The sequence below is a fragment of the Cydia splendana genome, chromosome Z (assembly GCF_910591565.1).
Source record: "Cydia splendana chromosome Z, ilCydSple1.2, whole genome shotgun sequence".
NCBI lineage: Eukaryota > Metazoa > Arthropoda > Insecta > Lepidoptera > Tortricidae > Cydia > Cydia splendana.
Genome location: NC_085987.1, coordinates 34,063,164 through 34,351,521, shown reverse-complemented (window position 1 = coordinate 34,351,521; position 288,358 = coordinate 34,063,164). Strand labels below are relative to the sequence as shown.

Here is a 288,358-nt window from a genome sequence, read left to right as displayed (position 1 = left end):
CTGTTCGACACATTTTACACCTTGAATTTGGCATCTTTTCTTTGAATATGAGAAAAATACTACCTTTTTATGGAAATATGCTTCCCACCGTAATACAGTAACTGATCAAACTGTTTGAGTTTACATTCGTCTCAGAAGTTGTGAGTGCACCAAGTACTAACAGCGGAACTCCTAGTTGACCAGCGGTGAATTAGCATACTTGTGAATCTTGTGATAATGTATACAGACTACAACTATTGTGTAAAAAAAACAATATTCAGATCCGAATTATAGTTGCCTAGTTGAGTTTGAGACTAAAAAAAAAGTAATTGGACCGAATGGAAACAATATGTCTACCTCTATAAAATAATAATATTTATGTGACAGTAATCCTTGTCAAATGAGTACTCTATACCAATCATAATCATGAAAAAAGATCAGCTTCCAAATAGTAAGCAGGTATTAAAGTTGTTTCCAACACCAGCATAAAAGTTAACATGCATGCATCGCATAAGTAATATTAAGTTGCTATATTAAGAGGCTGTTAATACCGAAAGCTCGCACACTGTCTAGTGTATCGGACTAATTGAGATAGCACTGTCATGGTTACTGGGCCATAAAAAGGGAAAAATATCCTAATAAACAATACATATCCCGTTGCTGTGGGAAGAATTATGAGTTGTCGAATACGTTTGACATTGGCAATCTACAGTTAGGTGACAACCAAACCAAACCGAACCACCGAGTTCAGAGATGAGTTTTGGTTGTACCAAATGGTATTATCCACAGTTGATGGAATCAAGGCTTGATTTGATGTAGATGCAAAGTCTGACAGTTGTACATCTCGAATAAGGCCCCTGAACATTACATCCGATATACCATATTTGAATATGTCAATATTGTATTCAGCAAGTATTCTAATTAAAAATGATAATCAAATAGTATATCCAATGCAAGTTATTTATAATAATAACGGTCAATTAGGTAGGAACATCATTATAAGTACATACCTAAAAACCTGAATAGTAAAAATATAATTATTTATATACAACAGTGTTTGCTAAAATAACTTACCTATCTATACACAAGTAAAATTAAGTAACTAAACAACTTGTTGTGGTATCTACTGTAACAAATAGTATAAAATTCCTACCTAACTTAACATTGGACTATGTATGAGTATTATAAATTGCATCATATCTATATATACGGTATTATCAAACAAGTCAAGTAAAACCAAGGCATTCAGGTTGTTGCCAATAAGTAATGTACTACATGTAAGTACAAGGCGTAATTGCGACGAAACAACCTGTTAGGTTACAAATTTTATTGTAAATTCACAAAATAGGTTTAATTTTGTGAAACTTGTATGTACATAGCTTGTACCAATGCTAATGACAATACCTAGAAATGTGTAAGCATCAAAAGAAAGTATGTACCAATTAGAAATAGAAATAGAAATAATTTTATTCGTGAGCACAAATACAAAATAAAAACTTATACTGGCGGCCTAGCCAAGGCGGCAATTAAGGTTAAAAAGATAAACTCCGAGTTATTAACAATTAGAATATAACAAATAACAATCGCCATACAGCGGGGTAACGCTGCAAGTGTGATGGGGACCTTTGGATCCGGCATGGCTCAGAACGGGTTTTAGTTCTTAAGTTTTGTAGGTTACATATCAGAATACCGAAAATCGATTTACCTAATGTTGAATCACCTATGCTCGTTTCACCTATTTTTTTAAATACCTAATGACCAATTAACCTAAGCTCATAACACCTATTGAACGAATTACCTATTGCACGTTTCACCTACAATTGGTTTACTTAAGCTCAGAATACCTATGCTCGATTTACCTAAAGTTGAAACACCTAATACTCAAAATACCTAAAGCTAATATACCTAATACATGAAACACCTAATGTTGATATACCTAATGCACGAAATACCTAAACTCGGTATTCCTAATGATCGAATTGCCTAAAGTTAACATACCTACTGCTCGAATTACCTAAAGTCGGTATACCTAATGATCAATATAACCTAAAGTTAACATACCTAATGAACGAAATACCTAAATTCGATACACCTAATGCACGAAATACCTGAACTCGATGCACTTAGTGAACAAAATATGTACCAAAAATCAAAAATATAATTATTGTTTAGTAAAATATTATTAGGACATACTTACAACATTTGGTATCATTTTTTTAGCCAAATCATTCAATTGACTTACTATTTTTTATTATAATATAAGGTCTAGTCATTTGCCAGAGTCGAGATAGGTGCGACGACGAGCAAAGCGAGGAGGAGCGTGTTAAGTTAACTGCGACCAAACAGTGCCAAAACCGACTGTTATTTCATCGTCATGATGCTAACTTACAAAAATTAAGTTTTTGATAAGATAAGATAACTAATTTTGTATTAGACTTCAGAAATCATTCTACTACCTAAAAAGAAGCGTTTCAAAAAGTGTATTTTTAAGTTGTTATCCAAACAAACAGTTTCTACTGTAAAGTTGGGAAATCATACGATTTATTGGGTGGAGTTGCGACTTGATCATTCGGCAAAATGATATGAATTTTGTACTAGGTATATAGACTTTAGGTATTCCGTGCATTAGGCATATCGACATTAGGTAATGCGTGCAGGAAGTATATCAACTTTAGATATTTCGTGCGATAGGTTTAACAGTTTTAGATATTTCGTCCATTAGATAAATCAAATTTAGGTACATCGTTCATTAGGTATATCAGCTTTAGGTGTATCGTCCATTAGGTATATCAGCTATAGGTGATTCGTGCATTAGGTACAATAGCTTTAGGTGAAACGTGCAGTAGGTAAAACGTGCATTAGGTATATCGTGCATTAGGTATTTCGTCCATTAGGTTATTTAAGCTTAGGTATTATAAACTTAGGTCAGTCAATGTTTAGGTAAAATGATTGATAGGTAATTTAAAAATAGGTGAATCAAGCATAGGTGATTCAACATTAGGTAAATCAGTTTTCGGTATTCTGATATGTAACCGTTTTGTATGTACCTACGTATTTATATTATTGAAATAAATAAATATTAGAATAAAAGGAAACTGATTTAAAACCGCGAAAAGGGACCTAACATTTTGTAAAAAAAAAAGAAGTAGTAAAACACTAACGATGTGCGGAATGAAGAGGCTCAAAGTTGAACAAAGAGTGATGGAATGCACCAACCCGATATGGGCCCGATTCGGATTTTGAAATAGACATCTATTAGATATCTTTTAGACATCACCAAGATACGATAACGATATGTTTAGGATCTAACCTGTCAAATATGACATTTGCGTGATTCTGGAGATACTCTTGAACAATTTCCTCAGGATATGACTTAGAGATCCAATTCACATCTAATAGATCTTACGCTATCTAACGTAAGAGTGAGATTGGTTCCCCGAATTGCGCTGCAAAAGAGAACTAGTTGATATCTAAACTATAACCTATCTAGAATGGATCTAGTACGTGTCGTCTCTTGTAAAATGTAAAATAAATAAATCATTATAAAAAGGAAGAGATGTAATGTATACATAAATAAATGTGCACGGCGAAGCGCCCGCTGTCGCGTCTGTCTGTGGGTAGATCGCGCAGGGGGTGGACGTGTCGCGCGTGGACGGAACTAAACCTTGTGTTTTACTGAGCAAGCCCCCTCACGATAACAGTGGACGTTACACACTGCATGCCGTCGTATTTACGCATCTCCAGTTGGAACCATCTTTGCGATCACCTCTAAAATAATATTTATATCCATTTTTTAAAAGAACCTACCCACCTACCAGCGCCTCATGATTGCGGCCGGGTTAAAAGTATGAATTTATTGATTAAGATGAAACGCTATATTATTGTGTAAAAATAACAACTGAGTGCAATTACGAATGTAGTAAACTGCAGTCACGTTGAACCCATATTGGGTAGAATCATGAATAGGAAGAATCCCGATTGCGTTAAAATAACGGCTGTATGGATTCACGAATGTAGTAAACTGCGGTTGCGTCGAAAAAATATTGTGTAGAATCACGAATAGGAAGAATCTCGATTGCATAGTTAAATAAAACAACTGTGTGGAATCACGAATGTAGTAAACTGCAGTTGTGTGGAATCGATATTGTACGGGAATCGCGAATAGGAAGAATTGCGTTTGTGTTATCGATCACATAATAATCCAAAATATACCCTGTAGCTTTATCATACCGATCGAAAGGCTTCATCATAAGGATTATATTTTGCTAAATAACATAGTGTCAGAAATAAAAGGAAGACCATGAAATTTAACATTTGATGTGAAATTTTGTTCAGAAAAATTAAAAGCTGACATTTGCCGTAAGGGGCTGTCCATAAATTACGTCATCGATTTTTGTCGATTTTTGACCCCCCCTCCCCCCTAAAATCATCCAAAAATCATGCTTCGAATGATCCCGTTTCCTCCTACGCCATGCTACCATCATCCGATGTCCAGACCCCCCCCCCCCCTAATTTGAAATGACGTAATTTATGAATAGCCCCTAAGGACATACAACTGACATTATCATTTTAAAGTTTAAAGTACCTATTACTAATGAATCAGTACCCACTTGAGAAGTACGCATCATTTCCCTTTTATGATTTAAGTGCATGATACAAGGATAAAGAGATAAATAATTAGTAAGGTACCTGGTTGTATGCAACAAATCGAGTTTCTGTCCAATCAAGTTTCCGCCGTATCCTGAATCTGCCGAAAAACGCGTAAATGTTAAAATTCATGGTCTTCCTTTTATTTCTGACTCTATTTTATTCAGCAAAAAATAATCCTTAGGATTAAGCCTTTCGATCGGTATGATTAAGCTACAGGGTAATTTTTTTCTGGTGTAGGGGGTTCGATTCCCGGTTCAACCATGTAATTATTTAAAAATCTACGAATGCAGTTTAAATTGATTTTTAAATTAAAATAATGTCTTCTTTCAGTAAAATGTTCTACAATATTCAAGGTACTTTCCCTCCATTCCATGTGGCATAGCCGTGGGACGCCCTGTATGTGTATATTGAATGCTACAGAATAAGTTGTGAAATTAAAGTAGGTAACAACTAAATCTAAATAAACTTAGATCCTCCGAAAAGTAACATAGGTATTCTAAAATTTAGATTTATTTTAAGACAGGAGAGATAAAATTTTTAATTATTTACTTACCTAATTACAGATTAAAATACGAAGATATTTCCCTAATCTTGTGCAGATCCACATCCTCCTAAATGTTGTGGACATTCGTTGTAAAGCGAATACTGGTCCAGTAGTAGGGAGGTAGGTAGGTACTTTATCGCGCGTTCTAATCGATTCCTTTAGATTATGGATTTTTCCATTTCCATCGCTTTCTTTAATAGCTACACCAGATGGTTTGACCTTCAGACGGCATGTGTCCCTGAATATATAGGTGCTGTAACTGTGCTTTTGCTATCACTGACTAAACTCTGAGGGGTGAATAAGTAGGCCATACTGAAAAACTTTTACTATGAGGCCAACCCAAAAACCGCGAAATAAAACCTACTATCTCATACATTTCGGTGAATCAGAGTCAATGTTTTTATATAGATAAGCTGATTTTTTTTTCGCGATTTCTTGAGCTTCATAGTCGTCTCCTAACCTCCCCTTATAGCGACCCCATTCCTCACACAAAACTGACTATAAGTTCATATTAGCCATCAACAATTCCCTCGGATCAATGTTCACTCTGAATATTGATATACGTTGGTCACAATTTACAGGAGACACATCATTATTCTAATTACACCATAAGAAAGTCGTTGAAGTGATCCAAAAGCAAAAATCTCTATCGTTCGGGCGTCTACCCTCTTGTCTTCCCCTAAAAAATCACATGTCATTCTATGGAACTTGCTAACTATGTAAACAACCGCCATATCGAAATTGTCTCTGAATGATGAATTTACTAAAGTCTATTTCAATAGAACTTGCTAACTATGTAAACAAACTGCCATATTGAAATTGTCTCTGCGTGATGAATTTACTAGTGATGGGCAAGACTCCTACTTAATACTTTACTTATGTCAAACCATATCGAATAATAAAATACCAAAAGTAAAAAACAAGTAGTAACTTATTTTTAATTTGTTTAATCACGATCAGAAGACAAATTAGTACTTAAGAATGATGTATTGATGTATTTTATAACCGCGATAGTAGGTACAGAGCGTGGGTTGGGTAGTGTGTAGCGGGTTTATATCACAAACTTTAGTCACAACACTACCCATCATAGACAATTGTAGAATTTAAAAGAAACAAAACCGTTCGTTTGTTGTCGTGTCGCTATCTATTTCGCCCACCGTGTATATTGAACATAGCCAGTTTTTAGGGCTTTCACCCCTTGTAGGCTTTTCCAATGACGACGTGTGAAGGCATATCACGCACGACAATAATGTTCGGTGGGTAAATAATCATTAATCATTGAAGCCTGTTACAAAAATGAAAAATGAGGGAAAAGTTGTCAATTTTTTTCTGTTTGACTGCATCTAAGAACCGGTTTAAAATTATCCAAAGTGTTTCCGTACTTACCGACTAGAACAGGCTTTGGTATATGTTCGCACTTGTATTAGGCAGCCGTCTGGAGCCGATCCAGGTCGCGGGGCAGCACGCTTAAGCGAGCGCCGTTAAGTGTATCTAACGTAATATAATGATTTTTTCGCTTGATAGTACCTTACCTACCTTCGTACGTTTTAAAATAAACTGAATAAAAAAATGCGATTCAAATCAAAGTACATAATTTGACCAACACAGCAGCAAAGTTCGGCAACGACGGCAACGGTTTGAGTAAATTCATCAGTTGGCTGATTTCCTAAACTAGTATAGTAATTATTTTTAAATGCTACGCAGAATCTGAATTTTACAGAGCCGATATTTTTTGCGGCTTCCAAGCATCGCTGATTGTTTTTTGACATTGACCCAGAGAGGGTACTGATTTTAGCAGAGAATTATGGCAGAGAATATAATTATGTACCTACCTACTTATTACTGTTTGTGTTCGAACGAACATTTTTGTAACATTTTAGTGAACTTGAAAATAATAGAAAACTAGAAAAGGGATTCAGCGTTATTAGAAATGTATTGCCTTCCCCTAAATTGGTGAAATAAAAAATAAGTTCAAAAACTTAAACCCGACTACTGCAAATCGCGCTCTAAAAAGTATGAAACAAGATAGAATACTTAGGTATCTGAAATTATCTGAAATTATTAATAATGTTATATTTTTTTTATAATAATATACAACGTAATATAATTTACTACATTTTTTATCTATTTACAGAGATATTCAAAGGATCGCCGTGGTCGTATGCCACGATTATAAACTTTAAGGTAAAGTGGCATACGACCACGGCTATCCTCTGAATCTCTGTAAATATATTAAAAAAATAGTAAATTATATTACGTTGTATATAATTTATAAAAAAAATATAACATTATTAATATTTCCTGTTTGATAATTTCAGATAAGTATTCTATCTTGTTTCATACTTTTTAGAGCGCGATTTGCAGTAAAGACTGTATCGTTAATTTTATTCTAGGGACAACTTTACTTAGCCGTTTTTTTTTGTATTATATTTTTATTTCAAAATTACACATGTGTTTAATTAGTGCTTTAATAAGGAACACATTTCATCCTGGGACCTCGTAAAGCATATGGTTTGGACAAAATTTACCCAATCCTCTCGAGTAACAATTACGACTGCTGACAAATACTACAAGAAAATTTGCGGGTTGCGAACATGACAATGTCACACAAAAAAAAAATCGTACTATGTAAACAGCAATTACACATGATTGTACACAAAACGTGGGGTGAAAAATCGTTTTTATGTAATAATAAAAATTAACCACATTTATTCCGCAGCTGCTCAATTCTGCCGTGCAATACTTAAACAACAGTAAGTGCAAAAAGTGAGTTTCGAGAAAAACGCAAAAAAAAAAACCCTTTCAAACCGTTTTTTTTTTTGGTGAACTCGATGATTATTTACAAATGCTTGAATGTCAAAATATGGCATGGAATACATGAAATACGAATACGTGAAAACTGTTTTATTTTAACAATGATTAAATAAATTATTGCTATTTTTCAAAATTTCATAGTTTTACTTTACCCTCGGAATGAAGGAAAAACACAACAAATGCAGAATAAAGTGCAGTAAAAAAGCTGATTACTGTAAACAACCCTAGTACACTATAACTATTTGAATTAATTGCAAGCTAAAGTACAGTATTCCTAAGTTTTTATTGTACTTTAATTAGTATATATATTGATTGAGTTCTTCGAGATACCAACACGTCGTGGTACAAATTAGGTATGTTTATAAATAATACACCAATGTATATGAAAAAATGTAATTCACATCAAGCATTAAAGTGCAATTGTATTACACATAAGAAATTAAAATAAGTATCTGTTACTAAGTAGCAGTAACCCGTAGAGTATCACAAAAATCTGACTTTTCTCCATGGCACTTAATCTTTATAACCAATTCCTAAAGACTAATATAATCTAACTTGTGACTATGTCACATACAAATTCAATGAATGAGATCTTTGTCTTAGAAAAGTAAGTTTCAGACTTTTATCTCGTCTATATGCTGAATCAAAATACTGGTAATAAAAAGCTTTCACAGCGTACTTATGTAAAAATCAAACAAACACATAATTACAAACATCAGACTTTTTAAAAACATCCATGGCCAAAAATCTAATATGCTTTAATAACAAAACTTCCATTAGACCCTGACATATCCGATGATTGATTGACATAATTGTTCTCCCAGAAGGAGGTTCGTGGGGTGTTTGACTTTAGTACGGTCGTATAGAGGCCGAAGGCCGAAGGCCGAGCTCCGCGTAGGGCCGAAGGCCCGGAGCGTCCCTTACGAGTTCCCAAGCACGCGAGGCCAAAGGTCGAGATGCGGGAATGAAGTGCTCGCATGCGGACCTTATCTTTCTAGCAAAAGTACATCTTCATTTCTTTTTCTCTTTGGAAAACAAAACTACAGCACAAACAACAATACCAACAACAGCACCAACAACATTACCATAAACAACAGCACAAACAACTGTACCAACAACAAACAACACGCGCACCGCGGAGCCCTCGGGCCCCGCGCACAGGGCAAAATCTAGTTAAGTGTATTAAACCCGTATATATAGTCGATGAAACAAATATTATAATGATAATAATTATGAGTTTAACATGTTGAACAGTCATCGACTATACATGAGTAATCAGGTTTAATATAATCTAATTTGTGACTACGTCACATACAAATTCAATAAAAATGAGATCTTTATCTTCTCATCTACATGCTGTAACCTTACCACAAGGTTGACACTGACGTGACACTGACATATTCGCTAGCGTGTGCTTGTCTTTCTATACAATACATCTCGTTCGTAAGTGCGATGATGTATAGAAAGTAACTTAGGCAGACGGTAGCGAATGTGTCAGTGTCAAAGTCGTGGTAAGGTAACTGAATAAAAACACTGTAATAAAAAGCTTTCACATCCATCTTATATAAAGTTAACCATTATTACAATAAAAACATTTTTAAAATCTTCATGGCTGGTAACCTTATTTACTTGCTACAAATGAATCTAATCTGTAACTATTTCAATAAAAATTACATATTTGTCATAGAAAAGTATTAAGTTCCAGCTTTTTTTCTCATAAAAATACTAGTAATAAAAATATTCACAGCCATCTATATGTAACTTATACATCTTCACTGTCTTCAAACACATAATCTTCCTGTTCACCTGAGCCTGCAGTAACAGGTATTTTTTTCCAAAACAGAAGTCTATTTTTGGGCATCAGTTGCCCCAGTTTTTGATGAGATTCTGTTTCCTGATTAAATTCACACCTTTAGGCACAGTTTTCATTGGTGCATCAGGGATTTTTTTTAGATTTAAGACATGTTAATTTGTCGTATTCCTGTGACTCGAAATCTTTTTTGTAAAACAGACAATATTGCCCCCTCTGTACCATGACTTCGACAATGTCTTTTAAATAGACTCGATTTCCACGGTTATCATTCAACTTCACTAGAGAAATGTGAGAGTTGAAATCATAGAAATCGGATATATCCATAGATTTTACCTGCACTTTTCCTGAGGTTGCAAGCTCTACGGCTCGTGTAAAATCTCCAAAGTCGTACACTTTTCGCATTTTTTGAAGTGATTGCTCATCATTGTGGTGGAAGGAGTCTGCCGACATGAAAGTGTGGCCTGGCTCAAAGTATTTCAGAACGATTTTATCTGCGGCTATATTAATACTATTGATGACTTGGATTAAATACTAGCAAAAAGCAGAGCTTTGTAAGGGCTCGCGGTGTTTTTCTACCTAAACGTACCGGACCGCGACTTTGATCCAGTCCGAGGCTTGTTCCATGTTCAATCGAGTGGGTACGAAATAAATCCGTTAAGGACGCAGCTATGATATTATTACACATAATATTATCACTACTGGTAACGCAGAGTCCCTTGTGAATAAAAAAGATATTAAATAATAAATTAGTACTAATTTATTATGTAAAATTAAAACATCAACAAAGAACAAAAAACAGCCTTTGCTAGCCTTTTCTCAGGTTCAACGATGTTCTGATGGGGTGTCGACTTTCTTCAGACATATTAAGTATCTCCTCCGGATGCTTATTTGTTTCCGAACGCTGATGATGTATTTCATTTTCGAAGAATATCACATCTCTTGCCTTATGCAGTTCGCCTGTAGTGGGGTTCACTAATCTATAAGCTTTGGAGTTGTCACAGAAGCCTATATAGATCAGTTCTTTACTTTTGGGATCCCACTTTCTCCTTTTTTGTTTAGGGATATGCATAAATGCTTTACATCCGAAGATTTTCACATTGCTGAGGTCACATTTCCACCGTGACCACTTTTCTTCATGTGTCATATTCTTCACCGCTAGCGTTGGTGACCTGTTTTTTAAGAAAACGGCATGACGGACTGCATCTGCTCAAAGACGTTTAGCCAAACCGGAGTCATGCAGCATGCTTCTTGCTTTTTCGCATATCGTCCTGTTTGCGCGCTCGGCGACGCCATTTTGTTCTGGCGTGTAGTCAACTGTCAGTTGATGCTGTATCCTGAACTTTTTCAAGTAGTTGTCCATCTGTTTATTGACAAACTCTGTGCCGTTATCTGTGCGAAGGATCTTCAGTTTCTTCCCACTTTGATTCTCAGCAAACTCTTTAAACTCCATAAATTTTTCAAACACTTCACTTTTTTGTTTTAGAAAATATACAAAAGTTTTTCGAGTGAAATCATCAATAAACGTTAAAAAATATCGGGCCTTACTGACTGAAGGAACCTCCATAGACGTCTGAATGTACCAGACCTAGCACCTCAGTGCTTCGCGTCGCTTTATTTTTTTTTATAAAGGGTTGTTTTGTCTGTTTTCCCATGATGCAGGGTATACACTCAAGTTTAGATAAAGTGTTAGGAAAACTAACCCCTGTTGCCATCTTATCTCTGAGTAATTTGAGGTTTTTTATACCAAGATGCCCCATCCTCCGATGCCACTGCATTAGCTGGTCACTTGCAGTTGCAGATGAAAGCGCAGAACCCTGTGAACAGCACTTTATTTTATAAATGCCTCGTTCTTCCACACCTTTCACTACAGCCTTACCTCTAATCTCGCATTCATCACTCTTAAAGATGTCACACCCTTTTTCAGTAAATACCACCACGTGTCCCTTTTTCGCGATAGCATTCACACTCAATAAATTAGAGGCTAATTCAGGGACATAAGTTACATTGCTTATAGTCAAATCTATAGATTCACAAACTACCGTACCTTCACTTTCGCCAAGTACCTCATTACCATTTGCACATGTCACTCTCAAGGGTTTCTTAGATTTCCGATGAGTCATATTTGAAGACGCTCCCGAGTCTATGATCCAGTCATCTGCGTGTGGATTCATCGCTGTACCAAACGCATAGGCTTGCAGTGCCTCCTTCCTCGTTTTCGGATTCTCTGGACATTCCTGTGCCTTATGAGGTCCTTCACAAATGAAGCATTTGACCTTTCCTTTGGTCTTCCATTTAGGTGAACTCTTGCCCTTATGCTCCTTTGTTAGCAGCGCAGATGTTGGTTGCTTCTCGCTGGAGCCTGCTGCGAAGGTATCTTCCATTTGAAACAGCTTGGTTTTCACATAATCGGTAGTTAAACTAATGTTGCTGTTCTCTATGGCCAACCTCATCGGTTGAAACTCTGGCGTAAGGCCTTGAAGAAGTAAAGCTGCTAGTAGCTCATCATCAATCTCCTTCCCTAAATCTAACAGCTCTTGTGACGTCGCCATGACAGATGTCACATAATCTCGAACCGACGAGAATTGTTCCAGCCTCAAGCTCACTAGCTTTGAGAATAGGCGGCAGCGATTGTCCAGACCTTTGTCTTCAAATGCATTCTTTAATGCTTCCCAAGCTTCCTTAGCAGATTTTGCTTTACGGACATGCACTAGACAATGGGGTCGGACTATAAGACAAATCTTTGCACGCGCTCTTTGGTCCCGTTTCGTATCTGAAACGTCAGTGGCTGCAGGAGTAGCACTCGTGTAGTCCCACAAATCCTCGTGGACCAAATACAGTTCCATCATAAACTTCCATGTTGCGTAATTGGAATTACCATCCAGTTTTTCTATAGATGGCAAACCACTGATGCTACTACTCGCAGTTGCATTTCCACTGTTGCTACTACTCGAAGTTGCATTACCAACACTATCTTCTAAATTATTCACACTATGGGCATAACGCAGTTATGGTTGCGCGACGGCCCTTAACCTGATATTATTACACATAATATTATCACTACTTGTAACGCAGAGTCCCTTGTGAATAAAAAAGATATTAAATAATAAATTAGTACTAATTTATTATGTAAAATTAAAACATCAACAAAGAACAAAAAACACAGACAGTTACGCAGCATGACACTTGATAGAATAGTATTTTCAAATACGATTTAATATGAAATTACAGAATACAAAATGCGGCCAGTACTCTGGCGCCAAACCTCTTTCGACCATTCTAACAAGCTATAAGTGAGAGCAAGATAAAAATATACTGACCGGACCCCGGTCGCTGTCCGGTACGCCTGTCTATTACAGCTTTTACTTTGTCCATTAAAAACGTGTCCAGACGACCAAATCAAATTGCCAATATCATCCACACGTAACATACAATTTCATAAGCGCTTATTACATCCTACACGGTCGCCCAGTAGTTTTTGTAAGGAAGCCAACTGGCTTTCCTACATAATGTTGGGTCAGCGAACCAATATTATGTCCTTGAATTTATTTATGCGTCCATACCACACAATGGAGCGTAAAACTATCCCGTCTGGATACCTACTCGCGGTAATCATGCTGCTCCGCACATAAACTTACGTATAATTTGCTCTCTTAAGTACTCATCAAGGGTGTACTTTCGTTTGGGCCAAATACCTTTCTCCAAATTTCACTTCCCAACAAACTTATCGCAATAGTTTCATTTCCCAAAGGAACCTTTAGCAAAGTTACACTTCGCATATAATTTATTTGGTCAAATTATCACTTGGCATGCATTTACTTTGTCAAATGTTGTTAGGACAAAAAAATATTTAGCAAACGTTTTTTATTGGCTAATATTATATTCCAAAAAAGCCGTAAAGTGGGTTAGGTTAAGTTTGAACTGCGATCCTCACAGAACCGAACAAAAGTGGGTTAGGTTAGGTTAGAACTGCGAGCCTTACAGAAACGAACTGCTATCAGAGAAGTTGGGTTAGGTTAGGCTAGAACTACGACCCTTACAGAAACGAAATACTACTAGAAAAGTGGGGTGGTTTTACCTCCTTTTCTACATATTGCACCATCTACAATAATCTTTCACCGGCCCCCATAGAAATCGGTTTTTTTTCTTAAAAATTATAATGTTTATGGTTCAACTAATCACATCCGTATGCGTAAAACATGACCAAAATGATAAAAAAAACAGGGTCGGGATTAAGTATTTCGAAAAAGCAAAAATAAAAATATCTATTGGAATGTAAATTGTATGCCATGCAATATGTTATGCTTAATGATACATTTGACTAAATAATACTTGGTAAAATGAAACTTGTCCAAATAATTATTTGCTATACAATAACTTGCCAAAAAAGTCTATTGCTGACTGAAAAATTGCAATAAGTTGTTTTGCCAAACATTTTTTTGGGAAATGATAATTTGGGAAACATAGTTTGGGATGTGATACTTTGGGAAACGTTTTTGGCCCATTCGTTAGTAAACCGCTCATCAAGACGAGTGACATGACCAAAATAGCGTATGCCTACGTTGCAACAAACCTGAGTTCCACTAAATACTGAAAGGGTTCAGCTACAGCTCTATCTTGGGTATCTCCCAAGTGCTCAAAAAACGAGTCGGATGTCCAAAACAGCGTGTGTCTATGTTGCACAAAACTCGAGCTCCACTAGGTACTGCCAGGGTTCAGCATCAGCTCTTTCTTGGGTACTGCTCTCCCAAGTGCTCATCAAGACGTGTCAAATTACTAAAACAGCGTGTGCCTATGTTGCACCAAACCTGAGTTCCACTAGGTACAGCCAGGGTTCAGCATCAGCTCTATCTTGGGTACTGCTCTCCCAAGTACTCACTAAGACGTGTCCAATTAATAAAACAGCGTGTGCCTATGTTGCACCAAACCTGAGTTCCGCTAGGTACAGCCAGGGTTCAGCATCAGCTCTATCTTGGGTACTACTCTCCCAAGTGCTCATCAAGACGTGTCGAATTACTAAAACAGCGTGTGTGCCTATGTTGCACCAAACCTGATTTCCACTGGGTACTGCCAGGGTTCTGGGTCATTTTGTTGAACTGCACGCAGACTTTGCAATTGGCGTGCAGTCGGCGTGCAGTTTCCATACAAGTCGCAGTCGGGTTGTAGTCCGTCTGTATCGGCTCTAAAGGGGCCCACTGATTAACAGTCCACCGGACGGTATCGGCCTGTCAGTTGTTCGGAACTCTCAAAATTTTGTTGTAACTGACAGGCCGATACCGTCCGGCGGACTGTTAATCAGTGGGCCCCTTAAGTCACTGAAGTTTGTATTACCTAATATGCTTATCTTTATTTATAATTGTGGCAGTTCCAAGGAATAGTATATAACACTAAGACTGTTTCTCGAACTGAAAGTACCCTTAAGTTTGCTAACACAACATGACTGATCGGTTCATCGGCTCACAGAACGGAACATACGAGTAAATTGACCTCCGCAGTGAATATACAGCAACATTCAATGTTTCAGTATTCACAGAAACTTAGTTGCTAAATTGGGAACCAACCGTGCGAAGCGCGATGGGTCAGAATCCAAAGTTTTAACCCACTTTTGTATTCATCATTGTTAGCACATAGTACATTAGCACGAATTTTAATTCATAGTTTTTCTAACTGATGGCGCTAGTAGTAATACAAAGTGTTATTCCTTTATTTTATTTTTTTAGGTATATAAAATTATATTTTCATCACACTTGCTCGGAAAAGATGTATTTACACGTAGGGCTTGCGGGCGGGAAATTGAATTTTTCGCCCTAGGGCGGAAAAAATCTTTTCCGAGCAAGTGTGATGAAAAACACTTATTTACACGTAGGGCTTGCGGGCGGAAAAGATTTTTTCCGCCCTAGGGCGGAAAAGTGTTTTATACAGAAGTTTGTTTTTATTAATTCTCCTTTTTTTCCTTACAAGTGTGATGAAAAACATTGTGTGTGCCACGGGCGGTAAAGAAATTCCGAACTCGTGAACATTTTAAGCCCTCGCTTCGCGTCGGGCTTAAAATTGACACTCGTTCGTAATTTCTTATTTCCCGCCCTTAATACACAATGTACTATTTTATGTTTGATAACACATCTAGGCATGAATTTAAATTACTATGTTAAATTTCAAACCTAACAGTGCGATAGTTTTTTCGTAAAGTGTACCACAAGAATGCATAGTTTGTCGAATAGTGATAGGGCTCGCTTCGTTCGCCCTAATGAGAGTAGGCACCAGTTTTTATTCTGAGCTGAGCAGTTATCCAGCCAAATGGTAATAGTTTCAGCATCTCGCTTACTCAATAAAAATGCCCTGAATGTGCTTATGATGTCTTCTTGTTTTCGGCCTGATACAGCCTCGTGCCATATCAAAGCATTATACCGTGTTAGTAGACGTATATTTACCCAAAGGCACAAAAGTTTCATTATATGCTACTATTCGAGGACAAAACAAAGCAATTTTGAATGCATCAATCCGAGGAAGCATGACAACCTTTTGAAGATCTACCGATACGTAAACGTGTTTTTGGCTTGGACATATTTTGGCGTCTGTATCGTACATTTGTCTTGCTTTTGTATATTTTTCGCGGTGTTTTATATAATCAGTGCAATCTTTGTAGTCAGGATCTTGCCCTTCTTTCACATGTTCATCATTGTGCAGTTGAAAACTTTCACAAACTTCGCATTCTTCGTGCCCCAACTGAGCAAATGAAATATTCATGGTATTTGAGACATGGTTTCGTAAGTTTCAAAACAACATGTGTTATCGGGATGCAGCTCTGAAAATTTTTCATACATAGCTTTAATTGTAAGGTCGCTCGGTAAGTATTTTCTCTTAGGTGCATGTGCCCTTCGGTAATGATGCACACATGGGTTAAATGAGTTAACATGCTCAGTTATCAAGTCTTTATCGAACACAGGAATTTTTAAATTTCTTCTGTCGCGTTTATCTTTTTGGTCATATAAGTTTTGGTCAGATAGGTCTTTTTTTTAAATTGCCAAAATACGACTATCGTTTTTTTTGTCATAGCCAAGAGTACACAGAAAGAATGTTTTGCTAACTTCCATCTTTTCACCATCATTCGTAAAATAATATTTGTATGAAATCTTTCGCTTTTTTTTAGGGGTTTTCTTAGTAGTCGGTCGTATTTCACACTTCTTTACACCTACCAATCCTTTCACAAATATAGCTCTGGCTTCCCAGTCCATAGACCAATAATCCGAATGTATTGTTTGCCTTTTATCTTCTGTAAAATATATTGTACACAGTTTCTTGCATAAATTATTGCAGCCTAGTTTTATGCCATATTTTTCCATATTTTCTTTTTTTCTTTTGCACATTTTTGTTTGCCAGTTTCACGTTTTCTTTTATTAGATTTAGGCAAAGGAACACTGGGGCCTGGTTGAGGTTCATCCGTTGGAGTAACAACATTTTCTATCGAATTCACTGAACTGGGGCCTGGTTGAGGTTCATCCGTTGCAGTAACAACATTTTCTATCGAATTCACTAAACTGGGGCCTGGTTGAGGTTCATCCGTTGCAGTAACAACATTTTCTATCGAATTCACTGAACTGGGGCCTGGTTGAGGTTCATCCGTTGCAGTAACAACATTTTCTATCGAATTCACTGAACTATTTGGCAAAGGTGATGGCACATAATCTTGATCTTTTACAGAATCGTCTGAGCCGGAAAATGGTAATTCTGAGTGGTGTTGTGGTGGAGTTTGTGATGCCAGTGGTGGATTACATAATCTTCCTGTGACAGTGGAATGATACTATTATCTAGGTCTGGTGAAAGACCTGACGCCTGTGGTGGAATACATTCTTCCGGAGACGGCGGAAATAGATTATTCAGGTCTGGCGAAAGACGTGACACTTGTGATGGGATGCATTCTTCCGGTGACGATGAAAATAAATCATCGCTAAGCAACAAAGATGTGGCTTCAATTACGTTTGCCTGTACCACTGTTAGTTCAGTAAGTTTTCTGTGTTCTGTGTCTAGATGTTGTGTTAGTTCAAGCTCATGTTGCAAGTCTACTGGACTAATAACGGGCTGGCATATATACATATGTGCGTCTTGACATGGCGATTCAAGATCAAGAAAAAACAAAAAATCGCAAAAGTAGCACTTACTGTTGTTTAAGTACTGCACGGCAGAATTGAACAGTCATGAAGAGGACACTTAGATAACATGTTTTGACAGCCTATTAACCTGTTGTTGAAAAGAATCGGGCGTAGCCCGACATACGAGGCACGCTGTACGCGTTTCAAAGCCGGGCGCCTTCGGCGCCCTCATACTAAAAGAGTCGGACGTAGCGAGGTTTGCTGTACGCGTTCCAAAGCCGGGCGCCGAAGGCGCCTCCATGCCAAAAAATTTAGTAACGAAATCATGACCCCAAAATTAATTAAATAAAAAATAAGTTCAAAAACTTAAACCCGACTAAAGACCGTATTGTTAAGTATAGGGACAGATTAAACCTGGTCTAACTGTTGGCATGGCATTTTTTTTATTTTAGGGACTTTATGATGCTTTTAATACCGTATAGCAAATACAGTCCGGACAAGCCTAACGAGCTGAATTTGAGACTATTTCACCGACTCTTTGGTACGATTTAAAGTAACAACAGGTTAATAGGCTGTCAAAACATGTTATCTAAGTGTCCTCTTCATGACTGTTCAATTGAGCAGCTGCGGAATAAATGTGGTGAATTTTTATTTTTACATAAAAACGATTTTCCACCCCACGTTTTGTGTACAATCATGTGTATTTGCTGTTTACATAGTACGATTTTTTTTGTGTGATATTGTCTTGTTCGCAAACCGCAAATTTTCTTGTAGTATTTGTCAGCAGTCGTAATTGTTACTCGAGAGGATTGGGTAAATTTTGTCCAAACCATATGCGTTACGAGGTCCCAGGATGAAATGTGTTCGTTATTAAAGCACTAATTAAACACATGTGGAATTTTAAAAATATAATACCAAAAAAAACGGCTAAGTAAAGTTGTCCCTAGAATTAACGATACAGTCTTTACTGCAAATCGCGCTCTAAAAAGTATGAAACAAGATAGAATACTTATCTGAAATTATCAAACAGGAAATATTAATAATGTTATAATTTTTTTATAAATTATATACAACGTAATATAATTTACTATTTTTTTATATATTTACAGAGATTCAGAGGATAGCCGTGGTCGTATGCCACTTTACCTTAAAGTTTATAATCGTGGCATACGACCACGGCGATCCTTTGAATATCTCTGTAAATAGATAAAAAATGTAGTAAATTATATTACGTTGTATATTATTATAAAAAAATTATAACATTATTAATAATTTCAGATAATTTCAGATACCTAAGTATTCTATCTTGTTTCATCGGGTTTAAGTTTTTGAACTTATTTTTTATTTCACCAATTTAGGGGAAGGCAATACATTTCTAATAACGCTGAAATCGCTTTTCTAGTTTTCTATTATTTTCAAGTTCACTAAAATGTTACAAAAATGTTCGTTCGAACACAAACGGTAATAAGTAGGTAGGTACATAATTATATTCTCTGCCATAATACTCTGCTAAAATCAGTACCCTCTCTGGGTCAATGTCAAAAAACAATCAGCGATGCTTGGAAGCCGCAAAAAATATCGGCTCTGTAAAATTCAGATTCTGCGTAGCATTTAAAAATAATTACTATACTAGTTTAGGAAATCAGCCAACTGATGAATTTACTCAAACCGTTGCCGTCGTTGCCGAACTTTGCTGCTGTGTTGGTCAAATTATGTACTTTGATTTGAATCGCATTTTTTAATTCAGTTTATTTTAAAACGTACGAAGGTAGGTAAGGTACTATCAAGCGAAAAAATCATTATATTACGTTAGATACACTTAACGGCGCTCGCTTAAGCGTGCTGCCCCGCGACCTGGATCGGCTCCAGACGGCTGCCTAATACAAGTGCGAACATATACCAAAGCCTGTTCTAGTCGGTAAGTACGGAAACACTTTGGATAATTTTAAACCGGTTCTTAGATGCAGTCAAACAGAAAAAAATTGACAACTTTCCCTCATTTTTCAGTTTTGTAACAGGCTTCAATGCTTAATGATTATGTACCCACCGAACATTCTTGTCGTGCGTGATATGCCTTCACACGTCGTCATTGGAAAAGCCTACAAGGGGTGAAAGCCCTAAAAACTGGCTATGTTCAATATACACGATGGGCGAAATAGATAGCGACACGACAACAAACCACGTGGAAAAAATATAAAATTACCTATAGCTACTTCAGCATAAAGCTTGTCTCAGCATTGTTGCCACAGCTTGCTAAGGGTAACCTAATCCCAAGAACTGGCGTAGACTCTCGTTTTTACGAAAGCGACTGCCATATAACCTCACAACAAGAGGGCAAACTAGCGATTGCTGGAATTAAGTCCGGTTTCCTCACGATATTTACCTACCTAAAGCATTTCACCCCTATGCCACATGTACCATGCGATTGGCAGCTAAAACATTCGAACACTATTGAGTAGGCAGTAATTAGCCAAGTCTCTAATATTGAACGATCATAGCACTAGCATCCAATTTTAGAATGACCGACAAGCTTATTGGGTACTATAGCTATGAAATATTAATTAGCAAATCTGACCGAAACTTTGTGTGTGTGTGAAGCTTACCTAATAAAATAACCGCCACGGATTAATAATTTTGCGGTGCTATTTTCACCGGATGTATTGACCTATTTTGAAAGCGCCCTGAATGTACTACGTTCTTTGTACTTAATTATTAGGTATCGTTTGGTATTGTACAAGTTATTGGATGTAGTGAATGCGGATGCTATTGTTACGTTGCTTTAATATACAGATGTGAATTTTATTCATAGGGCACACAATGGTGTGCTAAATCAAATACATAAATACTTGTTTGTTTTACATCTAGCTTACACCATCACGATAAATAATTAAGAGAACACGACCAATAATTGTAAAGGTGACTTTCGAGTTCAGGCGCTGCAGTATTGCAGCGCGCCATTATATGTCGCAACATCGATTTAGACATTAGCGGCAGTCGCCTGCAGCAGTCAAATTCAATGTAAATTTCTTGATAAATTGACATTTTGACGGTTCCTGCAGTAATGCAGTCGACTGCAGTATATAGTATTGCAGCGCAACGTTACTGCCGACTACATTACTGCCTCAAATGTTAAAATCGATGTTACTGCCCAGAATATTGACATTTGCGGCAGCAACGCAGTCGGAAGTAATGTCGTGCTGCAATACTGGTGCAGTCTGAATCCGAACGTCACCTTTATCGCCATAAAGGCAGGAAGAGTGGCGACTCTTCGTTATTATCAGAAAGCTTTTCGACTTGCTTGTGCTTGTTTTAGGTACTTGTAAGACTAGGCTCTATTCTTCAGCTCTCCTAGATATGTATGTCTTGGCTTTCAAATGTTTAAAATAGACTGCTGCTTCAGGCTGATGATCCTGTATTCATTTGTGAAATTTTGGTCTTGTTATGATACGAACTTGACACGACTCGCAGTGGATCTCACGCGGACCAATCAACATGAAGTACATGAACGACCGTCGAGGTCGTATCATAACATGATCAAAACTTTAAGAAATTGACAAGTCGGAATCGTCTGCCAGATGCCCCCAGTCATATAGATTATAGATTATAAAACATAGGATAGGTACAGTGACCACAAACTTTACGAGACATTGGAATTTCTATTAGTGATCTATAGATCGTAGTTGATGACATTTTTATAGCTTTCAAATCATGGATCACGTTGTATAGGTAAGCAATGTAAGCATGTGAACAAAAGATATTATACACTATTAACTATTAATGTTATGTACCAATGTTTTATGTAACATTGTTCAAAGTGAACTGCACACCCTTTTATTGCTTATGGGTCTGATACAGTTGTGCGTCGACGGTATGTCTTCATAGGACACGGTAATAGTGCTCTTGAGCTCTAACGGTGTAAGCTGGTGACTTTGCTCTTGATATATAGCCCAATCAAACGAGGCCGTAGGCGTAGGTCTTTGCTTATTTACCGAAAACACGGCTAGCCCATGTTATGTATTTACATTGGTTTCAGGAAATGCTAGGCTAGGCGGTAAGTAGATTACTTTTTTAAGTTGACCTCTGATCTAGTTCCTATTTGAGTGAATTGCAAAAAAGTGTAGTTTCCACATTCTACACGCGGTGAAACATATTGACTTCGATTTTGACTTCATTTGTGTGACGTAACACAAAGGTTTTCACATACATGTTCTTAATTTTTGTGTCACATTTTTGTGAATATTCCATTGTGTTACCTACATTTTATTTGCAATTCACTGATTTAATCACATTTCTTGCTCAGACACTTAGTTACCTACGCATTATGTCCACTGATTATATACTGAAGTATTCTCCGTACCATATCATTTTGCCATATAAACTGTATAAATATTTGTGTCGAAGTAAGGACTCACTCGGAATTCTACTCATGCATCGGTAACCAAATACATTTGCAAAACAAGATGGAAATTGTGGAATGTGGACTTCTGTATTATTCTACGGCAAGAGTAACGCGAGTCGGCAGTTTATTGCGTGTTTTTACGCCTCCCACATGTCCGGTACACCATCTTTCCTTCCGTGATGGGTAAAGACATACAAATGTAAGTTTTAATTTTATTTATCTCTTAAGCGTTACTTTTTATCCCTAGATGGAAAGGCAGTGTTTTGAAGTTGCATTGTATCTTTTGCAATTTTTAGGTGTTTCTTCACGTTTTATCGTTTTTTTTACTTTAAGGTGCTCAGAGAACGTAGTTTTTGAAAAGTCCTAACACTTTAGATTACAATACGGTTGACAAAAAAATATTATGTCAAGGTTTTTTTTTTAAATAATAGCTGTAGGTATGTATACATGTCTCTTATTTTACCGTTAACTAAATCGATATTTAAATTAATGTACTTACTTAGATAATAATTTAAAAGTACCTACCATGCAGTTTCAGTCCAACACCTCGTAAGAATTTCTTCTTCTAAATAAGTTGAAAATTAGAAATATAAACGAGGAAATTCAAAAATGATATTGTACGGGCGCACATTTACTAAGCTATTGAGTTAACACGTTCATTTCGTAAGGGGGTCGAAAGACCCCATGCAAAGTATGGGTAATTATAATTACGAAGTTACGCTAATTGCCGCAGCGAAGGTGTTAAAATTGCGCGAGCCATCGAATCGTTCAGCAAATTTAGGAGGGGAGCGTCGTGTTTATTTTTTCACCGTTATCTTCCTAGCGTTGTTCCTACATTTTGGCACGGCTCATTTGGAGAGCTCGGAGCTCGGCAACCTATATCTAAGAATTGGCATTTTACAAAAGCGATTGCCATCTGACCCTAGCGTTTCCTCGCTTATTACCTTCACCGAAAAGCGATTGGTAAATATTACTAATGATATTATATAATTATAATAGGTTCTGTGTAATGTTGTTGTCTTAATAGTTTCAAAACACGATTTAAGCGACACTTTCTTCACATTCAAAGTGAACTACCTGTTGGCGGTAGAGCAATACCTTTTACCTGCCTTGTGCCTTGTGATAATATATAGCCCAGCCAAACAATACATTAAACTATATTCTTAACAAATACGTATGCACCTCAATATTATATCCTAATCTTTTACTTAATGTTTTTTTTTAATTAACTGGGTCCGACTGAAAACCAGCGTTGCAGTAATTTTACTGCAACATCATGCTGAGTCGAGCCCCTTTTTAACATCACGCTGTTTGTATGTCAACATAACTTACTCAGTATTTTAATTGTTTTAGTAGTTTTTAAGATTTTATGCTCGAATGTACCAATTGATGCGATGTTTGTCATGTTAAATAATTTTTTCTATGTCTTTGTCTATGTATACTATATTCATGAGATAACTGCTAAGCATTTGTCTTCTGGATTTTATAGGCGTGTAGACTTCAGCGCTACCGCGCTTCATATAGGTTGAATTAGATATCACTGTCAGACATTTAATTGACAGATTAAAGTGCTGTAGTAGAAAATAGTTAAAATTTTGTGTTTCACTCGGGGGCAAATTTTGTTTAACCCTCGTGCTTTGAAACCCTCGCAACGCTCAAGATTTAATTTTTCGAACCACTCGCTACGCTCGTGGTTCAATTTTGGAATCTTTCGCTTGCTCGGGTATCAATATTAGCACGAGCGGTTAAACAACAACTTTGCCCCCTTGTAAAACACAAAATTTTTCACCACACCAACACGAAGCAAAAATTAAATGTAAAATATCAAACAAAATCAAACCAAATCAAAATCAAATGAATGTTATTAAATATTTATCATCCAAAATCATCATTTAAAAGTCAATTCTACTAGCAAACATAAGAAAACAACTCAAAATTTGCATTTGATTACGTTGCCTCACATGTGAATTACTGATAGCAAAGTGCAACTTTGCTATCCGTTTTTGAAGTGCAAAGTAAGCCTTTCCGAGCTGGTGTGATGAAAAGATAATTAAGTAATTGCCTGTATTTTAGGATTGCATAGGTTTTTTTAATCATCCCCTATCAATAACCGGAAATCATTGACGTTTGCCGGAACATGTGACACGTGAAGGATCAAGGAGAGTGGTCGACCCGCGAGCCGAGAGGAGAGCACAGGGTAGGGACTGTGGGCGGGGGGCGCGGGGCGGCGGGGCGGGCAGTGGGGCAGGAGTCGGAGGGCGGCTTCTCGCGGCGCTGCCGACTGAAATCACGTTTAGTCTTACGGACGATGTGAAACGCGCGACGAACGCGCCGCCGCCGCCCTCCGCGTCCGACCGCGAACGCATGTAAACACCGACCGGACCTTGCCTACTCGTGTCTGCAGCTAAAACGACCCCTCATCACAGTAAACTTGCTGAATTAACTAATTGGCTAACAATAACTTTTAATTCACTATCTACGAAACATAACTTAGTTTAAATTGTAATAAATCCGATTTCAAAATTAAGAGCGATAAAGGATTAGCTGAAATGGAATTAGGGGACGATATATTTGTCATATATGGACGCAGTGGGTTCGTATTTCTTATATGACACTGTAAATAAAATCATGAGCTAGTCACTGGTCGCACTCTCACATCCATCCGCTATTAATTTTTCTACATCAATTGTAAATTAAATACTTAAGCTTTGTAGAACAGTTTAGTTCTTCGTGACGCAGCGTCACCGCTATTTCCGACCACCGACCGACTTACTGACTGAAGTGTAGATCCCGCGAGATCACTGCAAACTTTATCGTAGACAGAAGAGCATGTTGACAGTATTTCCTGCAATGACAAATCAGAGCGCATGTACATTACCTGCTAAATACGGACTTTTGAGGTCAACTGACACGAGACAAACTCGGGGGGGGGGCAAAAATAGACTATTGTGTTGCGCCACGAAGGCAGCACTCAAGACGATGGCTCTTCTTCCGTCCTGCTCGCAGCGGGAGCGGGCCGTCGACCTTCCCTTCACCTTAATTATATTTTTAACTATGTAACTGTTCAAGTGTCCTCCGCTTTCGGGTTCGCACTATCATGTTAGGTACCTACTACCTACCTCGCATGCAACTTTACGACCAGTCATACCTAGATTACATTTGAATATAAAAAAAAACTCTATTTAGATACGTATTTCCCTCCAAATGACATTACCTGACCTTAAAATCTACACTTAAATTTATTTTAAGTTTAATATATAGATTAGTTTTAATGATAAGGTAAGTAAACAGTAAAACTAATTTATTAAATGTTTACTGAGTGTCATATTTTGTTACTCAAATAAATACAGTACTTAAGTACGTACAACTAAGTAATTTACACTTAGCAGATGTGTAAGTATCTATAATATTATATTAGGTATCTCTTGGTTAGTTAGGAAATTAAAAGAGTTGTGACAATGAAGCTATATTTAAAGTGGAGCGAGCTGTCACTTTTTTGTCATACTAAATTGAACCTTATCAGTTATCACCGAGCCAGAAAGGTGGTTGTACCAGAGGTGACTTGAGATAGAAAAACCAGTGTCTCACTCGCACATGTTGCGAATGTTAAAAATATACCATTGTGGTAGTATTTATAATATACTATTGAAATTAATTACCTTCTTAAACTATTTTAGTGGTACATTCTTCAGATTACGGTTCTGATATCTTTTAAGTAATTTGTAAATAATTATGATTAACTGATTAAACCAAGCGTGCGCACAGCAATAAAACATAATTTTAGTATGGTAGACATCGTAGTTACTTTTTTTTTGTAACTAATTCCAAGTAGGGTTTAGGACGGCGGACGGCCGCTTCTCCATACTAAAGTAGTCTCCATTTTCCTCCCTATTGGTATTATGGAAAATACTTTTATTCAATTTATTATATTGTGTATTTACCATAGCTATGCCTCTTCGTTTCACTATTTTCTAATTTGTTATCGTTATAAGTGTTAGGATCGGAAAACAAATTCCATACAATTTTTAATAATAAAAAAAATCTAGAAAATGCAACGCTGCTGTGCTTAACATACATAAAATTGGGTAATAATATGTTCTACCATAGCTATGCACCTACGTTTGACATTCCGTTTTTAAAAAATTAGGTGCAAAATCAGATTTCATACAAATTTTTAAATGCTCCTAATTCTTATAATAATAATAAAATTGGGTAAATTGAGGAAAATGGGAACTACGTTTGTATGGAGAAGCGGTCACGCGACTTCTTCCCCTTTCGTCTTAATATCTATAACATGCTGGTGCAAGTTTAGGAACTTAATTATCCCAGTAACATCGATTATGGCCACTAAAGCCACATGTTAATTAAACGCTCTATCCCATGCATCTGTAGCAATGCGGAACCAGTGGATGTAGAATTGTAGTGATGTTATCGACGATCCTACTGCTTGTCCCATATTCCTATTATTGTGTCCGACACAAACACCTGACTACATATTACACAGCATATATGTATATAGATTCATGCACACCTAGTTTGCGATTAACTCGTTGGACTTGAGCGCCAGTTAGGGCTGCCATCCGTCCGGGTTTCCCCGGATTTGTCCTAGTGTGGTGGCCATCCGGGGGGGGGGGGGGGGTTCCCAGGAAAACCCGGACACTTTTTATGTGAGGAAACACCTTATTCAATTTAATTATTTACCGGCATTATTGTGTACCTAGGTAAAAAACCATATGTCCTGGTTTTTTAAGTCTTTGTCCGGATTCGGCGAATTTAGAGATGGCAGCCCTAGCGCCAGGGCTACTTACGTCAGTAATATGTATTCGTATACCCCATACATACTTATACTGGCGACCGTTACCTAGGTATATATAACGTACTTTGTCAAAAGTTACTTTTTTCCTTTTTATTTGCCTATGTTGTAAGTACGACCTTTACGATAGTCACCTTTCCTACGATTCTGTTCAGGAAGGCAAGGCACGTTTCACGCTTTCAGTAGGTACCTCCTTATATGCTCGTACTGATTGTACGACTCTCCGTTCAAAAAACTCAAATAACTAACGGTGAGAGACTTTTTCTATGGTTGTCAAAGCCTGACTCGACAGTAATATAGAAATGTAACGTCTCTCGCATATATTATTTTTTAATTTTTATATGTGGGTGTTTGCAAGACAACACATTCTTATACATTTTTACTTAAATCTTTAACATTATTAATGTTTTATTATGAATTTAAGTTAGAGTTTATACGACTAATTTGTAATACCTATATTTAAATTGTATTCCTACGATAACTCGAATGGAATTTCTTAGATTCGAGTGGCACAAGCTCATACTTTTTAAACGTATACTTATGGACTTATGGAGTAGGTGGAATAGAAACGCACTCGTCAGGAGATATTTTCTTCCCATATTTTATGAATTCATTGTTCACACTCACTTTTTTATACACGGCCCGTCTAATGCTGCCTCTGGCTGTAGGTATATGGGAGCCCCAAAAGGAGAGTGATGATGATGATGCGGAGACGAGCACTGATATAGGAGTGACAGTTTAAAAAAATCGACCATAGAAATAAATGGTATAGGGCAACGAACGATGGTTACAGCGGGGCAGCTACTACCAAAACACGTAACTGTTGGGCAACTTTTGTTAGGGACAACTCCAACAAAGAAGGGTTGTTATACCTACTTGTTATATTATAGGACATTATTACACAAATTAACTAATGTAAGACCCACTTGCACCATTCCACTAACCCGGGGTTAACCGGTTAAACCTGAAGTTACCATGGTTACCAGTACAATTTGACACTGGGTTGACGGTTAAACCACTTAACCCCGGGTTAGTGGGATGGTGCAAGTGGGCCTAAGTCACGCAGTAACAACAGACTTGTGTTGTGGGTACTTACTTAGACAATGATATTATATGTATACAACTACTTAATTAAATACTTAGAAAACACCCATGACACAAGAACAAATATCCGTGCTCACTACCCACTAGGCCAGACAGGTCGTCAAATAATTATAATTTCTGATCAGCTTCGTGTACTGCAGTAAATGAGTGCCGTAAATATCTGTTTACTAAGACCGGCAGATAGAACACATCCCACTATTCCACTGACCAAAACTGCTTTATATCAGCATTTTATAAGAGCCATAAGTATATCAAGGAGTGCATGTCTGGGGTCAATTAGCACTGGCTCAAAATCTACCCTGTCCGTCTACTTGGGGTTGGAAGAAGGTCAACAACAACTCGGAGCTTACATGGACGGACTTGCCTGTTGCTACAGAAGCATAGCTAGAAATTGTCAGGACAGATGCAAATGCAAAAAACAGTGCCGAGGGTGGTGCAATTGCAAAAAAAGGCAGCTTAAATGTTCAGACCTCTGTCTGTGCAGTGGATCTTAGTAATAGTTATGTAAAATAAAAGTACTTTGCGTTATTTCATTTAATATACTAAGAGATCTAAAACAATCAAATATAATGCACCTTTGTTTAAAACAGTAGGAACCTATTAAACCCTACTTAACGGACGATCGTGCATTGAGCCTGACCCACGCTTAATATTATTGTTCATCTCCCATGTAAGTATCAACAGTACCTATGTAAGTGTCAACAATATAAATTTATATTTATGAAAATTAAATAAGTGTAGACGACGTACGGCTATATTTTTTATTTATTATTATTTATTTTATTTAATAAAAATACAGTTATTCTTAAAAATAGGCATAGCCCCGCAAAACTCAACAATGAGTTTGAGTTGAGTTTTGTTTTGAGATATCTGTTATACTTTTAAAAATTTGGTAATTACAAAAAAAGACATCTGTATTGTGTATTTTATTATTTTTTTTTTGGTTAAAAAATGCATTATTTTTGTTTGAAAAATAGATTCGTCATCCTTAATTTATCCGAAAATGATATATCACAAGGCCTAATATGATAGTAGTTTTAAGAGAAATGTTGTTTCAATCAAGCCCAAGGGGCCCATCTTATGGGGAAATATAATTACATACCGTTTTATTAGACAGGCGTCCGGTTTTATATCCCATAGCCCAGTTTGATCGCTTCCATCGCTTTCTCCGAATAGCCTAATTCATTTTATATTCCATGAACTCCTTACACCCTGGCGGGTGCTGCCTCTGCGTGCGTCTCATGACACGGACAAGGGCAGCATTCGCTCGGCTCTACGTGTTGGCTTTGGCTCCGCGCACGCCTCTCAAATGTCCGGAACACCATTGTTCCCTGATGGAAAAGACATACAAATCAACTACTTACTACAATATACTTAATAAAGATGTTTCTTATATGGTTATCTATCCAAGGTTAATAGCAGATACGTTAAGTTTGGAGATGCACAAGAACTTCAAAGAAAATACTAACATTGAGAGTTGAGACACAGGTTGAGAGGTGTAAAGGCTCACCAAGCGTCATAATGCTGTTCATATCTATTAGTCAGTCAGTTTTGGCGCGATGTTCTGTACGCTACCTACTGTTGATGTTGACTGTACCCTGTTTAAATCACTAAATAATACTCTCGTAGGTAGGTAAATATCTAGTCATAGCGGTGTTCAACTTAAATTGTTCGTGCCTCCCTATTTATATTTGCAAACCTGCGAAACCTGAAAATAGGCTAGGATTCCATACATTATGCATAGGCCGTCGCTGCTGAAGTCCAATGAAATGTAGGTCAGTTTCAGGGATATTAAAATACACGGTTCAACTTTCCCGGTGATGTTTAATGCATTATTTCATGGAAACTTTTTTCAAAAGACTTAAAAATCTATTCTTTAAGTACCTAATATTTTTACTTGGACAACACGTATCCCTCTTCTATTAAAATCGTATCATTCGAAACGCAAAAGATATAAACAGTGTAAGTGAGAAAGCTGCTAAGACATCTGTGAAGTTATTCATTTTATTCGTTTCGTACAGAAAGACACGAGTGTCCTTGCCAACCGTTCCGCTAAACGGATATAATGTCGATGTTCTTCTTTCGTTTCCACAATCTGCGCCGTGCTGAAGAGAAGAGAAAGAGAAACAATAGAAACCCAAGGAACAGCCGAAGTATGGCTATGGACACGCTGACGGCCCCGTCGCGCCTGCTCGAGCGGCCGACCAACTCGCCGGTCGACTCGCTCGACGAAATCGCCCTGCAGATTCCCAGGTTTACCCTTGTTCCATCATTACGCTTAGCTTTGTGCCCTGTCTCCTACTCTGTGCTTTGTGCTGCCGTAATTAATATTGATCCTGTTTGCAAAGCATAGTCCTTGAGCACGGAGGCACCCTTTATTAGTAAACTAATTGATTACTTATAGATACATATTATAATTAAACTATACCAAAAGTAGGTAAGTGTAATTATCTACCTATATCTAATCATTTAACTTTTGTCTAGTTTCAATTATACTTATATACCCTATCTGTATCTATACTCACGTTCTCTAAAAACAATCCTTTTATATGTAAGTAATTATTTTGTGTTGGTCTACTTACACAGAACAAAGGAGATCGTCGATTTTCTTAGACGTTTGGGCCCCCTCGTGAATTGAACGTATACATGTAATATATATATAGGAAATTAATCGTTATTATTGCGAGATTACGATGATAATAACAGAATTACGAAATATAACGGGAATTTTGAGAAATACTGCAATAAAAACTTGAACATGCCAAGACAAACTTTTATATACGAAAGCGTATACTACTCACACTATTCTGTAAAAGTGTTTTGGCTTTTTAAAAGAAAATAGACAAAGTCTGGCATGTAAATGAAACTGAAAACCCGCGTTCAATAAAAAGTTATGTTTTGATCTTGTTCGGAAGTTCATTGTTAGAGTCTGTGCGGAAAGAGAAGAGTCGTGGCAGAAACGGGAACTAACATTTTAAATTTTATATGGCAATCAAACCTTTGACACCTGTCTTGTAAAAAGTAAACAAACTTCTGTCATTGTATATTTTTATTAACAAAAACCGCAAGTTATATGTAGAAAATATTTTCAAAACACGATGAAACCGTACATAAAACCACAAGAAAAATTATATTTAACATTGTTCGGTTTTGTCAGCGGGAAGAAAACGGCTAAAAGCCGACTATCGACTTACAAAAAGTCGCGGAACGTGTTTCCGCTATTCACGGGTATTGATGTTGTATTTAATATTAAATAATTACCTATTTAATAAGCCCCCTAAGTAACTTGTCTCCGGTACATAATCGGTAAGTATATTCATTCATAAATATGCAGGTCGTTCATGATAATAAAATAACTGACAAATAGTCTTGATACTTGTCATTTTATGCATATTTATATGTAATTTTTTTTTTCAGGATTGTGTAAAAGTACCTACGGTATCTCGAATAAAAGACCGCTAAGTAGGTGATATGCAAGAATCTATGTGCCGGATTCAAGCACATCCAGTTCCTCACATCAGTCCCTGGTTGTTCTGAAGCTAGCTCAAACAAAGTGACATAGAATATTTTAATTCCGACTTCGATTACAAAGAATAAAACTTTTTCATAAAAATATTTCTTTATTTGTAAGTTCGTTTACTAGGTTCTGTTAGTTACGAAATTATATTTCATATTTAGCAGTGACTTTTCGGCGAAGTAAAATATCGTGATATGAGAGAACCGGACATATCCCAATAAGGCCTACCTACTTATGCACTATTTTTATTCATATTCATATTCATATTTATTATTAATAATGTACACATACATTACAAGTCAAGTTTACAATAATTAAATAAATCCCAGATAAAATATATCCCAGATAGTAAAATTACAGTTCTATTGCCCAATTTCTCTACCCGGTTTTGTATTAAAATAACTGTTGAACTGCACAGATTAGGCAGTACATAAATGAGACTCTATCTTGTTTGGTACTAAAATTACAGTTGTATTGGGCAGATTCTTAACTAGTTTTAGCAGTTTTGTCAATCGCACTGTCACTTTTTAGTATCTGAGACATAAAAACAAGAGTGTGTTTTAAAAAGGAAACTAGTGCCTGCGCTAAATCAGAGGATTGATTTGACGAGCCGACACCACCACCAGGCTCCGTTTAGTAAGCCGTGGTAAAAAACCGGAACAAAAGGGATACAAGTATCATGACCTTTATTGTCGTACTATAATCACGTGACCAGTGTTGTCAGCATAGCAAAAACCATAAAATAGCACTGGCGCGCCCTCAAATCCCACGACTCTTCTCTTTCCGCACAAACTCTACTTCTACGGAGAGTGAACAGATCCATTTTAAATCTTCTTTCAATGAAGTAAGGTTTATTTAAGGTTGGCGTTACTTGAGAATATTTGACAGATGGATAAAAATGGTTGCGTTACGTTAAATAAAAGTAGCATAATATCGACGTATTCTGAACTCGTTTAAATATCCAAACTATGTAACTACATAAAAAGTCAAATTACTATATTTCTTAACTACTTATTTTAGGCGTTTTTACAGTCAATTTAGAACTTTTAAAGTAGGTATATATTAAATAAAGGCTACAAATATAATGACCACCAAAAAATACTTTGGTACCCTAAATAAAAAAAATCATGCTTACCAAAAAAAAATACTGAACACCAAAAAAATAAGGCCTAAAAATACAAAAGTACCACCGTTTTAATTACGACTGCACTTCAAATTGTATTCAAATACCAAATATATTGAATGATCACCAAAAATCATTAATGATCACCAAATCTTGAAGACCAAATTAATGCGATATTTTCACCTATTATTACCAATAAACCACTATGATTACCAAAAAATGTATACATATTACCAAATAAAGTAAACTGATGCCAAAATTACTAGCCCCTCCCGCTCAACCCCCGTACCCCGCACCGCATACCTACCTAACCTAACCTACTTTTCTAGTTTTGCTACTAGAAAAGTAGGTTAGGTTAGGTTTGAACTGCGATTTTTACAGAAACGAAATGCTACTATAAAAGTGGGTTAGGTTAGGTTAGAACTGCAATCCTCACATAACTGAAATGCTACTAGAAAAGTAGGTTAGGTTAGAACTGCGACCCTTACATAAACGAAATGCTGCTAAAAGAGTGGGTCAGGTTAGGTTTGAACTGCGACCCTTTCAGAAACGAAATGTTACTAGAAAAGTGGGTTAGGTTAGGTTGCAACTGCGTCCCTCACAGAAACGAAATGCTACTAGAAAAGTAGGGTAGGTTAAGTTTGAACTGCGACCCTTACAGAACCAAACTGCTATTAGAAAAGTGGGTTAGGTTAGGTTTGAACTGCGACCCTTACAGAAACGAAATGCTACTACACTGAGAGAAAAATCATCACCAGGAATTAATAAACAGTTCTGTACTGGGGGAAAAAATGAAGTTTTTCTGTAAAATTTATTTATTTCTACAAACAGCTCAGTAATACTTAATCTAATTTCAGCAAACAGACTTTAGTAAATGGAGCATTAAACAAAGTTCAGTATTTGTTACAATCCATTTTTATTACTACTAAAATTCTCCGATTTTTACTAGTAAAGTTTGTGATTTTTGTAAAAAAGCATCTGTGATTTCAAGTTATGATTTTAGTAAATGTCTCACTTACATAGTTTTGTAATATCTAAAAAACGAGTTCGCGGGAATAACATTACCCCATTTAAAATAACAATTCAGTTGTTACTATAGCGACATTACAAAGTTTACTGGTATTTAGTAGATAGACTTGTTGTGTTTATGTTCATTGTTGTACCAGTCACTAAACGAGTTTTGTAATACCAACACAGCGAAACAAATGTTAGTGATTTTAGTAAAATTTACTACTTGCTACGTTCATTTGGTTAGAGTTAGTATTGTGTCAGATGTCGGGCGGGCGTGTCTCGTGTCTTCTTTGTTTAAAACATACTTAAGTTAAATAATAAATTTAGGATATATTGTGGGCCATGGACATATTAACCCGCGACCTACTGTATAGTTGGGGTCTACAGGAATATATTGTTCTGCAACTTCGAGCTAGCTGTTGTTATTCTAGTGATAATGACATCATAGGTAAATCTAAACTGTTTGCAATTCCAACCTCCCTAGCACAGGTGCGCCGCGAGAGCATGTTGCGCGCGTAATAACTACTAGTCTCTTTCTGACTGTATGAATAAGAAAGGAATGGGTAGAATATCTCGACAGGCTTTTATAGTGCCTCTTTAGTACAGAGATATACTACCAAATGCTTTTTTATTCATACAGACAGAAATAGAGACGGGTAGCTACCACGCGCGCGACATGCTCTCGCGGCGCCCGTTTGCTAGGGGCGGAGGAATTGCAAACAGTTTAGTTTTTGCCTGTGACGTCATTATCTCTAGAATAACAACAGCTAGCTTGGAATCGCAGTACAGTTTAGTAAAACCTATGACGTCATCGTCTCCGATATTGCTAAAGCACGCTTACAATTTCAAAACAGTTAGTTTTCACCCATGACGTCATCACCTCCGATATTGCTAAAGCACCTCTCGGAATAACAAAACCAAATTTCTGAAATTACTCTAGCATACTTCAAATTACAAATATAGAAGTTGTATTTCCTACTAAATGGAAATTGCAAAAGTCAATTTGTTCCTATTAGTTGACTCTCCTTGTCCCCGGATTAAGTTTTATTTTTGTAATTCTAAGTGTGTTTTTGTTAGTTTTTTGTCTCAGTGTAGAAAAGTGGGTTAGGTTAGGTTTGAACTGCGACCCTTACGGAAAAGAAATGCTACTAGAAAAGTGGGTTAGGTTAGGTTTGAACTGCGACCCTTACAGAAACGAAATGCTACTAGAAAAGTGGGTTAGGTTAGGTTTGAACTGCGACCCTTACAGGAAAGAAATGCTACTAGAAAAGTGGGTTAGGTTAGGTTTGAACTGCGACCCTTACAGAAAAGAAATGCTACTAGAAAAGTGGGTTAGGTTAGATTTGAACTGCGACCCTTATATAAAAGAAATGCCACTAGAAAAGTGGGTTAGGTTAGGTTTGAACTGCGACACATACAGAATAGAAATGCTACTAGAAAAGTGGGTTAGGTTAGGTTTGAACTGCGACCCTTACAGAAAAGAAATGCTACTAGAAAAGTGGGTTAGGTTAGGTTTGAACTGCGACCCTTGCAGAATAGAAATGCTACTGACTGCGACTGTTACAGAAATAACATGCTACTAGAAAAATGTGACAAAGTGGATTAATTAATTTAATAGGATAAAGATATATTAAATATTTGCACTTTTTTAAATAAATGTGGTTACAATTTTGGCGGTCATTTACTATTTTTGGGTTTACAATGATTATTTTGGAGTAATTCACTTTAATAGAATAGCAAGATTTAAAAATTTGGTTATAATTTTACATTAAAATGGAGTTCTAATGAGTTCTAAGTTTGGTGGTCATTTACTATTTCTGGGTTTACAATGATTATTTTGGTGTCATTTTCTTTAACAGGATAGCAAGATGTAAAAATTTGGTTATCATTTCACATTAAAATGGGGTTGGAAATTTGGTAATCATTGACTATTTTTGGGTTAATAATGATTAGTTTGGTGTCATTTCCTTTAATAGGATAGTAAATTGTAATTAAATTAATAATCATTTCACATTAAAATGGTGTTATAATTTTGGTGATCAATGATCATTTATTATTTTAGGGTGGTAAAATAGATATTTTTTGTATTAAATTTTACTAAATCTGGTGATCAGTTAAATAGCAGCCTTAAATAAATTATGAATGACACTAATGATATTTTGAATAGTATCGAAACGCACTTATGTCAACTATGACTTATGGCTACCTCGGAGTAATTAACAATGGAGCCGCCATTAACAGGCGTTCCCCTCTGTCGAAAATAGGCGGCCAATGGTCAACCACATGCCAACCATATATATGGACTGACGTTTATCTGACATGACGTACCTATACATTTGATGTGCCCCTCCCCCGCAAAAAACGGCAGACTATTTTGTACCGAAAATTTTAGACATGGCGTCTCCGTTGGTTATATCCTCTAAGATGGCTACCCACCTTATTACACCTTATAGTTTAATGCAATGAGATTTTAAAACTCCTTAGTGAAAAAACCTCACGGTTTGTGTGAAGTTTATGTCAATGCTAATAAAGATGTTGACGACGGCAAGGCTTTTGTTAATATATAATACATTGATTTACGGAAATAAATAATATAATGTCTTTTAATTATGTATTTCTAATTCCCGTTTCATTTTTACCCAATATTATATCTTTTTCAGTAATAAAATGCGTATATAATTACTGTAATAGTCTGTACCATATACGTGATGGTTTACTCCGAGCCCAAAATCGACGATCTCCTTTCCTATCTTAAATAAAAAGCATGAACAGTTGACTGATTGATTAACAAGAAACTAAATTTTAAGCGAATTAAAATTCTTAAAAGTTGACATTTCTAACATTAGTCCACCATATTGTAATTTTTTGACAGGCTAGGCATCCGGCATTCAGCCATTGATTCAGCCACGATTGGAAATTGTGTAAAAGTTAAAGATTTCAAAAGTAAAGATAGGCCCACGCGCTCATATAATTTCGACCGAACATTCTCGTTTGATGTGCCTCGGTGGAATGCTACAACGCGATTGGTCGATGAGTTCGCATCACGCGCGCGATTGGCCGCAACTTTACAGTGCGTTACACCGCATGTAATAATGATAAGGCAGCGCCCGAGGCCGAGTTGTAACGGTCACCGGTAACATAAAAGCGACGCACATTCTACATACCTAATTAATTTAATTTTGATTCGTATGTGTGCGACAAAAGCGTACAACAAACGCAGACTTTTTCTTAGGTATATTCTATACGAGTCAACCGTTGGGTCAAACAGAAACTTGTAGTTACTACAAAAAGGAACTTGAATTAAATGTTATTTTTACGTCAATATCTGATAGAAGTTTGACGTGTAAAATAACACTTTCACTGCGTGGGCTATCAAAATCGCTGCAGACTTTTCTTGGTGTAACTCTATCGATAAAACAGTGTTGATGACAGCGGAAGTAAATTCAAAGTTAGATCTACCGAAAATCAGAACAAATTGGGTAAAATTAGTTTACAAGCGATAGCAAATTCACTTTGCTTCGGTCGAAATCGTAAATAACTTTATTAGCCGTGTGGAAAAGGGTCAACCGATTACTCAGCACTTGGTTTGGTAAGTGTTTGTATCAAAACCAACTTTTAAACATATGTTCAATTAAATGTACTAATATTGAATCAAAATTTAAATAAACTTATATTTAAATGCGAGTTGGACTCGCGAACTAAGTCTCGTACCATCTCAGATTTATTTCGAAATGATCGGGTACTCTGCAGCGGCGCCACCATAATGAATACCAATGAATTATATGGTGAAATGATGTACCTAAAAGGTACATCATGTACGTATAATGTTTATGGCTGTACCTGTGATAGGAAACGAAATAATCGGCATTGAAAGTGGCGCCGCTGGGGAGTATGCTCCCCAGCGGCGCCACACAGTACTCATAGATGGAAATGATATTAGCTATTTTTTTCTTAAGTAAATTGATGTACTAATGCTGCTTATTACGTACCTATTGAAAAAAAAGAATTATTTTGCATTGATTAGTGATTTTATTTACATTTCAATTCCGCGTTCCACCTAAACGGTATGAGTTGTAAGAGAGGCGCGCGGGTGAGCGAGATGGTGATAGAAATTCTTCCCGCGGAACCGCGCTCCCGCGGCCCGTTCCGATTTTCAATAATAAATATTTTTGTTATTGCTTTCGTTATGTTTCTGTATCAAAAGAAAAATTATATTAAGTACGTTGTATTTTTTTTTATTTAAAAGTATATAATTAAATAACATTTTCTGTATGATAGTTTCAGATAAGAATTACATCTTGTTTCATTGCGATTTTCAGTAGTCGGGTTTTAGTTTTTGAACTTATTTTCATAAATAATATTTTTGTTTTGGCTTTCGTTATGTTTATGTGTCTGTAAAAAGAAAAATAGTTATTCGTTTTACGAGGGGGCAAAGTTGTTGTCCAAGATTCCAAAATTATATAAAAAAGCGAATTATTGGTTCGAATAATGGAATCTTGAGCGTTGCGAGAGTTACAACATTGTTCACCACACCAACCCGACGAAAATAATAATGTAAAATATCAAACAAATTAATAAATAAATATCATAGGATTTTTTTACACAAATTGACTAAGCCCCACGGTAAGCTCAAGAAGGCTTGTATTGTGGGTTGTGGGTACTCAGACCGCGATATATATAACACTTGCACTGCTTGGGCTATCAAAATCGCTGCAGACTTCCTTTGGTCTAACTTTATACGCGATATAATCCGTTTTAATAGTTTTATTTCATGAGTAACATATGCAATCGCGGTAACCGAAGACAATACATATTATAATACGTAACGTATAAGTTAACAACTCAAAATTTGCATTAGGTAATTTAATTTTCACCACACCAGCTCGGAAAGACTTACTTCGCACTTCAAAACCGGATAGCAAAGTTGCACTTTGCTATCAGTAATTCACATGTGAGGCAAAGTAATCAAATGCAAATTTTGAGTTGTTTTCTTATGTTTACTGGTAGAATTGACTTTTAAATGATGATTTTGGATGATAAATATTGAATAACATTAATTTGAAATTGATTTGATTTTGTTTGATACCGTCATTATAGCCAACTTTGCCCGCTTTTTTTGAAAAAAAACACGAATTTCTCAACACATCATATGACTTTTTTTGCTCAGCACGTCCATAGTGATCAAACGCATCAGTTTAATTGAAGAAAATTTTTAAATCATGTTTTTACCCACTTTTTTTGGCGTTTTAGAGGGCGGGCAAAGATATCCGGGATTTGCGCCAACATTGCCCACGTCAATTTGGTGTTCAAATACAGCTCGTATGTATGATGATGATGTCTAAAGGGGCCCACTTATTAACAGTCCGCCGGACGGTATCGGCCTGTCAGTCGTTCGGAACTGTCAAAATTTTGTTCTAACTGACAGGCCGATACCGTCCGGTGGACTGTTAATCAGTGGGCCCCTTAAGGATTATTTAATGGTTTTGGGCAATCGTACCGTTCCCTGTTAATAACTTAGCGATAAGTGTAATAACTTTTGAATTGGTGGGCAATGTTGCCTACCCGTTTTTGGCCATTTCCATACAAGACTCACCTTAGCATTTTACAAAGGCTAAGGTTGTCACTTTAGAGAAAACCTGTAGTTTAATGGACTAAAATATGAGTTTTGCTGTAGTTTTCATGCGTTAAAGGGATAAAACATCTAAATAAAGGATAATAAGACCAATCAAATACAGTATATAATTATAAACTTACTTTAGTGTACAAAACATAACCATAACATTCGCTTACTTGCGAAGTTGGGTAAATTTGTCAAAAGTGACAACCCTAAGCCGTTTTAAGTGGTGGGCAATGTTGGCATCCATAGGTCTGTAAATTACCGGATTACATTGCCCACCGCCAAAACTTTTGTCTTTAGGCCTTTTTATATTAAACCTCAATGGACATAATCTATGCTTCATGTTTTATAACTGAAACCCGGAAATATTTGTCAGTGTTCTCATTTTTTTTTCTACTTGCATTCATTTTTCAACAAGTTTTGCCCTCCGAAATATACCCTATATTTGACAACTCGCTGAAAATTCCCAAGTCAAGTTGAGCATATGTTTGGTATATAGTTTTGTCACAAATTTAACCTATTTCCTTTAAATATTTAATAATTTAACCTATTATTTAATGTTTAAAATTGTCGTTTTGGGCAAAGTTTCCCCTGGTGGCAAAGTTGGCTATAATGACGGTATTTAACATTTAATATTTGCTTCGGGTTGGTGAGGTGAAAAATTTTGTGTTTTACTCGGAGACAAATTTTGTTTAACCCTCGTGCTTTAAAACCCTCGCAACGCTCAAGATTCCATTTTTCGAACCACTCGCTACGCTCGTGGTTCAATTTTGGAATCTTTTGCTTGCTCGGGTATCAATATTAGCACGAGCGGTTAAACAACAACTTTGCCCCCTTGTAAAACAAATAACTATTATTATTGAAAATCGGAACGGGCCGCGGGAGCGCGGTCCCGCGGTAAGAATTTCTATCTCCATCTCGCTCACCCGCGCGCCTCTCTTACAATTCATACCGTTTAGGTGGAACGCGGAATTAAAATGTAAATAAAATCACTAATCAATGCAAAATAATTCTTTTTTTCAATAGGTACGTAATCAGCAGCATTAGTACATCAATTTACATGAGAAAAAAATAGCTAATATCATTTCCATCTATGAGTACTGTGTGGCGCCGCTGGGGAGTATGCTCCCCAGCGGCGCCACTTTCAATGCCGATTATTTCGTTTCCTATCACAGGTACAGCCATAAACATTATACGTACATGATGTACCTTTTAGGTACATCATTTCACCATATAATTCATTGGTATTCATTATGGTGGCGCCGCTGCAGAGTAGCACACAAATGATCGACTCACTTTAGACCGGTTTTAATTATTTTTTACTATGCACTATAATTCTATAATTTCCTTTCATATCACAACAGAACAAAATCGTTTTATTTATATTTTAGCAATTAATATAGAGTCTGTGCAGAAAGAGAAGAATCGTAGAATGTATTGGTTCACATATTTTCCACGACTCTTCCCTGGCTTTCCGCACAGACTCTACATATATTCTGGCTCACTGGTGGACATGGACAGATCTTAAATAATTGGTACAAGCTCTTATCGCTGACTGACTTTTCTTTCCACGGGAAACTAATTCTCATCGAGACAGTTCTAACAACCCCAAACACAATTAGTTTGCGTTGTTTTATCACAGTGTTGCCATGGCCACCTCCTATCTCCATCATCAGATCAGCTCCATGTCATCATAATATTGCATTGTCATCCGATTTACATATGTCTGCAAAATTTCAGCTCAATTGTAAATCGGGGAGTGGATACATACATACTAGTTAACATGACAAGTTAAATGAAAGCTTGTAAAACACCGAATATTCACGATTTTATATGTACCTATACCTATATATCTTATAATCATGTTATAATCCTAAATTGATTGAGAATATCATACATTTAAAATGTAGGGCATAACCGAATTGTATGTACAGTCACCTGCAATAATATGTTACATAACGAAGGCCGCAATAAAGTCTGACACGATCTTATTTGTAGAGCCATAAGAGCGTGTCTCATATTTTGCGGCCTTCGAAGAGTAACATATTATTGCAGGTGACTATGCGAGGTATGAAAGAACCCAAGAACCCTAATACTCAGATTATTAAATTTACACCTTATAAATCCGTATTGAAAAAAAAAAAGGTTTTTTAAAAGGAATAACATCGTCACACGCCGCATTTCTAACGTAGGTTCGTGTATTATGAATGGTCTCTACTCCCGCTACGGTGGGATGACGATATTATAATAATATGCTTGCATGTAAAAGGAATTGTGATTCTGTGAAGATCCGCGAAGACCCTATTAACTGCTCGCATTCCACTGTTGTAAATATAAATTCATGTTATAGTACATTGTAGGAGAGGACGGAAAACCGCTAAAAGATGGACGAGAGTGAGTTTGAGGGTCGACACGTTAGTGGAGGCCCTCAAATAATACGAGTCCATCTTTAGCGTTTCCGGCCGAGGCATAGTGCTTTTTACGACTACTGCGAGGAAATAAGAAAACATTTGCATAACTATAAGTACTAGCCCGCTATTTTTCTGGTAGCAAATTAATAGCCACTGTTGTGCTGTCTCTTGAATTTCGGTAGGCGTCAGCGTAAGAATATCATTTTCTTCACTAGAAGAACTCATAATAGCGAGCGTAGATACGTGTTTCTTGTATTTTTTAGTCAAACACAATTTTCACTATCCAATTTAGTAAGTATTTTCCGATCCCTCCTTTTTTACTTTTTTGTCACTTTTTTTTTCTTTTTTTCTGTTGTTTGCTTCAAACCGACTCTAAACTTAGAAGCGTTTTTGCTAAAAAAACACAAACAGCTACAAAAGTAAAAAACGCCTTAAGCGTGAACTGAATGGTTTTGACATTTATTTATATTTTAAACAAGAAATTGGTCCTATAAATAACTTAATTTTATTTTTGAAGGAAAAAGTTGCGCCAAAAAAGACCTTTTATTGATTTTTATGTTTTAAATGATACTCGTTGCTGTAGCGAACCATCACCAATGACAGGATGATAACAATGAAACATTGTAGTAGTGGTGGTTCAGGGGGCCGATTTTTGAATTTCGAGCGTTCGATTTCGTCACTCGAAAATCAGTGGAAAACAGCGAAATGCTAATATTTGAAATACGAGCGATAGAAATTGGGAATCGAGTGGTATTGACCACTCGTTTTCAATTCTATTAGTAGAAGTTAAATTACGGGTACTGGAGATATTATTGGACGAAATACACGAAATCGAGCGGTCGAAATTCAAAAATCGGCCCCCAGGTGCTACAGCTATTGCCTACTTTCCAGCTTGGTTTTAGACCATCTATTACCACATTTCCGAACAGTGGCGTGAAAAAGGTTTTAACTACGTTCAATTTATTCAAAGCTACTATTGAACAGATGTACTGTTATTATGTCTATAGCTGTATTTATTTATACCTGCTATATTTCGTTTATATTATAAGGTATTCTTGTATTTGTTAATAAAATAACTTTACTGAACTAAGGCAAAAAGTAGTTTTAGTTAGTTAGAAGGAATAATGCAACCCTTATACGATCACTCGTGTGTGTTTCTGTCTGTCTGTGTCCGTCAGTCGCAGCCACTTTTCTTTAAGTAAGTATAATTAGTATTTTTTAAATATTTACACAAAAAAAAAACAATTTCACTTCATATAAACACAAAAACCGTAACCTACATAAAACTGACACCTAACCTACATGAATACCGTATACACATTGTTAATTTATATTTGAAATACACATTGTTAATTTATATTTGTATTTGAAAAAAAAAAATCATTGCACCACTAGTCTAGCTCGACTCTACTTCCATTGAGCCGACCCAATCCGGAAATGCTGATTACCGAGAGCAAACACACGCGTCACTTCCGATCCGCGATTAGTATGTTCATCCCAGGTAATTACCTAGCCCGGATTTTGGGGGCAAAAACGTACCAGTGAATAATTAAATATCGATTCAAGTGTTATCGATATCGTTAGCAAGCCTTTTCTAAATCATAGGTAATAAAAGAGGAGACTCATCCTTGAATTAAACATTATTACTTATTAATTAAGAGCGTTAGTTATTTCATTATCTAATTGCAACTGATTTTTATATTTACTCCGACTTAGGATATTTAAACATCTGAATGAGAATTGCATCGAATAATAATTCAGTGCAATTAATCTTTATTAATAACGTACAAAATGAAAAAATAGAAATTAAACAATAACAGACCTTGACGTAAACTTATAAATAAAAAAGGACCCCCATAATTCAGTTCATTTTGTTATAAAAACGAGTATAATATTGTAATTCATAATTTTATCGACATCGGCTTATTGTAAGTTTCATTTGTGCTCGCAGTCAAGCCAACTTGTACCCGTCAAACGGCGGTAAGTTAGGAACTCACAGATTTAATTTATTTCTTGAAGTTGACTAGGTGTTTGGTGTTTGTCGCATTTGCACAAACTAAGATTAGTAATGTAACTACTTAAGTAGGTACTTAAAAGGGTATTTAAAATTGCCTACTTCTCAAGCAAACGGTATCATACTTACTTGTTTGTCGGTTGGAAATATAATATAAAATAAAGCAAGAAGAAATAAGAATGACAAACGCAGCGTATTCTGCCACTTCGTCTGTTAAAATTATGTCATGTCGATCTCGTAGAAGAAATATTGTATGGCACTGTAGGACATAATTAGGCCTGTAAACCACTCTTGTGTTCTTATTATGAAACTCGCGTCGCTCGTTTTATAAAACCACACTCGTGTTTAGGCCTCTCATTATGTATCAGCCGCAAAGCTACATACTTTTAAATACTTTCATGGAAATTTATTATCGCATGGCATGCCATACTCGCATTTTAAATCAGATTTTCAGTTTACGCAAATATATGTACCTATACGGAACGGAATCGGCCTGTTAACTAACGGGATAATTTAAATATAGTACGGGAAGTAGTGTCATAAGGTGCAAATTTTGGTATCGGATGAATTCACTTAGCACAGATGTAATATACGTAAAGCTAAGCTAATTGAGCCCGGTAGACATCCGCCACCCCCTGGCAGGTAGGCAAGGGGGGCAGTCAATGTTATTTGTAATGGATTCAAGCTTTCAACTCCTTTTTAACCCCGTTAGAGGATGAATTTTTAAAAACGCTGAAATTACTTTTCTTGTATTCTAATAATATGCGCATATAAAAAGTTTCAAGCCCCACACTCGAAAAAAAATTTGGTCTCCATACAAATTTTCAACCCCTATTTCGCCACCTTATGGGATGAATTTTCAAAAACGCTGAAATTAGTTTTCTTGACAGTCAGCAGCAGAAGTTGCTATACACTCCAGGTGCTCAAAGAGAGGTAAACGTTTAAACTGTCAAAAAGTTGTTGACTGTCATGGTAGTATTTAGTTGTGAGCGCTCAACGTGTCACAAATATCTTAACAGTCGCTATTCATTAATTTCTACACTTACAACAAGTCATTGATACCTTAGCTGTCAAAAAACCACTGGTATCTAAGCGGTCAACGTGTCAAATATATCTGAACAATATGGAAAAATAGACGTTTTAAGCATACAAGTATGGCCGAATATTGAATGAAAAATAGCCATGCTAATTTGAGGTAAAGCGTTTTGACAATCATCGAAAGCAGTACAGTCTTGTCATTACATACATCTATCTCACGTTTTGCCCTTCAACCATTTGACAGGGGCCTCGCGGTCAACTTACTGCAAACTATTTCTTGTATATTAGCAGATTCGTCAAAACGAATGACACAGCGAAAGCTGACTGAAGCCGAATTTAGAGCCAATTGTCAAGGCACGTTGTGGTCTCAGTAACAGGCGTTTGCTTTTCAAAGCAGAGACCGCGGGTTCAAATCTCAGTCGCACGCACCTAGAGATTACAGCTTTTTTTTGGGTTTCATTTCTATTATTAATTTGTGTCTTCAGGTTTTATGTTAGGTAATTTTGCATTAATTTATATAATTTTTGAAGATATGTCACATGTAGCGTATGTACGACTTTCTAACAGTACGTTTTAAACAAAATCTATGTAAAATGTATTGAAAAAAAAGGTGGTCTTTTCGAAAACTTACTAAAATAAATTAAAGGATATGAAAACAATGCGTTTTATTCATTTCAGACATCATGTTTCATAGTAACATTTACTGCTTAAGACCTACACAATCGATATCTAAATAGAATAGTCTTAGTTTTATTTTTCAAAACGTTCGGGGTTCGATTCCCGAGCTGAGTACACATTTTTTTTTAATGTATGAATGCAGTTTTTCTTGTTTAATCGATGACGTGGTTCCTAAGAAGAGATCGGTGTATGTCTTATAGTTTTAGATTTTCCCATACTGACCGATCTAAATGGGCCACCCTGTATAGTACAATAAGCGGGCCAAATAAATATATTAACATATATATATATATGCTCTACGGTTTGAAAGAACGGCCGCCTATGACAGTTAAAATAAAAAACCGATCATTCTCGTAGAACCTACTAATTTATTGTCTAAGTTTGACACTTGACGATAAAATACTTCTTTAAGAAAGGAGGTGTCAATTCGTAGCTGCTACAGTATTTTTTTTAAAGTTAAACAGATAAAATGTTGATGCTTAGTTACCATTGAAATAACAACTACTTAGCATTTGGTGGCACCCTGGCTGCTGACGTACGTGATTGGCAGTGCGTTTAGGTATTAATGACAGCAGCTTGAATTTGAGTGCTTAGTTACCAGTGACTTTCTAACTGTTATTGTCATTGTGATTAAATAAGGGTGTATGTGTTAAAGAAAAACTCAGAAGTTAAGTTATATGCGACGAACTGAAAGCCTACGTGAAAATGACAACTTAGATGTCCTTATGTTTGTGACGATTGAAGTGCGCACCTTGCCCGCTCTGGTATATCTGCTGCTGATTGTATTTCAATAATATATCTTTTAACGAAGTTTGAAATTCTTAGCTTAAAATAAAACATGAACCCCATACAAACTTTCATCCCCTTTTTAACCCCCTTAAGGGTTGAATTTTTCAAAATCGCTTCTTATATCTTGTACACATTATAAATGTAACCTGGTGTGCAAATTTCAACTTTCTAGCATTTGTTGTTTTGGCTGATAATAGTAATAGTTGAATAAAAAAAATAGCAAACCGATTTTGATTTGAGCGTCAATATTTTTATTTTTTTCTATTAAACTGTACATTAAATGTCTCAAATATGAATTCCTCATGCCCGAGTTATCTGGAAATGATACCAAATTCGAGGTGGTAGGTAAATAGAAGCCGATAGAAGGCGTGTAACTTTGGATGCCCCCCTGCCTACCCACCAGGGGGTGGCGGATGGCTACCGGGCTGAATTGGCTTAGCTTTACGTATACTTCATCTGTGCCAAGTGAATTCATCCGATACCAAAATTTGCACGTCCCATACATTGGGTGACACTACTTCCGTCACTAATACGGATCTAACGATTGGTGATTGGTAACGAACGATACGTACCTATTTTTATGTTGAGTTCTAAAATAACGTTACTTTAATGTGGTGGCCAGTTAACAATTTTTACCAAAAACAATGTTAACTGCTAAAAAAGGAATATTTAAATAATAATAACAACAACATACAACAAACATTATATTTCGAGGTATGCTTTGTTAGGGCTCATTTAGACGATGCGAGAACTCGCAAGCGAGTTTCATTACATTGCGGGTTTTGATCGGTCGGTTGAATTGGACGTAACCAACAGTCCGCAATGTAACTAAAATCGCATGCGAGTTCACGCGCCCTCTAAATCAGCCCTTAACGAGTTATTTTCATGTCTTATAAATATCAATAAATAACATAATTTAGAAATATATCATAAACAATAGGTATCTGTTCCATTATTGAGTTGACTTTACTCTTGTTAGCTTTATGTGACATGAGTCCCCACCCATACATAACTAGATAGTCATATCACCACTTTTGAACAGGTCTGCGATATGGAACTAGGTTTCTGCGCTTTATTGGGCTGGGCTGAGATTTAAATAGGCACGAGTATCTCTACGAATAAGGCATAAGCTATGTCACAACTCGTTTATACACTGTCGTCTCTTTCGCGGTAAGGTTCGAAGGTGGAAATGGGCGGCACTTGTCTCGCATAAAGCGTTTGATTGTAGTACAAATAAAACTGGAATTGGCGTTAGCCCCACATAAAGCTAACATAAAGTTTGAAAGGCAAACGTGAGCGCCGGCGCTCGGTCGCATAGCTACTGCTACTCCGCTTTAGAACGGCAAACGTGTAAATTATACGTACACGCTCAGCTCAACAATTACTTCAATAAAATAGTAGAGTTCATTTTGCAATTGGACATAAATACATCGCAGTCTACAATGCCTGCTACACTGTAAACATTAATGAATAAAATAGTTCTCTGCTGCGTGTACCTACCTATTTTTCTAATAAGTGATCTGGGGGGCGATTTTTAAAATTCGATCGCTCGATTTCGTCACTTTCGATCGGTGGAAAACGGCGAAATGCTAACTTTTGAAATACGAGCGATAGAAATTTGGAATCGAGTGGTATTGACCACTCGTTTTCAATTCTATTAGTAGAATTTAAATGCCTAGTAGTGGAGATATTATTGAACGAAATACACGAAATCGAGCGGTCGAATTTAAAAAATCGGTCCCCAGGGACAGCGGATGCTCAAAACACATTCGACGAAACACGTCGATGTTATTATAATGGCAAAAACGCACTTTTTTGCGTATAAATAAATAAAATAATTCAGCCTATATACCTACGTCCCACTGCTGGGCACAGGCCTCCTCTCATGCACGAGAGGGCTTGGGCTATAGTCCCTACGGTAGCCCAATGCGGATTGGGAACTTCACATACACCTTTAATTTTTTTTTGCAAATAAAGAGCAGTGTATATTGCTTCGGATTACTTAAAGCTCTCATTGTGCAATAACACTACGTGCTTTGTCGCATTGTCACGTTAACCACTAAAATTAGGATTAGGACCATATCTAAGCAACGCGTTGGCGCATTGTCAATTGTCGACAAAAATATTATGGGGCACTTTCCAGATGCACTGAACATTCTACATTCGGAAATGTTACCTACGACGCCCATTTTGTTCGCATTATTACATTACATATATTAGAAATAGGGAGTGAAGGGCTGTTCAATCCTCCCAGAATAGACTCGCGGCCTTTAGGGTGCACTGCAGTACAGTCACGTCGCTCGCTACTTACTTCCTTGTTTTAGTTCCGTTTTTGGATGCCCTGCCGACAAGGTATCGAATTTCGGCCTTGTTTCTTGACAAACAGAAAACTTGAATGATAAATTTTTATTAACGTTCATCTTTCGTTACGCTCAAATTTCAAATGGTTCAAATTTGGAATCTTTTCGTTGCTCGGGTACTTACCTATCAATATTAGCACGCGAGGTTAAGGGTAACATTCCATTTCTGACCGCTGCTGCACTTCTAGTACGAACGCGTCGGTGTTATTGTCAATTTCCATAGTAAAATTAATGGTAGTGCTGCTGTCGTTGGAAATGGACTGTAACCTTAAACAACAACTTTGCCCCCTTGTAAAACAAAAAAATATTTTGGTGTGTAAGGTAAACGTAATGGTGCTCGACGCGGTCCTAGTACATGTCATCTTGAAACTTAAGTCATAGCCAATAGAGGTGACAGCAAGGTGTCATCTATTGGGCATTAGCATGTCGACCACTAGTACGTTTACCTTAATTGGGCAGCAATTTATTGAATGTACTTTTAATCAAATTTTGGTACCATCACTTGAAGACTCGATGGGCAACATCCTACTTAGATTTAATAATATAGACTGGAGCGTCAACAATCAAAAGCGAAACAAAAATCGTAATGTCCTAACATACTCGTATACGAGGGCTGCTACTTATGTATCCGGAAACACAAAAAATAACAAATAGAGTCTGGCTAGCCAAATTTTGTTGACTAATATTTCCTTGTGGTATCACCAATTGTCTATGATTTAAAAAAAAGATAAAAGTCTGTTGTCAATTTATGTCATCCATTCAAATGGTTCGCGGCATAAAAGCGGTTTATTTGAAAACATATTAATAATGACTATACCGAGTGAGGTCCGGAAACTATTATTTAAACTCGTAAACAATTACGATAATGTACGCAGTCGACATGAAGCGTTATATAACGAAAAACTGCAATGTTTACAAGTAATACAGTAAAATTATACATTTTGCGTTTGCGTCAAATCCGGTAGTTCTGATTTTTTGCAGACTTGTTTATGATGTTGGCCCAATGAATAATCCAAGTTTGTGACCTCGAGCGCCAAACGCAACTTTGTCAAAAATCGACTAAACGGCAATTTTTTTTAGATTGGGGCGATTATAACCCTAAAGTACTAGTTTTTGATAGTAACTTCCTATGGCGTTTTTAGACTAAATTTGCTACAATAAGACATTAGAATTGTCTCTGTACATCTAATATTTTCCGAGATAAAGCCTTTCAAAATGTATAATGTTTTCGAACTTGTATTCGTAGGCTAAGTAAGTGCAGTGAGTATACACTTTTGTCTCAGGCGATGCCGGTTGGCACAATTGTTTCTAAAGGGGCCCACTGATTAACAGTCCGCCGGACGGTATCGGCCTGTCAGTTGTTCGGAACTGTCAAAATTTTGTTCTAACTGACAGGCCGATACCGTCCGGCGGACTGTTAATCAGTGGGCCCCTTAAGGTCAATCAAAGCTGATTTGGCCCAGTAGCCACAACATCGTACCGGGGTTATACTGAGCATTTTTTACTACGGGACCAACCCCGACATTGCGAAAAAAAAATTTGACTATTTCATAATACTCGTATACATTTTGGCTGGTCCATTTTCTATGAGAGGGCAAATTGCTCAGTATTAATCCTAAAACCTCCCTGGCAACGGGACTGCAGTTATTTTTTAGCCACCATGTACGTGTATATGAGCGGCCAACGTGTCGATGGAATCTCTAGATATACCTTCTTAACTTAACCATAGACCTAACCTAAAGTAACGTAACTTAATGGTCACATAGACAGACGTATGAAACTCACAAAATGGAAATTACCACCATTGATTGGAATTTTGCGAGTCTACCATTATTATTAAATTATATTGTATTGATTAAAGTTTTTTTTGTACAGTTTTTTGTGTTTCAACTTTGAAAAATATACTAAATGAAGGCAAACAAAACAATGGTGACTTTAGTACTCCGGGGAAAACGCGGCCTCATCAAGCTATCAAATCAAACTTGGATAGCTTCGATGTTCAGGCCATCAAAAATAAAATTAATGAATATTATGTGGTCAGAAAACAAGTACCTACTCTCAGAACCCTTTTGGCTGATTTAAAAGAATCGATAAATTTTACTGGGTGCAAAGAAACTTTACGTCAAATATTGTTGGCTAACGGTTTTGAATTTAAACAGAACAACAATGAACATTCAGAGCGGCACGATATTGCAGCTTGGCGGCATCATTTCTTGGGCACCATTGTTTTGAAACGTGCTGAAGGCAAACCAATAATATATCTGGACGAAACTTATGTTCATCAACATTACAAACCAAAAAAGTCTTGGCAGGGCCCGTCCACAACAGGTTTGACCGAAAAAAAATCTCAAGGAAAAAGATATATCATTGTGCATGCTTGGTCCGAAAGTGGCTTTGTGCCCAATGCATTGCTAGTATTCATCACTAAATCGATCGCAGCAGACTATCATCATGATATGAATGCGGCAAACTTCAACAAATGGTTACGGGAAAAATTGGTGCCGAATTTGCACGAACCGAGTGTAGTCGTTTTAGACAATGCAAGTTACCACACTGTGCAAATTAATAAGCTGCCAAATTGACAATCCCGAAAAGCAGATTTGCAAAACTGGCTTATTGAGAAATCGATACCGTTTGGTGAACGTTGTACCAAAGAACAACTCTTGTGTTTGATTGGACAGCATAAAGAAGAGCCTATCTACGAAGCAGATGAGATACTCAGTTCTAAGACTGCCACCATACCACTGTTTCTTGAACCCCATAGAGCTGATTTGGAGTATCGCTAAGCGAAAAGTGGCCAGCAAAAACGTAGCCCAATCTGCGCAAGAGTTCGAAAGAACTATTAAAGATTGCTTCGAAAGCGTGACCCCTAACGATTGGAAAAAAATGACTGATCATGTTGTCCACATAGAAAATCAGTACATGCAAAAGGATAACATAACTGCTCACATGAAAAGACTTGTCATAAGCGTCGATGATGACGAGACTTCTAGCAGTTCAGATCAATATACAGGAGGGGACTCGGAGCCGGAGTATTTGTTGTCCGACTTTGATAACTACTTAGAAGCAGAATATTTAGAGTCCGATTTTAACTATAGCGAATAAGGCCCATTTGCACCAACCACATTTAACAGACTGATTAACGTCAAACAGCAGTGAAGTATGAAATTTCCCATACAAATACATTTAGCGAACACTTTAACGGTGACAGACGGTTTGGTGCAACCGAGTCATGGTTAGTTAAATGTGTAAATATTCATCTTAGTCAAAATTATTAATTGTAACTTAGTAGTTTTAAATACCTATTCGCCGTCTGTCTTTTCTGTAAGCAAACCAAGCAAGCAAGAAAAAAGCAAATGTAAAGACTAGTAAGTTGAACTTGACCTTGAGTTGAAATTTGGCATAGTACTCGTACTTATCTAAATTTTTCTTGTTGTCTTATTTACACTACATTTCATTTTTCGCCTTGTTACAATGGTATATGGTGAGAAAGTGTAAGCATATGTGTTTGTCGTTGACTGTACTTTACATAGTTGTAGAAATGATGTGAGCTGAGTTTGAGTGCACGTCAACGTATATTCAACTTACTTATATCCTTAGGTACCTTACGTGTGCACAGAAAATAAAAAAAAAATTCTAGTATCAAAACTATAATTCCTACTACACAAAGTGTGACCAGCCCAAGATTTTTTGAATTTCCCGCCAAACATTTGGGTAAAACTTCACTAGCCAGACTTCTATCTATAGTTATAAATGGTTTTATTGCCTTTGTATTTGTCCACCAAGATGAATGATGCACTTTTGCATAAATGTTGAAACGACTTTTCATAGCACTTTTTCCATTCTGATCTTGGTATACAAGACGTGCATTTTGTACGCAAGAACGGCTTTTTCGCGAGATTTTTTTTTTAAAGCAAATGTTCATGTAATATCTTACAAATTCTCGTCATACTATTGCCATGAGATGCCTCTATCTTGCGATATATACTATGACCATCTTGCATTATGAGTTCGTTCACAGCATCTATATTTTGTGGAATAACAGCCGATTTTGAGCGTTTTTTGAAGTGAAAACTTCTTTAGCGGCGCTGAGCACTTTTTGAGGTGGAGAAAAAATGATAAACTCGAGACAGCGTAACGCGTAACGCGTAACGCGCTGACGTCATGTGTGACGGACAATGTTATTCACCAAAGAACTTTAGTCATAACGTATCATAATCAGGTCAATTATTTAAAACTGGACTTTTATATTAAGCAATAAAGCTCAATGTTCTAATCTTGTACGGGCTGAAATACGAGGATCTCACAGTTACATTCTAACTTTATATCACTCCAATATAATTCAATAAAGTCTCATCTTGATGAAATCGCTAATAAAAGTGAACTCTGGTACTGGTGAATAAAAGTCAATATATCATGACCATATTTAGACGCGAGGTCTGCAAGGTAACTTTTCAATTTTTATTCGAATTTTAAACAATTAACGTTATAAATTTAAGCTCACTGGCCAGCAATTTCGGAACTAAAGTTTTTCAATAGAAAGGAGGATGGGTCAATTATACATACATATAGTGCTGCAGACATTTTGGACTAGTCATTGAGTTTTCACTTCAGTCGGCACTCCCGGAGTGCAACCCGTTGTTTTTTAGGGTTCCGTACCTCAAAAGGAAAAAACGGAACCCTTATAGGATCACTCGTGCGTCTGTCTGTCTGTCTGTCTGTCTGTCTGTCTGTCTGTCTGTCTGTCTGTCTGTCCGTCTGTCACAGCCGATTTTCTCCGGAACTACTGGACCAATCAAGTTGAAATTTGGTACACATATGTAAGTTTGTGACCCGAATACGGACATGTAACGTAAACAAATGAATTTTAAACATGGGGGCCACTTTTGGGGGGTAAAAGAAAAAATGAAAAAAAATTTTTTTCAAACTATATCATGTTACATATCAAATGAAAGAGCTTATTGTAAGGATTTCAAATAATTTTTTTTTATAATTTTCGAATCAACAGTTTAGAAGTTATTCAAGAAAATAGGCAAAAAATGACCATTCCCCCCCCCCTTATCTCCGAAACTACTAATTCTAAAATTTTGAAAAAAATACATAAAATAGGTCTATACCTATAGATGACAGGAAAACCTATCAGAAATGTACAGTCAAGCGTGAGTCGGACTTAATTGCAGTTTTTAATCCGACCCCTACGGATTTTTTAAAGAGATTTCACTCACGTTTCACATAAAAAATACATTGTTAACAGTGCCGGATTACTTAGAGTAGTAGTTTTCTTAGAGTAATTGGTGATAATTTTCTGATAAGATAATCATTTTAAATATTTAACGGTCTTACCTACTTACGAGTAATTGTAAGGTCAAATTAAAAATAATGTTTAAAAAAAATGTTAAATTGAGAGCTAGCTTAAAGTTTTTTGTACTCGTCGACTTTAATGGTTGAATTAATAAAGACTTTGTAACCAATAAGCAAAACAAGCACGTGCTTACGGCACCACGTTCAGGGAGGGCACCAAAATGCCAGGTTGAAAAAGGTGAACAAATTTTAAAATTAGGGACAGACACATCGTTTTTACCACACGATTTTTTTAGCTGTCCAAAAGCTAATTTGCAAAAATAATGGCGCGTAATTCTTTGGGAAACAATCGGTAGCAGTAGAAGAGTCGTGATTACATGTATAGATTCGATTTCAACCCACTCTTTTGCGGTTCGGCGTTAGGTCTTATGCGAGGCCTTCTGCCTTACGGCAAAGTTGATCTTCTGCCTTAATTACACTTGGGCGTGGATCCAAATCCAAGTTTTCCTCTTTCGCAGCTGGGCCTACTGCCTTTCTCACACTTCGCCAATTCAATTCCAAGCTCTCTGCTTTCTTGCATATTTTATGCATGAAAACAACCTCGCTGAGACCCTTAAATATCGAGCCCTATGCGAAGCTAGGCTGATAGAAAACTGTCCCATCCCTTCTCTGTATGAAATCCTGGATTCGCGCCTGGTTGGGACTAAAACTAAAATTGCGTTTTTATATCGAAAAATTTTCGCGCTCGCTTCGCTCGCATTTTCAATTACTTATAAGGTATGATAAAGGTGACATTCGGGTGGCGACTGCAGCAACATTACTCTGTTGCAACGTTACTGCTGCAGTACTGTCAACTTCCGTGATAAAATGATGTGACTGATTTCCATACTAAAAGTAAAAATGTACAACTGTCTATCATATTGCGTTTTTATATCGAAAAATTTCCGCGCTCGCTTCGCTCGCGTTTCTATTACTTTCTACGCTATGATAAAGGTGACATTCGGGTGGCGACTGCAATAGCATTAGGTACTCTGTTGCAACATTACTGCTGCGGCACTGTCAATTTTCGTGATAAAATGATGTGACTGATTTCCATTCTCAGCTGTAATGCGGCAATGAACTTCTCTCAATTTACCAAAAAATCAATGTAATCTTGATGACCCTAGGGAGAGGGGGCACCTAGAAATGCTTAGGGCATCAAAATATCTTAATCCGGCACTGATTGTTAAAAATTGTGTAATATACGGAACCCTTGGAACGCGAGTCCGACTCGCACTTGGCCGGTTTTTATATGGTGGCTGCCCTACATTAAAGTGGGGATGACATTTTTTTTCGCTTCCACCCTATAGTGTGGGGTGTCGTTGGGTAGGTCTTTTAAAACGAATCTTCAAGAACCATTTCTTCATCAACTTAATATTTTCGGAAATAATAATCTGAAAGTAAAAAAGTTGTGTTTTTCCCTTTAGTTCCCCTAACTTTTGAACCATAGGTCCTAAAAATTTGAAAAAAATCGTGAAAACGTAGCTTAGTAAAGACTTTCAAGGAAAAATATAGCGAACCTAATCGATACAGCTGTTTTTGAGTTTTGGCAAATAGTCTATTTTGACAGACGGGTAACTACGGAACCCTACACTGAGCATGGCCCGACATGCTCATGGCCTGTTTTAATTTTATCAGCAGGTCGCTTAGCTTGCATTCTCTAAACTAATTTTTAGGGTTCTGTACCCAAAGGGTAAAACGGGACCCTATTACTAAGACTTCGCTGTCCGTCCGTCCGTCCGTCCGTCTGTCACCAGGCTGTATCTCACGAACCGTGATAGCTAGACAGTTGAAATTTTCACAGATGATGTATTTCTGTTGCCGCTATAACAACAAATACTAAAAACAGAATAAAATAAAGATTTAAATGGGGCTCCCATACAACAAACGTGATTTTTGACCAAAGTTAAGCAACGTCGGGAGTGGTCAGTACTTGGATGGGTGACCGTTTTTTTTTTGCTTTTTTTTTTTGTTTTTTTTTTGTATGGTACGGAACCCTTTGTGCGCGAGTCCGACTCGCACTTGCCCGATTTTTTTTATTCGTCCTACCGTAAATACCGTAATATACTACGACCACAATTTAACTCACTAAAACATTGACCTTCGCTGGAACTTACTCCCCAAAAGTCGAAAAAAGTCGATTCATGCACTATTTTTGAGTTTATCCACTCCGAACATCGTACAAAAAAACATCTGCACGAAAATTTTCACACGTAAATCCGTTGAAGATGAAACAAAGATTTTTTTTAAATAATGCTAAAATATAAAACCAATTGATAGACATGTGAAACAAACTGTATTTTGCTTCCAAAGAGTTCCATTTTTATATGTTATATATATATATTTAATATAGTTCCAGTAAGTGGCCCATTCCGGATACATAAGTAGCAGCCCTCGTACCTAAAACGTCGGTACGCTGAAGAATCTATCTTCACTATCTACTTAGTCTTAATAAAAGATCAATTCTGTTTACTTAACTTTGCCGTTCGAGTTCAAGGTTTGCTGGTAGGGCCGAACTAATTAATTCATTTAGTTAGAACCTGTTCGTAACAGATATTGATTCTGTAAGTGGGGTAGCGGGTATAGGTAAATATGCGTATAATCGATGTAGAGTATATACAGGTTTTCGATCCGTAGGGACCGACAGGACCAATCCCTTCAGCCTTCCACACACCTACACAACACATACCGTGGCAACGTAAGTAAATCCGGAGATTTGTGGGAACATCCGACATTTTATAGGCTCTTGTCTAACACGTCTCTTTTAGGCTTTAATACAAAAATGGCTTTCAGTAATTTATAACGAGCCTTATTAAATTTATGGTAGCTAGTATAAGTTAATCTGTGTGCTAATCTTAACTGTCTTTTTTTCGTATATATTTTAGGCTCCTGAATTATTTTATAATAGAGTACATATTAAATAAAATGGTAACATTGTATTTGATGCTCATTGTACTAAATATCAATTCAGGGGCATTAAACTTAATACGTTGGGCAAGCCGGAGCAAACGTGGCGATTTCTGAAATTATTAGTTAAATATAATGTATGTAACCCAGTAGAAATTTATTTATATGAATATAGACGCCAATATTAGTCCTTAGTCCCTTTCATTCTATAGAGCGACGATGAAGTGATAGGTACTTAATTGAATAAATGTTATCATTGTTGCCACAGCTAAACAAGCCATACTACAATGCATACATAGGTATTTATAATGCCTAAATCACTTTTTCAGACTTGGCGTTATTTTTTAATCTGCTGCCGGGCCGGGATATGATATGATTAAAAAAGGCGTCCTTGGCATGTTCCATTGAAACGTAGTAAATCATATGGATTTTAATTTAGCTTTGGAAGTGGCTCGATATTGGCAGCATGTCAAAAACCACGCCTTCACCTTTGAGCCTTTTAGACAATGACGGCAAAAATGGATTAAATATTGACTTAGGTTCTACGTATCATTAAAGGAAAGGTCATCCAAATATGTCCGTGACGCGTTTGCCACGGTTGGTCCGGAGGACGAATGTGGCTCATCAAAACGCATAAAAACATTGTGCCATTGACAAATATGCAGATAAAGTGATGAGCCGGTTAAAGGATGACTCACGCTAGACCGGGCCGAGGCGTCCGACATGTCATTTTCTATGACGGCTGACCGGTGATCACGTGGTGCTTTCCATAGAAAACGAAGCTCCGGCACGGCCACGGTCCGGTCTAACGTGAGTTATCCTTAATTATGTACGCGTTAAAATGTGCGTGCTGAGAGTGAGAAGACATTCCGTTATTTACTTACATATATCTAGTTAACTAGGGTACAATAGTCATACTAAGTAACTCTGAAATTGCTTACTTACATAATGTAGGTATTCGTGGAAACTTCTAGAGTATAACAAAATTATTAGCGGGAGTGACTTTCGTGTAGGTGGACCATTGTTATGTAGGTATATGTACGTACGGTATACACGCATAAATAGTACTTACCTACATTCTAATTACAGTGCCCATTTAAGAAGGCGTGAAATCGGTATTTCATCATATTATACTCCCCCCTCCTTGCTCTCGATTATAGTATAGTGTGTAGTCCCCAATCCGCATTGGGCTAGCGTGGGGACTATTAGCTCAAGCCCTCTCGCGCATGAAAGGAGGCCTGTGCCCAGCAGTGGGACGTATAAGTATGTATAGGCTGATAATAATTATTTGTATCTCCGTTACAAACTCTCGGATTTTTAAGCCCGGTCATTTATAAGGCGTGCGTGGGGATATAGATCCAACACGTAGAGGCCGTTTGGAGAGCTTTGATGTCATGTAGAACGCCTGCTGGAACCCATTCACGGGTACTATAATAATTATTATTATTATAGTATTAGCATCTGCCCGCGACATGGCCTGCTTGGGATGATGATGATGATGATGATTGATAAAAACTATCCTATGTCCTTCCTCGGGACTCAAACTATCTTCATACCCATCTAAATCGGTTCAACGGTTTAGGCGTGAAGCGGTAACCGACAGCCAGACCGACAGAATCACTTTCGCATTTCTAATATTAGGAGGGATAGTAATTAATTGCAACTTGCAACAAACATCTGTAAGTCCATCTCTATAGGACAAACAAACAAGTCTTATAATAGGTACCTATACGATTATGGTTTTTAATTATTATGTATTTTTCATTATATTACCAGGGGTACGAAACTCTTCCCTTCGCGCAAACTCGGCTCCGTTCCGCTCAGCATTGCTCCGAGCAATTATTAGGGATAACACAAGTTGACGTCCCTTTGCGTGCACGACCACAGATAACATAATGGTTTGAATTTTGACAACCCTAAATAGCCGAAAGGGATAGTGCCATATATTAGAAAGGGACAGCATGATTCAATCCTGAACCGCTGTCAGACTTCGGTTTTGTAGGAAGTTGCCTTTCTGTACGGTAGTAGTATTATTTATTATGTGATATTACTGGAGGTTTTTAAAAGGTTTTGTTTTGTTGGGTTTTGGTGGTTGTGTAAAAAATCAATACAAAAACATTTACTGCCATTACCGCAAGGGGAATCAAGGGAAATTGGGTATAAGCATTAAGTTCCAAATACTCCCACGAGATGGTACCTACTTATTATGTAGTTAGAATATTAAGAGGCCACCAATGCAGCGCGGCGCGAGGCGCGAGTGAGATCGCTCTAATTACATTACGCACGTAATAGCTTAGATGGAAATAGTTCGCGGAGGGCTCAAACAGAATGGTAAAATGGAGTCATTTGCGCTTAAGAAATTATTTTGATTACCTATGAAACCAAAGTTGTTTAAGGCCCAAGCACAACCAATCTTACTAGGAATCAAGTAACGGAGCTGTTATATACTGACTACTTATATCTGTGCAAAACATTACAAAACATACATATGCTAATTGAAAAAACCGGCCAAGTGCGAGTCGGACTCGCGCACGAAGGGTTGGGTTCCGTACCATTATCTATAAAAACGGTCACCCATCCAAGTACTGACACCGCCCGACGTTGCTTAACTTCGGTCAATAATCACGTTTGTTGTATGGGAGCCCCACTTAAATCTTTATTTTATTCTGTTTTTAGTATTTGTTGTTATAGCAGCAACAGAAATACATCATCTGAAAATTTCAGCTTATCACAGATCACGAGATACAGCCTGGTGACAGACGGACGGACGGACGGACGGACGGACGGACGGACAGCGGAGTCTTAGTAATAGGGTCCCGTTTTACCCTTTGGGTACGGAACCCTAAAAAGAACAAAGGAAATAATACACTTTGCCTGCTTACTTATACGTGAAACAACGAGTGGCTTTTACTTTCACGTGTACGTTTCCCAGATTAGGTCAAACCCCTTGAAACGCCCACGCTGGAAGCGCACACTTGGAGCGCGTACCTACTTGGGTATATACAGTAAAGTTAACTATAACCCTTCCGTTATTGCAACTCCAACGCTTGAATTGATCCAAGCTGATTTTGAAATGCTTGATTTACTTGATACAAATAGGTGAAATACGTAGGTTTAGTTTTTGGAATTCATATTTGAGTTATATGTATTCTCGTAACTTACACAAAAGTTGGAAAGAGTTTAGACAAAGTGATTTGTTTTTTTTTGTTAGATGGTCGAATATTTTTATTTAAATATATATTTATTTTAACGTTTTTATGTGAGTTTGTATGGATTTTTTTTTGGTCTGATTAGTGGATTTAATAAACGAATAGGTATTCTAATTGGGACACCTTCAAAAAATTAAAACAAACTATTGTGCTTTATTTTCTTATTTATTTCCAAAGCGATTATCAAAAACATTTAGTTTTAATTCTCCTATCAAATAAAGTGTCACACGAACATGATAACTGATTTTTTTTAATTTTAGTAAAGAACATGTAAAAAGCCCCGACTTTCACTAAATACGATGGGTCACTAAATATGTACACCTATTTACTCGTAGGCACCAAATTTAATTACCACATACTTTACGGCTTTGACATACGGACAGACAGACGGACGGATATCCGTTTTTGCCATTTTAGCAACTGAACCTTAAAAATGGTCTTTAGATATAACTATTTGGATAATATTTGTTTATTAGCTTTCCTCTATTTTTAACAGCGTTGTAAATTAGATAAGGTAACTACTTAGTAGGTACTTACCGGCCAAAATACTTAACGATCCTTGTTGCATTATTTCATATTATTTTTAGGTAGGTATAATACTAGCTGTGAATGCGGATTCCACGGGGATTCTGCCTTATAACATTTCCCGTTTGTCTCCCGAGGTGGATTTACAAAAACAAACAAGCCTACGTGTGTCACAAGTTAAGAGGCAAGGGGACGACCGATTCTCCATACAAACGTAGTCCTCATTTGCCTCCCTGGATATTGACATTATGGAAAATATTTTTACACAATTTGATGTATTTTAAATAATTTTAATCATAACTATACCCGACCGTTTTTTTTTCGATATTTACTTAAGAGTTAGGATCAAAGAATGTTAGGAAAACCTGTTTTCGCTCCTAACTCTTATACTTACTAATTAAAAAATCGAAAAAAATCAATCGGTCAGGCATGGCTATGATTAAATTAGTATAGCATATAAACTAAGTAGTTCGCCCCGAACTGAGAACTCGCGGTTTGCCAAAAATTATATAGAGCGATTGACTTTGTTGCACCTACTTACTCGTATAGTTTGACATAAAATAGTAGAAAATAATTTTCAAGAAAAAAAAACTGACTTCTATGGAGGCCGGTGAAAGATTATTGTACATAGATGGTGCACTATGTAGAAAAGGAGGTAAAAGCACCCACTTTTCTAGTAGATAGCATTTCGTTTCTGTAAGGGTCGCAGTTTTAGCCTCACGAACTCACTTTTTTTTCGGTTCTGTGAGGATCGCAGTTCAAATTGACCTAACCCACTTAACGGCGCGTGCGGTGCGGTGTACGGGGGTTTGAGCGGGAGGTGCTAGTAACTTTGGCATCATTATACTTTATACCTACAAATTTTTATGGTAGGTAATCATAGTGGTTTATTTAGCTTGGGTATCAGTGGTTTTCCGGGTCAAAGTCCGAGCCCGGGTCTGGGTCCTGTAATGTTTAGTAATAAAAACCACTTGCTGCTGACACTGAGTTTTATTAAATTAATTTTATATCTTTACAGTCTTCAAACAACATCCATCTATCAGTAAGTCCTGTATGGCTCCCCATAAAGTTACCCAGTTCATTCTCCTTCAACAGCGTCTGTACTAAACAAATGCCGCTCGCTGTCACTGTTACTTCCATATGCATTGGGTCATTATAAACAGTCTGTAGTTGCGTTTCGTTACAAGCATACATTACTACATCATCCCCCTTTTACAAACAAAAAAAAAAACTCTTTTTTTTTTATAACTTAAGAAGACTAACAATCTAACAAACTTAAAATAACCTTAAGTTACAACAATAAAAATACAGTGCTCCCGCACTACACATTCTTAAACCATAAAGTAACACCGAATTATTGAGGTCGAACATGAAATGAAGTTCTAGTATATCTACAACCATTACTATCTTCAATATTATAAGACCTAAATTTATTATTGCTAACAATCTTACCCAACAACCATTTCTTAGAACTTGGGTCTATTTTAAACCATACATTTTGGCCTACTTGAAAATGAGGCTTCTCTTTAGTATTTTCATTATAATTATTTATGTTTCTATTCCTAACCTTATCAAATTCCATATTAGTATTATGATTCAACTTAGGTTTCAAATATTTATAAGTGCAAGGTAGTTTTGTTTTTAGATTCCTATTCATCATTAATTGAGAAGGTGTAAAATGTGTGCCAGATACAGGAGATGACCTATATTTTAACAAAGCAATTCTATAATCTGTTTTATCATCATTACATTTTGTTAACATTTTTTTAGCAATTTGCACACCACGTTCTGCCATACCGTTGGACTGTGGATATCTTGGGCTTGAGTAAATGAATTTAAAACCCCATTCACTTGCAAACTGTTTGCATTGAAATGAATCAAATGGAACATGATCTTTCAATAAAATTGCCGACTTTCTAGCCTCACTCACATTTGTTAATCCAGCGGCCGTAATAAAAATCTGAAGCTGTTGCTTGAAATTCGTCCACTTTAATAACATATCACCAACTGAATCTAATTGCAGCGGTGCAGGCATTTTAAATTCTATACCCGACATTATTGCTTCTAAGGCCTTTCTTGTCCTCCGTATTTTATTATTCAGAATAAATCTTCGTATGTTCGATTGACGACTGCGCCATGTGGTGTTTAGTAATAAAAACCACTTGCTGCTGACACTGAGTTTTATTAAATTAATTTTATAATATCTTTACAGTCTTCAAACAACATCCATCTATCAGTAAGTCCTGTATGGCTCCCCATAAAGTTACCCAGTTCATTCTCCTTCAACAGCGTCTGTACTAAACAAATGCCGCTCGCTGTCACTGTTACTTCCATATGCATTGGGTCATTATAAACAGTCTGTAGTTGCGTTTCGTTACAAGCATACATTGAATTTCTAATTTTATTTTGACATGTAAATAAAAGTACTTAAATCCAATTCCGGAATTTTCGATATTCACTGGTCTCAATTCCGGAATTGTAATATCGGAAAATTTGTCCGAGATTCCGGAATTTCGAAATTCCGGAATTCCGGAATGCAAGCCCTAAAGATGACTCGCCGATCCACTGTCCACGTACCAAAGATCACTTTCCACGTTCACCGACAGCGCCGTGAGTAGAGCCTTTGCCGACGACGTTTCCTTGCTACTTTTCTTTTTGTTCAACATCGGACAATCTTTCTTGAAATGTCCGGTCCTCTTACATACATAACACCTAGGCAGCTTTCTCGCGGCTGTCAGAGCCGTAACTCCGTCTCCGTCGCGCTTGCTGTCCTCACGTCGCATCCTTTCCTGTAGCAGCTTCGCCGATACAACTTCGCTAGATAATTTGGCAGTTGACGAGTTCTCAATAGCCATGATTAGCGGGTCGTAGTCCTCAGGAAGTCCGCTCAGCATGATGACCGCAACAAAGTCATCCTCCAACCCAGCACCAATATCCTGCAGTTGTTGTGCGACATCCGTGATCTTGTTTATGTATTTCTCCATACTCTGACAATCCGTCAACTTTGTGCTAAACAAAGTTCGCAACAGGCCTAGTCTCCGACATAATCCCTTATCTTCATATGCTTTCTGAAGACTCGTCCATGCTTTGTGTGCCGAGGTCACGTTCCTTATGTGTACAAAGGCCGTCGATTGCACGGACAATGCAATGCGTGCGAGCGCTTTCTGGCCCTTTTTCACATCTTCCGGTTTTTTATCGTCAACCTCTTTTTCCACAAAATCCCAAAGATCTTCATGAACTAACACCATCTTCATCATAAATTTCCACGATGAATAGTTTTCCATTCCTTTTAGTTTTTCCATCACGAGTGGAGATGAGGAACTTGTACTGGACGCCATTACTGCCGGCAACCGTATTAACTATTTTCGCTTTTTACGCTCGAAATACGTTATGATTTTTATTGAAAACGCGCAGGCCCATGACCTGTTAAATCGGGCGTAAAGGAAACTATGATGAGTCCATATGAAGAGTATATTGTCGAGGAATTAGGCACTGATACAAATTTAGTCTGGTTAGCAGCAAGGTCGAAACGAATGTGACGGCATCACGCACGCGAACAAAAGCTGTATATTTATTCAAACATTTAAACTTGTTCCATGTTAAATTATGAATAAAAATGCAATATTATTATATGATACACGGGTAAATAAATTAAATATCCATGTGTCATTTGAACGTTTTTTGAACGCCCGTTGAAAATGCGTTTGTGCGAATGACCCCTTATAATTAAGTTATGAATAATTGTGAATTGTACTCCCTGCGGCGTGCGCGGATAGCAAATTATGAATTTAAATCTGAAATTATTGGCATAATCAACGACACCTATTTAAAAGGACAGTTTGTGTCGCTTTATGAAGATATGAGGCTTTATCCTAATAAGTTTTTTTAACTATTTTCGATTAGATATTTTCAAATTATTATAAACGTACTAGTGCTCGACATGCTAATGCCCAATAGATGACACCTTGCTGTCACCTCTATCGACAATGACTTGAGTTTCAAGATGACATACTGTACCTACTGGGACCGCGTAAGCACGCTCTTGTCAGAACAGAATCACCGAGTTCCGTATGCTCCATCCGATTAACGGCCGACGCTCAACGTAGAAAATCCGACAGCGCTCGATAAAATATAAGCGGCGCTTAAAACCGCCTTCGTGAGAATAAATACATGAGTATCAATTTGTGTCATTTAAACATTTTTAACGCAGGTTGAAAACAGCTCGTCTGATTGAGGGTTCGTTAACATCTTTGGTTGAATTAATTACTAAGCCTACTTTTTATAAGGGCGTTTCAACTTTTTTTAAAGTTTAGTTTAGACCGCGCCAAATAATAGATATTTGTATGCGACATTGCTGAGAGAAACTGAGACCGCAATGTTTTCACTTTTTCATTATGGTTGCCCATAAACTATTATTATTTATTATACATATACACTTCGCCTCCTAATTTTTACCGGCTTAATCAACCATACCGTAAATTTTTCGGAAAAAAAGCTTTTTAATCGGTATTGCCGTCTACGAGATTTCGGGGTAGGTACGTATCTATACATACATAAAAAAGCTAAACAAAAACATATAACCTGAAGTGGTAGTCAATTATTGACTACCACTTCCTTTTTAAAGTCTGTTAATAACTGATTCCATTTTTTTACCTATTTTACCGGGTCCGATTCCCGGCTGGATATAAATGATTGTTTGGAAATCCTTAATTGCAGTTTATTTTATTATTTTTATTCTCTAGTTTGGCATGTCCTTCCTAAGGACAAGCGTGACTACTGATTTACTTACCAGTTTTTTTTTCTCACTACTGTGGTAGATATACCTACTTACTTTTTGATCCTTACTTTCTTACCATAAGTAAGTACATATTTAAAGGTCTACTCTTATGGTGAAACATTATCATCTGATTCATCTGTTTATCAACATATGAGTGCAATAAAAATACTGGAATACCTGAATCTCGGTCGGTTGGTATAGAAGTCGCGTTTTGGGACTAAAACTAGTACCTAAGTATATTATGTAAATAAATAAATAAATAAATAAATAAATAAATATTATAGGACATTTTTACGCAAATTGACTAAGCCCCACGGTAAGCTCAAGAAAGCTTGTGTTGTGGGTACTCAGACAACGATATATATAATATATAAATACTTAAATACATAGAAAACAACCATGACTCAGGAACAAATATCTGCATCATCATACAAATAAATGCCCTTACCAGGATTCGAACCCGGGACCATCGGCTTCATAGGCAGGGTCACTACCCACTAGGCCAGACTGGTCGTCTGCTACTACTACTGGTTGTATACTCATATGTTACACTTTTACTTGCTTAACCTACCTAACCTAACCATACCTAACACAAATCAACTACATGCAGCCAAGCCGTCGACCAAGTGCTAAGTCCGTAACTGATCATTATAATATTTATAACTTCTTACCAACCGCCTCAGTTAAACGGGCGACCTATAATTATTCGTTGGCGACGCCACAGCGAGTCATCCTGTCACTTGAGTCACCCTGGCGAACTCCATTAATTAATCAGCGGAGAATTTAAGAAGAATTTCATAACTTCCATTTGCTGTTTGTCCTTGCTACCGTCGTTAGTAGCTACTACGCTATTCCTGATAACTTTTATTATCTTCAAACTATAATTTACTCATCTTTAATAGGTAGTGACATTATTTTAACCTCTTGTCTGTGTATGATAAATAATGATAATGATAAGGGTCCTGCCCAAATTTTTAGTAATCTTTTTGTAATTTTTTTTCGATAACTATTTTATCTTCTTTAAACAGGACAACCGAGGTTTAAAACCTGCGTTTATGCTTAATAATTATTAGCTAAATATTAATATAAATGCGAAAGGATCTTTGCCTGTAACCTTTTAATGGCTAGAGTAGGTACTAAATACTAGAGATGACCCGAATAGTGCTTTTGGCCGAATACCGAATATTCGGCCCCTCTCTCGGAAGAAGCGTCGAATATTCGGCAACCGAATATTCGGCATGACATGCGAATATTTTGAGTCACAATTATTATGACAACTGTTCGCCAACAAAGCACAATGTTTGCTAAGACATATTATTTGTTGAAAATAATTAATGAATGTAGTTAGTCAATCAAATAAGACCCATGATTAAAATAAAATATTTGATAATCATCAAGTGCTCAAAAAAGGCCCAAAGTAGGCAACATTCCGCCGAATACCGAATATTCGGCAAAGTAGCCGAATAGGCCGAATACCGAATAGTTGCCGAATATTCGTGGCATCTCTACTAAATAACTACTATGCCTGACCCAATAGGGGATATTACTGCAATGTTCTGCCGCCAGAGTGCAGCACTACCGACTCAGTAAATTCATAGACTAACTTATACATACTGTGCCTTAAACTGTATTTTGACAAGTTTTGACAGACAATAAAATATGACATTGATGCATCAAGGCGGTTTGTTAACAAGGGCCTACCGGTAAACGCGAAAATCGAAATTTAGTTATCTGCCTCTTTATCGCTCGAATATGCAAGAGTGATAGAGAGATTAGATAACGAAATTTCGATTTTCTTGTTTCGCGGTAGGCCATGTGATTGACGTGAGGTGTGATGTGTCAATGTGGTTTGTTTACTGTATACAGTGTGTTACCGGCCATCGGGCTTTTATTAAAACTGGTAATAATATGATCCATTAGCAGTTGTTTGCGTGTATTAGCAAATCATAATTATGTAAATTAACTGCTCAATTAAATTTCCAAAATTCGTACACGCAATGTAGCGGGTGTACTGCGTAATTGTCGTTACTCATATCGCTAACGCACGTGGTACAAGGCATGTCGTGGTACGAGGGTAAAAAACTGAGACAACTATCGTAAAAATATTGTCGTCCTTATCATTGGGCTCATGTATGGCTCAGGTTTTAATACATTAATTAAAGAGTTTTTGTCAACTTTGACATGACAATTTCAAAAGTCGTCAACACGTCGGGTTGTCAAAACAAACCAATAAATATTAGAAAAACTGGTATTAGCTTTTCTTTAAAATGGGTTACAATGCTCGAGAGTTGTTGATACACGTGGAACTGCAGCTCAAGGCTTAAGGCTTTATAGGAAACACTTCCCAAATTGACGACATCCACACAATGCTCGATTGATATCAGCGAGTTCGTGAGAATAAGCCAATCGCCCCTGGTCAGCCTGAAAGGGCCATGCACGGGATCATGCCAGTGCAAGTTGAGGAAAGGATTCTCGAGCACTTCAGACAGGTACCAAACCAACGTCAAGTACTCGTATTATGTGGGGTTAATGTATTATTTTATTTATTTTATTAAAATGTGGGGTTTGTATTTAAGTTTAATTTAGTTGGTAGTAAAGTCTTTATCAATGAGACCAGAGTGGCTTTAATTTGGTGTAGTTATCTTAAGTGCATCTTGAAATAAACTTCGTAATAAACAAAGTATGAAGAGCTGTCATTAGCACTTAATTGTCAATTTACTGTGCTGTACATTGCGGGCAATTAAAATTTTGTTAGAAAGTTAACGAAGTCTGAAATTTAGTTTATTAATTAAATTAATATCATGGTTACATTAGATATACGATATTTTAACCTCCCTTAAAAAAAGCCCGGGTCCTGGTAACACACTGTATATGCCACAAAGGTGCCACCTACGCAGAGCTTTGCCTAATATTCCCTATTGACAGTTCATGTTATTTTTTAATTCACCCTACCCCTACAAAATTTTGGGATTACGTAGCGTGTTCGTAGGCAAAATGGCACACCAAACCTTTATTTTCGTCATGTCCGCCGTCCGCCCATCTCTCTGTCTGCAATAATTTACGGGGTGAATACTATTATAGGTCATACTCAGCAACTTTTACTATGGGCCCAACCCCGAAAACGCGAAAAAAAATTGGCTGTTTCATACATTTTGGCTGGTCTGATGATGATAATGATATTTTGTATGGAAGACAAAAATTATCTTTCGCGATTTCGGGGTCAATATACCTATACCCAAGGGGGTATAGGTATATTGACCCCGTAAATTATTGCAGGTTACTGAAAAACTACTTGTATTTTGTAAACTGCTTAAGTTCTAAGTAAATAATTTGACAGGCACAAAACATGTAAGTAGGTACAATTGCAAACTTTTGACTCGTACCACGTAGTATGTCGTTCCCTACATAGTACAAGTACACTACAGGGTACGTGTAGTAGTAGTTTGGGGGTTAATTCCGATTGCAAATATATTGATACCCAAACCTGACCATAATAATATTTTAAATACAACCTCTGCTATTATGTTAACTTGGTAAGTACTACTAGCGTGGTATGGCGCCGCGGTCAGGGTGCGGTTTAGTGTGGTAGCAAGTGTTCTCAAGCCCAATTCACACTTATGCGAAAAATTATACGATGTACCATAAGTAAGATGGCGCTCTAAGCAATCAGAGTGGTGTCTCACTCGCACACGGCAAACTTTGTTTGTTTCTGTGTGAGTGTAAACGCTGGCGCTATCGGCGGCCTCCACACGCGTGCCGCCCGCTCAGTCGAGACCTGTCGCTCCCCGCGGTGCCTGCCTCGCGCGCGCTCGCGTCCTGCACCGACACCACTCACCTAGACACTAACTTGCCACTGACACTATAAACTACTCGAGACTTCGTTACCTATCACATTACTTAATACTCATTTTCAAAATGAACTTTTAGCAGAATTAAGTAATTATTTACTACATTTTAAACTAATAACAAAATAGCTAACTATAATGAAAAACATAAACACTAATTACCTGATCCACACATCGATTGAAAGAACAAGCTAAACTACACGGTGACGTAAAGCGAATTAACAATAATTAAGTTCATTGTATTCGTTTGATACTAAGCATTAAACACGTGTTTGTAGCGATTAACTGCTTTGCACAATGAAGTAGAGTTGGGTGGTGCGTGAAATGAGTTACTCCGAGCGAATGAGGTACAAGCAAAGCGATCAAAAGCCGTCTAGTTGTCTGAATAGTGAAGACGATAATTGCCGCCAAGTACTTAGAGCTATTCCCAGTACTTAGATCCCGCTGAGCATTCGAGCTGCAGCGGCGCGAAGTTGTCTCGCGCGGCTCCGCGGCCGGCGCCGCGGCCGCGATTTCAGCTAGTCTGCGGTCACTCTACTTGTCAAACGATGAACGGTGTACTGACCGCATGAAGTAACATGGCTGCTGTTAGTAGATACAGTTCATACAACTGTTTAAATGGCTGGGACAGCTATGACAAAATACCAAGGTAGGTCGCAAGTCTATAAACAAATGTATGGGAGATGATAATGTCGAATTTTAATATTTTGAAACTGCTACATTTACATAGAATAACCGCCAAATACGAAGCCAACACTTATAAATGTTCTTTGTGTTTTGTTATTCTGTTATTTGTGTCAGCGTACAAGTAAATCGGCATACTAATTGGGAACGGTTTTTACCGAGGTCGTTTTGATTGTGAGCGCGAATAGTTTAGGTACTAATACCGCACTGTAGTACTACACATATTACGACTATGCTATACTGTAAGGCTACAAATAGGTTTAGTGTAGTATTATTTCTTAGATTGAGAAATTCTGATAAAGAGACGTACCGTTGTATATACCTACCCATCGTACGTTCATTAATCCGACGCCTTGTCGTTTGCAAATAATGTTGAGATCGCCTCGATTTTACTACAGGTGAAATGTATATTAACTTCTTAACACATTCAACACCAAGAACCCGACTGTCGGGTACACTGTTCGTAGCGACTACGCGCTACATACGACGAAACCGTGGCTACGCGCTACGAGCGTAACCCGTAGCACTTAGTGGTATTGAATGTGTTAACATACTAACTGAAAATAAATGCAACTTAACACATTTAGTGCCACTAAGTGCTACGGGTTACGCTCGTAGCGCGTAGCCACGTCTTTGCAGTATGTAGCGCGTAGTCGCTACGAACAGTGTACCCGACAGTCGGGCTCCGAATGTCTTGGCTCTGAATGTGTTAATGTTAATGTAAAGTACCTACTGTAGTCGTTTGAACATAATTGTTTGGTAGTCAAATGGATAATTTGTATGGGAAGCTTTGCTACGACTAATTAGACGCTACGACGTAGTCTGTAGCAAATAAAGGTAACGCTCGTCTAGTAGCTACGGGATCGAAAAAGAAAATGTTTCCCCCCCTAACTTTTGAACAATGGGTACAAAAAATATGAACAAAAACGTGAAAGTAAAGCTTAGTAAAGAATTTCAAGAAAAAATGTAGTCAATATGATCGGTCCAGCCGTTTTTGTGTTTTTGCAAATAGTTTATTCTGACGGACGGGTAACTACGGAACCCTACACCGAGCCTGGCCCGACATTCTCTTGGCCAGTTTTTTTTATATTTCATCAGCAGCTAAGCTTGCTTATTCTAAACTATAATTTTGATTTATGATGAACATTTTCTTTTTTCTTTTCTTTAATTTCTTTAATAATCTATTTTTATCTCTTTGTTAGCTCCTATAAGTATTGATCGTAGAGTAAAAATAAACATAATCTGTGGAAATATTTATGTTAATACTTTTGTCTGAAGTGAAGTAATGCTATTCGTACAGATATTCGAGATATGAACAAAAATATGAAAAAAGGTCTACAATTATCTTGGTTTTTTTTATCAAATAGATTTGACAATGACCCAGTGGGCTTTCGAGGTCAGGAGCTTGTATTTAACATTTGTCACTATCAACATACAAATAAACATAAAGGGTGATTTCTTGAATGAAAACTACCCTTTGTCCTTCCCCGGGACTCAAACTATCTCTATACCAAATTTCAACTAAATCGTGCACTAGCGCCGGTCCCGTGCGGGACAGTTCCTATTGACAAAGTTTGTTGTGCAGTCGCTGTTAAGTCCACATACAAAATTCCACCCCTTTAAGGGATGATTTCTGGGATAAAAACTATCCTATGTCCTTCCCCGGGACTCAAAATCTATACCAAATTTGATCTAAATCGGTTCAGCGGTTAAACCGTGAAGAGGTAACAGACAGACCTTTCTTTTATAATATTACTAGCTTTTGCCCGCGACTTCGTCAGCGTGGAATTAGTAATTTAGGTAGCGATTATTTTATTCAATCGTTTTTTGATTCCCCATACAAACTGTGAACCTCCCTTTCACCCCTTACCCTTTGTCCTTCCCCGGGACTCAAACTATCTCTATACCAAATTTCATCTAAATCGTGCACCAGCGCCGAAGCTACACCGCGCGGGCGGGACAGTTCCTAGCGACAAAGTTTGTTGTGCAGTTGTTGTTAAGTTCCGATACAAAATTCCACCCCTTTAAGAGATGATTTCTGGGATAAAAACTATCCTATGTCCTTCCTTGGGACTCAAACAATCTCTATAGCAAATTTCATCTAAATCGGTTCAGCGGTCGTGAAGAGGTAACAGACAGAAAGACTTCCTTTTATAATATTATTTATAATATTAGTATGGATAAAAATGTCAGCCAACCCTTATTTAATGAAAGGCGTCATCCCTTAAACGGAAACGTTTATTTGGAATGTTTTCAATTGGTTAAAATAACTTATTGGGAAACAAATGTGTTTAAACAAGATTTTATTACCGACTTCTGACTGCGCTTGGCTTTACATACGTATTAGGCCAATTGATATATTTATATATACCTATACCGGGTGTGGCCTGTAACATGAGCAAAAAATTAAACTGTAGTCTGTACTCCTCATACTGACCAACATTTGTTCAGCGACTTTTAAATATAACTTATGGTTTGATTTTTATTACACTTTAAAGTTTATTCTAAGACGCAATGTATTGCGAATTTTGTTATGTTTAAGGCGTGACAAGCAACGTCAATCACAATAATATGGCGTGGCGATGGCGTCCATTGAAGATAATATTTATTTTGTATGAAAAATAGGGAGTCTAAATACTTCATAATTTTTAAAAGTTGTTGAACAAAAGTGTCACCGTTAGAGGAGTACAATCTATGTTTTAATTCTTTGCTCGTGTTACAGGCCACACCGTGTATATATAGTTTTTATACGCTGCACAAATTTCTTCAATGATGTATAGTAAGGTATTAACTCGCTATTAATTCTTAACATCTCTTTATTTTACTGAACAACTGTCTTTATTTCAATTCATATATGCATACCTCGGTACCGGCCATAGATTAGTACCGGCCCTGCCTAACCACGCAACATACCTTTGATCTCAATATTCACGCTCACTTGGTTTATGTGCCTAAAGATTAGGTACTTACTTACGGCTGCTATTTAACTGATCACCAGATTTAGTAAAATTTAATACCAAAAAAATCTATTTTACCACCCTAAAATCATGAATGATCACCAAATTTATAACACCATTTTAATGTGAAATGATTACCAATTTTATTACATTTTACTATCCTTTTAACGGAAATGACACCAAACTAATCATTATTAACCCAAAAATAGTCAATGATTACCAAATTTCAAACCCTATTTTAATGTGAAATGATAACCAAATTTTTACATCTTGCTATTCTATTAAAGAAATTGACACCAAAATAATCATTGTAAACCCAAAAATAGTAAATGACCACCAAAATTAGAACTCCATTTTAATGTAAAATGATAACCAAATTTTTAAATCTTGCTATCCTACTAAAGCAAATTACTCCAAAATAATCATTGTAAACGCAAAAATAGTAAATGATCACAAAAATTGTAACCACATTTTAATTTAAAATGTGCAAATATTTAATATATCGTTATCCTATTAAATTAATTAATCCACTTCGTCACCTTTTTCTAGTAGCATTTTATTTCTGTAACAGTCGCAGTTCTAACCTAACCTAACCCACTTTTCTAGTAGCATTTTGTTTCTGTAAGGGTCACAGTTCAAACCTAACCTAACCCACTTTTCTAGTAGCATTTCTTTTCTGCAAGGGTCGCAGTTCAAACCTAACCTAACCCACTTTTCTAGTAGCATTTCGTTTCTGTATGGGTCGCAGTTCAAACCTAACCTAACCCACTTTTCTAGTAGCATTTCTTTTCTGTAAGGGTCGCAGTTCAAACCTAACCCAACCCACTTCTCTAGTAGCGTTTCGTATCTGTATGGGTAGCAGTTGAAATTTAACCTAACCTACTTTTTTAGTACCATTTCGTTTCTGTAAGGGTCGCAGTGCTAACCTAACCTAACCCACTTAAGTGATAGCAGTTTAACTTACTTGTCTAGTAGCATAACGAAATGCTACTAGAAAAGTAGATTAGGTTAGGTAGGTATGCGGTGCGGGCTACGGGGGGTTGAGCGGGAGGGGCTAGTAATTTTGGCATCAGTTTACTTTATTTGGTAATATATATACATTTTTTGGTAATCATAGTGGTTTATTTAGGTGAAAATATCGCATTAATTTGGTCTTCAAGATTTGGTGATCATTAATGATTTTTGGTGATCATTCAATATATTTGGTATTTGAATACAATTTGAAGTGCAGTCGTAATTAAAATGGTGGTACTTTTGTATTTTTAGGCCTTATTTTTTTGGTGTTCAGTAATATTTTTTGGTAAGCATGATTTTTTTATTTAGGGTACCAAAGTATTTTTTGGTGGTCATTATATTTGTAGCCCTTACTTACGTATGTATACCTACTTATAGCCGCCTAACCTAACCTAACCTATATTACTTTTTGAGTACTGTAGATAATTAGATATCTACGATAACAAGTGCGATAAACAGGAAATTCGCAACGAGTGGCGAATTAAGTACCTTTTCGCACGTGTGTCGTATGTTTTATAGTACATATGGCCCTTTGAATTTTAGAAGTAGTTACGTAATGTACCACCAGATGTAGTGTAAATAAATTACAGCAGACATGAAATCAGGGGCCAAATTCGGCATGTACAACTGTCAGATTTCGCGTCTACATCAAATCTACACTTGATTTTGATTATGTCAAGTGTTGATTCGATCAACTGTGGATAATATCATTTGGTACTACCCAAACTCATTACTTAATTCAAAAAATAATTAAACCAAAATCAACTTTGTTTTATTACTACTATATACGGTTTATAATGGCTCTGAACTCAGGGGTGGTTCGCGGTTTGGTTTGGTTGTCACCGAACTGTGGATTGATCATGTCAAAAGACATTGTACGTATTCGAAAACGCTCAATTTTTCCCACATCAATGGGAGATCAACACGATACCTCAAACGTCGCTTGTCGAATACCCCTTCAGTTTAGCGAAAATACTTAGAAGAGTCGGAAGGTACCAACACGTTCCGCGATAGTGCGCCATTTAGGGTCCTAGCTAAATTGGTTGTTCAATACTTACGCTATAAAATTTCCAGTTTAGCAAGAACCCTAAATGGCATAACAATCCCGTATAAGGATAATTTTATAACTATGTTGTGGCTTCATCACAACACACATACTGTGACCTCATACTACTGGTTTCTGTTACGAACTCCATGGTGACGAATAATTTCGACGATTCATACAGAGAAGCTAATTTGACTGGTTACTAAAATAGCTCATGCCCGTAGGCGTATCAGAAAACATGAGAATGAATTGTTTACCTAGTATAATTAAGGACAAAGTCAATTCGCAACGATTGTTAGGTACCTATGTATATATACTATGTAGATACGAGTACGCAAAAGTGGCCTCATTTATATAGATTACTACTTTGTTTATATTTATTGTTGTGGTTTACTGAGTACAACAACAGTCTGCGAAACTATATTCTAACCATAATCATCCCAGCACATTTGAATTCTCATTTATGGATCCACTAAATTAGTTCGGGAGAGACTAACTAAGTTTGTAACTAGCAGATATATAGTTAAGTGGTTTGTTTATCTATAATGGGTAAGCCACTTTTATATCGTTTAAGCTTAACATTAATGCAATTACTTTACTTACTAATTAATTTAATGTCATGCTGCTATCATTTGTTGAGCTTTGTGTACCTCTGTTGGAATAACTTAGGTTATTATTTATTTCATTTTATTACTCACACGTATTTTGTACTGTATCATCTCCATATAAAGCCAATTGTTATAATTACATTAAAACAGAGCAGCACCCTTCAAAACTGCAATAGTTATTTGTTTTACAAGGGGAAAAGTTGTTGATACCCGATTAAGCGAAAGATTCCAAAATTGAACAACGAGCGTAGCGAGTGGTTCGAAAAATGGAATATTGAGCGTTGCAATGGTTTGAAAGCACAAGGATTAAACAAAATGTGCCCCCGAGTGAAACACAATATTTTTCACCACACCAACCCGATGAAAATATTAACTGTAACATATCAAACAAAACAAACCAAATCAAATCCAAATGAATGTTATTAAATATTTATTATTCAAAATAATCATTTAAAAGTCAATTCAACCAGCAAATATAAGAAAACAACTCAAAATTTGCATTTGATTACTTTGCCTCACATGTGAATAAAATGCAACTTTGCTATCGGTTTTTGAACAATCAAGAGAGCCTTTACCAGGTGGTGTGGTAAAAAACTTTGACTGCATGTAACAGTACAACTAGCTAAATTATATAGGAACTTACATTCGAAATAGGTAACTAAATAAGGATTGACTCAAAATAATTCAGTGCCAACTGACATATAACAAGTCTTCTGGTAACATATATTGTCTCATTACACGATACCCTAATTGGGTGTGGCAATATCAGGTACTTATTTATTACTCAGCTTTATTGATAATTTCGGTGTCGGTATTTGTATTCTAATTAATTATAATATATGTCAAAATATAAGGGGCATCATGTCTAGTACAGCGCATCAGCATTGCCATACAACGTGGCAATGCTGCCAGCATTCTGGGCACGCTATCAATAGACGGCGATTTAGGGCAAATTTTCTATTTATAGTTTAATTTTAATTTTAGTTTGTAATTTATACTTTAATGTTTTAATTATTGTTGTTTATATTACTTGTTATAATATAGTACCTAGTTTACAAGTATCGGTATTTAATTACAAAACTAATTCTTTGGTATTTGTTTAATTTCACATTTTAAAATTATACAGAATTGACTTACTTGTTTTCTCCGCAAACAAACATAAAAACATAAAACGGTAGTGTGAATATATGTAGGTAGTAATGATAAAACCTCTTGTCCCTCGGGTACCTACACCCTCGGTATCCGTCCTCACGCAAGCGCCGTTAACTCGCTTTTAATGTCTACACTTACTGTAAAACAAAATGTTTAACCTTTTATTGCTGTCTCGTTTTTCCTAATACATAAAATGAAGATATAGCTCAGTTAGTACTTATCTAATCTATTTACTTCACGTATGTCAGAAATTAGTTACACGCAATAATGTTGTGTTATTCGTTTATGCCACTGAGTGAAACACGAACTTTTTCACCACGCCAATAACTACAAGGAAAATACTAACTATAAAATATCAAATAAAAACAATGAAATATAATTCAAAATTAATGTTATTACTTAAATATTTATCATTCACTCTCCATTTAAAAGTCAATTCTACCAGCCAACATAAGGAAACAACTCAAAATTTGCGTTTGATTACTTTGCCCCACATGTGGATAAAATGCAACTCGCTCATCAGTTTTAGAACAAAGAGAGTCTTAACCAGCTGGTGTGGTGAAAATTATATTTCAGTACCCTCCACCCAACTTTGTCCACGCGGAAGTCTTCAAACTGCCAAAGCGCTGATTTTATTTTTATTTTACGTGGCCAAAGTCGGAGTTCGGTCCCATTTACCGTCCTGCAGTTTTGTGAATATTATCGTTGCAGGTCCGTTAGATTAGAGCGACCCAACATGATGCTTTCCAGTCACAATTGATTTCTGCGCATCTTTAAATAAATGCTTTCTTTTCGCAGTGTTTTTTTTAATAAGTACCTACACCAATTATCATTGTTCTGTTTTGTTCCAGAGTGCGTGTGGAGTACTACGTAAACGAAAATACTTTTAAGGAAAGACTGCAACTATATTTCATAAAAAATCAACGATCGAGTAAGTACATTCGAAATATCCTACCATTATAAAAATACCGTATCATTAAGGGGATCCCATGCCCTAATGACCGATATATTTCCGTCAAGGGCGTACATTGAATCCTGAATGAAGCGATGGATTCTACAATAGAATCCCGAACGTAGTGAGGGATTCTAAAGTAGAATCTTGAGCGTAATGAGGGATTAGGGTTTCTGGTTTCTCGACCTTTTTAATTTCTCGAGGCACGGGAATTCTCGAGTATCTCGAGAAATTTTGAAAGTCACCATGTTATTATATTTTTTTTGCTTTATTACAAATTAGACTCACATATTGTAAATTTCTAGTCACCATAAATTGCACTTAATAATCAAAAATTCGACAACAAAAATAAAAAATAAACCTATAGGTGCAGGTGTGCGCACCGGCGATGTAATATGCTATAGGTAGCGTATTTCTTTAGGTATTTAAACAATGTAAACAAACCAATAAATGGTATTTTATTAGGCAGAAATATACTCAACGTAACAATGAAGCTGCTAAAATTGCGATATTTTGGTAATAGGAATATATCGGGATGATTTGATTTATCAATAGTAATTTAGTTTTGTAATATTTGTTATTTCATGGTCCTATAATTCGTTTTTTTAGCATTAGAAAGAAGATAAGCGATCTTGACGTGTGTTTTTATTGATAAATAAGTAATTATACATCATATATACGATCGATATTATATTGCTTTCATAAGTAATAGTTACAATTTTTTTAAAGTGTTTTTCAATAAATGACACGTCATGAATGTCATGAATATGATAGGTAGTTCAAAAGTTTCAAAACATGAAAATCGGTTGAAGCCAGGTTGAAGCTAGAACGATGGGGGACGGATCAAGGTACCTAGTTTTTTTATTTGGTTGGCCTACTACCTAATAAATGTTTTAAGTACCAGAAAATGTAAAAAAAAACATTGTTCACATTTATTTAACTACCTAAAGAAATACATTATATACACATCATGTGTTATACGCGTGTTTTCTTTTTACTTATCACAAGAGATTTATTTTTCGAGTTCTCGAGGCATTGAGTTTTTTTTCCCGTCTCGACTTAGGACAAATTTCTCGAGATTTCTCGCCTCGAGAATTCTCGAGCAGAAACTCTATGAGGGATTCAAGTGTTAACGCCCAAGACGGAATAATTTTGATACCGTTTGACACATACCTACTGCTTTTTACATCAACTATGAGGTAAATAAAAAAATCTTAGTGTTGACACAACCTGATGCTTATTATTTAAGCTAAAAAATAATATGTGCAAAAAAATTTAAAAATAGTTAGTGTGCTAGAACAGAAAAGTGTTACTTTGATCCCTCCTAGCAGGGAGGAAAAGTGCCACTTTGATCCCTCCTAGCAGGGAAGAAAAAGCTCTTTTCCGAATGGTGGTGTGAAAATGTTTTTTGTAGCTTATTATATTAACAACAACGGCTTTAAGCAATATAGTATCCCATATTTACTTCAAAGTTCATTGTCTTCGAGATATTTGGCAACAAACTGGTTTTCTGAACATAACTTTTGTGTTAATTAGTTTAAAATGAAAACCCTAGACGCTTTTTTAGAGACGTCCAAGACGAACGCAAATATGTAGATTTCTTATATGTAAGACAGCAATCGACATACGAAAAAAGTGTTTTTTTTTAGACAATGTTTACAAAAAATCATAAAAAAATAAGAATTCATTACTTTCAAAATCCGGTAGACAAAAGATTGAAGAACCGATAGCCGTTTGTCTTTTAATTATATCTGTAGTGCAAAAGTAGGAGATTTGATTCAAAACTTGCCAAAAATCGATGAAAACCTCGGGCAGCCCAGCCCCTTAAGGCCCACTTGCACCATCCCACTAACCCGGGGTTAAGCGGTTTAACCGTCAACCCAGTGTCAAATTGTACTGGTAACCATGGTAACTCCAGGTTTAACCGGTTAACCTCGGGTTAGTGGAATGGTGCAAGTAGGCCTAAGAGTAACAAGGACCTAGCCGCGCCCATACAATCCAAATTACGCTCTCATTTCAAAACATGCTAATATTAATACTACATGAAACTTGGCATGAACATTCAAGTAACACATATGTTATTTCGAAAATACTTAAACTGAATCAATTTATAAGTAGACATATTTAAAGTAAAAACAAGATACTACCTATATCCTGGCGTTTATAGTAAAAATGTATGTATGTAAGTATTTTTGTTGTAGGTAGGTGCTTAGTATGTAATAAATAAAATAATAAGCGGAATTACCACTAATAAGCGTTCACTTCCAGATAACCTTTATAGCAGTTATAAACAGGAACCTAGTGTAAAAAATTGTATTAAAGGTAATTAACAGATCAGGTAAGTCAGGTTACTTCATTATTTATTGGTTACTCCAAAAAGTCAGAAAATGGAATCACGCAACACAAACAATTCATTATTTAGTTTCGCGATGTGTCAATGTTTTCAAAGTCAATGGCCTAATTCAGAATGTTCTTCCTTGAATTGCGATAAAGGATCTATTCGCCCGTCTGCTGAGCTAAACCGACAGACAAGCATCGACACCCTACTCAAGTGTCGGCTGCACTGACACCTACCCTCTGCAATACTCACACACCATTGAATGTTGTCATATATATTCGGGGCTAGTGCATGAGCCCACTCGAATCAAATCCAACTTCTAAAGCAATTTGTCTACATACATTCATAATATATTAACAAATAACTGTATTAATAAAATTAATGAAACTTTTGTTAATAAAGACAACAGAGGAAAACAGCGTATTAAAAATAACAAAAGAGCTTATTAATTTACGCCTGCACGCGGGCTAAATAGGTGTGCCGTTAACGTGTATGTGCTATGTACTTAGTCTTTATTCGTATTTCGTCGGCAAAATAAACGCATAAATTCTCGTACATTAAATAAAACTATCGCTGAAGCGCCACGACGTCGCCAATTGATTATTATTGAGGCGAAATAACGTTCAATCCGGTATGAATTGTTAATTTTTATGGTCAGTATAAAGGGTTAGAATTTTAATAATTAATATTATAAATGTGGAAGTTTGTGTTTCGACGGAATTGGCAAATCTATTTAAATTGTACCAAAATTTTTTTAGTTAGAATTGGGAATTTTTATATTTTTTCTACTCAGAATCACGAGCTCTTTCCATTTTTACTGAGAATAAAAGTGTCCCTAAAATTACGGTTTGCAATACAACCTTTTGCAATACAAAATTTTGGGGACACTTTTTTTTCGTATTACGATCGAAAGATCTCGTGATTCCGAGTGGAAAAAATATAAAAACTCCTATTCTATCTTAAATGCAAGTTGGGGGTAGGTACAGGTACAAGTTTAAATAGAAATGCCCAATTGGGACATTTACTCGTTTAGTTTGTAAACTAGAAAAGAACATAGGACATTTTTGAGTTCAAAATTCATCCATAGGATTGATGCCACATGGATACAACGGGGTAGCAATTTAAATTTTAAATTTTAAAACAAAACCAAGGGGAAGGGAAATTAGGGGCAATATCTACGTGTGACACTTAAGTGACTGACTTCGTAAGGAACTGATTTGGAAAAATAATGTCCTAACATAACCAAGACATTAATAAGTGTTTAGCATGTATACTTTTGGTACCTATACATAATTTCAATTAACAAACGTTCGAAACGGATAACAATGTTTTAATACTTATAATGAACAGGAACATATTATCTTATTTCAAACAAAGCACAAATAATACAACATACATTTTACATATCGTAATTTCGACTAACAGACATATTGACTACATTTATTTCATATAACCTTAGGGATGACCCTATCGTAAACAAAATTTGGATGATTGTCTAAAAGACTTCGTGACTACTTTGAAACTTCGAGCAACACCGGCTTCCGACACATCGGAAGGGAGGGGCCCAAGCGATATCTCACCGTACAAATCTTTCTGCCATTTTTCGCGGGGGGAAAGGTGCACACAGTCGCACTTCTCACACACTTACATACAAAATCCAATCTGTAATGACGACACAAATCCATAGAAAATGACACACGTCAAAGACAAATCTTGCAAACCTCGATCTCCTTTTGTGTACGGACGAGTGACAAGTGTCACAACACGCACACTAACATATTTTCGTTGAAGTATGTTATTGTATTCTGAGAGATGAGAAGTCGGATTTGTCGCTCGACCGATCCGCAATTTGTACTGAGCGAGCAAAATCGATAAATCCAACAATTACATGAGACTAAAATATAATAATTGTGTTTCAATGTAATTAAACGTATGATATGTAAAAAAAATATTACATGTGAAATGTAACACTTTCTTTTTGTAAATTTGATGTCCCCAACCTCTTTTTATAACAAAAAACCGAGCAAACAGGCATTTTTGTGCAGCAGTGTTCACGCGCGCGTCTGGACTCGGTCTAGTGAAAAATCCAAGTGCAACTAGTTTTATTACCCGCGCTAGATTAGATTGACGCGCTAATCTTGTACCTCGGCAGAGGGGAAATAGTGCGAATGCCGCCTCCCTTCCGTGTTGCTCGAAGCTTTGAAATGAACTCGTATCTTATTCTGTCAATAAAAAGAAAAATGTGGTAACTACATATGGGATGCATACAGAGTTACTGCGTTTTAACTCTTGAGTAGTGCGAGATACGAGATTTTTTCAAAGTAGTGATGATATCTACTAAGTTTTTAAAATTATATGAACTTTCAGTATGACCCTTAGGTATAAGCTAAATAATTTGGATTTGCTAATTGCTTTAAATCTTGAGATATAGGTCTGTACATAGTATAAGTTACCGCGAAAAGGTTAAAAGGTAACTACATTTAAATGAGAAAAAGGAGTTACTATACTAGGGTACGGATTTACGGAACCGCCAAGGTACACCAGTAGGAAATGTAGGTTAACGTCGCATGGTGAAAACCCTATTTCACGAAGTAGCATGCTAAGTGCGAGTGAGTGGTTTCCGGCGTGATATACAATAAATCTTTCTGTTTGTTTCAGGTTTACGTATTAGAATAGCAAACTTGTTTTTCAAACTTCTGGCGTGCGTCTTGTATATTTGCCGCGTCGTCGCCGACGGAGATCCTATTACTGCTTCCTGGTAAGTTAGCACTACTTATACTTAATACATGGTCAGATTGTACATAGTTCATACTTAAATCCCACACCCAATTAAAGCGGAATAGCCGTAATACACCCTGTCATGGTATCAGTACTACTGGAAGAAGAAATGCTAACTCAAAGGTAAAGTAAACAGAAAACATATGTACAAACATGTTCATGGATAAAAAAATACTATTGGTCTAGAACTCTAGATAATTGAAAACATGAAACTTAATTGGGATGGCGTGAGGGTGTTTGTGAGGTTGTTAAAATTGCATGTATTGAAAGTTAATTAACGAAAAGTAAATTTTATATAAACCTTAACACTAAAAGTGGCGATGTTTGTTGTCTCGCTGTAAAAATGCGAGTTTTGAATTTGTGGGAGCGACCGAGCCACTACTCGTTATACAACGCTGAGCCGTGAAGAGCCATCACTTGCTTGTAGAGGGAGAATACAATGAGACGAGTCTTGTGACCGCTGCCATCTCAACAACCTACTGTGAGAGTACAATACAATACAAATATTTTCATTGCACGTTTTAGAAACGAACACACTAAGAGTAGACCTATTGGTGCTAAGGGTAGAGGTAGGTGATACCAGTAAATTGTAAATACTATTACTATTAGGCCCACTTGCGCCATCCAGGGTTAGCCAGTAACACGGGGTTAACCGGTTATGGTATATGTTATGTTATGTTTAATTTAATCTAGATTTATAGTAATTTTGATGCAATTTATTGTTATATAAGAGTGTGTTGTTTGTTATAATTTTATGTAAATTACGATCCTAGTTGGAATGGAAAACAATTATGTAGTGCATAATTGTTTTCCATCGCATATTCTCGGGCTTTCAAATGACTTAATTGCCAATATAGACTACGTTCCATTACCTTTTAAGATTTACGATTGACATCCCGACCGTTCACTGTATCGCTTTACAGCTTATGCCCAGCATGATATTTCAAACTATATTTGGTTGTAATCGGTCTATTGTCGTATCTATACTCTATAGTAGTATTTCAACGATCTGTTGCCATCCTGAGCGTAAACTTACGTAACTCGCCCGGGCATTTATTAACGCTATAAAACAAATGGCGAGTAAAGTAGCGAGTGAACTATAAAATAATGGCTATTGAAGGAAGTATAATGCACAAGTTTCAAACATTGATTATATGTATCTTGGTGTCAAATTTGTTCTTCTGGTTGGTAGCAGATTGTTTGGATAAACCGTAAACCCGGATTGGAGCAATACGCTCATCAATCACTCTATGTGTACACAATGAGACCATTACCGTTGTGTACAAAGGAAGACATTTCATCTTTGTATACAAATAACAAATAGGATGTCGTTTCTAATTTCCATTAACACTAGAGGCGAAGTTCAACTAGAGTTGTTTATTGCTTCCAGTTATGGATGTAAGGTCGGAAATAAGACTGAATTTGAATATTCCGCGAACTTAACGGAGGAGGAGTTTCAAGAACACCCGATTATCAACTGGGATGGCATAATATGGGTCAACAGACCTCTCTACTTATGGGGAGTGCAAGTCATACTAGCAATGATCTCGTTCACGGAAGCTATCCTTATAGCTTATTTAGGATATAAGGTATGAGCCTCATTGTTGTGTAGTAAATCCTGAGTTACGCATGTCCAGCCAAAGCCCAAATATGTGTAAATAAAAAAACCTTAAGATATTTTTTTACATAGAATAATTTGACGGTTTAGACTCACTTGTTTTAAGTCACACATGTTTCGGAGAGCCTAGGTCTCCTTTTTCAAGCACTACTGCACTAACAGTGCGAGCAGCGTTCACGACGGCCGTGTATCGCGTACACGCGTCTTACGCGCGAGTGACTTAAAACAAGTGAGTCTAAACCGTAAAATCATTCAATGTTAGTATGTCTCACAACAGTTTAAATTCGAATATTTTTTTACCTTTGCTAAAATTGATGTCATAGATTTGTTCGGTTGAGCCTTCCTCGTTTATCATGAAAGTACTCTTAAAAATTACGTCCATTACCTCAAGTAACGCGTTAAAGTAGTTTTCATTTCACCAGCTCGGAATGATTTTACAAGTCAATTTATAGTTGCAACGTACATCTCGAGTATTTTTACCCCTGCTGCTGATTGATAAATATGTTAATTAAAGCATTATTGTAGATTAGATCTGTATTGTTTTAATCTAGTATTTTCCTCGTGTTTCCTCGTGTTGCACAGACTCTAATGATTACCTATACCTACTTCTGGAGAGTCTTTTCAAAAGGGCTTATTTCTCTATGAACACCATACAAAAATAAGCCCTTTTGATAAGACACTCCTCACTTAGGTACCTCAACTTGCTCGAAATTACGTACTTCTACTCGAAAAATGATTCATAGAAATGGAGAAAATATTAAAAATGACAATTCTACTAAAATGTATATATGAAAACATCACACGAGTAACTTACAATCGTCATTTAAAGGATAAAAGCTAGTTAGAATTTTTGGTATTGTGTGCTTCAAAGCGCATTATTGATCTAAAATTCTAAATGATCTACTATGCGGTGATGAAGTGAAAAGTTGTATTTCGCTCGGCAGCAAAGTTGTTTATACGTCACGAGTCTTAACAGATTCGCAACGCTTTAGATTCTACTAATTTTGGCTTTTAGTATATAAGTTCTTACAGTAAACTACGAATATGCACCCTTGGATAAAAGATGACTATATTCTTATTCTTGTAAATGTGTCTGCAGGGAAACATCTGGCAACAAGTACTATCATTCCATTTCATTTTAGAAATGGTAAACACCATACCCTTTGCTTTAACTGTAAGTATTCAATAATAGATTAGACTAAATATACTTTACCTACCTAGTACCTAGTTTCTGACTCTACAAATTTAAATACATCTGTGCATTCTTCTCTAACGGAACAATTCGCCCAACATCTTACAACAAGCACTTTGGTACTTTTATAATAAGTACAATGTAACTAAATATAAACTTTATCTAAAGCCCAAATTTTGCTCGCAAAAGTGAGATATGGTGCGTAGCGTAGTGACATACGACTATAGTATCGCTACTTCTGCAATAGTAAGTTCATAAGGACATGTGACACGTTGAATTGCAAACTTTAAACAGCCACCGCGCCTTGTTACTTTCTCGAATCAAATAGGGCTTCTGCGCAATATGAAATATATAATACATTGTATGTAAGCCAAATCATGTTCCGTTAGAGGAGTAAAATCGATCCTTGCGTTTAAATCACCAAGGTCAGAAGTCACCTGTAAATAATTAATACGACCAAGGCTTTCAATTTTGCATCAATATGCAGCTTACGTAACATAATAAGTAAAACATTTTTTTTTTCAAATGCCAGTTGCCGTTTCCACCGCTCCGGAACTTATTTATACCCGTGTTTCTAAATTGCTGGCTAGCGAAGCGGTCTCTCGAAAATATGTTTGTAAGTACTTGAATTGACATGAATTAACTAGTTAGGTATTTATCAAACTCAAAACAATATTGCACATATATACCTATTATATATACTTATTATACGAATATGAACCCTGCAAGGACACAGCCATATAAGGATTGAGTATAATGTTATTATAATTTGTATTCGGGTAAATTACGAAATCTTCAGATTGCCGGGTTATTCCGAAAATACTCAACATTCTGAAGTATTCGAAACATCTGAATAGGTACCTACACCTCACTTAATGCGTATCACCTCATAAACGGTGTTACAATACGCTGTTTTTTTATTTGCCGCCATTTTCAAGTCTCTATATTCTTAAGACTGAGTCTATGAGCTAAATTGTAATTTTGAGAGTTACTTAAGTACATGAATAATTTTGATCTCATACAATTTTATCTGTAGAAATAGGTAAGGAAATAAGATAAAATGAGAATATAACTGTATTTTGTACGTTCCAGAATGACCTTCATCGAGCGATGCAAAAATCTCAATCAGCCCTTTCACAACAACTGATGATCCTTTGTGTAACACTGCTGTGCCTCGTCTTTACCAGGTAAGTTAAGCTTTTAGTATCAAATTATGTTAGACCGGTTAAGTGTTAAGAGTTAAGACGAACAGTTAATAAGTCATCCGAGCCAGATACACACATAAAACAAAGTCCCTCGGCTCGTCTGTATGTTTGTACTGAACGGATTTTCATGCGGTTTTCACCTATCAATAGAGTGATTCTTGTGGAAGGTTTAGGTGTATAATTTGTTAACCCGTGCGAAGCCGGGGTGGGTCTCTAGTACAAAATATAGAACAGGGGCCTGCGCCTAATATTCAGTAAAATTATTTAACACAGTAATTTTAAATATTATATTTTTGGCCCTTCAGAAACTTCTTTTTCAATTAAGTAGATTACTATAGACTTCCCATCTACACCTTGTAGAGTTTATTTATTAATATAAATTACTAAAATACATAAACAGGAATATAAAACTAAAACTAACTGTCATAAACAATATGGGTGTATGTAAAAATCTAGTAGCGGGAACTAGGTCGGTATATTCGGTTGGATCCTTCGAGCAACACCGGCTTCCGACACATCGGAAGGGAGGGGCCCAAGCAATATCTCACCGTACAAATCTTTCTGCCATTTTTCGCGGGGGGAAAGGTGCACACAGTCGCACTTCTCACACACTTACATACAAAATCCAATCTGTAATGACGACACAAATACATAGAAAATGACACACGTCAAAGACAAATCTTGCAAACCTCGATCTCTTTTTGTGTACGGACGAGTGACAAGTGTCACAACACGCACACTAACACATTTTCGTTGAAGTATGTTATTGTATTCTGAGAGATGAGAAGTCGGATTTGTCGCTCGACGGATCCGCAATTTGTACTGAGCGAGCAAAATCGATAAATCCAACAATTACATGAGACTAAAATATAATAATTGTGTTTGTATGTAATTAAACGTATGATATGTAAAAAAAATATTACATGTGAAATGTAACACTTTCTTTTTGTAAATTTGATGTCCCCGACCTCTTTTTATAACAAAAAACCGAGCAAACAGGCATTTTTGTGCAGCAGTGTTCACGCGCGCGTCTGGACTCGGTCTAGTGAAAAATCCAAGTGCAACTAGTTTTATTACCCGCGCTAGATTAGATTGACGCGCTAATCTTGTACCTCGGCAGAGGGGAAATAGTGCGAATGCCGCCTCCCTTCCGTGTTGCTCGAAGGTTGGATCTCTTAAATGCTTCGAGCAACACGGAAGGGAGGCGGCATTCGCACTATTTCCCCTCTGCCGAGGTACAAGATTAGCGCGTCAATTTAATCTAGCGCGGGTAATAAAACTAGTTGCACTTGGATTTTTCACTAGACCGAGTCCAGACGCGCGCGTGAACACAGCTGCACAAAAATGCGTGTTTGCTCGGTTTTTTGTTATAAAAAGAGGTCGGGGACATCAAATTTACAAAAAGAAAGTGTTACATTTCACATGTAATATTTTTTTTACATATCATACGTTTAATTACATTCAAACACAATTATTATATTTTAGTCTCATGTAATTGTTGGATTTATCGATTTTGCTCGCTCAGTACAAATTGCCGATCGGTCGAGCGACAAATCCGACTTCTCATCTCTCAGAATACAATAACATACTTCGACGAAAATGTGTTAGTGTGCGTGTTGTGACACTTGTGACTCGTCCGTACACAAAAAGAGATCGAGGTTTGCAAGATTTGTCTTTGACGTGTGTCATTTTCTATGTATTTGTGTCGTCATTACAGATTGGATTTTGTATGTAGTGTGTGAGAAGTGCGACTGTGTGCACCTTTCCCCCCGCGAAAAATGGCAGAACGATTTGTACGGTGAGATATCGCTTGGGCCCCTCCCTTCCGATGTGTCGGAAGCCGGTGTTGCTCGAAGCTTAAATGTGTCAATCCAGGGAGTCCGGGAGACTTGGCCAGGTGTGAGACTTTTCTTACATAAATCGGTCTAGTACCTAGTTTCGGAGCAAATCGGTTGTGGCAGACGGACGGAAAGAGAGACACACATTTATCCTACAGGGGTTCCGTTTTTTAAGGTAGGTACGGTAACCTAAACAAATACACGAATAGTTTTTTGTACCTATAGGAAAATGTATAAGAAAGTCAGGCGTGAGACCTATCTCCTATGAAAATAAAACAATTTGCACTTGTCCGATTTTTCCTAATGGCAACAAATTTACGATGTTAATGAATTCAGCCGACAAGTTTACGATTCAAGTACCTGTTTATACGAGTATTTGGTTAAAAATGGATCATGTACACTAAACAGGTTACGAATAAATTCTTTAACAGATGCCACACGTCACAACAAATGTTATTAATTTCTTCGAAATGGTAATTTTTATTAATTTGTTTATTATTCCAACTCGCGACAGGTCGCCTAGCCAACATTCAGAGGTTATGATTCTCTTCCCTTTGTAACCTGATTCAAATAAAACTTGTGCAAAACCCTACGTAGGAATTATTTATCATTTACTTAGATTATTCTCCTTTTAATGCAGGATGGATTTAATTATAACTGTGACGAACCCAGTATAAAACATGTAGGTAATCACTCTAAGTTGCTTAGGTATATTACTACGAAGAAAATGTCGGGCTGGGTGCCTTAGCCAAGGTGACAATCGCTTGCGCTAAGATAACAAAACGCTTTGTCTCTCTTTCACTCTTCCATATTACTGCGACAGTGACCGTTGCGTTTCGTTCGCTACGGATCCATAAAAGATTGGTATGTTGGCTACGCACCCTGGTATTGGTGGGTACGTTGTTGTTTCGATCATAGCGTAATAAATTCATTTATGCAACCTTTTAAGGGTTCACCAATTCACGTTTATGGCTCTTATGTAGAGCGAAGATTGCTTGAAAAGCTTTTGCAGCCGTACCTAAATATAATTTTCCTCAATATAATTAAGTGACACGAGTTCGGTTCTACATCAGGGTGCCGATTTTTTGATTTCGACCGCTCGATTTCGTGTATTTCATCCAATAATATCTCCAGTACCCGGCATTTAAATTCTACTAATCGAATTGAAAACGAGTGGTCAATACCACTCGATTCCCAATATCTATCGCTCGTATTTCAAAAATTTGCATTTCGCTGTTTTCCACTGATTTTCGAGTGACGAAATCGAACGCTCCAAATTCAAAATCGGCCCCCAGATATACTTTGTGTATGTAAAGATAAGAACTTCTAATTGGAACGCGATGCGGACTTAAATGGGGATATTAAAATGATATACGTTAAACCTTTCAGCGTATGTGGCATCCAGCACTTTCAGAGGGCGGGGCACCGGCACCTGAACCTTTTCCAAGCTACCTACTTCGTGGTGGTAACGTTCTCCACGGTGGGGTACGGGGACTTCGTGCCGGACATCTGGCCGTCGCAGCTATACATGGTGATAATGATTGGCGTCGCGCTCGTCGTGTTGCCCACGCAGGTATGTCGTGCCATCGCACTTAAGCAATTAACTTGCGCCTATAATTATCACGTGTGTACCTATACGTTTAGACATCGACGACGCCCCCAAGGGCATCAGGCAAAAGTTATACGATATTAATGCCTAACCTCGCAGATAATTGCCGTAAAAAGGAGCGTGGTTTTTGAAGACTGATACTTTTAGTTCGGCTTGTATTTCAGGTGAGGGCAAAAATATCATTGATGTTGATCAAATCTACGCCCGTCTGATAGCAATACTGTATTATTTGTTCATAATTTTTTGCATTGTAGAAGCAAACTTAAATCGATGCATTATCCATAAATGTTATGTATGCCTTGTTATAGTTAATTAATTACATTATGTATGTGCGAAATAACGACAATAAATATGAATATTAAATTATCCTACGCAATCTCAATATCTACGTCCGTCATAAGCTACACCTATTTTCACGAAATAAAAAATACTGCCCGTGACTATTTTGATTCACTCTAAAATCTGAATTTGTTGTGTTTCAGTTCGAGCAACTCGCGTTCACTTGGATGGAGAGACAGAAACTAGGTGGTTCTTACTCCTCCCACCGTGCCCAGTCCGAGAAACACGTTGTAGTGTGTTCCACGACACTCCACGCGGACACTATCATGGATTTCCTTAATGAATTCTATGCTCATCCCTTGCTTCAAGATTACTACGTGGTGCTATTATCGCCGATGGAACTGGATACAACAATGAGAATGATTTTACAGGTAATGCGCGTCCTAATAAACTTAAAACGATTAAATAGAATCAGAATACACGTCCCGCCACAAGCCACGAATACATTCAGCCTAATTTTCGGTGACCCAACGTTTAGCGATGAGTAGCTTCAACGAGTTTAACCTACATACATTGGCCGAATTTTAATTTATAAAAGTCAATAGAATATTAGGAGTTGAGGCCACGTTAACTATGAAATAATATAGTATAGTATCGTTTATTGCAAACCATGGTATAATACAATAGATGTCACAATGGAAAAGGGTCGCATGGCACCCTGGTAGGGTATGGCAATTATCCTTAAAACTAAATACATTAACTAAATTTAATATTTAGTACAGAAAAATAGACTTACTTAACGTTAACTTATATTATTACTACATATTTATTATTATCTAAGTATAGGAACTTTGTTTTCAATCATAGATCATCCTGCATAAATTCTTCGATGGTATAGTATGATTTTTTTAATAGAATGGACTTGAGTTTATTTGTAAATAAATGATTTTTTTCTGTATTTTTTATTTCAGTAGGTAACTTATTATATATTTTTTCTACTCCCGTACTTTTATTTGTCATTTAAAGGGTCGTGCACACACCTTTAAAACCCTACCTTATAGGTAGTTGTCAAGGCAAGTCTTTAGTCTATTCCACAAAAAAGAAATTCGTGCGTACACGCAGTATCTTTTTGGCGATTTTACGATACTTCGTGTAATGACCACTTAAAAAATATTGAATAAAATACAGTGTTGCCAACCGTATTTTAAATGTCATCTCTGACAAATAAGTGAACCATAGACATTTGTTTTTTTAATTTCATTTTTTCATTCATTCTTTTCCCGCCCGTACCCTCCATTTTTGCTACTTCTTGAATTAAAAATATTTGTTAAATTCACAATTTTATTTCAAAGTATGTGCTTGGTCGTAAAAAAAGTATTGTATGCAACGTTGTTTAACTGAGTCAAAAAATACTCGTGGCGTCTTTATTAACAATTTTCGGCTTCGCCTCAAATTGTTACTCGCTCCACTCGCTCCACTCGCCTTTTTTGACCTCTCTTAAACAACGGTTGCATTATATATTATTTATTGCTCGGTAGTAAGGTCCTTTTTTATAAATATCTAAGATTGGTTCTGGAAGAATGAGATTATATTAACATGTTAAATTACTGTAAGTTTTTTTTATCATAAGTTCTCTCCACATGAATTATCTCGATATTTTTATAACTAGGTTTAAGGGTACTTAAGTTTCATTAATATTTATTTATGCTTATTTTAATTTATTCTCAAATGGTGAATCAAAAATCTACCTATTCTCGAAAAGCCAAATTGCCTAATTGGGCTTTATTAATAGACTTAGTAAAGGACCAATCGGTTGTATATATTGTTCAATATCGACTCAACCGAGTCGACTTATTACCAGGGTCGCCTAATTCGCTGGAGTCCACGTGAAATGGCAATGGTTGAAGCACTTGTGGCTTTTATATGTAGGTACCAATTTCGTATTGTGGCTACATAGGTTTCCTTTCCGTACCCTGGGGTTTATATCGATTAATCTTTTACGTATGCATATTTAAGTTAATAGTCTAGTCTACAAGGTTCGAAATGGTGAAAAATAGAGATAAAGTTGTGGACTAGACTAAGTATGACCTAAATATTGCTGTTATTTAGGTTATGACTGATATACGGATAACATTATATTGGGATGATATAGGGCGCTTCGACTTTTCGATACTAATACCAATAAATAAATTATTTATCACTTAAGGTTAACAATCAGCGGAGTTCTTTACACCTATAATAGTGCTGGAAACTCATTGATGACGTCCTAAGCCGCAACGCTAACAATAGGTATAGATGTGCCGGAGATCTGTCCCCAGGCACATAATTATAACCTATACTATATTCCTAGCTACTAAGCCTAATGTCAACGTACCTAAGTAATCTTACCTATCCAAAATAAAAACACAGGTACTTCGAAATGAAGGTACTTTATTAATACTATAAACTGTGTTCTAATATATTTATCTCGCGTAAGTGATTCAATATGATCTTAGACATACCTAGGTACCTTCGTATGTATGTACATATAAGAACCTGCATATTTACAGGTGCCAATTTGGGCTCAACGTGTGATTTACATCCAAGGTTCGTGCTTAAAAGACACGGATCTAATACGAGCACGCATGAACGAAGCCGAGGCATGTTTCGTGCTAGCGGCCAGGAATTACGCCGACAAAACGGCCGCCGACGAACACACTATATTAAGGTATATCAAAATAATAAGTACATTACTTGGTACAGAACGGAAAAAGCTTCATATCCAACTCATATGAAGCTGAAGCTTTTAGTAAACTGGAGACGCCTTTGCTGTCATTTTCTGTACAAAACAGTCTGCCGATTTTTAGGGGGGAGGCACGTCAAATGTATGGCTATTGGTAGATGATTTGTACGTAACGCAAAAGTTTGCACAGATGTGCAGATCGGCAGAGGGGTAAGCTGTTAAATGCGACTCCGGTTATTAAATGCTCTAAGAGCTGAACAATGTATATTATTTTTCTCAAACATGCAATGAAATAAAACCACAACAAACAGTAAAATCGAATTATACAATGAATTTTTTTGACCCAAATGATTATTTTCGCGGACGTATTTTGTCTGTGCTGTTGATATCACGCTTTTACGGCTATCACACACTAGCTCAAATTAAGAAGGAATCTGGATTTCTATGGTTACTCAATGAATTCAGAGGATTATGAATATTGTCTATGGTCTCTAGTTATATATATATAAGTACACTGTGTTTTTTTTTTCAAAGTCCATTAATTTCAAAGGTGCATTCCCGAGCTTAAATTAAGTAACTTTCTCAAAGAATAAAGTATTCTAATTAACTCCATATTGGAGATAATTAATGATTAAATTTTATGTGATAAGGCCATTACGAGCGTGTAATCATCATTTCAGTAATTTCTATGCACAATGTACCCATTTTGAATTCCCAATAAATCAACTGGGTAAGTATTCTTTATTCCAACAGGTCATGGGCGGTTAAAGATTTTGCACCGGACGTTCCTCAGTACGTGCAAATATTTAGACCGGAGAACAAATTACACGTTAAGTTCGCCGAATTTGTAGTGTGCGAAGACGAATTTAAGTATGCGCTGCTGGCTAACAACTGCACATGCCCGGGAGCGTCCACACTGGTCACACTACTGCTGCACACCAGCAGAGGACAGTGAGTAGGCAACCGCGACGTTTCCTACTACAAACATAACAATAGTTATTAGTTGTACAAGCGGCCAAAGTAGTTGTTTAATTTCTCGTGCTGATATTGATATCCGAGCAAGCGAAAGATTACTACATTGAACCACTAGGGGAACAAGTACTTGTAAAAGTGAAACAAACTGAAAATCACAATTTTTTACCACAACAATGCGATTAAAATACTAACTATAAAACATATATTACAAATTTAAATTAACATTTTTTAGATATTTTTCATTCAAAATTATTACTTACTTAAAAGTAAAATGTATCAGGCAACATGAGGAAATAACTTAAAATTTGCATCAGATAATTTTTTGATAACACGCAACTTTCTCGTTAGTTTCTGAAGATTAAAGAAAGCCTTTACGAGCTGGTGTGGTGAAAACTTAATTAATACGAATACTTTTCCAATAGGGAAGGACAGCAGTCCCCAGAGGAATGGCATCGACTGTATGGGAAATGTTCCGGAAATGAAATATATCACATCGTCCTGGGAGACAGTCGATTTTTCGGAGAATACGAAGGAAAAAGTTTTACATACGCAAGTTTTCATTCTCACCGAAAGTATGCATTTATATATTAATCCAGGCGAACACATTCACGATATAGACGCGATATTTCAGAAAAAAATTAACGAAATTTAAAGAGTGTACTTTTATGCTTTCAAGGTACGGTGTGGCTTTAGTTGGGGTACGTCCAGCGGAATTACCCGAATTTTATGAGGAAACGATACTTTTGAACCCCGGCCCGCGACATATCATGAAAAGTAGCGACACTTGTTATTATATGAGTATCACGAAAGAAGAAAATTCCGCATTTGTTATATCAGAAAAACAGATCGAAAACAAACCTACTATACCTAAAGACCAAACCGCATGTAGTCTGCTTTCGAACGACAAGAAGCCCGGCGATCCGGAGGAGGGCTGTGGCCAGCAGAAAAGCACAGACGGTAGTAACGTCGCTCAATACGAACTCCCACAAGTGATTCTCCAAGCTCCCGCGAGTTCCACACCAAACGCATCGCCATCACGCATCAACCAAGCTAATACTGTATCATCCGCTAAGTTTACTGTTGCTGGCTGTGAGTGTCACAGTTGGATTACACCCGAAGTAGATCGAATACAGCTTCGCCAGTCATCCATCAACACGTGTATTCGATCCACTTTATAATGCATTTGCTTAAGTCGCTCTATGGTATCGGTATAAATAATGTTCCGAACAAGATTTTACCGCTTACTTCCTACCATCATATTTTTGGGAGTGCCCTTGTGTGGCCTAAGCACTCAACGACTTTGAGTTACGTAATGTGAACCTTCTGGAATGCGGTTATTCTTAGATTAACACATTCACCGCCAATAACACGCTAGGCATGTTGTATTGGAAAATGGAATTAGGCACTGAAAGTGTTAACGAAACTCCTTTGTTTTTCTGAGTGATTATCAAAATTCTCCGTTTATAAGCGAGAAACGGAAAACAATATCAGTAATTCGACGTTAAAGACGTTGTTCACTTTTCCTTCCTTCAATATACCTAATTCTCGCGCCTAAAAAAGCCCTCTCGCGCACGAGTGGCCCAGCAGTGGGCTGAAATTATTAAAAATTATTTATCCCTAATACAACAAGATACCTACAAAAGAACATTAAATAACTATCTACATATCATAAACCTTCTGTAATGCGCAAAACCGCAAATTAAATGGCGTCATACAATGCTTGCTAGTGATGTAAAATAACTACTATTTTGGAAGCAATTGCGATCATACGATCTTATCCTCCATCCGCTCTTACCCGGGTATTCCTTACTGTAAAACGTTGTACAATACATGTGCGAATAGGTAATTCGCAAGTCGTGTCGATTTAAAACACTCCCTTCGGTCGCGTTTTAATTTATCGCCACTCGTATATTGCGTTTTTTTTAGGGTTCCGTACCCGAAGGGTGAAAACGGGACCCTATTACTAAGACTTCGCTGTCCGTCCGTCCGTCTGTCACCAGGCTGTATCTCATGAACCGTGAGGCCGCTAGACAGCTGAAATTTTCACAGATAATGTATTTTTGTTGCCGCTATAACAACAAATACAAAAAAACAATAAAATTAATATTTAAGGGGGCTCCCATACAACAAACGTGATTTTTTTGCCGTTTTTTTATAGATAATGGTACGGAACCCTTCGTGCGCGAGTCCGACTCGCACTTGGCCGGTTTTATTTGATGGCTGTGAGGCCTGTGAGGCTAAGATGCGCCGATTGCGCCGTATTAATACCCCGGCAGCAAATGTCTAATTACGACTGTAAATTCCAGAATGTTCCACATTAATTCGTTTAATTAACTCTTGCTTGTATCTGTCACTGTAAAATTGTAAACACTCGTCAGTTTATAATCTCGCTAGTTAAATTATAAACCGACGGTAGGAACATCACAAACTAACCTAATCTACGTTACATTGTAAACTAACGGGTGCACAATCTTACGGTGTCATATCAAATTCCAATTCAAAGTGTTATTTAATAGAGTTCCAATGTTCAGTCGGACAGGCCTGTGTCAGTAGAACGATCTCGCCCTATTATCGCCTGAACCAACTAACTGCATGAAGCATGGTTTTCCGAAAAAAAAAGGTTTGCATTGGTTGTAGAAATATGTATGATACCTATCATATTTTAAGAAAATACTTAAATAATTAACAAGTAAAAACAATTATTAAAAGCGACTGATGACATCAATTTTATTGTTTTCGCCGAGTCGCTTCCACGATCGAGACACTCCTATCCATTAGATCAGTGTCAAAGAATTCATATAGGAACATACTTAACAACTTTATATTTTGTTATTTACGTAGGTTCGCTTTTTAAGTGATACTACCTTTATAAAATTACAATGTATACATTACGCAGTGCAATCATGTATGTGGTTAATTGCTTGGAAATTGGAGAGAGTTAGGTTTTAATTGCTAAAAATTACAAAACGTTTGTGAAGAATACTAGACTAAGATCTTCTACGAACGAACAGACGAACACACAAGTCTCTCCTTACCTGTGAACAATTAAATAGTTGACAGCTTGTGGGCATGTAAGTAATGATTTTATCATACTTATCCAAATAAAAGGAGTACCTTTTCACTTGGATAAGGGTTAAATAAGAAAATTAACCTTTATAGCCCTTAACTTTTGCCCTGATACGACAAGTCTGTTCAGATAAGCGTCGCTATTTTACCCTTTTTAAGAATCCTATTCCCATTTATTTACTTAGGTAGTCGTTGTATTAATAGTAAAAATAACTGTCACGCTAAATAAAATGGTCTGTTAGCTACGTTCTACTGCCATGAATGGCTGGTCCGACTTTTGTCCACGTGTATGGAATACCTCGCGCTTGAAGTCCGTATGAGTGTCAGTTGATTATAGATTTGCATAGTTAACGAAAATGTTTGACGGGGTAAAGTCATACTCGTATCGAGCGGCGAAGAGTGGGATGTCAACGACCACTTGTACAGTCAGCATCTATAGTAGCGGATGAAAAAAAGCATCATAAGTATCGGCCACCCAAGGATGGCTGCCGTCTTTTCCAAACAGAACTCGATAGTACGCGTTCAAAAAACAGATATTTTTTAGACATTTTTTTCTAAGTTTTAACATTTAGGTATATTAAAACATAAACATACCTATTCTCTTTTCATTACACAATGATTAGATACTTTTGGCGTATAGTCTGATCTGCTACTTTTGATGCTTGCTGTAGTATGCAAACAAGCAACCGTGTTCTGGGAAGTAGCTATAAATCACATTTCGTGTGTTGCGAGCCGAAGGCCAAGCTTTTCAAAAGATTCCTAGTCAATGTTACCTTTTTCTATTACCCTTGGATGTTTGATAAATATGGGAATGTTTGGGAAATCTTCATGTTCAACTGAATATTATTCAATGTTATTCATCATAACATATTGAATTAAGAGCCACACGAACCCGCCGCCTACATCTACATTTACGAACACATGCCAATCGTTTGTGTTCCGTTGCGAACGAAACGCAACTGTCACTGTCACACTATATAGAAGAGTGATAGAGAGACACAAAGCGTTTCGTTGTCATAGCGCAAGCGATTGTCCCCTTGGCTAGGCATCGTGTTATTAACATTAACCTAACATATATCTAAGACTGGTTAGTATGTATGTACAAACAGCAACACTTCTAACTGTACATCGATGGAAATTATTACAAAAAGGCATAGGGTCCACCGATATACAGTTAACAATGTGGATGTGGGTGATAGTACTAGTTTTCGTTGCAAATTTTTTTATAAACAGAAAATAGAGCGAGTAGAAGTTTTGAATGCAAAACGAATTAATTTCTTTTTATTACAATTCCTAGCAATGAAAATTTATGAAGTAGTATGAAGACATAGTTTTTATACTTTTTATGTTAAACCTACTTGAATGTTCATGTCAAATTTCATGTAATTTCAGAATTTTGTTTTAAAATGAGAGCGTTTCTTTAATTGTATGGCGGCGACTAGGTTCGTGGGCCTCTTAATAAATAATATCATGCTTACACCAAAATGAAATATCTGTTAAATGAGCTTATTGCTTCGCTGTAACAACAGCGCAGACATAAAACGTAGGTTCATTGAATAATTTTCAATTTAACCTTTTAACCGCCATAAGCTGACATGATATGCCTACTAGTTTGAAAAATATTACATCAAAACATACATTTATTAGGCGTTTAAAAGGTTTTGTAAATCTATGTTTTGCACGGACACACGTTTAAATAGACCGTCTTAATGTAACCTCTACTTCGCGCTCCAAGTACAGGTCTAATCTTTTCCGACAATGAATGAACTGTTTGTCGTCTCCATATTTATTTTATCATCCGAATCACATAATTTTATTCGAATGTTAATCGCCTGTTGTCTTCTGCCGAATATTAAAGTTCTCTTATGAGAAGTTTGTCAGTCAAAATTGACTATGACTTCTTATAATTTAATGTGATACAAATAGTGAAATAGCGGTTTAAGTATTTTTACGTCTATATAAATGTGTGCCTGTGATGTTTTGCATGATTATTGAGTGTTTCTGTTCGAAATTAGATTGAGCGCGGAGGGTTACCTTGAGTCAGTAATTTTCTTGGTATGCCAACCGTCCCAATAGAATACGGAACGTGTGTGTATCTAATTGATGAAATATGATTTGCACCGATCTCCCGAACATCTAAGTAGTATGCCTAATTACATTTAGTCAACCATAACACAGACTACACTTTGCACGTATCTGTGTGTGCAGGGCACTTTTTTATTTATTCTTTGTCAATTTGCACAATAAATATTACCAACAAGAATTAACAACGTAAACCGGAGATTTCGTGACGTTTTTAAACTATACTTGGTAACCCAAAGCGCAGAGTGAAAATAACAAGATGATCAGTACCAACCTATTACGAAATATCGACCACTCGGCGCATAGTTCTCATAAATAATTAAAGATAAATATAGTGGAAGCCAGGCCGCTAGGTCAGGCTCGAGCATGCAATATAGGTAACTATGCGCCTCGTGCACTCGACACATACCTCGTCGTTGTTGTTATATATATTGCGACTTATCATTGGCATAAGTACATTGTGCAGGTTTTGGTATTTTTATAAATGTTATGCAACGTAGATCTGGATTTATAATGCCTGCTAACCCACTCAAAACATTTAAAATGACGCATTTATTTGTAAATTCGAGACTCATTTGACACAACATTGACCTACATACTCGTATCATGACACTCGCTACGTATGAAATATCGATAAAATAATTACGGATCATATAATTTTGAAGCGTTTATACATGTTGATGATTTGTCCTGTCATACACAGCTAAATATGGGGAAGGCACATCTGCATCCGACTCCAGGACGTGCCTGAAAGACTCGCCTGGTACTGATAGTGCCACTGACAGCCATCTACTATTGCCCAAACCAGATAACACAAATTTCCTCAGCCCGGATGCCCTGAATTACCGAAGAGGTACTGTCGGTTGTTGTTGTTGTTCCTAGAGTCCGTCTACTTAAGCTAACTCTGCACTGACTTTAAAGTGCCTAACTGTGGAACTGCTAGAGTTAGACCAAGAAAAGTCTGCAGAGATTTTGATAACCCACGCAGTGCAAATGTTATTTTAAACGTCAAACTTCTATGAAATTAAGACGTATAAATATAACACTTGCACTGCGTGGGCTTCCGAGTTTTACCTTGAAGGTTTGAAGATGTTAAAGAATGGATTTGGATATGCATTAATTTAGGATCTGTGTAAAGACATAATATAGAATGAGTTGGTGTGGAGCAGGGAGTCGTCGGCCATCGATACTGCCGGTGCCCGACATGGTGACGAGCAGCCTGAACATCCCCAGCGACGCGGCGGACGACGACGCCGCCGACGAGAGCGAGGACGAGCTGGAGGACGACGTGCCATGGCGCTCGCCCTCCGAGAAGATCGCGTAAGCTCCCACCTGCACTCGCTTCCCTGCATCTACATGCACGCTATAAACGCCGTAAACACATTCTCTCTCGATTACATTTTATTATCCTTTCACTAAAAGATAAACCTATTACACCTAAATAGTTGAATTTATTACTTCTCAGCACATAAAGCTATGATACTCCATTGCTTACAATTTTATTTCCTATATCTGTGTTTCAATTAAGAAGCCATTGACACAGTGAAGTATTGTTGTTATTATTATACTTGTTTTAGCCTGTACAGTCACTCTAGATAGCCGAACAGGATCACGCAAGCTGCATGACTCCCGCACAATACGTTGTGTTCCTCATTGTTCTTACATGTAAGTGTATTTTGCTTAGCTTTCATTGTTTTCTTTTGGCATCGCTTATTACATTTAGTTATATGATATTCCATGGAATGTTTAGTAAAATGTGTAACATTTCCATGTTATTACAACTTACTTGATTGCCCACATCTTACTTCATGTAGTCGTCAAGAGTAGTTTTTTTCAACTACTTACTTACTTTTAAATATGTTTCTTGAGTCATGAGAAAATGTATAGCGAGCATTTAAAAATTGAGGCCAAACAAGTACCTAAGGCTAAGATAAAACCAAAGCAAAGAAAGCTATGAAACAGGTATTTTTTTTAACTTAGTTCTACGTCTACGAGATATTTACTAACAAACATGTAATGTTCATTATGTATAGTGACATTAACTATTTGACAAAGTAATTGATATATTTGTAAAACAAAAACAAGTGTTTCGGGGGATTATTAAGCTTTGGTTTGATCTTAGCTGTCTTAGTTTCTCTGAGTAATAATTATGAATATCTGGCAAAGCACTGTGTTTTTTTTTTTATCCAGATAACTTTGCCGGAAGGCACGACAGCACGGCATAATGTATTATTGAACGTAATATACTAAGAATTAACGAATGACACATACATGTTGTCATGGTGTAATACATATATTACTGTGTGTTACTGACTGAATCCAGGGCTCGATTCTACTCGCTAAACTGAGCTACTTTTACTATGGCACCAACCCCGAAATCCCGAAAAAAATTTTTACTTTTTCATACATTTTGGCTGATCAGATGTCGTCGTTTTCTATGGAAAAGCCAAAAAATTTTCCCCGATTTTATGGTTGGTCCCATAGTAAAAGTAGCTCTGGGGGCCGATTTTTGAATTTCGATCGTTCGATTTCGTCACTCGAAAATCGGTGGAAAACGGTGTAATGCTAATTTTTGAAATACGAGCGATAGAAATTGGGAATCTAGTGGTATTGACAACTCGTTTTCAATTCTATTAGTAGAATTTAAATGCCTAGTAGTGGAGATATTATTAAACGAAATACACGAAATCGAGCGGTCGAGTTTCAAAAATCGGCCCTCAGTTTAGCGAGTAAAATCAAGCCCTGGATTTAAAGCCCCATGGTCAGACACACCATGTATATCATGTTAATGTTAAGCGCAAGTATGTAATACCAGTCATGTTTGAGACAATACTTAATGCTATTAGTTTAGGTTAGGAATCCTAAGTTAGGATAGAACTGCGCTAGTAATAGCGCGGCAGCAAGCAGCAAAGCCGCTCATCGGTACCAATTGTACCAAACGAAACACAAATATTTTTCGTAGTATCACGCTTAACTAAAACAAAACGTAGTAGGTATCTTCAAAATATACTCCTTCAACTTTGATTAACAAACGCAAATGTTTGTTAAATGAAAATGACGCCACGTGCAGTAAAAAAAAATCAATGTATTTTCAGTCCCAACGTATTTTTTTTATGCTGCGTACTACACAGCCACTAGGTAGGTACTTAATTAATGACTGAAGTTAATAAAAAAACCGTTAACATGTTAAGTCATTATGTATGTTTAATTACAATTACATAAATGTAAAATAATAACAACGATAATATACCGGGTGTGGCCTGTAACATGAGCAAAAAATTAAACTGTAGGCTGTACTCTTCATACTGACCAACATTTGTTCAGCGACTTTTAAAAATAACTTGTGGTTTGTTTTTATTACACTTTAAAGTTTATTCTAAGACGCAATGTATTGCGAATTTTGTTATGTTTAAGGCGTGACAAGCAACGTCAATCACAATAATATGGCGTGGCGATGGCGTCCATTGAAGATAATATTTATTTTGTATGAAAAATAGGGAGTCTAAATACTTCATAATTTTTAAAAGTTGTTGAACAAAAGTGTCACCGTTTGAGGAGTACAATCTATGTTTTAATTCTTTGCTCATGTTACAAGCCACACCGTGTATATTACGGCTTACAAGTGTCACATTACAGTTACATCAAATAAACAACTGAATGCATTCAGAAATCAACATTCATTAAGGAAATGTTCCTAGTTATTAAAAAAAACACGGTGCACATTAATTATCAGAGAGACAGGAATAAAGTAGGTACTCTTTTAGTTTGTACACAAACAGTTTAGTAGTATTTCGCGCACTTGCAAGATAACACAATCTCTATATCTTCGCAATATTTTACCTATATTGTAAAAATGACCAAATTAGTATTACACAGTTAGGAATTTTGAGTTTTTCTTATGCAATTGTGTGCATTGTGTGTATGTGTATAAACCCCTGAGCATATATCCCACTCCGGCCCGTCCCGCTCTGCCTCCAGCGATGACGTCACCACTAGCAGCTTCTCATCACTGGCGGGCAGCGAGGCGCCGCACAGCGCCTGGCGTAACGACTTCACCAGGTGAGCCACCACCGAACCCCCCGGCCTCTGACCACCATACTTTGATCCCATCGTACTACATGATCAACGACGACATCACACTTACTTCGAAATTTCATTGATTAATGTAACAACCAATGTGAATGCAAAGAGTGATGTCATTAATATACATGTATGTTCTCAAGATCTGTCTGTTAATTTAGGTATGTACATTCAGTAAATTGAACAAAACCGACCATAGTCAATTTATTTTAATAATTTCCTATTTATAAATTTATGGAAATTGGTATAAAATATTTTTAATCATAATGTAGTACAGAGGTAATGTAAATAACTTAACCCTTTTAAAGTCCCGAAATATGCATTGTAGTTTTTTTTTCTTAAATCCAACTGCACTTACCTTATATCGTTTGATAAGCATGAAAACTTCCTAAAATCTATGTTAGATGTTAGCATTTAGACACGGAACGACACAAAATTATAAAATAAGTACCTACATCTATCACGGCGTTAAAGACTACCTTTCTGAATTTCAAATTTTTCAATGTTTCTTCGTTATTTTTTTCAATTCGGTTTTACTCAGGTAGGTACGAGTAGATACCGTAGGTATTGGTATGTGAAATTTTACTTAATTTTTATTAACGTAAAATATTTTGTATTTTTATACCTTTTTGTGCTTAGCTTTCGGCCTAAACAGTCACTTTACAGAAATTAACAGTGAGAAAATGTTGGGTTAACTGCACCATGAAAAGTTTTTTTCAGGATCGTAAAAGGGTTTCCCCCCGTGTCGCCATTTATCGGCGTAAGCCCAACACTGTGCTACCTGCTCAAGGAAAAGAAGCCATTGTGCTGTCTCCAGCTGGCGCAGGTGTGCGAGCACTGCGCCTACAGAAACGCCAAGGAATACCAGTGGCAAAACAAAACAATCATCCTCGCCGCGGACTACGCATCCAACGGGATCTACAACTTTATCATACCATTGAGAGCACATTTTAGATCGAAAACATCGTTAAATCCAATTATACTATTGCTGGAGAGAAGACCAGATATTGCATTTTTAGATGCTTTATCATATTTTCCATTGGTTTACTGGATGCTTGGATCCATCGACTGGTCAGTGTTTTTGTATTCTGGCATTTTTAGGGTTCTGTAGTTGGTAACTAGAATGTGCAAGCCTATCCGTTCTCCGAACTGTGTTATAATCCGAATAAAATCAAAAAGTACTTAATAAAGACGCATGACAAAATGTGATTAGGATTACTAATTTATTAGAATTATAAATTACTCTTTTTTATATTTTCACAGCTTAGACGATTTGCTCAGAGCAGGAATAACGTTGGCGGAAAACGTAGTGGTAGTAAACAAGGAACTGTCCAACTCCGCAGAAGAAGACAGCCTGGCAGATTGTAATACTATAGTGGCGGTGCAGACAATGTTCAAGTAAACCAAACGTTCTACTTATTTATCTTACATATTTCTTACCAATTTCTATAAGCACAGCGAAAAAAAAATCATTTGCAATAGCGAACGGTTCATTGTGGTTTGTTTGTATTTATAACGGCTAGACTTCGATCAGTGTATTATATTTTCCTTTTCAGGTTTTTCCCTTCAATCAAATCGATAACGGAATTATCACAGTCGTCCAATATGCGTTTCATGCAATTCAGGGCACATGACAAGTACGCCTTGCATCTGTCGAAAATGGAAAAGGTACTGTTACATAGCTATTGGTTTGTATGTACATAGATCTACAACGAATAAGTATCATAGAAACATGTGTGTGTGCAGCTGGAGAAGGAACGCGGGTCGCACATCTCGTACATGTTCCGGCTGCCGTTCGCCGCGGGCTCGGTGTTCTCCGCCTCCATGCTGGACACTTTGCTCTACCAGGCGTTTGTCAAAGACTACGTCATTACTTTCGTCCGCCTTTTACTGGGCGTGGACCAAGCTCCCGGATCTGGATTTTTAACTTCTGTAAGTTGTATTAAGATGCTAAGGGACGCCACGCTAATATAATACCTATATTTATTTTAGGCACTTTTGCGAAATTATTGACATGTGCGATTTTCACCTCACCTCATCATTTTTATGTAAGCGAATGTTTTATTATGAAAGCGAATGTCATTTAACTTAATCATTAAGATACATTAATTGAAATCAATAATCTTGGACTTCTAACAGATGAAAATAACGAAAGAAGACATGTGGATTCGTACGTATGGTCGGCTATACCAAAAATTGTGTTCGACTTCGTGTGAAATCCCAATCGGGATCTATCGCACGCAGGACACGAGCCTAGCCGATCCCTCTCACCACGTGAGTATGACGCCACGGACTTCGTCAAACTGGTTTTGGTCACGCCTGGCGAGAATGCGACCATCGCGTCCATCGGTGAGTCGGTTACCTCTACACTCAGACTTACTTTCCTTAAATACAGTCCTTCTTTTCCAAAAACTATGTGAACGCTATTGGACCAAAACATTTGCTTCATATATTCAGTTATATACCCTTACTAAATGAATGCATTACAGTAGTCCGAGTCCTTGGACTGTATTTTCGGGTGTTTTTACTCCTTTTGATCTTGATTCTCGGGGCAGCGTCACACTTTTGTCCATGATTGTAACTTTTTGACACACATCTCCAGCCTAACACTTGTGACGTGTCTGTAATTAGTTAGTATTTACATAATAACTTTATATTCCTCACGCGAGACTTGATTTTCTTATAAACTACACGTGCTTAATTTTTTATTTATCGCAAACTGCTATACCTTAATGACAAATCTTATTGCTTTGTGCGGACGCGGAATAAGTTAACAAAATCATCTAGAACCAATACAATTGTGTTAAACATTAGGAACCCATTGCGTTAATATGTTTTGACTGAGGAACCATCTAAACTTAATTGGTATTTAACTCGATGATCGCAATCCCGCCTCAGTATCCTAATTGTTGTAGACGTTTGCATGTTTGTATTAGTGGAAATAGAAGGAATAGTTTTGAAGATATAGTGATCCCCAGGCATCAAATTATCTAAGTTCAACTGTACGGTAAATGAATAGGTGCTGAAATAACAGTAATGGGATTCAAGTACCTAACATAGCGAGACTGTTTAGAGTGTAGGCTTAAGCCATACTGCATGGAATCGGATAGAGATACGTTCAAACCCTAGTTATACCTTGTTCTGAGCTAACACCTCCGTGCCTGGCCATTTACTCGTATCAAGGACACTTGTTAGCAATGCTTCAATATTTCTTGCTTCTGCTTACCGCATGCGAATCCATTACTGTACCCAAAATATGGGGTAGAGAAATCACTTAAATTCACGAAGACTGTGGTTGCATACAATTAGTTACATAGTTTTGTGTTCTCAAGTTTTGTAAATTATCGTGCGAGTATAGTCTATTATCATTACTTCTGGTGCTAGTTGTATTGGTAGAACAAGCGAGACTTCTCCCAGTTTCCCATTTAATTATTTGCACTGCAATATTCTTCAGTATTATTAAGGTATGGATTTACAAGACATTTAACTTGATTTAGAGCTAAATAATCTTTTTTTATTAGTCAAACAAACATCGAAAGTTAAGACTCTTCTTATCTTATTTATCTCAATAACACCCAAACCACAAGAACAATAATAGCAATATTTCCAGTTATCCCATAGCCCAGTTTACTTGGTCCATCGCTTTTACCCAATAGGGACCGTGCGCGTTGGAAGGTCTGCCGCATGTACATTGCCAAAGCAAGCGCTACCATCTACCGTTCTCGTCGGTACGTTTCCTTGTGCATAGTAGGTTCTGCCATCTTGTGGGCTACATCGGAAGCTTAAACGACACATTTACGCATCGCCAGGGGCGTATTTTGAAATTTGGCGCCCCGGGCATTGGCACGTTTCGCCGCCCCAGAACTCAAGGAAGAAAAACAAAATGCAATCCGCCAGGGGCGGCATATGCCCATCGTGCCAAAAACCTGACGGCTCCTATGCTGCCCCCTATATACTCACCGCCAGATAAAGTGTCAATAGCAAACAAAGAATGGGTCTAGCTGCAAACCTATAGTGAAACTGCCCCTGGCTGAAATGTATACCTTTCTTAGGTGCGTTTATTTGTCTTATTATAAGATACCGTTTTACCAAAGTTCAAGCCTAGAATCAGGGGATTCTGATTTTTTTTAGCTAAACCAAGGGTGGTTTAGCTAAAAAAAAAGAATTTTAAAATATCGTTTTATATTTTTGTAGCTAAACTAGTGGTTCGATTTCTTTGAAATTAGGATGTTACATGCACCTAATAGTAATTCATTTTCAAAAAGGTTCTAACTTTAAACAAATCTTTAAAAAAATATTTTTTTTACTAAATAATATAAATATTTATTTAAGATTTTTTCAGGTGAAATTCAAAAAATCAAACTTGAATAATTATGAAAAATATAAGTAATATTTTTTTTTACTTCATAACTTATAAATCACATTTACAAATAAAGTGAAAACAACTACTTATATAAAAAAAAATATATTATTTATTTATCATCGGATTTCATACAATGTTGAAAATTTTCAAAGTGGTTGAGCATCCCCTTGTAGTTGAGATAAAGTTACAAAACTTGCTGTACTTTATCAGCATAATAAGTGTAACCAAATAAGGGGGTGCCGTTTCTTCTAGCTAGAGTTTAATTTTTTCTCATACAAACGTGAACCACCCTAAAGTACGTAAGAAGGACGGCCTGTATGAATTAGTAAGACATTTTTGCCTTGTTGCCCCAAATGGATTTTTTTCCAAAAAATATATGTCGAATACCGAGGGTCTAAAAGGGCGGTGGGCGCGTGGGGTAGTACGATAATGTATTACTTCACAGCTAAACCAGTATGCTACCATGCTACCAGTGCATGAAATAAACATTAGGACTCGTTAACCATACTAGTGCCTACTATACTTCAGTACTAAATGTTGAAAAGAACTAATTGCTATTTTTAACTCAAGGGAGCGATATGAAAGTAAAAGAAACCGTTTAAATCTTTATTCAAGTCAAACTAGGCCGGCTCCAGCCCTACGCCTCTAACATGAGAAGACCCTATATGGGACCGGCAACAAACTCAGAGGGACAAATCTTTTCAAAACAAGTTAAAACAACACATAACACAACATTTCTTTATTTCACAAAAGTAAGCTTCTAATGAACCATAAGAAATCAAAATAACACTTGAAATAAAACACTTAGCTAAATGGTTAAAGAACGCGGGATTTTATAAGCTATCAGAATAATCCTTTAGGTATAAGCCTTCAGGAACGTAGCGAGTTAGGCACGAGGTTGGCTAACGAGTATGTCCGATCTCTAGCGCGGTCCGATCAAGAAGAACTACCAGCGGCGGAGCCTCTCTGCTCCCGCCTCCGTCAAGTTGGCAAACCTGCTCGACCAGTCTACCAACATACCGACAAAAACGCCAACTCGTGCCTACGCTCACTCGAGAGAAACCTCTCGACGTTCCAAAGCCTTCTACCTGTCGTTTTAGTTCAACAACACGCCAATAGACGGCGTTACTCTCTACGCCACTTTATTTATTTCGTTACAACCAAATAATACGTAGCTCAACATTGCTAATCGATTTTATACAGGCGTCTAAAATAATGAACAATAACGCTGCAATACGTCTTTCTGGTGTCAGGGTCCGACATATATTTTATGCAATAATATATTCTGCATTAAATAGCTAAAAATTGAGGTTGTCGCTATCTCTCAAGTACCTATTAAAAAAAAGTTTAAAAAATTAAAAAAAAATATTTTTAAGCTTTTATAAACAAGTAAGAACCTTGATAAATTTTTTAAATGGATTACTATTAGGTGCACATAGCATCCAAATTTCAAAACAATCGAACCATTAGTTTAGCTACAAAAAAATAAAATCGACTTAAAAAAACATTTTTTTTGGCCACACCAAGGGGATTCTAGGCTTGGAATTTGGTAAAACGATATCTTATAATAAGACAAATAAACGCACCTAAGAAAGGTATACACTTCAGCCAGGGGCAGTTTCACTATAGGATTGCGGCCAGACCCTTTAGTTTACGTGGTGGACGGTTATTGTTCGCTATTGACACGTTATCTGGCGGCGAGTATAGTTCATCTATAGGTAAAAGCAGCCTAGTTCATTTTAGATTCCATCAACTTCCAATATTCTTAACACTATGTCTTCCAATATTCTTTGTCCCATGACACGGGCAAGGACACCATCCGCTCGGCGTACCCCTTACATTTCATTAAAGTGTCAAAAGGGCCTCTACGTTTTGGCTTCGGCTCCGCGCACGCCTCCCTAAGGTCCGGAACACCATTGTTCCGTGATGGGAAGACATAGGTACAATATTTTATAAAAGGAAAAATAATATAATTATTTAATTCCATCCTTCAACTGCGATGTTTGTTTCTCCATTCTGGTTGTTGCAGTTAATGTTAATACATAACATTAACTAGTATGTGGGTACTCTTGTCTTAATAAAACTGAAACAGTAATCCAATCAATTATTCCATTAGAACTACTGAAAAATAAAGTACCTAGCTAAAACCGAGCCTTTTTTACGTTTGACTAAAATTAGTGTACCTGAAAGAATTGCTTAACGGGATAAAATACCTACTTCTACCACTGGAACCAGCAGTGGCCACTGGCCATATACCACCAGAAGTTAAACAAAACTTGCGACGAATGCTAGTTTCCTTATGATTCAGTACCGCAATGTATTTTAGAAAACAAAAGTAGTTAAGTACTTAGTTCTATGACAGGCCTTAATAAGTTCAATAACACTGATTCTGGTCATGGCACTTAACCAAACCTAAATTCAATTAAATAGTTAGTCCGCTTTTTTTAGGACTCGCACGCTCGTTCGTACGTCGTATCAAAATTTGCCACTTGGGTATCTCTCGTCTTGGTAACATTTTACATGAAATTTTTTTGATAGGATAGGTACATAAAACGTAATAATAATATTTACAAAAAACGCTTCAATAGACATTCAGGCCGTACTTATCCTCAATATCTGCACACTAAATTTCAATTTCATACTAGTGTTCCAATTTGAATAGTTGTTACAGCTGTTATGCATGATGGGGAAAAAACTAGAGATGCACCGGATATCCGGTTACTATCCGGTATCCGGCCTATCCGGCCCTATTTTTATTATCCGGCCGGATACCGGATAGTGAACTACTATCCGGCCGGATACCGGATAGTTATTTTTGCTTGATTTTGGATTCAACAAATTGGATTTAAGAAACAGTGACGGTCATAATCGTACTCGTTTATTTTAAAACATTTTAAAAATTCCGCTATTGCACGCGCACTCATTTTCGAACCTAGAAATGATTCCACGCGAACTTTCACTACGAAACAGATCAAAGCCTACACAATGCGCACCTGAAAAACCGAAATGTAGGTATAATTTCGCCGGCCGAATTATCGGCGGCCGGATACCGGATATCCGGCCGATGATCAGGCCGAATATCCGGTATCCGGTATCCGGCCAAACAACTATCCGTTGCATCTCTAGAAAAAACCATACCTTTGCCACTAAAACTATAAGAAACAACGTGCAACCGAATATCTTCCTATAAAAAATATATTCTTCTTCTTCCTCGCGTTGTCTCAGCATTTTGCCACAGCTCATGGGAGCCTGGGGTCCCCGCTTGACAACTAATCTTAGGCATAGGTACTAGTTTTTACGAAAGCGACTGCCATCTGACCTTCCAACCCAGAGGGTAAACTAGGCCTTATTGGGATTAGTCCGGTTTCCTCACGATGTTTTCCTTCACCGAAAAGCGACTGGTAAATACGCAAATGACATTTCGTTTGAAAAACTCATTGGTACGAGCCGGGGTTTGAACCCTCGACCTCCAGATTGCAAGTCACACGCTCTTACCGCTAGACCACCAGCGCTTTTAAACTATTATGCAAAAATATATTGCATAATATTTTAAAAATCGGCACAAGAGAGGGTATAGGTACGTACTTTAGATAGGCACCTATCACCTATATACATACACATGCTGGTGTCCGTCGCAACATTTACGAAACAATGCTCACCTCACCTTTTGTAATTTAATATGATAACTATATTTATTGTTTACTGAGAATTTAAATCTATGGCACCACTTTAGTCAGTCAATAAGAATATAGGCCTTAGATATTATTTTCACTAGCGTCAGTTGACATCAGCATATTTCATGTATCATAGAGTAGTCAGATACCAGACAGCACTGTAACACAAGTTCTTTCAGTGTTAACGCAATCATCATCAAAATAAATTATAGCCCGGATTTAATTAAAAATATTTTGGGTGCCGTAAACGTAGAAACCATTTTATATTCGGCCATTGCCAAAAACACGCCCATCCCTTAAGTAAGTGTAACACAGTAGTTAGTATTGTATGTGCAAAATTGGCGAGGTAAATGGTAGGAAAACAAGTGTGACACGATAGTTGCAGCAGGAGGAGGGAGATGGAGGTTTCCCGGCGTGCGGGCGGCGGGAGGCCACCGGCTGTCTCGGCGGCTGCTACGGGGAACGTACGCCGGCGGTAAGCCATTGTCGGAGCCCTTTCGCACGGACCTCCACTTATCTGTATTATATACCTAGTAATTCAATCAAGTCCGAATGGTTTTGTGTGTAGGACGACAATAAAGCAGTAATTGTTTAATAGAATATTCGGACTTAATAGGTTGGGTGCGACTATTGACAGATTGTAGGGAGAGAGCAATGCTTTTTAGCGATATTATTTATGAGTCTGTTACTGTATCAATGTGGTTAATTTATTAAATAAAATACCAGGGTCGAGTCATCTTTTATCAAGTTATGTACAATATGAAGGGTTTCGTAATCATACCTATTTCAATAAATCAATTTTCTCAAACATGCAATGAAATGTCGTCGCTACGGGCGTTATAACACCGCTCTCCTAAGCTAAAAAGCGGTATTTGCATTAAATTTTCATTGAAAATACGTCCTTTTAGCTTAGGAGGGCAGAACAGGCTTCAAAGTATCACGTTTCAGGCGGAGCAACTCGAGAGAACTGTAAAGGAATTTCATACAAAATTGAAGGCCTAGGCCGGGAAGAATTTTTTTTTTTCAATATTAATGTAAACATGGCGTCTGTGTCCATGAACAGGCTAAACAGCTGAATTATATATTTTTAGTGACGAATGGTTATCGGACCAAAAATATCCGCGTTAACGCGTTATACACGAACGCGTTATACATTAAGAATACGAATCTGTATGATTCAATGTGTTGATGAATAAATTTAAAATTTTGTCTATACGTAAGTCACCAAAGACCATAGACAATATTTAAAATTCTCTGCATTTATTTTATTTATAGAAATTGAGATTCTTATTACATATCAGGTCGTGTATAATGGCCCTAATAGGGTCTATTCGAACACTACACACGCGAAATACGGACGACTTCCGTAAAAAAAAGACATTATGGCGGGATTGGAAGGAAAATTAAAAAACTTTTGTCGTGTAGCTATTTGCGGTTGATATTTATAAATATTTTTTTAAATGATTTCCGATGATAACAGCGACGAAGAAATTAATTGTACTCCGCCGGGATCGAAGGCGGAGGCAGAATTAGCAATTAATAACTTGCTGTTGCCGCCAAAGTCGAAGGAGAAATACATGAATACATATCAAAATTTTATAAGCTGGAAGACTGACAAAAATGCCCACGGTCTCTCAGAGAATGTATTTCTGGCCTATTTTACGGAACTAGCAAGAACCAAAACAACCTCGACATTGTAGGCAATGTACTCAATGCTTAAAGCGACTATACAGCATAAGCAGAATATTCACATAAAAGATTGTGTTAAGTTGGTTGACAGACTATACCTACATGAATATTGATTTTTTTTTACTGTGTTTTTTGTCTTCGGTTACCGCGATATTAAACTTGTTTATCTATGTTCTAGCAAATCAACAATTACAGATTTTTATAATTTTGAATTGCGTAGGACGTCGCCGAAGTCTTTCACAACTTACTCGTCCGTACGAACTATGCGACACTGAAATCCCGTCAGTTGTAGCTGAGTTTTGTAATAAATATGTTTTTTTGACTGGTGTATTTTTTTATTTCATAGCATATGTTTGAGAAAAGCACTATACATGCCTAGCCGTGAAAAGGGCTTGCCGGCTTCGTATCTCTATCCGGCTCCCTCCTGCTGTCGGCCGTCTATACCTACTCACCCGGCAAGCCCTTCTTTCCCGGCGACTGCAGTAATGTACTATTAAACGGATTAACTTTTCGATATTCGATTTATTTTCATCATTGACCGTTGAAAAGAGTACGTATCGGATAGTTTGTTATACAACGTTTGAGGTTTTATTTGATAAAGAGACTAATAAAAGAAACGATCGCATTGTCGATAACATCGATAAATAAGTAAGTAGTCTTGTACTCTCCCTACAATCAGCACCCAAAATTCCAGGCCTATTAATAGTTTATAGGGAACATTGACGAGTATTACCTACGTTGTTTAAGGAATGGTCAATGGAAACATGCGCCGCCGTGTATCGCATTCGATGAAGTTTAATTAAACTGTAACTGTAATTATTGGCTAGTAAAATAACTTGGGCTTTCGGCAGCCAGGTCATTATAATCTTTTTTAATTTATAACTGTATTACCTACATATACATATAAATATAAATCGTCAGTTGTGAAAGGACTCATAAAATCTTTATTTCTACTTTAACGTTTTCACACTACCTTTTGTTCAATGAGATTTACATCGTTATTGAAGTCAGCTTTTTTCGTTTATCTCTCAATAAAGAAACCTCCAGTCTATTTATATACCAAATTCGATAAAGGGCAATGCAACTATGTACTATACATAGATTTCTATTGACTGCAACGGGTTATTCCCACTAGTTACCACCAAGTTCTTACCAGTGGTAACTACTGGGATTTTTTTTCCCACCTTTTTCCACTGGAAAAAAAAATTCCACTAGTTACCACCAACCCGGCTTGGTGAATTTTTATTCCCAGTAGTTACCACTGGTAAAAGGTGGGATTTTTTTTTCCCAGTAGTTACCACCAAAATATTGTTAGAATTCAATACTAATAAAAACAGTATAAATGTAGCTTGCTGTAATAAATAATTATGTGTCAGTTAGTGATTCAGTAAACTGCTTTAAAAGTGATCAAAATATATTAAAACAATTTTACCGGTATAAGTGTAAAGTCAGCCCATCCGAAGCGCGCCCTAAGCGGTTTTAATAACAACCATTCCCTTTACTTATTTAGCATGACTACAAATTATCAATACCTACATTCCAGCTCTGCGTCGTGTTATAATAGAACGAAATGAAGTAGCTGTAAATAATAAAACGAAATCAGTTCTGTCGGTTTTTGACTGATTTGATTGTTCGTTTGTATAAATATGTAATTCAATTTACAGTTAATAAGATAATTTAATCTGGATAATAAGTAAATTTCTACTTAACTAGAATGAGACTCGTCTATTTTAGTTTGCACACTTATACTGGTAAAACTGTTTTAATATTTTTGATCACTTTTAAAGCAGTTTACTGAATCACTAACTGACACATAATTATTTATTACAGCACGCTACATTTATACTGTTTTTATTAGTATTGAGTTCTAACAATATTTTGGTGGTAACTACTGGGAAAAAAAATTCCCACCTTTTACCAGTGGTAACTACTGGGAATAAAAATTCCCAGTAGTTACCACGGGTAAGAACTTGGTGGTAACTAGTGGGAATATTACCCACTGCAACTCATCGTATTTCACGCTCGAGTGACGATTAGTCGCAAGGATAGGTTCTATTAATATATAAATATTTATATATACATTAATATATATATATTATTAGTCTATTCGAGAAACTGCAAAAACGGTGAAAAATGGAGATACTACTCCTAAAAATACCTGTAATACCTCATTAGATTCATCATGATGCCTAGAAAAATGTATTCGAAGCGTGTATTAGCACACAAAAAATATCAAAAGTTATAAGCAAAAAAGGGGGGGAAAAGTAGATATTTTTTATTTCCCCAATATCTCAAAAAGTATTCATATTTAAGAAAAGAAAATTAATATGATTAAAGAGGAGGATATTTCCAATAAAACATTCCATACTTGCCGAACTGTATCTCCATTATTTATACTTTTTATTCAACGCTGAACATAGCCCTCCGCGTCTCATTTTCGGGAAACGCGCGCGGCGTGAAAAAGCGATTACGTAACATTAAATATAATTTTAAAGGTATAAAATATTCATTGATTTTTTTTAATTGGTGTAATTAAACCATGTCAACAAATGTACTACTTGTAGAAATTTATCTTAAAATTATTTTTTCAACTAGTTAGGCAATTGTTAATAAACAAAATTTTCTCAAACTTCCTTCTTTATTGAAAACGAAACAAATGTATAAAAAACTATCATAAAATTTTGTCGCTTTCTAGAGCCCTTCTCATATAAATGCTTAATGCATTATAAAAGTTTGAATAAAGTTAATACTTTGCTTAAAATAAGTTTTAGAATAACATAGAAAATTGTCAAAAATCGAAAAATCAAGGTAAAATTGTAAACCTTAGAAACACATTATAACTACACATCGGTAAACCGTGGCATTTAGGTAGCACTTAAAAGATTAGTTTAATTAATTTCCTTTTTTTTGTGGTTTCTTTTTCTCGACTCGTATAGGAAGAACATTGTCACATCACTAGTCTGTGCCTGCTACTTAAATGCCACGAGTTACCGATGTGTGCTCATCACTAATATTTTAAGTGCTACCTAAATGCCACTAGTTACCGATGTGTAATTATAACCAAACTATAATTTTTTTTAGAACTTAATCTACATTCATACGACGTAATCTTATTAAGCATGTATATGACTAGAAGGCGACAAAATTTTAGGATAGTTATTTATAAAAAAAAAATCGTTTTCAATAAAGAAGAAAGTTCGAGAAAATTTTGTTAATTGGCAATTGCCTAACTTGTTGAAAAAATAACTTTAAGATAAATTTCTACAAGTACTACATTTGTTAACATGTTTTAAATACACCATACTTTTATTAAATATTTCAATGAATATTGAATACCTTTAAAATTTTATTTAATGTTACGTAATCGCTTTTTCACGCCGCGCGCGTTTCCCGAAAATGAGGCGCGGAGGGCTGTGTTCAGCGTTGAATAAAAAGTATAAATAATGGAAATACAATTCTGACAGTATGGAATGTTTTATTGGAAATATCCTCCTCTTTAATAATATTAATTTTCGTTTCTTAAATATGAATACTTTTTGAGATATTGGGGAAATAAAAAATATCTACTTTTTCCCCCTTTTTTTGCTTATAACTTTTGATATTTTTTGTGTGGTAATACACGCTTCGAATACATTTTTCTAGGCATCATGACGAATCTAATGAGGTATCACACGTATTTTTATGAGTAGTATCTCTATTTTTCACCGTTTTCAGTTTCTCGAACAGACTATTATATCGTCGTCTAGTACCCAGAGTACCCACAACACAAGCCTTATTGAGCTTATAGTCCTGTGGCCGGCTGCACGAAACCCACCTAATAAAATAATAGAAAATAGGTACCTACTTTGTAGCTGACTTTTAGTAGCTTCAACTGCTCTTGGTCGCCCGCGGCTTAATTTGGAAAAAAATTGTGAAAATGGCATAAATGTATTACAAAAATTCACGCGATAACACGAGGAGGAATAAGAAAGGCAGTTATCCTACCATACAAGTTTCATTCTATTTTTCGATGAGGATTTATTTGATGAAATTTTGTACCACTTTTTAGCCATTTGCACCAGCCAAGTTAAGCCACGAGCGACCAAGAGCAGTTGAAGCTACTAAAAGTCAGCTACCCCCACAGAGTAGGTATTTTCTATTTTTTAACAGGTGGGTTTCATACAGCCGGCCACCGGATTATTAGGTACTGTGGAATTAGGTCGATCTATGTACAATTGTCCAATAACATTTATTTATTTATTAGGTATCTTACAGTAGTTACTGTCATGTTAGTTCTTGTGGATAGGAATTATGTTATTTAGAGATTAAACACAAACACATAGCACTAAGTAACTTAAATTCTAGATTTAGTTGTAGTTTGTAGAACTGCTTTAGATAACCTTGTGCGCGTCTACGCACAGAAGCCATTCGAGATACGTTGTATTAATCCATTATGTTAACTGACTTGTATGTATATTTTACATTTTATGATATAGCGTTCATTCATGTGCTACGCATATCAAATTGTTAGCAATTATTGCATGTCACCAGTTTTTAAAGTCAGCAACATTGCTATAGGTATAGATAAATCATATGTACATAAATAATGTAAATAACATTGTGCTGATTACAACGACGTAAGTTTTAAAAGTTTTTCTTGATCATACAAATACTAGATGCCGTAGGTACAGTCAGTGCCCTAGCATAAGTATCCATTTTCCTAAACTACTAGTATGGCGACGTGGGTACTTTGTTTGGGACACTTACTGTACAAACTGGGTTACTGGTTTTGTGAAGTACTAATAAAATCCACAGTATTCTACAAGTCTCGCCGACGAAGCAAGAGACAACCATGCGCAGCAAATAGAAAGAGCAGAAATCGCAAACCTAGTGCGCTCGCGTATGGAATCGTTGAACCTTACTGGAATCGACTACGACGACGTGAGCGAGAAGAGGAACAGTTTGTCCTACGTTATTATCAACCCAAGTTGCGATCTTAATATACAAGAAGGAGATATCATGTAAGTATATAATTGAGAACAATATGTATTGGCACGGTATCGGTAGTTTACTCGTCTTATCACAAATACATAACAATAGGAATTTAACGTGCAATTTTGTTAAACGAACGCCGACGGTAAATCTTTGTCGGAGCCACGTACCCTCTCTTTTCTTCTCTTCTTGAACTGCCCTCAAATTACACATTGTTCGTATGACGTGTGTTATAACACTTTAAACTCTCGCGTTTTGTACACATATTTAATTACACAAACGGGTCTACCGCGATATAATTTCATTGTTTTTACCTTTAATATTCCGACGTTTCAGCTGAGTTGCACCAGCTGTGGTGTGGTGTGGTGTGTGGTGACGTGTGTTGTTGTCTGCATAGACCAGAATGTATTTAGCCGTACCTATACTTAAATTTTAACTCTCGAACTAATTCGTGCAGTAGGTATCTGCAGAACAGTATCGACTGCATCATTATTAGACTCGGTCTTACTTCGCTTCTTATCTTCACCTTAGCCTCTTCTCTTGTTCTCTTACCGTAATTACACAACTTAATTGATTTCTTTACTGATATCAATTATAAGAACCTCTAGATCGCTTAACATCAGTAACGCTTTGGATAAAAATACATTGAGATAAGCGGTCGGCCTAAGAACTGGATCCAGAATATGCCTACCCCATAACTGCGCAAGCAGCAAAAATGTAAATTGTCAAAGGACTGTCTCATTTCAATCATAGACAGAGAATCATACTATCTTTGTCTTACACTAGTAGTACTAGCACCCAAAAGAAAAGGATGAGTATAGTTTTCCTGGTTGTTACGGACTGTCAAAAAGGTTTGACCAACTAAATCAAAAGAGCCGGCCGATTGGCACCACGGTACTATTATTGTCTTGGTCCGCCGCTCGCTAGCTGCCGTCTCTGTGCCTGCAATTTTAGAACCCATAGGCTTGGCGAGAGACGATGGAGCCACTCTGGTGCCGTAGAGACTAGGTAGGCGTCTGGTTTGGGACGCCACATGCGTCGATACCTTTGCACAGCCCCACATCCAGGCTACCACGGCACAAATACTAATCTCGCACTACGCAACTAATGCATGACTACGAGTTTGCGGCGCTTGCAGTGGAGACAATGGGTCAATACCTCTTCCAGCGTATATCGCTGGGAACACAAAGAGGTAACGAGGCCAAGGTTATGGGGGTCAGTACCACAGACGGTCCTCCTGGACGGGGTGCTCTTTTCTTACAATAAAAAGTAATTAGAAAAAATCCAAACAGTAAGATTCTATCATTTTCTACCCAGATATATAAGATGTCTCTGAAATCAAACACGAAGAAGATTCATTAGCATTTCTCTTAGTTTTCACTGATGTAGCTTCATTAGTCTTTCTAAGTTTTTAAGTCATTTTTGTACTATCATATCTAGTTAAAGTTTGATTAGAGCAGAGGGCCCACCGCGAACCACGTTCGACGTGTTGCCTCCCTTTCACTTACGTACGAATTTACAAGTGCGACAGAGTGGCAACACGTCGAACGTGGTTCGCGGTAGGCCCCCGTTCCTTGGTACGTGGTTCTATTTTTGTTAATTCTTGTCAAGTTTACCTCTTCCATAGCCTTTTTCTTACTAAAGTAGCTTCTACTATTTCAATAAATTTTAAGACCACATCACATACTAATGACCTAAAACTGTTTTATTCAAGCTACTGTGTAATAGTCACAACACCTACGTAATTCGTGTGACGTAATCATGGCTCATCCAATAAAAATTTTGCCTCTACAAAAAGCTGAACTTAAATACGAGATCGTTCTCAGAGGTGGATCAGCTGGATTAGTACAGTTTTCAAGTTTGTAAAATGACGACGCCGTTTGTAAAATTGCCGAAGGCGAATTGTAAAACGTCGGCATTTTGTATTATACAATTTGCCGCCGCATATTTATTGGTCCAATTAGTTCTTTAATTTACCACGCGTGGCGCTGCCCTTCAAAACTATGAAAAATGCTGGGGTGCCCATCAAATCTGGAGTTCGTCGGACTTATTACGGGCGCGAGGGACGGGGGAGGCTTTTGGATCTGGGTGGCTCCGGCGCTGCGGAAGAGCAGCCCTTCTGCTGCTGAGCTGTAGTAACTAACGTTGTGTAAAAATTAACTTAAATAGACGTAATAACACCAAAGTGGCAATTACCCCGGTTGGCGGTATTGTTTATCTTATTTTAACTACCTACCTATGAGTTTTGCTGTTACTGATACTCTGTTTGTTCCAGATATTTGGTGCGTCCGTCCCCTTTTTCAGCACAAAAAACGTTTGAGAGACATAATAGTCGACGAAAATCGAATATTAGTTTCTGTTCTCAAGCTTTAATTCAAGCGCAGAGCGTTGCCAGCAGAAGAGGATCTGGTATCGGTGCCACGTTCACCCAGCCGAGGGCTCCACCACTCTGCACAACAAAAGCCAATTCGTTGTCTTTACCGGATAGTCCAACTATCATAACGGATTTTAGAGGACGGTCCAATTCACTTCGAGTAGTAGATGACATACTTCTGCGAAGATCTAATTCATTAAGACAAAGTCTCAGTGGCGTCGGCTCTCGTCGAAGAAAGAGTAGTCTCGAAGAAATAGGCATATCACATTTTAATTCCTTATTGCAACATCAGCAACAACAGCAACAGCAAAATGCTAATGCAATCAAAATTGCTTTGAACGGTAGCATAGGGTTAGAGGTTACGCCGCCGGAGGAGACTCCCGCCGAAAGATTCCCGGGGACGAGCATGGCACTCGGCGGATACCAGGAGGCCGCTGCTGCTCTCCCCTCCACGTCGATGTGCCCGAGCATCCCGTCGCCGTCGCCAGACACTCAACACTTGCAAGGAACTATTGTATGATACCACCTAATGTGGGGCCGACGACTAAGCTCCGTTATAAGAAACAAATGGACGTAGAGTGACTACTTTCAATATTCAGTCATACTTAAGTACTTAACTCGAGGTGTCACTGAATCCATTAGGTACTATTCGGAGCCTTTTTACAGTAGCGTCTCTACTTATGTATATTTAACTTAGTTTTGAGAAAATGAGTAAGTGAAGAATTAATAATTAATTTATAACTAGGAGTGGTGTAGCTAACTGCTAAAGAAGCTGTGTAATTTAAGCGGGATCAATTAGATACTACTGTAAGCGGGATAAATCATAGTATTGTAATGTACATAGCAGAGCTTTTTCGGTCGTAATAAACCATGAGTATGTAAATAGAGACTATAAAACGCAAATAAATAATTATTATTGTTATGTGTAAATATGGACAGATAAATATACACCTACTTAAGAAGTACCTTTTATTTACTAGATTTTACTGACCAAAGGAAAATGACTAATTTTATCATTATAATTACATAGTATATTGAATCTGTACTCTACTTTTAAAACTTTATTGTTGATAGATTGGGTCAACTAATTAATTCACCGACTATTCATAAAATACTATTTACGTAGTATCAATGTACACAAGAGTTTCTTTATCTTTAGTTCTAGAGCTTATTATACCTGACAATATCATACAATTGTAATCTGTGTTTTTATATACAATATAAAATACTTAGTCCGTTTCACTCTGTAAGAGTATCGATAGCTGCCTTTTGTGTATATTATGAAGATAAATATACCTAGAAAAAAAAAGTATTTTCTTTGTTCCACCTGAATTTCATTTGATTGTATTACCTATACATAATCGGTTAAGACGTGATTAAATCAACCAGCCAGTGCCTGTCAGTGACTGCGTACCTATATATCAGTTTGGTCTAGCCCACAAAAATCTTGTTATTTTCATGTTAAGCGATTTTAAAGAAACTACTACTCTCTGACAATGTGTTTATTAAATTATTATATTACGATACAAGACCGAAAAATAGAAAATTCGCAACGAATGTCGATAAATTAAAACACGACCGAAAGAAGAAGGGAAAGGGGGAGAAGGAAGGGGACACGAGTTGAGAATTATCTATTCGTACGTGTATGGTACAATGTTTTCCAGTACATATAGGCGGTAAAACCTTTAGAGAAAAAAAAATATTTCTTTTACCGGATAATATGCCTTAATGTATGATGTACTTTCATATCTTTTTTTTTAGTTTGTTTAATATATTTTATAATTTGTTTATAATTTATTTGATTAATTTTATAACCTAATAGCCGTTTAAAATATTTTTACAAGATTTTCAATCGTTGGCTCGAAGGGTCAACTTGTAAAAAAATTACGAATGTTAAAAATTTCACCAAATTTAAGAGTTATTAGTGTTATTATATTACCCTAAAAATTTAATTTAACTACGTATGTACCACACCGTTTGCAATTGTTTTTCGTAAAGATTTTACAATAGTTTTGTTTTTATTTTCATCTGACGACCCGCCGCAAGAATCTGGGTGATTTTGCGTGTAGTTTGTTTTAAATTATAAGTCTGATGATCAAATATGATTAATATCGCTAATATAAGTATTAATCTATGAAATTGCTAATCTATGGGATTCTTTGCTTGAAAGTCGTTGATATACCTATGTAAGATAATCGAAATAAAATCTGTGACGTCTTGATCAACCAGTAAATGGTGACCTGCCACGCACTGTTGACAGTTCGTTTCGATAACGACATGATCAATGATCATGATTGCATGGGATAAAATAAGTTACACCCCCCTCCAATGCTGCTATAACGACGAGAAATATAAAAGGCTGTGTTCAATCACAACAAGATATCACCAAGTTCCCGGCTTATCCTTGCCACACTCAAGCAGTTGAACGTTTTGTTACAATAAATGGTGACTGAAGCATACATGGCTCGCAGTAGCTGGAGAAAAGGAGAGTTGGATTTATTATTTCCAAAATTAAATCGCGAACATTAAATGCCCTATTTGGACACAAAAAAAAATTATAAACTTTAAATAATTTTATTTTACATAATGTATGCTTCAAAACCAGCCCATAACATATTTTGTAACAAACATATATTATGTATAGGTATATTTTGTAACAATCACATATTGCTTTTCTAAATAAACATTTTTTTACGTCGTACGTTCTAAATAAACATTATTTGACGTAGATTAAAAGAAACGGCGAATATTTTTTTAACTTCTGTCAATAAAAAAAAAAACAAAATTACACAATTTCTGAGTAAATAATAAAACTAACTAGAGCTTGAGCTCTAAAGTCCTCTAGGTAGTTGAGTAGAGGGCTAAAACATATAACAAAAAAAATCAAAATAATATTCATGAATATCTTATGAACAGACAACATCTTTAATAAGTTGCAGTCTGTGCTGTCGAAATATTTACAACATACTCATTTTGAATTAAACTGTGGCCTATGTTGAAAAGAGCGATTGTAAGCATCAATTGCGTTTTTGACACTTGCTACGTGGTATTCCCAAATTGCAGAAAGCCATGATTTTATCTAAACACAATTTTTACCTGCCACTGCCACCAAAATTCACGGGTGTACCGCGGACATATGGATGCCGAAAACTGTCATTAATGCCAGTAACTCGTTTCAACGAAAGTCACTCGGCAGATATATATCAAATATATAAAACTGTTTTTTCAAATAGCACAAATTACTGTTTCGTCTGCCTTAGAGTAAAGGGTATTACATATATACTATTCTCAAAGAATGTGTAATTTATTGCACAGTCCTAACCTAACGAAGATTTACCTTATTCCGAAAAGTGTAAGGTTAGATCTAGCGGGACCACTAACTATCGATCAGACCATCAGGAACAATTTAAGTTGTGTGAACGGATTAAGAGGATTTTTTAAGGTCTCGTGGTTCAATCGATCGAACCAACAGGAACAAAAAAAATTGTTGTCCCGATACTCCCGATCGATCGAACAAGCCGATCGGGCCACGTGGCCTAAGGGAAAACCCTTCTACAACTTTTGCATTCAAAATGACGCGAGTGGCGTTCAAAGGGTTAAAGGCTTTGTTTATTTTACAAAAACTGATGAGAAAGTAGCATTTTATCCACAAGAGTAGTAAAATCATTTTGCATGTTTTGAGAAACTTCCCTCATATTGGCTGACGGAATTTACTTAGTGGTAATTTTGAGTGATAAATATTTAATAGCGTTCGTTTGCATTTGTTTGATTTATAATGTTTTACTATGGTTTTACTATTAGTAATTTTCTCCCGTTGGTGTAAGTACCTACCTAGTGAAAAATTTCGTGTTACGTCAGTGGGGAGACACTCCTGACTTCGGTCGAACTCGGCTCCGTTCGGTTCAGCATTGCTCCGATCAATTATTAGGGTTGGCACCACTTGACTTCCTTTTGCGTGCACGACCACAGATAAGATAATCACTTGAATTTTGACAACCCTACATAGCCGAAAGGGATAGTGCCATATATTAAAAAGGGATAGCATGATTCGACCCTGAACCGCTGACAAACTTCGGGTTTGTAGGAAGTGTCCTTTCTGTACGGTAGTACTATTATTTCTTCGGTATCGGCTTGGGTCGTCCCATTCATTTTTCGTCAAGTTCTTAAATTGGTCCTATTCTGCTTTCGTCACTCATTCTACATTGAAAGCCACCGACGTCACAATCGTCACATGACGAATGTAGAATGAGTGAAGAAAGCAGAATAGGACTAATTTAAGAACTTGACGAAAAACGAATGGGACGACCCAAGACGATATCGAATTCTTATTGTTAGAATAAGATTTATTTACGTAAACAAGGGCTTGAAAATACTGTTAACTTTAATAGTGTAGTGTTAATTATGTCAGAGACAATATATAAAGTTTATTCTAGTACTGTTGTTGTGTGGAGTTATTTTATAAAGGCGGAAGATTACAGACTGCGAAATGCAAGCTATGTAAAGCCAGCATTATGAATACCAGGCGTTCGACTAAAGGTTTGCATGTACATTTGAATTCTAAACATGGAATTAATACCAAACAAGAGAATTCGAGTCATTCGTCAAGGTCAAACGATACCGCCGCTTCGCAACGTTTATCGACGTCCGATTTGCCGGCTCCGGCGACGTCTGAGTCTGCTCCTGCTTGCTCGACATTGGAGAAGAAGCGTAAAATCACAGATCATTTTCCAACTCAAGACAACAATAGCGTAGAGAAGGGGGTTTCTCGAATGGTGGCAAAAGAGTGGCAACCTTGAGTTTTCTGCACTTCATCGGACTTGCGAGATCTTTTTAGAGTTGGAGGTTATAACTTGCCAAAGTCAGGCCTATGGAACTCTCCACGCGAGCTCGGATTTATACCTACGAATCTGTTACCGTTCACGGTAGAAAAACAAGCCAGTTGGTTGCCACACGCGCTCACGCACGCACGTTAGTTAGATATCTATTTGAAATAGGTAGCAAATTTTTAATTTATTTTGGTAAATGTTTATTTTAACGACAGTAAGTTAACTTTACACCGAGTAGGTATACTCGTTTATGCTCTGGTTAACTTATAATTAATTACCTGTATTCATGGGTTCTCTATTATTTTTCTTTATTGTATAACATTAATCTCTATCTGGTTTTAAATTACAAGCAGTTTTAAAACTAATTCTTGGATATTAGCGCGGTTTATAAAACGGCGTAAACACTGCGGCTACTGCAGGGACATATGACCTTTTAAATGAGTATTTCGCAAACACAAACGCACAAACGGAATATTAGGTATAATTTAAGATTTAGATTACCTTTTATTTCACTCCGCTGTTTATGTAGGTATTTATTTATCATTTCTAAGCGTCAGCAACCCTAGCGTTGTGACGGTGCGCGCGGTGCGGAGAGCGGCGCGCTGAAGGCACTCCATTGTATTTTGTTGTGTAGGTATCAAACGGTAGGTATTTGCGTTTTGTTTGAGAGATAAGTATCTGTTCGTAAGAACTATTATATAATCTGTGCCAAAGTCTTTTATGTAAATAAATGTTATAGTCTCGGTAAAGAATATTAATGACGTGTGAAATTTATTAATGCTCAGTACCTATAAAGGAAAATACATACATCGGTTTTTTATCGTTTTAGACTGCAGGTGAAAAAAGTAAATCCGTAAGTCTTTTCGCACTGCTGTAATTATTCCTATATACATATGTACTTACTCTAAAATATATTCTTTCTAACTAGTGACATGACATAGTAATAGCCCTGACATAGTAATAGAAATAAAAGGCTGAGTTTCACTCGGTAGCAAAGTTTGTTTTATCTTAAACAACAACTTTCCCTTGTAATACAAAAATTATTAATCGATGAACATCGCCAAATCATTTTCAATTTTTTTTTTTACATTAGGACAAAACAACGGGATATAATGATGTGTCACATAAAGCGCCAAAGCGGCGGATTTACGCAAACTCAGCAGCAGCAACATTAGAAGATGTAATAATACATATCCTATCTATTACACATCAGCGATGCATTCAATATTCAATTAAAGGCAAATACAACATGAAATCGAATAGAATCGTTAATGAGTAATTCTAACCGGAGCCGTGACAAATCATGCAAACGATGCCTTGAGATATTTCTAGTAAAGCTGATATAATGCAGTGACGTGGAATCAACACTAGCAGAAATCACTGACATGAAACAGGATTGTAAAATGGCCGCATTAGTTACCTGGAGTTTTTTATTTATATTCTTTGGAATACTTACATCAGCATTGCGACGCAACGAGGTAATGCCGCCAGCATCCTTGGTACAATGCCTTAAGGTCCTATTTTAGATGTAAATTAGTTATTAATTTAGTTTAGTAGTACCACTAGGTATTTGTACCTTTTATGTAAATAAATGTTATAGTCTCGGTAAAGAATATTAATGACGTGTGAAGTTTATTAATGCTCAGTACCTATAAACATAAAGGAAAATATATCGGTTTTATATCGTTTCAGACTGCAGGTGAAAGTAGTAAATCCGTAAGTCTTTTCTCACTGCTATAATTATTCCTATAAAAGGAAAATATATCGGTATTATATCGTTTCAGACTGCAGGTGAAAGTAGTAAATCCGTAAGTCTTTTCTCACTGCTATAATTATTCCAATATATGTACTTACTCTAAAAAATATTCTTTCTAACTAGTGACATGACATACTAATTAATAGCCCTGACATAGTAATAGAAATAAAAGGCTCTGGGAGGAAAAGTGGGTTAGGATGATGGTTATTTGTTTTACAAGGGGGCAAAAAGTTGTTTTTAAACCGCCCGAGCTAATATTAACACCTGAGCAAGTGAAAAATCCCATAATTAAAACACGACAGTAGCGAGTGGTTCGAAAAGTGGAATCTTGGGCGTTGCGAGGGTTGGTTGAGGCTTAAACAAATTTGGCCACCAAGTGAAACAAAAATTTGCACCACACCAACGCGAGGCTAATACTAAGTACTACCTAACTGTAAAATGTCATACAATATCAAACCAAATCTAAATAAACGTTATTATACATTTTTCATTCAAAATCATCGTTTAAAAGTCGAATTCTACCAGCCAACATAAGGAAACAACTCAAAATTTGCATCAGAACACTGTGTGTTACGTGTGGGGGTGTGGATAAAATGCAACTTTTTTATTAGTTTTTGAACAATCAAGAGATTCAAGAGAGCCTATACCAGCTGGTTTGGTGAAACAATACATTACGGAACAAGTACAAAACATAGGAAAATCGAAACGAGTGGTGATAAATTAAAACACGACCGAAGGGAGTGATTTAACACATTCACTGCCCCCGACGCACATATGTGTCCACCGTCATACAAGTTTGTTCCTAGGCCACGCCCCCTGGCAGTGAATGCGTTAAATCGACACGAGTTGCAAATTACCTATTCGCACATTTATCGTAAATTTGATAGTACATAAATGGCCCATTAAATTTTCTATATAGTTACGTAATGTGCTAATTATCGCACTAATGCGGTAAATTAGCACCATATGTACTGTAATAGTATATTAAATGGCATAACGGCAAGTGTACGATAGTTTTATTACATGTAATTAAATTAAACATTACGCACCGATGTATTAGGTATTATTCCCTAACTTCTTCGTGTTTGTTCTTGTCATAATTATTTCACATTTTTTTAGAAAACTTGTTCAGGAATGGTAAGTATCTAATTTCATTACGAGAGCTGTAGAGCAATTGTACAAAATGTCTCGAATTGATTTTTTCTATGGCAACGATATCAAAAATTTGGAACCAAAAAATAATCACTCTTACATGTCGAAAATTAAGCCGAATACCTGTTCAATAAATGGAAAAATGCATTGATTTTTTTTATATACATAAAAGGGTACTTACACCAATTACAAAACTAGAAATCTGTTTATTTGAAAAATTACAACAACTACATACTTCTAGCTAGAATCTATGTATGAATTTAATACAGACATGATTAACAGAAGAAGTGTCGCTATCAAGAAACATTTTCAAATGATAACAATTGTCTTATAAGCCACGAGGAGCAAGCAAACAGCTTGTATATAACAAAAATCAGTTGGCTGTTGTCAAGTTGCGTGACAATAACGTTGTGTCTTTATGCAGTTCATTTCCACAAACGCAGGGTGCGAGGGTGGACCCGCACCCTGTTGTAAATGTAGACTGTCCCCAAAAGGTGAAGCAATACAACATCAACATTCGGAAGATTCACATTTTCAATTCAACACAACATCAACATTTTCGGAAATAATCGCTTCGAAAGAAAAATGTGTTCCCGGCCCTCTAACTTAAACCATGGCTCCAAAAAGTATATAATAAAAATAGTGAAAGTAGAGCTTTACAAAGACATTTAATGAAATTTATGTAGCGAACATGATTAGAAGATGAGCCATTTTTGAATTATGGCAATAAGCTTTCCCGTCTTTGTAACAAGAGTAACATACAAAGCGCTGCGAAGGTATTACTCGCTTTGGCTTGTGTACATGATAGCTTTATAAACCTTAACTCATTTTGTGACCATTATAATTCTTCATGTTTTATAGTGTCTAGGAAATGACTGTAAGACATATGTAAGTATAAAACAGTGTTATTTAACTCTGCTCAATTAGCGGTTACTTGTCTTGTCTGAGCAAACAACATGGCATTTATCCTATGCTACTACTTCTTCGTGGCGCACAATAACAATAAACAAGACAACAAAGAATCATAATCGAAACAAATGTGTAGCTGTATTAATTCTTATCTCTCCTTATCTGCACAATGAAAATAAACATTATTAAAAAATCCGCACGCCACCGCCGGCATGCAAGCTTATCCTGCCATTCAGTTGCAAATACACCCACCGACTTTCTTTTGTTACTTTCATTTGCATACAAAGGTGCAAAAGATAGGACGCTTTGCCAGCTCGTCTGAATAAAAGAGTTATAGAATATTTATTTATTTAAAGTTAAAACTTTATTGCACAAAATACAAATAAAATGTACAAATGGTAGACTTACGGCTTTCTCTACCAGTCAACCTTAGGGCTAAACAGAGATGTAAAAAAAAACCGGCCAAGTGCGAGTCGGACTCGCACACGAAGGGTTCCGGTACCATTATCTATAAAAACGGTCACCCATCCAAGTACTGACCCCGCCCGACGTTGCTTAACTTCGGTAAAATATCACGTTTGTTGTATGGGAGCCCCACTTAAATCTTTATTTTATTCTGTTTTTAGTATTAGTTGTTATAGCGGCAACAGAAATACATCATCTGTGAAAATTTCAACTGTCTAGCTATCACGGTTCGTGAGATACAGCCTGGTGGCAGACGGATGGACGGACGGACGGACGGACAGCGGAGTCTTAGTAATAGGGTCCCGTTTTACCCTTTGGGTACGGAACCCTAATAAAAATGGTGCAAGAAGAAAGGTAAGAGAATTTAATTAGGAACAATTGCAAACAATTGAAAACAACCGGGCAAGTGCGAGTCGGACTCGCGCACGAAGGGTTCCGTACCATAATGCAAAAAACGGCAAAAAAAAACGGTCACCCATCCAAGTACTGACCCCGCCCGACGTTGCTTAACTTCGGTCAAAAATCTCGTTTGTTGTATGGGATCCCCACTTAAATCTTTATTTTATTCTGTTTTTAGTATTTGTTGTTATAGCGGTTACAGAAATACATCATCTGTGAAAATTTCAACTGTCTAGCTATCACGGTTCGTGAGATACAGCCTGGTGCCAGACGGACGGACGGACGGACAGCGGAGTCTTAGTAATAGGGTCCCGTTTTACCCTTTGGGTACGGAACCCTAAAAACATAATAAACTACATAAACAATATACTTACACAGATAAAAATATATACTACAACAGAACATGTACAAGATATGTACATACTAGGTACCTACCTCCTCATTCATCATATAACATATTAGCCTTTTATCGCCACCTGCTGACCATAGGCCTCTCTTCGTCTACGCCACTTGTAGGTACAGTGAGCTGCGAAATTGCATGGAGAAATTATTATGAATGAATTCATTGATAAAGTCGCCATGCAGGCATGCACTACTTATTACGGCTGAGTCCATGTAGTATTTTAGTCACGCTAAAGTCTTATTTTTTCAAGTGTAACGGTTCAATGGCTGTCGCTTCGGTAAGTAATTATACCTACAATTAGTGTTCAATTTCCGGGTATATTGGAAATACATTTTAAAATGGAAAAATAAAACAGTACTTATTTGACAAAAATAGATCATCGTGTACCTCTAAGTTCTAGGGTCAGAGACACATACATTGCAATTCAAATGTTACACAAGAAATCAAGTGGTCAGAACATGGTTATTCGCACCTAGCATATATGTTACCACCAATTTTATACCATTGGGACCAAGCACCACTTGCACTTGTACTTTGCTGGAAACTACTAGGATTCTTGTTAACCAGTGCGACTGCGAGCGAGCATACAACATTAATTCAATAACTATGAAGTATTTATGTATATTATTCATAATATTTCACGTTTTCAGGCTCAGGGCTTTAACGCAGCCGCAACGGTATGTTAATTAAAAAGGGTTACGTTATTAATTCAATATCCTCAATCAATAACAATAATTACCTATACCTACATACATACAATTTTAGGTGGACGGCGAATTGAGTACTGTTGAGGTAGTATGCTTTCTAATTTAATATTCAATGAAATTTAGGTTAGGTTAGGTATTTAATGCTCCAAGTAATATAACAATTATCATTGTATGAATAGGATGCAGGACACAACAATGTCTACACTTAATGATCATTTATATACGTCCCAGTTTGCAGGAGAGCGAAAAGAAGCAAAAAGTTTTTTATTTAGGAAATATTGAACTTATTTATCATTTAGGCGCATATGTTTACTATTTATAGTACCATACAAATATTGTAAATATAGTGGTAATCATAAAATAAAAGCTTTTTTAGTATTGCCATATCCGTTTTTGATGAGTAAATGTTAAACGTACAATGTATGGTATGACACAAACGTGTTGGATATGTCACATTTTTGTGATAATTTTCTATTAAAAGAGTGTAATTATCCTATAGCAAAATGCGGTTATGGCACATTTTTCAAAAATAGTTTTTTTTTTAAACCGATTACTGTCAATTATAGCATATTTTTTGTTATTTTAGGAATTAATATTTAAAAACGATTTTGCCAAAAATGGATATGGCACAAACGTATTCTCAACCGGCGATTAACAAAGACAGTGTAACCGTCCTTTCGTGGGCAACTGGGCCCACAGAATTCATCCCGCTGGCTCATTGACCCCTTTCGTTTTTTTTTGTGGGCGAGTCGTCCCACCTCTCTGGCCAACTCAGCCCACGGGTTCAGTCAACCACTCTCTACCGCTTAAGGGTCTAGTCAGCCCACGGGTTCAGATGAGCATTACTTACTGCTTAAGGGTCTACTCAGCCCATGGGCTCAGTCAACCACTCTACCGCTTAAAGGGTCTACTCAGCTCACGGGCTCCAACGATCATTATTTACTGCTTAAGGGTTTACTTAGCCCACGGGCTGAGTACTAGAGTGGTCGACTACTTTATTGCTTAAGAGCCTACCCAGGCCGTAGGCACACTTAAATGTGTATTGTGAGAAAAGTCCCCTGGCGGGTCTCCGAAAGGAGGAATCCCGTCCGCTCAGTTAGGTGGGCGCGGCTGCCCTCAGTATGCAGGGATGGGCAACAATCGCCTCGTAGGCCAGTAGGGTGCCGGTCTTCGTGAACACGCCCTTGGCACAATGAAAACGGACTCAGATGCAATATGGAACAAGGATTTTGTCGAATGGAAGGTGAAGGACTGCGACCTGATGTCGCACTCCAACACCAATGACCTTTGCTTGAACAAGGGAGAGTGCTCAGATGATAATTTGGGCAGACAGGGGTGGCGGTTCGCCGTGCCATTTATTAGAAAGGGACAGCATGGTTCGGCCCTGAACCGCTGTCAAACTTCGGGTTTGTAGGAAGTTTCCTTTCTGTACGGCAATACTATTATTTATTCTGTGCTATATCTATATCAGTGAAGCTACTAGGCCGTGTTTGGTATCGTTTTCGTATACTTAAATCGGGGTGCTGAATCCATTTATGGTATCACATTGACACCATTCTAAAGTAAAAATCGTGTTATTTATCGCCTTAGCACTACTATAGAAAATATACGAATGGTGACGAGTTAGCACTGTGGACTACTGTGGCGACATAGGAATAATCCCTATGTCGCCCCAGTGGTCCACATAAGCTAATGACAAAATTGAAGAAGTAATAAAAAACTTTGAAAAGCAAACGATAAGTTTAGAATTGTGCATCGAACATTTAGGAATGTAGCTGTATCGAGTTACCTAAATATATATGTATTATTGCAAGAGAAAGGGACAAAAAGAACTGGGCTATTGGGTTGAGATTCTAATCGACTGGTAACTGGGACTGTGGAAGAGCCTACCTACGAGGCTTGCACTGAAAGATTCGGGAATCGCTTATTTAATTATACAAATATGATTCAAATTAGGTATATTTCTCTCTCTGCACCAATTGTAGATGTCTGTTTGGCCCTATGGTTGACTGGTAGAGAATGCCATTTGGCATTAAGTCCGCCATTTGTACATTTTTGTATATACTTTGTGCAATAAAGTTTAAATAAATAAATAAATAAATAAATTCAACCTTTTCACAATCGAGTCGGTTAACATAAAAACTCAGATAAATCCACTCTAACCACTTGGGAGATTATTAAAAAAAAGTGATAATTCGGTGATTTGAAAGGCAGATTATTTTTATTATGGCTAAAGCATTAAAGAAAGCGATCCAGTTCGACAAATTCAGCTTTAACACCCATCTAACTAGTGTAATCTTTTCAAAAAAATAAATTTTGATTGGATTTACCTTCATTTGATATATATAATCTAATCTAATATATATAATAAAGATATATATAGAATGCAATTTATCTATCTTTGAGAAAACTATGTGTGGATTTGTATAATTTTGATTTAACAGACCTGGATTTACCTAGATTTGAAAAAAATACAATTAGAACTAGGGATGTGGTAGTAGCGAAATCATATCGCTAAAATAGATTGAAATTAATGCTTTTTGGAAATAAGAATTAAAAGTAAATTAGTAATATTAATAGTTAAAAGTTATGCTTTTTACACGTTTTGAAAGGCCTTTTACACAAATTTCACTAATCGTCGATAACTGTTTTGCATTAGTTATTTCCTTAATTTGTATGTAAGACGAAGTGGGGTAGGACAGGGCATGGGGTAAGACCCCTTTAACTCCATGGATAACCAGACCATGGAATTAAAGAATAATTGGACTTATCCGATCTTTCCACACATACGGTCGTACCCCATTTCGCCTTAGGTACTTTATATTTTAACACATAACCCAATCATCGGCAGTTCTTACAAGAAAACGAATGAAGAATTAATATCATTTTAAGCTCTTATAAACATACGATGTTATATAGAAACCTAATAATTGAATAATTCATTAAGAAAAAAAAAAAAGCAATCTGTTATTTTTGTACGTTGTGGCTTTTTTTTCACTATTACAATCATATAGGTTTTGTGTTAACAAAATAGGTATTCGTTTTCAGTATTACAAGTGCAAGCGTTTAGTATTTATTTATTTAAACTTTATTGCACAAAAGAAAAACTAAAGAAAGACTTAATGCCAAAAGCATTCTCTACCAGTCAACCTTAAGGCAAAGCAGAGAGATTGTGGGCGGTGCAACTGCTACTACAGGGTGACCACTATTTACTATAAGCTAAATTCCCTGACTTTTCCCGGTTTTCCAGGCGTTTTTTCAAGTTTTTCCCTGACCATCATCTTAAGGCGCTCTTATACTCGAGTTTTACGTTTTCAAGGGGGTGAAGCAGACGCGTGGTATAACGGGCAGGCGGGCGCCCCGCGCGGCGCACCGCACCATTCCAGCGCAGCACGTCTACGTCCTTATTCTGACGACATCGGTATTCTGAATTGTCAGTTCCGGGATTTTTAGTTCGGCAATTAATATTGAATAAGATTTATTAGTAAATTCGAATTATGATGAGTACTTCATGAAATTAAAAACCGGACAAGTGCGAGTCGGACTCGCCCACCGAGCCCACCAAGGGTTCCGTACTTTTTAGTATTTGTTGTTATAGCGGCAACAGAAATACATCATCTGTGAAAATTTCAACTGTCTAGCTATCACGGTTCGTGAGATACAGCCTGGTGACAGACGGACGGACGAACTGACGGACAGCGGAGTCTTACTAATAGGGTTCCGTTTTACCCTTTGGGTGGGGAACCCTAAAAATGGTAGGTAAGACGGTGAGTGTACCTAAATAATTATTAATTATATACAATATGAGTGTATACTTGACAGATCATGTTTTTGTAAAAATCGATTTCGACTGGCAAAACATATTATTTTTTTGCAACCGGGTTTTTTAACCTAATTAGACCCCGCTGAATCCGAAATTGCCGGTTGCTTGATCGAATTCTTGACTGGAAGTGAGATAGTTGATATTAAAGGTCCCTTTTTTTAGGTTTTCGTAAATAACTCTTAAACGGTGGCGCATAGCAAACAATTTTCTTAAACATAAGTAATCTGCATAAAATTGCCTACAAGAAAGATTTCGCACAATTTTTCGCTAGGATCAATATTCAAAGAGATATTAAGGCGGGAAAGTTAATTATAATCACTTTTTGAAGGTCTCTTATTTTAGTTTTTTGTAAATAACTCGTAAACGGTGGCCAATATAAAAAAAAAATTGTTAAACGTTAATAATCGACACAACATTTTCAATAAAAAAAGATTTAGTACATTTTTAGCAGAGATCAATATTTAAAAAGATAATAAAGAGGGAAAGTTAATTATAATACATTCTAAGGTTCCTTGTTTTTATTTTTTCGTTAATAATTTGAAAAGTATGACTCATAGCAAAAACAAATTTTACACAAATAATAAACATAACATTTCCTACAAGAAACATATAGAACACTTTTCGCTAGGATCAATATTTAAAAAGACAAAGCATCCGGTAAGTCAATTATAATCAATTTTAAAGTCCCTTTTTAATTTTTTGTAAATAACTCGTAAACGGTGTCCCATAGCAAAATAGGTTTTTATGAATAAATAATCTCCATAAAATTTTCTGCAAAAAACATCTGAACACTTTTCTCTAGGATCAATATTTAAAACGATATTAAAGGAAGAAAGTTAATCACAATCAGTTCACAGGTCGCTTTTTTTTCGTAAATAACTCGTAAACGGTGCCCCCCTTGCAAAACAATATTATACATAAATATTGAGCATAAAATTGTTCACAAAAAAGGTTTTGTACACTTTTTCGCTACGATCAATATTTAATGAGGTATTAAAGGGGGTAAGTTAATTATAATCAATTTCCAGGTCCCTATTTTAAGTTTTTCGTAAATGACTCGTAAACGGTGGCCCATAGCAAAATAGGTTCTTAATGTTAATTAACCCCCCTTGGCTACAAAGTGGCCTTCATGTTTAAAATTCATTTGTTTACGTAAGATGTCCGTCTTTGGGTCACGAATTTACATGTGTGTACCAAATTTCAACTTAATTGGTCCAGTACTTTTGAAGAAAAGGGCTCTGACAGACGGACAGACAGACAGACAGTCGCACGAGTGATCCTATAAGGGTTCCGTTTTTTCCTTTTGAGGTACGGGACCCTAAAAACTAAAAAAAGTGACATGTGAATTGATTCCCAAGTAACATTTTAGTCCTATAATTTTAGTTTTTATCGCTAAAAGCTTGTATAGACGTCGTATTAAGGTTTCAGAGGTGACCACCTGTCGTATAAAAGCGCTTGGCAACACCTTTTTGCTCTATAGGCTTATACAGCTAATATATTCTATAAGCAATTGATGTAAAGGTTTATTTAATAATTTTATAGAGCCGTTATAGGCGTGTACTATAACAGGTTCAAATATAACCACTATAGAGCAATATTACTGTATAATAGTATTTGGAATCACTTTTATGCAACTAATTTGCGCTATTAAGGTTCCCTGCCAAGCCGCTATAGTTTTGTGTTTTAACAGTGACAAAAACCCAAATATACAACGATTATAGGATATAGTGACTTTAGAGATCACTGCTATAGTACATAATACTTTAGTAGTTTGCCCTATTAAGGTTCCCTGCTAGCCGCTATAGTTTTGTGTTCTAACAGTGACAAAAACCCAGCTATACAACGATTTCAGGATATAGTGGCTTTAGAGATCACTGCTATAGTACATAATACTTTAGTAGTCATATGAACACTATTATAGAACTGTTTTGCTCTATAGTAGCGTTTTTGGGACATATTTATAGCGTTAAAAAGCGCTTTAGTAGTTTTTAAATCCCTATTATATCTCATCGCTGTAAACGTCACAATGACTCTTTTATATCACAAAACTGTTGTATAGTGGTTTTGTTTTTTCTTTTAAAAGACAACAGCGTTATAGTTGAGTTTTTATGTCTTTTGTAAACCGAGTTAGATACATAAAGGTAGAAAACGACTACTTGTAAATGATCAATTTGATCTGTAATGGCTACTTATATCTTGCTTATATAAGTTCAGGCCTAAGCCACATAATGTGGTTCCGTACAAAATATTTTTATATTTTAATGAATTGATAAAAAAGACCCCAGTGATATTAGTGACTGTAGGTGAGATTTATCATCAATGATTTAATACAAGCATAAAATCGTGACGGTTTAGATATTTATCGACATCCATTATTAGCACATTTTTTTTACCAATCACACTGAAAAAGGAAACAACAGTAATGACTACATCTAAATTTAAAAAAAATCCTATATCTTTCTAAAGAGTTTGTAGGTGTAACTGGGTCACAGCAAAATTCTTTTGGAACCCTAATTTTAATCATGATGGCGGTGAATATTTCGTCGTAAGTTCTATAGTTAGCCTATAAAAACGTCGGATATACTTCTTGGCTGTATAGTAGTAACTATGGTGAATATCATAATATTTTATTAAATTATTTTATTAAAAACATATATAAATCGAGGGGGCATTTAAAATTCCTCATTAAACTAATACTATTCTAACGGTAAAACTTCCGTCCCATATACTTTTTGCACTAAGGACCGAATTATTCGACATCTAAATGGCGCATATTAATATAAAGACTTTACTTATCACCATTTTACTTAGTACCGTTTTTGTGAAGTAAACACACAACAAAACCACTCACAACAGTTGATGGAAAACTTGATAGCAAATTTCGTAGTAAAGGAACTATGAATTCTACAATAGTATAAAAAAGCACTATAATACAATTTCAAATACTACTATAGTATAAAACAAGCACTATAATGGAATCTCAAATGCCACTATAGTATAAATTAACACTATAATGGCGTTACTGACAACAAATTAGCACAAAAGTGATCATCACATCACTTTTATAGACCTAAAACGTCACGACTGACACTGCTACTGGTCTACTATATCACTGAATGGCACATAAGATGCGCCATTTCGGCTTTATACAATCTTCTTTGGTCTTTTATAGGACCTTAGGTGGTATTTGGGAAACGTTCTATCGACTACTATAGAACCACAAATTGTTACTTGGGTTGTAATGAACTTTCTTCCTTTAATATCGTTTTAAATATTGATCCTAGAGAAAAGTGTTCAGATGTTTTTTGCAGGAAATTTTATGTAGATTATTTATTCATAAAAACCTTGCTATGGGACACCGTTTACGAGTTATTTACAAAATACTAAAAAGGGACTTTAAAATTGATTGTAATTAACTTACCGGCTGCTTTGTCTTTTTAAATATTGATCCTAGCGAAAAGTGTTCTACATGTTTCTTGTAGGAAATTTTATGTTTATTATTTATGTGTAAAATTTGTTTTTGCTATGAGTCATACTTTTCAAAGTATTAACGAAAAAATAAAAACAAGGAACCTTAGAATTTATTATAATTAACTTTCCCTCTTTATTATCTTTTTAAATATTGATCCCTGCTAAAAATGTACTCAATATTTTTTATTGAAAATTTTGTGTAGGTCAGTTGTTCTACATTGAAACAATCGGACACAGTGTAACTTTGCGATATCTCGGAAACTAGGTGTTACCAGCTAGTGCCGTCTGTCAAGCAAGGGCAGGCTCAGGGACCCCCAGCACCTCCCTAAAACACGAGCGCGCCTCGGAGAAGGAGCACGCTGCTACGAGCATTATTCTGAATTCGTGCAACAAAAGTAAATTTTTTTCATTTAAGTTTCGCAATTTTTTACCAAGATATAGACTTGAGTTTGGCGTTTTTTTAAGTTTTTGTTATGTTCTATGTGTATTAAAGTTTATTTGGAGCTAAATATTTTTAAATTTATTTCACTCTTTGGTGCAGTTTTTATTAATTGATTAAAAAAACACCCCCTAGTCTCACAATGAAACATTTTTATGTAGTATACAATGAAACATGATGTTCACTGAACACCAGTACCAGCACACAATGAAACAAACTCATTATTTTTTTAAATAATTAAAACCTATGTGCTAAATTTGTGAAACTAAAATACCATGAAAATTGGTAATAATTTGTCTATCATATGACAAAATATAAGATACTTAACTTTAGGAATGGCTGAGATAGGATGGCTTATATGTTGAATGTTTCATTGATGGCAAGGTTAAGGACATATGTCTTACATTGAAACAGTCGTGTATAAACACTATGTTGCAAGAAAGTGTATGAAATCAAGCATGGAGATGTTCAAAACCCTCCCGCGTCTACCTAGTTGGCAATCATGCTCCGTGGACATAAAAGGCGCCTTTTTCGCAGCATGCCGTACCTGCCGACCAGATTTTCGATTCACAATGAAACTCAGGTGTGTGTACAATGAAACAAGTCTTTCGCTTTTAGATATTTCAGCAATCTTATAATGATTCCATATGTCGGAAACCTTTTAAATAACTAATTTCAGCCTACGACTATTTTCTTCTTTCCTTTCTCATTAATTGAGTGAAAGCATATATGTATTAATGTCACTTATTTATTACACCGTTTCAATGTTTATTAACGATGTTTCATGGTAGACTATAATTATTACATTCGTTTCACTGTAAAAATCAGAGTGTTTCATTGAAAACATGCACAAGTACACAATGAAACAAAACTCATTTTTCAAAAAAAGGCTTATAACACAGGAACTGTTACAGATAAGTAGAATACCATATGATAGCCAACGAAATTGTTTATCTTCATACGAAATGTCACACTCATAACTTTAAAAACACCAGAGATAGAAAGGCTTGAACTTTTAGTGTTTCATTGATCAACAAGTTACCCTAGATTATTAATGCTTACAACATTTTTTTTTATTGGCCACCGTTTACGAGTTATTTACGAAAAACTAAAAAAAGGGACCTTAAATATCAAATATCTCACTTCCAGTCAAGAATTCGATCAAGCAACCGGCAAATTCGGATTCAGCGGGTTCTAATTAGGTTAAAAAACTCGGTTGCCAAAAAGTAATATGTTTTGCTAGTAGAAATCGATTTTTACAAAAATGTGACCAGTCTAAATTATTCAATTTGATTAATTTTATAGCCTTTTAAAATATGTTTACATTTATCAATTTATCAATCGTGACTGAATTCCGGATTGGTTAGATGGGTGTGTGCCTTTGCTGCCCAACTTGTTATAAAATGACAATATGACGGACGAATATCTGAAATGTCACCGTATTTAAGAATTATTTTGCTTTTCTTCGTAAGTATGTTGAAAAACATTGTGTGTATAACATATTTGCATATTTATACTGTGATTACCCATTTTATGAAACGTCCGCTAAACTAGCACAGGTCCGACGCTGACAGTGGTCACGGGCGTACTGGCGTGAGGAATAGGCGCAAGGTATTGCCGCGTAGGGTGTAATTTAGTAGGCAAAATGTTGAATTCATCAAATGATGAATGAAAAAATTAACGTATCGATAAAAGGACAAGCAATAATGAAGATTTACTTAAAAGCTATCGACTGAAGTAAGTTTCATATACATTTTCGTCCTAGTACTTCTAACATAAGAAAATAAAGACAGTGTTAGGCATGTTTTCAACTTAAGATTCTGTCGAGAAAATAATGAGCCGTCGTGTTTCTGACAAGCAATAACGTAGTTCAAGGACTGAAGTTATACATACTAGAAAATAATGCATGATATCCTTGTAAAAGTCTGTAAATATGGTGTCAAAAAAGTGCATTTTACTACACACCGCGCCTTAAATGTCATAAATATAAAATATATAATTGGAAGACATTTTTGAGTTTTTGCAGAATTATCTGATAGCAAATTACAATTTATCAATACAATTAAAAATAATACAAAAACGGAAATAATAAGAAGTAGTATCTGAATAGCTCAGTTGGTAAGAGCGAAAGCATAGTTAGACGGAAGTCGTGGGTCCACATCCTACGTCAGGTGACGTTTTTGTACTGTCTCATTGTATTTATATATTGTAATTTGTTATCAGACAGTTCATACAATTACCCAATAATTCATTTAATTTTTGACCATTTTTGTTAAAAGCTGTACAGGAAAAACCAATTGAAACAGTACCTCTGACTACTGAATTTATTGGATATTAAATGTACCATATAATATAATCCAGCGAGAAATACTAAAGGGAACACTTTATACGGGCTTTAATCGTATTAGTTAGTAAGTTAGTAGTGACTTCAACGTTTTGCGTATTATGGTACAAAAGCAACGAATTGAGAAACCAAATTTTTTGAAGTCGGTTAAAAATCTTGGGTATAACTGAAACAAAACTACTAGTGTCCGACCGAAACATGTTTATTAGTCGAAACCGTGTAGACTTGTTAAAATCGTGGGAAAAAATGTCATAAAACCGCTTTTAGACACAAATTAGGGGACTGTCAACACCCAATGTCTTTTAAATTGATGTTACTTAATACTTAAGCAGTTTATTAAGAAAAAACTACTTATTTGTTTTAATAAAGCAAAATAAAAATAAAAAAACATTATATTTTAAAGACCGTGGTCGTACTCGATACATGATTAAACGAAATAGCCCGATAAAAAAATAATAGGGAGTACTTATTCCTGCAATGTTCTGCCGCCAGAGTGCAGCACTAGAGCACATACTAAACCATAAAGTAACTCATACATACAAGGCCTTAAACAATTTTTTGACATAAAATAATAACAAAATCTATTGCAACTTGGTAATCTGTTTTTCCAATAACGCAGCTTCTTTGGCAGCTTCTTCGAGAATTTTTCACCTGTTTGCTTCTAGTTCTCTGACCATTTCTGCAGTTTTTCTTTTTTCTGCTCTGATTTTCGCCTCTCGACTTAAATTTTCCTTCTTTTTGTGTAGCTCCTCCATTTACAAGGAGTGAGCATTACGAGCCGCGTGGATCATTTTTTTTCAATATTTATTTTGTCTATACCGCCGTGGTAGGATATAGCGTTACCTACCTGTTATTAACCTATTTAGCGGCAGCCGTACGACCCCAATTTCATAGAAAAACCGCAAATCGACGTACAGGTTAGCCGTTTGGCACACGCATACTAGAGGTCAAAACAAAATTTTTGACCCGCAGTTCCTAAAAAAAATCCCTTAGGAGGGGAGTGCTGAGTCATTGTTTTTTTTTGTATGGGAAAAATTTTTTTTTTTCTTTAGAAACATATCGTGTGTTGTATTACATGAAGGAGCTTTTTGAGGCGATTCTAAAAATATATCACATCATTTCATTTCAGCCATTTTTTTTAAATTAAAACAAAAATAATTTTCAAAACATACCAAGTTTGGGCTTCTCCAGATATGATATGGCTAATTTTTTCTTGTACAATATACCACAAATGATACGTGATATCCTCATATCTAACCCTAATAAAGCAATTTTGAAAATAATTTCATTTAGTTTTTTTTTTAATGGCTGAAATGTAATGATGTGGTATATTTTTAGAATCGCCTCAAAAAGCTCTTTCACACACGATAGGTTTATAAAAAAAATTTTTTTTCCCATACAAAAGAAAACAATGACTCAGCACTCCCCTCCTAAGGGAAATATTTTTAGGAACTGCGGGTCAAAAATGTTGTTTTGACCTCTAGTATGCGTGTGCCAAACGGCTAACCTGTACATCGTTAGCCGTTTTTTAAAGTGAACAGGTTAGCACATTCACTGCCCCCGATGCACATGTGCGTCCACCGCCATACAAGTTTGTTCCTAGGCCACGCCCCCTGGCAGTGAATGCGTTAGACTAATTATAGTAGATGTATAATATTTGCAGATGGTAAAATTAATAATTTGTTTTTTTTTATTATGTACATATGTACTTATATTATGTACAGAGACAATTTTTATTCCCTGACCTCCATTAAATTTCCCTGACAATTCCCTGACTTTTCCATGACTAGCGAAATTCCCTGACTTTTCCCGGTTTTCCCGGTTTTCCAGAAAGTGGCCACCCTGTACTACTACTAATAAAATTTAATATAAACCGCAAAGCTAATTTATAAAATTTAACACATATGCAAGTACATCAAAATATACACGATACATATAATATAAATACATATACCTAACATTTAAATATATAAATTATATAACTAAAACTAGGAATCCTTCATTCTACCAGCAAAGAAAGCACGTACCGATTTCTTAAAAGCGAACTTGTTTGGGGCATTTTTAATACTAAGGGGGAGTCGGTTCCAAAGGCGCGCTACCTGCACGCAGAACGAATCCGACATGAAGCCAGTGCGATGAGGAGGGATGGATAAGGACATATTGCCAGAAGAGCGAAGCTGACGGTCGCGAGAAACGCTGTAGTATTGAAAGAGGGACTTGAGGTATACAGGAGAGAGTGGATCGTTGAGGACAGAGTATAGAGAGCAAAGCATGCGAACACTGCGTCGTTGACGGATGGGGAGCCAGCCAAGCTGGGAGCGGTATGCAGAGACATGATCGTATTTACGCAGGCAAAAAATGAAACGAATGCAGTTATTGAGAAGGCGATCCAACTTATTGAGAAGTTCTTCAGATAGGTCCTGATAACACACATCACCATAATCAATTATAGGTAGAATTAGAGTGTTTATAAGGTTATTAGTCTTAATAGGCAAAAAGTGCTTTAGCTTGTTTAGTGAATGAAGAGAACCCGTAACTTTTCGGCTGACCTCAGAAACCTGCGCTCTCCAATCCAACGAACTGTCGAGCATAATGCCTAGGTCCTTAACACTGCGACTAAATTTTATTGGTGAACCGTTAAAGTTTACTGGTGCAATAGTGTCAAAATCCAGTCTGGCGATCTGTCGAGAACTACCAATAACGATGGCTTGGCACTTAGACGGGTTCACAAAAAGGCCATACTGCTCAGACCACTGTTGGATGTGCAATAGGTCCAGGTTGAGCCTATCAATCGAACTCGAAATATTAGTCACTTCACACTGGTCGTAAAACTGCAGATCGTCGGCATACAGGTGGTGGGAACAACGAAGGCCAGGAGTGATAAAATTTATGAAAGTGGAAAAAAGGAGCGGAGACAAGATTCCGCCTTGAGGCACGCCAGTCGCAAGATCGCACTAATCAGATAGAGACTTGTCAAGCCTAACCGCTTGTTGGCGACCACCCAGATAAATCGCGAACCAGTTAAGGGCTGTCGGAGACACATTCAGATGTTTGAGCAGGGCAAGGAGGATATCATGGTCTACGGTATTAAATGCGTTGGAGAAATCTATTAAAACAAGGATCGTGACCATTTGGTTCTCCATGCCCTGTCTGATGTCTTCCGTCACCTTAAGAAGCGCAGTACAAGTGCTGTGACTAGGACGGAAACCTGACTGTAAGGGGCTCAACAATTTAAGGGAGTGAATAAAACGGGACAGTTGCTTGTGAGCCACCGCTTCAGCTATCTTAGAGAGAAAAGGGAGGATAGAGATTGGCCGGAAATTGCTAAGAATTGAGGGATTGCTAACTTTAGGCAGTGGAATAACAAAAGCCTTACGCCAAAGGGAAGGGAATTCGCCATTGGCCAGTGAGCAGTTGATGATGTCAGCTAATACAGGAAGCACACAGTCGAGAACAGATAGAATCATAAAACGGCTGACATCATCCCAACCCACGGCTTTAGACTTGATGGCTGTGATTATGGTCTTTATATTAGAGACAGAAACGGGAGAAAATGAGAAAGAATCTGAGATAGGGGAGGAAAGAGACGAAATGTTAGAGAGAGTGGTAGCCTTAATCCGATTGTCAAGAGTAACAGCAGAAGAGAAGTGTCTGTTGAGATCATTAAGTGAGAAAGTATCATTACTGAAACCATTAGCAGGTTTTCCCAGACCAAGTGACTTGATAAACTTCCATACATCGGCCATAGAGGAGGAGGACACATTGTCATGAATAAACCGTCACTTCGCTGTACACACCACCTGGTTGCAGCGATTACGGGCAATCTTAAAAAGTTTCCAGTTCTCGCCAGTACGAGCACGCTTAAAGAGACTAAAAGCTCGGTTCCTCTTCCTCATAGCCAGTCGGACACTCTCGGTGATCCAAGGGGCCGGTGGCCGCTTGACTCGTACGGTGTGAACGGGTGCATGTTTATCAAAAAGTTTCAGAGTGGCAGCGTTAAAAACAGAAACCTTGGCGGAGAGCACAGGTGACCAGTCAATGGACGCGGCGTCCTTTAATAGAACAGTATGTAACAACTGACCAAATGTAATAACCCTCTTAATCTAAATTAATTTGTCCTATTTAAATTCTGTTTGGTATTAGGTATTAATTTGGAACTGGCTGAATTAGATTCCAATATAAAAAAAAGAGTGTCTCTTATCATGACTTAACAAAATAGACAGCAATCTATGGAGTGTAGAAGTAAAGTAAATACTAAACACTAGGTACTTACCAACTAATTATCGCGATTTTTTAGTTCGCTCAAATACCTTATGGCGTTTTCGGAAGGAAAATACACTTCTAGTTTTTTTTAATTTAAAAAGGCGGCAATTAGTAAAACTTTCCTGTACTTATTTTGTTTTGTTTGCACCATTATTAAAATCAGAAATTAGTAATCTTATGCACGTCAAGATGATGAAATCTGACGATGAAACATTATTTAATCTATCTTTTTGGAAAATTTGCATAATTATAAGGAAGAAGGTGGATTACTTAATGGACGAGTACAGCGAAAAACCACTTCTGGAAAGAGTACCTATTTTTTCTAATTTATTTAGTATTTCTTTTTATTATTTCATTATAAACGTCACGTAGTTATATTTATTTGCTACATGTTGTTCAATTTATTACAAGTGGATAGTGTAAAGCAATCAATTTTTAAATTGTTACTTCCTGAATACATATTGTGCCAACTGTTTCACGATGTTCTCCCAATTTGGGTTTTAGATCTTGCAGAAGAAAATTTAACATTAATAGGAGACTTGTGTAAATGTGGGTATGATAACGATTACGCAGATTACAACGAAATCGAACGATATCTGCCAGATTTGTACTGCATACGATGTCCCAGGCCGCTGTTTGATTTCCAATAAAGTCGTAAACCATTGCAAATGGTCGTTTTATTAATTGTAAGACTGTATAATACAATGGAGTCGCTAGTATTATATTGAAGCATCACACTCCGTGCGACATGCATGTCCATTAATTAACCTATCTTCCTTAGTACAGTCACATCTAATAACATCGATACACTTGAGGCCTCAAAAACATGTAACCACGACGTTATCCCCTTGCAATAAAGTTGTCAAGCAGACGTTTAAACTGTCAAAGTGTATACATATTTATAGACTCGACCGTACCTAATTGAGATTTCACTATGAAACTTTTAGTGTATTATAAATATACTTTTACAGTACATGTGGTCCTATTTTCCCGCACTAGTGCGTAAAATAGCACTTTTCGGCCGTATGTCAAATGTTTAAAGGGCCATATTTACTGTAAAACGTTGTACGATACACGTGGTTTTTGCAATTGGCTGTAAACCCGGTTTTTCCGGTTTTTTCGATTTCGGGAAACCGGGTTTGTGACGCCTAATTGCACCTACTTGAGTAACGAATTTCATATCGACCGTTCATATAATTGCAGAATATCCAATTAAGAGAGAAAATTTCCTTGGCTAAGGCGCAGTGTGCAAAAAAATCGGATACCGTAGTACAAGCATCTATTTCAAAACTACCTGAAGAATTTCAAAATGCCGTGAGATCATGTTTTGAAGCCGCGAGAAAAAAAAATACAAAAGGTCGTCGATACACGTTAGAATGGATTTATGAGTGCATGTTGATACGTATAAAAAGCAGGAATACGTATGAATTTATACGTAAAAGAAATATTTTACCCCTTCCTTCTGTACAAACATTAAATAAATACCTCAGCAAAATCAGCTGTTCTGCATATGGATTCCAATCCTCTACTTTCTTTAGTTTAAAAGAAAGATGTGAGGCGATGAAGAAGGAGGAGAAACGAGGAGTTATTTTAGTGGATGAAAATTGCTTACATGTTAACACCAGCGCATTTGAAACCGAAAGGTTTTCAAGTAATGAATGTTCCTCTTGCAACTGAAGTATGTACCTATAAATATAATCATTAATTTTCATTGATTGTCCGATTTATTTCGTAGGACTTTCGGCTCATCAAAACTAATATTATTAATCTTATAAAAACAGGTGTTTGGTCACGAAATTTCGGTTGCCATGGCTCACTATCAACCCTATTGCGAGGAATTGAAGGATTCAACTGCAACACAAAAATTTATTGATCTTGTATTCAATTTGATACAAGCTATGTCTTCGCGTATACCAAGAGATGCTCTGTACGTGAATGAAAATTGCAGACGAAGAAAGGTAAGAAATAGTTGTCGATCAAAATTAAGGTCAATGCGGAGAAGACCGTCTATCAGGTAAGTCCGTCTACTCACTATAACATTTAAGGGAAGACCGTCATATGGAATCACGTCATAAAGAAAGACCGGCCGGCTGGTGCCTTAAACCAGAAGTAGCCAACCTTTTAATGTATTTTTGTTAGTAGATACCTCTTATAGTGAAGAATATTTTATGCCGATTATAATTAGAATTAATATAACTATGCGTTGCTGGTAGTGAGTATTATGTGTTAATGTTAATATGCCGGAACCGCCGCCGACTCGCAACCTGAATATATCCCTTGGCACCTATACAATACCTAATAGTGTAATTTTTAGTTTAATATAAAAATTAGAAACATTTAAAAATTTGTATGGAATATATTTTTTGCTCCTTACTAATATCTGTCAATGTCTACTACTGACTATACTTTTGTGTGGAGAAGCGGCCGTCCCCTTTCCTCTTAATATTTCATTGTATAGCTTTGAAGCTTGTTTACTTAATGAAGAAATACTTTTTTCAGGCAATCCAGGAATTTTTAGAATTCCTTGCAGACTGGGAAAAGCTCGAAAAAAAATACCTGTGTCAAGGAGCACGTTAACAGGATTAAAAGTAACTTTGCGGGCAACACTTGAAATTTTGGATATGCTTAATGTCGCATGTGATTACAAGTATTTGATGACAGCAACCCTATCTCAAGATCCATTGGAGGTAATTAATAATTACTAATTATGTAATCCAATGAATATGAATCTGCCGTATGGAATCCGCATCATGTATGCTGCCTTACTTTTGGAGAAAGTCCAGAAAGCCTTTTTTTAGGATACAGTTCGTACCTAGTCCATATACTTAATGTACCCATCAATATATTTCTGCCTGGTGTTTTTGAGTTTAATTCTTTTGAAATGAGGCGTAACTTTGGGCTGTGGACGTGTGAAAGCAAAATAATTGAAAAGATGGTATAGGATTTATAATTCTAACATATTTGCTGTGACTTATTTTTCAAAGGTGTATTTTAATAAAAATACATGTCAAGATCGCTTACCTTCTTTCTAATGCTAAAAAAACGAACATAGCCATACAAATATTAATACTATTATAAATGCAAAAGTGTGTCTGTTACCTCTTCACGCTTAAACCGCTGAACCAATTTAGATAAAATTATGGAGATAGTTTGAGACCCGAGGTCCTATATACATGTAGGGTACTATTTTTATTGAATACTAATTTTGACTTGTTTTCAGAGATTTTTCTCCATCATGAGATATTCGTGTGGAGGAAACGATCACCCTGATCCCAAAATGTTTGCACAAGTTTACCGATTGGCGTCTTGTTTTTCCCTAATACGCCCTCCGAAAGGTTGTAATGTTTCCGGCAAGGATTTGCTGAAGAACTTACTAGGAGCAAAGGATCTGGTAACTGGTTCAAACGAGGCTAAGCAAGCATGGCTGGAAAGCCTCGACCATATTCTAGATAATGGTGAACCATTGATTGATGGTTATGAAGACCATGACTACAACGAGGCTGTCACCAGTGACGCGGTGCAGTCTTACATTGCTGGGTACATCGTCCGCACTATGCGAAAAATAGTAAAATGCAATAATTGTTTAAAACTCATACAAATGAGTCCCAATGAGGGAAAAATGTTAATGAGAAACGACGTAATCGATAAAATGGATTTATACGGCGGGTTAATTTATGCTAGTGACGATCTATTCAATCTGACCAAAATGATAGAGAAATGTGTGTTAAGAGCAATAAGCAAAGTTTTAACCAATATGGAGACGATCAGTGAAATTACGCAAGAATTACAAAAAGAAGCATTGATAAAAGTTGGATGTGTCGACCATTCCAAACATTTATCAAAAAAAAATATCGATATGTACGTAGTTATGCGAGCCCACTTTCTGGCAAAATATGAAAATAAACGTTACGACGCAGCCAAAACCAAAACTAAAATGAACAGGAAAAATGCCAAGTTACTGTCTTAATTACTAGTAGTTCGCCCCGAACTAGGAACTCGAATTCGCTGAAAACTACCGCGCACACTCAGGTTTTGATTTCCAACTCAATCTCACTAGTGATACCTACTAATACTTTCTATACGAGATTACCGCCATGTGGGATGTTGACTCGACGATCATTGTTGCGATAGTCGTCTCAGCGGACGGTCTCATAGCGAAGAGTCTCGACCAACACCTAGAGAGACTCTCAGTGGCTGGATCAAGGGTCAGATGCAGGCAAATTGTGACAAAACATTCGCTGATGATAACAAGAAATAACTCGAAATGTAGTCAATATGATGGGTGCTGAGAAAGGGGCGGCTACAGGGCCTGGGGCCTAGGGCGGCAAAGACTGCAAATCCGCCACTGGATATAATATAATAAGATAAAAATGTGTTCGGGTGTTTTTTTTTTTGTTTTGTAAGTGTTTTTATATTTTACTTTTATATTAATATTAAAAGAAAAGAAACTTAAATTTACATTAGGTTTAGTATTACAATAATATTTAATATTCCTCAAATCAATGTTCTAATATGCTTGGTTATGTAATAAGTAGTAAGTATTTTTTTTTCTTATAATTTATTCTGCAAGAACACTTCCTGTGAGGGCGAATGCCTCCTCCAGTGATGCTGGTCATCACAATTTCTGTTCTCTATCTTTTGCAACTTACGTATGTATATCAATATTAATTTATATATTGATATATAAATACTTATAATTACAAAAAATAAAAAGCTAATAAATGCTCTTATCGGGATTCGAACCCGGGACCTCCTGCTTCATAAGCGGGGTCACTACCGACAAGGCTAAGAGACCATCAAAAATTGGTTCGCGATGCACAGTGGCGCCGCATTTTAATGTTTTTGAGGGACACTTTTTAATACATGAAGATTGTTTTCCTCACCTCTACCTTCCATACAGCAATCATTGAAGAAAATGGCTCTACGCAATAATCTTTATCATATGATGCTACGTATAAATTTATTCTAAATATGATTGTCATGAATTTGAAGTTGTCATTGAATATTTTCCTATCGTTTTGTTTTAGCGTAATGAAGCCTAAGATTCAGGTTTAATATTTATTCTCAGTAATCTCATACTATGTCAATTTATTACGCTAAATTTCCGTTAAAACTCGTGTAAGACAGAACAGTAAAAATGGAAAAGTATCTTAGACCCGAAAGATTCGAAGCAGATCCGTTGGATAGCCAAAATGCTTCAAAATGGCTCCATTGGAAAAAGACTTGAAAATTTTCTTCAAGAATGCAAAGCCGAAACGGATGCGGTAAAATATAAACTGCTTATTAATCGCATAGCGCCAAATATTTACGAATATATCGCTCAAACAAGTGACTATAACAGCGCTATGTCTACGCTGGAATGTTTGTTCGTCAAACCGAAGAGTGAGATATTCGCACGCCATAATCTGGCCTCCCGACGTCAACAGAATGGTGAGACTGTCGACCAGTACCTTCAAGCTCTTAAACTACTCTCTAAAGATTGCTGTTTTAAAGCAGTTACCGCCGACCAATACGAAAAAGATTTCATCAGAGATTCATTTATCGCGGGTCTATCGTCTTCCGCAATTCGTCAACGATTACTTGAAAATATGACTCTTACGCTAGATGAAGCTCACAATCACAATCGTGCCTTAGAATCTGCCCAAATAAAATCGCAAAGTTTCATTCCACAACAAACCGCTGCAGTCAGTCAATCCTCGCCAATTCCTGCACAATCCACGCCCACTGCCGCAGCTACAGCTTCAACTCGGAAACCTAATACATACTTGACAAATTCTCAAAATGAAAAATGGTACTTCTGTGCAAACCCACGCCATCCTCGTCGACTGTGCCCTGCTTTTCAGGCCACCTGCCTTAAATGTGGCAAACAAGGCTACTTTGCGAAAGTGTGTAGAGGGAACGCCTTGCAAAACGCAGCCATAGTAGCAAACGATGACGAACAAAGTGGAAACGAGTCTTTATTTTTGACACTAGCAGCAAGTGGGACAGAAAAATGCATCACAACTATCGAGGTAAATGGAATAAGTCTCCGAGCCTTGATCGACACAGGAAGTTCAACGAGTTTCATAGACGAAGAAGTCATTAAACAATACGGTCTAACCACGAAGCCCTGGGGCCAAAGCGTATCAATGGCGACATCAGAGCACCAATCAAACGTTACTCAAGTCCATTCAGCAACCATAACCCTAGAAAAGCGGACTCATTCTGGCATAATCCTTCGAGTATTGAAAAATCTGTGCTGCAATGTTATATTGGGTAGTGACGTACTGAGGCAATATTCTTCAGTAGAATTTGATTTTGGCGGTCACTTACCTCCATTAAAACTGTTCGCCTTAGAAGAAGCTTATATCGACCCCGTCGATTTATTTGCCAATATGTCACATGAATGTCACCCGGTTGCAGTGAAATCTCGCCGATTTGCGCCTCAAGATCAAAAGTTTATCGAAGATGAAATTAAGAAACTTCTAACTGACGGAATCATTGAAGAAAGTAATTCGCCATGGCGCGCTCAGGTCCTCCTGACAGGCGGCGCGCAACACAAAAAACGTATGTGTATAGACTACTCGAAAACAGTAAACAAGTATACTTACCTAGATGCATATCCTCTTCCTAACATCGAAGACGTTATTGCGAAGGTTTGAAACTTCAAAGTATTCAGCAAAATCGACCTAAAGTCAGCCTATCACCAAATTCCTATTATTCCTGAAAATAAGCCCTTAACAGCCTTTGAAGCAGCGGGCAATTTATATCGATTCCGCCGTATCCCGTTTGGGGTGACGAACGGTGTTGCATGTTTCCAAAGAGCTATAGATTCAATAATCCGAAAAACAAATATTGATGGAATATATTTGGACGACATAACTGTATGCGGGAAAGATAAGAAAGACCACGACGAAAAACTAAATACATTTTTAAAAATCGCAGAGAAGTATCACCTGACCATCAACAAAGAAAAGAGTCAATACGCTTTGACAGATATCAGTATTCTTGGATATAATATAAATAATGGAATTGTAAAACCCGATCCAGACCGAATACGTCCGCTCCTCGATTTAGCATTGCCTCAAGATTCAGCATCCCTAAAACGAGCCATAGGACTGTTTTCACACTACTCTAAATGGGTGCCCGACTTTTCAAATAAGTTACACCCGCTAACACTAGTAGAGAAATACCCTTTGGACTCCAGACAAGCAGCTGCATTTGAAGAAATTAAACGCTTTATATCTAAGTCTACGCTGTCCGCTATCGATCCTGATGAAACTTTTACTGTTGAAACAGATGCATCAGATTATTCCATCGCAGCCTCGCTAACACAAAATGGCCGACCTGTGGCATTCTTTTCGAAATCTCTAAGCGACAGTGAGAAGAACTACCCTATCATCGAGAAGGAAGCTTACGCTATAATAGAAAGCCTTAAAAAATGGAGACTTTATTTACTCGGACGATCATTTTATCTCGTAACTGATCAAAAATCAGTAGCTTATATGCTACAAGGGCATGCCAGTAAAATAAAGAATGATAAAATTCTAAGATGGAGAATAGAACTTTCAAATTATACTTTTGACATCAAATATCGTCCAGGAAGTCAAAACACTGTAGCAGACGCTCTGTCAGGCAAGTTTGCTGTGCAACGTCAACCGATGACCGTCTAAAGGAATTACATCAATCACTTTGTCATCCTGGTGTGGCTCGGCTAACACACTGGATTAGGTCTAAAAATTTACCATTTAGCTGTGATGATGTAAAGAGAGTCGTATCATCATGCCCTACATGTGCGGAAATCAAACCCAGATTCAACAAATCAACCGGGACTTTAATAAAAGCTACCGCTCCTTTCGAGAGATTATCTATGGACTTCAAAGGGTCAATACCATCAGCAACGCGAAACAAGTATATTTTCACAATCATAGACGAATACTCCAGATTTCCCTTTGCGTATGCTTGCTCAGATATGAGCACGGAAACCGTCACAAAACACCTGAGCGAACTATTTCCTGTATTTGGATACCCGGCAACTATTCATACGGACCAAGGGACTTCTTTTATGTCCACTGAAATGAAAGACTTTTTACACTCTAAGGGCATGTCCACAAGCAGATCCTCACCTTACAATCCTCAAGGAAATGGACAGGTCGAACGCCTGAATGGCACTCTATGGCAAACAATTCGCCTTGCTTTACATCCAATTGAATCCAATTGAAAACCAAAAACTTGCCTATCACCATGTGGGAGACTGTGATGACACAAGCGTTACATAGCATCCGATCTTTACTTTGCACCTCGACTAATAAGACACCGCACGAGAGAATGTTTAACCACTGTCGACGATCTTCGTGGGGGCAATCTATGCCAGCATGGCTACAGCCTGGCAAAGTCCTCCTCAAAAAATTCATTCGTGCAAGCAAGTACGACCCTCTGGTAGACGAAGTTGATTTAATAGAAGCAAATCCCAGCTATAGTTCAGTGAGATTATCAAACGGAAAAGAGATGCTGGTTTCGAATCGCCACCTCGCTCCCAGGGGTGCAGTGCCACTAACGGAGACTAACACAAATGATCTTACTCCTATACACGGTGTAGAGAATGAAGAAAATCATGATTTTGAATTTCATGGAAATGAAGTACTTGCAGATCCCATTGCTGGGCCCTCTGACCCCGCGACTGAAACAACCCAAAATGTCGGAGCTCCAGACGTGACCACAGAGCCAACTCCTAGCCCTTTTATTCCGAATGAGCCACGTCGTTCGGCTCGAGCTCGACGACCCCCTTCCCATCTGTCGGACTACGTTCAGGGCTAAGGAGGGAAGAATGTCATGAATTTGAAGTTGTCATTGAATATTTTCCTATCGTTTTGTTTTAGCGTAATAAAGCCTAAGACACAGGTTTATTATTTATTCTCATTAATCTCATACCATGTCAATGATGAGGAAACATATCTTAGACTGTTTACTACTAATAATGGGTTATCTGATTCTCAACGGGTAAGTATCTATATTATTATGTTACTTCTTAATGAAAACCCATCTTTGATCGTATTTATTTTATATATTTTATATTCTTCATTCTTTATTTTTCAGATAAGGGAGATGCATTTTGGGTTTTCATCATTAAAATTACCGAATATAATTTTAAAACAATTATACACAGACGCAATGTTGGGTTGGCAAATACCTATTCAGATAGGAGTAACACCCTCGTCTTTGTGTGCCAACTGTCAGCAGGAGCAGTCAAATAATATTAACATGAGTGTCGAGGATTTTATTAATTTATTTTGCGAGTTTTGCCTCTCCTGCTTAGTTTAAAAGCTATTTAGAAAATTGATACGGTGATTGATTGTTAAATACTTATAATATACAGGGTGTAACATTTAAATCAGTTGGTATGGAAGAGTCTGAAATTAGATATACCTACATTACTAGATAAACATACTGACCGATTTACATGTACAACCTGTACATATGTGTAGTTGTCGACCTCATTTATATTATTATAGTAAGATACATTATTTGCACGATGAATGAGGATAAGGTGGGAGTGATAAGGGTGTCAAAGAGCTAGTTGATAAGTTGAGAAGTACAGTCGGCGTCAAATATCGGTATAGTAACAGTCAAAGTGGCCAAATAGTTCTAAATCGAACTATGTGGTCACTTTGGCTGTAACTGTATATTTAACGCTGACTGCACCAGTCCCCGACGCTGTCCAAATGTTCGACACTTCAATTGCAATGTGCACAAATAAGAAGGCTACAATTAAATGAAATAAATAAATTAGAGAAATAAAAGGCTTTTTATTTTTTACTACCGAATTATAACCCTTAAATATATGTCAAACAAAATAAAATATCTCTTCTGAATCGTCTTCTTCGATTAGTTCTTCGTGCATTGGTCGCCCTATTACGTTCTCACTGTTAAGCACTTTTTTGTAATACTTTAATGGCCCTAACGATGCCCAGTCTTGGCCAAGGCCAAAGTGCGTTTCCAGCAATTTGCGTACATCAATTAGTTTAGCTTCTTTAACTGGAACTCCGACTTGCGGTCTCTCTGGACTATATTTTTTAAACGTTTGGCCGCGTTTGTTAATTGTTTTAGCGACACTTTTATCACATTTCACCGCGTGTTTGGACTTGACCTCCGTGTATAGTTACGAATTATGATAAATCTTTTACATTTTGTTAGTTGAAAATGAAAGCTTTGGGTCGACTTCAATACATTTCTGCTTTCTGTTTTAAAATCAAATATTGGAATGTCCGTTCCTAAATGCAAAACTATTGCGTGCTCCTTTAGAAAATCAATGTAGTCTTCGGGTGTTAAAATCGTATCCATTTTCCTGATTTTTTTTTCTGTTAATGCAAAGACACGGTCTGATGGCAGAAAATAATGTCCAGTGACCGGAAAAATTATTTCCATACTTTTGACGTTTTGAGAGTTCAAGTAAAGCCAGTTCATCAGAGCACTCAACATGATGGAATTCTTATTTTGGCCTCCGCAACCATCGGCCATGAGACGTATCTTCTCAATTCCAGTTCTATTCAGTTTGTTCAAACAATCAATGACGGCTGAACAAATTTCGTTTGACCCTTTATATGCAGTTTCTTCTGTCCATACGTACGAATATACGTTGTCTTTGGACAGATTGTTATGAGATGATCCTCTAACGATGGTAAAATTGTACAAGTACAACTGTCGTGAGTAGTAAACGGATTGATCCGGTATTTTGGGCAGTGGCAAATTTTTTTGACAATCAAAAGATAACAGTATCTCATTATTATCTTCTTACTTCAGTAGTTTAAAAAATGCTTTTGCACGAAGCTTATGAATTCGCCATTCAGTTATAAGTCTTACCTTTTCGCTATCATTTTTTTCGATATTTATTTTTTCCATCAGTTCGAGGCACGTTGAACACACGTCCTGCCTAGGACTGCCAAATCCAATATTAAAACTCTTGACGAAAATTTTCCGAAAGAAACTGAGGCTAACTGAAAAGCCAGGCAGTGCTCCATCGGAATACATGTTCCATAGCTTTTTTATATTAAGCTCTGCATGCAAATATTGCCGTTGCCGAATTTTGTCCCGACTGTAGTGAATTTCTAGAGGTTGCAAAGTCTGAATATACTTTTCAACAGCTTCTTTGCGTGAACGGTATGCGTGCGATTTTTTGTCTCCATCGCTACATTAATCCAGTAAAAAAATGACGCTTAGCTACACCTTCTACTCTGCTCTTTTTTAAATTCAGAATGCCTAAAAAGGCTTTTTTGCAAACAGGGATCAACTGTTTGCCTTTTTTCTTGTGAATGAAGTATTTAAGAGCCATTTGCTTTCCTGGTTTGCTTCCAGTCTTAGGGCGACGTCTACGTACGACTGTGGATACGACATGCTTGAGAATAAAATTGTCCTGTTTAATTTTGTCGTTCGTTTTATAAAACACTTGATTAAAAAATAGGACATCGTTCGAACTTAACTTGCTGCATTTATATAAGCCATGGTGTCATGACCGCATATAGGTTTTTTTGGTGGTTGTTTTTGGTTGAATATCTGAAAACAAAATATCAAAGCGTTAGTTTGTCACGTAAGGAAGCTAAACAACCAATGCACACTTGGAAAAAAACACGCAAAATCAAGCCAGGCAAACCATTAGAATAGAATAAACTTATTTATAAGAGAAATCTCTTATGGTGCTTATTTATAGGACAAATCTCTGATGCAAGTGACACTATATTAAAAAACAAACTCAGCGTAATATTTGCTCCAGGTTAAACATTCGAAATAATAAACAGCTGTTAGTACTATATTTTACACAATTATATTTTTTATCATGTATTTTGCAGCAAAATTGCATAACATATTCAGACTTACACAGACTTACATTTTGTTCCTCCTGTATAACTACACAAACCTGATCGGAAAGTAAAGTTTGTGAAATACATAATAGTATGATATTCTTCCATCGATAATGGCTAGCCTAACACTAGTGTCAACTCATCATTTATCAAACTACGCATAATAAGCATTTAAAACTTACCGAATTCTTGCAGTTTCCAGTTTTTTCTGGCGTACTTTTATATTAGGCCGGGCGGCACAATTTTAATGGAATTTTCCATTGGAACTATTTATTTTTAATTTGTCGAGCATTTTCAAATGCACGACAAAAGTGTAAACTGCAGATTTATTGACGCAGAGTTTACGTCAACTGACAGCCATATTGAACAAACTTCTTTCGCTGATTGGCTTTGATGGACTTGCCTTCATTTGAAATGAACTGTCATATGTATTTACCTGATTTTGATAAAATATTGTGATTTTAACGTTATTTTTCTCAAAAACTACACGAAATTATACTTAACCCATAAAATAGAAACAAAACCAGTTTCTTAACCTTTTATTATATACAAAAATCTTAAAAAATGTCAGAAATGGATTTACCCGAGTTTGAAGTTAAGCGACTCAATCATAGAGGTCTGACAACTCAACACAACTGACAGTTTGAAAAGAAAACTACACACTTTTTTTTTTATTTGTTGTCTAAGCGAAGTGGCCGTTGTCAAAATGGAACTAACGCGGGAAAAAAGAGCGATGGTTTTTTACGATTTCAAAAGCGGTTTATCACAAAAACAAAGCTTAGAGCGGATGACTTCTGCATTTGGGGAGGAAGTTACATCGAAGACGACCATTTATCGCTGGTTTTCCGAATTTCAGTGAATCTGTCGTGTGAATCTTAGTGATGATGTGCGTGAAGGTCGGCCAAAATCTGCGGTCATTCAAGAAAACGTCGACGCAGTGCGGAAGAACCTGATTGAGAAAGATCGACATGTCACATATCGTGAAATTCAGTCATGTTTAGGGATTGGAATGAGTCAAATTCAAACAATCTTGCAAACAGAACTAGGCGTAAGAAAACTGTTTTCCCGTTGGATCCCGCATCTACTTTCCGAAGAACAAAATACGGGTCATTTGGCGCCGTAAAAATCGAGAAAGGTTCAACAATGGAACTTCAAACGCAGTTTTTAATATCGTATCGGGTGATGAAACGTGGATACATGCATACAAACCCGAAAATAAAAACCAGTCACGAGTTTGGATTTATGAAAACGAGCTTGCCTGAAATCGTTGGCATATTTAGAAAAGATAACTGTAACCGACGCATCATCCTCCATCATGACAAAGCCAGCCCGCACACCGCTCGTCAAACAAAGGAGTATTTACAGCATAATAACATCGAAATAAAGGACCATCCGCTATATAGCCCCGACCTAAGTCCTATGAACAATTTTTATACATTCCCAAAAATTAAACAAAAGTTACGCTGTCAACGATTCCAGTCTCCGGAAGAAGCAGTCGATGCCTTCAAAATGCCATTTCGGAGACTATTAGTACTTTAGAATAGAATAACTGTTTCAATAATTGGTTTGAACGTATGGAAAAATGCGAGAATATGTTAGGAGAATACTTTGAAAAACAGTAAAAGTATTTTTAACTCGATACATTTGTCTATTTTTTCTATTCCCGATATATTTAGTGCAACCCTCGTACTAATGTTTGCGGGCAGGTGGTGACTCGCCAATATACAATATGGGTCCCCGAAAACGACCGCTCGCACGGAGCGACAAGGGGACAACATCGCGTGAGCGGCTCAGGGCGTGGAGAGGTGTGCAGCGGTGCGCTGTAAACAGCCACTGTACCAACTCGCGTCTTAGGCATATTTCACTTCCACCCTGCGAGCGTATAGCTATTATTAATATTATTATAAATTATTTATAATAGAGATAGCAACAGGCGGGTCAATGTATGAAAATCTATGTCGATAGCGTTTCACTTTGATTTTTTCTAATTTTCGGCTAGGTTGATCTGTTAAAATGTCCCATAATATTATTATTTTTTTATTTATTAGTCGATTCTTTCGAGTTGTAAAGGAGCCAAAAGTAGATCGAAATGGCAAAGAGAATTTAGTAAATTACAATTTCTGGATACGCTGATTTGATTAACTAAAGCCCGTCAGCCGAGTAGTGAGTGAGTAGTGTTCGACTCACCCACGGAAAAAACCGACAGGGGTCAATGAGCCCGCGGGATGAATTTTCTGTGGGCCCAGCTGCCCACGAAGGGGTAACCGTGACCTTGTAAAATAAATACTTTATTAAATAATCGTATCTTACGGTAATAAGTTTCGTAATACTTATTTTATTTACCAAAGCTCCTGTGTGCAAATCGGTGACATTTTTACGTCATCCGTAGAAAAGGTCCTTTTTTCGTCTGTTCTTTGTATAATACGTCTTATGTAATAACCACATGTTGAGACTTAAATAAATGTATTCTATTCTAAGTTTTGGCTAATGATTTGACTGTTCACTATAAACAACTATTCGTTTTCAGTGTACTGGAGCGTTTTGTCATTCTAGTGTAAGTTTACTAGACATGAACTATCAGAGATTTGTTTGTTTTACCAAATTTTAGGACAGGCTAAGAATGCAGTCATTTTTAAGGTTCCGTACCCAAAGGGTAAAAACGGGACCCTATTACTAAGACTCCGCTGTCCGTCTGTCTGTCTGTCACCATCACCAGGCTGTATCTCATTAACCGTGAAAGCTATAGGCAGTTAAAATTTTCACAGCAATTTCTGTTGCCGCTATAACAACAAATACTAAAAACAGATTAAAATAAATATTTAAATGGGGCTCCCATACAACGTCATTTTTTTGCCGTTTTTGTGTAATGGTACGGAACCCTTGGTGCGCGAGTCCGACTTGCACTTGGCTGGTTTTTTTAACAAATTACCACTTACATCAGTTTCTGCGTGTCATAATTCTCGGCGAACCTTTTATCATATGCAAAGTCGGAGAGGTAACGTTTTACTTCGAAGAATGGAGAAGGAAGAAAATGTCCACTATCCAGTTTTAATATGGAGCCGCCAGCACCAGCTTCTATATTGAAACTAATAATATGTGGTTCATACCGTTCATATATATGCCATACGTGCCTCACAAAAAATCAGGCTAGAGTAATTCCTTCTACGTGTGTGCTCAATCATTTATTTGTCAATGTAATTCCACCGGAGATAAGCAATTAAACGATTACGAAAGGCTCTAATTCAAAGCCCTTCCAAGTTGTTGTATCGATGAATACCCTTCCCCCACAAATCCCTTACGAACCGAGAAACGGGAAAAAAAATGCCGAAACCAGAAGATTCGTTGAATATTAATCAAGAAACTTACATAATGGTACGAAGACGACTAACAAAATCCAGGGTTATTTGAGAAGATATAGTCGAGCCCCACTTAAATCTTTATTTTATTCTGTTTTTACAATTTGTTGTTATAGCGGCAACAGAAATACATCATCTGTGAAAATTTCAGCTGTCTAGCTATTACAGATCACGAGATACAGCCTGGTGACGGACGGACGGACAGCGGAGTCTTAGTAATAGGGTCCCGTTTTACCCTTTGGGTACGGAACCCTAAAACTGGTTGTTGTCTTTTATTGTTTTTTTTTCTCTAATACCAGTTTTAGGCCTAAGTTTGACTTTGGCCAATGCGTAAAAAAAAACAATATCATCCAGAGACTTCCCTTTTCATTAGTTATTAAAACATATCTTAAATGCCAAGGCACATTTTAAGTACACTTCCAAAAAATAAGTATCTAAGCTCAGACAGGCATTTATGTAAATATGTATGGTTGGAGGCCGTTCCCAAATGCATTTTTGTTAGGAGACAGTGCATATGAACCAAGCCAAGAAATGACGTGAACTGCATGCTTTGCTGGACTGCTACTTTGTTGGACGTACTTACTATGACCCGTCGATATGGTCGGTAGACTCGTCTATTTATGTGAGTTAATATGTACATACTTACTATGAATCCGTCGGAGATTGTGGGATGATTTAAAATATTACATAATGGAAGTTAATTCGACTGAAATGGCTAATAAAAGAACTAGTGAAGTATTGGCTCTTAATCCGACATCTGTTCGCGTTTCATTGACGTGCATGCATGTTGGAGAAATAGAGCATTACTTCTGGAGACGTGAATAATTGATATTCACGTCTCGGGGCTCCCGACATTTTCTTTTAATGCTATTGGAAATAGGTGCCCCTGTCCTTCATGATTCGCCAATATATGATGTATTTAGCAGCCTTTATATGATCTAAATATATTACATGCTCAGACCCTAAAAAAAACATTCAACATAAAAAATCGTTAAAAAATATATGATTGATGATATGACAGAGGTCACAGAGGAATATAATTGTTGATCTCTGAAATTTTTCGTTTCTTTTATTTTAAAAATACAAAAATGAACTTTTCAAACTTATTTAGCTTAAAGGTACTAGAGCATTTTATTCAAATTTTGTGTTGTCATCAAATGGTCATCACCATTTTTATTATTTTCAGTGTAATGGTCACTCGAACACATGCATGGCAAAGGTAAATAAACGGTTTAATTTTAATGAGTTCACTGTCAAATTGAGTTACGTGCTACGAGCGTAGCCGATAATACGACACAATACGTACTTAATGTATTGAAAAGCGCCTACGAACAGAGAACCCGCATAGCGCCGACGCTGTCAGTGTATTAAGATAAAAGATAAGTACTTATATATGTACTTACTACGTAAATAAGTTGCAGTTGAGACCCATTCCATTTCTACCGCGGAAGACTTACAATTTTGAAACATAAATATGTATACTAGAAGATGTGGTTAATGTAATGCGGCTATGGGGTTATTGAGCCTATTAGTCATATTAACAACGTAAGGTATGTTAGCTCTCATCGTCCAGTGTTAAGTCTGAGCTACATGGGGGACAACATATAGGTATTATAGGTGAAATTAAGGAAGCTTCGACGAATTCTAATGCATACTTATATTCAAATTATATCGAAATTTAAGTTAGTACATCAAACTACTTAAAAGAGAGCCCACTGCTAAGCAATGCCACCCACTTACCCTCTTTCCGCCATTGGGTTCTATCCAATTCACACTCCCGCCACTCTTACTAGATCTACGTCTAAGGCATGTAACTTTCAAACAAGATGGCTACCATTTTCTTGCTGCCGTGCCGTATGAACTGTCGTTCTCACATTCTCTATTTCTATTTAAAGAATTTCAGATACCTATTAGGATTTGTTCAGTTGCCACGATGAACAGAAGACAACGCCGCGAGATAGGTAGTCGTTTCCAAATGGCGTGGAAATCCGCAACATCCTAAGTTCAATGGCGAAGGATTTAAAATTACCCCATAGTTCTGTTGATTTCATATTGAAAAACTGTCTCAGTAAGGTCAGTTAGGACGAAGTTGTATCGCGAGTACAAAAAGTCCAGTAATAAAACTTAAACTAAATATAATGCCTGTTGAAAGATGCTTTTTATTTTACTAAAACTATAATATAGTTTCTTAATTATTATATCAGATTTTTGTCTTTGAAATTGACAGTTTTATTTAGTTACACCCTTTAAATTGTTCTACTAAATTATGTTTATCTACTTACAGTGTTTTGGACGTGCCTGCAACGCTAAGGTAATGTAAAGTTATACTAAATAATTCTAAGCGACATCATAAGATTCATAAGTTAGGCTTTGAAATTTCTGTAGCATGCGGTGTTCTAAAGTTTATCGAGTCACTAAGCATTTTCATAATTTTCAAAGACGCAGTCCCTAATAAATCTACGTAAGTATTTACATTCAACTCGTGCCTGCCTAACACAACACGCCTACCAAAACTTAAATTGATCTAACTGCCAGAAAATATTAAATGCTACCTATTTTATTTATTAAGTAAATAAATATATAATACATAGTAAATTGTAATTTTCAGTGCAACTCATCTTCATGCTTGGCAAATGTAAGATTGTTTTAATAAGTGCGTAAATATGATTTGATAATCAAAATAATCAAATTAATTACAGAAGGCGGGATATGTCTAAGTTTTACCATTATAATACCTTTATATACAGTAAATCTATATTCTGCACAGTTATAACTTGAAAAGGAATCTTTGGTTATAAATAGTTTAAGCCCTGGATATACAGTAGTAGCGCTCAAACATAATTGCCCATTTGAGAGAGTGACAAATAAACATTGATATTCTTACACTGATATTTTTTGTAAGTAGGTAATTAGATAAGAAACATTTTATTGCCTATGAGCATAATTAAGATTTGCATTTTTCAACAGGCTGATGGGACAGCTGGATCCAGCGCCATTGTAAGTTACCTACCCTCGATATGATACGCAATTCTATTCGCGTCGTTACGGGATGAATTCATCCGTTTCTGAATCCTTTTTATTGTCTAAAGTCAGTCCATGAAAAGTCTGCAGCGGATTTGATAGCCCACGCAGAGTACGTGTGATTTTAAACGTCAAACTTCTATGAAATTGTGACGTATAAATGACACTTGTACTGCGTGGGCTATCAAATCCGCTGCAGACTTTTCTTGGTCCGACTCTATGCTAGTTTAAGTTCTTTTTCTATTATATTTTTAAATCAATTGAAGTCTATTTGTTTATTTACAATAGTATGTCAGTTCGCACATAAACCTGGTGCTGCAAGTAGAGATGGGTAACTACCGGGTAAATACCCGAGAGCGGGTATTTACCCGGTAAATACCGGATACTTACCTACCCGCGGGTATTTTAATTTTTCTACGCCCGACGTTTTGAGTATGGGGGGCCGGCTTTGGTAAGCGTACAGCGTGTCACGTACGTCGGAGTCGGACTACGCGCGACCCTTTCAGTATGAGGGCGCCCCCGGCTTTGTTAAGCGTACAGCGTGGCTTTTGTCGGGCTACTCTTTAGCCAGGCGCCTTTGAGTTTGTCATACTAAAAGGGTCACGTACGGGACACGCTGTACGCTTACCAAAGCCGGGCACCTTCGGCGCCCTCATACTATAAGGGCTAATTGATAAGAAAAGATTTTTATTTTTTTCTCAATTCTGCGATGGCTTGCAAGAATGCGACTCATATCACTGAGTAGGAGATACATTTACCTACATACCTAGCCCTATTTCGTTTGTGTACGCTGTGGGTCATATGTCCGAACAAAACGCCCAATGACCTTATTATCTCATGCATTGGAACGACAAAGTGCATTGGACACTCAAAACGATGTGGCAATGCACATTCTTAAATATCTTAGAAAGGATGACACGACATGGTACCACAAACCATAAAAGCTGCACCTAATACTTCTTGTTGCGAAGTCAACTTTTTAGCGGGTAGTCAGTTATGCACAAATATAACCACATTTTATGACTGTAAGAGCGCAGTTGTTTTATGTGCTAAACGCAGCGTTAAACTCATTGGCGTATAATATCTAAGGACGGGCTAATGGGGCACTAAAAATGTTACTAGTTCAGCGGTGTTACTCACGAATTCCAGCCAATCGTGCAACTACTAGGTAGTTGCGACCAATAGCGCGCGTAATGCGAACTCGTGAACCAATCGCGCGCGTGATGCGAACTCATCAACCAATCGCGTTGTAGTGGTTTCACACCGCTGTACTGGCCCCTGTCATGCCTCATTATTATTGCCCGTAAACCCAGTCCCTAGATATCTATGTCAATGGTTAAACTTGATGCGTTTGCCTCACACCCATTTTACATCAGATAATCTAAGAATGTTACTACGCTGTAAATGCAGCAGTAAGCGCATTGTCCTTTTTCCGTTGACGCTTAGTCTATTTTTTTATTCGGTAGACCAAAATAACTTCAAAATGATATGGAAGGACAGGAGCATCACCCTGAAAACCAAGACTAACCTTGTGCGCACTTTGGTGTTCTCCATATTCTTATATGGCGCAGAGACGTGGACCTTAAAGAAAACCGACCGTGACCGCATTGATGCTTTTGAGATTTGGTGCTGGCGCAGGATGCTGGGGATTCCCTGGACAGCACATCGCACCAACGTATCGATTCTCCAGGAGCTCAAGATCCAGACGAGGCTTTCTACCGCCTGCCTACGAAGGATTCTGGAGTACTTCGGACACATAGCCAGGAAAAGCAGCGATAATCTCGAAAAATTAGTGGTCACTGGCAAAGTGGAAGGAAACAGACCTAGGGGCAGAAGCCCGATACGTTGGACTGACCAGGTCCGCACCACCCTCGACACCACCATACACGACGCTCTCCACGAGGCAGCAGATAGAAGTGTATGGCGCCGAGTGGTCTGCACAAAACTATTTCGACGAGATGGTCACGACCCTCAGCATTGAGGAAACCGACGCGAGGAGGAGGAGACTAAAATAACATTTCCTAGTATGAACATAAAATAACATTTCATAGTATGAAATGTCATTTTAGTCTACCGAATAAAAAATAGACTAGAATATTTTTCTCCAAATTGCTAAAATTATTTTTCTTGTATTGCAATAATGACTCAAGGATAAATAAATCATTATTCCTAGTAGGTATACTTACTAATAACTTGATAGCAAGTCGACAAGAGAAAGGCTAAGAAAGCTCCCGGCGTATGTTGAGATCCTGCTTTGCCGTTTCCAGAATAACTTACCATCTAAGCGCAATACAGTGGCTTCACCCCACAAACATCAACTCCTTCGACTTAGCGTTGAAGGTATCTGCAGTGTCTCCTAAATGTGCCTCTCAACTCAGATCACTGGGATTAGGCCTCTTTGCCCATACGCAACGGCGGACTATGGTGTCGTACGCGTAAAGTGAACCCTTTTTTAATTGGCATAGAAAGTTACTATACAAGATTTTGCGAGAACGAAGATGGCGTTCCTCAATCACATAGGGTAAAACCCAAGGAAATGTTTTTATACTTTCGTAACGTACAACAACCGATGTATAGGGTTGGGCAGATTAAGTGTCCTAGTTTTGTACTGCCATTTTACTTAAATATAGTGGAACTTTTTTTAAATATATTAATTTTTATTAATCGAGAATTTATGCGTACTTATTTATGATTTCTAGACGTCAGTTTGATATCTATTGTTTTTAAATTGTTTTCGCGTCCATACGCGAAACGCCATTATTAAATTTATACAAGCAAAAATTCCTACCGTGCGAGATATTTAAGGTAACACATTTAGATATTAATGTAAGATTCATATCTCGGACCATTAAGCTATTTAAAAAAACAGGATCTTCAAGAATCAGGCCCAAACATGGTCGAACACCATCTGTTCGTGTCAAAAATATAATTAAAAATGTTCGTGAGCGTATTCGGCAAAATCCAGAAGTGCTAGTAAACTCGCTAAAGATATGAAAATATCCCGACGATCAATGAGTCGTATATTACGACATGATTTTGGACTGAAGGCCTACAAAAAACAAAAAATTCATGGATGAACAGAAGCCCAGAAAAAAGCTACAGTGAAAAAATGCAGGGAGTTGCTAGCTTGGCATGAGGACAACGGTTTGTTTTTTCCGCGCCGCATCTCGCCGCGCCGCGCCGCCCGACGTTCGCGTGCAAATCGCGCCCCGTTCGCAACGAGTTCGCTTACGTAGTATAGGACACTTATATGGGCATCAAAGGATTGATTTAGCCGCGTCGCGCCGCTTCGCCTCGCGTTCGCGCGATGTTCGCCTACGTAAGACGCTGCGTTATACAAGTTAAAGGAGAGCGATTTGAGCTAATGAATTAATTTTGTAAATATAGAGTATATATGCTTAAAATAAAGATAAGTTTAATATTCAGATTCGTAGTTTTGTTTTAATTTTATGGCTATTTTAAACTAGGACACTTAATCTGCCCAACCCTGTAAATATGTAATCTTTGTTTCAGTTAGGTATTCAAATAACATACAAGTAATGTCCTTAGAACTACCGAAGGATGTTTTGTATAAAACTTTTTTTGCCTCATTTCCTGACCTTTGACGAGGATTTGTGTACATAGTGCACTTTTGGTTGAAAAGTGCACAAACTTACTACAATTAGTAGGTATTTAAATAAAATGACAATAATTATATCTCGTCACATAAAAATCGAATAAGTACCTGAAAGTTTCGAATTTTTGCAATCTCTAGTGTTGATTGCATTGCATTTGACTGCAGGGATCTGAGATAAATTGTTAGAGGTTCCAAACTTTCGCCAGGACTTCAACCACGCATACGCACAAGATACAATACAAACTCTTCTAAGATTCTATTGATCGCAAGATTGTTGGTTGACAAATATATCAACTGACCAACTAGTTTCTCGGTTATGAAAAACTAACCATGCAACTTAGTGGTTTGTCGGTCGGTAATACATCAGTACAGTCTCGGCTGCCACATTCGTAACCCTTTTAATGAGACCATCGTGTCAGTGCTATTCGATATTAATTTGGCCTAAAATTGTGTGGGATTGTTAAAACTATGTACCGATTGTAGGGCATTTTTTTAGAAAATAATAAATAACGCGCACATAATTGTAGTAGGTTTGATATTTATATTCTGTTAAAATAATAGCCGCAACATCAGTATTCGCTATTTCTCTAAGATTACCACGATACAGGCTGAGCCTAGTGTGGGGATAAACGTACTGCTTTTATTGAAATATCTGTATTTCTAGAAATAAATATATTTTGAATTTTAAAGTATTTATTAATAACGTGTTAGTTTCAAGCTTTATTCCATTTGTGCAGTGGAAAGTCAATGAATCTTCTAAATTATGTTTCAGTGTTTGGGTCAAAGCTGTAATGCTATAGTAAGTACCTATTTCTAATTCTAGATCGAGCAGCTTTAACAATAACCATACATTAGAACACCTTAAAAATTCCATGTTTGATACGTGGTGGAATGAGCTAGTGATAAAATATTAAAATTCAAGTCTTTTTTTACTGCGTTTAGGTACCTACATTTTTAATGAAATGAAATGCGGTTAAATTTTTTGTACACTTTATATTTCACCTGAATCTGACCGATCTGAGTATGGAATCAAACCGAAACTCAAAAAATAAACGCTGAAAATATCAAGTATCATAACCTTCTACTTTTAAGCAACCATATTGCAATCTTTGTCATTAAATAAATTCCAGTGTTCGGGGGACAGATGTACAGCGGTTGTATGTATACAAAATAAATTATTTTCCGTACCTACCTTGTATAATTAGAATTCCGTATTTATGTCTGCTGATACCACTGGGGCAAATAATTTAACACTGCAAACCACACAATTGTGGACTAAACGAATTATACCTACTTGTTAAAATACCCAAGGTCAACCGCGATAATTGCGTCTATTTTAGTTCTTTTTGAAACAATTAGAGTTACAAGAGCTTCCGTCGTCTAGTGATAAAAGCCCGAGCTATTTAGATTTTGACCCATTGTAAGGACTGTTCAGTTTACTAAGCGGACACTCTTTAAGGGGCCCACTGATTAACCGTCCGCCGGACGGTATCGGCCTGTGAGTTAGAACAAAATTTTGACAGTTCGATACCGTCCGGCGGACTGTTAATCAGTGGGCCCCTTAACACCTCTTTTAATCGGCTAATTTAAAAACAATAAGTTATAAGTTGCAGCCACCAACTGTCATGAGGAATTACGTAAAAATGGTTAACAAACACATATTTTGTATAAAACAATTACATTAATTATTTCTGAAAGTATACTTCTGAGAGAGTTGTGCCCATACAAAAAAATAATCAGGAGAGCCAAATTACCATCATACTAAAATTTCGTGAGATTTAACTGAAACCACTTTTTCCCTATGTTTGCTGCGGGGTCCTTTCACCTAAAGCGGTTCAGTTGTTTAGCCATTAAAAGGCGACAAAGCGGCAGAAAGAATTCTTTACACATTTATAATAGTTATAAGTACAGTTCTAATGGGATTTGTAGCCATAAAGCTGATTATTTGACTTTGATTTGACTGGTATTGTTACTACTTGGCTTGGCACCGACTTCAAACATATCAGTTGGTAACGCATAGACATAAAAAAGGATAATATTTTATTTCATCCTTTTTGAAGTCGGTTTCATTTTTTTTGTAAAAACTTTTTATTTAACCATTTTTAGTTTTAACGCATTTTTAAGAGCGCGACGCATGAATGAAAAACAAGATCATGTTTAACACTAAATTTGTGTACCTTTACTTTAGTAAATATGTAATCAGGAATTTTCTCGAGTCCGTCTGGGAAATTATAATTCCTGTCAACTAAATCCATCGGCCCGCCCCGCCACTGACTCAATCCCTCAGCCCCCCGATCACTCAACCTCACAGCACAACAACCCCTGATCCAGGAATCCCTCGATCCTGAACCAGCAACCCTTCAACCGCCATTCCCCGACCCCTTAACCTTTAACCCTAACCCCCGATCAGTAGCCTTACCAACTTACCACGAGTTTGACATTGATATATTCGCTAGCATGTGTGTAACTTACTTCCTATGCATCTCGCTCGTACTAACCTTATACAAATATTAAGTTAAATAAAGGTTTTAATTATTTCTTATCATTCTATTGGTATTTGATTTTTTCATTTTAGATACTTCATGCCACCCGTAGTTCCCCCGGCAAACTGACATGACGGTCTTGTCACTTACTGCCCTTGGCTGATAGCGGCAAACATATTGCCGTCTTATAATTCGGATACCCCGAAATAATATATATATTTCTCTTTCTCGAAATACATAAAAAAAAATTCATGCCGTGCGTATCGTTAAAGTTCTCGATTCATTGCTATAAAAAATAATGGTCAAAGGGTTAAGGTTGTTTTATGTGATTTTAATTACTTACACGTTCTTCCAATAAACATATTTTCCAAAAGAATAAAAGTTAAATATAAAAAAAGAAGTGTACGAATAGTACCTGATGCCCCTCTGGTAGAGTGTTATTACCATCCCGCTAGCGTGGGTGTTTAAGCAATCGAGCCAACCAGCGTAACATGACCGAGCGATGTACTACCCGAGCGTAATTGGAATGCGAGCCTATGCTGGTTAGTCCGAGCAGCCAGCCCATCCGAAGCGCGCCCTAAGCGGTTTTAATAACAACCATGCCCTTTAATTATTTAGTCTGACTACAAATGATGAATACCTACATATTCCAGTTCTGCGTCGTGTTATAATAGAACGAAATGAAGTACATAGCTGTAAATAATAAAACGAAATCAGTTCTGTCGGTTTTTGACTGATTTGTTTGTTCGTTTGTATAAATATGTAATTCAATTTACAGTTAATAAGATAAATTTAATCCGGATAATACGTTAATTTCTACTTAACTAGAATGAGACTTCTATTTTAGTTTTTACACTTATACCGGTAAAACTGTTTTAATATTTTTGATCACTTTTAAAGCAGTTTACTGAATCACTAACTGACACATAATTATTTATTACAGCACTACATTTATATTATACTATTTATACGGTTTTTATTAGTATTCAATTCTAACTATATCTTGGTGGTAACTACTGGGAAAAAAAATCCCACCTTTTACCAGTGGTAACTACTGGGAATAAAAATTCCCAGTAGTTACCACTGGTAAGAACTTGGTGGTAACTAGTGGGAATAACCCAGCGAGATGCATAAAAAGTTACACTTAGATGCATAAGACGTTAGCGAATATGTCAATGTCAAACTCGTGGTAAGGCTACAGTTGCAGTACATCAAATTGGTGATTTACGGAAGCAAATGCTCGAGTTACTTTAGAAAACTCCGAAATCACTTAACACGTGCCTTTAAAAATTGAGGAGTTCCCTCAATTTCTCATGGATTCCATCATCAGACCAGAACCAAAAATAATACGGAAACACCTCGGAGGTAACTTCTTCCAAACAAAAAAAGAATTACTCAAATCGGATCACAGGTGCCGGAGTAATCGCTGAACATACTTACCTACATATAAAGAAATCATCATCATTAACATCAAAATAATCATCATCATCAGGTCCACTTCATCAAATTGGTGGTTTTCGGGAGAAAATGCTCGAGTTGCTTAAGAAAACGCCCAAAACACCATGCATGTGCCTTTAAAATTTGAGGAGTTCCCTCAATTCCTCATGAATCCCATCATCAGAACAGAACCAAATTAAAATGGGACCAACTCGGAGGTAGCTCCTTTCAAAAAAAAAGAATTACTCAAATCGGACTACGGATGTCGGAGTAATCGGTGAACGTACATAAAAAAAAAAATATAGCCACAACCGAATACCTCCTTCTATGAAATTGAAGTCGGTTAAAAATACTGTCTTAGAACTAGGTAATTTAGATTATAAAATCATCATCACGCTGGTTAATTTAAATATGTCACGCCATAGTTATAACATTCACTCACAATAATGTTCACATTCGCGAGTGCAGCATGAACGAATGCACTGAACGGTGCGCTATGTCATCGCGCACGGCGTTGGCTCTTCCCTCCGTCCACTAAGATCTATTTGGTAGGATCCATTATGGATCCGAGTGGACCTTTTGTGCGTTCAGATCTATCAATGGATTTCAACGGATTTATTGGACACTAGAATCCACAACGTGCTGAAGTGGACTTTTTGTACATTTGGATCCATCAATGGATTTTGAGAAACTCCAATATTTACGCTGATCCATCAATGGATTTTATTGAACACTTGTTATACTCAGATCCACATCAATGTAGTATAATAGACGCCAAAACCTACTTGTACCTAATAGACCGGGAGATAGAGACACATTTTACTGGGTCATTTGTACCAGTGTAATGTTTAAGCATGTAATGAAGGAAAGAAAATGCTATGACCATAGCGCTGGTACCGGTGGCCCAATCGCGTGGGCGTTAGTCGAACGTGTCGGATAAAATACGAGTGTCGAACGATTTGTTCCACAAATATCCTCGTATTTTCCGATAGTCCATAAAAAAGAAGTAGGCGGTAGCGTAATGCCATACTTCTCCGGTGTGACTTACAGCCCGCCATACTGAGGCGAACACGTTAATTAAAAAAAAACAATTCAACCATTTGTGCCAAGCTAATTTTTGCACAGGTGATCATCGTCGAGCAGCCATTCATGGACATCACCATGCCATACTTTTCGGATGGTTCCAAATGCCCGCCATACCGCCGCAAGGGAGTTAATTTTTTTTTATTGCTAAACGATTTGTACCATCTTGAATTTTTTTTTCAACACTTTCTGTGTGATCATAAATAGAAATCTCATAATGCCATACCTGTAGGAGGTGGCAAATGTGCACAATATTTTTTTTTAATTGTAAGATTTTATTCGTATTTTTGACGATTTGTACCAGTATGGCACTAATTTTTCCTGAAAGTTTAAGTTTTACCGAATATAAATCCAAAATTTCAAAGACGTAGGTGGCGGCAATCTTGTCTTATAACTATATATTATGTTGAATAATATTGTACGGCTACCACAGCTCGAACGATTTCTCGAATCATAGAGATCTCGGCTCATCTTGCTGTAAACCTCCATTCACCATTAAATTACATCAAATCTACCACTGTGTTGCCAGTAAAATGAAACGTTTCAACCATAAGCGAGATCGTTATAAACGCAACAAACGATGACGAAGAAAAAGATGAAGAAGAAAAGGATGAAGAAGGAAAGATGAAGACGAAGGTAAATATTTAGGAAAATAATTTTATGTTGACGATTTGCGATTGTGTGCTGCGCTTGTTTGAATAAATTAAATAATTTTATAGATACTGATGCAGTAAGCAGCGACGAAGACGACGAAAACGAGTTCGAAAATGCCGGGGATTCCGGTTTAGAGGATGTTTAAAGTCTATAAACTTTTATAATTATTTCGGAATAAACTGCATTAATATTGATATTGCACATAATTTTTTTTCACATGTATACCCTTCACGATATTACAGGTGGGCTATTTATGACGTTGAAGTTTGCATCGTTGGAATGCAACGAATTTATTTTGCTTCGCCAAAGCTCTTTATTTTAATTCAGAATTTAATTGTGAATGATAAAACGATCGATTTTTGCACTCAGAAAAAAATATCGACTCGAAAAATGTGGATAATTAAAAAAAGAACTAAATCGTGAATAAAAATCAATATTTTTCTTGCATTCCAACGTTGCGAACTTCAGCATCATGGGCTACTTCGAAAAATGGTTTCAATATTGTATTGGTTGTCGACATAGAGCGAGTGTGGAAGCTCCAGCCCCCTGGTTACGGTATAGGCTAATTTTTCAACACTAAAAAAACCCTCTAGAAAATAAATTTTTCGAGGGTGGCACCACCTTGGCACTTCACCATAAGTACGGTGTAATTTTCCCAAACGTTTTTTTTCCAACGTTCGTAAATTAAAAATGCCATACTGTAACAATTCGTTCCATTTTTTTTAAATTCATATCTTGCTTGAGTGTGACAATCTTCCGCCCCATGGTAACAGTATGGGATATTTTTTTAGGTAGAATTTTACCCAAACGATCCGGATACAAAGATGCCATACTGTAACAAATGATTTTATGTCTTGTACTTTGAAAACCCGTCGAAATATCAACTTTTTCAAGTATGGTGCCCCTTTTTCCCCCTATTAGAAGTATGGCAAATACAATAATGGTCACATTGCATCATCTAATTTCCAAAAATCCAAATGCCATACTGGTACAAATCGTCAATTTTTTTTTTATTTTTTAAGTCTTGGCTTAAGTCTCACAGTCGTCCGCCCCGTAGTTATAATCCGGAATATTTTTTTTTAGGTATAATTGTATCCAATCAAACAGAATATGATGATGCCATGCTGTAAAAAAATATTTTACGTATTGTATAGTCGTATTTTTGAAACGTGTCGATTAAATAAGTTTTTCAAGTATGGCAGCACTTTTTCCCCCTACTATAAGTATGGCAATTATAATAACGGTCACATTTTATCAAATACTCTCCAACAATTTAAATGCAAGACTGGTACAAATCGTTTAGAAAAAAAAAATTAACTTCCTTGCGGCGGTATGGCGGGCATTTGGAACCATCCGAAGAGTATGGCATGGTGATGTCCATGAATGGCTGCTCGACGATGATCACCTGTGCAAAAATTAGCTTGGCACAAATGATTGAATTGTTTTTTTTTATTAACGTGTTCGCCTCAGTATGGCGGGCTGTAAGTCACACCGGAGAAGTATGGCATTACGCTACCGCCTACTTCTTTTTTATGGACTATCGGAAAATACGAGGATATTTGTGGAACAAATCGTTCGACACTCGTATTTTATCCGACACGTTCGACTAACGCCCACGCGATTGGGCCGCCGGTACCAGCGCTATGGTCATAGCATTTTCTTTCCTTCATTACATGCTTAGACCCCTGACGAACCGCCATACTGGTACAAATGACCCAGTAAAATGTGTCACTATCTCCCGGTCTATAACCTACGAAGATCAATTAACGGTTCCTAACAATTTTTAACCCCCGGCGCAAAAAAAGGTGTGTGTTTAGTATTCAACCTTAATACTGCTATACTGATTTACTTGAGGTAGCGAGGCTACTGGCCGGCGACACAGAAAAGGTGGTCTGAAAAATAATAACTAACAGTGTCAGTGTCACCGTAAAATCGCGAAAGAAATAGATCGCCTAATTCGCAAGACACAGAAAAACCCCAGTAAAAACTCATAATTCAGTGCGTAAATAACGAGGAAGCAGCAATCCACCCGCAGAGGCCTCTGCCAGCTGCAGGCCACAAGACTAACGGTAAGCGCGCTCACCCTTTTGTACCTCAGTATAGTGTTACGATAGGAACTGACAGAAACTACAGTCCACACCCCTGGCTTTACGCCACATTTTCTGGCCTCCGAGCCGAATCTTAAATTTCCCAAATTTTGAACCCTCCTAGATTTATTTTTCCCCAAATCCTATCTTCTATAGGCTAACCGTTGCGTTTCCCTTGCGGATCGTATTCCGCATATTATCTCGCTGTTTCCTATTTCTTTCTACGGTTTTTACTGATATCTATTTCAATAAAATATTCAATTCGTCATACATTTTTGTCCGTGACAAACAATGGCGGAAGGCGAGGTGCAATTGTTATTGCAAATAAATACGTTGACACTCAAAAAAGAATATTTGTTTAACAAATTACAAAAGGCTTATGATGTATCCAAAACTGTTAAATTGGATAGTCTAGACTCGGTGCAAGATTACATGGTACAGTTTTCGGAACTCGATGACGCACGTTGCGACTTCGAAAAAATTGTCATGGAGATTATCATGCTGGAGATGCAGGCAAATCCCAAAGCTAAACCTTCAACAAGCTCGTTAGAAAGTTTCGACGATTTCTATTTCGCTTGCAAAAAGGTAGCTTTGAACTGTAACCGTCTAGTCCAGGAGCCAGCCAAAAATAATTTCACTGAAACCAAGGATGATTGTTTCGCTAGGCCACATTTACCGAAGCTGACCTTGTTTGAATTTGATGGTCAGGTGGAGAATTGGGCCACATTTCATGATACATTTGTGTCTTTGGTTCACAATCGCAAGTTCGAGAACATAGATAAATTTCATTATCTGCTGTCTTGTGTCAAAAGCCCAGCACTGAATATTATCAAGAGTCTTCCGATCACGTCTTACAACTATCCTGTAGTTTGGCAAAGCTTACTTGATAAGTACCAAGATGTCAGGGCGTTGACCGGCAGGTATTTGGATAAAATGCTGAACTTTTCACCTTTGACAAAAGACAGTGCAGCGAATTTAACCTCATTCGTAGAAACTTTTGACCATTCCTTGAAAGCTATTCACGCCTTGCAGATTGAGAACTTGGACGACTATCTGTTATGCCATCTGGCACTTCGCGGGCTAGACAGTCATACTCGAAAATTGTTTGAAGAAAGCCGCGATCAAAATAAATTACCGACTTTCGCGGAATTAATAAATTTTGTAAACAAACAAATTAAAGTGTTGGAACATACTTTTCCTAGTACTAGCTCCCGGACTATAAATAATCAACAAGTCAAAGTGAAGTCACCTGTCAACTTCAAGCAACCGAGTCATAAACCTGCCAGTTTCAAATATTCGAACGCGACCTCGTCTTCGCAAAAGGTTGGATTAACTGTTTCGCGTAATAATGATACTCAAAATAATTCGTACCAAAACAAACTGACTTGCGTGCATTGCAACTCAAATCATCTGATTTATCGTTGCGAACAGTTTCGTAAACTGTTGATTCAAGATAGGATTGACCGTGTCAACGCCTTGAAGATATGCAGCAACTGTTTGAAAAGTGGTCACGAAGCGTCAAGTTGTAAGAGCAACATGACTTGTGGAGTTTGCTCTCAGCCTCATCATTATTTGCTACATCGGGTTGCAAGTGTTCTGCAGGCACCGGCCGTGCCGACGCTGCAGACGCCCCGCGCTGCCGTGCATGCAGCGGGGCCTTCGCCGCCGCGCTCCGTGAGTGTGACGCCCGCTCCAACTGGAACTGAGAATCTTCATTCCGTGAGTGAAAATTAAAGTTCTTACGGTGTAGTGTTGGGGACTACGAGGACTCTAGTGGTTGACATCACCGGTCAACATCAGAACTGCCGTGCTGTTCTTGATTCTGGAGCGCAAAGCTCATTTATTACTTTGAATTGTGCTCAACGTTTGGGCTTACCTCGCAACAAATGTCCTTACACAGTATCAGGACTTGGAGGTGAACTTGTCAAAAACTTTGGCATGGTGACGTGCGACTTGAAGCCGTGTAAATCGGACGTTCCGAGTTTCCAGGTGGAGATGGTCGTCGCGGAGAAAGTGTCATCTGAAATGCCAAATGTTTCGTTTCCGCCAGAAGTTGTGGAAGAATACAAGAATTTTGAATTAGCAGACCCGTTGTTTTTCGAGAAGTCATCGGTGGATATTCTACTGGACAATGGCGTCGTGTCCGAATTGATTATGGACAAGCCTACTACTGTCAAACCGAACATTCCAAAGGTTATTAAAACCATTTTTGGGTACGTCGTTAGCGGAAGATTATACAACGACACCGAACTACCAACACAGAGTTTCCATCTGACGATTTCTTTAGAGAAGACTTTGGACAAAACGCTGCGTGACTTCTGGGAAGTAGAGGAATTGCCGTGCAAACCTGTACTCTGCCCACAAGATCAACTGGCTGAAGACATTTACGTGCGTGATCACTCCCGTGATGAGGGGGGGAGGTATATCGTGCCGCTGCCTTTTGTTCCTGATGCGCCGATACTCGGAGACTCTCGCGCTGCTGCCGAGCGACGACTGCTAGCAACAGAGCGCAAACTCGCGCGCTCACCAGTGCTGCAGCAAACCTACAATGACTTCATGTTGGAGTATGAGAAACTAGACCACATGGAATTGTATACTGGTAGCGAGCCGAGCAAATATATTGTACCACATCACAGCATTTTAAGGCCAAGCAACACATCTACTCCGTTGCGCGTAGTCTTTGATGCTAGTGCGAAAACGTCTACAAACGTCTCTCTTAACGACACCCAGTTGACGGGACCAAACCTATACCGTGATAAAGGTGCCATAATAACAAATTTTCGATTACTCGAATACTGTTTTGCAAGTGATATTTGCAAAATGTATCGTGCAATCCTTGTGCGCGAATCTGATCGAAAATATCAACACATTTTATATCGATCGTCCGTTGACGAGCCGATAAAAGTCTATGAGTTGAAAACAATCACATATGGCGTGAGTTCTAGTCCATTTCTGGCCATACGCACTTTACTACAATTAGCCAGTGATGAAGGCGAACGTTTCCCTTCTGCTGCTGAAGTTATACGTCAAGGCATCTATATGGATGATATCCTGTGGTCATGCGCCACCTTCTCTCAGGCATGTGCATTACAGGACGAGTTGATTAATATGCTACAGTGCGGAGGACTTGTACTTAAGAAGTGGTCGAGCAACTCTGAACAATTGTTTAAGCGCGTCCCGGCTGAACATCGTGAAACTACTGTCACTTTTCAGAAGGACAGGGATGACGTTTCAATAAAGCTTTTAGGCTTGAAATGGTCTCCGGTGTTTGACGCGTTCAGCTTCTCGTTGAATAAACAAGATACCGTCAATACTAAGCGATCTGTACTGAAGACTCTTGCGTCAATTTATGATCCTGTTGGATACATTGCTCCATGCACATTTGTTGCAAAGTGCATTCTTCAGGACCTTTGGAAGGTGGGTCTCGGTTGGGATGATCCACTTCCTCAAGACGTATGCGAGCAGTGGTTGACGTTCATTGACGAACTACCCCGACTATCCGAGTTGCAAATTCAACGGCATATCTTGCTTCCAAATGTAACTGAATGCGAACTTGTTGGATTTAGCGACGCGTCTTCTCGTGGGTACGCCGCCTGCATCTACGTCGTCTCACGACATCAGTCTAACGTTAAGTGCAGATTGTTAATGGCGAGATCAAAGGTAGCACCTGTCAAAGTTCAGACTATCCCGAAAATGGAACTTATGGCCGCAGCACTTCTTGCAAAACTAATGAAGTACGCGTGTGAATGTTTAATTCGGGTTAATGTGACAAAAATCACAGCTTTGACAGATTCGTCTATTGTCTTGGCGTGGCTACAAACTGACGCTTATAAACTAAAAACATTTGTGTGTAACCGTGTTACACAAATAACAGAGTCAATACCTCCTCATGCGTGGCGTCATGTGAACAGCGAAAACAACATGGCAGACGTCGCCTCGCGAGGTGTTTCTCCGTCGCAGTTCATGGCTGGTAGCTCTCAGTGATTTGAAGGGCCTGCCTGGATGTATGACGATTGTGAGAATTGGCCTGTTTCCACTTTCATAAATAAATGTGAAACACAAATCCCAGAGATGAAATTAAATACAAATACATTTAATTTACTATCTCAACAAACGGGAGAAGAAGTTAAACTGGAATTCGTTGATCGTGTTTGCAACCAGTTCTCTTCTTATTCTAGAATGCAAAGAAGCATCGCCTGGATCTTACGTTTACTGCGACGGTTCCGTGGTGACGTTTCGATTTGCAACCAAGTCTTAACGACTAAAGACTTGAATCAAGCCCATGATACCTTGATTAAATTAGTACAAGCAGCCTACTTCAAAGAGCAAATCGAAACTTTGAAAAAGGGCGTAACGTACATCCCTTCGTTAAGGAAGCTTGCACCCTTTCTTGACGATCGAGGCTTCCTCAGGGTGGGGGGTCGTATCCCGCACTCTGACTTGCCTTACAATGCGAAGCATCCTATATTGTTGCCGAAGCAAAATAGGTTTACAAAGCTCTTGGTTGAATATTTTCATAAGAAATATTTACACACAGGTCCGCAGACCTTGCAGAATATTCTCAACCAGAGATATTGGATCTTGTCGGCTCGTAGCCTTATTCGTTCCATTCATTCAAAGTGCAAGAGCTGCTACAAATGTAGACCCACTCTGCTGCAGCCTAAAATGGGTGACCTTCCATCAACTCGGCTGTTGCCTAATAAGGTGTTTGAGCATGTAGGTGTGGACCTGGCCGGACCCTTTTATATAAAGGAAAGCTTACGGCGCAATGCGAAGATAGAGAAGGCTTATTTAGCGGTCTTCGTTTGCTTTTCAACTAAAGCCATGCATTTGGAAACGCTCTCCTCTCTATCTGCCGATTGCTTTTTGGCTACTCTAGATAGATTCGTATCCCGTCGCGGTCTCTCGGCATGCTTTTATTCCGATTGTGGGACGAATTTCACAGCAGCCAGTAAACATCTTGCTGATGTTCAGAAATGCATGTCTGACAAGAGCACTCAACAGGATATTTTTAACGGCTGCGCTCAGCGCTTGATTAACTGGCAGTTCAATCCTCCTAGCGCCCCTCACATGGGTGGTTTATGGGAGAGTTGCGTTCGCATTGCAAAATACCATCTTGTGCGTGCTGTCGGTGACAAAGCTTTGACTTTTGAGGAGCTAACTACAATTTTCTGTAAAATTGAAGGCATAATGAATTCACGGCCATTATGCGCTCTGCCGGCTAGTGATAATCCTCACGAGTAGGGCATGCAGTACCGGTCCCGGTACCAAGAATTTCATTTCCCGGTTCTGGGCATGGCCGGAACCGGGATTCCCGGTTCTTCCCGGTTCTCAAGGCATCTTATGATAATTTGTAAGAAATTGTTTGTGTTAGCGTACAATCTTTATAAATGACTTATTTTCATATAAATAATTGCGGAAGTATTAATTAATAAGTGACTAATTTTATTAAAAAAATAAACCGGTCAAGTGCGAGTCGGACTCGCGTTCCAAGGGTTCCGTACATAAGTCCGACTCACGCTTGACTGCACATTTCTAATAGGTTTTCCTGTCATCTATAGGTAAAGTACTATTTTGTGTATTTTTTCAAAAAAAATTCAAAGTAGTTTCAGAGATAAAGAGGAATGGTCGGACAGACAGACAGACGCACGAGTGATCCTATAAGGGTTCCGTTTTTTCTTTTTGAGGTACGGAACCCTAAAAGACACTTTAATTGGCGTTCCAATCTATTTTACGAAATTTATGTAACCAGCATAAAAGTAAGGTAAACGTACTTAGTGCTCGACATGCTAATGCCAAATAGATGACACCTTGCTGTCATCTCTATTGACAATGACTTAAGTTTCAAGATGACATGTACTGGGACCGCGTCGAGTACCAGTATGTTTACCTTACTGAGCGATGTTTCAGATAAAAACAAAATTGAAATAGAAAACTGGGTGTATTTTTACAATTTACCATTATCCGTAATATCAATTGAAAATATTGGAATGCTTACTTTACTACGATAGTTTGTTGGGTTATTTGGGTCCCCCGTTTCATATCACCATTATTTAATGTCCCGAGCTAAAGTACTAAAACATTACTAGTTACTACTATTGAAATGGGAATAAATAGTCATATGATGAGAACCGGGAAGTACCGGTACCGGGGCTTCAGTACCGGTTCTTTTGACACTATAAAATTCCCGGGAATTCCCGGGAAATTGAGAACCGGGAATTCCCGGGAGCATGCCCTACTCACGAGTTTAATGTCCTAACTCCTGGACACTTCTTGATAGGCAAGAGTCTGACAGCTGTACCAGAGTATGATTTGCAGTCTGTACCTGTAAATCATCTATCACGTTGGCAATATTTGCAAAATTGCTCTCACCTGTTTTGGAAGAAATGGAGCCAAGATTATTTACATACCTTACAGCAAAGGTCAAAATGGTTCACCTCGCCTCCCAATATTAATGTAGGAGACATAGTGTTGGTCAAGGACGACCGAGTTTCTCCTTGCAGTTGGCCACTTGCAATTGTCCAACAAACACATCCCGGTTTAGACGGCATTGTGCGCAAGGTTACTCTGCGCACAAGAGCTAACAATTCTTTTTTGAGACCTGTTAATAAACTGTGTCCTCTGCCCTATACTCACTAAATCCCCTCTTTTTATCGCATTAATTGCATATATTTTATTTTTCGCGCCTATACATGCGCAAGTTCTGTTCTCTCCTTTTTTCATATTATGAGAAAGCCACATAGTGCTTTCGGTGGGGGGTGTTTAGTATTCAACCTTAATACTGCTATACTGATTTACTTGAGGTAGCGAGGCTACTGGCCGGCGACACAGAAAAGGTGGTCTGAAAAATAATAACTAACAGTGTCAGTGTCACCGTAAAATCGCGAAAGAAATAGATCGCCTAATTCGCAAGAAACAGAAAAACCCCAGTAAAAACTCATAATTCAGTGCGTAAATAACGAGGAAGCAGCAATCCACCCGCAGAGGCCTCTGCCAGCTGCAGACCACAAGACTAACGGTAAGCGCGCTCACCCTTTTGTACCTCAGTATAGTGTTACGATAGGAACTGACAGAAACTACAGTCCACACCCCTGGCTTTACGCCACAGTGTGTTTATAAGTTTGATCGCTTAGTGTGTCTGTCTGTGAGTCTATCTGTGTGTCTGTCCGTGGCACCGTAGCTCCTAAATGGGTGAACCGATTTGGATGCGGTTTTTTTATTTGAAAGCTAGTTTTCCAGCGGTGGTTCTTAGACATGTTTCATCCTAATCGGTTCAGCCGTTTTGAAGTTATCAGCTATTTTGTCATGTGCGTAGGGGGGTTTTTTAATTTTTAAAATTACTTATTAACACACTAGCCTACATGCATGGATTTTGGTACGATTACCGCGAACCTTGATGCACAAAGTTTCGTCTATCTCCCTCTCTTTCGCTTTATCTGCCGTGACAGTATTTCTGTGGCCGATTATTTCGACGTTTTCACTTCGCCAATGTGTAACTGTAATCATCAGCAGGAGGATCAGGGCTTGCACTGGCAAGCACAACGCTTAGTCGGAGACATTTTGTTTTGTCTTTGTTTAATTACTGAATGATTCCTGTTTCGTCGGATTCCTAATTTGTCGTATTCTTGTTTCGTCAGAATGATATATATAATTATCTGACGGACGGTCAAATGGACTATATTTATACACAATGATTTTTAATCGGTGATCAGGAACCAATTTTTCTAATTCAGTCATCGATGGCGATCACATTTAACAATGAAACCAACCTAGAAATCACAAAAAAATAATTGCCTGTTTCATACAGTAGGGCTGGTCCGATGTTGATATTTTCTATGAGAGAGTTAATTTTTTTTCGCGATTTCGCAGTTGGTTTCATAGTTAAATGTGATCGCCATCGATAACTGAATAAAAAAATTGGTTCCTGATCACCGATTAAAAATCATCGTGTATATATGCCTCGGGCCGTGGGACATATATAGGCTGCTGCTGCTGCTGTTGATGATGATAGTTAAGATTTACATGTGTGTATAAAATAATGAGCGTTTACATAGACCAACATATCGAAAACTATGATTTTTCCATTTATACATATTTAATAAGTTAATAGCTTACAACCTGTTTATTAAAAGTTCACATGACTCAATTGATGGATTATATTCGACATCAAAGTTAACTAAAATCCACCTAAGGATCGCTGGCTATAAATAGTTTACATGAATCCATTGATGGATTTCAGGAGACTTGTTAGTTCAACATAATCTATTTGGATACTAGTGCTCAATGAAGTCTGCTAAAATCCATTGATAGATCTGAACGCACAAAAGGTCCACTCGGATCCATAATGGATCCTAACAAATGGATTTTAGTGGACGGAGGGTTCATTTTACCTTAGAAGTTGAGTGGAACGCACGTCGTTTAATTATCGATCTCTGCTACGGATCAAATATCGAAACCGTAATCGAATTTAACTTCGTCCCTACGTGTTCCTCAACTAAAATAAAATCACTGTGGTGTTAATTATGTCTTTAAGTGTACCCGGAATTGGGTAAGTGGATACATTTTATATGCTAAGTAGTTGCTTAGAATGTTGTAGTGCTATCTTATTGCTTTGGAATTTTAACTTGCATATCGAAATCACAACCATTTCATAGTAATTGCCATTTAACTAAAGATTTATCACTTCTTCACTATAGTTTTGTTCATAGTCATCATGGCCTTTTGTCAATCGACCCTCCATTTTGTATTAAAAATATAATTGCATATAAATTTCTTTCTTTCGTTAAATTACCTCGCATTTTTGTAATCTCCGTATCTGAATTGTGAACTTCCACGGCAACACAACTACCATAGTGCTTTCCCGCTTGCCGTTGGTGTTCACAAAGGCTTATGGACCGTTTCTAACGCATTCTCTGATGGCGCGTTCCAGGGTCCAAAGTCCAGTGACTTTTGTTGGCTTCCTGCTTGCCGCCTGCTTGCCGCCCGCTTGCCGTTTTGCTACTGGCGTGCTTCTGGCCCTTTCCCCGACTCAGCGCCACGCAGTTCCGAGCTGCGCTGAACTCAGCGCCGACCAAAAACACCAGCGCCTACCACCTCGGCACCGTCAGGGGAGTACTTCGGCTGCAAACGATTAGCGGAATCCGATCTTTACCAAGTATTAGCGCGAACCACGACATCACCCGTTTTTTACCACCTGAGCTAGTTGAAGCAATAAATAATTATTTTTTACCGTTCTTCTGCCTACTCATATATAATTCCCATCCCTACGGGACATCTAGTAGGTTAGAACGCTCAAGAACGCGACACCATAAAAAGCAAAAAATGGCCAAAAGAATTGCAGAGCAGCAAAAGCAATCGAAAAAAAAAGAAGCGGCAAACTGTAGGTACTACATTTTACATTAAGATAAATTTCGTTGCATTTTAATGGAGAACGGAAAATGCGTAAAATGTTGCTGTAGTACGTTACCAATGGCCCCAATGCTACCATGCCGTTGTAGAAGATCATATATGCGACGAGGAGAGTAACATCAAAATTGACCAATTCGTGAAGAAAGTCCTTGTCTGGGAGGCAATTGGTTCCTGTGGCCTTAAAAAGTTTGTTCTATTTTACGACATGAACTTTGGTTGCGACATTTACTGAAAATAATGCATCCAAAAACGACTACTTTCCGTCTATCAGACGCATAATGTCACCTCTTCATTTTGGTCTGATTTGGCAAGTGCCCACTATATGCTGGTCAGACAGTGGAGCTACTGAATTTGAAAAACATTGATTTCGTTCAAAAACAAGTCAACTCATCTAATTGCACGGAGCTCCACCCCATGGAGTGGTACTAGACCATTGTGAAGATGCACTTTAAAAAGGGTAGATGAGAAGCTAAAACATTGGAAGAATTCAAACGAATGTTGTTTACAACTTGTCGAAAAGTGTCAAAAATTGATGTGCAGGCACTTGAACGGCGCGGCGCAACCGGGTAAAAGTTCGAAAATGTTACCGATGTTATTATATTACACTATATTTACATTAAAATGTTTTGCGTTGGCTTCCGTTTTTATTATATTTATCTAAATAAAGCGATTCCAGAATTAGTAAAATGTTATTTAAACTTTTTTTGTGTGTCCGCTTAATAAAATGAACTGCCTGCCTAGTTGGTTACAATCGCTATCGCTTCGACAACGAAAAGCTTTATGTCTCTCTATCACTCTTCCATATTAGTGCGACAGTGACAGTTCCGTTTCGATCGCTACGGAGCGTGAGCGATTGGCATCTTGGCTACGCGGCCAGTCCTTAGGTATTCAAGCCAGCAAATTCGACAATGACAACCAAAGTGCAATAAAATTGGCTACTATTTACATGAATACTTTCAATGAAAACTATAGCAAACATGATCAGTCCAGCCGTTTATGAATTATTGCTTGTCTCTTTCTTTCTGGTACGGTCCGTCACACAACCATGTGATGTACTTATGTTAATGTTTAAATTTGTTGTCTAGTGTACTGGACCGTCATGTCTATCAGAGGTAATATATCTAACACTTAAATAATACTTTTTGAAACAATTATTTGTCACAAAAGCTTTAGGCTCACTTTGTTTTGCAGTGCCGAGCAAGATTGTGTAATGCTACCGTAAGTAATTAAATTTGTTACGCGTAAACATTATAAAGTAATCCCTACCAAGTCCCTACGAGATGCGGAAGTAGCTATACTAGTTATATCCATTACTAAACGACGATATAAAAAATAAAATCATCATGAGATTTCTAGGAAAAACTTTTTTAAACCGGTTAACTTGTGCTTCGTATTTACTTAAGACCATAAACTCCAGGATAAAGGCATGGAAACAACGTTTCCTTTAATGTCCCCTTTTTGCTATTATTGCTATAGTAGGTAGGTATATTGGTAACCAAAAACTTATATTAGGTAACCCAAAAGATGAAAAACTTACTGTGTAACTTAACTTTTAAAACATCCTAGTAATATGTTGTTAATAAGATAAAAAACACAAAATTGGAAAGTTACATATCGCCCATTTTATTTGCCTTACAAAATGTTGAGCAGGCAATTATCATAACGAGAATGAGTTATTTACTTTTAAAATGTTCTAACATCATTTTTACTATTTGGTATTCTAAATGTCAATAAGTAGTACAGAAATCCATCGCATGAAAATCATTTGTCATATAAGCTTGTTTCCATACATATGGCCTGGGGTTTACATTTAAGAGGCATGTTTTTGCAGTAGGTAATCGTGAACCGAAATATTATCAACCCCTATTTACCTCTGAAGTTAATTCACCTTAATGTTAATTGGAAATTGCTTACAGTGTCATGGTAAAGACTGCAATGCGACAGTACGTACTGGAGTCTCTATTTGTAACAGTATTTTTATCCTATCTTTTTACACAAAATTACTTTAAGTTGATATTTATAAATCTCCGTATAAGACTGCTAATATTGAATCGTACATCTAGAATATTGTAAATTTTACTGAATAATAGGAGAGGTCTATCGAAAGTAGACGATTATAAAAAACGGCAGGTTGAGTACTTATCAGGCGAATTAAAGGCTGCAAATTGCATGGATTGCAAGTTCAGACTCAGTCGTGTAACAAGTGTAAATGTGTGGGCATATAAATAAAGCGAAGTATAGGAAGAAACAGAATCAAATATTACCCAAAACCTACTAATACGTATGAGTCAACCTCAACTCACACAGATCCAAGATAGTTGAGTGTGCTCAGAGCATAAAAAGGTCAACCACGGCGTTGCGTGAACAAGAGATTTTCTTTGGCAGGATTGGTCCTTAGGACCCAAGGATGGATTTAAGAAGTGGAGCCACCCAGATTTTTGATGCAGGTGGGGGGGTGGGGGGGTTTCTAAGCGTCTGCGACGTCTGAGGTTAATAATTCTTTAAGTTTAGGTTCTAAGTCAAGTTTAGTATCATTTTCAACTAAATCAAAGATGTAGACATAGATTTCATCCAAATCGGTTCAGCGTTTATTGATTTCCCATACAATCATACACCTTACCTTTCATTCTTAAGGGATTGTTTTTTTGGAATAAAAACTATCCTATGTTCTTCCCCGGGACTCAAACTATCTCTATACAAAATTTTATCTAAATCGGTTCAGCGGTTATTGAATCCCCATACAAATTTCCACCTTCCTTTTTACACCCTTTAGGGATTATTTTTGACATTAAAAGTATCCTATGATCTTCCCTGGGACTCAAACCATCTCTATACCAAATTTCAACTAAATTAATTCAGCAGTTTAAGCGTGAAGAGGAATAAAAATAAAAGTATTTTTTTCATAATTTATGTGTTTTTACTTTGGAATGGTGCCAGAATGATATCACAAATGAATTCGGCATCCCCGATTTATACGAAAACGATACCAAACTTTGCCTAGTAACTCAAATGATATAGATATCAAGATAAAGTTGAGACCCCCCCCCTAAAAATTTACATCAAAAATCTCGGTGGCTCCACTTCTTAAATCCATCCTTGGGTCTTAAGGACCAATCCTGCCAAAGGAAATCTCTTGTTCATGCAACGCCGTCGTTTAGGGCTTCCACCCTCGACTAAGACTCAGTACAAAAGATTTAATGAGGGGAAAATGCAATTTATAAGGGATTCTTTGTACATAATGCTGATGCTTTACTGTCTGACCACAATAAAAGAATTAATATTTGTACTCAGATAGGTACTAGTTTTTATCATTAAAAAATTGAATTTACAAGAGCATAAACCATAAAGGGGATTAGGGCTGAAGTAAAAAAGATTTATACTGATTACTGACACATATTGTACATTAGTGGGATTAGAAAAGTCTAATATTAGAGTCGGCAAACACGAAATTAAATCACCAAATGACGATGATGGGAAATGAAAGGCTTACGATGTTCAAACACTATTGAGATTATAAGAAGAACTCCAGAACGATGTTTGGTTAGAGAAGATGGGTTATATGGAATGAAGTCAGGACAATCAAGAATAGGTACCAAAGATTGATTAATAGATTATTCTGTAAAAATAGCTGACCCCAAATTAAATGATTTTTGCATCGGGACTTTTAATAAAAGCTATATAATATAACATCACTATCATAGGGAAAAGAAAGAAAAATATTAAGAGAGGCACATTCAACCTGCTTTTCAAAGCATAATTACCAATTATGTTCCTCCTGCAAAACAAAGAGGACTCTCTAGCTTTTTGCAATAACACATAAAGACTAAATTGGATACGGCCGATAGACATGATGTATTTTATAATTTAACTACGGGTATATGGTTATATACATACTTCTTCCCCCTTTTTTTGTTTATAACTTTCGATATTTTTTGTGTGCTAAACGCTTCGAATACATTTTTCTAGGCATCTTTACGAATCTAATAAGGTATCACACGTACGAGGGGCGTTCAATATATAATGAGAATGAGATGCAAACTCTTTAAATATTAGGAAGTTAAATACTGGCCGGTAAAGCTAATCTACCTAGCTGATTGCCATGAAAAAAAAACTAACTGTTTTTTGTTTTAAATAAAATACGGCGATTTCTTTGCGATGCTATTGAATACGTTATAGACAAGACATAAAAATTCAAAATCGCTCTCCTTCTTGATTCGACTGGCAAATCATATTACTTTTTGGCAACCGGGTTTTTTAACCTAATTAGACCCCGCTGAATTGGAATTTACCGGTTGCTCGATCGAAATCTTGACCGGAAGTGAGATATTTGACATTAAAGGTCCCTTTTTTAGTTTCTCGTAAATAACTCTTAAACGGTGGCGCATAGCAAAAAATGTTCTATTACATAAGTAATCTGCATAAAATTGCCTACAAAAAAGATTCAGTACCATTTTTTGCTAGGATCAATATTCAAAGAGATATTAACGCGGGATATTTAATTATAATCACTTAAAAGGTCCCTTTTTTTAGTTTTTCGTAAGAAATTCAAAAACGGTGGCCAATATTAAAAAATGTTGTTAAACGATAATAATCTAGACAAAATTTTGAACAAAAAAGATTCAGTACACTTTTCGCAGGGATCAATATTTAAAAAGATAATAATGAGGGAAAGTTCTAATACATTCTAAGTTTCCTTGTTTTTATTTATTCGTTAATTATTTGAAAAGTATGACTCATAGCAAAAAAAATCTTATACATCAATAATAATCATAAAATTTCCTACAAGAAACATGTAGAACACTTTTCGCTAGGATCAATATTTAAAAAGACAAAGCAGCGGGTAAGTTATAAATAATAAATTTTAAAGTCCCTGTTTAGTTTTTTGTAAATAACTCGTAAACGGTGTCCCATAGCAAAATAGGTTTGGGGTGGGGTCATCCATTAATTACGTCACACGAATTTCTAGGTTTTTTTACCCCTCCCCCCCCTCCTTGTCACACTTGGTCACATTTGGCAAACCCCTCCCCCCTGGTGTGACGTCACATTTCTGCAAAGTGCAACGAAATCGGCAAATATTTATTTAATATTTTATCGAAATATTTTTGACAAAAGAAATATTAGTAATTTTATAACCCAAAACTAATTAAAAAAAAATTAAACGAATAAAAACGATTATCGTTTCAAAACCTTGTTATTTAAATGATAATTAGCGTATAAAATAATTTAAATACATTTTCGGTTACTGATGAAGTTAAAGTGACGTCACAAAGTTTATGACTCCCCCCTCCCCCTTGTCACACCATGTCACATTTTCTTGACCCCCTCCCTCCCCCTAAACGTGTGATGTAATTAATGGATGACCCCTTTTTAAGAATAAATTATCTACATAAAATTTCCTCCGGTGGCGGCAGATTTTCACAATAAGGTATAGGTATATTAGGGTCATTGCGTCAGTTCACCGTCCAGTGCCTGGTTCCGTCCACTTGGCGTAGTTGCTACAAAGAATTGTTCACCATTTGCACGAGTATATATTGAAATAATACACTTTTCTTGAATATATAGGCAAAGTCTGCATAAAAGCGGTACAAACGTTGCTCATTGGCAAGACGTACGAGGACACAGAAAGACTACTAGAAATAGTCACATAGAAGTTAAGAAAAGTTGGAGAGATTCATATGTGTGTACAATAGGGTGGAGCGAGATTTTTTTTTTCGGAAATTCATCTTGGAACCATTCTAAAACGTTGCTTTAGGTTGCCAGGTGTACGAGAAAAATAATAATAAAAATAATAATAGTACCTAGACTTGGCTCACGAGATAACCGCCATGTGGGATGTTGATTCGACGATCATTGTCCCGATAGTCGTTTCAGTAAACGGTCTAATAGCGAAGAGTCTCGACCAACACCTTGAGAGACTCTCGCTAGGTGGTTGGATCAAGGGTCAGATGCAGAAGGCGGTGATCTTGGACACGGCGCGGATAGTCCGCCGGTTCCTCTCTCTGCAGCCCTGACCACCGGTAGCTTGGGCCTTGCCCCGCTGCTGGCGGCACCCTAGGTTAGGTTTTTTATAATGTGTTTATATTAATTTTTATTGTTTTGTAAGTGTTTTTATATTTTACTTTTATATTCATATTATAAAATTACCTAACTTAAGATGAGAAATAAATAAAGAAAATATTTAATACTACTTTTAGCCCTCTACTCTCACCTTGAAAATTTAGAAAAACCTGACATCGAGTCCATATTTAAAAAAATACTATTATATCAAAATATTGTTTTTTTTAATGTAAATATAGTTAATTTATTCTAAACTCATAACAGAAGAAATAAAAAATATATTTAGCATTAAAATAAATATTATTAGAAAACGTTACGTTATTAGAGATGTACAACTTTTAGCCAAAGTAACATTTTTCACGCAGTAGTTACCGTACCTAAGTAAGTATGAATTAAGCGGATAGTTCAACAAAACAATTGAAGTTTCTTTACAAATCGAGTTGTCTAGCTTCGTTTTGCGTCACAAAAGATTATTTATTGTCAAAATATAATTCAAAGTTTGTGTTTACTTGTTCCAATAATTCAAAATTATGCAGAAAAAACAAACACGAACACTACGAATAGTATCCGACTGTCCTATTTTGGGGTCAGCTAATACATTTAATAAATGTATGCTGCCAACGACTGCAGAAGTACTAAAACATACGCTACACGTGCGAAATAAACTGACAATTGAGGGAAATGGTAAACAACCTGCTACCTATCATGTACTTGATGCAGTAGTACGTGATATCATCAAAGTGTAGACCACAGCTTCGTTGCCCGTCATAACTCTCCAGGGTGTTCGGAAGCAGTTGAAATGTATATATGATAAGTATATATATTTCCTTCGCTACCCCAACTCAAGAAAAACTGAAAGCTTTCAGTCGAAGTTTCAAACCTGGAAGGAGAAGTGCCTCTCGGAGTTATTCGATATATGTACTTGCAAGTGCGAAGATTTCAACAGTTGTAATTGTCCTCGTGAAAAAAAAGTACCTGTATTAGAAAGAGATTTTCTCTTTGATCAAAGACGTGAGAGAAAAATGGTAATTGGTAGTTAAGATATGGCTGAAACTAAAAAGCAAAATAGAAATTTAAAACGAAAATTGAAGGAAGCCCAGAAATTTGACACTGCAAATCCATATTTTTCGTCTAAAGAGAAAATACTTCTGGAAACTGTATCCGACCCGATAAATGAAAATGAGCCTCAACCATGCTCTTCTAAAACTATGCATCCTTGTTCGTTGTTTACAAATGTAGCACCTTTAAAAAATACTACATCTTTACCAACCTTAGCTCAAGTATGCGACCGTTACGGCGTCTCCGATCGCACAGCAGCAGCAGTCGCAAGTGCAGTTTTGCAAGATGTCGGCCTTATAACATCGGAAAATACGGCAAAGTTCGACGAGCTCGAAAGCGAATGCGAGAAGAATTACATACCAACAATTGTCAAGAAATTAGCAGCCTATATTTTGATGGCAGAAAAGACAAGACATTGTTATACATTAAACGAGGTCAGCGTTCACACAAACCAATCGCAACTAGGGAGCATATTTCCTTAATATCTGAACCTGGTGGTACATATTTAGGACATTTAACAACTTTGTCAGGCACAGGAAAGGCCATAGCAAAATCAATAGAAGATTTTTTTACGAAGAATAGTGTTGATTTAAGTAACTTAGTAGCCATCGGATGCGATGGTACTGCAACAAATACTGGGTGGAAAAACGGAGCAATACATTTTGTAGAATTACAGTTATGGAGGCCACTGCAGTGGTTTATATGTCAACTGCATGCAAATGAATTACCACTTCGACATTTATTTACAAAACTAGATGGAGCAACAACTGGGCCTCAACCTTATTCGGGGCCTATAGGAAAATCTTTGGAAAACTGTAATAGTCTCCCAGTCGTCGACTTTTTACCTATAACGTCTAATGTGCCTACCTTATCAAAAGAGATTGAGAAAGATCTCAGCACTGATCAAAAGTATTTATATGAGATGTGTCAAGCTATAGGAAGTGGTACTTGTTCCCAAGAATTGGCTCATAATAATCCGGGGAAAATAGCTCATTCACGCTAGTTGACAACGGCCAACAGAATTTTAAGAGTTTATGTAGCCACACCTATACCTTCAACAAACTTGATGAAACTAACTGAATATGTTGTAAAGGTGTATGCTCCGGTTTGGTTCAGCATAAAGAAAGAAAACTCGTTTAAGGAAGGACCAAAACACGTGTTTGAATTAATTGCCTATTCGAGACCCTTGAGTTCTGATGTAAGGAAAATTATTGATCCAGTGATTCAAAGAAACGCATTTTTTGCACATCCAGAAAATCTGCTTTTATCCATGTTATTCGATGAAAGACTCCATATAAATGAAATCGGCTTAGAACGAATACTCGCTGCCCGAAATCATCACAAACCGGGAGTAAGAATATTCAAAGTCCCGGCTTTAAACTTTAACGCCAAGGACTATACCGACATGATTATATGGGATAAGTCACAAGTGACCCCCCCTCCAATGCTAAACAGCTCTACCGACGAGGAATTAAAAGACTTTGTTCAATCACAACAACAAGACATCACCGAGTTCCCGGCTTATCCTTGTCACACTCAAGCAGTTGAACGTTGTGTTAAAATGGTGACTGAAGCGTCGCTCGCCGTGGCGGGTGAAAAGGCAAGAGATGGATTTATTCTTTCGAGAATTAAATCACGAACATTAATGCCCTATTTTAACACAAAAAAAATTATAAACTTTAAATCATTTTATTTTAAACGTATGCTTAGAAACCGCCCCATAACACATTTTTTAACAACTTTACAGTATATTTTTTGTAACAATTACATATTGTTTTTATGAATAAATTATTTTTATTACGTTATTTAGTCCTTTATTTTGTCGTATTATATTAAAAGGAACGGTTTTTTTGGAACTTCTATCAATAAAAAAAAAACTAAATTACACCATTTTTGAGAAAAATATAAAAACTTCAGAGCTCGAGTAGAGGGCTAAAACATATATCAAAAAAAAATTAAAAAATATATATTCATAAGTATCTTATCCACATGCAACATATTACAATGGTTCCAGGTCGATTAGAGCACTTTTTTTTTCTTCATACAGCGACGCTCCACCCAGTGTACAAACAAATTGTTAAGTATGTCACCACTTAACGATCTAAAGAGTAGAAGATAGTCATAGTCATACAGTTTATTGTTATTATAAATAAATAATCATCTTGTTTGGTAAGCACTTCCCCACTTATACACTGACCTACAAAACATGCATACCTAAGATACAAGTAAATGTTTACTTAGTTTAGGTATTGTTATCAAATTTCCATTAGAGACAGAAAATACACATTTGTATCGGTATTAAAGTTCTTAAATTGATCTTTAAGTACCTATTTTAACCTGAATCCATGAATAAACTAGTATATAAGTATAAATTGTATGATTACCATTGTATCAAACTAGCATAAGTTTTAAATAAATAAATATTATCTTATCTTATATATTCAAATTATACGCAATTGTGTAGCAACTACGCCAAGTGGACGGAAACAGACACTGGACGGTAAACTGACGCAATGACCCTATATCACATAATTACACTTTTACAGTACCGTACCTCAAAAGGAAAATACGGAACCCTTATAGGATCACTCGTGCTTCTGTCTGTCTGTCTGCCCGTTCATTTAATAACGTATTATTTTTGCTTGTCAGTGCGCTGGTCCAAATTGTGTGGCTTCCATACAATATGGTTACAGCGATAGGCGTCATGGTAAAGTTAACGTTTCCTTTAAACCTCATAGGGTAGAAGGTGGACGGTTGAAACAATTTACGTTTGATGGCCTGTAACTATTTCATTTTTACAGTTAGAACGGAGAATGTGGGGGAGTGGTTCAATTGACCCCATAGGTTTGTTAATTGAAAACTATGTGGGGACGTTTGAAACACCATAGGCAAAATGGATGATTTTTTATTATTTCTAATCTATTTTCAATAACGCCTACTGTATACCACCATATCAACTAAATTTCGGAAACACGTAAATAAAAAAATTACAATTTATCGGCATCTGAAAATCTTAGTAACTGAATGTATACGAAAATAAAATTTTAAGACTAATATAAGTACATTGTTGTCGAGGGATGGAGAAAATACATTTTCTGACGAGGTACCTAAATGCCAGGTCGAGGCTTGCCGAGGAATCTGGGTAGGCTTGAAAGGAATAGTCCCCAATTGCGTTTGTTTCTACCGTTCTCACATCGCAAGACCGGCCAGCGAAAGAAAAGTCTTCTAGAAATCGATTTTGCTCACGTCGTCTCTGATATGGATGAATATGCTATCGATCGACGCATTCAATGTAATGCCCTGAACACAAATATATGAGATGACAAGCGCGAAAGTGGTGGGGGTAGTTGCTGTGACGTCATAAAGTCGGCAGTACAAATTTTATTTTTATTTTCTTTTATTCTTTTAAACATACCATGTGGGGTACCCAATGAAAGGGCTTTGTGAGTAAATCACAAATATATAACATACTGTAACATTTTCAATACTTGGTCTAACAGATTATTAGAAAACGTTTAAAAATTGTACAATCCACAGTTGACTTTCAAGTACTCTAAATTGAAAATGGCTGAATGGATTAGTCCAAAATACATACCAAGAGACTGTGAATATCTTCTATCATGATAAAAAATAATTAACCAGATATATCAACAAATAATAAAAGTATATCAAGTTGAAAAAAGTATTTTTTGCCGACTTTATGACGTCACAGCAACTACCCCCACCACTTTCGCGCTTGTCATCTTATATATTTGTGTTCAGGGCATTACACTGAATACATCGATACATTCACCCATATCCGAGACGACATGAACGAAACCTAACCTATAGTCTGTGCCACCGGCCTGCTATTCAAGGTTAAATATTATTTACAAACAACACTCCATCGCTGTGTAATGGCAGTTAAAAGATTCCATAATTCCCATCCAAAACACTCAAATAAGTAATCAAATCACAGGTACTTGACTTTATGCCGCGAAATTTTTGAACGGCTGCTCAACACTACCGCGTTGCTCGAGCGCTACTGGTCCAGGATTTAAGAATGACCGACCGCATAGACTGAGTACTGCGACACATGCATAGGTGTTGTAGTTTTCAAGAAATTTGGCTAGTTTCAATCATGACGTGTTTCAGTTGTCCCCGTTCTACCCTAATAGCTTAATTAGCAAATAACGTAATTTTAACAATAATTTAGTGCTGATTAATAAATAATATGCTGCCATAAGGTGTTATTGATTTAATTGTCTATCACAGCAAGTTAGAATACCACTGCCTTGATATAAGAGAAAAAATAACTTGTAATAAAAATATACATAGCTTCACTATAAAAGGTTTGTGTCATTTGTTCTATAAACGTTTAATCTATTTTATCATTGCATCCAGGTACTCGAGGGTGATCGAGATCAAATGCATAAAGAAAGGTTTGCCTGTAAAGGTAGCGGAGTAGAGAGCGTCGCATCGTCTGATAATAAAGATAATTATTGAAAATGGTATTTTTTACGTATAGGCACTCAACACGATTTACCGCTAGGTCACCAACACTTACTTAACGCTCAATATAATATCACACTTTTACTTAACTACTATACAAGTAAATTATCAATAATTTGTAACCGACACATGTTGTACCGAAAATCGCGATATTTGAACCCTAATATGTACATTTTTCAATGACTGTAATAAAAAAAATAACAGCAAAGACCTTCATTTTACACCATATGATTTCTTACTACTTTTAGAATAAAACAATACATGGGGTTAGTAGCACGGGGTCTATTTCGCAATTCGTCTATGGAGCTACCCGTCTAATTCGCGAATGGTCTACTTCGCATTTCGTCTAAAATATCAGTTCGTCTAAAAAGCATCTGGTCTACTTTTTAGGGTTCCGTACCCAAAGGGTAAAAATGGGACCCTATTACTAAGACTCCGCTGTCCGTCCGTCCGTCCGTCTGTCTGTCACCAGGCTGTATCTCATGAACCGTGATAGCTAGGCAGTTGAAATTTTCACAGATGATGTATTTCTGTCGCCGCTGTACCGGGTGCGTATCATAATGAATACGAACTTTTGGTATAATTTCAGTTTACAAACGTTCAAAACGTATACTAATCTTATGTATAATGCACTAAATCTATATTTTCAATAAGTATAACATAAAAATAATATAACATACAATATACATACCGCTGTTTGGTATAACATACTAATAAACTAATTACATTTAATATAACATTCATTATGCATATAAATTAAAATAATGAATAACATCTTATATAAGTATCTGAACAAAACATCAGTAAAATTATTTGGATAGCTCAGTATTTCATAGGTCATCGAAACTAATTACTGTCAGAAAAGTAGGTTAGGTTAGAACTGTGACCCCTCAGAGAAAGAAACTGCTACCAGAAAAGTAGGTTAGGTTAGGTTAGAACTGTGACCCCTCAGAGAAAGAAACTGCTACCAGAAAAGTAGGTTAGGTTAGGTTAGAACTGTGACTCCCCAGAAAAAGAAACTGCTACCAGAAAAGTAGGTTAGGTTAGGTTAGAACTGTGACCCCTCAGAGAAAGAAACTGCTACCAGAAAAAGAGGTTATGTTAGGTTAGAACTGTGACTCCCCAGAAAAAAATGCTACCAGAAAAGTAGATTAGGTTAGGTTAGAACTGTGACCCCTCAGAGAAAGAAACTGCTACCAGAAAAGTAGGTTAGGTTAGGTTAGAACTGTGACCCCTCAGAAAAAGAACTGTGACCCCTCAGAGAAAGAAACTGCTACCAGAAAAGTAGGTTAGGTTAGAACTGTGACCCCTCAGAGAAAGAAACTGCTACCAGAAAAGTAGGTTAGGTTAGGTTAGAACTGAACCCCACAGAAAAAGAAACTACTACCATAAAAATAGGTTAGATTAGGTTAGAACTGTTACCCCACAGAAAAAGGAACACGTAACATAAAAATAGGTTAGGTTAGGTTAGAACTGTGACCCCCCACAGAAAAAACTGCTACCAGAAAAGTAGGTTAGGTTAAGTTAGAACTATGACCCCTCAGAGAACGAAACTGCTACCATAAAAGTATTAGGTTAGGTTAGAACTGTTACCCCCCAGAAAAATAAAAGGTTAGGTTTATTGCGTGGTATTTGTTTTGTATATTATATTATTTCAACGTTATACATTTTTATACTTATCATAAACGATATTATATGTAAAGTTCATTATACATTATAAAATTATAGAATTCATTGTTATACGTATCGCACGTTATACTTATTGCATGTTATGCCATTCAAAATTATACTAATTGAATTTATATATTCTGAGCAATATATTATAGGTTTGTATACGTTCTATTACTTACCCGGGCGGGGTCAGTACTTGGATGGGTGACCGCTTTTTTTTTTGCCGTTTTTTGCATTATGGTACGGAACCCTTCGTGCGCGAGTCCGACTCGCACTTGCCCGGTTTTTTTTTGAGTAGCAAATCGTCTAAGTAGCAAATTTCCTATTTAGAAACTGGTCTAATTGGTAACTCGGCTTATAAGCAGTTTGTCTAACCTACCAGCTCTAGTTGGGTTGGGTCATTCATTAAGTATAATATCAAATGTAAGAGTTTGTAAATAAATGCCTCTAATAATGCCTCTTTGCACTAAGTACATAACTTTAAACAAGCCACTTATTGATAAAAAGTAGCTGACAGTTGAGACATTTCTGTTATTCGTCCGCGATAACTATATCATTCATTATTTTAATAAATCCAGTTAGTTGCAATGGATAACGAGGTAGTTATATACTTAGTGCAAAGAGGCATTATTAGAGGCATTTATTTACAAACTCTTACATTTGATATTATAAAGCTTGTCCTAGAAAAAAATGTCGTTTGTATTCGCACCGGCTGTCGCGAGTGCCAGGCACTGCGATGACGTCTAACATCTATATTCACCGCTGGCAACCCTACCAGGAAGTAGTGTATCTATGGTGAGTATACCAGGTCTAGTCTATGGAACACTCTATGGTCATCACTGCTTCCGTACACGTAGCTAATGAACAGTCAGACTTTGCCGCCGTAACGTGAGGAACAGTGAAGTGTGTTCGTGAGGTTATCGAGGTTCATCCTACGAAGCAGGAAACCACATGGGATGGTTTCCCTAAAGCTGAGTATTCTCTCTCTCTCTCTCTTTAACATGTAACTTAAACTCATAACGTAACTATCTAACATTATCATGTAATGTCTCTATAATGCCTTGTATGATGTTTATCCGTAATGATGCTTGATATTGAAGTCCCCCGTGAGAACCATATTAAACTAGGCCCGAAGGCTTTACGCCGGGCGGTACTCTGGAAGTTAGACCCGAAGGCATGAGTGCTGGGCTATACTTGGTATATTACTCCCGAAGGCATTTGGGCTGGGATGTATGATATAGGCTGGTCCCGAAGGCATAAGTGCTGGGCAGCCGTTGTTATAGTGTCGACACATGAAGAGAGTACATGGAGTAAAGAAGATATCTTATGACACTGACGGGGACTGACTGACTGACTGAACTCCTTTGGACTGTTTGGATTTTACGTGGTTATAACTAGTGACTCTGTTAACTCCCCAAAAGATATCCCGAGATGCTCAGTGATAACGGTGATGTCATAAATCACTTAAAACTACAGGTGGTGCGCTGGAACCCCCGCAGGCGTGGCCTATCCTGCGAGCACGAGTTTCCTGAGGGCAATAGATGCTAGAAACCCAGGCATAGACCAGGAGATAAAGGTAAGATTCAAACATCTTTATCTCATTCCATCGCGACGCATGTCATGTCTAATTTACTCTACCACTGTAGTTACATAACTTCCCATAAAGACAGGCGTATCGCGACATGATCCCAGCATCTCCACCATGTCGCGATACGCCTGTCTTTATGGGAAGTTATGTAACTACAGTGGTAGAGTAAATTAGACATGACATGCGTCGCGATGGAATGAGATAAAGATGTTTGAATCTTACCTTTATCTCCTGGTCTATGCCTGGGTTTCTAGCATCTATTGCCCTCAGGAAACTCGTGCTCGCAGGATAGGCCACGCCTGCGGGGGTTCCAGCGCACCACCTGTAGTTTTAAGTGATTTATGACATCACCGTTATCACTGAGCATCTCGGGATATCTTTTGGGGAGTTAACAGAGTCACTAGTTATAACCACGTAAAATCCAAACAGTCCAAAGGAGTTCAGTCAGTCAGTCCCCGTCAGTGTCATAAGATATCTTCTTTACTCCATGTACTCTCTTCATGTGTCGACACTATAACAACGGCTGCCCAGCACTTATGCCTTCGGGACCAGCCTATATCATACATCCCAGCCCAAATGCCTTCGGGAGTAATATACCAAGTATAGCCCAGCACTCATGCCTTCGGGTCTAACTTCCAGAGTACCGCCCGGCGTAAAGCCTTCGGGCCTAGTTTAATATGGTTCTCACGGGGGACTTCAATATCAAGCATCATTACGGATAAACATCATACAAGGCATTATAGAGACATTACATGATAATGTTAGATAGTTACGTTATGAGTTTAAGTTACATGTTAAAGAGAGAGAGAGAGAGAATACTCAGCTTTAGGGAAACCATCCCATGTGGTTTCCTGCTTCGTAGGATGAACCTCGATAACCTCACGAACACACTTCACTGTTCCTCACGTTACGGCGGCAAAGTCTGACTGTTCATTAGCTACGTGTACGGAAGCAGTGATGACCATAGAGTGTTCCATAGACTAGACCTGGTATACTCACCATAGATACACTACTTCCTGGTAGGGTTGCCAGCGGTGAATATAGATGTTAGACGTCATCGCAGTGCCTGGCACTCGCGACACCGGCTGCACATCAGACTTCTGACCAAAAGGCTAAAAGAGATTGTCATATGTAAAAAAATACCGGTTTTCTTATTCTTTATAACCATACATCGGATTCAGAATCCGATGTATGTTTATAACAATAAATCTCTTTCGTTTACATTTTCGAAGATATCGCCATCACAGAAAATACTACATGATAAAATGTTGTACTAACACTTACAATATCGAGGTATTTCCACGAAAAACTAGCGGTGACGTTAATGTCGTCAGTAAGACCTGTTCAAATGGTGTTAAAATAATTCCAAAAAAGTGGTGGTAGACGACCGCGGACTGGAAGTGGTCATAAGCCCTGGTTTTCCAACAAAAATATAGAGAACATCATCTCTGCGTTGCAAAAAACGCCTACTCTGTCTGTACTATATTTTGCCTAAAAGTGCAAAACGTCCAAATCGAAGGTGCAAAGACTTAAAGAGTAACTCTATAATGACCTACAAACAAACAAAGTAGCTAACAAAAATGCAAAACAGCAAACTGAAGTGGAAACCACACCTAGAAAAAAATATTAAAAAATTGCAACAAAAAAATCGACTAAAAACCGCTAGAGACGAGTATAAGATAATTAAAATTAATAAATTTGCGAAGAAGGTTCTCGTAAGGCAGATGATCTGTTTATGTGGCAAATGTAGCACTTAAAATTTTGTTAACGGGTCTGTAACGGCGATATAAACTAAACCGAGTGTTTAAAAAAAAACGTTGTTACCATTCATATTTTGTCTTGGCCTCATTAGACCACGTGCCATTATCCCAGAAAGCGATAAAGTGGTACTAAGTCAACAATATCGAATTTGTGGAAAAACACCTAATTCCTCCCAACTGCTCTGAATTACGGCTCGTATGAAGCAGAAGCTCTTCAAACATAAAACTAACGTCATATCAGTTGAAAACTTCAAACCGAAATTGAATAATGCTTAAAAATTAATAACGGAGACCTATGTACAAAACCTGATGATAGGCATTACAACAAAATCACGAAATGTCTGGAGTAATAAAGTTTAAAACTGCAAAAATGCGTACATACACGTTGTTTATTAATTTTCTAACAAGAATACACAATAAAATAGTTGCTTTTTAACTGTTGTGTAAGATTTTGTGAAAATTAACATGCGTCATTTTTTTCTGGGACAAGCTTTACTTAATGAATGACCCAACCCAACTAGAGGTGGCAGGTTAGACAAACTGCTTATATTATAAGCCCAGTTACCAATTAGACCAGTTGCTAAATAGGCAACTTGCTACTTAGACGATTTGCTACTGAAAATAAGTAGACCAGATGCTTTTTAGACGAACTGATATTTTAGACGAAATGCGAAGTAGACCATTCGCGAATTAGACGGGTAGCTCCATAGACGAATTGCGAAATAGACCCCGTGCTACTAACCCATACATGTATTCGATTGCTTAAATTTAGCAAACGATTTGACAGTGACAGACGAAGTAGGTAAGTAGTGACCTGTCACATGACAAATACTTGTCCAACTAGTGCGCCGTGTGCACCTATAATATTAATGGGTGAAGAAAAGATTACTCACGATTGACGAAACTATCAGGCGTAAGACACCTATCAATCTTTTAACTGATTCGTTGCTGATGACACGCCTGCCGGGTCATCGATGTTTTTTACGTGTGGCGCATGACCCGGGAGGAGTGTCATTTTAAAATCGATTAAAACTTCTTCAAATTAAGTTTCAGAAGGGTTCACCCCGAACAAAATTATTATTGTTTGTCAGGTAGAACAAGCCTGTAGCCTTCGTCTCTGGAATATTCTGCAAATTGTATATTTTTTTCAAAACCAGTTGTTAACAACCTTTTCAAGTTGCATTATTTTTACGACTTAAACATTACTTATTAAATATTATTATTCATTGAAAAACTAATCATAATAAAATCTCACAACAATATTTCAATTTAACTTCAAATTATATGTGATTTTCAAAAACTCTTTCATCTATATGTTAAATTAGTAAAAACGTAACAATCAATTTGCATATGTTTTGCCATACAAAAAAATTGTTGTTACCAAATGGCAAGACAAAAGAGAAATTTTATTCGTAAGCACTGAACATAAAAGTGGGTATGTAGGGAGTACCAGTCGCCGCGTTCGCAATATCAAATTTAAACCTGCCGTACAAGTACCTACACTATAATAAATACATGCGATCAATTGACAAGCACGATCAGATGCTTAGTTATTATTGCTGTGAACATAAAACCCTACGTTGGTACAAAAAGGTGATTATACATATTATCCCAATATGTCTTATTAATGGCTTTTTACTATTTAACGTTATTAAAAATAATACGAAAATCCCACTGTATGATTTCAGAAAAAGTGTAATTGAACTTTTATTGCCAATGCCAAATGAATGTGCTCGTCCACTCTTAGAGACAAAAATTCATTTACCGACGAACTTGCCGAAACGGGATGGCACAACCATAAGAAAAAGGTGTAGAGTCTGTTACAATAAAACCAAAAAACGAGTAAATACCATATTTGGTTGTCCCGATTGTCCGGGATTTCCAGGGTTATGTCTTAGTGTTTTAGGGAATATCATAATTATTAAAATCCACTGAAACACTGATTAGGTAGTGTTTGATACATTCATATTTGGCATCTAAATTTCCATTTATTTTACACAGCTGTCAAACGGTGCGATGCAGCTTACACACTAGGGAAATTGGTGCGGAGCGCACCAGTATTATTATCATACGTCGTTATCGCGGGGGCAAAAACAAGCCTGTCAAAGAACACATGTAACAGAACGTCTGTTTTGTAAAAGTGGAATATACTGCCTACACATTTAAACCTCTAAGATGTTTTTCATATCTAGCATAAAGTTTTCGCTGGGAAAGGTCAATTAATCTCGTATTTCACTTTGTAAACGTATACCTATAAGTCAATGTGTCAACTTGAAAAATAAGTCACCAATGTATTTAATTATTTATATCACTATTTACTTCTGAAAGTATTTTATGTGATTTTAGTAATAGATGACCAAAATTTTTATCTAGATTCTGCTACATTTTGAACTCATAGGTACATATAAACGTTACTCGATAGGAATGTCACTTCTGTTATTATTTATTTGTCATAATCTTACACTACTGTCAAATCGTTGTTGCTCCCGCGATAACGACGTATGATTATTATTACTTGTCAGTTGGTGCGACGTGCATGCCCATCGCACCACTATTAATAATAATTATGTGCGATGGAAGCTTACACACTATCGATAAATGCGCCGCACCGCACCAAGGTCGCGGTCCGGTGCGATAGTCTGTTACTACTTTTATGTGTGTTTTGACATGTGTGTCAAAATATGAAGCTGGGACGTCTCACTCACGATGTTCAAACAACGCCAAAGCATCTTTCAACATATATTTTGTAACTTTCATACATTTAAAGCCCATTTCGGGGCAAAACTTGAGTTTTAGAGCACCGTTTGGTTAACACTAAACATTATATTTGCGTTTCAAAAAATAGGAAAAATTTGAATCGGGTTATTCTTTAAGTATTTTATTATAAAATAAAAATGTATGCCTAGTATACATCAAAAATATTAGAATAAACAGTTTACTTTTTGTAATTCAAGACAAATGATTTGTTATCTATATGACTCGAATGAATAATTCAAGGAGAAATCATAAAAATATTGAATGCATATGGTGTTAGTTAGTGACTTTTGCTTGTCACCCGACGTATATAAAAATTATAGGTACTTAGTAGAAAAGGTTTGTAACACCTGAATTTTTAAAGTCACTTACCCGCCATTTCAAGTAAACCACGTAGTTTAAGCGCTACTAAATATTTAAACAACGTTTTAATGGGTGAATTAACTTTTAAATGTCCACATTATGAAATTATGGATTTTTATTTTTATTTGTTATTGTCCATATTTATATATTTTATTTAAAAGATAATTTTCTCTTGTTTATGATTATGTATAAAGCAGAGCTGTTTCTTTAAGAATTTAGTGAATATGACGAATAAAATACACCAGCCCAAATCTGCCCTGTCCCCTGGACCACTATCCAAAAGCATTTTTAAACATACTAGACATTAATTATTGTGTAAACAATTATTTTAATTACATTAATTAAACAATGCTGTATAATTTTTAACTTTATATATGGCATATACTCACGAAATTTCACAATATATCCCTAAAAATGGTCCCCTGGACAACTCTTATTTCACATAATCGGAATTTTTTAATTAAAACGCGAAATAGTTATAGTAATGTAAGAAAATTGCTCCTGCTACTTTGTTTTATATTGTGTTATTGTATCTTTAAAAAAATATGAACTGCTCTTTAATATACAAAGAAAAAAATAAAGATATCTGTTTTTCAATTTAGGGACAACTTAGTTGTCCCATAGACATATCTGGTTGTCCCATAGACATATCTGGTTGTCCAATGGAAATATTAATAATAAATCTTAAAGAGGGTACTAAATGAAACAAATTTGATAAAATATCAGAAAGCACCAACATATACATATATGTATGTTAGTGCTTTCTGATACTTTATTGAATTTGTTTCAGACGCTATAAAAAATCTTATCACATCGTTTTTGTCCCAGAGACAACCAAAATGTCCTAAGGACAACCACTTCCGTTGTCCAAGTGACTAGTTGTCAGAGGGACTTAGCTAAAACTTTGAGCCGTATAATAAATACCAAAGATTTTTTGTGTTTATTTCACCCTTACGGTAAAATATAAGTGAAATAGTATCTGGTACTACACAATTTATTGTAATATGTTAAGTATTTATGCCAGTGGTCCGATGGACATATAATTAAGCCACCCACACTCTCCAACAGTACTCGACCGACTGACGCCGCGAGTTTCGTGTAATCAAAATTGCGAGTAGGCCTATCTGCTTACCAGAAACTTGAACTTGTCGTCCAGTATCTTGCTACGTTATATATATTTAGAGTTCATAACTAATTTATGGTTGTCCAGTTGACCTGCATGACGTGGATAATTCAAGGGACAAAATTTAAAACGCGCGAAATTCATATACCGTTACATGCAAATATAACAAATCGGTATATTTTATTGATGATACTTATCCATAAAAATGATTATGTGTTTAAATGTCAATTCCACAACAGTATTTTTTTCATACTACAAAGTTTTATGGTGCACTGTTGCAAGGGGACAATCTGTCCTACTATGGAAAACCAACTTTTGGTCTGTTGGACAACCAATAAAGAACGGGTAAATTGTAAACAAAATTACATGTTTTGTAATAAAATGCTAGAAAATATTAATAGCGGATGGTGCTGGGCCTAACATACGGCGTTGCATGAACAAGAGATTTCCTTTGGCAGGATTGGTCCTTAGGACCCAAGGATGGATTCAAGAAGTGGAGCCACCGAGATTTTTGAAGTAAATTTTTAGGGGGGGCTCTCAGCTTGATCTTGATATCTGTATCATTTAAGCTACTAGGCCAAGTTTGGTATCGTTTTCGTATAAATCGGGGGTGCCGAATTCATTTCTGATATCATAATGACACCATTCCGAAGTAAAAACACATAAAATATGAAAAAAAATACTTTATTTTAAATTCCACGCTTAAACTGCTGAACCAATTTAGTTAAAATTAGGTACAGAGATAGTTTGAGTCCCAGGGAATAACATAGCATACTTTTAATCTCAAAAATCATCCTTAAGGGTGTGAAAAGGCAGGAGGAAATTTGTATGGAGATTCAATAACCGCTGAACCGATTTAGATAAAATTTGGTATAGAGATAGTTTGAGTCCCGGGGAAGAACATCGGATAGTTTTTATTCCAAAAAAAAATACCTTAAAAATGAAAGGTAAGGTGTAGGATTGTATGGGAAATCAATAAACGCTGAACCGATTTCGATGAAATCTATGTCTACATCTTTGATTTAGTTGAAAATGATACTAAACTTGACTTATAACCTAAACTTAAAGAATTATTAACCTCGGACGTCGCAGAAGCTTAACACATTCGACACCGCGTACCCGACTCTCGGGCACTCGTAAACTTTACTCAGATGCCGGCATACCCGCTAGTCGGGCAAGAGCTATAAACCTACACGCGACGCCGAAGTGCCCGACAGGCGGGCAAGCATTGCATCTTCACTACCTCAGGGCTGCCACTGCCACTAACAGAAAAATTTGTAAGTCTTCTGATTATTATGTGGTCGAAAAGTTGGTACAGTTGATTATTATATTTTTTATTACTTCACTTTGTATTTTTAATTACTTAACCTAATGCGATTACAAAATAAAAATTCTTATTAGTTGGTTACTAGTGTAGTAAATAAAGGTAGTGGACCCCGCAGTAATTCCTCAGCCAGAAAAAAACTTTACAGTATGATAAAGTATCAATAAATAAAAAGTATTGTATAAATTTCCAAAGAATAATAATTTTAGAATTAAAGTAAATACCTAAAGTCTTAAATCGTTAATATCTTTTTACGGAAAAATGCTCCGTTCAAACTTTCTTCACCAGACATATTCATGTAACGTATTGCAACAATATATGAAATATCAAAAAATTATCCCAGCAGAAATACCAGTATTAATAAAATAAAAATTTTTGGCGTGTCTTGGACCGGAAAATTGCTCAGTCTAATTTTTTCACTGGAATGCCATTTTATTGCCGTTTTATACCTACAAAATGAAAATCTAAAAATTTTCCACTCTCAGTTTTTAATAGTTCTATAATACATACATTTCGATACGCATTTTTCTTGGATTTTTTTTCCCACTGCGCCAAATTATATTCTAAGATCATATAAGAAGAAAAAAATGACAGAGCAATTTTCCGATGAAAATGAGCGTCAAAAAAAGGAAGTATCATAAAAAAATATTCTCATGTTTGACAAAACTTTTAGATTTTTTTCTAGTATCACATACTGATACAAATAAGTTATTTTGTAAAATCATTTTGGACTGAGGAATTACTCGGTTCAATATATAATCAGATTTGTGTTTTTACCTAACTTAGGGGTGTTTTTTTTTTGGATATTTATAATGTTAGTCTCGGCTCATACTATACAATAACCAAGCTAAATTTCATCGACTGAGAAATTAATGCATGGGTCTCCATACAACAACTTGCTTCATTTACTACACTATACGTGAAATTGTATACACGGGTATGTATCAATAGGAGTTAGAATTTTCGTAAATCGTACAACCTAATTTGTGTTTACGAATATTTAGTAAGTATACATCTATTTCATGGGTACTCATAGGATGATTTTTGTGAAACAAATTTCGGAGAAAAATAAACCAAGAAATTCAACTAAGTACCTAACAACATTCTAACTTCTAAGCGGCAGTTCTCAGAAAAAGACAATAGGTCAGTCATCATAAAACAGCACTGCACTGCAACTGCGTGGAAGCAAAACGTAACAAGTAGCTTTGAATAGTTACGATAATTAGTACGTTCGTACACATACAATAAAGTCGCAACTTCTTTGACAAAAGAATGTAGTTACTGTGATCATACACTTAACCCTGGAGATGTTGTTTACCATCCCTTATCTATTTGAAGTTTGCGACCCGGGTTTTTTTTTCAACCCGGTCTCGGTGTAAAATTGCAATCGGAGCCATTCCGTAATGGTTTGTGATGTGCAATATTAATAAATGTTGATGATTTGGCTTTGTGTGATTTTATTCATTTCCTACTGCCCCACTGAATGCATTGTGATAATTGATAAAACGAGGAGCCTAAACAGATGAGACAGCAGATTTAATTCTATCCACGTACTTATACGAAAGTTACTTGGCACAGCCCTGAGCGTCCGCCGCTTGCCCGACTAGCGGGTTCGCGGCGTGCGGCATTGAGTTGCACGTCGTTGCCCGACTAGCGAGTACTGTCGGTTTCTGGGGTATTGTTTGAAATTTTGCCTGGTTGCGAAAGTGTTAAAAACCCCCCCACCCCCCACCTGCATCAAAAATCTGGGTAGCTCCACTTCTTAAATCCATCCTTGGGTCCTAAGGACCAATCCTGCCAAAGCAAATCTCTTGTTCATGCAACGCCGTGGTTGAGCTTTTTATGCTCTGAGCACACTCAACTATAATAGGAACATAACGGAATACTAAAAAACTCATACTTTTATATAAATTTGTATTATCGATCAGGGAGTCTGTACGTGTGACGTTGAACACTTAAAAGTTGATTCACCCTAATCCGTTCACTTCCTTAGTTTGATGTCAACTGAGCTCAATCAAGTCTAAATCCGTGCAAAAAACAAAAAAAGTACATAATTTTTTACACATGGCTGATGACAGTGATGACACGGCAGGCGTGTCATCATATTCTATGGCGCATGGCACGGGTGCCGTGTCATGAAATGATTGTTCTGCGCCACAGCCAAAAGTTTTCGAAAATGGAACGCGCAACGAATCGGTTAACCCGTGTCTTTCAAAAAGTATCGCCATCTACTCGAGAGTAGGCCAAAGATATGGTTCCATCTTTTCGAGCGATGGCGCCATAACTTTGGCCTACTATCGTGTAGATGGCGACACTTTTTGATATTTAACAAATTTAACACATATAAGTGAAAGAATAAGAATCATAATCAAATGGCGCTCTAAAAGTTTTAATCATTTGTGTCGAAAGATGGCATTCAATGTACTGACTACAAAATTTACCATGACAATATTCCTGTATTTCAAATTATCTTTGCTTATACATACCTAATCATATTTACAATGTCGCTCTTGTTGCTTGCTCGGACGATCGAAATGTATCTAATTATCTATTTATTCATTTGGCCATCAACTGGACTCATGTGATCGACCTGCAATAAGGATGTTAGAGCTACGAACTCCTAGTGCGGAAATTCACAATATAGACATCAACAATAGTAGTTTGTGTTACAAGGGGTCAAAATGATATATTTTCATCAAGGGCGTACATTGAATTTAAGCTAAAAAAAACTGTATGCAAAAATTAAAAAAAATGTGTCCTATAACAGAAAAGTATAACTTTGATCCCTCCTAGCAGATTGATGCCCCTTTCCGAATCGGTGATGTGAAAAATATTTACCTACATCGGACAAAAAACTCTGAGGCTGTCGTGTTAAATTTGCTGCCGTGGAAGTTTATAAGTCGGCCATTTTGATAACGCCTACTTCAGAGTAGAAAAACTGCTTTTATTTATGGTTCTAAAGAATGGAAAAATGCATTGATTGCAAAAAAACTGTTCGCGCCCCGTTTCATTCATTATCATTCACATTCATGCATATCGCTCACTCTTTCTTTCATAAATATATTCGACCTCATTTCTCATATCAATATCACCCGCCTTTTTGCCGACCTTTTTAACCGCTAATAAAAAAGCAATAGAATTTAAAATATAGGTCATTGCTGTCATGAAAGATATGTCAATCGAGAACTAATACAAATTTCCTCGTGGAGATTAAAAAAAGCGAAAAATAAGCAGTGAAAAGAGAACGGGAGAAAGAAGAAAAGAAAACGAACCACATATCTAGTCGGCCGGCACAACCAGTCTAAATTACATCCAGGTAAGGTCGGCCCCATTAATCTCATAATCTTATCATACATAGCCATAGCCCTCTCTTATCTTCGGACTGCGCTACCGCGGGTCCTTCGAAACTTATATCCTTTCCAAGAACGTACTTTGAAAAACAATAAATCATAATTTATATATAACCTGCAGATAGTTTTTTTTATTGCTGATCATTTCTGTGTGCCCCTCGTAGTAGAATCACTCCGTCCATAGTTTTGTCGACACATTTTAATTGTTACAGACACATTATGAATAGTGTTATTAATGGTTGTCTGATTATTTGGGTATTCCCACTAGTTACCACCTAAATGTCGCCAGTGATAATACCTGGGTTTTTTTTTCCCATATATTTTACAACTGTAACAAAAATCCCAGTAATTAACACTAACTCGGTTTGATGGTAACTATGTAGTAGATTTTTTTTAGAATAAAACTGTTGAGAAGACATGTAAAAAAACTAATAATTTCGGGAGCTATAAGGAATTATTTGTTTCAATATAATTTATTTTAATGTACGACTAGTATACGCGACTATACTAGGGAGGCATGTTTAGCCGTGAGGTGTAACGGATGTATAGGTAAGTCCTTGGACATTCGAATGTGGACCGGATGACGACGCCGGAAAATGACCATGAGCGCGCCGATGGTTGTGCAATGAGGTTCCCTGGAACAAAACAAAACATTCTCATATCTGATTCGTGTATCTGCATCATAGACTAGGAATCCTCTAGACGGAGTTTAGAGCAATTATTTCATGAAACCGATGCTGCCAAAAATACTGGGGTGCGGGGGACGAGGTCAGCGAGGTCCCGTGTCGTGATTGGTCCGTTCAAAGACACGGACGTCTCACAAAGACACTTTCGACTCAAAAATGGAGTAAAACTACCGTATATAGTGGCAGAGGGGGTAGAGCTACTATATGCTCAGTCTGGAGGATGTCTTGTCTGTGATCTGCATAGTACCTTATTAGATACGTATATTTTTCAGGGTAAAGGAGTATTGGGGTAACCTCGAAAGCGAAGTAATTTTGAAAATTGCGAATATCTACTTAACTATAGGGCATCTCTAAACATATATCTGATAGTGTATTCATTTCTTAATACAGTCGTCAACATTCGTGTGATTCGTGATCGGACAGAATCATTTTACGGCAGAAAATATACACTTTCCTAAACAAAAAATATTGTCATAGGAGGATTTTTTTACCAACATTGTAATAACAATAATCTCAAGAAAACATTTCAGACGGGCATGCATGTATCACGCAGATTGTGTTTAATGTTTGTGCATGAAGTCTTCAAATGAATCAGGTACAAATTAGATAACATGATGAAACTCTGACGCTCTGTCAGTCATAAAGTGATAAAATGTTATCAGTCATAAACGCCTCGCTCATGGGTCTTAGAGATGTACGAGGCAGTGGATCACAGCCCTTCGTCAATCAGGAGACAGGGGTTGAAGCCTAGACCGCAGGCTTTCATAAGGATTGAGCGTGGAATATTCCAGTTGAAGTATATTGCTGTTGTTCTGCCTAGCTCTGAATCCCCTCCGTTCCTAAACACACGAAAGGAATAGTAAATTAATATAAGCATGTTTTCTTACCTGTATGAATCGGTCGCCACACACTTCGCAGATGTACGGCTTGTCGCCAGTGTGCCTGCGGACGTGCAGCGTGAGATCATTGCTCTGTGAAAAGGCCTTGTCACAATACGTGCATTTGTACGGTTTGTGACCAGTATGCACGCGCATGTGACGTGACAGTTTGTTGCTACGCGAGAATCCTGTGAAAATATTAATACGTTGGTTAAGAAACTGAGGAAGTCGACGACATTTACATTTATTAGTTACATTTTGCAAAATTGTATAACATTTTATGTACAGGACCTTAATTCAACTGATACAGTCACCAACGTCATTCCAGTTGTTTTTGCTTTACGGCCCAACAAATCATTTATGACTATTTTCGACTGTTCGGAATTCTATAGTAGTTTGTGTTACAAGGGATCAAAATGATATATTTCCGTCAAGGGCGTACATTGAATCCTGAATGAAGCGATGGATTCTACAATAGAATCCCGAACGTAGTGAGGGATTCTAAAGTAGAATCCTGAGCGTAATGAGGGATTCTAAAGTAGAATCCTGAGCGTAATGAGGGATTCAAGTGTTAACGCCCAAGACGAAATAATTTTGATACCGTGTGACACATACTGCTTTTCACATCAACTATGAGGAAAATAAAAAAATGTTAGTGTTGACACAATTATTGTTTCAAAATATTATTCAAGCTAAAAAAAGAATGCAAAAAATAACAAAAACAGTGTCCTAGAACAGAAAAGTGCCACTTTGATCCCCCCAAGCAGGGAGGAAAAGTACCACTTTGATCCCTCCTAGCGGGGAAGAAAAAGCCCTTTTCCGAATAGGTGATGTGAAAAAAAATAAGTTAGGCCTTAGCATGAAAGAATTTAATATAATAAGATTAATAAGCACGCAAAGTACCATTGTTAAAAAAAAACAACAGTTAGGATGCACGTCCGGACTAAATATACGAATATTCGTTTAACCTCTCGTGTGCCGTGATTATTTTTTTCTAATATTTTCCACGTACGCGGATCCGCGCTCCGGCATACGACGGCGTAATGGTAGAATGGCGACCTTGCTACTTTTCCTTGAGCGCTTACACTTAATTATATTTATGAGTTTTGCTGTTAATTGCGCAATCAAATTTTGAATGATGCGCATATTGTTGCAATATGAAAATAATTCGTGTTACTTAGTTGTTCATAATTTTAAACGTTTGTAAGGACTAGGAGTTTTTTTTTATTAGTTAGTAGTGTTAGCGTTGTTTATCAGTGTTAAAGCCTGCTATTATTACAATATTATTTGTTGTTAGACTATCTGGATCTGATGATGGAGACAGGAGCTCGCCATGGGAACTCTGTGATAAAACAACGCAAACTTATTGTGTTGGGGGTTGTTAGAATTGTATCGATGAATATTAGCTACATGTGGAAAGAAAAGTAGTCAGCGATAAAAGCTTGTACCAAAACGAAAATGTTTGCCAAAAAAAATATGTATCTATACATTTGTTGTCATATCAAACCCACGTCAATGGAGTAAATGTATTTAAAAGTGGAGCATTTAAGAGTGCAGATCCCAGTATTTTCGAAAATTTAATACTGTTAAAATCGGACAGCACTCCAACACTCTATCTATGTATTGCACTCCAACCCCCAACTGTTCCGAAATAAAACAAGGATACATTACGAACATAATTTGTTATGAAGACAGGCAAACAGTAATTACAGATTACAATCCTTTTATAAAACACGGTCCAGGTTACACAAACTGTGAGAAACATTTAAAACAATAAAAGATACAGGCAAAGACATATGTAACTTCGTATAAGATGAATAAAGTCTAGGGAAAAAACGTGCCTCTGAAATCAAGAAAAAGTCATTCTCGGATAGATGGCGCACACACCTTTAGCCTATGCTCGGCTAGATGGTGTGACGACACCGTTTCATATTTAACAATTTTAACACATAGATATCAGTGAATGAACATGGGTCAAAATTATATAAAAATAATAAAATCATTTATCCATATATACGAGGGGGAATCAAAACGAAATTAGAAACGCTATGATATCATGGAATTACAGGTATCCTGTTATTTTTTACTTTTAGGCAACCTCTTTATTAGTTTATCTGCATATTCAGTATTAAAAAATCTGGCATCTTCGTCCATAAAAAAAAATCACAATTTTAGGTACTAATTTTCCTTCTTTTTTTAGTTTATCGCTAGTACAGCCAATTTATAGGAGATTTTTAAGAATCAAAGAATGTGAAGTAATTGCAAAAGACATACTCTTGATTACGCAATACGCAACTCTTTAATTCAAGCACATGATTCTGCGCAGCATTCTTGGGAAACTGCATGGTCTGAGGCCCAAAATCATCTTAAAATTAGGTATTTTTATATTTAATTGCGTGTTTCTTAAAAAGATTCTTCTGATTTTTATTGAACAATGTTTGATAGGCCTTATTTTATATTTTCATATTTATTTTTGTGGTATGTTTCCATTATTTTTTCTGAATTGAACAAATAAATGTGTGAAGACCTAAAATTACTACCTTTAACATTGAAAGGACATCCTAGCCTGAAAATTAAAATATACAAGCATATTATTAAATACTAATTCATTCTTAAAAACCCAAGTTTTAATTTAAGTACCAATTTTTATGACTTCTTCACCAAAAATTTTGAGAAAATCGTTCCTGAATGATCACAAAAACTTGCCTGAATTTACTGATATTAAGACATCACCCACCCTACTGTCATTGTTTATCGATAACATAAAAAGTAATTAATTTATTTATGTCTTTACTTATGCAATTTATTACCAAAAAGTGATGTATCATGACCAATAATCAAAACGTATCATTATGTGTTTAGCTGATATCAATTCTAAAGACTGTTTGATGTATCCTCGTATACATTTTTTTGATAATTTTATACGTTTTCATTTTGAGTTTTAGTCGTGTGTCGATAGATGGCAGTAAATTTACTGTGACTACAAAATTTACTATGACAGGACCCCTCTATACTATCTATTCTCTTTGATATAGGTAAGAACAAAAGTCAGTGTGGCATCTAACGGACAACTTTCACATGAAACGATACAAAAAATACAACGACACCTAACAAATGTACACAGAACACAATGCAGCATCAAAATAACTAGCGACAAATTTACCAGAATTACAAAGGCGAAATATACCATGAAAAAAAAAGAGTTTATGCGCTTTCTCATTATTAGTTATTGATTAGTGAAGGAAGAATGAGAACGTGTGTTACATTATTTGATTTAGGTATTTGGTATGTTATCGGTAGGCTTAGGACTTCTCGTAGCATACCGTGGTTTTAAAATCCTGGGAGCCGCCATATGTGAAATTTTTGAAGTCAAAGTCAAAGTCAAAAAGTATGATGTCATATTAAATATAATGATTTATACAGGGTTGGGCATAATAAGTGTCCTAGTTTTAAAAAACTCTTTTTTTCTTAATATACTTCAGAACTTTTTGAACTATTATAGTTTTTAAATTGCGTATTTATTATAGTATCTATAAATCGTAATGACAGATTGATTATCTTTTGTTTTCTACATTTGTCAACGATGGACGCAAAACGCGAACTCGTAATAAATTTGTACAAGAAAAAACATAGGCCATGCGAGATACTTAGGAAACTGAAACACCTAAATATAAATATAAAGTTCATATCGCGGACCATAAAACGATTTATAAAAACCGGATCTTGCCGACCGAGGCCCAAACCTGGACGAAAACCTTCGGTACGTGTAGGAAATCTAATAAAACGTCCAGCACAAAGTGCAAGTAAACTCGCGAAGGACATAAAAGTCTCAAGAAGATCAATGGGACGAATATTGCGAATTGACCTTAACCTCAAGGCCTACAAAAAACGGAAAATACACGGTTTGACAATAGCTCAAAAAAAAGCGTTAAAAAATGTAGCGACCACGGTATGCTTCAAAAAGTCCTAAGCCTAAAATAACTTCATACTTTTTGACATTGACTTCGAAAATTTCACATATGGCGGCTCCAAGGATTTTAGAACCACGGTATGCTACGAAAAGTCCTAAGCCTAGTTATCGGCCTAATAAATCATATAGATAATAAATCATTTAGTATGCCGAGTTTTATTTTTCTGTTTTTCTAAATAATGATGCTCTCACACTATCAACAATTCAACATGACAACAAGAGAACCTTAATATTCAAGATATTTTTTAGAACTTTAGGAAGTCAGATTACCACAAAAAGTATGCGCCAAGGCATGAAATTAAAATTTTTGCACCTGGTCAGGTGCAAAAAAGATGTGAAACTGACTTGGTATATTTATATTATAAAAGTATGTATGTACGTACAGTCGGCGTCAAATATATGTTTATACTTTTGCACCTTACTCCTTTGTGATAAGGAGAAAAATGTAAACATCTTTGACGTCGACTGTACATTGCATGATAGGGTCAAGAAACCTGAATGGGTTGTGCTATGGATTTATTTATTATAGTAAATTACGATACAAGTGCGATACGTAGGAAATGCGCACGTGTATATCACAACAATTTACAGTAGGTACATATGGCCCTTTAGATTTTCGACATAGGCACGTAAAGTGCTACTTACCGTACTAGTGCGGTAAAGCTAATTATCGCACTAGTGCGGTAAAGTAGCACCATATGTAAAGATATTTACTGCGAAGACGTGGATGTGTTGATATGACAACAAACGTACCTAAAACAAATTAAAAATACTCGTACTTCTTAGCACCAAAGAAATTTTATTATTAAGTTTTTATACAGAGAAGTTAATAATAAAATTTTCTTTCAAACAAATTTGAATAAGTAGTATTAGAAATTAGAATTGAATTTGTTTGCTTTAAAATCTAAAGAAAAGCAACTCGTCTGTTCCATTTAATAACGATTTAAATTTCACTGCATTAGTACAGTCACCTGCAATCATATGTTACACAACGAAGGCCGCAAAAATATCTAACACGATTTTATTTGTAGAAGCGATAAGAGTGTGTCACATATTTTTGCGGCTATCGAAGAGTAACATATTATTGCAGGTGACTGTGCTAGTATTAGGACCGTGGGATGCTAAAGAATAATGAGGGGTAATTACCACTAGTTACCACCAAGTTGTTGTCTCTTACATGTTCCCAGTGGTAACAACTGAGAAAAATAATTAAACTGGGAATTTTTGTTCTCAGGAGTTACCTACTACTAGCTATGCCTAGCTGTTAGCAGTAGTAACAACTTGGTGGCAACAGATGAGAATAACCGAAAAGATGTGAAACTGACTAAGTACTTCTATTTATGACAACATTTCAGAATAATTAATTGGTCATCTTAGTTTATTTTTTGACTCATTTACTGTAAAGAAAGCGTGTTTGAGACGCTACACGTATCAAATATTAACTTTATATTGCATTTCAAACCCAAATTGACATTTTATTCTTGTCTGTTTTGCATTATATTTCTGAACTACAACATGGAACTTTAGAACTCACGAGAAAACATTAACTTCAAAAAATATGATTATTAGAAAAATTGAGAAACACCGAATTACAGGTTACTTGTAGGCTTTATAAAGCTCTCCCTACACAGACTGCGAAAAAACAAAACCAAAAACAAAAATTCAAAGTACAGTAAATAACTGTCATATTTCAAACGAAGCTAACGAAACCGGACGAGTTTACAGTGCGCAGCAGCACAATAAGTAACAGAAAATCGACTAGGGGCTGTCCATAAATTAAGTCATCTATTTTCGACGATTTTTGATGGCACAATAATGTTATAAGTACTTCGTATAGTCAAAATAAGCTATTAGGCTAATGCAATATTAAAATGCACATTCAGCCGGAGAGATAGTTGACCTCCCTGCATACTACATACCTACTGCATGGGTGAAATATCTCTGCACCTGACTGTAAATAGGATGTGAAATTAACAATTTACAAGTATGTACACCCAAGGCCAAAAGTATGGAAACATACTTTGATAGAAAAGTTTGATTTTAAGTATATTATTCATTGACGATTTGAAAACAATATGGTAAAATTAATAATAGAACATTTGAATAGTAAATTACTCAAATGCTGGCTATGATAGTTGAGGAGTGTCTTTGATTGGATTTTGTATGGTGTCTATAGAGAAATAAGCCCTTTTGAAAAGACTGTCCTCAACTATCATCTTTGTCCTAACTTTTTGTTATCTTATCGACAATATTTTAGGATATATTGATATGTAGCGGGAATTTTTAATATTTCGGGGTTGCCCAATGCAAATTTTAGGATACAAATATACAACAAAGATAGATACATGAGATATTAAAGAAAACAACGTTGTTTCCATACTTTAGGCCTTGGGTGTACCTATATTGAAACATACGGTCAGGAGTAGGTAATGAACAGGTCGTTCTAAATTTTTTCAGACATTTACTGCAAAGACTACAAAGACTTATTGCATTTAAACCCCCTACTGTGTTTTTTATTTTTGCAATCCAGGATACACCGACTGCAGGAAAAATCAAAACTTTAAAAAAAAACAATAGAACAAAACTGATTACCTACTGCAACAATCGGACACAGTTCAAAAGAAATGAAACTAGAAACTGCGGATTTAAATAAGTATCTAGCGGTAATTCTACCACAGCCTTAAGCAACAAAGGAGGAGTTACACCAAGAAAAAAAAGAGCACAGAGTGATACCCTGAACATGGTCATCATTTGATGATAATCAACTGTATTTATCTGCGTTTGGCCCTTTGGTTGACCTATTTACAAAAGCTAAACCATTCAACGGCTTTTCCTTTGTGTATTTTTTTAATTAAATTATTGTTACATTTTTATTGCTCGCAGCCTCTATTCCTGCCTGTTCCTTAATGGTACCAATAGGGAACAAGAAAGACTTAGCCAGCTAGGTAGCCTTTTAGTTCATAAGATTGATTTCGGTGGCACGTTGCTTCTTAAAAATTTCCTGGATCTGATACTTAGGTGATTTCGGTGGCAGATACTTTTTTTTTTTTTTTTACTATCTATGTATGATTTTGTGTGGGCAGGGTATTAGCTTATTTTATTTAAACTGTAAATTATAAAGTCCATTATTTCAAGTTTTCAAATAAAACGTTTATCTCATGTGGCAATCTTGTTATATATATTTTTCTACAAAATTTGCTACACTACGTATTATAGGTTTATGAATGACCTAGTTAAGGACTATTTTTAAGTCAGATAGTATAATTGTTAGTTTATGTTTTTGATTTATTAGTAGGGGCAATGTTATGGTATGGGGCTTATTTGCTTGGTCTGGAGTTGGCAGCCTACGAGGAGCGGCTGAAAAGTTCGCAGCAAGAAAAAAAAACTTTTAAAAAAAGACTGCTATTTTTTTCCTCGCCTCTTTGGCAGTTTAAATATTGCCGCCATTAAAAAACAAGTTATTCGGTTTTCGTTCTGTGCGCGGATAAACTTAACAATGTCTGTCAAATGCGGAAATTTTGATAAATTTGAATACCGCGCAGTTAGTATTTTGTAAAAAAAGGAAAACCGCCTAAAGAGATTTTTGATGATATGATGAATACTCTCTCTCCATCATTTAAGCCCTTCGTACACTATGATAAAAAAATGGGCTCGTTTATTTCAACAAGGACGAGAAAGCTGTGAAGATGACCCCCGCCATGGGCGGCCTGTCACGGTGGTCACTGACGAAAATGTTAAAAAGGTGGAAAAATGTGTTTTGGCTGACAGCAGAATTAAAATCTGGTAGATAGCGGAGGAACTACAAATTAGTAAAGAAAGGGTAGGACACATTTTACATGAACGTTTATACATGAAAAAGAAATACTGCGCGCTGGGTACCATAAATGCTAACACCGCTTGATAAGGAACGGCGACGTAAAAGTTGCGAATAATTTTGGATCTAGCTGAAGGGAATCTGGACCAAATTTGAAACCGAATCGTAACCGTAGATGAAACGTGGGTTTGCCAATATGATTCAGAATCAAAATGCAATGGTTAAAAAAGGGCGAGAGGGCTCCAAAGAAATTTAGTGGAAAGGTCAGCTTCGAAGCTTATAGCGACCGTGTTTTGGGACAGTGAAGGAGTTTTATTAGTTGATTATTTGCCAAAAGGGACCAGAATTAACGGTCAATATTATGCAAATTTATTGATTCAAGCACGTGACGCAGTCGTCCAGAAGCGACGTGGGAAACTTAGCCGTGGAGTGTTGTTTTTACAGGACAATGCACCAGTTCACACTTCCCGTGTTGCTAGGCAGGCTCTAAGACACTGGTTTTGGAGAAATCAACCATCCACCCTACAGTCCAGACCTGTCTCCGAGCGACTATTTCCTTTTTTCAAATTTAAAAAAAGACTTACGTGGTCGCCGGTTTGCCGATGACAATCAGATCAAGGCTGCGGTAGAGAGCCATTTTGAAGCGAAGGAAAAAGGTTATATTTCGGCGGTATTAAAGCATTGTTTGCTCGAAGCGAAAAGTGCTTATCACACTAAGGGGACTATATTGAAAAATAAAAACATTTACTTTAATACTCTCTTTCATTTTTTTTCTAAGGCCGCGAACTTTTCAGGCGCCCCTCGTAGCTCTTATTAATGGCATAATGACTGCTGAAGGTTATATTAACATTTTGCGAGAAAATTTTAAGATTTATCTGCTTAAATGTAGCTTGGAGAGCCAGTATTTCAGCAAGATAATGACCCGAAGCACACAGCTATAATATCTGCTGCATTCTTCAAGGCAAATAGGATTAAACTGCTTGAATGGCCCCCACAATCGCCCGATATCGACCCGATTGAGAACCTGTGGTCATCTTTGGATGGCAAAATTGATAAAACAAATGTCACTAATAAGGATTCCTACTTCGGAGCTCTGGAAGAAGCTTGAGACAATATCGACCCGGAATACTTACCTAAAATAATTGGCCGAAAGCGTGTTGAAGGCAAAAGGAGGCCACACAAAATATTAGGCTAAGATTAATTTGCGATTGTGCTTAATGTATAGACCGGGAGATACTGACACATTTTACTGGGTCATTTGTACCAGTATGGCGGTTCGTCAGGGGTCTAAGCATGTAATGAAGGAAAGAAAATGCTATGACCATAGCGCTGGTACCGGCGGCCCAATCGCGTGGGCGTTAGTCGAACGTGTCGGATAAAATACGAGTGTCGAACGATTTGTACCACAAAAATCCTCGTATTATTCGATAGTCCATAAAAAAGAAGTAGGCGGTAGCGTAATGCCATACTTCTCCGGTGTGACTTACAGCCCGCCATACTGAGGCGAACACGTTAATTAAAAAAAAACAATTCAACCATTTGTACCAAGCTAATTTTTGCACAGGTGATCATCGTCGAGCAGCCATTCATGGACATCACCATGCCATACTTTTCGGATGGTTCCAAATGCCCGCCATACCGCCGCAAGGGAGTTAATTTTTTTTTTATTGCTAAACGATTTGTACCATCTTGAATTTTTTTTTCAACACTTTCTGTGTGATCATAAATGGAAATCTCATAATGCCATACCTGTAGGAGGTGGCAAATGTGTACAATATTTTTTTTTTATTTCAAGTATGGTGCCCCTTTTTCCCCCTATTAGAAGTATGGCAAATATAATAATGGTCACATTGCATCATATAATTTCCAAAAATCCAAATGCCATACTGGTACAAATCGTCAAAAAATTGTTTTTTGTTTTAAGTCTTGGCTTAAGTCTCACAGTCGTCCGCCCCGTAGTTATAATCTGAAATATATTTTTTTAGGTACAATTGTATCCAAACAAACAGAATATGATGATGCCATGCTGTAAAAAATTATTTTACGTATACATAGTCGTATTTTTGAAACGTGTCGATTAAATAAGTTTTTCAAGTATGGCAGCACTTTATCCCCCTACTATAAGTATGGCAATTATAATAACGGTCACATTTTATCAAATACTCTCCAAAAATTTAAATGCAATACTGGTACAAATCGTTTAGCAAAAAAAAAAAAATTAACTTTCTTGCGGCGGTATGGCGGGCATTTGGAACCATCCGAAAAGTATGGCATGGTGATGTCCATGAATGGCTGCTCGACGATGATCACCTGTGCAAAAATTAGCTTGGTACAAATGGTTGAATTGTTTTTTTTTAATTAACGTGTTCGCCTCAGTATGGCGGGCTGTAAGTCACACCGGAGAAGTATGGCATTACGCTACCGCCTACTTCTTTTTTATGGACTATCGAATAATACGAGGATTTTTGTGGTACAAATCGTTCGACACTCGTATTTTATCCGACACGTTCGACTAACGCCCACGCGATTGGGCCGCCGGTACCAGCGCTATGGTCATAGCATTTTCTTTCCTTCATTACATGCTTAGACCCCTGACGAACCGCCATACTGGTACAAATGACCCAGTAAAATGTGTCACTATCTCCCGGTCTAGTATGATTTAATTTGTCCAGAGCAAAAATAAGTGCTATCTATAATTAAATTTGTAAATAATAATTTTGATGAATCTTGAACTTTTATTATGTTTGTATAATAAGCCATGAAATGTGCTATAAATTTTCCTAAGGTATAATGTGTGTAGTGGAATTTATAAAGTAGTACAAATAAAACCTTCATTTTCGTGCAAGTGTATGATTCTTTTTGTCCGGCACTGTATTTCAAAGCTAATACCCCGAAAACACGATTATTACTAACACGAATATTACCCCATTCAGTTATTTGATCCATATCCGTGCCAGCTCTTGTATATCGAACAATGTACAGTCAACTACAAAGAGATGTATCCATGTTAGTCTTACAAAATGCGGGAACTTTCAGTATGCCAAAATTATTTACCCTTGCTTCGTGACATTTTCAGTATCCACCTTTTTGATAAAAAAATGCATAGTTTAGGACTTATATTGAGAATACCAAAAAAAGTACGAATATTTCGCAGTTTTTCGAGTGGTGAAAGTTAGCACAGGTCTTTCGAAGCTGCAAACTTGGATTTACAATGCTGGTAGTGATCCTAACAACATATTAAAAAATCAGAACTAGCCGTTAGTTTGCGAATTTAATGTTCGATATTACATGTGAAATCTACAAGTGAGAAAAAAAAAACGTCTGTCATAGATACTCTGTGCTCTACTAAATGCTGTGTTATTGTTTGCTGTAAAATATTAATTATTGAAAAATGCCCAGAAATGAAGGAAAAATCGAGTGGTTGAGAGCGGTGTTCGATGCCAAGGATATACTTTTCGGGCCGTTTTCAGATTCAGATTAAGTTAGATTTCATGAAATATTTACCTAATAAGTAAATAAATACTGTTTCACATTACATTATAAAATGTATCGTTTCGGTAGCGGCTCAAAGATAAGTACGCTATCGTAAGTATCGAAAATTATGAATAGTACACTTTACCATAATGTGAATGCACTATACTTAAATAAAGAGACGAATGCTAATAAATCAACGACAAATATCGGCACCAATCCCTTTCCGTTTCCTAGTAGATAAAATAAAACGATATCATCAATAAAATCAATATCAAACATATTGTCACTTTATTTCCTATTTCCTACTTCAGATACATTAACAAAAACTGATAAGGTAGTGCATGGAAAAGTATGCATGCCCTGGCACAATCGTTGGCGTTGGTGCCTAACAATAAAGAGTAAAGTTTAAAATCGCTCAGAAAACGAATAATTTTAATTATAAATTAAGAATTACAGGACTCAAGACGTATGTCAGTTTTTGTTACAAGTGTACCAATCTACACTTGTAATTTACAATATTTTTATAAAGCGCTTGTTCGATTATGAGTTTAAAACTATTAAACTCCCATATTTTCGTCTATGGTTGAGCTACAGGCACTTGTACCTGTAACCTGTAAAATTGTAACACAGTACTTTTATAAAACGCAAATTGTAAAAAACGGAGCAAGTGTTGCCAGTAAACGCCTGTAAACTTGTAACTTGTAACTTTATAAAACTGGGCCCTGGTGTCGTGACGTAGGTTGACGATTTGACAATGACGGTGTCGCGAGTTTGTTTTTCCCCGTATAAAAAAGTGGCTAACGCGCCTAAATAAGTTTTCACTTCAAAAATAAAAATATTAGATAAATAATTAATACTATACTTTTCATTTTCTTTGTCAGTAAGTAACCCACCTAAAACACTTACACGTATGTATTATTCTTCTAGGTTTCGTCAGAAGACCTGAGCGAGATAATATCAAACGAAACACTCCTCCTCACATCGGAGACTTCGGCGCATGATGAAAAGGAAATACCACCGGAAATCAATATTTCTGACAATAACGACACTTCGGTGGTTGAAGACCGCGCGGAGTTTCATGATTAAGTAGTAGTTTATCCAATCTTTCGTATGCACCTACCAAGGTGGAATTAGGTGACCTGAAATAGTTATTTTAATGTGTTCTCTAGCACAGCATACGAATATTAGGTTCGAGTAGATTAAGAAACCAAGTAAGTCTATTCAACATTGCACTCGGTAATACCCGACCGGAAATTCAGTCTAGGTAGCTTAAATCAGTGTTGTAACTATTGTAGAGCTCTTCGTTTTGAACTAAAAAAATAAAAGTGAAATTCGTATGCGTTGTCACGATAGCGGCTGCTCCATACAAATGTATTTCCCTGTTACCTCCCTGGATAATTACATTCCAGCAAAACAAAATTTACCATGTAATCTATGTTTGTCTCTGCCATGTTCCTGTTTTCCTTTTGCCTATAATTTTGTTGTTTAGTAACTTAATACATTCTAATTATTTTCCAAAGTTTGTGTTTTATTATTTATTTGACTAGTGAAAATTTAATTTGACCCTTATATAGCCACTACGACCTAATCAATCAACGCAAAAATTCATGAAAATTCTCATTAGGTATAATACATAGAATTCTTACTGACCGCTGAATACGCTCCATAACTAATAGCTACTTACACGAGTGTGTCGTCATTCTTGAGTTTGTGGTCGCATACCTAATTTATGTGCACAAAAAGTACCGGTCGTGAAAAAGAAATTACAGAGATTAAAAAAAAGAAAACTTTTTCATTAGGTTTGAAAAAACAAATTCATATTCAATTCAATCGTCAATGTTTAAAATATCTTTTTAACCTTTTGGACGCCAATGACCGATATATATGCGTACCGTAGGTTCAACGCCAAAGACCTAAGTGCCATAAAGTTCAATTTTAGTTTTGACACTTCGGTGACGTAGCGTCAGCATCGTTGTTTATGAATCGATTTCAAAAATTCCAAATCGGTTCAGTAATTTTTAAGAAAATTAACAAACAAGTGGTTTTTACCGAGGCTTGCGTTTTAATCTGTATTGAAGTCGGTTTTTATTTCAAAAGTCAAAAGGTTTCAAAAGTTTTCTAAGTACTTATTTCACTATTGGAATTCCTGTATTGTAGCGGCGTTTCGACGCCGCAACGGGTCTCTAGTTACTTATATTTGTCATAACATATTGATAGATAATAAATGAAGGTTGCAGGAGTACATTCATAGGCAACATAGTTGGATACATAGTAATAGCACTTTAAACGAATCGATGATAGTGTAAGATTTGATGGATACTGAAAATGTCACGAAGCAAGGGTAAATAATTTTGGCATACTAAAAGTTCCTGCATTTTGTAAGACTAACATGGATACATCTCTTTGTAGTTGACTGTACAAAGGTTACTTTGTTATACGATTGATAAACAAACATTACAGCTTATGGAGTCAACAGGTCTCGATCTCTCCCAACTGTACCAATCTAATGATCACTCAACCTTTACCTGCCCAGTCGTTATAGTTTCTTTTAAGTCACAAAACTTGGTCGTCGCCTAACAATAGAAATTAAACTCTTATTTTAAAACGACATGCTGAAATATCAAGGAACTTGGCAAGAATATTAAAGTAACATATATCTTTGTCTGGTATTAGTATTCTTTATTCGCTCATTTACATAGAACTTTATGTTGGTATTGTTGGTACACCGATCTTACAATATAATATAAACAGAACAACATGATACCATATTACGTATTAGGTTGTTGCAATTTTATATTTCATAACTAGAGTACAATTTGGACTCGAGTGTCATTTTAATTTCAGTTTCACTTAATTGTCATTTTTTTTTTCTCCCCAATGTGACGTTCCCTTGTTGCAAACAAAACATGTAGGTTATTAATTATTATTTATTATTATATAACGCCGTTGAATTTTAGTGGAAAGGCAGGAATAACGCTGCGCGATCTCTGACTGTTCGGTGAGAGGTTTCCGCAAAAATAACAGGCTACCAATTATCGTGTTATTTATAAGGGCGATTACAAGACTATGGCAAAATGGTAGATAGGACCTGACAGTACTGGTGGCCCTTCCCTCCTCGTATTGACGTCAACCAAACTGTGGGTGGGTCTTAAACCATTCCTGGCTCCAGTAATAGGAAATCAAAAGCCGTCCACAAAATTAAGAAACGGGACCAACGGCAACCATTTTCTGTAGTCACGGTACATGCATTGAAACATGAAGATTCACTAGGGCGGCTTGACAACGCAAAATTGGTTTGAAGAAAAATAGTGGCTGAACCAAATGAGTCCGCAAATTCTCACAAACATAATATGGACCGACGAAAGTTTGTTAACAAGAAACTCGATGTGGAATGACGAGTTATTTACCACTGGGCACCTCATGTCATGTCGGCCGCGAACAAGCGCAACAGACTCGTAGTAACATTGCATAAAAATCCATGGCCGCCACATTCTTTTGGGGAGGGTTGAATCAGACCGAGGAAGAGAAATGAAGCTGCAAATTATACGAGTTTTCAACATAATTAAGCGGCGTGCCTGGCAAAACCGTGCATGAAAAAAACAGCGCCGCTTGCATCAATCACATAACGGCCAACGGTGGACACCACATTGAGCTATGTCGTATTTTGCAAGCTTTACTTTAAGTGACATTTTATGTTTTCAACTTGAATTTAAAACCAGATGACGAATGATAACAATACACACTTTTTTTTATTTGGGCAGTCGTGTAAAAAATTTAAGTAAATATGTAGTTTGAGATATTACTGAAAATTATGATATATATATTTTATTAATTTATATTTTACTTTATTTAAATACCACAACATTATATATCGCCTAAACAAGCGCGGGTTAAAAATAAGAGGTTCTGGTTTGGTAGGTAGATTTGCATACTACACGTATTTTAAAGTCCAGTATCAAGTTATTCCAGCATGTCGTTTGAAAATGAGAGTGTAAAATCGATTGTATGGCGACGCCTAAGTTCTAGGCCCGGCGCCCACTATCGGCATGGCACAGCAAGAGAGATCCTTCGGCATATTACCGAGGCATCCCTCAGGCATACCAAGGTGCCCAGAAATGCTAAGAACGCCTGATATATCTAAGACGCCTCGGCAATATGCCGAAGGATTCCTTGTCGTGCCATGCCGATAGTGGGCGCTGAGTGAGCTAACTATGATAAAAAAAAATACTTTAAACCTTTTCCACAAACCACACAGATACATGGCTTCTCTCCAGTATGCGAGCGTCTATGGCATTGCAGATCCGACGACCGGGGAAAACCTGTAATACAATTAAGGTTGTATTAAAATATCGTAAAATAAATATGCAACATAAAAATGTTAAAAACGCGTAAAACCTGACTGTACAGCATATAGGTACTACAACTAGGTAGCTACAGATACCTACACGAACACAGAAAAAAAACTAGGAACATATAAACAAAAGACGTCCACAGCGGCATCTGTACCGGCCAGGTTGCCAGCACGCGCGCAGCATTGAGGTTAGTAGGTCCGTCGCCTAAATATACACAGTCAGACCAAGACAAGTCTACAACGATTTTGACAGCAGACGCAGTGCAAGTGTTATTTTGAACGTCAAACTACTATCAAATTATGAGTCATAATTTATGACGTATATATAAAACACTTGCACTGCGTGTGCTATCAAAATCGTTGCCGGTTTATCTTGGTCTAACTCTAGTTTAATATTTAGATATAAAGGTTGTTCAGGCCTTTAGCAAAATCGTCATTAAAAACCGACTAAGTGCGTGTCGTCGGACCACGTCAATTCCGTATCTTCATACAATACAAAAAGGCATAGCAGCAAAAAGGGGTAACTTCACGTGAATGATGTTGGCTAAAATAAAATTCTATACGACAGACCTCTTGCGCAGCATTACAACATTTTAGTCCGGTGGCCGGCTGCATGAAACAAACCTCATCAAAAAATAGAATATACCTACCCTGTAGAGGTACCTGACATTTAGTAGCTTCCAACGCACTTGGTCGGCCTAGGCTTAACCTGGCAGATTTTGTACAAATGGCAAAAACGTTGGACAAAAATTCATCAAAAAAAACCTCATCGAAAAATAGAATGAAACTTGTATGGTAGGATACCTGACCTTGAGGACAGTAAAAAAATTGGTCGGCCTCACCTTAGCCTGGCAGTTTTTGCAGTCCGACCAGTTTATTGGGTCACGTGAGAGCTACAATTTACCTCATCGAAAAATAGAATGAAACAAACGGATTATAATAGCTAAAAACTAAAAGGAAATAAAAAAACCGGCACTAACACGAAACGAGTCGACCAACAAAAACAATAGCACACTGAAAAGAAAAAAATAATTATTTTGTCTTCAATAACGCAAGTGAATACCTATGAACTATGTATATACACATACTTCTGAAATCAATCACACAAATCTGCGTATTTATATATTTACAATCTGTTATTTTTGGAGTCGGTGCAGGTGCTTCACTAAGGTGCTCAAGTTTGTTTGAGGCTGGCACCGACTCCAAAAATAACAGATTGTAAATATATAAATACGCAGATTTGTGTGATTGATTTCAGAAGTATGTATATACATAGTTCATAGGTATTCACTTGCGTTATTGAAGACAAAATAATTATTTTTTTCTTTTCAGTGTGCTATTGTTTTTGTTGGTCGACTCGTTTCGTGTTAGTGCCGGTTTTTTTATTTCCTTTTAGTTTTTTTTTCGGCGGTTATTTTTTTTGTTAAAAAGTTTTTATTTTATAATTTTCTGTGGCTATAATTTATACAAATTATTACATGCTTAATTTTTGATTACTTTTAAAATAGCTACCTACCTTGCTTTAGCTATTAACTGTTATATTAATAAACCTACTTTAACTATTATTTTGTTCTGTAATATAAATAAATTACCCCTATTTTCCCACCCTTAGGGTAGGATTTCTTTCCAATTTTTTATTATTATTACGACTACTCTGTAAAAGGTTATGCGTGGTCATACGTTACAATCGGTGAGTGAAAAAATCAATCACCCCTATTTTCCTACCCTTAAGGTTGGATTTTTTTTTCCAAATTTATATGGGACCAACTTCGGGGTATACCCTTTCCAATAAAAAAATAATTATCAAAATCGAACATCTCTGTAAAAAGTTATGCGTGGTCATACATAAAAAAAAAATATATATACGCGTCGACTTGAGAACCTCCTCCGTTTTTTTTTTCGTCGGTTGAAAATAAGCCTGTTGACGTATGTCTTGGTCGGCCTCACCTTAACCTGGCAGTTTTTGCAGTCCGACCAAATTTATAAAAAAATCATCAAAATTTTTTTATCGAAAAATCGTATGAAACTGGTATGGTACGATAGCTGCCTTTGAGGACAGTAAAAAAAAAAGTGGTCGGCCAAATCCTGTGTTGGCAGGTTCCTGTGTCCGACCAATTTTGTGGTACCACGTGAGAGCTACAATTGACCTCATCGAAAAATAGAATGTAACAAACGGATTATAATACCTAAAATAAACCTTTGACGTATGGCTTGGTCGGCCTCACCGTAGCCTGGCAGTTTTTGCAGTCCGACCAAATGTGGTACCACGTGACAGCTACAATTTACCTCATCGAAAATAGGATGAAAAAAAAAACGGATTATAAGAGCTAAAATAAACATGTTGACGTATGGCTTGTTAAGGACGGCTTTCATAAATTCAATGTGGCAGTGTGCGGCAGAATCCACTTGCATCAAATTTGATGCAACACATTGTGGCTGGACATTAAGAGATGAAATGTATAAGATCAAATTTTAAAAAAAATTCAAAAAATTCAAAATTCTTTATTTTTGTAAGTTACACGGTAAATGTAAGCTAAGGGATGGAGCCTCCCTGTAAGCAAAAATAGCTTGTGTTGGGAGCCTCCGCTCTTCCTTAGGTAACATGAGGTTAATAATAATAAGGCTATATAATTCTAGTTATTGACAAGATAAAGTTTACAATTTACAGTTCCCATAGGTTAGATAATTTAGGTAGGTCTCTAGTTGAGATAATCTATAATTTATTATTATACTTAATCAGACAAAGTTTTAATAGTGATCGATTAACAATGTAACAGAAACAGAACAGGTATCAGGAGTGCGTGTGTGTGTGTGTGTGTGTGTGTGTGTGTGTGTGTGTGTGTGTGTGTGTGTGTGCGTGCGTGCGTGCGTGCGTGCGTGCGTGCGTGCGTGCGTGCGTGCGTGCGTGCGTGCGTGCGTGCGTGCGTGTGTGCGTGTGTGTGTGCGTGTGTGTGTGTGTGTTTATGCGTGTCTTCAATGCTTCAACGAAGTAGATTCTCTGTCTCATCAAAGGTTTTACTTTTTAACCAGTTTAGAAGCTTTTTACATTCGTAGTACGATTTAGAGTGGAAATCCAGAAGTTTGTTACGAGGGGTGTTCAAAATATTCTCGGTATGAGAATGAAAACAAACAAGTACGAAAAGTTTGATATTTTTATTTTTCAATATACTCCCCCCCTATGTTAATCCCCTTAAAAGATCGGTCAATTTTTTTTTTTAATCCCTCATAAAAATATTTTTTATCTTTGGTGTAAAAATGCTCCTCCACTGCAGCCTTCAATGCTTCATCGTCAGAAAAAAAAATTCCACGCAGATCCTTTTTAAGATTGGGGAACAAAAAGAAGTCGCTGGGGGCTAAGTCCGGACTATACGGTGGGTGAGTAACAGTTTCAAACCCACATTCAACAATAGCTGCCTTGGCAATATGAGCAGTATGGACGGGGGCGTTGTCACACAGAAGCAGAACACCTTTGGTTAACTTTCCTCGCCTCTTTTCTTTGATTGCATCCTTTAATTGACGTAGAATGTTAGCGTAGTACTGTCGTGTGATATTTACACCTTTTTCTTTATAATCGATTAGTAATATTCCTTCACAATCCCAAAATATCGTGGCCATGACCTTGCCAGCTGAAGGGACGACCTTGAACTTTTTGGGATGAGCTGAACCCTTAATGTGCCACTGCATGGACTCTTGTTTACTCTCTGGGTCATAATGATGAACCCAGGTTTCATCTCCAGTAACTATTCTTTGCAGCACCTCATTAGGATTTTCACCGCACAGGTCAATAACATCGGAACAACACGCTACACGCATGTCTTTTTGAAGCCGAGTCAGCATTCGCGGAACCCATCTTGCACTTACTTTTGACATATTAAGATGGTCATGGATAATATCATGTACGATACCAATAGAAAGATTGGTTACTTGAGCTATAGATTTTACCTTCACTCGACCATCTTCCAATATAAGTTTTTCCACTTTATCAATATTTTCTTGTGAAGTAGCTACTACAGGCCGACCAGGTCTAGGGTCATCTTCAATACTCTCCCTTCCACGTTTAAATTCGCTTGACCACTTTTGAATGGTAGATAGAGAAGGAGCAGACTCACGGTAAACACAATCCATTTCCTCTTTTATGGTTTTTTGATTTTTACCCTGTTTTGTCGAGAATCTTATGACGCATTGATGTTCTAATTTAGTTAACATTGTCAATTCGCACATGATGTTCATGTTTGTTCAGCAATTGCAGAAAAACAAAAGAACATCTCGGTTCCAATTATATTTTTTTTTAATGTCAATGAATAAACCTTAGCGGCCAGTAACGAAAGAAATTTAAGAAGAGGTTGTAAGATATCAATACCGAGAATATTTTGAACGCCCCTCGTAAGTTTATTATAAAGATGAGCCGATCGTATGTTGAACTGTTGAATGTTGAAATGGTTTGAAGGACACATAACGCCTTTGCGAGTCGAAGAAATAACAATAGATAAGTCGGAGTCTGGGAAAAGTTCGTCAGACTTCGACTCCGAAGATGATTAGTAGTTACCACCAACTCGGTTTGGTGGTACCTACTGGGAATTTTTATTCCCAGTAGTTACCAGTGGTAAAAGGTGGGAAAATAATTCCCAGTAGTTACCACTGATAAGAACTTGGTGGTAACTAGTGGGAATAACCCTTTTATAGTTAATAATTACTGTTAATCATAATCATCTCCGGAGTCGAAGTCTGACGAACTTTCCCCAGACTCCGACTTATCTATTGTTATTTCTTCGACTCGCAAAGGCGTTATGTGTCCTTCAAACCATTTGATCTTAAACATTTCATCTCTTAATGTCCAGCCACAATGTGTTGCATCAAATTTGATGCAAGTGGATTCTGCCGCACACTGCCACATTGAATTTATGAAAGCCGTCCGTAACAAGCCATACGTCAACAGGTTTATTTTAGCTATTATAATCCGGTTTTTTTTTTCATCCTATTTTCGATGAGGTAAATTGTAGCTGTCACGTGGTACCACAAATTTGGTCGGACTGCAAAAACTGCCAGGCTACGGTGAGGCCGACCAAGCCATACGTCAACAGGTTTATTTTAGGTACTATAATCCGTTTGTTACATTCTATTTTTCGATGAGGTAAATTGTAGCTCTCACGTGGTACCACAAAATTGGTCGGACACAGGAACCTGCCAACACAGGATTTGGCTGACCACTTTTTTTTTTACTGTCCTCAAAGGCAGCTATCGTACCATACAAGTTTCATACGATTTTTCGATAAAAAAAATTTTGATGATTTTTTTATAAATTTGGTCGGACTGCAAAAACTGCCAGGTTAAGGTGAGGCCGACCATGACATACGTCAACAGGCTTATTTTAGCTATTATAATCCGTTTGTTTCATTCTATTTTTCGATGAGGTAAATTGTAGCTCTCACGTGGTACCACAAAATTGGACGGACACAGGAACCTGCCAACACAGGATTTGGCCGACCACTTTTTTTTTACTGTCCTCAAAGGCAGCTATCGTACCATACAAGTTTCATACGATTATTCGAAAAAAAATTTTGATGTATTTTTTATAAATTTGGTCGGACTGCAAAAACTGCCAGGTTAAGGTGAGGCCGACCAAGACATACGTCAACAGGCTTATTTTAGCTATTATAATCCGTTTGTTTCATTCTATTTTTCGATGAGGTAAAATTGTAGCTCTCACGTGGTACCACAAAATTGGTCGGACACTGGAACCTGCCAACACAGGATTTGGCCGACCACTTTTTTTTTACTGCCCTCAAAGGCAGCCATCGTACCATACCAGTTTCATACGATTTTTCGATAATAATTTTTGATGATTTTTTATAAATTTGGTCGGACTGCAAAAACTGCCAGGTTAAGGTGAGGCCGACCAAGACATACGTCAACAGGCTTATTTTAGCTATTATAATCCGTTTGTTTCATTCTATTTTTCGATGAGGTAAATTGTAGCTCTCACGTGGTACCACAAAATTGGACGGACACAGGAACCTGCCAACACAGGATTTGGCCGACCACTTTTTTTTTACTGTCCTCAAAGGCAGCTATCGTACCATACAAGTTTCATACGATTTTTCTATAAAAAATTTTTGATGATTTTTTTATAAATTTGGTCGGACTGCAAAAACTGCCAGGTTAAGGTGAGGCCGACCAAGACATACGTCAACAGGCTTATTTTAGCTATTATAATCCGTTTGTTTCATTCTATTTTTCGATGAGGTAAATTGTAGCTCTCACGTGGTACCACAAAATTGGTCGGACACAGGAACCTGCCAACACAGGATTTGGCCAACCACTTTTTTTTACTGTCCTCAAAGGCAGCTATCGTACCATACAAGTTTCATACGATTTTTCGAAAAAAAATTTTGATGTTTTTTTTATAAATTTGGTCGGACTGCAAAAACTGCCAGGTTAAGGTGAGGCCGACCAAGACATACGTCAACAGGCTTATTTTAGCTATTATAATCCGTTTGTTTCATTCTATTTTTCGATGAGGTAAAATTGTAGCTCTCACGTGGTACCACAAAATTGGTCGGACACAGGAACCTGCCAACACAGGATTTGGCCGACCACTTTTTTTTTACTGTCCTCAAAGGCAGCCATCGTACCATACCAGTTACATACGATTTTTCGATAAAAAAATTTTGATGATTTTTTTATAAATTTGGTCGGACTGCAAAAACTGCCAGGTTAAGGTGAGGCCGACCAAGACATACGTCAACAGGCTTATTTTAGCTATTATAATCCGTTTGTTTCATTCTATTTTTCGATGAGGTAAATTGTAGCTCTCACGTGACCCAATAAATCTGGTCGGACTGCAAAAACTGCCAGGCTAAGGTAAGGCCGACCAATTTTTTTTTACTGTCCTCAAGGTCAGGTATCCTACCATACAAGTTTCATTCTATTTTTCGATGAGGTTTTTTTTGATGAATTTTTGTCCAACGTTTTTGCCATTTGTACAAAATCTGCCAGGTTAAGCCTAGGCCGACCAAGTGCGTTGGAAGCTACTAAATGTCAGGTACCTCTACAGGGTAGGTATATTCTATTTTTTGATGAGGTTTGTTTCATGCAGCCGGCCACCGGACTATTTGGCGTTATCAAACTGCGCACCGTACAGTTGAGTCGATCGCGGCACAATAAACATGGGATAATTTTTGAGCGCTAGTCAGGTTTCTATAAGTAATTATTCTAGTTCGTTGGATAGTTACCTTTGCCACAAAAGTCGCATTTGTAAGGTTTCTCGCCGGTGTGACGTCGCATGTGAACGATCAGGTTGGAGGAGTTGGAGAAACTACGGCCGCAGTACAGACACAAGCAGTTGTTGCTCGCACTTTTATCGCGGTGGACCTCGTGAACGCGCTTGTGAGAACTGGAAATATGAACCAATTATTGAACTAAATGTGCATAATTTGTGATTTAAGCAGCTCGTGAAAGCGGGAAAGATTTATTTTAAATGGCAACTATAATATAAATGTAACGTGTCAAACGCCACTTAAATTTGCCCTGTTTAGTTGTGTACAATATTCCGTTATTTTACATCAAATGGAATTCGCGTCAGATATAATTTATTATGATTTCAAGCAAACAACAAAATGAGCAGATAATTCCGCTACTCGATGCTAGATGCCGACTACGAAAATAATAGTCGTTTTGGTACCAAATCTGATATATGGAGTGAGCTTACTATATTTCTCTATGCTACGGTCACAGACTTGGTCTTCGACTAAAGCTCAAAAGTCCGGCTTGGGGTTTGCCAACGAGCTATGGAGCATAATACAATGCGATTTATGCAACAAGTACCTACAAGAACAGGGCCGTATACAATATACATAAATACTTTAATTAAGATGAGATTTCCCTCTACCGTTCAATTTGGGTTTTTAATTGTCAACGTCTCGACAACCTCAAAAACGATGGGCAGACGACATCATACGACTAGCTGGAAAGAACTGGATGGAAACAGCAAAAACCAGAGAGAAATGGAAGGGTAAAAGGCTTTCACCGAGCAGGGATCAGTGCAACCAAAAGTGCAACCAACCTAACATAAAATAATGTAAAGCACTGAGCAAATAAAGCTATAATAATAATAATAATAAGCCCGCAGGGCAGCTTGTGGCGAGCTGTTGGGGAGTGACGACCCCACGGACCCGAGTGCTCCAGAGACTCGGTCATGGTCTCCGTCTCCGGCGTGTCTTCGTCGGTCGGAGTGGACCCCAAGGGGACCCGCAGGACTCTCAGCTCTGGCTTGCCTTCATTAGCCGTCCAGAGGGGAGTCGTAAGAGCTATATGCTCCAGGGGTGGAAGTGAAAGATGCATAAGACGCGAGTTGGCACAGTGGCTGTTAACAGCCACTGGGTAGAAAGCGGCGCACACCTCTCGACACCCCCGAGCCGCTCACACCGATGTTGCCCCTGGTCGTCTTCACGACGGCAGTTTCAGGGGCCCATCTAGTCAGCGGCAAGTCACCACCTGCCTCGATAACGTGTGTTAGCATTGTTATGGCAGGTGTCCGAACTCTTTACAATAGCCCAGTCTCATTGTCCACCCAAACTTCAATCCATAGACCGGTATACTATTCACTTTTTATACAATAGTCCCAATGCCTGCTGAGACCGGTTCATGGGTGTTTATTGTTGCACCTGTTAACGGGTTCCAGCAGGCGTTCTACATGACATTAAAGCTCTCCAAAGGGCCTCTACGTGCTGGATCTATATCCCCACGCAAGCCTATCAAAATACCGGGATTTAAAGGCCCGTGAAATCCGAAATGGAGGTACAAATAATAATAATTGTCAACGTACCGTAAATTGTCTCTTCTATGAAACTTCTTTTTACACACATCACATTCAAATAGTTTTTCACTCGGCATATGCTGTTTAGTGTGCCTGGCAAGTAAATCTTTTCTGAAACAAAAATTTAAAAAATCTATTATGGAAGTAACCTAAACACTAATACTAAAAAGCCAGTTTTAAGTAATCATAATTACAATTTGGCAAATTCAATACTATTATTACTAGGAGTCTCAACACCAACACATGGAAATAATGAAAAAACAAATGGGTAGGTAGTCATAATGTTTTAAGTTTTAATACTAATCCAGTAACTTTGTCGAATTTTGTAACCTGGCTCTTTTGCGTCAAATCCGGTAGTTCTGATTTTTTACAGACGTTTATGATGTTGGCCCAATGAATAATCCAAGTTTGTGACTTCGAGCGCCGAACGCAACTTTGTCAACCCTGTTTGGGGGGGGGGGGGGGTACGATTTTGTGGCTACCAGGCCAAATCAGCTTTGATTGACCTTAGAAACAATTGTGCCAATCGGCATCGCCTGAGACAAAAGTGCATACTCACTGCACTTACTTAGCTTACGAATACAAGTTCGAAAAAATTATACATTTTGAAAGGCTTTATCTCGGAAAATATTAGATGTACAGAGACAATTCTAGTGTCTTACTGTAGCAAATTTAGTCTACTTTAAAAACGCCCTAGGAAGTTACTATCAAAAACTAGTACTTTAGGGTTATAATCGCCCAAATCAAAAACAAAATGGGGTTTAGAATAAATTTAAAAGTGGAAAAATTACTGTCTTGGGTGAGACTTGAACTCACGACCCCTGGATACCCTGGACCCCTGGGGTCGTGAGTTCAAGTCTCACCCAAGACAGTAATTTTTCCACTTTTAAATTTATTCTAGGCTTAATAGCATCGTTCGCAGACGTTTCTGCTTGTTAAAAATTAAAATGGGGCTTATTCGATTTTTGACAAAGTTGCGTTCGGCGCTCGAGGTCACAAACTTGGATTATTCATTGGGCCAACATCATAAACAAGTCTGCAATAAATCAGAACTACCGGATTTGACGCAAACGCAAAATGTATAATTTTACTGTATTATACCCAATAGTCAGTAAAAACCTCCTGAGACCCAGAAACAGTTGTTTTGTTTTTGTATTTGGAACCCTTACTTATTTATACAATACCTAAATTGTATTCAAAATAAATCGGGAAAAATGTACAAAAATTTGTACGCTGTAGGAGGATTAGTCATAAGTAACCATATTTTTCTTTGTGTCCGAAAAATAGTCCCGATTTTTAATGGTATTATTACTATTTATTACAACAAAAACATTAAATAATAACTCACCTGTAGAAACTTCTTTTACAAGTATCACATTGAAATTGTCTCTCGTCTGACTTCGTTTTAGGATCCATAAACTTTACTGATACACTTTGTCCTTCGTGGTACCGCAATATGTGCTTATTTAACGAAATCTCGTAAGCAAATTTAAGCCCACAAGTACTACATATATATTTTCGTTCTATTTGCTTGCATATATTCCTATGGCGGGCGGCTGATTTCACTGATGCAAATACCTAAAATGTAAATTTGTATATCAGTTGAATGTGTTTTTTTTTTTTTGCAATAAGTGGTTCCCGTCATTTTTCGGTTTCCCGACAACTATTTTAAAGGCAAAATCGCAAGTTTCATTTAGGCGCATTGAATCTTACTTACCTTGCTACAAAGGTTGCAGCGCTGTGAGAGTTCTGGATGTTCAGCATCATTGTGACTAGCCAGATGACTTTCCGATAAAAACACTTCTCTACAAATGCTGCATACTTCAAGAACGTTCATGTTTTCCTGCATTATAATATGATTGGTTATTGTAGATTATTTATAGTAGATTGTTAATCAAGGTTACTTGTACCCGAGTTAACACTCTACTTTTCATTTTGACTATGAGGAAAGTCAAACACAAGAAAATATTTTGACGGTTAAGAAAATTAGGGACTGGAATTGGCGCCATTTATATTTTGATCGGAAAAACATCTAAAACCATATACAAACCGATTTTCAACTGGAATGAGTCTGAAACAGCCTTAATGTATACGCGCCTTTAAAAATTTAACTGAATGAATGAATGTAATGTAATGATAGTTTTTTAAACATTCATCGTCATTTATATTGATTCATTAAAACATATTTGTTTATTTCATACATTTAAATATTAAATACAAGTAGTATATTTTTTTTAAATAATGCAATGCAATTGACATTCAATTTCGATAATACTTGGCCTGAAAATGCGGAAGCTAATATAAGAGCTTTAAACTGAATACTATGGCATAGGTCTATGGATGTTAGCCGTTGCTCGAAGTACAAATTAAAAAATAAATACTTTCCACCCTAGGGTGGGTGGTAATGCAATTTTCCACCCGACTATCAGCCTATACATGAACTTTCCGAATAGGAGAGATGAAAAATAATTTTACAGCTAAACTGCTACTTACAGGTAAATTAAACCAACAGGCCAATTTGAACGTACACTCGAGATCAAAACGATATCTGAATACTGTTACTTATCATTCGCGCGTTCATTTAATTCGGACTTGTCCGTACACGTATTAGCGCGAGCGACAAGCACGCGCGAATGAACTAACTGACATCATTCAGATATCGTTTTGATGTCAAGTGTACGTTCGAATTGGCCTGTTCGTTTGAAATATAAGATGGTTATTACACATTCGCATTTTGCGTGAATGGAAACAGGATTAAGAGCCACAAGCCATACAATCTAATTTATGCTCTTATTTTAGAACGACATGCTATGCTGAAATAACATAAAGTTTGACATGCACATGTCTGTATTGTATCATGTATTGGTTGTTAACAATTCCAATACAAAGAAAATAGAGCGGGAAGAAATTTTACATACAGAACCTCTACTCGCTCTATTTTCTTTATAGGTATTGTAATTTTTAGCGACAAAAACTAGTACCAGGCAAAGATATATTACTTTATTGTCTATGTTATATGTAATTTAAGCAAAGGTAGCCATCATTATAAAATGGGAGTGTAACTTCGACAGTATGGAAGCGGCTTTTAGGTGGTGGGTTCTTCATATTGAAAACACTCCGCTACATGATATAGATATAGATACACATATTGATCAATGAGCAGAAACCAAAAGCTTAATAACCTATTCTATCAGTATAACAGACTACGGGTAAAAAGTTGTTAATAAATGTTACTTGCCATATCACCATTTGGATCTAACAGGTCTTGCAGCAATACCTCTGTTAGATAGTTAAGAACTTTGGCATTGTCACTTGGAATACTTAATGTTTCATGTTCCTGGAAGATAGATTAATTAAGGTCAATTTGGAGAAGACCGACTTATATTATAAATTTATTTGCTGCGAAGAACATGACTCATGACTGTCATGTCATGAAGTAAGAACTCTCGTATTTGTACGTTATGTTGCTCAGACACAGAAAGTAAGTGCTTGGCTCCTTCCGCTCTGCCAACATTTTGTAAGTAGAGTACGTTTACAAACGTAAGAGCTAGACGCGACGGATGATCTTGTAGACGGTCTTACCTTACCTTATAGACGGTGTTCTCCACACTGACCTTAAGTATGTCTATTTTAAGTAACTAAGTCATTAAAAACTAGTCAAGTATCTTTATAAATTTTATATACAGATGTCAATCACAATGAAAAAATCAACGACCAACCTGGCTAACGTGAGACTCGAACCCACATCTTTGGATTGCCGGTCCAACGTATTATTATGTTATGTTTATGTAAATACTTACATTCAACATTTTAATTGAATTATTTCTATCATCGAAACAGGCATGTTGCTCAAAGTTCAATATATTGAGGTACATTTTCTTGCATAGGATGCAGCATTGAATTTTTGTACCTGGAAGTATTATATTAGTATTAGTATAGTATTATTTTAATAATAGTGTAATGACTAATCAGTAATCTGCCCTATCATGGGACGCCTACTTTCATAGCGATCATAGTGGCCCATATTTAGGGTTAAAAAAGCGTTATTACTTTACTTTAATTGTGTAACATACATTAAATTAAACAACATCCTTACCTTTATGTTCCATCATGTGCCCACTCAACTCTAGACGAGTTTTAAATTCATCCTTACAGAATATACAGCTTTTTGTTTTTTTCATAGGGCCGGTTTTCGTGTGGCAGCCATTTTCCGATAATTTACTTAATATGGTCTGGAAAGTATAGAATCACAATGTCATCAATATGACAATTTATAATTGGAGGTCAGATATACAGTGACAACTAATAAGCACTCAACATTCATATGGTTATTTAAAAAAAACAATCGTAAGTAAATAATAGATAACAGTTTTATAATTTTGGTTTACCTATACGAGTACGGTTTGTTAAAAGAAATGTTGTGTCATGTTCTAATAACATACCTACTTAGTAGATAGTCCATTAAGGAAAGGTCTTATAACTTTGCTCTATAAATTGTAATTGTTAGAAGATGCACAGAAATAATTTTAATGACATTACAAACTGTTTTGTGAACCGTTTAACTGTTTTTTTCTGATAAAGATTATTTTATTGTTCAGTGTAAAATAATTTATTTTGATTACAGACTGATCCCCTATGCACAGAAATAATTTTAATGACATTACAAACTGTTTTGTGAACCGTTTAACTGTTTTTTTTTCTGATAAAGATTATTTTATTGTTCAGTGTAAAATAATTTATTTTGATTACAGACTGATCCCCTATGCACAGAAATAATTTTAATGATATTACAAACTGTTTTGTGAACCGTTTAACTGTTTTTTTTTCTGATAAAGATTATTTTATTGTTCAGTGTAAAATAATTTATTTTGATTACAGACTGTATTTGTAATATTAACAATATAATAATTTTAAAAAATCTTACACTGGTCAGCAACTTTTTTGGTCTGCCTCTCTTCTTCGGGCCCATCAGATCAGCATGACTTGTCCACATATGTTTTGTTAAACTGTCTGAATTGTCGAAGCATGCGCCACAAAGCGGACAGTACGTACTCTGTTCATCTTCATACTCCACTGTAAATATAACTAACATTATAGCTTTCGCGGTATGAACATAGAAATGAGGATAAATGCGAATAGCTCAACACAAATATTATCGCTGCAATAATAGATCAGTCAAATCTTACAATAAAAAAACAATGCGTGATGTAGTTCTGTATTTTTTGTGTATTGTTTGGAGTCCTTGGAGGAATATGAGACTATGTTTTGCAAGCAAAAAAAAGTTGTGCTCTCTGCGTAATTTGGGAAAAACTGCAAAAAATTCGGACTTTTTTCAGATTTTCCAGTTTTATCATAAAACTTTGGGTTTTTGGTCAAAACTTGCTATGTAATGTTGAAAGTATATTAAATTTGGAACAATTTAAGCCCATAATCAGCGCCGTATGTTAAATAGTTCTTGAGATATGGGGCTTTAAAAAAAGGGTATTTTTTTCCATGAATGAAATTTTTCGTTTTTCCTATATTTTAATAGAAATATCGGCACAAACGCTTATACTATGAGGTATATTGCAATGAACAAAGTTGTAGCAAATTTAATTACCTTTCATTTAAGTGCAAGAAAGGGTCAGTAAGTCTTACAGTTCTCTAGTTATCGTAAAAAAAATGAAATTGCTATAATGGGGTAGGCAACTAATGTATTGTTTAATGCATTGTCAAAATCCCTACAAAAGGCAGTACCATCGACGAGAACGCAATCTACGATTAGCTTTTACCGGTTTTTCCCGATAGCAGCAGAGCAATGTCAGAGATCAACCATTTTTAAAATGCACCCCCCTCTTAAGCACTTCACTCATTCAGTAATGAAATCAAGATACAATCTGTAGTTTGGCTTGTTTCTCGGCCCCACTTTTTGGTTGTAGCCATAGATCCCACGATGCCGATTCCGATTTAACAATTTGTTATGGTTTTGAACTTGTTTGGTACGACCTTGACGATAGTTCACGGTAATTGGCGTGGCGTTGGTGAAACACACTGAAATTACTGGAAGTCATGTCATTAGTATCTAGCTCGCGCTCGCTTATTGGTGCTCTTGAGTGTACTCTGAGTCGTGGTAATACAAGATCACTTTCTCAATCAATTCAATTTCTCAACAGAAAAAAAGTTATTGTGTGGTTTTATGAAACCACGATACAAGTCATACAAGTGAATCTTTTTTCGGATTGTAGATATAGGCATTTAACTGAAAATATTCGGAAATTTATCCGATTTAGGGGTTAAAAACGGGTTTTTAATCTTAACTTAATAAATATTCTCTATAATTATCTTATAAAAGCTCGCCCAACGCCAATCACACCAATGTAATTCACGCCAGTTACTCAACATGATGCTGTAGTTTATTATTAATATCGCTTTTACGCGAGTCAAGGGCTATAGAAACCGGTATAAGTAAGCTCTCCGATAAGAAACAAATGTATGCAATCCGCCCGGCTTGGTACATCATGTTAACTCACACTTATCTATACTTACCTACGTGTTTCGTTCAGTTCTTCTTCTATTAATGATTTGGTTTGTCAATTTATACACCTATCTAGTAAATACTAGTAGTAATAGGATATTGCTAGTTAAAACCCGTGGATTATAACACAAACGTATACCTACAGCGGGTAATGGTAGCTGATTTTGATGTATCAATACGTTATGTTTAGGATTTTATCGTGATCTTGTATTACTACGACTCAGAGTACACTCAAGAGCACCAATAAGCGAGCGCGAGCTAGATACTAATGACATGACTTCCAGTAATTTCAGTGTGTTTCACCAACACCACGCCAATTACCGTGAACTATCGTCAAGGTCGTATCAAAACAAGTTCAAAACCATAACAAATTGTTAAATAAGAATCGGCATCGTGGGATCTATGGCTACAACCAAAAAGTGGGGCCGAGAAACAAGCCAAACTACAGATGGTAGGTATCTTGATTTAATTACTGAATTAATGGAGTGCTTAAGAGGTTTTAAAAATGCATTTTAAAAATGGTTGATGTCTGACATTGCTCTGCTGCTATCAGGGAAAACCGGTAAAAGATAATCGTAAATTGCGTTCTCGACGATGGTACTGCCTCTTGAAGGGATTTTGACAATGCCTTAAACAATACATTTAGTTGCCTTCCCTATTATAGCAATTTAATTTTTTTACGATAACTAGAGAACTGTAAGGCTTACTGACTTTTTCTAGCACTTAAATGAAAGGTAATTAAATTTTCTACAACTTTATTCATTGTAATATCTCTCATAGCGTTAGCGGTTGTGCCGATATTTGTCTTAAAATATAGGAAAAACGAAAAATTTCATTCCAAGGAAAAAAATACACTTTTTTAAAGCCCCATATCTCAAGAACTATTTGATATATGACGCTGTTTATGGGCTTAAATTGTTACAAATTTAATATACTTTCAACATTATATAGCAAGTTTTGACCAAAAACCCATAGTTTTATAATAAAACTGTAAAATCTGAAAAAAGTCCGAAATTTTTGCAGTTTTTCACAAATTACGCAGAGAGCACAAATTTTTTTTGCTTGCAAAATATAGTTTCAGATTCCTCCAAGGACTCCGAACAACATACAAAAAATACAGAACTACATCACGCATTGTTTTTTTAGGAGATTTTTTTGTAAGATTTGACCGGTGTATAATTTAAGTTCCAAATGACAGGTGAAATTCCGTGAGTACCAAATTCAGGTTTTGGATTTTAAACTCCACCATATCTTGGTAATGGAGTTAAACGAACGAACTCTGTGCTCACGACAGCAAAATTCCTTGAATGTTTACGTTTTTCATCATTGCAGCTTAGTACAATAGTGAAATTAATTGTTTAGTATAATAGATTATACTAAAACCAAAATAAAAACAATTTTAGCGATTACACTGACTGATTTAATAAGGCGGTAAATACAATTCCTGATTTCCGGTTACGGCATGCGGCGTCAATGTGATAGCTGCCTTATGTCCGGGTTTTACCCTTATACTTCGAAACTATGGACAGGGCTTTGAACCAATCTACATCTCACACATTCAGGAAAGCCATGGAGAATGGCATCCTTCATTTCACCTAGTTTATTGTTTATCATCTAATTCTTATTAAAAAAACACTTAATATCAGATATCTCGTAATAGCCTATTTAAGAAAAGAAATACCTCGTAACAGTAAACTTACCTTTCACACATTTTTTATCCACATGTTCTCTAAGTCTAAGTCTAGACGTATCAAACACATCAGGGCAAGTTTTACACTGCTGGTTACATTGATGGCCAATATCCCCCTCGTTTTCATTTTTAATCGAAGCTAAAACCAATCAAAACTATCATTAGCTTGTCTACGAATGCCACAACAAGATAGTTAGAATACAGATAAATAATCAAAATCGACAAAAAAATACTTATTTATGAAGTTCATGAGAAAACAGTCGTAAAAATGAAAATGCACATACTGTATTACTTATGCGATTACTTTAGACAACTTGCCTTTGAATTAGAGCGCTCGAATCTCAAACATTGGCCCCTAGTCTATTGAGAGTTAGGCAGTGAAATTTTGGACGGATTGTTATTCCCATTCTGTACTGTACGTATAGTCGCCATCTGATATATCGGAGTGGCCAAGGTGCTCATAAATACCTGAACAGGCAACGCAATTGTCCAGATATTTTTGAGCACCTCGGCCGCTCCGATATATCAGATGGCGACTGTACAGTCACATGTGTGAATCAACTTTTTCTTATCACTCGTTGCCATGGTTACATTCTTGGTCACTGATTTTAAGGCATTTAAATTCATCAACAGACAGAAGTTTTTGTGGCATAATAAAGTGATTGACACAATGAAATATCGTCAAAAGGTATATCTGTTATTGATGTTACCTTAATGCTATATGTACTTAGTATAGATATTTATTAAATTTTATAAGACGCTACCGCGAAATACACAACACGTTCGATATCTTCTTCTCTTTTGCTATATAGTATACAGTGCCAAAAGAATAGAGAACTACCATCTCTATTCTATTGGCACTGTATACTACAGTTTATGTTTTTAATTTATAGTACCTACTAAATATATGTAATAAAGAAATCATGTACCGCTTTGTAAATAACAACAAGGAATAGTTGATATACCCATATACATACAAACATACAGGTCGATTCACAAGAGCTGGCACAAATGGAATGATCAGAGTGTATGAAAATATTTAGGTATGTGTGTATCACATTAACCAATTAAATGGTGGGTCTGACTGTATACCAATACAGGTGTCACACATACAATGAAAGTATGGTTCATTCCATTCATGCCAGCTTTCGTGAATCCACATGTAATCAAAACTGCTCTCAATAATAACATTTCACTCACACTATGAAATAACTAATATAACTAATAATGAATGTTTTACTTACCTAACTCACTACAATTTTCAGGTGTCACGGGCAGAGAAAAGTCAATATCCAAGCCATCATCAGCATCATCTGCTGGCTGCTCTTCTTTAACATCATGTGGTGTTGTCTGTGGACAAAATGGTGATTAGTAAGTATTCATGTCATTGAACACCAGTTTTGTGACAGAAGACACGTCCATGTTTCTAAAACTCAACAATACAAAGAGAAAATTTACCGGGCTTCAAAAATCTCTACAACAAAATATTAGGCTTTATAATGGAAAATGAAATTATTTTACTACATATATCTATAAGTTTGTACTTGCATTGATAGAATTGCATTGCATAAAATTCTCCAACCAGCAGTTCTCACTTATTTGGTAATTGGAACCCTATTGGATAGCCAAATATTTGACAGGGCCCCAAATAAAAAAAAACACGTTCATCACTGTGCACCAGTTATACCTATAGCAGAGCTGGTTTTTTTATTGTTATTACAAGTATTCTCGCGGAGCCTCAACAGAGGCTGCAGCGCCCAGTGGTCCGCGGAGCACACTTTAAGAGTGGCTGATCTATATAATATTGTACTTACATTGATAGCTTTCTTAATCAGAGTCTGTAGAGCATCATGTGTTTCTTGAGACTTTTTCCTAAAATCAAATGCACTGATGGCTTTGTCCTTGCACCCCTGGCAAATATTTGACGGAAACCCATCACCTTGTTCAATCTGAATAAAGAGAACAATTTTATTCAAGTTAAAATTTATGTATTCTATCATAATCTAGGCAACAAATAAATACTTTAAAAAACTAACGCTAAGCATAGACATATCTTGGACTGGACCCTTAGGTTAGGTCTGTCAAATGTAGACCAAAACTCAGTAAAAAGAAAAAGCCTTGAAAAGTGGTAGCTAATACTGGATTCTAAGAAGAACAGTCATAAAAGGAAATTATCTTACTGTGAAAATAATCCATATTTACAAAAATAAAGACATTTGTGAATAATGGTCATATTCCACCTGTCTAATGTCATTGCGCCTCACTCTCTCATTAAGCAAAAATGTGAGACGCAATACACATTGGACCTATATATTGGACAGAATTATTCCTATTAATAGAACACATTAGCACCACTTGTACCAGCTCACTAACTCGGGGTTAAGCGGTTAAACCGTTAACCAAGTGTAAAATTGTACTGGTAACCAGGGTAACTCTAGGTTTAATCGGTTAACCCGGGTTAGTGGAATGCTGCAAGTGGCTGTTAGTGGATTAGCAGGATTACATTCAGTAATCAAATAATAAGTTTAGATTTAGCTGATAATTCCGTTCAAGTCATCGTTTTATAAATAATAATAGAAAACCACTTGCCTAGTTTTATTATTATTTTATCAATTTAATCACCGTTAATACTATAAAAATTATTGATTGAAATCAGTAAGCTAATGTGAATAAAGACTAAGTTACAGCACAATAAATGCAGTGCGGGTGAAAATTTTCCGTGAGAACCAGGATCAAAACAATTGATTTTTCTTACCTTTAAGCCAGTTACCGCGTTTATTACATAGTCGAAAGTAATTGATCCAGAATAAACATCAAATATAGACTGCGGTACTAATTCTTTTGATAAGCACGTTCTACAAACATTTTCTAATTTGGTCAATTTTATAACGTTTATAGAAGAAGCCATGTTTTTTATGCAGTTATGGTTCCGTATCCTTTCCTTTGCAATAATTGTAAATAACTGATTAAAATTTATACAACTTTTAATAATGAAGTTTGGTACGCAGGACTTGTTATTCTAGATTTCATATTTTGTGTTTTTTCTGTTTTATTTTTGTTCGCCGTGTAGCTTGTAGCGCAGGAACATGGCTGCTAACAGTGTTGCCAGGACTCTTGAGTCATAAGTTACGTTTCGTTTAACGAAAAGTCACAATTTTATTGCAAACACACACGTCAAATTTTTGTCCTTGCATTATAAAATAATAAAAAACCGGCAAGTGCTGCTAAATCATATTTTATGTCACGCAGATTGTCGCACGTCTTACAGAAGAGGGCCAAAATCACGCCAAAATTTACAATAGTTGTTACTATATGGCAACACTGCACTGCTACAAGATAGAGTTTGCTTTGTCGATCTCGCGGATTTCGCATGGATTTCGCCCAACACTATTCCGACTATTCGTTCGTTCACTCACACTCAGTCATTCTCATAGCCGGCTTAGACTCGCGGCTCGCGGCTCGGCTCGACACACTCGCGTTCGGCGTGTCATTCGGTTATAAACCTTATGCCGTGCCGTTAGTGTTTAAATGATATTAGCTCGACGAGCTTGCGAGCCACGAGACGAGCCGCGAGCCCACCGCTTACACTCGCGTCTCGTGGCGCGGCTCGCGGCTCGTCTCGTGGCTCGCGCGAGAATGTAAATCGCTTGTGAGTTTACTTCAAAGCATATCATTCATTTCAGTCCGATCAGTCCTCATTTTTTCAATATCTGCGAATGTACTGAAGTGTGCGCGTTGTTATGTGCTATTCGGTGGTTTCGTAATTTAATTTAAAAGTAATTTCTCCAGATTACCAACATTTCGGCTTATAGAAAATAGCTGCTCTATATCTAACGTGAATTCATCGCCCCTTTTAATCAATTTGGTTTGTGCTACTTATCATCATGAGTAAGTATTGATTATTTTTATTTTATTTACATTCATATTATTTTTGTTGTTTGCTTAGGTTTAACTGGGTGGGTAATAATTATATAGCATAATAATAATAATTTTTTCAACATAATTCTACAGAATTGTAAATTTGGTTTCTATTTGTACCACACTTTGCAATATCTTAGTAAAAAGTTTGTAAACATAGTTAACAATTCACTAACGTATTTATTATTAAAAATTGGACACAATCAATGCACCCCAATCAGTTCTCCAAATGATAAATTAATAACAATTTTATTTGTAATTGTACGTACCAATTTTAATGGCCGCATCGGTATCACTGGACGTAGATTATGAATATGAATTTTATGATTTAGTCACAATTTACTGAAAGACTATTGTCTATTGTTTAGATAATTAATAACTCATTCAACAGAGTATGTAACGTTAAAAGATGCTGCAGGCTATGCTATAAATGTAACTACCTACTCTTAAATGTAACACAATATTGTGTACAAAATATTTACGTTACATTCACCTTGACCGAACTTTTAGAATTGATATAGATATGTAGTAAACAACTCAAGGGGATAATTTATAATAAATCGTAATGAATAAATCGCCAATTTATTTTTGTATAATTTGTATTAATAAAATAATAAATGCACCGGTGTCTCGTCTCACATTTGTGCGCGCCATGCGTGGTGATTGGTGCGCTAGCAGTGAAAGCGCTCATGTCATCGGTACTGCCTACTTTCTCTGCTCTGGAGGGCCACTACACAAAGAGCAAGCGTGTACCTATCTCTGCTTGTAGCTTTAATTAATTATTACAATATTTTGTTGCTTTGTCGAGCTGTTCTCCTCAGTCCAGTTGCGTAGGTATTTGTTTTTGTTTATTATATCTTTCACCACATATTGTTACAATCAAATGGGAGTGGAGAAATCAAAAAACTCATTCACGCATTAGGCTAGGTTCACACGGCGTAATTTTTTCCCGTATACCGTATACGGGATTTTATCGAATACCGTAGTGACAGCCAAATTTGTAAGGAATCGTTCAAAGTCGTTCACACGGCGTCTATGCGGGAAAGCCGTCTAGCCGTCTGAACGACTTTGAACGTCTCTATGTAAATTTTGCTGTTATTTTATTTTTTTATAATAGCTTATTTACCTTTCTCAGCGCTAATTAACTAGGTAACGTTTAACAATTCGCACACAATCAGCCTGCAATTGCGAATTTCAATATTTTTGAAGTGAAAACTTCTCTAGCGGCGCTGAGCACTTTTTGAGGTGGGGAATAGTACATTGTGTATTAAGGGCGGGAAATAAGAAATTACGAACGAGTGTCAATTTTAAGCCCGACGCGAAGCGAGGGCTTAAAATGTTCACGAGTTCGGAATTTCTTTACCGCCCGTGGCACACACAATGTTTTTCATCACACTTGTAAGGAAAAAAAGGAGAATTAATAAAAACAAACTTCTGTATAAAACACTTTTCCGCCCTAGGGCGAAAATTTCAATTTCCCGCCCGCAAGCCCTACGTGTAAATAAGTGTTTTTCATCACACTTGCTCGGAAAAGATTTTTTCCGCCCTAGGGCGAAAAATTCAATTTCCCGCCCGCAAGCCCTACGTGTAAATACATCTTTTCCGAGCAAGTGTGATGAAAAAAATGATAAACTCGAGACAGCGTAACGCGTACGGCGAAAATGTATGCCTGAGCCTGCTGTTTCATGTAGGCGGCGCAGGGCGCTTGCGTGACTTTATGTTATGTGTGACGGACAATGTTATTCACCAAAGAACTTTAGTCATAACGTATCATAATCAGGTCAATTATTTAAAACTGGACTTTTATATTAAGCAATAAAGCTCAATGTTCTAATCTTGTACGGGCTGAAATACGAGGATCTCACAGTTACATTCTAACTTTATATCACTCCAATATAATTCAATAAAGCTACATCTTGATGAAATCGCTAATAAAAGTGAACTCTAGTACTGGTGAATAAAACTCAAAATATCATGACCAAATATATTTAGATGCGCGGTCTGCAAGGTAACTTTACAATTTCTATTCGAATTTTAAACAATTAACGCTACAACTTTGAATTTCGAATTTTAAACAAGCTCACTGACCAGCAATTTCGGAACTAAAGTTTTTCAATAGAAAGGAGGATGGGTCAATTATACATAGTGCTGCAGACATTTTGGACTAGTCATTGAGTTTTCACTTCTGTCGGCACTCCCGGAGTGCAACCCGTTGTTTTTTTTTCCTAGCTGCCTGCTATTTTAATACCATACCAGTATTACCACGTAGGTACATCTACTCGTAAGTAGATGTATGTACTGTGGTCGATGTTGATGGTCGTGTTTTACGATGTCCGAATATTACGATCACGTAACATTCATTCGCGTTAAAATAAATATATATATATATATATATATATATATATATATATATATATTTATATATATAATATATATATTTATATATATATATATATATATGTATATATATATATATACATATATATATATATATATATATACATATATATATATATATGTATATATATATATATATATATATATAATCATCATAATAATCTAAACTATACCTAACCAAGTACCTACCTTACCTACCTATAATTAGGTAAGTCCCTACATGTATGATTGTACTTGTTTGGTACATGATAGCAAGGCCGCCTTAAACTATGGTGGGGCCCTTGGCACCTAAGAATTCGGAGCCCTTTTGGAAAGTAATGAAAACTAACATTTTTCTACTATGATCTTCTATTTATTATACATACTGTTACTGTTTGTCCTTCGGGGCCCCCTGAGGATGGTGCCCTGGGACCGGGCTCTGTCGTGTGCCCTTATGGTAAATACGGTATTGCTTATGAGAAAGAGGGCGCCCCTTCTGTAAAAAGATATTTAAACAACTAAGTAACGCCACACAAAACGCCTATGTTCCAAATTTAATTAAAACATGTTTTGCATAAAATGGCTGTGACATAAATACAGACATGGATGACGAAACTTAAAAAGTTTTGTATAACTTAATAACCAGTTTAGTCATTTTTTAATGTACGGTATCCTAAAAAGCCTCGCACAAACATGGCCGTGAGTCAAATCGTGACGCACATCGAAACAGATTACCTACCGCCACATAATCTGTGACCCGAACATACTTTGCTACCTACACATCACCTTGTCAGTCGTAAGCAGGTAGAATAGCTAACATACTTGCATAAGTACCTATTCCTATACAATAATCTTTAACAGAATACACTGACTTCACAAAACAGTTTGAAATGTCATTAAAATCTAAATCATTCACGAGCAAGGCCAAAGTGCATCAGAGTAATCATAATCAGAATAGTTAGCTCAAAGATTGCACATACATTCGATGCATTACGGTGTTCTATTGTTTCTGTGGCTTTCATAATCAAGGTATGGGTGCAAGCACTTTTAGATAAGAAAGAAAACTAATTGCTTAACGTAACATATTTTCCGCTGAGACAAACTGCTTGATTTTGCTTGACCTACGAAAATATTGAAATTGTCAAACGCTATTATGGTTGCCTATAAGATTTGAGGAGTTCCCTCAGTCCCTCGTGGATCCTATCAAAAGAGCTGGGTTTTGAAAAAAAATGGGGCTAATCTGTATATCTTTAAACAAAGAGTAACCAAACGAGAGTTCTGGGGTAATACCACTGCCACACACTCGTCGAGTGGAATTGGAAGTAGCGAGGAAAGTAGTCAGAGACGTAGTGTGGGATCGTTACTCATCTCGTCATGCTCCTCCTCATGTCCATCACTCCCTTTGGCACGAGTCAAAGGACCGGCAATATGAGCGCGAGCACGGCGACTGTTCGGCCACACGCGCGAATAATCAATGGATAAAGATCAAACGAAGGGGTATGCCCCTAGTTGATAAAAACAAATTATAAAAAAATATTTTCCTTAATCTCAAAATCCAGAGAGGAATATGGGGACTACGTTTATATGGAGAAGCCTTCGTCCCCTTTCCTCTTAATTGCAACATCACTACACCTTTAAAACAAAGTCCCCCGCTGCGTCTGTCTGTTTGTGTGTTTGTATGTTCGCGATAAACTCAAAAACTACTGAACGGATTTTCATGCGGTTTTCATCAATCAATAAAGTGATTCTTGAGGAAGGTTTAGGTGTATAATTTGATAAGCTGTGCGAAGCCGGGGCGGGTCGCTTGTAATATATCTATAGTCTAGTACACTTCAGAAAAAAAAATCAAGGTTATGAATGATCGTCTTGATCTCGACTTCACTTAAGTATTTAAAGCCAATTAAACCTATGTCATAGATTCCTGTATCTTACCTACAGTACCTACCTACCTATCATCTCACACGTAGGTAGATAACTCATTTATCGCACTTAAGTACCTAATTAACGTGTAAGACACGAGGCGGCGTAGCTCTGTTTAATTTTGTGCATATTGTAATTACTTACATATTTAATGCAACGATGTTATTATTATTACAACGGTGCAAGATTCGTATGCCATGTGTATTGAATATATAGTTCCCCCCATAGACGTTATACCTAGATAAATTATTTCTGCTTATTGTGCTGTTTTCCTTCAGCTCATAGTGATTACTTGCAAAGTGCAAATAACCGACTTCCGCCGCCATCCTTTCCGCTATGTCGTATGTACGTGTGTCGTATGACTCGTATGAGCCAAAGAGAATTAAATCACTACGTTTTAAGAGTCTGCACTCTCGAACAAGCCTTGAACCGAATTACGAACGTACATTGTGCCAACACACCAAATACAGGCTTAAATAACTCGCATCCAGGCCATAATTGATAAAAAAAACATCAAATACATGTCAATACTACCAACACAAAAAAACAACGCTAGGGCTCGACACTTCCAGTACCTACTGTTTATCGATATCGATAAATGTGCGATACGTGCTGCTGTATTTACTGTACTACTGTAACAGTACATTTTGAGAATCACGTGGAATAATACAATAAAAAAAAAATATTATATAAACAATTTTATTTTACATGATAAAATAACATAGTTTATTATTCAAGTAGGCATATTACAATATGCTGAATTCCCGCGCATTCTTTTTTATACTGGTCCCTTTTTATTGAAGGCACTGGATGGAGAATGGTTTCCACAAATGATTGTTGTTTCCATTCAGCTTTTGAATAGGTAAATAAATACGCCAAATCCTCATTTCCTGTTAGCTTTGCCCATAATTGACATCTGAAATAAAGAGATCATCGATAAATTGGTCGTACCCTATTCGTGTCTTAGGTTACTTAGTTTTTTACTTCTTCATTCACAAAATATTTTCGTTTTAACCATGGATTATACACGACTAAAACTAATTCGAACTAATTAAATTAGTAACTGTTAACGACTCAAAGTAAAAAATGAAAATATTGCATACAAACATCAGTTTACCGACCTGGGGGCCGATTTTTGAATTTCGATCGTTCCTGTTCGGATCAAGTGGAAATCTGGCCAAAAATACGTCAGTAGTTAGTCTTCTTACATGCCCACCACATACTTCACATTTCCTTAAAGATTTGGCCCCCATTTAAATAACAGCTAAAGTTATTTTACCAAAATTACAATAAAAAATAACCACGTATTTCCACGTTCACGACAATTTAAAATGACGTTATTGACGTTTTACTACCGATCATACCAACCTAAAGAAAAGTAAGTATAATACGTCTATGTTAAAAGCAAGTATGGTATGTGCTACCAAAATGCAACAGCAGTCATTTTAATTTGATAAGATTATTTCTATGCCTCAATGTTGGTAACAAGTACGTTCGTAATTTATCATAGTATGGGGTGTCGATTGGCATATGAGCTGCTAGCAGTCAGCTGCAGAGAAAAGTAACCCCTTGCATAGAAGTTCGTAATGTTTGTATGCAAAGGTGCTAAGCGAATAGTATTGCTGTCTGTACCCATAACATTTTTTTTATGTATACCTACACTACCTATTTTCTCTTATAATGTTTTGCTCAACAAGGTTTGTTTTACAAAGTAAGTCTCGTAAACGCATCTCCATACAAAAACATAATCTCCATTTTCCTCTGTGGATATTAACATTATAGAAAATATATTTAAGGAATTTGATGTGTATTAACCACAGCTATACCCCTACGTTTGTTTTCTTTTTCGATTTTTTGATTATTATAAGACTTAGGAGCTTTGAATTAGTTTTTCGCTACTAACCTAACTTTAAATAATAAAAAATCTAAAAAAGTCAAACCAAGGGGCACGTCGTTAATATACAATAAATGTTTTTACATAATTTAATGTATACTAACCATAGCTAATATGCCCCTACGTTTGATTGTTTTCGAATTTATTTCCCATCTCCCGAGTTCGATGATCGCATGTATAACTACATATACATAATAAATATCCTGTCCAGGGAGGAAAAATGGGAACTACGTTTGTATATGTATGGAGAAGCGGTTGTCCACAATCATCTTAATATTACAGTATTTTCATTAACAAATAAGCAATTTTCATTAAAATACCTACCGCTTGAAGTGGAAGGTAGGTTGTAAATAGGTAGTAGGAGTTCAATTTCTTTGTTAAGCTACTTATGCTGATAAGTCATGAAGTGTGGGTTAAGTAGATCATGAAGATCATTAATTTACTCGAATGGCAATTAAACTGCTCTAACAATGTTTTTTTTTGTGTTATACCTAGATTGTTCATTAAACAAATTGATTATATGTACCTATACCCAGTTTATTGGCCGTATAAAGATGATGCTAAGGAAATATTTAAATATATGTAGTTGTAATTGATTTCCTCTTCATACTTCATTCTTGTGCCTTACAAAACTGAATATAACGAGTAATAAAAGATCGCTTCGTAAGGACTTCTGATTCTGTTATATTTTCTAGGTATGTTTATTTCTAGATTGCATAATTTATACGCAAACGCAATCGTTTGACAGTAGGCAATACTGTCAATAACTGCTGCACTGTGACCCAGATAGCTGTTATTAGTGTTATTACCATACTCAGTTTATCAACATTTAACTCCTAAACAGCATAAATATTAGATCTGTAAGCGCGTCTCAAAAGGCGCCCTTAATTACTTTATATTGCGTCAATTCTGTGATTACAGAGATAGCTTATCTGCACACGTGGACTAGAAGAGTAATTACAGCAAAGAGGTGTCATTAAGTAAATTCTTTTAAGTGATTTATTTCTTTCTGCTTCCTAAATACCTAAATAAATTGGCCAATATTTTGCCCAACGGATCAGCATTGCCATCCAGCGGGGCAATGCGGCCAGCCTTCTGGGCACCCTACCTAACGGACTACGACTTAGGGCATTTTTTTTATTTATAGGTTTTAGTGTTTTTAATACTATGTTGTAAAAATGTTATTAAATAATGATGACATTTTTGAAATAAATAAATAAATCTACTTCCTAATTACAATATAAAGACGTATTCATTGCATTGCTGAATATGATGGTCACTCCATACATCAGTTTATCAATTATTTGAAGGAGGTGATTAAGGAGCTAATATACACAAACTTGACCCCGCTATGTCTGGCCAAAAATCTATAGGTGCCAAGATTTATTCATTTTGTATGAATACTCATGGTAATTTCTTAACCTAGGATTTTTTTTGGAAACTTGATTTAGCGAAACTCCGTCGCCCATATTTACATGTTACATGATGAGATAACTTTATAGTAAGTAATATTTAATTGCATTTTAGCTCCTCAATCACCTCCTACCTGGAGTACGTCTAGTTACCAGTAACCTGTGTACCAGTACCTGTATAACGTGTACATTAGGTACTACTTAGTACATTATAATAACTAATAAGAAAGTCTTTGCTGGTTTTATGACCGGTCTAGATTACGTATAAGAAGAAAAAAGTTTTTGATCGCAACCGGTTTCGTTCAAGACCAAAAAGTTTTCGATCGCAACATTCGCAACTGGTTATGAAGCTTCGGTTGCGTACGCGGCCGAAGGGGGCTCGATATAATTATTTTTATTTTCTTCATATGCTTTAAATTTCAAGATTTCTTTGCATGACACTAATTTCGTAATATAATTCCAACATTAATTTTTTTTTAAAGTATGTAATTATGTATACCTATAGGTTTATTTTTGTGAAGACTGTTTGTTTTTTGTTTGCTTAGCATTTGAGGCTTAGTGTAAGGCCTCAATGGACGCTCGGAGCGGAGCGTTCGGCGGGGCGTGCAGCATGGCGTCGGGCTCATAAGTGATTTGAGCAGCGTGCACTAAGGCCGCTCCTATACGTTTGCATTTGTTCAATATGCACGCCGCACGCCCCGCTGCACGCCCAACTCGAGCGTCCACTCAGGCCTTACACTTAGCCGCTGCGATGAGACGCAGCATACTTGCCGCTTAGGCTGAATCAACAGAGTCATGCGAACTTGCAATGCTATTTTGTCTCAACATTGCATCCCCCTCGTAGTTTCCTCTTCCTAGCCCTTGCAGCAGGATATGCTGGCTGGAGCTACCCCTTGAAATAAACTGAACTGAACTGATGACTCTTTTTGTTTTGTTGCAGTAAAGGCATGACTCGCTAACCTGACAACTTGAAGCTGAAACACAGGTAAGATATTTTCGTTATTTGTACCCTACCCACACCCTGTCATAACTATAGTATGCAATTGCTTGTATCCATAGGTACAACTTCTCACTTTAATTAGTTTTTTTTATAAGTGAGGTGAGTGAAACGACGAGAAGTACGTTTTTTTTTGTAAAATAAATGGGTTTGAGCCGAAATAACAAAACACGTGTCCATTACTTTTTCATGTTCTCCAACATATAATATAATCAGTAATTAACTAGCTATTTGGTTGCACAAAACTCTACAGAAGTTAGATAGCTGGTTTGTTAGTGCACGACGACACCTTGCATTTTGTGACTATGCGCTGAAACTTGGCACAGTTGATTCTTAGCTGGTCATGAGCAGATACAGACCGGGAGCCGTCGAGAGCCACCTCTCATTTAGTGGGGGGGAAGGGGTGGAAGTTCGACGCTGCGGCGCTTCACTTGGAGCAACATTTCTCTAAAACTATACCTATTAGGGCATGTAATATATCATTTTCGGATAAATTGAGGATGAGGAATCTATTTTTAGAACAAAAACAATGCACTTTCTAACAAAAAAATAATAATAAAGTGGATAAGACTAAAAACGTATTTTTGATTTTTTTATAATTACCAATTTTTTTTAAAGTGTATCAGGAATCTGGAAACAAAAAATACAGTCGTAAAGCTACACTTATTACGTTTAAGAAAATATATAGTTTTCATACAAATCTATTGATAAATGGGAGATAAAAAATAATATTAAGCGTGGGTCAGTGTCCTCAATGCAAAATATTATTAAGGTGGGAAACTTACTCATAATTTGTTCTACAATCGTTTTTTTTTTAATATTGATCCTAGCGAAAAAAAGTAGCACTTATTTTATAAGAAATCTGAAACAGATTATTTACGTAAAAGATATTTTTTTGCTGTGGGCTACCGTTTACGAGTTATTTACGAAAAACTAAAAAAAACGATTGTAGAACAAATTATAAGTAACTTTCCCACCTTAATAATATTTTGCATTGAGATCACTCTGACCCACGCTTAATATTATTTTTTATCTCCCATTTATCAACAGATTTGTATAATAAACGATATATTTTCTTAAACGTAATAAGTGTAGCTTTACGACTATATTTTTTGATTTCAGATTGCTGCTACACTTTTTTTTTTAAATTGGTAATTATAAAAAAATCTAAAATACGTTTTTTTAGTCTTTTCTACTTAATTCTTTTTTTTTGTTAGAAAGTGCATTGTTTTTTTCTATAAATAGATTCCTCATCTTCAATTTATCCGAAAATGATATATTACATGCCTTAATAGGTATAGTTTTAGAGAAATGTTGCTCCAAGTGAAGCGCCGCAGCGTCGAACTTTCCCCCTCTCCTTCACTAAATGAGAAGTGGCTCTCGACGGCTCCCGGTCTGTATCTGCTCAAGATCAGCTAACAATCAACTGTGCCAAGTTTCAGCGCATAGTCTCAAAGTGCAAGGTCCCCATACAACGGTGTGCACTAACAAACCAGCTAAGAGGTTTTGGTCACTTTTTTTTCAGTACTTTGGAGGACAATTTTTCCCAATAGGTTGAGTTTGGAATCAGAATCAGAAATTTACTTGTATAACATATGTAATAAATACAGGTGGTACTTTTAATACATTTCGATCACTATGTTTTATCCACAAATGCGGATGTACAAATTTAATGTACAGTCGAGGACATAAATATGTATAAATTTCTTCACCTTAACCCATTGAAATAAGGTGAAAAAATGTATACATATTTATGTCCTCGACTGTAATGCCTAACCTAAGTAATAACATGCGGCACAGAAGCGCTATCGCTATCATGGTCGCATTTTTATCACTTGTCATGCCATGCGTCACTTTCGCACTTACACATTTTGTTTAGAACGTGACAGGCATGGTGACAAATGATAAACAGCCGACCATCTTAGCCCTACAGGACAGCTAAAAATAAAACGTATCTGTTATTTTAGACTACTCTATGTCTATAACGTAAGGACTGTATCGTTTATTATGAATACAAATTTACTTAGCCGTTTTTTCTGGTATTATATTTTTACTAAAAAATTACACATATAGTTTAATTAGTGCTTTAATAATAAGTAACATTTCGTCCTGGGAGATCACGTAAAGCATATTAGTGTAGTAAATAAAGGTAGTGGACCCCGCAGTAATTCCTCTGCCAGAAAAAACTTTACAGTATGATAAAGTATCAATAAATAAAAAGTATTGTATAAATTTCCAAAGAATAATAATAATAGAATTAAAGTAAATACCTAAAGACTTAAATCGTTAATATCTTTTTACGGAAAAATGCTCCGTTCAAACTTTCTTCACCAGACATATTCATGTAACGTATTGCAACAATATATGAAATATCAAAAAAATATCCCAGCAGAAATACCAGTATTAATAAAATAAAAAATTTTGGCGTGTCTTGGACCGGAAAATTGCTCAGTCTAATTTTTTCACTGAAATGCCATTTTATTGCCGTTTTATACCTACAAAATGAAAATCTAAAAATTTTCCACTCTCAGTTTTTAATAGTTCTATAATACATACATTTCGATACGCATTTTTTTTTGGATTTTTTTACCCACTGCGTCAAATTATATTCTAAGATCATATAAGAAGAAAAAAATGACAGAGCAATTTTCCGATGAAAATGAGCGTCAAAAAAAGGAAGTATCATAAAAAAATATTCTCATGTTTGACAAAACTATTAGATTTTTTTCTAGTATCACATACTGATACAAATAACTTATTTTGTAAAATAATTTTGGACTGAGGAATTACTCGGTTCAATATATAATCAGATTTGTGTTTTTACCTAACTTAGGAGTGTTTTTTTTTTGGATATTTATAATGTTAGTCTCGGCTCATACTATACAATAACCAAGCTAAATTTCATCGACTGAGAAATTAATGCATGATGGGTCTCCATACAACAACTTGCTTCATTTACTACATTATATGGTTTGGACAATATTTACCCAATCCTCCCGAGTAACTACAACGATTTTGGACAAATCCTACAAGAAAATTTACGGCTTCCGAACAAGACGAGATATTACACAAAAAAAATCGTACTATGTAAACAGCAATTACATATGATTCGTAAAGCGAAACATCTGGGCATAGTCTAATCATTTCTTTTAGTTGGAAAAAAAGTTTTGGATCTGTGCTTAATGGTGGCCTTTTAGAGAATATGGCATGTTACTTACGACAACCCCGACTTTGGTATACAATATAACCATCATGGAGCGTTTCTATCGACCTGTTCTAGCCATGGTTCAACGCCATGAATGTCCATTAGGCTTTGGATTTCGGTAGATTCTTTTAGCTGTTTCCCTCATTTCGCTGGCGTCAGAAATTGACGGGAATCCAAAATGTTGCATAAAAAGTCGTTTTCATGTAAAGATAAAAATTCACCACATTTATTCTGTCGATGTTCAATTGAGCAATCATGAAAAGGACACTTAGATGGCATATTTTGGCAGCATATTAACTGTTTGATTCTTTAAATCGTACCAAGGAATCGGTGAAATAGTCTCAAATTAAGCTCGATAGGCTTGTCCAAATTACATTTGCTAGACGGTATTAAAAACATCATAAAGTCCCTAAAATAAAATAAATGTAAAACCTTCTTATATCAGATATGGCTTAAAAATACCCCCAGATTATACCTTAAGAACATTGTAATACAAAATAATACACACGTCAACAGTTAGACCAGATTTTATCTGTATTTATAATAAACGATACAGTCCTTATATGTATAAAAATAAATCGAAGTCGGACAGTTGGGTACCTTTCCTTGTTAGTTAGTTGACAATTGACATCCCTGACTACATTATTTAATTTATTTATTACTGTTGACTATTTGGTGGCGCATGGTTCACTTGTGACGCGGCCCGTTGACCCATTAATCTCATTAGTAAAAGTAGCTTAATGATAGATGAGCACTTTACTTACATTTATTTGTAATTTTTTACCTTTAGGTAATTGTAGTAAATTTTAGTTTTATATTAATTTTATAACACTTATTATATAATAAATGAGTTTCTTTTTATTAGAAGTGAAAATCACAAAACACATATTGGTTGTAACCGAGTTACAATTATTAGACCGAGTTACAGTTACAAGTAACAGGCCGAAAGGGAAGGTACATTGTTTGCATAAACAAAAACGCTTTTAAACTAAATGTAATGTAAGATAAATTGTACCTAAATAAATATGAATAATACCCTTATCAAATCTAGTTAATCGAATGAAAGTTCCTTCGAGTCTCATTTGCTTGGGCATAATTTAAAAATATGTAATTATACAAATATGTTTTTAGAATCAGACCAAGCTAACTCGGCAGCAATTTTGATAGCACAGATTGTGCAAGTGTTATTTTAAACGTTATATTTCTATGGAATTATGACGTTATAATAACATTTGCATAGTCTGTGCTATCAATTTCGCTGCCGAGTTAACTTGGTCTGACTCTACCGTATTTTTAATATTTTTATTAATTAAATGTTACTTTTCTAAATAAATGAATGTGCAATAATATATACAGTGAAACCTGGTTAATTGGCACCTGGATAAATGGAAAACCTCAATAATTGCAACCAAAAGTCCGGTCCCAGTCCCTTGAGACCAAAAGGACTCTATAATTAAAATTTTGGAACCTCTATAATTGCAATTTAAATTTTAGTGGTTTTCGTAATTTTGCCTCTGTAATTGACTACATCGCAACTAAGACCTCTATAATTGACACTGTACTAAAAAAATGCATTATTTTTGCTCTTCTTTTTACCTCTATTATTGAAACGAGTCTTACTTATTACCTGTTATTAATTATTAATTGAAATAATGTAGGTGTAGACAGCAGAAACAATATTTTAATAGCAATGATAATTTTATTTATATCTTCATCCAGAATTCAATTAATTTATAGGGTATCTATCACAGCCTGTAGTAGGTGAAATAGTTTTGATTTAATCAAAAACAAAGTATGCTTTTTACATTCTAATAAAACTTTCTTCTATAATTCAAGGGAATTTTTTAAGCCCAAATGATTAATAAGAAAATAAAGTAGTAATTAATGTAGTGTCAAAGTGCAAGTATAGACAGAAGCTATATATAGACCAGAAACCTAGAACGTAAGCGTGTAAATCTACTTTCAATGGTTATTTGCACCCCCATAAAAGAAATTTGTCAGAACGCAACAACCTCTATTAATGAAAACCTCTATAATTGACACAACGAGGTTTTGAACCTCGTTAATTGACACGACCTGCTTAAATGAAAAACCTGGTTAATTGACAAAAAATGGCCGGTCCCTTGAGATTGCAATTATCCAGGTTCCACTGTACATATTATATCAGAGCGGTCAGTTGCTAACAAATATCTGTAAGCAATATTGTCAAGGCGTTATCGGCCTGTCAGTTGTTCGGAACTGTCAAAATTTTGTTCTAACTGACAGGCCGATACCGTCCAGCGGACTGTTAATCAGTGGGCCCCTTTAGACTGCGTATTCAGATATTTTTTTGCACCACGGCCGCTACGATATTTTTACGATTATTTCACCTGACAGCTACTTCATTTATAACAAATTGTCATAGGGACCATCATTCGACGCGAGGTGTAGAAGTGTCAGTCAGAGCTAGAATCACTTAAGGGGCCCACAGATTACCAGTTCGCCGGACGATATCAGCCTGTCAGTTGCACGGAACTGTCACATTTTGTGAACTGACAGGCCGATATCGTCGCGGACTGCTAATCAAAGAGGGCCCCTTTAGTCCGATTTGTGAAAAAGTTGAGACGTTTTCGACGGCGAATGTATGAGAAACTCAAGGAGCTGGGACTCAGGGAGTGGGGAAACTCAAGGAGCTGATAAACGGCACCACTTTTTAGCCTAGCAACATCAGGTTTCTTGAAACCTGGGAGCCCTACTACAAGGATCGGAAGGCAAATTACGGTCTAATAATTACGCACGACACTGTTCTATAGGGACTCAGCATAATTAAGGTTTTTGTGGCGACGTCTACAGCCGTTGTGCACCAGAAAGGTGTTTATCATAAGTATCATAACACAAATTATCCTCCAGTCGAAATGGACGGTTTCTCGGTACCGGTTTATCCACTTTCCTGTTAGTGCCACGTGTAGGTATACGTTAACTGCTTACTTTAGCAATATTCGTAAACTACATACTTAATCAGCAGCAAAAGTATAGCTAAGCGGTTCGTGGCGTCATAATCACAAGCCGTTTAATTTATAAAAATTAAATAGTTATTTACGATACAAGTGCGGAAAAGAGGAAATCCGAAACGAATGGCGATAAATTAAAACACGACCGATGGGAGTGTTTTAAATCGACACGAGTTGCGAATTACCTATTCGCACGTGTATCGTACAACGCTTTACAGTACATATGGCCCTTTAAACTTTTGACATCGCACGAAAAGTGCTATTTTACGCACTAGTGCGGGAAAATAGGACCATATGTACTGTAAAATAACGTTATGTTCGAGTCAACACCTTGCCTGAACCTTTTCGCGCTATGAACCTTTTTTCAGAATCTAAAGCCCGATCCTAATAATCCTCTACTTCTAACTGTACTAAAAATAAAGTAATGTAATGCAATTTTCACATTGTCCGATCCGATATCGGATGTCGAAAGGAAGTAAAATGTAAGATATATGTGTTTCTCTGTATTTATTTATGCATTTAATAAATCATTATTACTAAAAAACGATAAATAACGCGAAAAAGGCGGACTTAACGCCAATGGCACTCTCCTGCAGTTGTTTTTGTCATAGGCGCCTTCCGACATCCGATATCGGAAAGGCGTTTCCGATAAATTCAGCCATGTCGGAGCCCCCCGTCAGATGTCGGACCGATAATATTTGTTTGTGTGCGTATGTGTAGGCATAATGCTTGTTGTAGTGTGCGTGACCGCTAAAGACGGCGCCCGGGCGCGCGCCCGCGGTTTGACTACGCGGATGTAGGATCCTACATCCGATATCGGATCGGACAATGTGAAAACGCTCTTACTCTCTACACATCATTATTACATCATCAACTAACACGGCCGGGCTGCACATCGCTAAAGCAGAGACGCTTTCCATATAGATTTTCGTACTGTTGTTACTATCTCTATTGCACGCGCATAATTAGGTATATTGCTGTCCCGCCCATGATGCCGATTGCCAATATCAATAGAGTTAGCAACAGGCGGGTCTATGTATGTATGTGCTCGGGTATGTACGAAAATCTATGTGAAAAGCGTCTCTTCTTTAACGATCTGTCAGCATAATATTAATTATTTTCATGCCTTTTTGTTTCAGTGTGTATATAAATTGTAAATTAATAAATACATAACATTATAACTATATTAGGCTTGTGTTGACCCAAAGTATATGTATAAAATAGAATAGAATAAAGCAGTCAAAACAAAGTCATCAAAACCACATCAGTAGTAGTTATATTATGATGTTAGAAAGTGTTTACGCAACATGTAGGTATACTAATTATGCATTATATACAGAGTTACGTTAGATACATATACATTTTAAAAGAAAAAAGGAAGTATGTAACATATAAAATATTGAATTGCATTATTCGTGAGCCATGTAAGGTTGCTTTTTTAAAATGTAACAAATAGAATGTAGTTACATGAATTACAAACTTACATGAGTATTTTTATCTCGGTTTGAGTACGACATACTTGTACTTATAAATATGTTTAAAAAAATCATTACATTATAGGTATCATCAGTAAAATTGACCCTTTATAAAATAAGTTTTCTTTAAAACAAATCAAGCACTTTTAGGGCTGCCAACGGACTGTAAAGCACATTAACGTATAACTAAAAATGGTACTAGTTTAGCGGTGTGACTCACGAATTCCAGCCAATCGTGCAGTCTAACGCAACTAGTTGCGACCAATAGCGCGCGTGATGCGAACTCGTCAACCAATCGCGCGCGTGATGCGAACTCATCAACCAATCGCGTTGTAGCGGTGTCACACCGGTGTACTGGCCCTTGTCATGCCTCATTATTATTGCCCGTAAGGCCAGTCCTGAGATATCTATGTCAATGGTAAAGCATGATAAGGTGACTGTTAACTTAACGCATTCACTGCCAGGGGGCGTGGCCTAGGAACAAACTTGTATGACGGTGGATGCACATGTGCGTCGGGGGCAGTGAATGTGTTAAACTATATCCAGTTCTCTCTGGCATTTTCCTGCCGTTGTAACGTTTTACTATTTTCATGGTCGTTCACAGATGGCGCTTAAACAAGAAAGTGTACCGGCGCTTGCGTCTCCGATGCTGCACCGCACCGAATATAGGGAAGCCGGCCCACCACCTCTGGCCACTGAAGACTTCGAAGAGGTAACCGGCCTTGCTTGCCCCTTCTTTATTTACTTATATTCATTCACAATCACATTTTTTGTAGGATCGTCGACATATTTATTTACCCACGTTATTAAGATAAATATATTATGTGTATAGTATGTATAGGCCCCGTACATGAACTATAGGGGGCAACATAGGAGCTGTCAGACTATTGGCGCGAAACGTAAATGTGTCGTTTATGGCCTACAAGATCGAAGAACCTACTATGGCACAAGGAAACGTACCGACGAGAACGGTTAAGTTATATAAGTTCCTCCATAAGTTCCGGAACAACATTATTCCGTGATGGGAACGACATAGGTACTATATAAATCAATTATAATTAAAAATCCAAAAAAAGGACAAAAATAATATATAAAATGTTATACATTTTTTGAGTTTTGATCGAAACGTATAATAATGTAGCTACTGGTATACATGACTGTGTCTTCAACACTCTTGTTACTTATACAGCATCACACTACAGTTGCCAATGTTTCCATCCACTATTTGGTATCAATGTTTTTTTTTTTTCACAGGACGAGTTCCAAGATGCCGCCGAAGAGCAACTTGAGTAAGTGACTGGTTTTTTCCACATTATTAAAGAACAAAACAACAATTATTTTTAATGACTATGAGCAATACGTGTCACGTTATCCATTTTAAATTACTGTTTCAGGTATTCCATGGATTTACAAACGGCCTTCGAAGAATGTGAGGTTGCAATGAGAAAATTTTTCAATAACGACCTGGTGGGAGCGTCGAATATAATGAAACCTTGGTAAGAACCTATTTGATGTCACACAATACTCACACAGACAGATAGATAACATATATAGTATGATGCTGCAGGGTAGGGTGTAGGGCATGCTCCCGGGAATTCCCGGTTCTCAAATTCCCGGGAATTCACGGTTCTCAAATTCCCGGGAATTTTATAGTGTCAAAAGAACCGGTACTGAAGACCCGGTACCGGTACTTCCCGGTTCTCATCATATGACTATTTATTCCCATTTCAATAGTAGTAATGTTTTAGTACTTTAGCTCGGGAAATTAAATAACATTTAATAATGGTCCTATGAAACGGAGAACCCAAATAACCTGACAAACTAACCTAGTAAAGTAGGCATTCCCATATTTCCAATCGATATTATGCATAAAGGTAAATTGTAAAAATTCACCCAGTTTTCTATTTCAATTTTGTTTTTATCTGAAACATCGCTCAGTAAGGTAAACCTACTGGTGCTCGACGCAGTCCCACCACATGTCATCTTGAAACTTAAGTCATTGTCAATAGAGGTAACAGCAAGGTGTCATCTATTGGGCATTAGCATGTCGAGCATACTTTTATGCCGGTTACATAAAGGACTGTTATTAGCATCTATGTATGTTTATGTCGTATGTCCCGATGGAGCCTTAAAGCTACTAAGTATTACACCTATTTTGATGAATTAGGTGTATATCTATCTAAGTATCTATACATTTAACCCGGGTGACTTAAGCTATATCTTTAAACAACTTTTAAATCTTAAGTAGGATATTATATTCGAATGTTATTGTTCTAGGAAGCTGGTTTTATTTATATGAAAATATTCCGTTCTCGGGTCGAATTTTTAACTTCTGTGTGCCGTGCCGTCATAGTACTGAGTGCATCTACTACGCTACGGCCGTGTGGCTCGGCCCAGGCGGAGGCAAAGTGTGCCGATTAATTTCGTAAAATAGGTTGGAACGCCAATTAAAGTGTTTTTTTTTTTTAATAAAATTAGTCATTTATTAATAATTATGCAATTATTTATATGAAAATAAGTCATTTATAAAGATTGTACGCTAACACAAACAATTTTATAAAAATTATCATAAGATGCCTGGAGAACCGAGAAGAACCGGGAATGAAATTCTTGGTAACGGGACCGGTACTGCATGCCCTAGTAGGGTGGTCCTTATTTCATCGAAGTTATATTTTTCTATGGGGCACCCACTTAATGTAAAATCTACCTCTAAAAACATTCAGGGGTCGCTACTGCAGTTTGAAAATTTAGACCCTCCATACAATTCTTTTTCACTTCAGCACCTCGAACAAGGGTACTTTGCTTCTTAAACACAGTGAGCAAAATGCGATTTTGCTCACTGAGTGAGACAAAAACGACATTCAAGTGACCTTTATAGTCAAATGTCATTTCAACATGCGGGGTCTAATACAAGTTCGAAATACTTGGGTTCTATTATTATCTGTCCCTTTCACACTGTTAGCAAAAAGAAACAGACAAAAAAAAATAATTATGTTACTTTTAAGAATTTCTACCATAGTTGACAAATAGTTAGTACGTATCCGCAATTCGGACCGTATCTAACAAAGCTTTTTTTTTAATACTTAATAATTGATTAATAAAAATAAAGTTTAAGATTTGATAAAAACTGTAAAAATACTATATTTTAGGTATTTTATTGTACATTTAAAATAATGAACTCAAAAAATACACAGATTATCACGCAAAATTAATTATTTTACTTTTAAGAATTTCTACCATAGTTGACAAATAGTACGTATGTACGTATCCGCAATTCGGACCGTATCTTACAAAGTTTTTTTATATAAAAAAAAGTTGTCGATTGAAGTGTCAGTTGATGTTCGTTATTTCCATATTATTTTACTGAAATTTATTATAACGTTTTGTTTTTGTGTTCGATTGCGGTAATTAAACTTAATTGTATGTATATCTTAAGAAAACATGAGTGCAGGTATTAAGTGATGAAGAAGGCTTACATTTTTCAAGTTGTCTAATAGGTATGTTCTCACTGCTCAGGTGAAAAATTTTGTGTACTACACGAGATCAAAGTTATTAACATCTCGTGCGCCTTTGAGTCCCTTAGGTACTACGCTCAAGATTCTAAATTAGATTCACTCGCTACGCTCGTGAATCTATTATAGAATCTTTCGCTTGCACGGGACTCAAAATAAGCACTCGAAGAAATATCAAACTTTGATCTCTTGTTGTACAAATAACTATTCCAATTTTTTTTACATGTTTCATTGTGGGACGATGAGTCAAAATGTATTAATGTGCAACTTAACATGAAATATGCCGCTGATTTTTTTTTATTATTTTATTATGATTTTAGTATTGATTTAGAGGTGCGTCCATACTTGCCGTTCCTATAAAGACATATAAAAAACATTAATGAAGAAATTGAATAAATAGGATGAAGTTATTACATGTATCAGGGGGTAGTTATCAGTCACTTATCAGAAGTTGACCAGTACACATCTCCGCTTCCCCCTTGTGAAGAAAGCTTGAAGAAAATGGATATCAGTGAAGAAATCGTCGGATTACTGGAAAGTGGTCAGAGTCAACTCTCTGTGGCTGCCCAACTCAATGTGAGCCAGTCAGCAGTCAGCAAACTTTATGCGAGGTATAGGCAGATACGCTTACTCGAAGACCAGGAACAGGCCGTCAGAGGTGCACATCACAGAGGAACGACCGCTTCATCATCACCACCGGTCTCCGAAACCGCCACCTCACAGGAGTTGCAGTCCAACAACGACTTCGGGATGTGCGAGGAGTCAATGCCAGCGAGTGTACAGTGAGGCGAAGACTCAAGGCAGCTAACCTGACCCCAAAAAGGCCAGCCACTGGACCCAAATTGCTGGCAAGGCATCGTACAGCACAGCGGGTTTTTGCCGCAACGCACGAAGATTGGACCCTTGAACAGAGGACCCCTGTTCTTATCTCTGATGAGTGCAGGATGTGCCTAAATGGGTGCGACAGGAGAGGACGAGTTTACCGGAGACCAGGAGAACGTTTTTCGCAGTGCTGCATCAGGGAAACAGTTGCCTATGGTGGGGGATCTGTAATGATGTGGGCGGGGATCTCGTACGATCACCGGACCGAGCTCGTTTTCGTGCCTGGTGGAGGCCGTGGAGGTGGTTTGACTGCGGCAAGGTACATCACCGACATCCTGGAGGAGCATGTGGTTCCTTTCGCGGGGTTTTTCGACGAGGGGTTCCATCTGATGCAGGATAATGCCCCTTGTCATACCGCGAGAATCACCATGGCCTACCTTCAGGACGTCGGTATCCCAACACTGGACTGGCCAGCTCTGAGCCCGGACCTGAACCCGATCGAGCATGTATGGGACTACCTCAAGAGAAGAGTTCGGAAGCGGGACCCAGCTCCATTCAACGTGGAGGACCTGAACGCCGCGTTGCTGGAGGAGTGGGAAGCCATACCCCAGGATTACTTCAGGAGGCTAATTAGGTCAATGAAAAGTCGTTTATTATGTGTGAAAAATGCTAGGGGTGCCAATACCAGGTACTAATTATCGTTAAATAAATTTATTTTTCCTGAAAAACGCATTTTACTTCTGTTTCCCTTGTAATTTTTCGAAGCGTTTTCTGCCATTTCTTGGAAAACACGATTTTTTTTCATTTTCGCGTCTTGAAATGAGCATGGTTTTGGTGTTGTCCGGCAAGGTACATAATGAGCTTTCATTTGACACCATTTTCTTCAGGATCGCATGAAAATTGGAAAAGTTGTAGAGCTGAGAAGCCAAACGTGCAAGGTGATTCCATTTCTTTGCTCGCGAGTGTATATATATATATATATATAACCGTGAAGTCCTTTTGGAACGTATGTGTTTACTATAAAGATACCGTTGCTATTTATACTCGTAACAAAGCCGTTTAGAACCCATATGCGATTAGAACAGTCAGCAGCAAAAGTTGCTAAGCGGGCGAGGTGTTCAAAATTACCTTGACACGCTCTTATTATTTTAACAATACAGTCGCGTCAAGATCATTTTGAACACCTGGCTCGCTTAGCAACTTCAGCTGCTGACTGTACATAGCATAGGTGCCTACTCGGACTCGTACGCTAGTCACAAGTAACGTAGGTTCAGAATAGGTTACGTTAGAATAACTAAAATAAGTTGTCATGGGAAGTGTAATATTTTTGTCACAAAAACTTAAACTTAAAGTAATATTAAGTACATACCTACATCCTTTTTTACATGATCATGTATTACCAGTAGAAAGCCTAAAACATTTTTATTGTGTATTTCTTTCCTTAATGTATTTATCATCTCATTCCTCATGTTAAATTTAATGTATCAGGGGCAAAATGGTATCTATAAAACAAAAAAAATGCTAAACATAACTTCAAATGCCACACTATGAGTCATCAAGGCATAATTCCCAATGACGTTCGGTCATTCAGGTTTTAAAACCTCACTTACACAAATGAAACAATTATTAGGTACAGACGAATCTCTGCTAAGCCTTACGTAAATCTTGTTCATCCATAGATTTACTACACTTTACTAAATTTTAAAAAGAACAGTCCGTATACAATTATAACTTATAATATAAGTTAATGTTTACATCGTTGGATAGTGACGTATCATCAAACAGAATTGTTCGGTCTGTGTGAAAAACTGACATAGGTACAGTCAAAACCTAGACCAAAGAGTAAAGTAAGTATAATACCTGTGACGGTAAGTGGCCAAATCGTCGGGTGACAAGCATATGTCACTAAGTACTATCAAAAAATTAAAGTAACAATGCACTTTATTACACTTGTAACACGGTTTATTGTCCAATAATTTCAATGATGTTAGTTAGTGACTTTTGCTTGTCACCCGACGAAATATACCATAGAAATTTGCTGTCACTGTAAATTTGACGCATACTGTACAAGTGTACAACATAGCTCGCTTGTATTAATGTAAATTCCCTGGAGGACAAGTATTTGATCGCGAATTTCTACATGTTCAAAGAATGGTTAATTGTTGGATCGAAATGGTGAATGAGCGATCATTCACAGACTAACAACAATCACAACAGCTTTATGAATATGCGGTGATTGCCTGCTACAGTATAGAGATAACACTGCATGGGTATAATTTGTTTATTTGGCGGTCAGACGGTGATAATCTATTCATATTTTCCATTGAGACAAACACTATTTGAGTTTTTAACAATACGCAGGAACTATGACCTGAGCAACCACGTAACCACAATATACTTAAGAACTGAATAGACAAAAGAAGTAGGTAGCAGCAATGGTGAATAACTTTTTCTTATGGTTAGGATTCCGTACCTGAAGAGTTCCAATAGAACTCCATTAAAAGCTTTTGCTGTCCGTCTGTCCGTCCGTTTGATATTGGGTTGTATTTCAATAAACCCTATTCCTATTTATTCACATAGTGGGTATTTCTATAGCCGCTATAGCAACACATAATAAATAATAAGTTTAAATAAACAAAAAAGGTCTCCACGCAAAAAGTTGTCTGAAACCTGTCCCTCGAGAATTGGCTCTTAACATAAACAAGTCATATAGTTATTGTATGTGTCCATTATCTGGCAGGTGCCGCACGTCTTTGTACCACAGTCTTGGCATGTCCATCTTCGAGTTCATCCCCGCCATGTTGACCTTCGACCACGGGCAGATCAACCGCGCTTTAGCGGCGCTCAAAGTGTGCATCTCCATCTGCAATCAGCATCGCAGGAATTTCTCACTCGTCGAGAGCATTGGCACTATGATAAGAAAGGTAAATATAAAGAATACACATTCCAGCAGTAGCACATCGTCTTAGTAGCGGAATGTAGGACGTTATGAAAAATGGCGACGATGGTAGATGTAATTTGAAGTGTCCATGTATCTGAGGATAAAAAGTGACTCTTAATACACAAATTTGTGTCATGAAAAAAGGAACAAGCAATAAAATGGTGACTCTAACGCAACGCGAGTCATGGAATGACATTGATATTATAGTTGGTCAAACCAATTTGTCAGTCAGTAAGAACTAGGAAAACTATAATCATCCTTTTCTTTTGGGTGCTAGTACTAGTGTAAGACAAAGATAGTATTATTCTCTCTGTCTATGATTGAAATGAGACAGTCCTTTGACAAACTATATTATGTATGTTCTATGTTCACAGCCAAACTTTAGCACGTACACAGACTTAGAGGCGCACGCCGAGCTATGCTACGCGGAAGCATTGCTGCTCCAAGCCATGATGACTATCATGGAGGGTGAGGACCTCACCGGCCTTATTAAGGGCACCATCAAAGTCAAGAACTGCTACAATAGCTATAAGTAAGTAGCTTTATATAAGGACGAGTGTGTAGTGGTGGCATTGTCGCGGACCGTTATTGGAAGGCAACCAATTTCAAGTTTAAATAAATTCGCTCGTCGCTGACGAGTCGACCGCATTAACTGTTGAATTTGCTGCTGCTGAATTTATCTGAGCAACATAAAGTAACACAAAAATACTCTCGCCCTATTTGTCTGACTGTTGTTGTTGATCGAAAACTAGATAAATCTCTATACATTTTTCTAATTTTTTGTTAATTAGTTGCATTATACCTGTAATAATTTTAAATGAACATGCTACAGAGACTGCGCCAAGATTCTTGCGCGCAAACAGTGGGAGAGTGAAACGTCGCGGATACATTTCCACAGCGGCGTGCGCCTGGGCACCGCCACGTTCAACGTGATGATATCGCTACTGCCTCCCAGGATCATCAGTCTGCTGGAGTTCGTCGGCTTTTCAGGAAATAAGGTAGGTGGTTACAATGTCCAAAACGGGAGGGCAAACCCTCGTAAGATAAGTAGGTACATGTCCATAGCGGCGTGCGCTTGGGCAATGCCACGTTTAACTAGTGTTAGTTAAGACTCGAGTCCTTGGCTTTAAGGCTCGATTCAGTATTTTAGTAATAAATAAATTTAGTCGAAACTTGAGGTCTTTTGAAATATTTAAAAAGAAACCCAGCGCATTGTATAAGACATTCACGAGCCGTTTTCTGAGAACTCTCAAATTTAAAAAAGAAATAAAACGCATTTTGAAACTAAGCACAACTAAATCATAGAATTATTTTCATAAAATAGACGGAGTATATATACGGAGGCTCGAGTCCTTAAGAGATGAACTTAAAAAAGACAACAAATTCGACTCGGGACTTAGTATATAGTCTCGTAAAACGAATTGTTTTCTTCAAATAAACTCAAACTACTCGAGTTCTTCCCAATACTACATTTAACGTGGTATGTCACTCTGGCGCTCATTAGCAGCACCATCGCCCTATCAGTTATGAAAAGTTATTTCCACTAAACATATCTAGATAATACCTACTAGGCAAAAGTATTTACGTCACCCTAGGCCCGTAAGTGGGATTTTCTTCCCACGGGACGGGAAGAAAATCTCACTTCCTGGCCAAGGCAAGACGTAAAACTTTATACAAACCACGGGCGGTAATTCGTAAAACCCCAGATCGCATATTTATGGATCCACAAACACCTGCGATCTGGAGCATTTACGAATTTACCTCCCTAGGTATGTAATGTACTCTTGTTTTAATTATGACAAAATAGAACTAGGTATCGATTTGTGTTGAAATACTTACATGTGTGTCGTTTACCCACAGAGCTACGGTCTAACAGAGCTAGTGGCCGGCATGCGGTCCTCGGGCCTGCGGGCCGTGCTGTGCGAGCTGACGCTGCTCGCGTACCACCTCGTCATCTGCCACTTCATCGGCGCGCAGGCCGACCTCGACATCTGCCAGGAGATACTGGACAAGGAGCTCAAGGTACTGTGGCTGTCTGTTGCAAGTGCACTACTCGACAGTCTACGTACATCTCGCAATCAACATCAGCCATCAGCTGTTGGTTATAGAACCCTCCCAGGATTCGACAAGTCGATCAAGCCTTTGTAACTTTTCCCGTAGTTAAAATCCTATCAACGACTATAGTGACTACTTTGAAAAAAACTCGTATCTTGTTATGTCAATCAAAAGAAAAAAAATTGCTTTGAGTAGCAGTGCGAGATACGAGATTTTTTAAAAGTAGTAAGTATGTAAAAAATACAAGTGTCGCAACGCATTTATTGTACAACAAGAAAAGTTTGAGATGTAAAATCGGTTAATTTATGAATTCAGTGCCTTCCTACAGCTCCTACCTATCTACCTATAAAATATGATGATTGAATAACTGTGAATGGTCACTGACAAAATTAAGAAATTCTTAAACTACGAGTTTAACACAAAATGTAATTGACAATATACCTTAGTTTCGTTATACCCTCACGGTCACTGAAAATTCAGGCATATAGCTTTTTCCATAACGAAGATAGAGAAGGTAGAAAATGCCGTGAATGGCTTCGAGAAAAGAGAGTATGGCTGTGCCTCCTTTATTTTGCTCGACTGTCGAGATGTTTCAAATAACATGAAATTTATCTTAGTGCTTGGAAAACAATATCTAACTTATTTTGATTACTTGTGTGCGTTGTCTAATTAACGTGTGTTCTCAGGTGTACCCGGATGGTGTATGGTTCCTGCTGTTTAAAGGGCGGCTCGAGCTGATGCGAGGAATGTTCAACCCTTCCATAGTCACGTACAACTTAGCCATAGACAGCCAGGACATGTGGCTGCAGTTCCGACATGTCTGCTACTGGGAGATCATGTGGGTTAATGGGTAAGTGTGAATCAAAGGGCAACAGTTCACCTTTACTTTACATACTGAAAAACGTGTTACACAAATACGTTTGCATACACTAAATAAAGTTATGATACCTACCTATTCCATTACCAATGTTTATAAAAAGACTAGCAAAATACCCACTGGGTCAGCGATATTTAAATATGTAAATTTTGATGACCTACTAATGCATTTACATTGTTCATTTAAAGTGCACGGTTAGGTCTTACTTAGCACATTGGTCGGCGGGTGCTCCGTTCGTAGTCGCTTTCCTCTACAACGTGGGAAAACGCTGGGATCGGCCACGAGCATAGTGCTACGAAAACGTTGACAGTGAATGTTTTACGTTATAGTTTAAATTATGTCTAACTAACTAACTAATATGGCTCAGCGATCCAAAGAGGATCTTGGCCTCTGAAACGAGAGCATGCCACTTTTCCCGATTCTGCGCCGTTTCCTGCCAATTATCGGCTTGAAGCTGACGCAGATCCGCTTCCACACTGTCTCCCCAGCGGTATCTGGGCCGACCTACCGGGCGGCTACCAGTCGGTCTTCCCAGGTACGCCCTCTTGGCAGCCCGATCCTCTCCCATTCTTAATAGGTGACCGAACCAGCGAAGTCTGTGAGATTTCGTTTCGCCGATGATATTGGGTCCGGCCACCAACTCCTCGATTTCGGCGTTCTTCCGTATCCTCCACGTGCCGTTGTCTCTCTTGAAATAAAATAAATTAAATTATGTCTAATCTTACAGTTTTTTTAACGAAACGTATGCGTCCGTTATCCGTACATCCGTTAGGGGCACATTTAAAAAGAAAATAAAGAAATAACATTTATACCTATCTATTATATTTATAGATACCTATCTATGTTTTGCCACATTATATAGAAAAGCAAAATGATATGTAGGTAGGTACAGTCTCTTTCAAATATCTAAAGCCTCTATGGTGTTACCGTCGCGAAGGCTTAAGATATTTTAGCCAAATTTTATTTTTGTAACACTCAGCAAGTTCTGAAGAGGCGGCCATAGCTTGTCTTTTTCTACATCACTATTACCCCCCTTATTCATAAACGCACTACAAACCTCAATTAGATAATAATCGGTTGATTTATCTGTCATTTTGACTTATAGATTTGTAAGAAAGGGATAAAACATAATTTAACTAAATCAGGACCGTAAAGTTTTATGAATAAGGGAGTACATTTTTAATTGTTCTCCAAAACGAGCCTTGGTGTATTGGTTCCTATGAAAATTGACCCGTGACCCCGTTTCTTTAAGGTTGAAAATGGATTGGCGGCAAGCTGCAGTGTATGCCAACAAGCTAATGGAGGAGAGTTCGTGGTCGCGGACGATCTACACCTACACCAAGGCGGCGCTGCTGCTGCAGCTGGGGGAGGGCCTGAAGCTCGGCGAGAGGCAGCAGTGCAACGAGCTCATGAGGTTCGTTTACATGTTGGTTAAACTGAGACCCAGACCTGAAGTAATACCCAAAGTGTTTCAAATTATCAATAGTAAATATATTAAAAAAAAATCTTTTCACTGAGCAGTTTTAAATGCCTTTGTTTTGAGAACAAATGCAGTTACTATAAATTGCCTCTACTCCTCCAAGACCTGGCGGAAAACGGCTAGAAGTAGTCTCTGCGAAATCGGGTAGGCAAACATTATAAAGAAGCATATCTCGACAAATTGAGAATCTGGTCATCAATTTGAAGCTTGCTATTTTTTGTGAATAGAGGGATAAAACGGTTGCTGTTTATACAGTTGAGCCTCGGTTATCCGAACTAATTGGGGCCGAGACTAGTACGGATAATCAAATCGTGGTTTTTTTTTTTGACGAAATCAAGTATAAGCAACACGTTTACATAAAAACAATACAGTACCTATATTAACATTTGTAAGGACGGTATTCCACCTGTCCAATTTCTTGGTCCAATGTCATTGCTTCTCACTCTCTCATTAAGCAAAATGTGAGACAAAATACACATTGGACTAAGAAATTGGACAGGTGGAATACCAACCTAATACAATATCCTGCAATATTTTTACGATGAGAAGTAATCATAGAGTGCTAACTCCATATAAAGATGAAAACCTATTTATAAGAAGTTTTAACCAAGCTTTGCAAAAACTTATATGTATATAAAAAGGTTTAATTTTAAAAAATTAAAATTTTAAACTTAATAGCAATACATTTTACTAGGTACACCTCCCACACAACTTAATATTATTAAGTAAGAAAACTTATTTTTTGGAGTTAGCACTCTATTAGGTACTTATTTCTGTATGGGTCATACTGAACAAGTTTTACTATGGGACCAACCCCTGATAGAATGTATGAAACAGTCAATTTATTCTTCGTGATTTCGGTGTCGGTCCTGTAGTAAAAGTTGCTCAATATTAATTATATATTCATATCGTAAAATATTGCAAGTCTTTAAAAAAACAGCCTCTATAAAACACCTGAAAAAAGTTGAATGTTTTTTCATACAAGTAATTTAATTGTAAAATTGTAAAATTTTAATTGACGGACGAATGCGCGTTTCTGATAATTGAAGGTTCGGATATTTAAACCAAAGATAATAGAGTGTACTCGTAAAAACTAAATCAGTGTTCGGATAATCGAGGTTCAACTGTAGTGTTGTATGTCTTTCCCGCAGGAACGCGTCTTACTACAAGCAACGCATCGCAGGCAAATCGCTCCCGATGGAGAAGTTCATGATCAAACGTTGCGCGCGCTACGGCGCGCAGGGCCACCAGCTCGTGCTGCCCGCGCTGGAGCTGCTGTGTCTGTGGAACATGTTCCCCGTGCTCGCGCGGCACGAGCGCGCCGCGCAGGACGTGCTCAAGGTCAGTCGGTGCTCTAAAGGCTCCGTCACACAGGCGCGTTTTGCGGGCGGCGCGTGAGCGGGACGCGCCGCTTTTTCATATAAATCGCTCACGCCCCGTCCGGAAAACGCGCCTGTGTGACGGAACCTTAACTGTAGCCCTGTGCTCAACGCGACAGGACACAACAACTTCTTTGCTCAGACGGATAGTTGACCTGTGGATTTCAACCTATACCTACGAGGTAGCTTAGTTTAGTTTACTAGTATACTAGTACTTACTGAGCATTATTAAAACGCACCTTAATCAAAACTGCTTACCAACCGACTGAGTAAAGCGATAGATCCAACTTGTAGAATGAAAGGCCTGCCAATTTTTCTTGATTTTGCTAGTTTGAGTCTTGCTTCGACCGTGTTTTCATTATTTCTCTGTATGACTTTATTTGCAGTTAATAGAAACTACCCGCGACCGCCTGGACGCTGGCCCTAAGGAGTGGATGGGTGGCTACGAGGCAGACAACCGCGCGCTGCTGTGGTACCTGCACGGGTGCTGTCTCTCCGCCATGGGCCTCCCGCGACTCGCCCTGGACTCGCTCGACTCAGTCATGCTGTGAGTGTTGTGTCGGCTCGGAGGTGGATGGTGGCCATAAGATTTTCCGAGTCTAACAATACGTATAACAATCTTCGTTGAAATCGTTAACATATCTATAAGTTGATATAAGCTTACACTGAATACGCCAAGAAACTTTTATCTGGAACTCGTTGCTACAATTACGTTCGTGAGTTACTTACACTTTACAAGTATTCTACGGAGAAGTGGGTAGAAACTTGAAAAGTGCGTTACTGTTGTGTCGCTGTATAATAACAAATGTTTTGTAATTCAGGTTGAAGAACGAAATCAAAGAGGATACGTTCCTGCTGCCGTACTCGATGGCCGAGATCGCCGTATGTAACCATTACTTGGGCGACGATGAACGCGCCCTGCAAATACTCACTGACACCAGGTACTGACTACTTTAACTTGTTTTGTTCGTATTAAGCTGTTTTTACCAAAGCAGGATTTTGTTATTTAGAAAGTCGTCCAAAATTCTCTAACCATTTTCGTCATGCAACTTTGGTGACAATTACATTCCGATATTCATCCTCCAGGAATAATAATTGTAACCACGGTTGTCTACACGGTGTTTTTATTGAATTCCGTTAACTTCGAGGTATGGCTGATAAGTAAGTACATTTAGGAGGCAGCACACGGACCTATGTACATAGCTGCCGCCATACAATCTAAGTTACTCTCTCATTTTAAAGGGACATTCTGAAATAACATGAAAATTGACATGAACTTTCAAGTTTCGTTTCGTAGCATTAAATTGTAGTACAGTCAACTGTAAAAATATGGGTGCACAAATCATCTCAAAAATATGTCCCATAGCTCTTATGTCAGCGAATTAAGAACTATGGGACATATTTTTAATAAGTTGGCTACACCCATATTTTACATAGAAATTACTGTCAAATTAGATCGTGCGATTGTCTGTTTATTTAAGCTTGTCGTTTTAAAAATATAGATTTTTAAACCACTTTGTATGGGGGGAGTTTTTTCGTGTACCTACTTAGTTGGATTTTTTTTTTTAGTTATCTACCTATCGTTATTCTACAGTGTGCTAATAATATTTTTGTTTTTTTACAGGAAAAAGTATTCCGGATATTCACTAGAATCGAGGCTTCAGTTCCGTATGCACTCAAGGATGATCATGATAAAGGAAAAAGAACAGAAAAACAAAACGGACACCGTAAAAAAAATTGTATCATAAATCGTTGATGACGGTACTTTAAGCAAAGTACTAACATTGCTTAGTTAAAAAATTAAGTGATTGTCAGTGTTCCTCGTTTAAAAAAAATACGAAAACATGGTGATGATATCATTATAAGTTCTGCGGAATCAGGTAGTGTTGTCAGTCGCCGCAGCAAACTGGGGTATCAAGTCTGTCTTGGGGTATGACCATGGGGACATTAACAACGGCCTTCTGTACTGTCCCGTACAGTCACGCACGCTCTATCCTGGGCCCCTGTCGGATAACATTGCGGATGGTTATGAGCTTAGCAGGATGTCAGGAGTTTATGAGCTTAGCAGGATGTCAGGAGTTTTATTAATCTTAGTCAACTGTTACGTTAGATGTTGTCGTTATATTTTATAAACTACTTCACGAACTTGACGTAGACATAAGCCTTCAAATTTTATAAGAGATGCTACTAGTTGAAAACTATGTATAAAGTATAAATGTACCTACTTATCTAAAGTCTACACGTGTAGTACAATATATCTATACTACCTACCCATTAGAAAGAAAACATTTACCTTATAATTGTAAATACTGTTTGAGATCGTAATTTTGAGTCGCAGTGTTCGATAGCAATTAATTACTTCGAGCAGACGGACCAGTGCACTAAATATAAATTAACCCCCTTATTCATAAACGTATACTAAAGTTGACAAGCCGATAATAATCGTTTGTCCCTTACCGACGTATTGGTATGATGGAAAGGGACAAACGATTATTATAGGAATTTAAACTGTTGTGAGACATACTAACATTGAATAATTTTACGGTTTACGGCGCGAGTGACTAAAAACAAGTGAATCTAAACCGTAAAATTATTCAAGATTATTATAGGCTTGTCAACTTTAGCAGACGTTTATGAATAAGGGGGAATGTCTTTATGATTATGACATTCCGTGCGAGTGCATTCTGTCAAGGAAATATGTACTGTTAAAAGGGTTTCTAACAAAGAGTTATACATTGCAGAAGACATGTAAAGTCTAAGATAACATTGTTGCCCCTAGTTTGACAGTTGAAATAGATGGCGCTGTACTGCATCATAAGTTTTGTGGTTACCCGATTGTCAGACATCAATTTTTGACTGTAACTTAACACAGGGGGGCGATTTTTGAAATTCGAACGCTCGATTTCGTCGCTCGGAAATCGGTGGAAAACAGCTATATACTAATTTTTGAAATACGAGCGATAGAAATTTGGAATCTAGTGGTATTGACCACTCGTTTTCAATTCTATTAGTAGAATTTAAGTGCCTAGTAGTGGAGATATTATTGAACGAAATACACGAAATCGAGCGGTCGAATTTCAAAAATCGGCCCCCTGATGTAGTGCATAATTATTTTCCTTCGTATTTTCACGGAAACGTACGAACGTGTCGTGCTATTACAGTCAGTCTCGGTACAAAAAGTACTGAGGTTGACTGAAGTAGCATGGCAAATACGAACGTTTCCGAGAAAATACGAAGGAAAACAATCATGCAAACATCTGTACTGCATAACGTTCGCAGCCGCACACATCTCTGTCACCGGCTACATCAGCTGTCAAATTCGAAGCACGACTTTGTCTATTAAGACTTTACCCATATTATAGGTACATACAATCAATGAATCTGTTTCTAATATGTATGATAGGAAAAGGCTCCATGGGCATATGTACTATACATATACAAATATATATCGTGTAAACGACTTATAGTTTAAAGAATCAACTTATAGCATTAGTGAAAATATTAGTACAAATTCGAATCAATATCAGTATAGTATACCTATAACTTCAACAATCTAGAAAAACGTATAGCGAGTACCATGTAGGTAGGATTAACACAGGAGCGTCGCGACAGTATCTCACCCGCGAGATAGACAAGGTATAGTTAAAACAGAAGTCTTTTTCTCGGTAGTTTATCTCGCGGGCAAGACACTATCGCGGCGCTCCTGTGCTAAGCCAATTGGTTTGATTAAGGAATAAGAGACTATATGTAGTATTGAATTTAAACCAATGTTTTTTATTTATATTTAGAAAATTATGAGGCTAGTTCTTGTAATATCAAAAAATACCAAATTCGATAATTACAACCAAATTAATTAATAACTTTAACACCAAATTGTTTGTAACTTTTTGTCAACTATGTATGTACTTATTTAATTATTATTTACATAAATGCCTGTCTGAGCTTAGATATTTTTTGGAAGTGTACTTAAAATGTGCCTTGCCATTTAAGATATATTTTAATAACTAATGAAAAGGGAAGTCCCTGGATGAAGTTGTTTTTTTTTTACGTTAAAGGCCAAAGTCAAAATTAGGCCTAAAACTGGTATTAGAGAAAAAAAACAATTAAAGACTCTAACAACCACTTTTAGGGTTCCGTACCCAAAGGGTAAAACGGGACCCTGTTACTAAGACTCCGCTGTCCGTCCGTCTCTCACCAGGCTGTATCTCGTGATCTGTAATAGCTAGACAGCTGAAATTTTCACAGATGATGTATTTCTGTTGCCGCTGTAACAACAAATACTAAAAACAATAAAAAATATTTAAATGGGGCTCCCGTACAACAAACGTGATTTTTGACCGAAGTTAAGGAACGTCGGGCGGGGTCAGTACTTGGATGGGTGACCGTTTTTATAGATAATGGTACGGAACCCTTCGTGTGCGAGTCCGACTCGCACTTGGCCGGTTTTTCCTATAACTGTCGAATGAAAAGGGCGCTAAATAAATGCGTGTCAATCATTCCCAAAAGGAACTATTTAAATCAACTAGAAAACATTTTTAGATAGTAAAGCTGTTTACCACAATACACACAGAAAATGACAAAGAAGTAGAGTCGCACCAAGAAAAGTCTGCAGCGGATTTGATAGCCCACGCAGTGTAAGTGTTATTTATACGTCATAATTTCATAGAAGTTTGACGTTTAAAATGACACTTGCACTGCGTGGACTATCAAAATCGCTGCAGACTTTTCACGGTCTGACTCTATTTATTTCCACGATCTCCAGATTTAGGTCGAAAGAAGACTAAACTATACCTGACAGACAGAAAAGTATAGGTACGAATTCGGGATTGGCTCTCTATTTACTTTTTCTTATTTTAAATACTTAAGTCGTAAGAATAAATATTATATTTTTTTAGGCTGTTTATATATTTTTGCTACTAATATATAGGTATTTAAGGAACATGGAATAGTCAAGTTACGTTTCAATATTTATTTAGAAAATATAATTCACCCTGGATCTTAGGAAAAGAAATGTTAAAACCGTATTTTTTTCTAAATAGGTATTATTGATTTCTTAAATACATACTACCATTTTTTCACTCACTAGTCTTATAACACTCACCATTATCACTTGATCGAATTAACCTTTTTTTAATTGCCAGTAATCCATTAAATCAAATAAATTATTTTTCAGTTGTAGCGCGGGAATTTTAATTTCTACCTGAAATCTATTATCGTGGTTACTATTGTTATTTATTTATTATACTTGCTAATGTGATATAGGAATAAGAAGAAGTGTTGTTGTTATTAGACAAAGTGCTGACAGTAAAAATTAAGTCATATTATAACGTCCTAATAATTATAGTTGTATTCTGGCATATGTCTGGACTATAATTTTATTATACCTTTAGGTTACTAAAGAAATGGGTTAGATTAGCAGCTAGACTTTGTTATGGTCATGCGTATTGTTATATTTATATTTTCCACTCTTTATAGCAATCTGGCAACACTAGACACATTTATTTGAATTGGCAGTTTCATAAACACAAATAGAAGATATAATGGCCTCAGTACACAGTGATTAACGATGGGCCATGCCAAGCCACTGCCATGGGCGACTGTGTGAACACCACAGGCCATATGCTACGCCACGATTCCTTTGAAGTGTCAAAAACACCGACAACTTCCCGATTGTACACCACGATAGACAACTGATGGCCAGTCGTCCGCCATTGTATACTATTGGCCCCTGTACACAATGGCGATGGCTTGTCATGGACCATCAATGACCACTGTGTAGGTACTGGGGGGCCTTGTGTAAGTTTGAAACTAGTCTACATAACCTTCCAGTAAAACACCGCTGATCAACCGTCACATTGACGTGATTATTTTGAATTTTCAAAGTTTCCCCTTCCCGTCTAAAAGTCCCGGGATTTAAGACTCTTCAACCAGTCAGATTTCGCATTATTTTCTGCCAGCTCTCCCTCACATTCAAGGACACCCTTTTACTCCATTTAGTTAGTACCTATTCTAAGAGTCAAATTTTACTATTTTTCTGTTGTGTTAATAATACACATAAGTATATGTTTAATTAGTAAATAAACGTTATTTATATGTTGGGGCAATCGGTGTGTATTTTTAACTAATTAAAATAAAATTATTTAATGCCTTTGTTGTAGTTTTATTTCTTCATGGAAAATTATGCATTTTAGGCAGCTTGCCCTGGCCAAAGAGAATTTAGTATAGAGGCGTATTGTCCAAGTAAATTTGTGACGTGCCACGGGTAAAGGTACCTTATGGCGGTTGGCGCTTACGCTATAATTAACGCCACAATAATAACATTGCGGTGCTATGCGACGTAACGTAAGCGCCAGCCGCCATAAGGTACCTTACCTTTATACCCTTGGCAGCAAAAACAATTTCATACAAATTCCTAATATGCACATAACTCATATTATAATATAATACTAAATCTAATTATTTTTTGAAAAAAAATCTGAAGGGACGGGGCATATCTATGAATGAATATTATTAACCAGTATTGTAGGGTCATTCTCGCATTTCGTGCAAATCGGTATTATTTGCAATTTACCAAAAATGTGATGGTGTTTTCGAATATCTGTTAATGCAAGGTTGTAACATAGGACCTTAAGTATATTGGCCCGCCATGAACAATTCTAAAAAGGTGGTTGTTTTCTTTATATTTACAATTAACCCCCACTATTTTCATTCCTCTCTGCATGTAACGCGTGAAGTTAAACTTTGACCTCCATTTGAACCTTAAGATACTAAAAATAGAAAACTTGTTGTTGGTTCAGTAAACAAGTAATTTAGTTATGTTTTATATCCTATAATATTATACGCTAAGAAATTAACAATAAAACTATACAGCCTTATAAGTGATGGTCCAAGCAATTTCTTCATTACCGACGCGAGAAATGGATTAGCTATATTTTGCTATATAGCAAGGGTATATATCACTTCCCGCGGATACAACACATTGTTCGTCAGTCAGTTGGCCGCGTGCTACCACAGCGGACGTCCGTATGTTGCTTTTGACGAAAATACTTACGTTCTCTCGTGTCGGGAAGGAGTGTGGTTCAGATAAATCTTCATCGCCATCTAGTGATTTATACAGTAAGTACCAATTGTACATTATTAAAATTATACCTAATTGATGTGTTTTAGGGTTGCCTTTCGTGTGGCTTATTCTGCGAAATCAAGGTCTAATATCAACCGACCTAGGCGACGAAAACTTCCAAAACTTCATTCATATCTGTTTCATTCATTTCTTTTCCTTCCAATTTTGCCAGGGAAGGTAATGAACGAATTTAGAAGGTAATGATAATGTATATGAGGCAGTGCATTTAATGGAAAGAGGGTTAAGTTATTATAAATAGAATGTTGGTATAAACATTTAAAACTATGTAATAATATATAGGGGAGCCCAACTGGTGATTTATTGGATTTAACTAGAGCGCAGTAGATTAACATAATCTGCCGCTCTATATATAATACCAGACCGCACTCAAGGACTGTGCTGAGAAATTTGACACGTTACTAAGAGACTAAGTGAGTTGGAATCATCTGATACCTGTCGACGATAAGGTAGAGAACGGGGCAAATGTTTGGAATAAAGGGCAGAAACTACAGAAACATAAACACAGGCCGATAAACAATAATAGTGCCTCCGCTGTCAAAAGCGACAATTCCCAATCCGTGCGTGATAAATCTCAGAAAACTGATACCAGCAGTAAAAAGCGGTGTAAAATCCCTCTCAGGGCGGTGGACCATCGCAAGTTCATCCATCTGTGGAATATAGCTTGAGGATCGGAGGACATACGGGCATATCTGCTGTTATTCATGGTGCACTGTCGATGAACTTAAGCTCAAAGGGGACTCCAAGACTTTCAAAATAGGAGTACCCTCGACATTGTATGAATCCTGTTTATTTCCAACTGTAGCCCGATAATCGTGGTCATTTCGTAAATCCAACGTCAATGGGAGTCAGACAAAAACCAACCAGTAATACTTAGTTCGGAATCCTGATTTGAAACCTTCACTGGATCTAATTTACCAAAATGTAAGGGGTCTTAACACCAAAGTAAGTTTTTCGGGCTTCTATGCTGTTGGTCCAGACTACTTAGGTACCTGCATAAGGGGTCTTAACACCAAAGTAAGTTTATCGGGCTTCTGTACTGTTGGCCCAGACTACTTAGGTACCTGCATATATCTTAAAGGGGTGTTTAGAGCATTTGAATGGTCCAATACACTCCATGCTTAATCTGGTACCTACTCTCCACAAGTACATATCATCACCATTGGAAGATTTCACGGGTAAGACCGATCCCAAAGTCAAGGTATTCTTTTCTTTCAGCTTTAGCAAAGCTGTTTGAGTCCATACTCCATGGCACGTTGTCGAAACAAGTGAAACCATTATGCCTGTGCAACACTCAGCATGGTTTCAGAGTGAAACGGTCTGTGAAAACTAACCTGACCTTGGTTGACAGTGACACCATCTCAGAGCATCTGGATATGGGTATCCTGATAGACGTCCTGTATTATGATTTCCGAAAAGCCTTCAATCGTGTGGGTAACGATGTATTCCTACACAAACTAGACGCTATTGGGTTCAATCCACATTTGCTTAACATTTTTGCCAGTTATCTGCGTGATAAACCGCAGCACGCAACGACCAGCATGGCCACTTCGTACCAGATCCGTACCATACTCGTTCTGGTGACAGCCAAGATTCAATCTTGGGGCCTTTCCTATTTAGAATAATGGTCAATGACCTGCCCTCGGTTATCCATAACGCTCGTTGTCTACTCTACGCCGACGATCTTAAATTGGTATATTGAGTTGAGAAGGAGGAGGATCGTAAGTTGCTGCAGTAGGATGTTTCATCATCTCTGTGCCAATGGAGTCGGGGTAACAAACTGACTTTCAATGCGGCTAAGTGTCAAGTGTGTAGTTTTAATCAAACCCTATTTCCTACACATGCTCAAGAGTCGTCTCAGTAAAGGATCTTGCGGTCATATTCGATATGCGGCTAACATTTCACGACCATATCAAAGCACTTGGCACTGTAGCTTCAGTAGATTAGACTTTGTCACTCGCATTGTCAGAGAATTCCATGACCCTTGCCCCATAAAAGTTTTTTACAATGTTCTGGTCAGAAGCAAGTTGGAGGCGTCAGCATTAGCCTGGATCCCTTACGAGTCAACGTACATTCTACTATTGGAAAAGGTCCAAAAGAATTTCCTTAGGATGTATTACCTAAAAATATTTATTTTAGGAACCCTGGGCTTCATTTCTTTGGAGGTGAGTCAGGTGAGGCACAACTTAAGCCTACTACTTTTAGCTTGTTGGGCTTTTCGTGGAGACTCTGGCTGCCTTGAACTAGTAGAGAGACTAGAGAGGCTTGTAAGACTTTTTGTACCGGACATTAGAAATATAACCCTTAGGCTTCTCCTGGTGCATCTCCTGTTAACTCATGAGTGCTTGAGATTTTGTGAGTTTATGGAGCTACGGTGGATGGATTGGCAGTCGAGTGTATTTGGATGTTAATTTTAAATTAAAGTATGTAGTTTCTCAGTGTGTTGGTGACAAGACTGATGTAGTGCTGTGTAATCATTAAATAAATAAACAATACGAAATACGTCTTCAATCACGTAAATTGTGCTTGACAATCGCTACAAGCTAGGTGGTAAATCATAAGTCGCGATTGTCAAGCCGGAGTATTTGTTAAGTCGGCTTGATCGTCTGCACAGCGCTTAAGACACGTGATTTTAATGTTGTTCATTATATTAATGGTGTTAATTTTCATTAACTAAAGTTTTTTTATTGCGATTTCATAAGTTTGTTTCATTACCCTCCACTGATAAAATTACCATCCATGCCCATTTCATTACCAGCGCGTAGTTCATTACCACCAGTCTTATTAAATGAAAAGGAATAAGGTTACGAAGGTGCCTTTAGCATAAAAGTGTCAATAAATGAATCCACAATGCATGAAAACCCAAAAATTTACCATTTAAAAGAAAATTTACAAATCGAGAGAACATCACCGATTTGCACGAAATGAGAGAACGACCCTGTAACTAATCTCTAAAACGTAATTCAAGACCAAAAAAAGTAAGAAAATGTTGCCACTTTTTACTAGCGCGTCTTGTATTTATGTAAAAATAAGTAAATAAAAGTAATTTTCTAAATCGTAGGAGTAAAATTACTAATAAATAAATTATTTTAGCGTGATTATTTATCAACAGGAATTTACTATTTTACAAACAAATTATTGCAGTGGCAACATTTTCATACTTTTTTTGGTCTTGAATTACGTTTTGCGCTATATTTGGCTTGGCACTGACTTCAAACATATATTAGTTGCTAGCGCATTTAAAACGGAATGATCCTCTATTTTATCGTTTTTGAAGTCGCACTTTCTGAAGAAAGTGTATCTGTCATTGGCGGTCAAAAGGTTAAAAAACCGCGCATGTGCGTATCGACTCTAGAAGGGTCCCGTACATTACACGTAATCTAAAGGCTCCGTCACACAGGTGCGTTTAGCGGGCGGCGCATGAGCGGGGCGCGCCGCTTTTACATATAAAGGGGCCCACTGATGAACAGTCCGCCGGACGGTATCGGCCTGTCAGTTGTTCGGAACTGTCAAAATTTTGTTCTAACTGACAGGCCGATACCGTCCGGCGAACTGTTAATCAGTGGGCCCCTTAAAACGCTCACGCCCCGCCCGGAAAACGCGCATGTGGGACGGAACCTTAACTTATATCTTTCCAAAATTTTAGGTTCTGGAATTTCAGACACAAATA

At 36.9% G+C, this 288,358-nt stretch overlaps 4 protein-coding genes and 2 long non-coding RNA genes across 17 annotated transcripts in view; 4 read left to right on the top strand and 2 right to left on the bottom strand.

The window, feature by feature from the left end:
• Positions 1-121,931, top strand: part of LOC134803921 (potassium channel subfamily T member 1) — a 137,047-nt gene extending 15,116 nt beyond the window's left edge. Inside the window, exons 2-24 of the mRNA XM_063776738.1 lie at positions 77,676-77,755; positions 82,773-82,872; positions 84,283-84,481; positions 85,610-85,684; positions 86,235-86,318; positions 86,795-86,889; positions 90,135-90,318; positions 90,837-91,064; positions 93,183-93,340; positions 94,109-94,306; positions 94,753-94,902; positions 95,007-95,419; positions 100,182-100,331; positions 100,648-100,798; positions 103,457-103,537; positions 104,279-104,629; positions 104,822-104,956; positions 105,115-105,226; positions 105,305-105,490; positions 105,698-105,907; positions 111,981-112,070; positions 118,079-118,284; positions 120,531-121,931. Of these exons, the coding sequence (XP_063632808.1) occupies positions 77,676-77,755; positions 82,773-82,872; positions 84,283-84,481; positions 85,610-85,684; positions 86,235-86,318; positions 86,795-86,889; positions 90,135-90,318; positions 90,837-91,064; positions 93,183-93,340; positions 94,109-94,306; positions 94,753-94,902; positions 95,007-95,419; positions 100,182-100,331; positions 100,648-100,798; positions 103,457-103,537; positions 104,279-104,629; positions 104,822-104,956; positions 105,115-105,226; positions 105,305-105,490; positions 105,698-105,907; positions 111,981-112,070; positions 118,079-118,284; positions 120,531-121,149 (4,255 nt within the window). The 3' untranslated portion in view covers positions 121,150-121,931. The remainder of the gene's footprint in view (positions 1-77,675; positions 77,756-82,772; positions 82,873-84,282; positions 84,482-85,609; positions 85,685-86,234; positions 86,319-86,794; positions 86,890-90,134; positions 90,319-90,836; positions 91,065-93,182; positions 93,341-94,108; positions 94,307-94,752; positions 94,903-95,006; positions 95,420-100,181; positions 100,332-100,647; positions 100,799-103,456; positions 103,538-104,278; positions 104,630-104,821; positions 104,957-105,114; positions 105,227-105,304; positions 105,491-105,697; positions 105,908-111,980; positions 112,071-118,078; positions 118,285-120,530) is intronic.
• Positions 121,932-126,754: 4,823 nt separating this feature from the next.
• LOC134803977 (keratin-associated protein 9-1-like) lies at positions 126,755-224,440 on the top strand. 11 transcript variants are annotated; one of them, XM_063776832.1, is made up of 20 exons: positions 126,755-126,933; positions 127,148-127,171; positions 127,240-127,263; positions 128,331-128,348; positions 129,225-129,251; positions 130,790-130,816; positions 131,190-131,216; positions 131,305-131,331; positions 159,948-159,974; positions 161,963-161,995; positions 163,061-163,087; positions 163,385-163,411; positions 163,744-163,773; positions 168,186-168,212; positions 168,544-168,570; positions 185,651-185,677; positions 185,757-185,783; positions 186,482-186,508; positions 194,331-194,388; positions 196,065-196,195. In XM_063776832.1, the coding sequence occupies exons 1-20, from the start codon at positions 126,841-126,843 to the stop codon at positions 196,076-196,078; spliced, it is 618 nt and encodes a 205-aa protein (XP_063632902.1). In that variant the 5' UTR covers positions 126,755-126,840; the 3' UTR covers positions 196,079-196,195. The 11 variants fall into 11 exon arrangements, with proteins under 11 accessions (XP_063632902.1, XP_063632894.1, XP_063632904.1 ...); XM_063776824.1 differs by lacking the exons at positions 194,331-194,388; positions 196,065-196,195 and adding an exon at positions 223,855-224,440; XM_063776834.1 differs by lacking the exon at positions 168,544-168,570.
• On the top strand, positions 146,744-148,912 carry LOC134804681 (uncharacterized). The gene is made up of 4 exons (XR_010146177.1): positions 146,744-147,264; positions 147,368-147,544; positions 148,086-148,273; positions 148,807-148,912. It is a non-coding gene; the product is annotated as an uncharacterized LOC134804681 (long non-coding RNA).
• LOC134804683 (uncharacterized) lies at positions 148,599-150,019 on the bottom strand. The gene is made up of 2 exons (XR_010146178.1): positions 149,660-150,019; positions 148,599-149,629 (listed from the first exon to the last, which is right to left on the bottom strand). It is a non-coding gene; the product is annotated as an uncharacterized LOC134804683 (long non-coding RNA).
• On the bottom strand, positions 210,560-247,399 carry LOC134803940 (zinc finger protein 28-like). 2 transcript variants are annotated; one of them, XM_063776767.1, is made up of 15 exons: positions 247,053-247,399; positions 246,112-246,246; positions 245,542-245,647; positions 244,308-244,436; positions 241,018-241,166; positions 240,190-240,325; positions 239,894-240,003; positions 239,332-239,430; positions 237,811-237,936; positions 237,442-237,671; positions 236,103-236,204; positions 234,511-234,671; positions 227,163-227,246; positions 211,679-211,857; positions 210,560-210,740 (listed from the first exon to the last, which is right to left on the bottom strand). In XM_063776767.1, the coding sequence occupies exons 1-15, from the start codon at positions 247,203-247,205 to the stop codon at positions 210,627-210,629; spliced, it is 2,013 nt and encodes a 670-aa protein (XP_063632837.1). In that variant the 5' UTR covers positions 247,206-247,399; the 3' UTR covers positions 210,560-210,626. The 2 variants fall into 2 exon arrangements, with proteins under 2 accessions (XP_063632837.1, XP_063632838.1); XM_063776768.1 differs by lacking the exon at positions 211,679-211,857.
• Positions 247,400-248,020: 621 nt separating this feature from the next.
• LOC134803944 (tetratricopeptide repeat protein 39B-like) lies at positions 248,021-283,700 on the top strand. The gene is made up of 15 exons (XM_063776773.1): positions 248,021-248,185; positions 256,758-256,802; positions 265,089-265,196; positions 265,739-265,773; positions 265,879-265,980; positions 271,559-271,742; positions 272,134-272,291; positions 272,592-272,757; positions 273,620-273,781; positions 274,501-274,664; positions 275,944-276,105; positions 277,323-277,512; positions 277,937-278,097; positions 278,372-278,491; positions 279,175-283,700. The coding sequence occupies exons 3-15, from the start codon at positions 265,089-265,091 to the stop codon at positions 279,296-279,298; spliced, it is 1,836 nt and encodes a 611-aa protein (XP_063632843.1). The 5' UTR covers positions 248,021-248,185; positions 256,758-256,802; the 3' UTR covers positions 279,299-283,700.
• Positions 283,701-288,358: the final 4,658 nt, after the last annotated feature.

What these genes read in the sequence shown, in the direction of transcription:
- LOC134803977 (XM_063776824.1), top strand. Translation starts at nt 126,841, where the DNA reads ATGAAACAGGATTGTAAAATGGCCGCATTAGTTACCTGGAGTTTTTTA. An exon ending in GTTCAATGGCTGTCGCTTCG is followed by an intron (nt 130,817 to 131,189) that starts GTAAGTAATTAT and finishes TCACGTTTTCAG; the next exon opens with GCTCAGGGCTTTAACGCAGC. An exon ending in GGGACAGATGTACAGCGGTT is followed by an intron (nt 168,571 to 185,650) that starts GTATGTATACAA and finishes TTTGTTGTCTAG; the next exon opens with TGTACTGGACCGTCATGTCT.
- LOC134803940 (XM_063776767.1), bottom strand. Translation starts at nt 247,205, where the DNA reads ATGGCTTCTTCTATAAACGTTATAAAATTGACCAAATTAGAAAATGTT. An exon ending in GGATAAAAAATGTGTGAAAG is followed by an intron (nt 241,167 to 244,307) that starts GTAAGTTTACTG and finishes TTATATTTACAG; the next exon opens with TGGAGTATGAAGATGAACAG. An exon ending in CATAGAAGAGACAATTTACG is followed by an intron (nt 234,672 to 236,102) that starts GTACGTTGACAA and finishes TCATATTTCCAG; the next exon opens with TTCTCACAAGCGCGTTCACG.
- LOC134803944 (XM_063776773.1), top strand. Translation starts at nt 265,089, where the DNA reads ATGGCGCTTAAACAAGAAAGTGTACCGGCGCTTGCGTCTCCGATGCTG. An exon ending in TCGGCTTTTCAGGAAATAAG is followed by an intron (nt 272,758 to 273,619) that starts GTAGGTGGTTAC and finishes GTTTACCCACAG; the next exon opens with AGCTACGGTCTAACAGAGCT. An exon ending in TACTGGACAAGGAGCTCAAG is followed by an intron (nt 273,782 to 274,500) that starts GTACTGTGGCTG and finishes GTGTGTTCTCAG; the next exon opens with GTGTACCCGGATGGTGTATG.